The sequence below is a fragment of the Solanum verrucosum genome, unplaced genomic scaffold, assembly GCF_900185275.1.
Source record: "Solanum verrucosum unplaced genomic scaffold, falcon-dt-bn FXZP01000163.1, whole genome shotgun sequence".
Classification (NCBI taxonomy): domain Eukaryota; kingdom Viridiplantae; phylum Streptophyta; class Magnoliopsida; order Solanales; family Solanaceae; genus Solanum; species Solanum verrucosum.
In genome coordinates this window covers 861,726-1,150,083 of record NW_026020379.1, presented here as the reverse complement: position 1 = coordinate 1,150,083, position 288,358 = coordinate 861,726, and the positions used below count along the sequence as shown (strand labels likewise).

At 33.8% G+C, this 288,358-nt stretch overlaps 10 protein-coding genes and 3 non-coding genes across 13 annotated transcripts; 8 read left to right on the top strand and 5 right to left on the bottom strand.

Moving 5' to 3' along the window:
* Window positions 1-47,378: 47,378 nt before the first annotated feature.
* Window positions 47,379-51,734, top strand: LOC125839017 (uncharacterized). Its single transcript, XM_049518014.1, has 8 exons — window positions 47,379-47,519; window positions 48,637-49,255; window positions 49,397-49,590; window positions 49,664-49,891; window positions 49,997-50,052; window positions 50,450-50,525; window positions 50,634-51,232; window positions 51,329-51,734. Exons 1-8 carry the CDS (start codon window positions 47,379-47,381, stop codon window positions 51,732-51,734), a joined length of 2,319 nt encoding a protein of 772 aa, XP_049373971.1.
* On the bottom strand, window positions 47,799-47,905 carry LOC125839108 (small nucleolar RNA R71). Its single transcript, XR_007443655.1, has one exon. It is a non-coding gene; the product is annotated as a small nucleolar RNA R71 (small nucleolar RNA).
* Window positions 51,735-83,781: 32,047 nt separating the features above from the next.
* On the top strand, window positions 83,782-88,618 carry LOC125839016 (putative disease resistance protein RGA3). Its single transcript, XM_049518013.1, has 2 exons — window positions 83,782-87,157; window positions 88,533-88,618. The coding sequence occupies exons 1-2, from the start codon at window positions 83,782-83,784 to the stop codon at window positions 88,616-88,618; spliced, it is 3,462 nt and encodes a 1,153-aa protein (XP_049373970.1).
* Window positions 88,619-90,988: 2,370 nt separating this feature from the next.
* On the top strand, window positions 90,989-91,074 carry TRNAY-GUA (transfer RNA tyrosine (anticodon GUA)). Its single transcript is given in 2 exon segments — window positions 90,989-91,025; window positions 91,039-91,074. It is a non-coding gene; the product is annotated as a tRNA-Tyr (tRNA).
* A 4,653-nt stretch (window positions 91,075-95,727) lies between these two features.
* TRNAY-GUA (transfer RNA tyrosine (anticodon GUA)) lies at window positions 95,728-95,813 on the top strand. Its single transcript is given in 2 exon segments — window positions 95,728-95,764; window positions 95,778-95,813. It is a non-coding gene; the product is annotated as a tRNA-Tyr (tRNA).
* A 687-nt stretch (window positions 95,814-96,500) lies between these two features.
* Window positions 96,501-215,811, bottom strand: LOC125838945 (ubiquitin-conjugating enzyme E2-23 kDa-like). The gene is made up of 7 exons (XM_049517946.1): window positions 215,808-215,811; window positions 101,162-101,212; window positions 100,989-101,068; window positions 99,326-99,440; window positions 99,178-99,230; window positions 98,948-99,076; window positions 96,501-96,802 (listed from the first exon to the last, which is right to left on the bottom strand). Exons 2-7 carry the CDS (start codon window positions 101,203-101,205, stop codon window positions 96,672-96,674), a joined length of 552 nt encoding a protein of 183 aa, XP_049373903.1. The 5' UTR covers window positions 101,206-101,212; window positions 215,808-215,811; the 3' UTR covers window positions 96,501-96,671.
* On the bottom strand, window positions 119,614-124,376 carry LOC125838926 (AT-rich interactive domain-containing protein 1-like). Its single transcript, XM_049517928.1, has 2 exons — window positions 123,680-124,376; window positions 119,614-120,441 (listed from the first exon to the last, which is right to left on the bottom strand). Exons 1-2 carry the CDS (start codon window positions 124,250-124,252, stop codon window positions 119,614-119,616), a joined length of 1,401 nt encoding a protein of 466 aa, XP_049373885.1. The 5' UTR covers window positions 124,253-124,376.
* On the bottom strand, window positions 166,065-166,586 carry LOC125839015 (agamous-like MADS-box protein AGL62). Its single transcript, XM_049518012.1, has one exon. It carries the CDS (start codon window positions 166,584-166,586, stop codon window positions 166,065-166,067), a length of 522 nt encoding a protein of 173 aa, XP_049373969.1.
* LOC125838919 (ABC transporter F family member 4-like) lies at window positions 203,923-207,355 on the bottom strand. The gene is made up of 2 exons (XM_049517920.1): window positions 207,274-207,355; window positions 203,923-206,161 (listed from the first exon to the last, which is right to left on the bottom strand). The coding sequence occupies exon 2, from the start codon at window positions 206,147-206,149 to the stop codon at window positions 203,960-203,962; it is 2,190 nt and encodes a 729-aa protein (XP_049373877.1). The 5' UTR covers window positions 206,150-206,161; window positions 207,274-207,355; the 3' UTR covers window positions 203,923-203,959.
* A 6,460-nt stretch (window positions 215,812-222,271) lies between the features above and the next one.
* On the top strand, window positions 222,272-228,256 carry LOC125838925 (calmodulin-binding receptor-like cytoplasmic kinase 2). The gene is made up of 5 exons (XM_049517927.1): window positions 222,272-222,618; window positions 226,230-226,477; window positions 226,585-226,957; window positions 227,070-227,371; window positions 227,670-228,256. The coding sequence occupies exons 1-5, from the start codon at window positions 222,324-222,326 to the stop codon at window positions 227,874-227,876; spliced, it is 1,425 nt and encodes a 474-aa protein (XP_049373884.1). The 5' UTR covers window positions 222,272-222,323; the 3' UTR covers window positions 227,877-228,256.
* Window positions 228,257-231,611: 3,355 nt separating this feature from the next.
* On the top strand, window positions 231,612-241,538 carry LOC125838932 (putative methyltransferase At1g22800, mitochondrial). Its single transcript, XM_049517934.1, has 12 exons — window positions 231,612-231,849; window positions 232,422-232,561; window positions 232,720-232,800; window positions 234,894-234,972; window positions 236,243-236,384; window positions 236,487-236,556; window positions 236,687-236,751; window positions 236,837-236,915; window positions 237,967-238,054; window positions 240,742-240,806; window positions 240,921-241,010; window positions 241,082-241,538. Exons 2-12 carry the CDS (start codon window positions 232,445-232,447, stop codon window positions 241,199-241,201), a joined length of 996 nt encoding a protein of 331 aa, XP_049373891.1. The 5' UTR covers window positions 231,612-231,849; window positions 232,422-232,444; the 3' UTR covers window positions 241,202-241,538.
* Window positions 241,539-247,844: 6,306 nt separating this feature from the next.
* On the top strand, window positions 247,845-250,008 carry LOC125839014 (probable LRR receptor-like serine/threonine-protein kinase At3g47570). Its single transcript, XM_049518011.1, has 2 exons — window positions 247,845-249,531; window positions 249,623-250,008. The coding sequence occupies exons 1-2, from the start codon at window positions 247,845-247,847 to the stop codon at window positions 250,006-250,008; spliced, it is 2,073 nt and encodes a 690-aa protein (XP_049373968.1).
* A 17,935-nt stretch (window positions 250,009-267,943) lies between these two features.
* On the top strand, window positions 267,944-268,291 carry LOC125839013 (non-specific lipid-transfer protein C, cotyledon-specific isoform-like). The gene has a single exon (XM_049518009.1). The coding sequence runs from the start codon at window positions 267,944-267,946 to the stop codon at window positions 268,289-268,291; it is 348 nt and encodes a 115-aa protein (XP_049373966.1).
* The last annotated feature ends 20,067 nt before the right edge of the window (window positions 268,292-288,358 follow it).

Genomic DNA, 288,358 nt, shown 5'->3' with positions numbered 1-288,358 from the left:
CAAAGGTCGGGCACGGGTGGGCTGGACCACGGACTCTAACCGGGTACTGTAGCCAAAACCAGATCACAGGTAAGCTGGACCACGGACTCTAACCGGGTACTGTAGCTAAGCCTGGACATAAGTAAGCTGGACCACGGACTCTAACCGGGTACTGTAGCTAATAGAAAAGCAGGGCATTATGGATACAAGGTCATAAGCTGAGTTACCGACTATCAGACTCAAGTCTGCTATATCAGTCTACAAGGAGCTGACCGTCCGAAACGACGTCGGAAAAAGTTCTACTGCCCAACGACATCCGAAATCTCGCAAGTCTATGGCAACACTAGTCTAAGCCTAGACTAAGGCCAAACATACTTCAAATCAATATTATCATATACACCACAAGATATGGATATTCAATAATATCAAGAGACATGCTGTCATAATCCAACACTTTCCCGAAATAAGGTCTAAGGCAGGAATTATAGAAATTTAGCATGCTCGACACCCGAACCCCTCCATACTCAAGCAAATCAATAAACAAATGCCTAAACATGCTCAATCTCACGAGAGAAAGCCATAGCCTACCTGAAAGCCGACCATGCGTGCTCCAACTCACGGTACCGAAACTTTTCCCCTCCGAACGGTCTCCAAATGCTTCCCCACTAACAAAAGGTTAATCACCTCGTCATTACGAATATATTGACACTAAAATTATATTTTTCGGAGACGGACCCAAAATCGGGTCTAAAACGGGATTGTGGGACCCACAATTGGAATCCCGAAAACAAATCCGTGAAAACGTCCCAAATACCTTACTAAACTAATACCCCAAAATTTAGCACAAACAGATGCCTAAAACATAGCAAATCAGCCACAACAATTAACACTAGCAGCCCCTTGATCACCTATTTCTGGAAAAACGAGACCCTTCAACCCAAATAGATTATACCACGACGTCCTTGCGAAAAACTCTACAAGTTAGCCTTAAGAATGACTCAATAAGGACCTAAGATGATCAAGATCTCACATTTCAAAATTCAACAACAATTCATTCCGAAAATCACCCTAGCAGTAGCTAAATTCGATTTCTTACCTCAAACGAAGCCTCCCCTCGCGTTCCTGAGATCACCTCTAGATTCCCCACAAAATTCTCTGAAATTAGCCTTTTGAATCACTTAATTCGGGCTCAAAATGGAGGAGAAATCTTATGTTGAAGATGTGAAAGAAAATAATGGACGAAATTCGTCCTAAAATCTGGAAATTTCCAGATTTCCATCCGCTGCCACGTGGCGTCGCGTGGCTCTGCCACGTCACCGCCGCGTTAGAATTCTACAACCCTTCAAACTTAAATTTCGATGTTCCGGACTCGTTCGGAGTCTGAAAAATACAAACCATATATGGAATCTGATTGAAAATGATATTTCGGACTCAACGGTGAAGACGGAATTTCCATTTGGAGATTGCTTCGATGAAAAGTGGGTCTCACACCCAATATCGTTTTGAGCCAGATTCCACAACTGCCATCTAAAGCCTCGGGAAGTGAACAAAGGGTCGTTCTAGACCAAAATCGATATTCCGAAGCTAACATAGCTGTCAGAATTTCATCTGAGCACGTCTTCCAAGAAGGTTGACCAAAGTCAACTTTTCAAGTTATAAAAATCTCCAAAACAGGGAAACGGGCCTAAAACCCAAACGAACGACCAGGCGACTAACAGTCAGTGCCAGCAAGTCAAAATGACTTGGGGTCGCTACAGGAATGCTCTATACGAGGGAAAGAATTCTTTAATTTAAAAATGACCTAGAGGGTCATTACAATATCCACTACTAAAAGAACTTTCGTCCGCGAAAGTAAGAGTCAAGAAGTACCTGAATGCTCAAATAAGCTGGGGAACTGTGCCCGCATCTCATGCTCGGTCTCCCAGGTAGCCTCCTCAACTGGACGATGTCTCCAATGGACCTTGACCACAGGAATGGCTCTGGAACACAACCGTCTGACATCTCTGGCCAAATAGCAACTGGCTCCTCAATGTATCTCAAACTATCATCCAAGTCAACTGCATCATACTGAATCACATGGGACTCATCTGGAACATACCGGCGCAACATCGAAACATGAAAAATTGGGTGAATAGCTGAAAAGGTCGGGGGCAAAGCTAACTCATATGCGACCTCCCCAACTGTCCTCAATATCTCAAAAGGACCTATATACCTGGGGCTAAGCTTGCCCCGCCTCCCAAATCTCATTACACCCTTCATGGGCGACACACGGAGGAATACTCTATCACCAACAACAAATTTCAACGGTCGACGCCTACGGTCTGCATAACTCTGATGTCTACTCTGGGCTGTCCTGGGCCTATCTTGAATCACCCTCACATGATCTAAAGCCTATCGCATCAAGTCTGTACCGCGCGGCCTGGGCTCTATAGACTCAAACCAACCAACTGGAGAGCGACAACGCCTACCATATAAGGCCTCAAATGGGGCCATCTGAATACTCGAGTGGTAGCTGTTGTTATACGCAAACTCTGCCAAAGGCAAATATTGGTCCCACTGACCCCCAAAATCCATAACACAAGCCCGCAACATGTCCTCAAGAACCTGAATCGTGCGCTCCGACTGACCATCAGTCTGCGGGTAAAAAGCTGTGCTAAGGTCAACACGGGTACCCAACTCATCCTGGAAGGTCCTCCAGAAGCTAGATGTGAACTGTGGGCCCCGATCTGAGATGATGGAAACAGGCACACCATGAAGACGAACCACCTCTCGAATGTAGATATGGGCTAACCTCTCAGCACTGTAGGAAGTATGGACAGGAATGAAGTGTGCTGACTTGGTTAATCGATCCACGATGACCCAAATACTATCAAGACCACGAGAAGTGCGGGGTAATCCTACAACGAAGTCCATGGTGATCCTCTCCCATTTCCACTCATGAATGGGTAATCTCTGAAGCTCACCACCAGGCCTCAAATGCTCGGCCTTAACCTGCTGACAACTCAAGCAACGCGATACATAATCCGCAATATCTCTTCTCATGCCGCTCCACCAGTAGTGTTGTCTCAAGTCCCGATACATCTTAGCTGTGCCCGGATGAATAGAATATTTGGAGTCATGGGCCTCGGTAAGAATCATCTGAATCAAACCCTCAACTCTTGGAACACAAAGTCGATCACCAAATCTTAAGACCCCATCTAAATCTAAGGTAGCCAGGCCAGTGTCACCTCCCAAAACTCGATCTCGAAGTGCCACTAAGTCCTCATCCTCAAACTGACGGCTGCGAATCCGATCTAGCAGAAATGACTGAGCATCCACATAAGCTAGTACACACCGGGAATTAGAGATATCAAGCCGTACATCCGGTTAGCTAAGGACTGGATGTCCAAAGCTAATGGTCGCTCCGTAATAGAAAGAAAAGCTAGACTACCCATACTCATTGCCTTCAGACTCAAGGCGTCCGCTACTACATTTGCGTTGCCCGGATGGTAGAGAATAGAGAGGTCATAGTCCTTCAGGAGCTCAATCCAACGGCGCTGTCTCGAATTAAGATCTCTCTGGCTCATAATGTACTGAAGGCTCCTGTGATCAGTATAGATCTCGCATCGAACTCCATTTAGGTAATGCCTCCAAATCTTAAGCGCAAAAACCACCGCCGCCAACTCTAAGTCATGAGTGGGGTAGTTGCGCTCGTGCGACTTAAGCTGCCTCGACGCATAAGCAATAACGCGGCCCTGCTGCATCAGTACACAATCCAAACCAATGCCGGATGCGTCACAATAAACAGTAAACCCCTCTCCCTCAACTGGAGTCAATATAGGAGCGGTGGTAAGCAACTCCTTAAGCCTCAGAAAGCTCCTCTCACACTCCTCCGACCACACAAACAGAACATCCTGGCGAGTCAACCGAGTCAAAGGCGCTGCTATAGTAGAAAATCCCTCAACAAAATGCCTACAGTAGCCTGCAATCCGACGAAGCTACGAATCTCAGTCACAGAGGTGAGCCTGGCCCAATCACGAATGGCCTCAATCTTAGCGGGATCTACCATAATGCCATCCTTAGACACTACGTGCCCCAAGAATGATACGGACTCAAGCCAAAACTCGCACTTTGAGAACTTAGCATAAAGTCGCTGGCCTCTCAAAGTCTGAAGCACTATCCTCAAATGCTGCTCATGCTCCTCCCGGCTCCGCGAGTATACTAGAATGTCATCTATAAAGACTATGACAAATAAATCCAAGTACAGCCTAAACACCCTAGTCATCAAGTCCATGAACGCGGCAGGGGCATTAGTCAACTCAAAAGACATCACTAGGAACTCATAGTGGCCGTAACGAGTCCTAAATGCAGTTTTAGGGACGTCCGCTGCCCTAATCCTCAACTGGTGGTAGCCGGATCTTAAATCAATCTTAGAAAATACCACGGCACCCTGAAGTTGGTCAAATAGATCATCAATCCTAGGCATGGGGTAACGGTTCTTCACCGTCACCTTGTTCAACTGCCTGTAGTCGATGCACAATCGCATAGTACCGTCCTTCTTCTTTACGAAGAGGACTGGGGCACCCCAAGGCAATACAGTAGACCGAATGAATCCCTTATCTAAGAGATCCTGAATCTGAACACTGAGCTCCTTGAGCTCTACGGGGGCCATACGGTACGGTGGTATAGAAATGGGCTTAGTGCCTGGCTCTACTTCAATAGAAAAGTCAATGTCACGATCAGGAGGGAGACCAGACAGATCGGCAGGAAACACATCTGTAAACTCTCGAACAATAGGTACTGAATCAACGGTAGGACCCTCCCTACTAACATCTCTAACATAAACTAAATAAGCCAAACACCCGCTAGCCATCAACCTCTGGACCCGAACAAAAGATATCATCCCAACTGGCGTGCGACTACAAGAGCCCTGCCACACCACTGGTGGAATACCAGGCATGGCTAAAGTAACGGTCTTAGCGTAGCAATCCAAGACCGCATGGTGGGGAGATAACCAATCCATACCCAAAATCAAATCAAAATCCACCATATCAAGCAAAATAAGATCAACCCTAGTGTCTCGCCTCTGAATAGTCACCACACAAGCTCTAAATACCTGATCCACTACTAAAGAATCACCTACCGGGGTTGAAACACGCAACGGCTCAACCAATAGCTCTAGGATCATACTCAATCGATAAGCATAATAAACAGATATATAGGAATAAGTAGAGCCTGGATCAAATAAGGCGGATGCGGGCTGATGGCATAATAACACTGTACCTGTGATCACATCATCCGAGGTCTCAGCATCTGCTCTAGCTGGAGCTGCATAAAAGTGGGCCTGGACTCCCCTACCCTGTGTATCGGCTCTGCCCCCTAATCTGCCTCCTCGGGGACCACCCCGTATACCCTGGTGACCACCCCTACGGTCCTGTCCCTGGCCTCTGCCTCTAGTTGGAGGTGCTGGCACATGCCTAGCTGCCTATGGAGCGGGTAAGGCTAACCTGCGATGGGGACACTCGCGGGCCCAATGATCTACTCCCCACACTCATAACACCCCTGGGACTGTCGACTGAGAGCTGGAGGTCGGCTACCCCGGCCAGAAGAACCCATCTGTGAACTATCTCAGCCCCGACTAGGACCAGCACTAAAACCAATATGGCGGTGCTGATCACCCTCCGATGCCTGGAGAGAGGCCTGGAAGGGGCTACTAGACTGACCCGACTGAAACCTCTGCTGAGATCTATCATAAGACTCTCGGGGTCTGAAACGGCGCCTATCATGGCTATCCTCCTGTCTAGCTCTCTTGCCGCTGCCCCCTTGGGCCTCGCGACGGAGCTGCTCGATAGTGCGGGCATGGTCCACTACATCCAGAAATGAGCGGCCCGTTGAGACTAAAGACTGAGTCTCAATCCGCAACTGTAGTCTCAAACCCCGAACAAAACAACGAACCCTCTCCTCCTCAGTAGGTAATATCATGGCGGCATGCCTGGAGAGCTCGTGGAATCGGGCCTCATACTCTGATACTGTCATGGAGCCCTGCTCTAACCGAGCAAAATGATCTCTGAGCTGATCTCTGATGCTCCTGGGAATAAATCGGGCCAAGAAGGCCTCTGAAAACTCAGTCCATGTGACCGGTGGAGACCTAGCTGGCCTGGTCTCTAAGTATGTATGCCACCACTGCCTGGCGGGACCGTCTAACTGGTAAGCGGTGAAGTCTGCTCCTTTCGACTCCACTAAACCCAAAGTCTGTAGCCGCTCGCGGCAAGTAACTAGAAACTCGTGGGCATCCTCCCCCACTGCCCCAGAAAACCTCGGCGGTGATAGTCGAAGGAACACCCCGAGATCTTCTGCTCCCGTAGTGGCATGACGCCCTCCAAATCGTCAGGCTGAACAACCGGTGCCGCTAGCTGCTGAACAACCGGTACCGCTGGTGTAGGCTGGCCCTGCAGTAGTGGAACAGCTGGAACTGGGGCCTGCTGCATACCCCAATGGCAGCTAGTATTTGTACGAGCATCGCCTGTATATCTGGAGCTGCCACAGGCTCGGGCGGTGGCTGGGCTGGTCCCGGGCCCATCGGTTGCTGCTGTGCTGGAGCTGTTGGTGGCTCTATCACCGGCTCCGGAGTTTGCTCTCGGTCCTGGGCTGGTGGTGTAACTCTGGAACGACCTGAGGTCGGCCTCTACCCCTAGCTGGGGCCCTACCACGCGTGCGAGCCATCCCTATAAAAGAGTGGTACAAGTAAGATTTTCAGAAACCGATAAGACACACAATGCACGACAGTGATACAAAAGCGACACGTTCCTAAAGATATCCTGTAGCCTCCCAAGATAAGTAACGGACGTCTCCGTACCGATCTGCAGGACTCTACTAGACGTTAGCTCTGTACAAGTGAGACCGACGAACCTGGGCTCTGATACCAATTTGTCACGACCCGATTTATCAAGTCATGATGGCACCTACTATAACCCACCAGCAGGTAAGTCAACCCGTAACCCGGAACAACAAGTAATGGGTCTGAGGGTAGAAATTAAACAAGAGTAGGAAAATAACAACATAAACAGGCGGAAGCAACCCAAAACATATATACAAATAAAGATTCATCCCAGAACTTGGAAGTCACCAGTACAGAGCTACTACAAAATGAGTACCAGTCCCAAAACTGGACAACAGAGACTGGACTGTCTCGAAAGGAAAAAGACAAGTCTATATATACAGATGGAGACTGAAATAGTACAAAACGCCGTGTGCTCACCCCCGTCTTCGGATAAGTCTACTCCAAGCTCAATCAACGCTGGCTACTAGTGCTCAGACCTGCATCACAAAATAGATGCAGAGCGTAGCATGAGTACCAAAACAACAGGTACCCAGTAGACATCATAGGCCGACTAAGCAAGATAAGCAACAGTGAACTGAAATGCAAATAAAGGGTCACATCAAGTGCAAAGAGTAGTAAATGGGGGTATATACACGAGCGTACAAGCAAAAAAGACAAGTAATCTAAGTAACTCCGCCGGGCTCCCATAAACCCGACGGGTACGCTCGTGCACAATAAAAGAAACCACCTGCACGGACCCCTATAAGCCCGGCAGATGCACCGACAGTTGAAGTAAAATAATGGAGCTAGAAGGTCTATCACAATATTACCAATTTCTGGACTTTTAACTGAACCATTCCCAATCATATTCCAGGATCTCATTACGTCCCGGACTTTAATCGGAATCTCTCCAACCTCCAAAACCTCAACCTACAGATGAGAGTAATCAAGACTAAACTGAAGCTGTAGTGAGGAATTGGGAATACACCACGTGCAAGCTGGACCACGGACTCGAACCGGGTACTATAGCTAATGAGTCAACCTATATGGGCTGGACCACGGACTCGAACCGGGTGCTGTAGCCAAAGGTCGGGCAAGGTGGGCTGGACCACGGACTCTAACCGGGTACTGTAGCCAAAACCAGATCACAGGTAAGCTGGACCACGGACTCTAATCGGGTATTGTAGCTAAGCCTGGACATAAGTAAGCTGGACCACGGACTCTAACCGGGTACTGTAGCTAATAGAAAAGCAGGACATTATGGATACAAGGTCATAAACTGAGTTACCGACTATCAGACTCAAGTCTGCTATATCAGTCTACAAGGAGCTGACGTCCGAAACGACATCGGAAAAAGTTATACTGCCCAACGACATCCGAAATCTCGCAAGTCTATGGCAACACTAGTCTAAGCCGAGATTAAGGCCAAACATACTTCAAATCAATATTATCATATACACCACAAGGTATGGATGTTCAATAATATCAAGAGACATGCTGTCATAATCCAACACTTTCCCGAAATAAGGTCTAAGACAGGGATTATAGAAATTTAGCATGCTCGACACCCGAACCCCTCCATACTCAAGCAAATCAATAACAAATGCCTAAACATGCTCAATCTCACGAGGGAAAGCCATAGCCTACCTGAAAGCCGACCACGCGTGCTCCAACTCACGGTACCAAAACTTTTCCCCTCCGAACGGTCTCCAAATGCTTCCCCACTAACAAAAGGTTAATCACCTCATCATTACGAATATATTGACACTAAAATTATATTTTTCGGAGACGGACCCAAAATCGGGTCTAAAATGGGATTGTGGGACCCACAATTGGAATCCCGAAAACGAATCCGTGAAAACGTCCCAAATACCTTACTAAACTAATACCCCAAAATTTAGCACAAATAGATGCCTAAAACATAGCAAATCAGCCACAACAATTAACACTAGCAGCCCCTTGATCACCTATTTCTGGAAAAAGAGACCCTTCCAATCCAAACAGATTATACCACGATGGTCCTTGCGAAAAACTCTACAAGTTAGCCTTAAGAATGGCTCAATAAGGACCTAAGATGATCAAGATCTCACATTTCAAAATTCAACAACAATTCATTTCGAAAACCACCCTAGCAGTAGCTAAATTCGATTTCTTACCTCAAACGAAGCCTCCCCTCGCGTTCCTGAGATCACCTCTAGATTCGCCACAAAATTCTCTTGAAGTTAGCCTTTTGAATCACTTAATTCGGGCTTAAAATGGAGGAGAAATCTTATGTTGAAGATGTGAAAGAAATAATGGACGAAATTCGTCCTAAAATCTGGAAATTCCCAGATTTCCATCCGCTGCCACGTGGCATCGCATGGCTCTGCCACGTCACCACCGCGTTAGAATTCTACAACCCTTCAAACTTAAATTTTGATGTTCCGGACTCGTTCGGAGTCGAAAAAATACAAACCATATATGGACTCTGATTGAAAATGATATTTTGGACTCAACGGTGAAGGCGGAATTTCTATTTGGAGATCGCTTCGATGAAAAGTGGGTCCCACACCCAGTATCGTTTTGAGCCAGATTCCACAACTGCCATCTAAAGCCTCGGGAAATGAACAAAGGGTCGTTCTAGACCAAAATCGATATTCCGAAGCTAACCTAGTTGTCAGAATTTTCATCTGAGCACGTCTTCCAAGAAGGTTGACCAAAGTCAACTTTTCAAGTTATAAAATCTCCAAAACAGGGAAATGGGCCTAAAACCCAAACGAACGACCAGGCGACCGAACAGTCAGTGCCAGCAAGTCATAAATGACTTGGGGTCGCTACAGGAATGCTCTATACGAGGGAAAGAATTCTTTAATTTAAAAATGACCTGGAGGGTTATTACATCTATAATGTCTAAATAGCTGATTATTTCTCGCAAAATATCCTGTAGCATATAATATATTTGTGTTAAGTAGGTTTAACTGATTCTGTTGGAATATTTTTATGTCTTTATCTATATCTATTACTTGGTTTAATTCCTGGATTTGTTTATCCTCTTGTTTGTGTCGTGTTAAAATTCGTGATATAAGGCTATTTCCTATTCTATTCTCAGAGAAACTTACTCGTGGTCTTTCTTCGGCTGTTCCTCTTCTACCTGAAAGAAAGTCCATTTTTGAGGCTTTCTAGTTGTTATTGGTCTGTCTTTGTATGGAGTGATTTCAATATTTTTTAATTGGGTTATTAATTCTTCTATTTCAAAGTTCCTAGGTTGTTCTTTTAGAGCTTCTTTCTCTTTTATTATTTTATCTAATATTTTGTTTAATTCTAACAATAGTGCTATTATGGTATTATTTTGTTTAATAATTACTTGATCTGATTTACTTGCAGGTTGGTGATCAGACAATCCTTGTGGATCTGGTTGGATGCTAACTGTAAATTTTAGGGCTTTAGCGTATGATGGATCTTGACATAAATCATTCATGAAAGGAGTTTTTCTTCTAGTCGTTGTATTGTCTTTTTTAATTCGTTGACTTCAGTAGTTATTATTGCTGCCTGCCTAGTAATTATTGTAACTAATTTAGTTGTTTTTATTTCTAATTCGTTAGGCTTTCCTGTTATAGTCTTTATTAGCTTTTCTATTTCAACTTTTGTAGGTATCTTTTCTATATTAAATTTATTATTCAAGCATTGTATTTTTCTATCTATTTCTAATTCTTGTGCTTTTAAAAAATCAAAGTTATGTTCTAATTTTTCTAGTATCTTTTTATGTCTACTTTGAGTTATTTCTATTATTTCTAGTAATCTCACTATATTCTTGTCTTGTTGCTGCGTTTTTTCACTAAAGTTTATTATAAGATCTATTATAGTATTATATTGCTTGTCTTCAGAATGTAAAAGATGTTCTCATTGGCTAAAGTTGCACCTTATTACCGTATTGTCTTTTAATATTCTATATTTCTTTTCAAGGTAGATTCTAAGGTCTAAGTATTCTAGTTGTTTTAATGGATCTATAGTTACTATCTTTATCCTAATGGAATATCTATTTCTCTAATACCTTTCTTCTGAACTTCTATTCTATTATTAGCGGATTGGATATCACTATCGATGCTATGTAATTCCCACTTGATAGCACTTGACAATTCTGGATTGACTAGTGTTGATCTATTTGATGAGTATAGACCTCCGTGATTACAAAGTCTATCTACTAAGTCTCTTGTTTCTAATACTTTTAAATATAGGCTTAATGCTTTTTTTAGTTTTAATCACTCTAATTGTATCTGTATCTCTCTTTATAAATACCGATATCTTATTCTTAATTGATTAGCGAATGGATGTTTTTTCATATATTACTTTTGTCTAGATTTTAACTGTGAAATGAATTTATATTCTAATCTAGATCTTATATCAATTAAATGGTTTAATCTTATATTGTCTTCTTTGGTACTATTTAATCTCTTATTTTCTAGATATAAACTTTCCAATTTTCTTTTTGTTTCTAAATGTGTCTGGGTACTACGTAAAGGTCTTCTCATTAACTGACTTCCCAAAAACTTCTAGCTCTGATACCAAATTAAACTAAAATTAATCATTAATAGTTAAAGTTTACGAAATGATAATTAATATAATATATATATATATATATATATATACATATATATATATATATCAAAAGAAATATTTCTGAACTTCCAAAAACAATGTCAAACATGCTCTAAACCTGACAGTTATTCTGATAAAAAATGAAGAACAGAAAATGATATTCGGAATTTGATCACCATGATACCTAAGGGCATATCCAAATTAAGTAAATTAATATAAGTTATAATAATTCATTGATGTCGTGCTCATCAAAATTGAAGAACCAAATATGGTCCATTTTATGACTTTAGTATGTCTATTAACTTTCTTTAATTCCTTGGAAAGAAAATATTATATCTCCTTCGCTTCAATTTATATGATAATAAAAAGAAAAAAAAAATAAGTTAGTGATCTAAAATAGGTTTAAAATATTTTTGTGACTTATAATTTTTTTTCATTAAGGGTAAAATAAACATCTTAAATTAAAGGGAAAATGACAAATAAACCTTCGAACTATCATAAATGCTATACATATACCTTCCTTCATACTTTTGGGACTTTGATGTTCCTGTCGTCCAAAAACTAAAGCATATTTGCCCTTCACTGTAATGGAAGACCAAATAAGAACACGTGACACAATCCTATGGAAGAGCATATTTGCGCGAGTAGCACTTGCCAACCAAAACTCCTCACTTGCCTAAAAGCCATTTGTAGCAACAATAGTACTTGCCAACCAAAATTCTCAAGGGCAAGTGGCACTCGTCCAAAATCATTTTGCACTGACTATAGTACTTGCCAACCGAAATTCTTAAGGGCAAGTGACACTTGTCCAAAAACATCTTGACAATAGTACTTGCCAACCAAAATTTCTCAGGGCAAGTGTCAATAATACTTGCCAACCCAAATTCTTGAAGGCAAGTGGTACTTGACTGAGAACTTTTTGCAACAACAATAGTATTTGCCAATCGAAATTTTTGAGGGATAATAGCCCTTGTCCGACAAAGTTTACCAGTTTCAGTAGCAATTGGACAACAAAATTTATCATTATTTGTATCACTTGACCACCCAAATTCATCAATATAAGCAAGGCTTCCTTCAATTTCTCCATCACAAAGCTCATTATTTCCTCCATAATCTTTTTTTTCTATCTAGATCTTGATAGAAAGAAAAAGATTGTTTGTAAGAAAGTGTGATCTCTCTCTATAAAATAAAATTGTGTCTATATTTTCTAATATTTTACATTCTACATTTCTTTTAGTCTCATGGCATGTGGGACACATCCTCCACTCAACTTTTCTTTTTAGTACAAAAGATAATATTAGTAATATTTCTTTTATAAGACTTTAACTTTAATGGTCCTTCCATTTCATGACTGAAAAGAATCATTTGCTTTAAATAAACAATTATTTAGCTAAATAATAATGGAATATAAGTCTAAGCATCTGTTTATAGGTTAGAAATCTTAATTTATGATTTTGGATTTTGGATTTTGACTTTTGACTTTTATTTGTTTAGCTTAAGAAAAGTGTTTATATAAGCAATTCTTTAATTTATTCAAATAACTAAAAAAATATTTAAAAATTAACATACTTAAAATAAATTAATTCAAATAAGCTCCAAATGAACTACTACTCGACTAGCTAGGTTAAACAAATATATGGGAAGGAAGAAAATAAGAGTGAAAATGGAAAGAAAATAACTTTATATAAAATAATTTTTTTGGTAAAGTTCACACAGAATTATCAAATTTACCCAAGATTATTGTGCGCATGATTGTAGTAAATCATATTTTTATAAATACATTCACCAAAAAGGTAATTGACCCAAAAGAGAAAAACAAAAAATAAGGTAACTCAATAATGAAGAATCTTAAAACAAATTTCAAACACCTCATCGAACCAATTCACAAGTTGTGTTGCAAAATTCTTCAGTTCCCCACTAAAATTATCAAGCACAGGTAGCGCTTGACAAACATAATTTTTCAATGTCACTAACGCTAGACCATCAAAATGGTCAAGCACCAGTATTTCTTGCCCACCAAAATTTTTAAGCATTACCAGCGCTTGCCCACCAAAATTCTCTAGTGTCACTAATTCCTGCCCATCAAAATGGAAAAATGTCACTAGCGCTTACCAATCAAAATTCTTTAGAAACACTTACCCACTAAAATGGTCAAACGTTAGTAATGCTTGCCCACCAAAATGGTCAAGCGCTAGTAGTACTTGCCCACTGAAATTATTTCTGAGCGTTACTATCGCTTGCCAATCAAAATTCTTATGCGCCAATGGCTTTTGCCAAACCGGATAGATTTGCCGAAGGGGCTGTTAAAGCTACAAAAAACAAGGGAAAATTAGTAAATTAGTCAAAAAGTCTAACTTAATTAGTAAAAACCTCCATACTTAATAAATATTAGTAAAAACGTCAAAATGTCATTATTTTAGAAAAGCTTGTGTATCCTAATTTACTTCCTATTTTATCTCACCTTAATTACACATTTCCCAATTAATCCTCTATCATATGTTTAAAATAAAGGGAATATTTTCTCTCTCTCATATTTTCATCTTCTTCTTTTTTTCTTTTTTTTGCAACATATTTACGTCTTCCAATTCTTCTCCATTTCAAAATCCGCCTCTCTCTTCCTTTTTTTTTTCTTTTCAGAAATTGAAAAATATATTTATAAAGATATTCACACAATCCCTTTTATTGAGGTATGCATCTTTATTCGTTTTTTAAGATTTTTTTTTGTTTTAAATTGTTGTCTGTAGTTGAAATCACGTTTAGAATTTGATAAATTCTAAATCACGCTCCAATAGCAGAATCTAAGAGAATTACTAGAGGTATACAACTTAATCAACAATTTTCTATTTTTCAATATCACAATTTTCTATTGAACACAAATGACGACAATTTTGTATTTTAATTTGCTTATTTTGTATTTCAATATCACTTTATCTACAAACAAGTTCTACTTTTTTTTAATTTTGTATTCACCATAATGGTATACCAACAAAGTCACATTTGTATTTCAATTGAAATGAGTATTTATTGTGCTCATTTTGTATTTCAATCTCAATTTTCAATGACAACATATTTCTTTTTTATTATGTACCAATAACTTTTATATTTTATGTGCTCACTTTACCATTCAAATTAAAATTGAATATCATATTGTGATGCGTATTTTACTGTGATCATTTTGTATTTAACTCTCACATTGTATTCAGAAAAGTTTGTATTTTTTTTTTGTGTTCATCATAATGACATACCAGCAAAGTCAATTTTGTATTTCAATTGATGTGAGTATTTATTGTGCTCATTTCATATTTCAATCTCAATTTCAATGACAACAAGTCTATATTTTTTTTATATTATGTTTTCATCATAATTGTATATCAACAACTTTTGTATTTTATGTGCTCACTTTACCATTCAAATTAAAATTGGTATTTTACTTTCATAGTGAAAACTAAAATTTGTATTCCAGTGATCAAAATTGTATTACATAACTGCCAAATGTATTTTTCTTTTATTCATATTACAAAAATATTATTCATTGTATCACAATATAATCTAATCATTACATATGAATATGTTTAAAGAAAGATACAAGATTTTGATAAAAGAATAGCATACATAATAAAAATAATACAATCTGTTGAGGAATTAATGATACAATATTCTAAAAAAAATACAAATTGACTCTGAAAGAAATATGATACATCTATGTTTAAGAAATACAAATCAATTTGGCATACCAACTGGAATGACTACAAACTTAAAAAAATTACAATGTTCTTAATAAAAATATAAATGTTGAGTAAAATAAAAACAATTAACAAACAAAAATTAATATGAATACAATTTTTGCAACCTTCTTCTCCATTCTCTCATTCTTTGCAACCTTCTTCTCCGATTCTCTCTCTTTTTTTCTTCTTCTTCACGAAAGTCGATTTTGGTTCTAAAATCTAATCCGTTGAAGCCATGGTTGGATATAAAAAAAACGCGATTTAATCAAATTCATTTCAACAGAAATTGAGTATTATCAAAGAAAATTTAAAAATCGATACTAGAAATTTGATGAACAAGTGGGATGAGTTCTTTGTTTTGTTTTTTTTTTGAATTTGTATTTAGTTTTGAATTTTTGTAACTGATGAGACTTTTAAGCAATTGTTCCTTTTTAAAAATTTTCTCTCCCCTAAATCTCTCCTTTCTATTATTTAATAATTGTATTCTTTAAATAAAACAAATAATAAAAATTTAAATAAGATACATATTAAACTAAAATTCTGACATTTTTACTAAATATTGAAAGTATTGACAATGAGTCCTATTAAATGTTAAAATATTGACATTTTAAAAAATTTCCCAAAAAACAATCCAGTAGATAGTGTAAAACATACTCCCTCCGTCCCCTTTTATATGTCATCCATTTCTATAAATAGTTGGTCCATAATACTTGTCATTTTATAAAATCAATGCATAAATTACCATATTGTTCCTTTTTTACCCTTGTAAGTTATTAGCCTTGAAAATATACATTTGACCAACTTAGAAAAGCTAAGTAAATGATTCATGTTCATTGGTTAAATTAATTAATTAAAATAAATTAATTCATATTCATTGATTGAAAACTTGAGTTTCAAAAAAATCAAATAAGGGTAGAAGGGTAAAGTTACATCATTACTTAATGCAAGTGCAAAGTAAAAAGATGACATATAAAATGAAACGGATGAAGTATATACTCCCTCTGTCCCTAATTACTTGTCCACTTTTAAATTGGCACACCTATTAAGAAATCAATTAATGGCATAGTGAATTTATATAGTGATACGATATTCCAAAATTCTAATTCATTAAAACTTTGATACGATAAATTTCCATTCAATATAGTGATTCATTTTTTGATAATATGCGTATATATCCAAAGTTCGCATTGCTCCCATATCAGTCCAATTATACTCCTTCGTCTCATTTTTATGCTAGATCTTTTCCTTTTTAATCCATTTTAAAAAATGTCACTTATTATAATTAAAAACAATTTAATTTTAAAATTTATCTTTTACTCCTAATAAACCACACAAATATGTATAAATTATTTTAGATCACAATTTTTTCAATAATAATCTTTTTTTTTTCTTAAACATCATAACAAGTGAAATAATGTCACACAAAATAAGACATAAAAAGTAATAAAAATACAATTTAATTAAACACAAGTACACAACAAAAAGAGACAACAACCATAATTCAATATTGAAGACATCATGCATAAAACTTAAAAAATAATACTAAGAAATTTATTTCTTGATAATCCTTTTCATCTCCTTCTTCTTTGAAGTGGCCCTTGATTCATAATCAAACATTGACAAGTCTTTAACATCAATTATTTTCATTATTTCACTATGAAAATTCATAGAGTAGACATCAGCCAAAAACTCCTCATAAGCAGGGGCGGACCTAAGTGGACGGGAGGGGATTCAACCCCCTCGATTAAAAATTACACCGTATATATAAGGTTAAAATTGTTATTTATGAGTATATATATTAAAATGAACCCCCTCAACACAACTGTGACGCGTAACTCAGTGGTCAAGGGGGTTCAAAATGACTCCATGGTTCCAAGTTCGATTCTTGCTTAACGCGCATATATTTAATTTTGGGAAAATTGTATATAATAGCAAACTATTAATTCAAACTTAATGTTATAACCATAGTTTGATTTAATTGTACCCCATAGCAAACTGTTGCTATTTCACGTCTCTCCTGGTGAATCTCGCTCGCCACTATCGTTCTCGCTGGGCAGTCTCCCATAAAGCGAGAGAAAATTGTATATATACATATACTATTAATTCAAATTAAATGTTATAACCATAGTTTGATTTAATTGTACCCCATAGCAAACTGTTGTTATTTCGCCTCTCTCCTGGTGAATCTTGCTTGCCACTCTTGTTCTCGCTGGGTAGTCTCCCTCGCCTCTCTTGCTTTTATACAAACATAAATGTATAAAATATGTTTGTGTTTGTATAAGGCGAGAGAAAATTGTATATATACATATATTTTCGTTCCCCTATCTCCCCTCTCCCAGATCTCGCTCGCCACTCTCCCATATCTCGCTCGCCTCTCTCACTTTATAAAAACACAAATGTATACATTGTGTTTTTGTTTGTATAAAGCGAGAGAAAATTGTATATACAAATACAAATTCATATATTTTCGTCCTATACACTTATGATTATACAAATACTATCTTCCCCTACCCAGTTTTGTTTTGTCTTTAATTATTCTCTTTCTCGCTTTATACAAACACATATTATACAATTGATCTTTTATATATTTATACCGAAACAGATTATACAATTGCTTTCTTTTGTAAATGTATAGCGAAATATACATATTTATGTTAGCTATGGAGCGCAATTATGCAAATTATAGCTATAGCATACAAATATGATTTTTATGTTTGCTATATGTGAAAGTTGCTCTTTAATTTTAGCTTAAATTTTGTCTTTCCCCACAGCTTTTAGTTATAAGTTTTAATTTTGTCTTTTCCCAAAGCCCAACCCACAACTTTCAAAATGTTGTTTGATTTGATTTTACAAAGGTTAATATCCCTACCAAAATCACTAAAGCTTATATGAAATTGAGTTGAAGTTTGCTGAGAATTAATAAAAGTTGATATTCTCTCCATTTCAATTTATGTGACATTTTCTGAATTTCAAGATTCAAACAAGTCTTTTTTCACCTATGAATTTTTAATATTTCTTTTAAATATTTTGAATTTTCAATTATTTTGACTTATAGTACTTTTTACGTAGTTTATAAATATATAAATTTCATTTTGAAAATTTAAAAATTCCATGCGCAAATTTTCGGAGAAACTAAAATTATTCTCAAAAAAATGAAAAGTGTCACATAAATTGGGACAGAGGGAGTATTAATTAATATAACATTTAATTTTTTTCATAAATAATATTTATATAAATTATCTGTATCATTTTACGAAGAATATAATATAGAATAAGAATAGGCTCCTAGTAATAAATATGTTTAAAACGTTAAAAAAACAAAATTAATAGCAAGATTGGCCAAATTTATAAAAATTGTTATTATGAGGAGTACTTTTTATCAGAAGTGTTTTCACAAAAAAATTATTTTGTAGATTAACATTCTGTGTTTGGCTATTAAATTCAATTTCTTTTTCTTGTCAATATTAGAGATCAAATTTGTGCTTGGCCAAAATTTTCAAAAGTGCTTTGGGAGAAAGTTATGTTTTAGCTTTTGAAAAGAAGTTTGGCTACAACTGAAAAATAACTACTATATTTGTTTTCTAAAAGAACAATAGATTTTAAAAAGGCTCGATGAAGCAAGACATAAGTAGGAAGAAATATTAAATGGAACATGACAAAACGAGTTAAAATTTAGTGAGTTAAAATTAATCTTGTCTTTCGCCGCTACGCTCCTTTTAATCAACCTTTTCGCATTTTTACTTTTTATATTCGAACCCCCTGAATAAAAATCCTGTGTCCGCCACTGCTCCTGGTGAATCTCACTCGCCACTGTCGTTCTCGCTGGGCAGTCTCCCATAAAGCGAGAGAAAATTGTATATATACATATACTATTAATTCAAATTAAATGTTATAACCATAGTTTGATTTAATTGTACCCCATAGCAAACTGTTGCTATTTCGCCTCTCTCCTGGTGAATCTCGCTTGCCACTCTCGTTCTCGCTGGGTAGTCTCCCTCACCTCTCTCGCTTTTATACAATCACAAATATATAAAATACGTTTGTGTTTGTATAAAGCGAGAGAAAATTATATATATACATATATTTTCGTTCCCCTCTCCCAAATCTCGCTCGCCACTCTCTCATATCTCGCTCGGCTCTCTCACTTTATACAAACACAAATGTATACATTGTGTTTGTGTTTGTATAAAGAGAGAGAAAATTGTATAGACAAATACAAATGCATATATTTTCATCCAATAAACTTATGATTATACAAATACTATCTTCCCCTACCCAGTTTTGTTTTGTCTTTCTCTCTTTCTTGCTTTATACAAACACAGATTATAGAATTGATCTTTTGTATATGTATACCGAAACAGATTATACAATTGCTTTCTTTTGTATATGTATAGCGAAATAGACATATTTATGTTTGCTATGGAGCGCAATTATGCAAATTATAGCTATAGCATACAAATATGATTTTTATGTTTGCTATATGTAAAAATTGCTCTTTAATTTTAGCCTAAATTGTCTTTCCCCACAACTTTTAGTTATAAGTTTTAATTTTGTCTTTTCCCAAAGCCCAACCCACAACTTTCAAAATGTTGTTAAAATGAGACTTTTAAGCCCCTCCAACCATGTGTGTGGCTCACTCTCCTTTATATAATTGACATGTCATATCCATGTCAGATATATTAATGCCACATCATAATTATTTCATAACTATTTTTAAAAATTATTAACCAAAATTATTTAATAAAATATAAAATAATAACATTTTAATTTATTATTGGCATTTCTAATTATTCTCCCTATTTCACGATCAAAAGAAAGCCATCGCAGGCGTCGTGCCATTTTTGCCGGTGAAATCACATATACTTTCTCCCTCACCCGTCTTCATCTCCGCCGCACACCATCACTATTTTTCTTTCCTCCTCCAATCTCCACAGTAACAACAACCTAAGCCACCGCACAACCAGATCTGGCCACGGCACAATTAGATCTGGCCAAACTTTTTGTAATCCAACACCGACTACTATTTTCACACCCCAAATTGCTTACAAATACAATTTCACACCAACCTCTGCCGTGAAACTCGTCGAAATCTACCCATTATTGTTTCTCCCCTTCCCACTGTTTCATGGCCCAAACCGTCGTTGTCGTCGCAATTGTTGCTGGCGAAACCACTCATATTCCTTCCTTTACCTGCCTTCATCTCCGCCACACATCACGACCATTTTCGCCGCCATGATTAGATCCTCACACCCTCACCCACCTCGTTTTCCTCTCTGTTGACCAGCCGCGCCTCTCTCTCACTCCACTATGTATCAATGGTGTCCGGCGATCGCACCACTAGCGCCGCTGTCTCCCTCCGTCGGTGAATTAGTTGACTCAAGGAGGTGCCCAAGATAATCTAAATAAATGAAAATAGATTGTGGAAAAAAAGAAAAAAAAGGTTGGGCAGGGGATGAATATGGCTGAAAAGGAGGTGTAATGGGTGAAGAAGAAGGAGTTTTAATTAATGGTTTAAAAATATTTAAAAAAATATTTTTTAAATAATTTTTAATATTTTTTTAAAGTAAAAATGCTCCTCACTTGCCTTAATAGGCATGTAGTTACACACTTTTGCCAACTCAGACATCCTAATGCCACATAAGCATAGTCAATGGTCAGAGGGGTTTGTTAAATTGCATTTTATTGAGTTTAAGGGTCCAGATGACAAAGGTGTAAGTAGAAGCGTTCAGAATACAAACTGATACAAATATAAGGGTCCTACAGACCATTTCGCCTTGATTTTGCAAAGGTTAATATCCCTATCAAAATCACTGAAGCTTATACGAAATTGAGTTGAAGTTTGATGAGAATTAATAAAAGTTGATATTCTCTCCATTTCAATTTATGTGACATTTTCTGAATTTCAAGATTCAAACAAGTCTTTTTTGACCTATGAATTTTTCATATATCTTTTAAATATTTTGAATTTTCAATTATTTTGACTTATAGTACTTTTTAAGTAGTTTATAAATATATAAATTTCATTTTGAAAATTTAAAAATTCCATGCGCAAATTTTCGGAGAAACTAAAATTATTCTCAAAAAAATGAAAAGTGTCACATAAATTGGGACAGAGGGAGTATTAATTAATATAACATTTAATTTTTTTCATAAATAATATTTATATAAATTATCTGTATCATTTTACGAAGAATATAATATAGAATAAGAATAGGCTCCTAGTAATAAATATGTTTAAAACGTTAAAACAACAAAATTAATAGCAAGATTGGCCAAATTTATAAAAATTGTTATTATTAGGAGTACTTTTTATCAGAAATGTTTTCACAAAAAAATTATTTTGTAGATTAAGATTATGTGTTTGGCTAATAAATTCAATTTTTTTTCTTGTCAATATTAGAGATCAAATTTGTGCTTGGCCAAAATTTTCAAAGTGCTTTTGGAGAAAGTTATGTTTTAGCTTTTGAAAAGAAGTTTGGCTACAACTCAAAAACTAACTAATGTATTTTTTTTCTAAAAGCACAACAGATTTTAAAAAGGCTCGATGAAGCAAGAAATAAGTAGGAAGAAATATTAAATGGAACATGACAAAACGAGTTAAAATTTAGTGAGTTAAAATTAATCTTGTCTTTCGCCGCTACGCTCCTTTTAATCAACCTTTTCACATTTTTACTTTTTATATTCGAATCCCCTGAATAAAAATCCTGCGTCCGCCACTGCTCATAAGTATGAAAAATTGAAGCACTTTCATTTTCAGTAGCAACTACCTTAGCTTTGCTATTGTCTTCATCATTATTAGTATTTTTTTCTTCTTTCTTAGATATTATTTTATCACTGTTTTTTTTTTTTCATTTTGACTAATTTTTGTATAGATGTGGAAGAGTGACTCTTCTTAAATAGGAAAAATTTGTCCATTTCGATTGCTAGTTTAGCATGGGACAACTAAACAATTTAATTTGAACGCAAACATACCTTGGAATTATGCAATTTAATTAAGGGAAAAATCTTAAATATGTTATCAAATTTCGAGAAAAGATTTATTTATGTCATCAAATTTTGAGAAAACATTTATTTATGTCATCAATTAAATTTTTTGTTCATCTATGTCATTAATTTTCATTTGAGAAAAGACTTCGATGACATATTTTAGTCTTTTTCTTTTAAAAAATAATTTAATTAATGACGTGAATGAATCATAATTGATCATGTGTTAAAAAATAGTTTTGCAAAATCGAAACTGTATTTAGTTAACAACTAATGGCATGTACGAGCCTCTATCTCAAATTAAAATGACATAAATAAGCCAAATTTTTAATAAATAATATAGACGGGTTTTTTTCTCAATGTTCGATAGCACATTTGAGTTTTTTCCCTTTAATTAATTGTACACAATGTCAATAGTCAACTAAGCGTGGAAGAATTACTCATCAATACATTCATATCTTACACTATTTGGTAATACTTTCTCTGTCCCTAAATACTTGTCCACTTTTGAATTGATACACCTATTAAGAAAATAATTATTAACATAGTAAATTTACTATTTTACCCCTATTAATTATGAAGTGGATATAATAGGTAAAACAAATTGTCCTTTATTGATTTGTCAAAATGGACAAGTAATTAGGGACAACTAAAAATAGAAAAGTGGACAAGTAATTAGGGACAGAGGGAGTAGTAATTTATACTCTCCCTATTTAATTTTACTTGTTCACTTGTATTAAAAATAAATATTCAATTTTATTATTCAGTTTTGAAAATATAGAGATAATTTATGTTAACATTCGCAAGTACTCCCTCCATCTCATATTAGTTGATCATCGTACTAAAAATAGTTGTTTCATATTAGTTATGCACCTTACTAAATCAAGAAAACATTAATTAATTTTTTCTTATATTACCCTTGCATTGAATTCTTTTTTAACATGTTCACTTTTGTTTATAAATTCCCAAGAAATTTTTTAAGGAGCGAATTAGTAAAATTATCTTTTTATTTATGATTTCTTAATATGTATGTAAAAGGAAAAAAAAAAACTGCAATTATGACATAGGGTAATGTGAAATCAGTAATTGATCTTCTCGATTCTTGTCTCTGGTGAAAACACCTTGTCAAACCAATTCATAATTTGTCCACATAAACTCTTTACTTGCCAAGTGAAATTGTCAAGTGCTACTAGTGTTTGTCCACCAAATTCTGAAGCGCTAGTAGCACTTGCCAACCAAAATTTTTAAGGGCAAGTGACACTTGCCCAAAAACCTTTTGTAGCAACAATAGTACTTTTCTACATATTTTGATATTCATTAATATTATTAATTTAGTCTTATATTTGTATATTAAAATGGTAGAATATGAAATGTAGCTATTAATGTGATAAATAATAATTTTCAAAAACATTTTTTCTTTAAAATAAGTTTTCTTTTTGTCTCCAAAAACAAAGATAAAAAGAATATTTTAAGAAAACATATTATTTTTCCCCTTCAAACATAATAGCCACATTTTCTCCTCTGAATAATTTTGATATTTCACATTTGAATCTATAACCTCCCGGCTTTTATTTTTTATGTTTATTTTCCTGCTCTTTTATTTTAAGATTTTTGTCAACATTGATAATTCTTTTATTTTTTCTCAACATATAATATTTCAACAAAAAATTTTACCAGCACATAAAATGTTTACTTTTTTTTTTTTGGAAATTAAAACGTCAATTCATTGGAAAAATTCATCGAAAGTACCCATATAGTGCGCTCTCTCTCTCTCTCTCTCCCTTGGAAAACATGTATTTTTTCTTTGGAACTTTTCTTGCTTAATTAAAGATTATGAAATATTTTGTGATATATAAAGATATGTGAAATGTTTTAAAATATTCTATGATGATAGAGATAAGTGGCAAAAACCTTCTTCTTTTTTTTTTGAGTTTCATATTTAAACTATTGAAAGTGTGAGTTTCATACCTAAACTATTACTTATTAATTTGAGAAACTGGAAAAGCACCAAAATTACCCTTAGACTATTCGAAAAGGTTTGAAAATATCTCTCATTCACTTATTGGGTTAAAAATACTCCTTAGTCCACCTTTTTGGTCCGCAATTACCCTTAGAACTATCAACATTTTTTTAATTTTTATCATTATTAATTATTACGTAACATCTTTCTATTGGATGAATTTAAATTTCAACCCACTAATTTTTTCCTACCCACCCAACCCATATCTGCATTCTTTGACCCAAACCCAATTAAAAAATTTATCAAAAATAATAGATTTGATCATTTCTTCTCTCCCCAATAAACCTAATCACCTATTTTATCAATTTTTTCCTCTTTTCTTGTTCAACAATTTCAAGATCAATTTCACCCCAAATTCTTAGATTTTTAGTGCAATACTTAATTGAAGTTGAAGGATTCAAGTTGGAGCATTGATTTTTGAAAGAGGGGGCAAGGAAGAGAGAGGGGACTTGGTCATCTTCCAGAAAATGACATCTCCATCTTCTTCTTCCTCCCTACTCCTTACCTCTACCGATGTTTCTACTATCCTAAACATCAAAAGTTTGGTAACAATGTCTGATTATTGATTCCCTTACGTTGATGGCTCTTCCCTCTCCCTTCTAACTGTTTCAAATACTCCTGATCCTACTATCATTGGTCAATGACTTTATGAAGATATCATATTTTTCTTGGAATTAAAACCATTGTTTTGTTTATATTCTTTTGTACATAGCTAGAAGTAAACTAATTGTTACTTGGTATTAAATTCGAGACCGAATGACATTTCAGAATATGTAAGATAAAATTCTAGGGAATTCAAGAGTTTTTCACTAACCTCTCCATAACTCTAGATTCTTCCCCCTTATTTTATGCCAAATTTGAAGGGCAAAGTGGCGGGTCATAACACTCAACTCTAGATTCTTCCCCCTTATTTTTATGCCAAATTTGAATGGCAAAGTGGTGGGTCATAACACTCTCCCCCACCTGATGTTGCGACGACCGCGTCGCATTGCTGCTACATGGACGATTCAGTCATGTCTTCTCACATGTGCGACCATGATCAATGCCTTTGTTCAGGTCCTCAAACGTCACGTCTTTGTCCTCTTGTGGAACTTTCCCTATACATGGTGGCGAAGTCCCTTTTGCACTATTGTCTTTCGTCACACTCGCATTAGTGGCTACGAATGTCGACTCTTTCTTCTTAAGGCCTCTCACAAGTTGCATGGTCGTTAGTCGAACTCATCTTTCCATCTTTGGTACCTTAACCAAGGGCACCATACATGATCCTTCTTGCTCCATGGCCAAGAGTCGTTGGAGGTAAGGATTGATCACCACATGAAACTTCTGGAAGAACTCTTGCCCAAGAATTATGTCAAAGAGGTCTAAAGGAGCGATTGTGAAATTGGTTTTACATTGCCACTCGCCTAGAGTGATGTTTACTCCATCATGAATTCGCACACGGTAGTCGGTGGTGCATTGACCGTCCTGAAATGGGCATTACTTGGACTGTAACTCAGCCCCAAACTTGTTGCTACCATTTTGTTCATGAAGTTGGCCTATGCACCCGTGTCGACCATAGCACAAATGAGTCTTCCATTAATCGTGATTTTGACATACTGCGCGTTGTATTCTCTCGACTTCCTTGGATGCTTCGTGATGGCTCTGTATAGTCCTATAAATCCCAACTGCTTTGTCTTTGCACCTTTTCCTTTCTCATGTGCATCCTTCTCCTTCTACTCCCACAAGATAACACCAAATGCTTTTCAATTTAGGGCACCTTGCATACCCATGCGGCCCACCACATATGTAGTAACAGTTTCTCTTTGTAGGCTCTGTCTTCTTCTGTGTATTGCCATGGTGTCCAGACTTCTTGCCATCAGACCAATAGGTATCATGATTCTTGGGATGTGGTTGTTACTGTTCGATTTTGCCACAATCTGCCCCACCTTGGTCATGACTACCTCTCATATCTTCTCTTCTAGCTCTTTTGGGTTTTTCATGCCTAAAAGTCTGTCAGAGCTTCAGCCTGCTTGACGGCTTCATCAATAGTGCTGATTTATCAGCTCTCCAACTCCAACTTGGCCCAATTTTGCTGCCAATCCATGATGTGGAACAACATATCTTCATCCGTGAGGTTGGGAATCTGAACAGTGAGGGTGGTGCAATCTTTCACATATGTGTGTATGCTACCTGTCTGCTTCAGCTCCCAAAAATTGCGCTTCACCTCATAGATTACATTGTTAGGGAAGAAAGCCTTGTTGAACTCCACTCGAAATTGATCCAAAATGTTGATGGTGCAAAGCCCCTTCTCTATCTCAGATTCCTTATGCCTCTGACATACCATGGCCATCTCCAAAAGATACAACATCGCAGTGTTGATCTTGTTTTCATTGCTCTTCACTTGATTACACTTGAAGTAATTCTCCAAGTATCATAAGAAATTATCCACCTTTTGCGTGTCACAAACGCCTTTGAATATAGGTGGCTTGGGAACCTTAACGTTGGCCTTCCTATCTCACTCAAACGATGATGGTCCTCTAACTTCCACACTTTTCTTGAGTGTATTCATCTCGGCCTTCATGATCTAATGCTTGCATGAGCCGACACTCCAAGGAAGTGATAGCCTCCTTCATCTCCAACTCGGCACGCTGGTGGCCCTCCAACTCCTTGCAGATGTTGTCATTCTCCTCAATGATGAAGTCCTCCAGAGTCTTGAACTTTCCATCAACCTCATTCAAGCGTTTTCCTAAGATCTTCATGCCTTGCCTCACCATGTCAACCCTTGCGACCTACTCTACTCTAGGTGTGATGTCAATGACCTCATCACCATGTTCATCGTCACTTGCTTCAGTGGTTGTAGGTGGGTGAGATGTTAGCGCCTCGCTTGGTGTAGGGTTGAGGAACATTTCCTCACTACTCTTATAATGACTATTTCCCTTGTGGTGCTTCTTTCCACCAACCAGCCTGACGTCGGTGGTGCTAGCAACGTTTATGTCTCCTTCGCTGGTCACTCCCGTAGTGACAAACATTTGCTCTGATACCATGTTGTCACAAACTTAGAGTTCTACTAATGCTCTGTGCTGCACTTGACAACTTACTCATGAATCTTTCACAATCATGTAAGCTCAAGTAATCCTTTGAAACTTAGATCACTGGGAGAATGAAAGAAAGACTAAGAAAGCTTTGGAAGAAGTCTTTGTATAACTTGGAGAATGTTTTACAACTTGGTTGATCTTTCTTTAAGCTTTGATACCTTACAAATGAATGTCCCATCTATTTATACTATACTTCTAGAGGCTAAAGTGTAAATAAAAATTACTACACAAGTTCCTACTTATTTACAAGTTAGTCTCTCTTCTAGAATTCTCTATAACTCTAGAACATTCCAAGAACTTTCTATGTAATTCTATAACCTTCCTAGGGAAATCTCCATATTTCTCTAAAATATTCCATTAAGGACTATTCTTCTTCCAATGTAAGCCTTCCAAGAAACTAACTAAGGAATTCTAGAGTTTTCCACTAACCTCCATAACTCTAGATTCTTTCCCTTTATTTTTATGCCAAATTTGAAGGGCAAAGTGGCGGGTTATGACACTCAACTCTAGATTCTTTCCCCTTATTTTTATGTCAAATTTGATAGGCAAAGTGGTGGGTCAAGACAATGTACTAAACAATTTTAATCATCAATACAATCCTTGATTTCTCTAAGAGTATTGATGATTAAAGAAATCAAGGATTGTATTGATGATTAAAATTGTGGAGTACATGCTCCTTATATAGGAAGAAAATTGTAGAGTTCTAAGTTAACAATACTTAGATTCCTACTACAATACCTATTACTCCTTATCTTTTGTTGCTTGAGAATAAGCTTTTTTTCCAAGCATTCCCAAAATTAGGTACATGTTTTCTTCTGTCAAGGTGCCTAAGATCCAACTCTTTAGTAATACATCTTTCTCCGCCCAATCATCAATGTTGTCACTATCTTTTACATCTTTCTCAACCGCTACAACTTTTCCAATAGTTTTTCCGGTGGAACAACTATTTTTAGTTGGTTCATTCTCTGTGATAAGATATGTTAGTCTCATCACCTAAATCATTTGGGATATTTTTATCCTCCATATGAGGTAGTTTCTTGACGTAAGTTTAATGGAGCCAGCGACAATAAGTTTGTTAAGTGAGGAGGTCAACATAGTGTTGGTAGAGGGGGCCATTGCAGTTGAGCGTGTGGTTCCTTTTTTCTTTTATCAATACTCAGAGAGAGGAAGATATTTTAAGCTCTGATACCATTTATAAATCTCATGTCTAGGATTAGAGAATCAAATATTTTATTGATGATTAAAATTGCTAAGTACATGCTCCTTATATAGGAAGATAATTCTAGAGTCCTAAATTAACTATACTTAGAGTCCTACTACAATACCTATTACATTTATAATAATAATGCAATTATAAGTACTCTAATCCTAGTCGTAATATAATCCTAGTCGACTTCAGCTAGTACAAGAAGTAGCAGCCTAGTCGATATATGTTATCTAATCATAGAGTGACTCTAACTCTGCCGTACACATAAATTGTACCAGGTTGATCAACCTGTTCCATTTATTCAATTTCCATTTTCTTCAATAGATGTGTCACGACCCGGGCATACACCCTGGGCGTAACTGGCACCCAAGAACCATTTCTGATCCCCAAGCGAAGCCTTGGCCTGGCTACTTGACTTACATGACATTAAACAATACATGGAAGCATAAAATAGGTGAACACTTAGACATTTAAGAAAGTCATAAAAATACTATCTTGCAAAATACTTAACATGAGTCATGAGTTAAATAAAACATCCTAGGAAAAACAATGGAATCATCTAAGTTTGTCTATCTATGAAGCCTCTAAAAATATAAGATAGGTGTCGGGACAAGACCCACAACACCTTCAATACTACTAAGCTGAATGAAAATGAAGTCTCCCGAAAGCAAGGAGGCCTCACCAAAACTGTCTGCGAGTGAATAGTGATCTCAATGAAATGTCTGTTGATGATCCTGAGCACATGTATCTGCATCATAAAATGATGCAGGTCGAATGATGTAAAAGGGATCTATCCATTTTATCCACCCTTTCCATTACTGATCTAGTTGCTCTTGCTATCTAACCCGCTACTTTATTATATGATCTTTTATTGACATCAAAAAATCAATTTTTTCCTTTTTCTCGGGTTCTTTTTCTATTAATCCCTTGAAATTAATAAATCTGGGACCTTTAGCATAGAAAGTACTTAATTAAGAGGGGGTAGTTGGAGTATAAAATCCATTAATTTAGATAATGTGAGTGACAATGAATTAAATATTGATCATTAAATGATCTCTCGATAATGTTATATACAGTAAATAAGGATACAAATAGTGGGTTTAAATTCTCAAAGCATTTATGTGAAGAGTAAATGATTAGTTACTCTTACATTTGTTTGTTTATTAGATGTTAAACATTTTGAGGCGTGAAGAAAGGAAAAACATATATTGAGTAGCTTGCTTTTTTCAAGATCTGCAATCGAGGCAGGCTATGATTACTTTATGTATAAACTTTATTAATTACAAGTAGATACATCCTAGAATTAATAGAGACAACATGACATGAAGGCATGATGTTTTCATAGACGAACTTTAGCATAATGAAATTAGGTTAATGTAGATGTGTGTATCTGGCATGTATTAATAATTATATAAATCAACCTCACAATAATTAATGTGAATGAAAAGCTTGGGATTGCATGTGGTTATTTCTAAAGGGTAATATAAAAGTCACTAGAGTGAGGGTGGAATGAACTTGAAAATCTAATAGAGTCAAACTGTAAGTATTTTTTTAATGTCCATAATGAAGTAATGTTGTACTTGATATAATTGTTATGGAAAATGAAGGATTGTTCAGTAACAACTGTGTATTGATTAAGTGAACCCCAAAAGGGTCGCGTGACTAGTTGATTTATAATATGATAGGTTGAAAATAAGAATGAACCGACAATGATGGTTAAAGTATAATGTTAACAAGTGGTACTGAAATCAAGTGAGAAGGGGTTAGTCCTAAAATATTAATTCAAGTCAAGCATGATTGAGTAATTTCTTTAAATAGGTAAATGTGGCTTGAATACTTTGAGGAGGGGGAAGCAATTGTGATATCTAAAGATTTATTTGAAGTTATACTTTCATTTGTCCCATATACGTGATATGAGTTGTATAACATGTTGATTGGTCTTCAGACGTAGTTTATATTTGCTATTGATTTATGTTAATTATGCTTGTAGGAATAAGCATACAGAGGTATATAATATGAAATTTTTGATGATTTTGTTTTTATTATGTTGTCCTTGGGGATGGTAATTGGGGAGGACAAGACAAACTATTAGCAGAACAGGACGGGAGAAGACTCAAATAGGACAAGGGAGGATTGGGTAGGACAAAATTATATTTATTAAAAGTTTAAATGAGACGAGACAGTGTAACAGCCCATAATTTGGAAAAGGAAGAAAATAATTTTTGGACTGAAGTTTGGTTTTACGGGTCTCATCTACAGTTCGTAGAAGCTTCTACGAGCCTTAGATAGCAACCGTTGGAAGGGGAATATATTTTTTTCAAAACAAGTCTTATACCCTTTGTACGATTCACCAGGACAATCCGTCAATCCATGTACGAGTTGTAGATATGTCTTGTAGGTGAGTCCCACATTTAGTGAGATTTTGAAGGGTCAAAGTTGGTTTATACGGTTGGTTTCTATGGAACGTAAAAATACCTACAAATCGTAGAATGTTTCATCAAAAGATAGGTGAAATCATGGTCCCAGTGCTTGGTCTATGGTTGACCAGGACGGATCATAGGAAGTTCTACGATCCGTAGGTCCAAACCGTAGGTCGAGTCGATAGTTATTTTTATAGGGTTTTTGGGTCTTTTCCCTAATTATTTTAAATCATAACTTATCATTTTACCTTCTACCTCAAGCCCTATATAACATTTTAAGCCCTCAATTTACCCATTTTCACCTCATTCTCCTAAATTCCCTAAACTTGACCAAATTCACTCCTCAAATTCTCTCAAGGCTAAGGAAGAAGAACAAGAAGAGCTAGGGTTCCATTCACGTCTTCAATTCTCCATCAATTTGGGCTTAAAGGATCAAGGTATGTATGTATTAACTCATAGAGTCCTTTCCTCCACAGGGTTCCCAAGGTTTCCAATTTGTCACTTCAATTTCAATTGATTTAAGTTAGGGTTTCAACCCAATATTTCTATGGGTTTCATTCAATCTTGATTGATTGTTGTTTATTAAGTCTCCTAATGCATGAATCAATGTTCATACATGATATTTAGTTGAAGTTACGTTGATCCATGCCTAAATTATGATATTCAACTATAAATCTATGATGAACTCATGAACCTATGAATTATGAATTTATGAAAATATGTATGTATTCATGAAGTTATTTTAAATGAATTGATGATGCTTTGAAAGGAAGGTATGATGCTATTGTGAAAGTATTTCTCACAAATGAATTCACATTGGTGAAATATTTTCTCATCCATGTTGAATTATGTTTAAGGAGCTATTCTATATTTTGATCTTGAAAGATGTGGATTGGTATTGATCATTGTCTTTCCTATGTTAAATTGATAATTGACTTGTATCTATTTCGTTGGGATACAGACTTAGCATTGAGAGGGCTTTGAGGTGGAGGCTCAAATAGGGTAGTGTTCAATTTTTATTTTTGTTTTATGTTTTTCCCATCCTTGTAGAGGATCTTCACTATATAATAATTCTAATTTGTCCTTAATTATTTTTACTTTGTCTATGGAGAATATAATTAATTCTATAGCTTTTGTCCAATATTGTAAATATTTATAATTCATTTTTTAATCTGAATATTCCATTTCTAAATCATATAATTATATTCTTTCAGTATCTAAATATAGATCTTGTAAATCTATTTCATACCATATTTGGTTCTCTTCCCTTTCATAATTAAATATCTTTTTCCATATTATTTCTCTTAATTCGACAATTTTTATATCTTTGAGTACATATAGTATTAATGTTTCGTAGCTTCTTATCATTTCATCATGTATAAATGTATTCATGTTCTTGTTATTAGCAGTTTTTATCAATTATTCCTTCCTATCATATTCATAACTGAATAGGATTATATTATTAGATCATTATGAACTAGATTATCCGTTATCATGTTCTCCTGTCACTACTAGCATCGTACTTTAGTAGATACTTTCTTCCTAAACAACGCCTCAACTGTGTTTACTCCCCTATCACGGCTTCTCTCGCCTTTCCGGTTTCAACTTTAGGATGACATAGTTATGGAAGGTTTCTCGCTTTTCTTGTTTGCTAATAAACTAGAAAGCATGATTTCGTATAATTCTAATACATAATAACTAACATAAACTTATTCAATCATATTTATGATATTCAGAAATATATAAATTTAGTTATGTATATTTACTAAACAATATACCTTTGCCTCTTGCTTATCCATGATATCCGAATTATCTAGTTTCTCCCTTAGGTTTCTAAATGCAAATATATTTAAGAGTGTTTTTACAAGTGAGTTTACAAGTAAGCTTGCTTCGTAATGAAGGCTTGCTTTACAATGTTTACATCTATGCCTATATATAGGAAAATAAATGACTCCTACTGTTTACAATTGCCTTCTATTATTCACAAACGACAATGAACTATTTATTGGCCCTTACTATTCACACTTTGCCTTTCAGAAAAGTAAATAGTATTTACTTTATGTCACTATCTTCTTTCTCTTTACATCTTTTCTTCTTTATCTTTTCTTTATCTTTACATCTTTTCTTCTCTTATCTTCTTGTCTTCTTGTCTCTATCTTTTTTCCTTTGCATCTTTCTGTTGATCATTCCAGTTGGACATCTGGAATTATATTATCTTCGCCATTACATTTTGCTTATGTCCCATTAACTTGCAGTACCTAGTTAATAACTCCACTGAAATAAATTCTGTCTTTAGTGCTCGTGTTGTAGGTCATTCTTTTGATTTAAGTAATGATAAAATTCATCTCTGGACTTCACCCATATCCGCTTTCCTTAGCTCTCTTGAATTGAAATAAATCATTAACTGATCTCTAGAATAATAACTCCATATAGCATTTCCGTTTAAATAATTGTTAGCTAACTCTCGGATGATAGTTGATATACCGATTATTCTCTTATTAGCATAAAAACTAGGTATCTCAATTTTTTGTATCTCTGCTTGTTGTCCGATATCTTCTGGTATTATCATATCTTTTGTCAAACCTATCTTCACAACTTGGATCGGAGGTTTTATTTCCTCATATAGTATCTCTGCTGATGCTGTATAGAATTTTATATAAAATAAGTTTCCCTTGGTTACTCTTTTGTATATGATAAATGCCTTATGTAATTCTTGTATTCCATTTATTTCTTCTCTGTCGTAGGTATATACTGTATTTAATAATCCATAATTGTAACATGTTTTGACTAGATTTTCATTAGTTTTTGGTTGTGCAATCAATTTATTATAACCTTGTAATTTCTGGGTTAGGTAATTTTGGTTTGGTTCTTTGGTTTTAGTGGATCTGGGGTTAAGGTTAAGGTAAGTTTGGATTGTATATATATTTTCTATATAGGTGCGTGTGATATGGTTATATGTTTTCTTATCATGATGTAGGTTGTCTGCATATGTAGAGATTTGTGGTTCTGTGATCAAAAGGTTTCTTGATTATTTTGGGGTAAATGGTTTTTCAAACAACTTGTTCAAATTTATATTCTTATTCTGCCTTTCACTAACTTGTCTGCTTGTACCTACAGTTGTAATTGAACAAATGTTATGGGTTTTAGGGAGTTTCCCAACGTCTCCTTCTATCTCTGGAATTTTTTCGTCTTCCGATCGACGTAGCTCTGCATGTTTAGAGTCATGCGACTGACTTTTAGACTTCAGATTAGTTTTTATCTGTTTGATTTCTTCGCCCATGCTATCTACTTTTGTACAAAGTATAGCTATGATTTTAAGTAATTCTTTCATGGTTGTATCTCTTTCGGCTTGCGAAGCTTTCTCTTGATAAGTGATCTGCAACAATATTCTTGTCAGTTCTTATCACTTCAATTGTAAATGTAAAATTTAATATATTTAATACTAATCTCCTTATCTCCTTTATAGTAACTGAATCTTGTACCTTTCTTGTTAGCCACCATTTTACTTGTGTATTATCTGTTCTTATAATAAATTTGTTATATACAATATATGGTTCAAATGCTAACAAATATTTATCTACTGAATATAATTCTTTTCTATTTATTTCCCATTTTATTTTTGTATCCGTAAATGTTCCTGAATAATATCTGCAATGATGTTCTATTTTGTCTTTATCATACCTGTAGTTTAGGACTCCTCCATAACTCTTTTCACTTGCATCTGATTCTACTATATAAGTGAATTCTTTGTTTTCATCTGGAAAGTATAGTTTAGGTAGGTTTATACATAGTCGTTTTACTTTTTGTATTTGTATTTGGTCTTTTTTATCAAATTGGTATTCTATATCTTTTTTCAGTTTTCGTTGTAATGGTTTTAAATTCTCTGCTAATTTTGGTATATATTCTCTTACCTGGTTTACTAATCCTAAAAATGATTGTAATTTATTTTTTGTATCTAATTGTTCATTTGAGTTAATTATTTTTTGTACTATATGTGTTTGCATTTTCATTCCATTTTTATCTATTTGTATTCCTAAAAATTCTATTTGTTTTTTCACTATGTCTGCTTTCTTTTTACTTAAGCTAATGCCTGAACATTCTACAATATGTATAAATTTTTCTAATAATTTTATATGTTCATCTTGCGTTTTAGAATATAATAGTATATCATCTATATATACTATACAATTTTCTAATTGTTTAAAGTAGTTGTCCATAAAGTGTTGGTATCTTCCTGGTGCATTTTTATATCCAAATGGTTGTACATTCCATTCGTAAAATCCTTGTGGTACAGTGAATGCGGTAAGTTTTTTAGATTCTTCTTCTAGTTTTAGGTGATAAAATCCTGATTTACAATCAAATTTACTAAAATAATTATATCATTCTATTTGTCTTATCTTTAATATTTTATTTGGTATTGGGTAATTATAAGTTTTAGTTTTTGCATTTAAATTTCTATAATCAATAACCATTCTACTTTTTCCTCTTTTTTGTTTACTATGTTTATTTACTATAAATGATGGGCTTGTATGCTTACTATTACTTTCTTGTATATATCATTTTTCTAGTAATTCTTCTATATGTATCTTAAATTCTGTTAAATCATTAAAATTATATTTTAATGGTTTTTGTGTTATTATGCTATTATTATCTATTAGTTCAATTTTTATTTTTGTTTTATGTTTTTCCCATCCTTGTAGAGGATCTTCACGATATAATAATTCTAATTTGTCCTTAATTATTTTTACTTTGTCTATGGAGAATATAATTAATTCTATTTTAGGGTCTTCTTCTTTTATATTTTCTAATTTTTGTGTTATTTTTTCACTTCCTTTTATCCATTCTGTTGTTTTTCGTTTTATATTATTTACTCTTTTTGCTCCTACTTTGTGTTTACATGGTGTTGTGAACCACCAGTGTGTTTTTGTTATTATATGTGTGTATAATTTTTCTAAAAATGGCATTCCTAATAACATATCTTTTGTTGTCAATTCAAAGTTGTACATTTCTTCTAAGGTTAATATTTTATCCCATATTTGTATTTTTATATTTCTTGTTTTATATGTGATCATACTTCCTTCATTATTAAATCTTGTTACTACTAACAGTGTTTTTAATTTTTCCCATTTACCTTCTGGTAAACAATTGTATTTATATATATTAGCTTCTGCTCCTGTATCTATCATTGGTGTATAATATCTGTTGTAATATCCTTCTAATATTATTTTTGTAAGTATGTATATTTTCATGTTATTATAATGTTATAATAAAGTTCTTTTTATTATTACTTTCTTATTTTCATAGTTTATTAGTAATTGTTTATCTTCTAAATTATATGGTTTTACTTCTTCTAACCATTTTATTCCTAGTGTAATATTTTCATTTCCTTGATAAATTTTAAATTTTATTACAATTAGTATTCCTCCAATAATTATTTCCTTTTCTGTTATATCTTCAGTATTTGTTAATGCCTTTGGTAGTTTAGGACATGGTTGTGCATAAGTTATTATCTCATCTTCTGTTACTAATTCTCTTGTGATGTAATTTTTTTCTTGTCCGGTATTTATTAATATTAGGTATTTTCGTTGTGCCATTACTCCCGTTACATAGTAATGATATGGTTTTAATTTTTCTGTCATTTGTCCTATTGGTTTTGGAGTTTGGTAATCTATTTTTCTTGGTGTACTTATTTTTGATGATGATGTTTGAGGTATTTCATAGTTTATTCTTTTTGAACTTGATGTGCTTAATCTTTCTTTTACTATCTCTAAGTCTTCTTCTATATCAATCTATGTGTAACTATAGTCATTATTATCTATAACTGTAACTATTTTTTCAAAAGGATTTTCTATTTTTATTTTATTTATCTTATTTTTTGCCATTATTTTATGTTTTGTTGTTAGTACATATAAATTTTTACATCTTGCTGTAAATATTTTACTTCCTGGGGCTAGTTCTATTATTGACATTTTCCAATATAATACTAATGATTTATCTATATTTCTATCATTTATTGCTACTGAGTAGTTAACACTTATTATAAATTTAAATTTTTGATATATTAGGTTACATTTTACTGCACTTATTATGCTTTTTTCTATAGGTTGTATAATTCTATCGTCTGCTAAATATATTTCTATAGGCGTATCTATTCCTTCTCTGAAACATGCTTTCATTAGTATTTTTGTTCCTCCTAGATGTACATATTTAATTGGATTCTTAGCTTTAATATCTTGTATTTCTTTGTTTATTATTCGTTTGTTTATTATTGATATTTTAGCCTTTCCTTTGGTATATTTACAGTCTATGATATGTTCCTTTTGGCTTACCACATAATATTCTTCTTTCTGTCTTTTAAACCAATTTTTTATTGTTGGTACTTCTAATATTTTTTCTATGCTCACATCTAATTCTTTTCCTTTTATTTGTTCAAATATATTATTATCAAATATTATTTTTTGTTCTAAAGATTCTTCATCTTGATATTCTTCTTTAGTTATTATTTGTATATCTTTCTCAGTCATCTATATAAAATTCATTATCTGATTCTAATACTAACTTATTTTTCATTATTTCGTCGTTTATTTCATTTTCCGATAATTCATATATACTATCATCGCTTTCCAATTCATAATCTATATATTCCATTTGTATATATTTTTCATTTTCTATTAGTATTTCTGATATTTGGTTTTTCTTTGGATTTTTAGGTAATTTACAATCTTTAGCTATGTGTCCTAATTTTCCACAGTTATAACAAGTACATTCCGTTAGTTTTTTCTTTGGTCTATATGGTCTTTTAGTTTTGTAATTTTTTACATAGTATTTCCTCCTTGGCCTTTTATACTTATATTTTGATCTATATTTTTTATAGTTTCTATTTTGATTATACTTCTTTTTATATTACCTATCCGTGCATCCAAATTGAGGTGCTATTTTATTTTTGCAACATGCTAAATTTTTTACTAATATTTTTTCCATTTTTATTTAATCTTTATGTTTTTCACATAGTTCTATAAATCATCGTTGTAAGAATTTCATTCTAGCTCCTAAGGTATCTGTTAGTCCTGCTTCATTCCAATTTTTTATTACTTTTGAACTAAAAGGTTCTGGTAATTTTGTAAAATATAGTTTCCTTATTTCTTTACTTTCTTCTGTACTATACGTTCCTTTATAATAGTATTCTCTAAATCCACATGTATATTCATCTATATAACACATATTACATATTGCTAATTTTGTCATTAGATTTCTGTTTATAATCTTTTCTTTATTTTGTTCTTCTACTTCTGTTGTCATACTACTGAATTCATTTCTTATAGCTATTTCGTATTTATACAATATTTCCATAGTAGTTGTAGCTAATTCACCATCAAATTTTTTATTACTTCTTAAAGTGTTTAAATTCTCATTTGTTAAATCTTGTAGCCATTGTTTTACTGTTCCTATAAGTGTTCTCTCTATATATCCTGGTGTTTCTGCCATTCCTATTTTGTTATCTATTAATTGTTTTGATATGTATCCCATCCATAATTGGATTGTTTTATTTATATCTGCTAGACAGTCTAAATCTAAGAAATTATGTTGTTCAGTTATTGGTTTAGGTGTCCATTTTTTATTTAATCTTTTATCACATATAGTTTTTTCTCTATCATATTGTTCATAATTTGCATTATAGTATCTTGGATTTAAGTTTTTTGGATTTTTTACTCCTGATGTACTTGGTTTTTCATCCATGTCTACGTCTCCCGTATTTACTTCTAGATTCTTTGTATTATCTATGTTTTCTAAAAGTTTTGTATATGTTTCACTTGTTTCTGAATGTTGTTCTTCTAGATCATTATCATTTATTTCATCTATTCCTATTTTAGGTAGATTATCTTGATTTTCTTCTAGTTGTAATTTTTCTTTAAATTCATTTATCTCAACTGTTAGTTTTGCTTCTTGTTATTTTTCCTTCTATTTTATTTTATACATTTCTTTTAATATTTCTAATTCTTTTTCTAATTCTAGTATTTTAGTGTTTTTTATTTCTTCTACTTGTTGTATTTCCTTTTTTGCCTGTTGTTTTATCTTTTCAATTTCCTCTATTAATAGCTCTTCATTTTCTTTTGTTATTCTTACCATATCAGTTAAGCTATCTTCTAATTTTACCGTCTCTTTTTCTAGCATTAAATTTAGATTATCACCTATTTTCTTATATCTTCTTCCTAGATTAGAAAATATTATCTTTATTTTTAATCCATCGTAATTTTCATATGTCTTTTCATCTATTGCATATTCTTTTTTATTCATTTATAAATTGTGTTGAAATTTATATTCTAAGTTTTCTATTTGTATCTGTAGATATAAAATAGTTGTTCTCTATGCTGCTATAGATTTTTTACAAGTTCTTGCAAATATATTGTTGTTAAGTCTATTTTGCCTATGTCTTAATTCTTGTCTTTTCGTTATAATTATTTCAGTAAGATTTTGTTTATACTGTACTTCGTTCATTGTTTCATTAAATATTGGATATATTTATACTCTATTTTAGATATAGTATCTATTAGTTGGTCTAATTTATATTTATCTGTTTTAGTGATATTTAATTTTTTATATTCTGGATATACTTATCAAATTTCATGATATAGCTCTCATGGTCTTATTGTCAGTTAAATCTAAGATCCCACAAAATGATTATGTTTTCTTCAAAGCTTGTCTTATATCCTTTATGTTAATGTACTTTACCATGCTTTCATGATTTTTATGTCATCTCTTTTTTAAAGCTATCGAATGTTTCAATATGATCACACCTACTCATTTTAAGTCATTTATGATAGCATGCCTATGTTACGTTTACGCATATTTGATAAGGCTCAACTACACTTCATACAATTCTAAGTGCAGGCGATCACAATCTAGTATAAACCCAACGAAGAGTTGAGTCGATCCCACAAGGAGTGATTCAGTAGAGAATTCAATTACGAAGTAAATGAAGTATTCTAGTCATTTGTAGAGGTAAACATTATCGAAAACAATCCAATTAAATTGTAGGGGTAGACAACTATTGTTAAATGAGGGATCAGAGTGACAATTAACAACTACGAAAACAGGGGTAATCAAGTAGAGAGGGATTCTCGGGGATGTGATCGATTAAATGCTAATTTCGCTATATGGGTGATTACAATTTACTAAAAGACGTTGAATCTTAGTGGGTAGGCTAGGCTTTAGATGTAATAGCCCTCTCTTGATCAACTACCATGATTCAGGCGAGTTCTCTCGAACGTCGACAAGCATAACAATATGAACAACCGAAAACTTCAATTAATCCACTCTCTCAAGCTAGATTGGTAGGATAATGATTCAGATTCACTTTCTCAAGCTGAATAAACAATAACCCAATCACTACGATCATCAATTGATAGTCTTAATTCTAAAACATCTTTCTCAAGCAAGTCTAGAATACTAAGTTAGAACTACATTTGCAACTACAATTCATGGGTTAAAACACAACTATCAATTAAACCCATTTCAAATCAACATTTAAATAAGTAAATACTAACACCAATAAGCTAATTAGAACATTTAATCACATGATCACACCCCCAAGAATGGGGTTTTAGCCACATATGCTAAAAAGCAAGAAAATATTACCAACTATGTTCTCCATCAGCTGGGTAACAAAATTCAAGTTTTCACAACGCTTGGAATCAACTTCAAATCAAAACCCAATTTAAAATTCTACTAAAAAATGGCTAAGAACAACGTTTGGATAAAAAATTGAGAGTTAGAATGTGTCTCCACTTTCAGAACTAGAAGAAGCATCCAAAAAAATAATTCCTTTTTCATCTTTTAAAATCACATTTATACTCTCTCAAAATTTCAGCTTTTGGACCAATCAGTGGAGTAAGTCGAGCATCGCCGACCCACTCGGCGATACGCCAAATGTCGTATTCCATCGCCTTCTTGAAATGACTCTTCGCCATTCATATTCTTCCTAAGGCTGGCCTTCTGGAACTGTTGGCGAGCTGAAGAACCACTCGATGGTTCACCGAGTGATCTTGACGATCATCAGCTTTGTTATTCTTCAACTTCTTCAGCTCTTCCGCTCCTTCTTGCCCAGTAATGTCCTAGCCTTGATATTTTTCCTTCATTGCTGCAAATTATCATTTTAACATCAATTTAGAGCATAAAGTAGGTACCGAGGACAATAAAACTATGAAAATAAAGCCCCAAATGAGTCGAAATCCCCGACTCATCAATATTGCCTTATACTTAGTACATGGAATGTACTAATGCATACTTGTGCCTACATTGTTTCACTAATGTAGGGTCTAACTCTCCTACCTCACACACTAGTGTCTAGACATCTATTGGGTGCTTCAAGGGATTGGTGAGTCCTTATGTTCCAAGGACCAAGACAATTTATGGCTTTATGTGATTTCGCTTTATACTTTGTATGTAATGTATGGGTTACGTCCCAATAACTTTCCTTATGATGTATTAGATGGCTTTGAAACTTATGTTGGCCTTCCACTTTTGTCAAACTCTTTTGATGTATAAAATGCAATCTTTTAAAGTCGTTACTTCTATTATCTTGTATGATGCATTCTAAGTGGCTTGTGTAGGGTCTCTCAAGATCCTATACGCCATGTTACACCTAGGGTCTACTATGGTCTTGACAGACATGTGATGGATTTTGAATAAAAGTATAGGGTGCAAGTTTTGTTCTGTATCATTCATAAGGTCCTCAGTTTTACTTATCTAAAGCAAAAAATGCAATGACTTCTATAAGGTGATGAGGTAATGTTTATTTTAGTTTTCTATTTAAAAAAAGCGGGCTGAGGTGTGGATTAGTGACCACGATGTTTGGTCTTTTCCTTTTTAAATTAGCAGTACTATAGTAGTAAATTTTCTTTTCTCATAACTGGTATTAATATACATGTACTTCAGTAGTTTTTCGAGATACTTTTTCTTTTCCCTATGTAAATACTAGAGCTACATTCTTGAAGTTGTCTATACTAAGTCTATCGGTAACGGTTAAATAAATATCAAATTATTGTGAACCAAGTTGCCCTTCGCCTATGGGCTATTAGAGGCTTTTATTTGAGATCCATGCCCAATAACCAAATGTTACAAATGACTAGGAGTTAGAAGAATGTTTATGCGAATTATGTCAACGCGTTGGCTATCAATTATTCTCATCTCCATTGTCGGTTCTAGTAGCTCATTCCCTTCTGATTACCTTCTTATTTGTTGAGTCAAGATTTATTTTGAAGGCTGACAAACAAACATCACCTGCAAGGAGCGAGTTACACAAACATGATCTCAGAAGACCAAATCCAACTGGACATAGAGAAAAAATAATAATATTGAGGCGGTAGAAATAATACAGTACTCCAAGTCCCACGAAGAAAAGTGACCACCACAAGTACTCCAAGTCCAATGGGGAAGAGGAACCACTACAAGTAGTTCAAGTCGTACAAGGAAAAGGATGTCCAAGTCACACAAGGAAAAGGAAATACGTTTTGGTCTATAAATAAAGCATGGTTTTCTTCAAAGAAACATGCGCACTTAAACAGAGAATTAAAAAGCATAATACAATCAAATAGAGGGATTTTATATTTGAGTAATTTCGGATTACAAAGTGCAGCCAATGCAAGGAGACAAGATTGAAAAACCTTATCCATATGCTTATGCTTTATAGTTCTTAAGTCATGTTTGCTTGTATTGGGTTTTTATCGAGTTGTATCTTTAATTCTTTCTAGATCTAGTGAAGTATAAACTAGAGTAGGAATAATGTCTTCAAGTAGGGGGGACTTAAAGACCCACCAAGAACATAAATCTTGGGGGGGGGGGGGGGGGGGGGGTTGTGTTGGAGTTTAGGAATTAGAGTTACTGGGATTGTAAGAGTTGTAATCTGAATTCATAACTTGAAGTAGGGTTGATGATCTAGTTGTTTGCTAGCATCTAGGAATTAGAGTTTATAATTCCTTAGGTTTTGTACGTTTGTAATCTTTTGTTGAGGCTCAGAGTTTAATGAAGTAGAGTTAAATCCTACAGATATGTATGTCGTGGTTTTTTTACCCTTTATGAGCCAGGATTTTCCGCGATAAAATACTGTGTCATTACTTTATTTTCTTTACATAAAGTAGTTGTTATAATATCAAAAGGAACATATATGATATACCTATTCCTTAGACAAATTTGGGGGTCAGTGTGTAACACCCCGCTATTTGGAAGAACTAGAATTAGAAATAACCATTTTTGGAAATATTGGCAAGTTATGTTGAGTATGAGTTTTGGCTCAATTTCAAATGATCATAACTCTCAATACAGAATGAGTTAGATGTGCCATATGATATAAAGTGAAATTTTTTTGAATTATTTCTCCAACGCCACCGAGTTTGCTAATTTTCGAGCTTGTACGAGGGAGATATGCCCGTTCGAAGTCGGGTTGTCTAGTTAAGGAAAGTTACGCGAATTTAAGAGGGGTATTTTGGTCTTTTCCCTACAAAATTGGTTTAATTAATTTTTAGGAATTTAATTGGGGTCTAAACTGATTTGGTTTAGTTTACACTTTGCAAAATTATGCTAGGGCTTTGACAGAAGAGAAAAGAGGAGAAAGGCCAAGGTTCATCGCGTTCTTGAGTTTCACTTGCGGATTTCACCAAGGGTTAATCCCTACGAGGTATGTGAGATCACATAGTGTTGAGTTTGTTCACCCACGCGCCATTCATGATTTAATTTAGCGTATTTATGTTCTTGAAAGTAGAGTAATTGAGTTCTTGATGGATTTTGTTGAAGATTCTATTCAGATCTTTACTGTTGAGGTTTTGAGGGCTTCTTGAGTTAATTGCATAAGATTTGAGGTTGTTTTTGAGTAGATTCTTGTATACTTTGGTTGGGTATTCGAGTCTAAGTGTTTGGGGAAGAAACCAATCGAATCTAAGACGTTTTAGGGTCGAAAAATGAGCAAGAAAATTCGTGGGTTTTCTGAGCAGGGGGCTAGCGCACCGCGCCACTCAGTGCACCAGCATAAGGTGTTTGTAGTTTGGGCTCTAGAGCGCCACGCCACTCAGTGCTCCTCAACCCAGACTGTGCATTTTAAGGTCTGGCGCCCTGGGCCACTCAGTACGCCAGGGTCGCCAAGTCCTCTACCCTTTCCCACTTCTTTCCGTTTGAGTTCCCTTGAATCGTACCTATGTTTTCTAGTTATTTTCTACACTCTAAGGTACGTCTAAACATTATGAGATCTTCCATAGACACAAATCATAATCGTGAATCCATAATGTATATTACTGCTTTATATTGAAATGAGTTGAGACCAGGTATGTTCATTCAGTTTCTTTCAAGCTTATGTCTTGTTTTAGAATTCCCTTTGCATGCTCGTACATTTAATGTACTGATGTTATTTGGTCTGTATCTTTTATGATGTAGATACAAGCAACCATGATCAGCGTCCAATGTTTCGTTGATCCAGTTGAGAATTTCAGAGTCATTTGGTGAGCCTCCTTGTTTTAGGGAGGATCCTTTTTATATTGTTTTAGTATTTCAGTTGTTAGAATGATCGTGGGTCTTGTCCCAATATCCCTCTTAGTATTAGAGGCTTCATAGATGGATAATTATAGTTCATTAGTCTTTCCATATTCAACTATTTTGTTATAAGGCTTGAGTTACAACTAATTTGGCTAGTTGTATGTTTAATTCAAAAACATTCTAAGTTATTTTGAGACAGTTGAGTAAAATTACATTTGTTTTCTTTTAATTAATGCTTAAAGTCTTCCGCTAAGAGTTTATCCAGGCCAAGGGTTCGCTTGGGGCCAGCAATGGTTCTCAAGTGCCAGTCCCGCCCAAGGTGTACGCTCGGAGAGTGAAAAACTTGGTATCAGAGCACAGAGTTCAAGAGTCCTAGGGAGTCTATGAAGTCATTTCTATAGAGTCCTACTTATCGGTGTGAAGCGTGCCACATCTAAAATTAGGAGTCTGCGACATTTAGGAACAATCTCACTTCTTTCATACTCATTTTGTGCGATAGAGTTTATCTCTAAAAAGTTTCTTTTAATTCGTGCTCGCACGTGTCTTTCAGATCATGCCTCTATAAAAAGCTATCAGAGGTTGTCCCACTACGAGTAATGTTGAGGAACAAGGGGTACCTAATGCGCTAGAAGTGCAACCCCAAGGAGAGGTCACCAATGCAGAATTTCGGGAATGTCGAAGAACAAGGGGTATCTAATTTTCAAGCTCGTATGAGGGAGATATGCCCGTTCGAAGTCGGGCAATCCAGTTAAGGAAAGTTACCCGGATTTAAGAGGGATATTTTGGTCTTTTCCCTACCCAATTGGTTTAATTCATTTTTAGTAATCTAATTGGGGTCTAAACTTATTTGGTTCAGTTTAAGCTTTGCAAAATAACTCTAGGGCTTTGAGAGAAGAGAAAAGAGGAGAAAGGAGGAGAAAGGCCAAGGTTCGTCGCGTTCTTGAATTTTGCTTGCGGATTTCACCAAGGGTTAATCCCTACGGGGTATATGAGATCACATAGCATTGGGTTCATTTTCCCACTCACCAATCATGATTTAATTCAGCATATTTATGTTCTTGAAAGTAGAATAATTGAGTTCTTGATGGATTTTGTTAAAGTTTCTATATGGATCTTGATTGTTGAGGTTTCGAGGAGTTCTTGAATTAATTTCATAAGATTTGAGGTTGTTCTTGAGTAGATTCTTGTATACTTTTGTTGTGTATTCGAGTCTAAGTGTTTGGGGAAGAAACCAATCGAATCTAGACGTTTTAGGGTTGAAAAACGAGCAAAAAAATTCATGGATTTTCAGTGCAGGGAGCTGGCACACCATGCCACTCAGTGCGCGAGCATAAGGCATCTGTAATTTGGGCTCTGGGACTCCGTGCCACTCAGTGCACCCCAACCCAGACTGTGCAGTTTAAGGTCTGGCGCCTAATGAGTTTGAGATTTGGACTCATTTAGGGCTTTATTTATAATGATTTAGTATCCTCAAATGCTTATTTTGTGCAAACAATTGATGTAAAACCCTTGATCTTCAGATATATGGATTGAGGAACAAAGCTAGGACATAAATGGGCAACGAAGACAACACGAGCGAAAAAGAGAAGGGAAAACAAGCGTGATGATCGCCGATGTAACTCGGCGACTCGCCAAGTCTCCACTCTACCGCCTAAAGTTACAGAACGCTGAGGCTAGATTAGGAGTAGCCTCAGCGAGCAGTAGTTCCACTTGGTGCGTCGCCGATCGCATCGGTAATGGATGACAAGGTCGTCGAAAGTACTAATAGAGATCCAGATAAGTGCTTATGGGCGTGATCAAAGGAAAAAGGGTGCATCGCGAAATGAGATAACGATCCCGATCTGGCTTGACTAAAATTATAGTGGTTGGACTAAGAAGAGGTGAAAAATGAAGGTGAGACGAAGGAGAATCGGCGAGTCACCGAACGATTGGCAAAGCCCGACTTACCTCGTTGATTGGTCCCAAACAGCCACACATCAGACTTGCATGAACTGATTTTTGGAAGAGAGAGAAGGCATTTAGAAATGTAAGGAACAAAAGACTGAGAGCAAAAACACTACCCTTGTGGATTTCAAGTGGTTTTAGCAAGGTTTCCCATTTAAATTTTGTAATAGATAAGATTTTGGTTAATTTTAACTTTCAAATTTTGTTTACCCAGCTATGGAAAATGTGACAAGTATTGAATTCCATCTTTTCACTATGATTGGCTAAAACCCTAACCTTGGGGGTGTGACCATGTGACTAATTGTTGAATTTTGCTAAATAGGTGTTATCGATTAGTGATTTTTTATGTTAATATGAAGCGGGTCTAAATTACTATGGTGGTTTAACGTCCGTATTACATAGTTAGTGTGATAGATTTCAGAGGTTTGTGCTTGCTCGAGAGAGGAGTACAAAACCAACATAGTAATTTGGCATCCTTAGTAATGGCTCTTGACGATTTCAGCTTGAGAAAGTGAAACCTAAGAGCTAGCCTTTGTATCTAGCTTGAGAGAGTGGATTTGATGAGAGCGTGGGGTGGTTATTTTGTAGATGGTGTTGAGGTTCGAGAGAACTCAACATAAATGAGGTAACTGTTCGAGAGAAACTTGCCTTAATTATAGTCTATTTTAGCCGTGATGAATTAGCATTATCGGTAATGAGATACACTCATTAAGTTGAATTCGATAGTTGTTTGGTCAACCTCCCAAGTGATTCCTAGTTATCTGATTGTTTTTTGTTGATAATTTGAAATGGGTTGTAACAACATCTTGAAATTTGACTGTGTAATTGTTAAGTGTTGTGTTGCTCAGCTGCAAAGGTCATTGTCATACTTTCGTATTTGAATTCAAAGAAAGCTACTCTCTGTGGTATCGACCCCAACTCAGTTGGTTGGGTTATATACTGAATAATGATCGTTGACACTTAGAATTGGATGAAGTGTCTTTGAAACGTTAATCAAAATTGCATAGCTGTCGTGGAGTAGCATTACTTAGAGTTCTTTTATCGAAGATTTGACTTGTGAATTTGTTGGTTGTAGTTGAATCAGCTTTGACTGCATTGTGTAGTATTGGTTGGAATAAATAGAAGTAAAAATGAGTGAGGAAGAGGTTAATGGTAGCCAAGCAGGTCATCAGGACGGTATCACTGATATCAATAATGTTTACAACCCATCTCAACCAGGTGAAATGGGTGCAATTTGCCTACCACAAACTGAGTGGAATGCAATATTTGAGGTAAGTAGCACGACTCTTCATGTCCTCCAAACGAGGGGACTCTATGGAGGGCTAGATCACGAAGACCCACATGAGCATGTAAGAAATTTTATACAGGTGTGCAGCCCATTTTCATTCAAGAATGTGTCACAAGAGTCAATCTAGCTTATGTTATTTCCATTATCTTTGACGGGGAAGGCTAACAAGTAGTTGGCCGAGTTACCAAACAACTTCATCACATCATGGGAGGAGTTGATTATAACATTCAATGTGATATTCTTTCCCCCATCAAGGATGATGAAACTTAGAGATGACATTAAAGGTTTCAAGCGATGGGAGGGTGAACCCATCCATGAAACGTGGGTAAGGTTTAAGAAACTCTTACTCAAATGCCCAACTCATGGGCTACCAAACGATTTGCTACTCCAATATTTTTAACGGAGTCTTGATTCAGTTAATAAAGAAGTGGTTGATCAATTAGTACGAGGGGGAATAATGTTGCAATTATTTGAGGTGGCTTCATTTCTTCTTGATGACATGACAAAAATAAATCAAGCTTGGTACACTCAAGAGGATCAAGTCTCCCCTTTTTGTTTTAGAATGACACAAGAACAACTTGATAAGGAAAGAGAAAGGGATGAAAACACCAAGAAGATGTTGACCCAAATGTAGCTATTACAAGAGCATATGATGAAGAATGTGGGAAAGCCCAAGGGGACAAGTGGAGTATTAGAGTTGAGGAGGGTTCTTCCTTAGGTTATTCAAAATCGAAGGAGAATCAAGGTTGGAACTCCAAGAAATACGAGGAGGGTTTCCACCCACGCTATTTAGAGTGAGGTGGGAATCACGGTTGGAACTATCACAAAGGGGAAAAGCAAAGAAGATACTATCAAGATTGGGCTGAGAAAATTGATTATTGGAAACGGGAGGATGACCATGAGAGGACCACACTCACTCGAGTGAGAGCCCAAAATTGAAAGGGAGTGCAAATAGTCCTCGGGTGAACGATTTGCTGTCACGCATCCTTAATAAAGTTGAAGGTTCGGATGATTTATTGAAAGGGATGCAAGCTGACTTTTCATCATTGAACAATAAAGTGAACTCTCACGCAGATGCAATCAAGATACTTGTAGGTTAGTTGAGTTTATTTTCAGCACAATTGAAACTTAAAATCACAACAGAAGATGATGATAGAGGGTTGGTTGTGGTTACTCGTAGTGGAAAGGTAGCAATAGGTGACATGACAGGCAATAAAGAAGCTCAAATGTATGAAGAAAACAAAGGTATGGAGGAAGAAGAGACACCTATTCATCAAAGCATTGCCAAAGAACCACAAAAAGATGTGGAGAAATACAATCCAATCCCAAAAGTTATGCAACCTTTACCCAAAATATCTCATCCATTTCCCCAACGTCTCAAGAAGAAGAATGAGGATGAGAAGTTCAAGAAGTTTTTATCGATGTTTAAGACATTATCAATTAATCTCCCTCTGGTGGAAGCATTGTTGGAAATGTCGGGTTATGCCAAATTTATGAAGGAGTTAGTCACAAAGAAAATGAGCTTGGATTTTGAGACAATCGAAGTTTCTCATAGTTGTAGTGCAATTATGACTAAGGAGCTGATCAAAAGGAGGGAAGATCCTGGAGCATTCACCATCCCTTGCACCATCGCCATGTTTCAATTTGCTAAAGCCCTATGCGATTTGGGAGCAAGCATCAACCTAATGTCATATGCGATCTATAAACAACTTGGGTTGGGTGAACCGAAAGCCACAACAGTGAAACTCTTGATGGCAGACCGATCAATTAAACATCCTGTGGGGATACTATATGACATCTTGGTAAAGGTTGACTGATTCATTTTCCCAAATGATTTTGTCATTCTCGATTGTGAAATAGATGCTGAAATTCCCATCATTTTGGAAAGACTATTCTTGGAAACTGGGAGAGTGTTGGTGGATGTTGAAAGCGGAGAACTGAAGTTTTGGGTGAACGAAGATGAAGTAACCTTTATTGTTTGTATGTCAATGAAGCACCCAAGTGATATTCACGTGGTCTCCACTGTTGATGTTATTGATGAGGCGGTGGCTAGTGTGAGCCATTTGATGTGTATGAGTGAACCACTTGAAGTTGTGCTTGCTAACTATGATGAATTCGAAATTCAAGGCTATGAATGTAGTAGCTGCTCTTTCAGGCTTGGGGGTGGGATATTCAAAGACTCCATTGAAGTTGGACATTGATCTAAAAAATCGAGAAAGTCCTCCCGCAAAGCCATCAACAGAAGAACCACCAAATCTGGAGTTGAAAGTACTTCCCTCTCATCTCCGATATGCTTTCTTGGAGGAAAATAACACCTTACCGGTGATCAATGCAGCTGACTTGCTCGAATGGCAGGTAAAATTACTCCTTGAGGTGTTGAGAAGGCATATCAAAGCTATAGGTTGAACTATCACTGACATAGTGGGCATTCCTCCCGGTATTTACACTCATAAAATTCAGCTTGATAGTGATTGTAAGCCGAGTGTTGAACATCAGCGAAGATTGAACCCACCAATGTAAGAGGTGATGAAAAAGGAGATAATAAAGTGGTTGGACGCAGGTGTGATCTATCCTATTGTGGATAGCAAATGGGTAAGTCTGATACAATGTGTGCCAAAAAAAGGGAAACATCACAGTAGTCCCAAATAAAAAGTGGGAGCTTGTATCTATGAGATCGGTGACCGGATGGAGAGTATGTATGGATTATCGAAAGTTAAATTCGTGGACTGAAAAGAATCACTTTCCCATGCCTTTCATGGATCAAATACTTGATCAACTCTCAGAGAGAGGTTGATATTGCTTTTTGGATAGGTATTCCTATTATAACCAAATCTCCATTGCTCCGGAAGACCAAGAGAAAACTACCTTCATCTGCCCATACGGAACTTTTGCCTTCAAACGGATGTCATTCAGGTTATATAATGCTCCGGCAAGATTTCAGCGCTACATCTTATCTATTTTTGCTGACATGGTGGAGGATTCAATAGAGGTATTCATGGATGACTTCTCGATTGTGGGTGACACCTTTGAAGCATGCTTAGCACACTTAGGACAAGTTCTCCAAAGATGTGTGGAGACAATTTTGGTGCTAAATTAGGAAAAATGCCACTTCATGCTTAAGAAAGGTATAGTTCTTGGTCACAAAGTGTCGCAAAAGGGGCTGGAGGTTGATAAAGCGAAGTTTGAAGTAATTGAGAAGTTACCACCACGAATTTCAATAAAGGGTGTTCGTAGTTTCTTGGGACATGCCGATTTTTATCGGAGGTTCATCAAAGACTTCTCAAAGATCGCACATCCTTTATGCAAACTCTTGGAGAAGGAGGTGAAATTCCATTTTGATGATGCTTGCATGGTGGCTTTCAAGTGCTTGAAAGAAAAATTGGTCTCCACCCCGGTTATCATTAGTCCCGATTGGTCAGAATCCTTCGAAGTAATGTGTGATGCAAGCGGCACGGCATTAGGTGTTGTATTGGGGCAAAAATGCAACAAACTATTTCACCCCATTTACTACGCAAGCAAAACTCTAGATAGTGCTCAACATAATTATACAGTTACAGAACAAGCGTTACTTGTGGTAGTTTATGCGTTTGAGAAGTTCCGGGAATACTTGCTAGGTACTAAAGTGGTTGTTCACACTGATCATGTTGCACTGCGTTATTTGATGGCAAAAAAGGATGTCAAGCCAAGATTGATAAGGTGGGTGCTACTGTTGCAAGAATTCGACTTTGAAGTCAAAGATAAGAGAGGTTGTGAAAATCAGGTGGCTGACCACTTATCATGATTGGAAGGCAGGGAAAATGACGAGCTGGAGATCGACATAAATGATTCTTTTCCCGATAAACATGTATTCACGGTAATTCTTAAACAACCTCCTTGGTATGCTGATTTTGCCAATTACGTAGTGTGTGGAATAATGCTGGACGAACTGAACTTCTACCAACAAAAGAGGTTCTTGTTCGATGTTAAGAAGTACTTTTGGGATGAACCATATTTATACAGAGAGTGTGCAGACCATATCATTAAGAGATGTGTTCCGGAAGAAGAAGCCATCAAAATTCTCCATGCTTGTCATGCTTCACCGGTTGGGGGTCATCATAGTGGTGTACGTATGACTGCTAAAGTCCTCCAAAGTGGCTACTATTGGCCGTCAGTCTACAAAGATGCTTATGAGTTTGTTAAGAAGTGCACTCAATGCTAGAAACAAGGCGGAGTGTCCAAAAGACACGAGTTTCCTCTTACACCCATTTTAGAACTTGAGTTATTTGATGTTTGGGGAATAGATTTCATGGGCCCATTTGTGAGTTCATTTGGTAATAAGTATATTTTGGTGGCCGTAGATTATGTTTCTAAATAGATGGAGGCTATTGCACTTCTAAACAATGAAGGGAGAAGTGTTGTTCAATTCCTCAAATGCTACATCTGTGCTAGATTTGGTACTCTTCGGGCTATTATTAGTGATAGGGGATCCCACTTCTGCAACAAGTGGTTCTCAGCCGCATTGAGTAAGTATGGAGTGAAACATAAAGTAGCAACTCTGTATCATCCCCAAATGAGCGACCAAGTTGAAGTGTCAAATCGAGAGATCATCTTAGCCAAGACAGTGAATGCTAATAGGACTGATTGGTCTCGAATGCTTGATGACGCGCTATGGTCGTATCGCACCGCATACAAAATACCAATTGGTATGTCTCCGTATCAGCTAGTTTTCGGTAAATCTTGCCATCTGCCAGTTAAATCGGAACACAAATCATTATGGGCATTGAAAGCCCTAAATTTGGACTGGACAAAAAATTCAAAAGAGGGAGTAGAGCAATTAAATGAGTTGGATGAATTCAGGTTCAAGGCTTACGATAGTTCAACCATTTACATGGAAATGATGAAGAAATGGCATGATTCTAAAATCCTTAAGAGGGAGTTCAGAGTGGAAGATTGGGTGTTACTATATAACTCTCGACTTAGACTCTTTCTAGGAAAGCCCAAGTCCAAATGGCCAGGGCCGTTTAGAGTGACACGAGTGTTCACAAATGGTGCTATCGAAGTTGAAGGTCAAGAAGGACCTGCATTCAAGGTGAATGGGAAACGCTTGAAGTTATACTTTGGCGAGTGCCAAGAGATTTCTCTGATTGAGGTGGTTTACCTGGAAGATGCTTGAGTGCATTTCCACGTCGTGCCACGATGTTAAATAAGGTGCTTCTTAGGAAGTACCCAAGTGTTAGTGTTTCAAATAATGTGTGTTGATTTGGCAGGTGCAAGATATTGCGTGATAAGAAGATGTTGGCGGATCGCCGAATCAGTTCGGCGAGCACGACATAGTCCGTCTTATGGACTTCAAAAATAGAGATGAGACACTGGAACATTTGGCGAGAGACCTTCATCACTCGGCGAATCGCCGATGTGGTTAGGCGACCCGATTTTTTCCGTTGTTCTACTCCATCGCTGATAGCTTAACTCAATGATTGTTCAACAATGTTACAAGTCCATTATGCAAAGCGCCGACCAATTCGGCGACCTCCTTCATCTCTACAGAATTGCCCCTTTCTTAGAGTGTCGCACACTGAAACTTAGGGCGATATCTGGACCATTGGGCGCATCACCGAGGCATTCGACGACTGTTTCATTTTCTTGCAAACTGGGCGCTTAGTGAAGATTCCTCATGACCTTGCTCTGCATGTTTACATACTAGAATTTTATCTTTATTTGTTAGTTTTTATTTTTATTCTTATTTTTATTTGTGGGAGTGTCTGTTCTCTACTCACATTGGGGACAATGTTAAATGCTTTTGGTGGGGGTGTGTGCTTGGTCAATGAGTCCCTTGTGTTCTTGGACCGTTTTGAAATATTTCCTTCTGAAAATTAATTTTTTGCCACCTCTTGTGTGTTTAATTGTGGTTGTTCTTGTGCAAATTTGAGTATCGATTATGATCAATAACGATGACTTGAATGGTGCTCTCAATCGAACAGAAATGAATGTGCGGCTATGATGAGACCAAATGAAGTTGCATAGAAAATATGTGAACTTTTTGCATCTCGTTGTGACTAGATGATTATTGAATTGAGTCTCTTGTGATGAACATTAAACACTAGCGAAAGTATAGAGTCTTGTTTAATATTGGTGCCAATGCCTTGTGTGATGAGCTTACCGTGAACCATGTGTGATAACACCAAGAATTTTCCCCATTGGTCCAGTTGACTAAGTGATGCAAGCTCTTGAAATGATCTTAGGCAACAATTTTGAAGAGTGAACCAATTTAACATTATACCTCTTTTGTGGCCTAACTTGTGAGTGTGTGAACTTTTCTTGAACCCCTTTGTGCCCTGTCCTTTTCTTGGATGAAACTTGAGCAAATGAGACCTCTCTCTATCCCTTCACCTATAATCCTCATGAAGTGTGGTTTGTTTGAATTGCCAACTTAGGCCAAAATCCTAAGTTGGGGGTGTGGTGAAAAGAGAAGGTAAATCAAGAAATGTAAAAGAAGTCCCTCTTGAGCCATGGTTATGAGAAATATGGAACCCCTCCATATAAAAAACAAATTAAAAAAAGAGAGAAAAGAAATGAAGAATGAAAAAGAAAAAGAACGAAAAAGTTGTGAAATAAAGTTGTGAAAGTTGTAAGAGAAATAGGGTGTCCGGTACTCCATGAGAAGTGAATAATGGGGTGACTTGTGAGAATGAGTGCAAATGTTGAAGAAAAGGAAATAAAGTGTTGTTAATACCACATTTCATGAGGATAGCAGCCATTGAGCCTAAATGACCATACATTTACACTCAGCCTCGTTTCAAGCCTTAAAATGATCATTTTGATATTGAATGAGCTGAAATTAATGTTAAGTGGAAAATAAGGCAAAACTATGGGTGAAGCCATGCATGTGTTCATCTTTGAGAGTGTGAGAGTTGTATGTGATTTAGGAACTTTAAATTAATGAAGAATAGTGTGTGAATATGGAATCACCTTTGTGTGAGGGCATTTGAGTACCTTTGTTGAGCTTGAACTTGCATTTGAAGCAAGTATTGTGAACTTGAGAATCTTTGAGAATGGTAAGTCACAACTTGAACCTTTTAGTGCACAATTGATCCTTGCGTGAGTAAGTTGAGTCTTGTTGAGTGCATTCATTATTGACTCTTGTGTATTAATGTTTGAGACATCCCTTTTGAACTGCTGAACTTGAGTTTTACTTGAGGACAAACAAAAGTTTAAGTTGGGGGTTTTGATGAGTTCGAGATTTGGACTCATTTAGGGCTTTATTTATAATGATTTAGTATCCTCATATGCTTATTTTATGCTGATGTAAAACCCGTGATCTTCAGATATATGGATTGAGGAACAAAGCTAGGACGAAAATGAGCAACAGAGACAACACGAGCGAAAAAGAGAAGGGAAAAAAAAGCTCGATGATCGCCGATGTCACTCAGCGACTCGCAAAGTTACCACTCTACCACCTAAAGTTACAAAATGGTAAGGCTGGATTAGGAGTAGCTTCGACGAGTAGCAGTTTCACTCGGTGCATCGCCAATCGCATCGGCGATGGATGACAAGCTCACCGAAAGTACTGATGGAGATCCAAATAAGTGCTAATGGGCGAGATGAAAGGAAAAAGGGCGCAACACAGAATGAGACGGCGATCTCGATCTGGCTCGCCTAAAATTACAGTGGTTAGACTAAGGTGAGGTGAAAAATGAAAGTGAGACGAAGGAGAATCGATGAGTCACCAAACAGTCGGCGATGCCCGACTTACCTCGCCGATTGGTCTCAAATAGCCACACATCAGACTTGCATAAATTGATTTTTGGAAGAGAGAGAAGGCATTCAAAAAACGTAGGGAACAAAAGATTGAGAGCAATAACACTACCTTTGTGGATTTCAAGTGATTTTATCAAGGTTTCCCATTTAAATTTTGTAATAGATAAGATTTTAATTAATTTTAACTTTCAAATTTCATTTACCTAGCTATGGAAAATGTGACAGGTATTGAATTTCATCTTTTCACTATGATTGGCTAAAACCCTAACCTTGGGGGTTTGACCATGTGATTAATTGTTGAATATTGCTAAATGGGTGTTATCGAATAGTGATTTTTTATGTTAATCTGAAGTGGGTCTAAATTAATATAGTGGTTAAACTTCCATATTGCATAGTTAGTGTGATAGATTTCAGAGTTTTGTGCTTGCTTGAGAGAGGAGTACAGAACCAACGTAGTAATTTGGCATCCTTAGTAGTGGGTCTTGACGGTTTCAGCTTAAGAAAGTGAAACCCAAGAGCTAGCTTTTATATCCAGCTTGAGAGAGTGGATTTGATGAGAGTGTGGGCTGGTCATTTCATAGATAGTGTTGAGGTTCGACAGAACTCAACAGAAATGAGGTAATTGTTCGAGAGAAAGTAATTGCCTTAATTATAGTCCATTTTACCGCGATGAATTACCAATATTGGTAATGAGATACAGCCATTAAGTTGAATTCGATAGTTGGTTAGTGAACCCCCAAGTGTTTCCTAGTTATCTGATTGTTTTTTGTTGATAATTTGAAGTGGGTTGGTAACAACATCTTGAAATTTGACTGTGTAACTGTTAAATGTTGTGTTGCTCAGCTACAAAGGTCATTGTCATACTTTCGTATTTGAATTCAAAGAAAGCTACTCTCAGTAGGATCGACCCCAACTCAATTGGTTGGGTTATATATTAACTAATGATCGTTGACACTTAGAATTGGATGAAGTATCTTTGAAACATTAATGAGCGCCCTGCGCCACTCAGTACGCCACGGTCGCCAAGACCTCTACCCTTTCCCACTTCTTTCCGTTTGAGTTCTCTTGAATCGTACCTATGTTTTCTAGTTGATTTCTACACTCTGTGGTACGTCTAACCATTATGAGATCTTCCATAAACACGAATCATAACCTTGAATCCATAATTCAAATTCAAGGAAAGTTAAGAGCCAAGTTTAGAGAAGTTCTTAGAGTCATTTCAAGAAGTCTTTTGCAAATGCTTTAAACTTATTTTAAGACTTGAGTTTTGAGTTGAGTAAAGAGTAACAAATGAAGTTCATTTTCTTCAACAGAGTATATGGGAACTATGTATTCCCAAAGAGTAAATGTTTTCACATTTAAACAAGAGAGGAAACACCAATTTCCAAGAGAGCCTTTGAGCTAGTTTTTGAGTAATTATCTCAAACCACAGAAAGCGTTATGTTTTTAAACATATGAACTAGTTACATTTTGGGAGTAGTATTGAGTGCCGATTTGGGGACAAATTGAGTTCAAATAATTCAAAAGGACATCTTAGTTGAAACCATGCTATATGCCACTTTTGAACATCATCTTTGAAATAGTTGGAGAATGTAGCTCATAAGAAAAATCATGTACAATTCATCATAGCATAAAGGATATCATGATAATCACAAGCATAGTCTCCAACATAAACATAATGCATACTCCAATCTTCACAAGACATAGTTCACATACATAATTACATACCAAGATCATCTCATCATAATATAACTATCACATAAGCAACCCTAAGCTACACTTGTGCAATGCATAGATAGGATCCTATAATCCTAACACTAAGTCTCACTTTTAGGCCACCATAATCATGCATAACATACCTTAACCTTATCCATTGCCAACACTCATAGACAAGGAGACATTCATGCTCACAACTTATAATAAGTAGAGTCACTCATAGCAACTATCCATATCATGCATACATAAATTCATATATCTTCATAGCATAAGGAAACCACACCACAACCCCTTTATAAGTCTACTTGTACAATGTATAAGTGAAGTCACATACCCCCACTCACACTAAATAAGGCTCATTAAGAAGCCATAAGTATAGTTCATGTTAATAATTCATATAAAGCATACATTTGACTCATAATCATCATATCATAAAGGAGACATACTATGCCCACTCTCAAAGCCTACTTGTGCAATGTATGAATGAAGTCTCATACCCCAATTCATGCTAAGTAGAACCTCTTGAGGAACCATAGTACATAACTCATGTCCTTGTCATAATTCATATTCTTATCATATAGGTAAATATAGCCTTAACCGACATAGACCATGTGAGCTACATGGAATCCGATGTTCTACCCCCACACCGAAAAGATGTGTCCTACTTGCTTAAGGTAGGACTAACATATTAGTTTTTAGGTGGATCCACTAGCTAAAGACCTATGTGGGCACATAGTTATGGGATATGTAGATTGCTTCTAGAAACCTAACTACTAACGTGAAGGTTTCCATCTCATAAGATAACCATATTGGGAACCCAATTACTAGCGTGAATAAACTCATCTCATACTCATATCCACTCAGTTCTAGGCATAATTCCCTTTAAATTCATATTAAGTCTTTACTTAAGTTCATGTTCATGAAAGAATGCATTAGGCACTCAAACAAGCATAACATCATAACAACTCATAGATTCATTAGGTGGGAATGTCCTTTCAACCTTAGATTCATCAATATGCGAGTAAACCTTTCACATCATATTCATAGTGTGTTCATGAGAATAATTTTTCAATCAAAACAACAAGCTTATCATAAACATACATATTTCATGCATAGTCATGTGTAAGGGTGCATATGAGAATAAGCCTTTCAACAACACCTTAGTCACATTATAGTCATGTTCATGCATAGGAGGGGATATGTGTATGTGTGATTGGCCTTTCAACGACACAACAACAACATTATCATTATAGGCACTTCACTCTCAAATTGTTCATAAAACATGCACATGATATCATATTCATACATACCCCTCATACCTTGTACTCAAGAATCATAGATCATATTAAGTCAACACATCTAGCATTCACTACATTAGACATGGATATAATCTTGACTGAACTAAATCATTCATTATATACATAAACTCATGTACTCATATTATAGGTCATGTGGATGAAGTCCTTTCACAATAATGCCACATACAATTCAACATACGTATTAACTTTCTTCTTTAAGCCCTAATATCCTTAACTTATTCATTTTAGCTTTTACTATTAAAGCCCTTAGGATTCATCTCCATAATACAAGCATTACTCCCAAGCAATACCTCGCATGGTCATCATGTAAACCTAACTCTCAAGGTAAACTAACCACATGTTTCATTCTTACTCAATTATAGTCATATAACATCAAGTAAACTAAATCTCAATACTACTTCAACCATGATTCATCATGTAAGCCCTAATAAATTTAGTTCATATCTACAAGATTTACTTATAAGCAACTCAAGTCTAGGTGATCTAATCTAAGGCAATTTATCAAGAAGTTCATCAATCTTAGAAGGTCACATCTAAACCCTCAATTTGCCTCTTTCATGACATAACCCTAGGCCACATCAACTTCACCCTAGAATCTTAGGTTAGTCAAGTATACATGTAGAATCATATCAAAATCATGCAATCACATCATAATCTACTCACACCCAATCAATTTGGACCAACTTGCAACAACATTCATAATGTAAAGAAGAACCATAACTCAGATTGGAGAACTCATGGATTCTTAAGGAATTCAAGTTGAAATCATATAAAATCTATAATACATTCATAAACAAACCTAATTCAACCTTTAAAAGCAACTTTGAAAGGAATCCATGGGGTTGAGTTGAAACCCTAGCTTTTGGGGATTTCTAGATTTGAGATAAAAGCTTATGAAGGGACTCCTTGGGTGATAGCTAACCAAGGATGAAAACTTCCATAGCTTTTGAAGATTTCCACATGAAATTGAAGAAGAAAGGCTGCTCCATGAATCCTAAACTTAATCTTGCTCTTGCTCTTCAATGGAGTTTCTAGAGAGAGAATAATTGGGAGAGAGTTGGTTATGTTTTGGGGTCTTGGGAATTATGAAGTAAATAGGCTAGTTAATGGGTTTAAAATACTTATATTAGTCTATTAAAATGAATTAAAATGACTCCACATTAATATAATTAAAATAGGAATTTACCTTAAGACCCTAAACTAATCGATTTTGAAGAGCCTACAGTGATGACCTACGTCCACACCTACGGGGCGTAGGTCAGCTCATGTCCCATACTGGTAGGGCATAGGTTGAGCCTGCAGCTCCTTAAGTTGCCCTTTTGACCCACGAACCACTCCCACAGAACGTGCACCACCCTACGGGACGTAGGTCCCCTATGTGGGTCACACATTTTGGGCAAAAGATTTTGGAACATAGGCAGCCTTGAGGTTTAGACTTTAGGGTCCTCCTCAAGGACCCTTGGTTGGTCCTTGAGGGGTCGTACCTAGACGTCTAACCCCTAAACACCTCAACTTAAGCTCGGGAACTCATCTTACAACCTAAAACTCCACATCAAACTCAACACTTCACTCGTAAGGCTCTAGTTTCACCTACTAGTTTTCCGGGTCGTACTATGACTGAGGTCAAAAGAAACAAAAAGAATGATAATGATGATGAGAAACAAAGAAAGAAGAAGTAAATCAAAAAGAAAAAGTGAAAAAAAAAGAGCAATAAAGTCAAAGTCACATTTGTGCTGAAGAGAGTCAAGGAAAAAAGCAGAAAATAAAAATATGTCTAGAATTAGTTGAGAAAAGAGGTAGGAAGCCAGTGTAATGTCAAGGAGGGCAGAAAAGTCACTAAAGTACCTAACTTTACCCTACCTGACCCTGAGCATACGTTACAAGATAAGAAAGTCCTATAGTGATCCTAGTGATTAGTTTGGAGAGTATATGCAGTGAAAATAAGGGCAAGCCTATGGAATTGAGCACTAACTGTATTTGAATTCACTTTTGAGCATGAGTGTTGACTGGATCCTTAAACTTAAAAATCAAATTTATGGTGTGAAAAAAGGATATCTTTGAAGTGAGGGCACTAGTTACATTGTTGGAGAGTTGGTACTTTGGTGATTGTTGAAAAGTGTATGTTGCGATGTCTATTTGTCTATCTATGTCATGTTTTGATCCACATGAGTTAGCTTGTTGAGTCTAGATGAAAAGATTTGCACTAAGTGATGAAATTGATTGAGAAAGCCATGTGATTGCTTGATTTTGTATGTTTGGTTCTACATAAGTGTCGTTTAGAGTTTAGTGTGTCGCTTAAGGACAATCAACAAGTTTAAGTTGAGGGTGTTGATATACCATGAATTTACGGTATTTTTGATGCATTTCACTTAGAGTTTGTGTGTGTCTTGAGTTATTTTGTTATTAGATATAATGTTTTTATGTAATCTTTGCAGGAAATTGGTTCGGTACCGTTTGACTAAAGATTGAGTGAAAAGAGCAGCAACAGCTACTGACGAGGCCAATGACAGACCGTAGGTCCAACGACGGCCCGTAGGTGGTGGAGTGTAGTTAAAGTTCAGGGAAATCTGACCAAGTGTGGAACCACAGAAGCCAATGACGGACCGTAGGTCGAGTGACGACCCGTCCTGCACATCCGTCAATGAGATCAAAGAGTTTGAAGTTACAGTACCTCAACCACGGAGGTATCCCACGGACCATAGGTCGAACCACTGTCCATAGGTCAAGTCCAGTCAAAACCGTATCCGACCCAATTTTCGTTATTTTAGTTTCCTAGTTGTTTTAGGATTTAAACACTATAAATATTAGTTGTTATTTCTGTTTTTGGGAGGTAGACATTATTGTAGACTTTTGTTTTTGGTCTTTTCGAATTATTTTGCAAACTTTTAGCAATTTAATTTTCAGAAGTTGGTTTATGCAATTGAACTTGAATTTCAATTCAAGATTTCGATTTTCATCTGTTCTAAATGTAAGTTCATGATTTCTTTTAACCTAATTATGAATTGTGAACTCTCAAGCATGAGTAGCTAAATCCAAAACTAGGGTTGTGGGAACCATGAGCAATTAATAACGTATGAATAATAACTACGTAATTTTTGAATAGTGTTTATGTATGTATTGCTATTCTTTTCATTTAGAAGTCTTTTTAGCGGTATACAACGTTAGAACTCGCCTCGTTCCTACTTGCCTTACCAATGGGTTAATGAATAGAAAAGGATTAAACAACAAAGATTTAGTTAAGGATTTGTTGCTATCTAATAGTCTGACTTTAATCAATTGACGTGAGGGTGAATACCCAACCAAGTTGACACAATGACTAATCTGGGGTGAAGGTAAGGGTTAGTAAAGCACACACTCGTAGATTTACCAAGTCACGCGTGAAAGTTCCTACTAAGATTACCAATCATGTAGGGAAATATAACTTATCGGCGTTGCATGTGAAACACTCCGATAGGATTACCATTATTAGGATTACTGTGTTAGTTATAAAAGCTTGTGGGGAACACATATACCATAGTTTTCATCTTATATTGATCTCTCAAACTGTGAATCTTGCTTACTTGTTACTTATTGATTAAAATCAACCATCTGTTACTTTAGTTACAAAAACCCCCCTTTGTTTACTTTTCTCATAAATAGTTTGACTAAACGAATATAATTGTGAGTTAGCTTAAGTCTAAACCATATTCCTCATGGGATCGACCCTAACCTTCAAAGTTAGGTTCTTTACTTGATAAAAATCTCTTATACTTCTTTAGGAAGGTGTAATTTAAGTGTATCACTGCTCATGAAAACTCTTTTGGAAATCAGTGTTTCCTCTCATCTTAAATGTGAAAACATTTATTCTTGGGAATACTTAGTTCCTATATATCATTTTAAAGAAAATGAACTCAACTCTACTCTTTCTCAAACTCAATGCTTTAGTCTTAAAACAAGTTTTAAAATGTTTGCAAAAGACTCATCAAAAGATTCGAAGGAACTCTCAAGACTTGACTCTAGCTCTACCTTGAATTTGAATTTACGGATTCAAGGTTATGATTCATGTTATGAATGATTTCTAGATGTTTAGAAGTAGTTTAGAGTAGTTAGAATCAATATGAAGTAAAGGTACACTTTAGAAGGGCTTAGATGGTCTAAATGACGAAAAAAGGGTGGGGGCAGATGACCCAGGCGCACTGTTGGCGCGGAGCTCGCACCAGCCCCTAAGTTCAGAGACCCATTCTTTGTGCGTCACACCAGCCTTGCTAGCGCATCTATGGCGCGCCGCGCTACCATTCCCCCAGACAATTCCGACAAATTTTTCTACTCATTTCATGAGCTTCATTCGACTAGAATCAAATGGTTTATTCCCCCAATCACTTAGAGTCGAATACTCAACATATGTACATGATAATCTACTCGAAACAACCTTTAAAACAATAACACTTATCCCAAGAACTCATCAAAATCCCAACAATCAAGATTATGAAAGATATTCCAAGAAAACTAAACAAGAACTCAAATCCTTCGACTTTAAGAATGAACTTGCGCTAAAAATAACATGATTGGCGTATGGGTGAATGACCCAACACTATGAGACTCACATACCTCTTCGAGATCAAACCCTTGGCGAAAATCCGTAAGAAAACCTCAAGAACTCGACGAACGCTTGAATCTTCTTCTATTTTCTTTTCTTGAACTCTTTTCTAAACCCTAAGCGTATTTTGATTTGCGAAAACAGAACTAAATCAATTTAGACCCCTAATTATTTACTAAAAATTCTTAAAGCTGAAAGGGTAAGGAAAAAACCAAAATACTCCTCATATTTTCGGGTAACTTTCCTTAATTGAACAGCCTGAGTTCAAACAGTCATATCTCCATCATACGAGCTCAAAAATTATCAAACTTGGTGGAGTTGGAAAGAGGATTCCAAGAACTCTCATTTGATACCTTATGTCTACCTAACTCATCCTTTACCGAAAGTTATGGGCATTTGAAGTTGACCCAAAACTCATAACTTAAACATAACTTGAAAAATTTCAGATTTGGCTCTTTCCAAATTAGTTCTTTCTATATTTGGCTCTTTCTAAGGTGGGATGTTACACCCTTCTCTCAAAAACTTTCACAACCGTCACCACCATCTTACAAATTAAGCCGCCACCAAATCTTCCATATGTATAAATATCAGCCCCCCTTTGAACTTAGTTAAGCAACTGATCGTCAGATAGGAATACCAGGCCAAACTAATGTTTAACCAACTGGTACCAGAACGAAGTATGCGTTTCTTGATAATCTTACTTTACCTTTGGTGATTTGAGTTGATCAATTTTTTGTTTAGGGGTGGTACAATATAGATTGAAGGTCAATGTCATTTATTAGAGCTTTGAATGAAATATGAATAGTTGCGATTTTCATAAAACATTGTGACTTTTATGAAAAATTGAAACTTTTATGAAAAATTGCAACTTTTATGAAAAGTTGTGGCTTTTATGAAAAGTTACAACTTTTATGAAAAATTGTGACTTTTATGAAAGGTTGTGACCTTTCCGAAGGGTTGTAACTTTTCCAAAGAGTTGTGATCTTTCCGATAAGGCACAATAAGCATTTGTTCACACTACCCTTTGTTGTCTATAAATAGAGGGTTTTCCTCTCATTTTTAAACAACGACAATTCTGAACATATTCTTTTTCTTCTGCACAATTAATTATTCGTTTACTTTGCTTTTGTTGAGTGACTCACTTACACCATTATTTTTGTATCAATACACTGTTGAATAGAATCGTTCTATATATCTTGAGAGGATTTATTCGTTTAAACCTCGGGTACTAGAGGGGAATAATATCCTTAAGGGGACGCTGTGCATTCAGTGGGCTCAATTTTTTCCTTTATGTTTCATTCTATTGTTACAGATCTTGTTATGTTTTTTTTCAGTAATTAATTTATGCTTACATGTTTTAAACTTTGTTGTTTATATTTCTGCAAATTTATGTTATAAGTATTTGTTAGTATAGATTAAATAACACATGTTAATTGAGTATTCACCCAAGTTTTCTCTACTGCAATTGTTGAAGGTACAATAAAAAAATCCCTTAAAGATCTATACTACCATCTCTTGAAGACAAAATTCAAATTTGGTATGCCATTGTAAGGACATAAAGACCTTAAAAACCTTATCGTACCTTGATGGGCGAAGTGAACCAGGAAAAGAAGACAAGAATTAATAAACTTTTGACATGGATTCAAAGATGTTGTGTCGGATGACCTATAGATTAATATGATTAGGCTGGAGCCTCTTTTAATCCCAAAGACATAGATAACTACACAATAAATTAAGTTTTCATATTCAATATGAAGTATGGATAGATTATCAAGTTTACTCCAAGTTGTAAATTGAAGTAATAGATGTGTTTCTCGACACTGCGATTGAAATAGAAGTGTAGTTTCAAAGTGAACTCCATCACTCTGGTATGCTGATTTTTAAAAAACACCCAAACAAACTCAAAAGTTTTGGGTAATATTTTTCTCTTTCAAGTATATATGATAAGTTAATTTTTTGTCCAATAAGATACATTCTTCCTTTAATTTTCCATTTTAATAATTTCTTATGATACTTTTAAATGGGGAACTTTAAAATGATATATGTAAAGCAAAAGGTAGGGCTGAACTTTCTACACGTTAAAATTAGAATATTTGTTCACTTTTTCAGCCTTATAAAATTTATTTATCCTTTCACCAATGATTATTTATTTATTAGAAAATTTAATATCTCAGATTGATGTTCATTTGATTCCCCAAATATATCAAATAGTAGCACTTCCCGGAAGCAAAAAGATAAATTATAAAATTATTAATGTTCGTTACTATGTAATTTTGTATGTACGATAATATAATATTTTTGCTTTAAACTGATAGATTTAAAGTATTATTTTATAAATTCTTAATTCTCGCGCGAGGGGCTGATAATTGTACTAGTAAGAATTTATGTTACAAGGATTAATGTAATTATCTCAATGGTCAAACCATTTGTCACTCTAAATGATGGGAAATATAAAAAGACAAAAATAGACATTCAATGGTTGAAACATTTTCCTCCAACAACGTCTATAAATTACATTAGGAAGGAAGAGGTCAAAGAATAATTAAAAACATAATAAATGTCTTTTCACTATAATAAATATATTAAAAGTCATTAATAAGATATCAATAAATGAATCTAGACAATAATATGAACAATATTTCTTATTGAAATAATAAAATTATTTTTTTAATAAATATAGAAATCAACCCTATCCCTAATAGAAACTATAAATAGATCTTATAAGACACCTAGAGCGAGAAGCCCCAACATTTTATCATTTTTGATGGAAAAGATAACAAATGTTAACTAGAGAAAGAGGAAAAACTCTTCCTTTCCAAAAACAACACCACTGACCAAACACCATGAACATCATCTGAAATCACCTTGAACCACCTTATTCACCTCAAACCCCTTAGCTCTAACCATGAACCACCCTATTCACCCCAATCCCCATAGCTCTAACAAAAACACATTGTGTTACCTCTCTAATATGAACCGTTACCGCATGTGGCATAAATCTCCTCCAGGTGTATGTGCAAATAGTACACCTACATAGATAAAAAAGTAGACACTCATCAACAGGAAAAAGGCATTAGGTAAAACAAACTAAAGCAAACAAAATTGAGTATTTGAGGGATCTGAAACGACTAGACAAAAAGATCCAAACTTTGTTTTTGTTTGCTTTAATTTATTTTTTTCTAATGCCTTTTTCCTGACATTGAGGTGTTTGCTTTATGGTCAATGAAGGTGAATTGTTTGCACATACAACTGAGGAGATATTTTTTCACATGTGGTCATTGCTTATTAGTTAAGAGTTTTATTTTTTTATGTTTCTTTTCAAATATGAATTATAGCTGAGATAGCAATTATTTTGTTAATTGTGACATCTCAAACTTTTAGGCTAAGATTTAAAACCATACTATATGTATAGATAGATCTAAACCCCATGAAATCTAATCATTTATATGTGTTTGAGTGTGCGAGTGCATTAGATACGCACTAAAGTCATATGGAACCCTAAAACGAAGTTGAGTTGAAAGTGTCATTAGTGATTGAGTTTCGCTATAAATTTTTACTAGGGTCAACATCAAATGAAAACCTCTCCTATTAAAGAGTTATGTATTCACAAACCTATCAAATAAAAGGTCTTTGAGTTTTCTTTCCAACACCACCGATTGTTCATTAATCTAAGTCTAAAGAAGAAAGTTATGAGCGTTTAGTAAAAGGTCAGTGTTGAAAACTTATTTCACCATAGCAATGAGTGGTTTGCCGTAGCGAAGCAGGGTCGCTATGGCAAAGTATGGCCAGTGTTTAAGTAAGTTTTGATGGGTCTTATGTCATAAAATGCAAAACCTCATTCAAATCTCTAGAGGGACGATTATTTTAACGCTCTGATGAAATTTTTTCGTTGAAGTAAGTTTCTCCATCAACTTCTTCATCTATTAATCCCTTGAAATTAATAAATATGAGACCTTTAGCATTAAAATTATTTAATTAAGAGGGGGTAGTTGGAGTAGAAACTCCATTAATTTAGATAATGTGAGTATTAAAGAATTAATAGTGATCATTGATTGACCCTAGGGTAATGTGATAGACTGTTAATAAGGATAGAAATAGTGGATTTTAATTCTCAAAGCATTTATTTGAAGAATAAATGATTAGTTACTCTTAAATTTGTTTGTTTATTATATGTTGAACTATTTGAGGCGTGAAGGAATGAAAAAAACAAATGTAGAGTAGCTTGCTTGTTCCAGGATCTTTAGTCGAGGTAGAATATTATTACTTTTTGTGTAGACTTTATTAGTGAAAAGTTGATACATCATAGAATTTATGAAGACAACATGATGGAGGGCATATTAATGTTCTGATAGATGAACTTTAGCATGTAATCAAGATAATGTAGATGTGTGTGTCTTGCATGTATTGATAATTATATAAATAAACCTCACAATGATTAATGTAAATGAAATGCTTGGGATTGAATGTGGGATTGGGTACCATCCTGGTACTTACATGGACACCTATGGTCTCTTGCATGTCATGACTAAATGGAAAAAATTAAGGCTTAAGTCATCTATGGACCCTTAAAGTTATTCGCATAATTCGTTTAGACACCTCAATTAGACATTATACCTATTGAACACATTTACCGTTCAAAACATGTACCTATTAAATACTTTTCGATGACATGACAGCATGAGTGTATTACAGATCAAAGGAACCGTGTGAAGCCAGAAACTTATTTTGGCAAACCAATTAAAAAATGGAGATATCAACATTAGAAAACTTATAACTTAAACATATATAAAATAAAAAAAAATTAAATCCCTAGCATCATCTTCCCCAATTTGTCTTCCCTACTCTATCCAATATTTTCATCAGGCAAATTCCTTGGCCACCATCCCTCGACACACCTCTTTCCCATCTAATCCTTCATTCTTTCTTTCTTTCTAGCATCATGTCGCCATCATCGATATAGTCGTTGTTGTTTTCTTCATCGGAAAAGCATCAATTAAATAATAATAAACAATCAGAACACAAAAAATCAAAAGAATTTACTGATAAAGATTTCCATTTGAGTTATAGAAGAGAGTTTCATCAAAAATAAAAATTAAATTGAGTCAAAAATAATTCCGGCGAAACTCCATTTTTTCCGACAAGACTAATATGAGTCTGAAGTTATTTTCTTTGAAATCGTTAAAAGAGAGGAGGTAGATGTGTGGTAATCGGCGTGAGAACAATTATCGGAGAATGGGTGGTTTCAGTCGGAAGCGGTTATGTGTACTAGCAAAGAAGAAACTGGGAAAGGATGAATGTCGAGGTGGGTGGGTGCCTGGGTCTTTGGCAAAGAGAAAATGGGGAGAAAGGTTTTTCCAATTTTTTTTTTTGGGGCTGAAAACAAATTTTAATTTTATTTTATTTTTAATGTATTTTTTAATTGTTATTATGGGCCCAAGGTCACATGTTTTTTTCTGATTAGTTATTATGTCATGTCATTGCGAGTGGATGACACACAATTTGTATTTTTAGTTGATTGTCCAAAAATGTTCAATATGTATTTTTTTACTAATAAAGGTGTTCAATTGGAACAAACGTAAGATAAGGTGTCTAAGTGAAATATGCGGACAACTTTAAGTGGCTACAGATGAGTTAAGCCAAAAATTAAATACGTTTTAGCATGTGTACAAATAAGTGATTGTGACAGTTGAAGCCGATGAGACACAAAGATTATACTGGTATGAGGTCAATGGGAATATGATTTCCCTGATTGTGTAATTGTTGATTCATTGAAGAGTTTATAAAGATTTTGATATATGATTATTTATATATACATACATACAAACATACATGCATAAATAGAGAGAAGGCCCAAAATAGTCTTTCATTTTTGGGTTAAGACTCAAAGTCATTCTTTAATTATCACATGGAGCACTAATAGTCCCTCATGTTTGCAACATTGATGTACTTTTGGTCCTCCCCTAAACTTTTGTCTATTTTTTAACATTAATTTTGTTCATAATTTTATGTAAAGAATGTCACATCGTCTTTTTATATATTTAGTAGAAATAATAATTCTGTGTGAGAGAAGGTGAGAAGAAGAACACCCTGTTCTATTCGGTATAAATATTATTGCAACTAAACTAAGAACATTTTAACATATGACATTGCAAGGAAAAAAAAATTGTACTATTGCACGTGAAATCGTCGTGATGAACCTCTCGACTTTACCTGCAATACGATTTCTACTAAACAAAACAAAGTGTTTTTCTTCTCACAATCTCTCACATGGAGTTATTATTTCTACTAAATATATAAAATGACGATTAAACATTTCATACATAAATTATGAATAAAATCAATGTTAAAAAATAGACAAAATTTTGAAGGAGGACCAAAAGTGCACCAATATTGCAAACATGAGGGACTATTAATATTCCATGTGAAAACTCAAGGATGACTTTGAGTCTTGATCCAAAGATGAGAGACTATTTTGGGCCTTTTCTCTGCATAAATATATAACATATGGTAATTTCCCTGATTGTGTGTGTATGATCTCAGAATGTATGTCTCTATTATTGTAAATGAATGAGATTTTGTGGTTAATCAAAATATTATTGTATTGAGTTATTTTAGACCAGGGAAATGTCATGGTACGAAGTGATACAGGTTATTATGAGTAGAATACTCCGGATAATTAACTGTTATTGGGTTGAGTAGAGAATGGTGTGAAATAATAATGTTATTTGTTTATAGTACGTGTGATGATTATCCTTATAACTATTTTTATATAAATATATGAGACACATTAATGACAAGGCTAGTGATTGAGCTAAGAAAGTAATATAGAAATTATATTATTTTGCAAAAGACCAAGACAAGAGGGTAATGTGTGATTGAGGAATATTAAAAGTGATATATTGATATATTGTTTCCTTTTGATTTTATGATTGTTACTGTGTGGATCTATTCCAGTTCTTCTAGTATAAAATAGGAGCTAGAAAAGTAATAAAGATTCTTTTAAAATCAAACCCAACGCAATAGAAAAATAGATTATATGATGAAAGATTTATAGGGAAAAACAAACAAGACTAAAGCCTCCAACGGTAATAAAAAAAATATATGGCAAGGATTAATGTAATTTATTCAGTAGTCAAACCATTTTTCACTATAAATGATGGAAAATCAACAAAAACAATAATGGACATTCAATGGTTGAAACATTTCCCTCCAACGTCTGTAAATTACATTAGGAATGAAGTGGTCAAAGAATAATTAAAGACATGATAAATGCCTTTTAACTATAATAAATATATTAAAAGTCATTAATAAGATATGAATGAATGAATCTAGACAGTAATATAATTAATACTTCTTTTTGAGATACTAGAATAATATTTTTAATAAATACAAACATTAAACCCTACACCTAATAGAAACTATAAATAGATTCTATAAGACACCTAGAGTGAGCAGCCCCAACATTCTATCTGAAATCACCATGAACCACCTTCTTCGCCCAAAGCCCCTTAGCTCTAATGAAAACACACGATGCTACCTATCTAATATGAACAGTTACTGCATGTGGCATAAAATCTCCTCCAGCTGTATGTGCAAACAGTTCACCTTCATAGATCAAAAAGCAGACACTCGACAACAGAAAAAAGACATTAGGTAAAACAAACTAAAGCAAGCAAAACCGAATATTGGGTAGATCTGAAATGACCAGACAAAAATATCCAATATCTGGGTTTTGTTTGCTTTAATTTGTTTTTCCTAATGCCTTTTTCCTGACGTTGAGGTGTTTGCTTTTTGGTATGTGAAGGTGAATTGTTTGCACATACAATTGAGGAGATTTTATGCCACATGTGGTTAATGTTTGTTGGTTAAGAATTTTAATTTTTGTTTCTTTTCAAATATGAATTATAGCTAAGATATCAATTCTTTTTTTTATTGTGACATCTCAAACCTTTAGGCTAGGATTTTAAACCATCCTTTGAGGCAATGGTGTTTATTTCAGTTTTCTATAAGGTGATGAGGCAATGGTGTTTATCAGCTTCAAAATGGGAGCAATTTGGGTTTCTTCTTGGAGAGCTTTTATCTAAGAATAATTGACGCTATATTATTTGTGTCTAAAGGATAAAATTTTCCAGATTTGTATCTAAATGTTCCAATAAGTTTTGAGACTGACTAGTTTTCCAACTCTCTCAAGAAAGTAAATACCTAAATCAATCAATGGAGATGAAAATGAAGACGACCCTCTTTTGTATTTTCGGTAAAAATACTTGAGCACTTACCTGTAATAGGCTTCAATATTATCTTGTTGTTGTTTATTTTTAAAAAAATAAAAGATTGAACCTAATGGCATGTTGCCACATGTTAAATTTTATTTGAATATCTTTTATTAAAAGCAATCCCAAGAGAGAGAGTAATATCACATTCTTCCTCCTCACGCTTTCTGATCTTATCCAAAATTCATAAGGACATTTAAGGAATGCTAGAATTAAAATATTATTGTAAATCTTACGAAAAATACATTATAACAAACATTTCTATGAAGTCTTCAAAGCTTGAGCATGTCAAGGACATTGTCCTTACAAAAATATTGAGGAAATTTCACAAATATTAAAAAGATTAAACTTAATAAGCCTCCTTAGCTAAAGTTTTCCTAATTACGCATCATAGCTCTAGTTTCGTTTTGTATGAGTATTTCCGTTTGTATAATTCGCTTGTCAATATACAAATAGGGTAAGTATATACAAACTGTGTATTTATACATTTATGAATTTTTCAGAACTTAGACGAATCAAATGTATCAACAAGATAATTATATACAAGCTAGGGTAAGAATATATAAATTTTATAGTTATACAATTAGGATTTTTTTTTATTTTTACAATCTGAAACCGAATTATACAAATTCAAAATTTATACCGTTAGGAGTCAAATTATATAAATTTTGTATGTGGGCCACATAATTATGATTGTAAGCTAGTTGTGAATAGTAATTTAATTAAATTGTCTCTATGTTAACAAATTAACTCGTATATATTTTCTTATCCACATAATTTTTCCAAAAATATTTCATCTGATATAGATTTATCCTCCGAATTCAACAAGCACTTCTAGTTTATAACTAAGAATTAGAAACTGACAAAGATTCTTTTAAACTCAAACCCAACACAATAAAATATATGATGACAGACTTCTCTAAGAGATATATATTCTTCCACTTCTCATGTTGTAGAAGAAGACTAGATTTACAGTGGATAAAACCTACAACGCTAATAAGAAAATCATTGACTAGGATTAATGTAATTAATTCAATGGCCAAACCATTTGTCACTCTAAATGATGAGAAATAGAAAAAGCCATTAATAGACATTCAATGGTTGAAACATTTTCCTACAACGCTATAAATTATTAGGAATGAAGAGGTCAAAGAATAATTAAATACATGATAAATGCCTTTGACTAAAGCCTCCAACGATAATAAGAAAATATGTGACAAGGATTAATGTAATTTATTCAATGGTCAAACCATTTGTCACTCTAAATGATGAAAAATAGACAAAGATAGTAATAAACATTCAATGGTTGAAACATTTCCCTCCAACTCCTATAAATTACATTAGGAATGAAGTGGTCAAAGAATAATTAAAGCCATGAAAATGCCTTTTAATTATAACAAATATATTAAAAATCATTAATGAGATATCAATGAGTGAATCTAGACAGTAATATGGTCAATACTTCTTTTTGAGATACTAAAATAATTTTTTAATAAATACAGACATTAAATCCTACACCTAATAGAAACTTTATATAAATAGATCCTACAAGACACCTAGAGTGAGCACCCCCAACATTTTATCATTTTTTTGCTAGAAAATATAACAAATGTTAACTAGAGAAAGAGGAAAAACTCTTCCTTTCCCAAAACAACACCACTGACAAAACACCATGACCATCATCGAAATCACCTTGAACAACCTTCTTCGCTGAAAGCCCCTTAGCTCTAACGAAAACACACGATGTTACCCTCTCTAATATGAACAGTTACCACATGTGCCATAAATCACCTCCAGTTGTATGTGCAAACAGTTCACCTTCATAGATCAAAAACAAGACACTCAACAACAGGAAAAAGACATTTAGGTAAAACAAACTAAAGAAAGCAAAACTGAATATTGGGGAGATCTGAAATGGCCTGACAAAAAGATCCAATATTTGGGTTTTGTTTACTTTATTTTGTTTTTCCTAATGCCTTTTTCCCTGACATTGAGGTGTTTGCTTTTTGGTATGTGAAGGTGAATTGTTTGCAAATACAACTGAGGAGATTTTATGCCACATGTGGTTAATGTTTATTGGTTAAGAGTTTTAATTTTTGTCTCTTTACAATTATGAATTATAGCTGAGATAGCAATTACTTTGTTTATTGTGACATCTCAAACCTATAGGCTAGGATTTAAAACCATCCTATGAGGCAATGGTGTTTATTTTAGCTTTCTATAACCTGATGAGATAATGGTATTTACAAGCTTCATAATGGGAGCATTTTTGGGTTTCTTCTTGCAGAGCTTTTCTCTATGGAGTCGTTTTTTTAAAATAAATGAATAATATAAAAATTCCTCATTTGTTGGATGAATGGGGACCAAAAATGTATTATTAAAAAATTGAGAGTAGGTCTTGTATGTTTTAGAAGAATAGTTGGCATTGTTATTATTAGTGTCTAAAGGATAAATTTTTCAAGATTTGTGTCTAAATGTTCAAATATGTTTGAGAGTGACTATTTTTCCAACTCTCCCAAGAAACTACATGCCTAAATTAATCAATGGCGATGAAAATGAACACGACCCTCTTTTGTATTTTCAGTAAATAAACCTAAGAACTTTCATATAATGGGCTTCAATATTATCTTATTGTTGTTTATTTTTTAAAAAGTAATAAAAGATTGAACCTAATGGCATGTTGCCATATGTTAAATTTTATTTAGATCTTTTATTAAAAGGAATCCCAAGAGAGAACAATATTACATTCTTCCTCCTGAAGCTTTCTGACCTTATCCACAATTCATAAGAGCATTTAGGAAATGCTAGAATTAAAATATAATTGGAAATCTTATGAAAAATACTTATACAAACATTGAAAGGAAGTCTTCAAAGATTGAGCATGTCAAGGACACTATCCTTAAAAAATATTGTGGAAATTTCATAAATATAAAAAAGATTAAACATAATAAGCCTCCTTAGCTAAAGTTTTCTTAATTATGCTACATAACTATAGTTTCGTTTGGTATGAGTATTTCTGTTTGTATAATTCGCTTGTCAATATACAAATAGGGTAAGTACAAATTGTGTATGTATACATTTAGGAATTTTTTAGAACTTATACGAATCAAATATATCAACAGGAAAATTATATACAAGTTAGGGTAAGCATATATAAATTTTGAATTTATACAATTAAGAAAATTTTGAATTTTTAAAATTAGGAACCGAATTATATAAATTTGGAATTTATACAATTAGGGGTCGAATTATATAAATTTTGTATGTGGGCCACATAATTATGATTGTAATTTAGTTACGAATGGTAATTTAATTAAACTGTCTCAATGTTAACAAATTAACTAGTATATATTTTCTTATCCGCATGGAAAAAATATTTCACCCGACATAGATTTATAACCCAAATTCAACAAACACTTCTAATATATAACTAAGAATTAGAAACTAATAAAGATTCTTTTAAACTCAACCCCAACACCATAAAATAAGTGATGACAGATTTATCTAAGAGATATATATTCTTCTACTTCTCAAGTTGTAGAAGAAGACTAGATTTATAGGGAAAAAAACCTACAATGGTAATAAGAAAATTAGTGACAAGGATTAATGTAATTAATTCAATGGTTAAACCATTTGTCACTCTAAATGATGGGAAACAGATAAAGTCATTAATAGATATTCTATAAATTATTACGAATGAAGAGGTCAATAATAATTAAAGACATGATAAATGCCTTTGAATAAAAATAAAAACATTAAAAGTCATTAATAAGATATCAAGGAATGAATCTAGACAGTAATATGATCAATAGCTTCTTCCTTTTTGAGATAGTAGAATCATTTTTCCAATCATTATAGACATCAAACACCTATGCCAAATAGAAACTATAAATAGAATCTTATAAGACATCTAGAGTGAGTAGATGTCACACCCCGAGCCTACACCCTAGGTGTAGCCAGCACTCAAGAACCATCACTGGTCCCCAAGCGGACCCTTGGCCTGGCTCAAAACTCAGTGGAAGACTTACTCACTAACATAGGAACTCAATTTACATTATTAACTCATAAAATCTCATTAATAAAGTAGTTTAACTCAAAACAATCTGAAATACTCAAATAAACATAGGTGTTCAACTCCAGTCTTTAAACATCAACAAGGGAATACGGGAAATAGACTCCTCAACTACTATTGCCTATGAAACCTGTAAATAATACGATGGATGTCAGGACTAGAACCCCGACAACCTAAACAGAATAAAACCATAATGTGAAGCCCTCTGAAAGCAAGGAGGCTCACCAAAACTAGCTGAATTGCAATGGGATCAAGGAAGCGCCTATTGATGATCGTCCTGAACACCTGTATTGTATCTGCATCATGAAAAGATGCAGGTCGAATGACGTAAGTACATTGAATGTACGAGTATGTATGGAAAAACTGAAAGTAGTAGATAACTGAACGGATACTCTAGGAAGACATACTCACCTCATCTCAAATCAAATATGAAAGCAACAATAAAAGATGCATTGTATAAAGCTTTTTAAAATAGTAAGTATCAACTCAATATGTATAAAAATACAATAATAAACTCTTTGGGAGATTCTCTAACCGGTGTCCATAACTATGAGCTTCGTGATAATACATCGTCTCGCCACACTGCCATAATTGTCCTATACCTTGTCAGGGTATAGAACACCTCAACTAAGTGGATCCACTAAGCTATACTTAAAAGCAATAAGGAATCATCTAAAAATTATGACCCTTTACCCATGTTGACATATATGGTTTATGAGGATTTTGAGTTGTCTGAACTCATCCCCATATCGGTGATGAATAGTACTCCCAATAATATATATAACTCAAGCTCAAATGTTTTAAAACATAACTCTACCTCAATTTGAGGTAATTACTCAAAAGATCCTCTTAAAAGAGGTAAACTCTAAAACTTCTCTTAACTTGTAAACTCATTTAGTAAACAGTGTTTCTCTCTTTTAAATGTAAAAGTATTACATAATTGGTAATAATTAGTTCCCTTATACTCATTTTGAAACATGAATGATAAGTCTCCTCATTCTCACACTTATTTACTCAAGTCTTAAAACAAGTTATAGATAATTGCAAAAGACTTCTCAAAATGAGTCGAAAGGACTTTCTTGAACTTTCCTCTTAACCTTACTTTGATTTGAAAGTGTGAATTTAAGAGCAATGATTAGGATATAGGATCTCTCAATGATTAATGAAGGCTTAGATAGTTAGTAATAAGAAGAGAGTGAAGATACGATTTTACAAAGCACTGGCGTGACGCGGAGGTGGAATTTAATTTTTGGTCGAGAAAATTTTTTTAGACAGAGAACTCCATAGCCTCTTCGCGACGTGGAGAGGGGGTGATCATATGGAGGTAGAAATTTGAAATGCCTCCGTGACGCGGCCCTATTTTCAATTATTTGGCCCTTTTTTTTCCTCTCCCAAACTCGATTCAATTCACACCCAATGCCATTCCATTGTCCAATTTCACAAAATTTCATAAACCCAGAACATTTCCAATGAAACCCACATAATATTGTATCAAGAGACTCAATTCATTCGCGAAACCCTCGCCTCAAGAACTCAAAGAACTTCATTGTTAGCTAAAACAAAAAAGCTTCTCAAAAACTCAATAAATTGACTTCAAAAATGAATTATTGGGTAAAAGTTTACATGATTGATGTGAGGGCGAACAATCTCAACACTATGAAAGCTTACATATCTCAAAAGAACTAAGTTCTTGGAGGAGATCCACAAATCTTGAATGAACCCTTTAAACCTTTTTCTTTTTCTCCTTTGAAACGCTTTTCTCAACCCTAAGCGTTTAAGAATGAATGAAACTGACCTCAATCAATTTAGAACCCTATTTTAGTGAGAAAAACGTTTAGGCCTAGTGGGGGTAAGGAAAAGACCAAAATACCCCTCCTTAAAATGGATGAAATGCCTTAATTAGAAAGGCTGTACTTAAACGAGCATAACTCCTTCATCTGAACTCAGAATTTAGCAAACTCAGTGGCGTTGGAAAGAGGACTCAAAGAACTTCGATTTGATACCTTATGGGCCACTTAAATCTTTATGTGCTGAAAATAATGGTCATTTGAAGTTAACAAAAAACTAAAAACTGAAGTTTAACTTGTATGAATCTCTAGTTGACTTTTCAAAGTATGAGCTATTACAATATCTCCCCCTTTGGGAACATTCTTCCTCAAATGAGATTACACAAAGCCAAAAGGGAAAAGGGAAGCATCTAACAACCCCAACTCAAGTACATAACATGCAATTCACATAACTCAGCATATAAACTTAAAAGAGTACTTTACAAAGGATTAGTATATTGATTTGGAGTTTCTCCGCAAGGGAAGAGATGCAGGTATCTCTTCTTCATATCCTCATCAGCCTCCCAAGTCGCTTCCTCTACAAATTGATTCCTCCATAAGACCTTGACTGATCCAACCACCTTGGTTCTCAGCTTGCAAAACTGACGATCAAGAATCTGAGCAGGCACCTCCTCATAAGATAGATTGTCCTTAATACCTATATTCAAGGATCGTCCATACATTTCTTCAACATAGAAATGTGAAACACCAGATGGATTGCTGCTAACTCTGACAGTAGCTCTAATTCATAAGCCACCTTGCCAACTCTTTTAGATATCCGGTAAGGATCAATATACCAGGGACTAAATTTCCCCTTCTTACCAAATCTCATAACACCCTTCATGGGTGAAACCTTCAAGTAAGCCCAATAATCCACCTCAAAATCTAAGTCTTTTCTCCTAACATCTATATAGTATTTTTGTCGACTTTGCGCTGTCTTTAACCTTTCCAAAATAATATTCCCCTTCTCCATGGCTTGATGAACCAGATCTAGGCCTATCAGCTCAGCTTCAGCAACCTCAAACCAACTAATAGGAAATCTACATCTTCTCCCATAAAGATCCTCACAAGGAGCCATCTGAATACTGGAGTAATAGCTATTGTTGTAAGCAAACTCTATGAGAGGTAAGTGATCATTCCAATTACCTTTGAAATCAATCACACATGCCCTCAACATATCCTTTAATACCCAATGGTGGTTATGGTTCTTTCTCTTCTTCTTCAATATGAAAATGGAATATGTTGAAGCGAACTATTACTGCTCCAATTCTAAGTTGCTTCTTCATCAAAAATAACATCTCGGCTAATAACATTTTTCTTGGTAATAGGATTGAGTAAGTGATAAGCTTTTGATTTGTCTCTAAGAATAAGGAAAATGCATCTCTGACCTTTATACAACTTCTTCCTCATAGCATCTGGAATGTGTGCATATGTTATATACCCGAAAATCCAAAAATATGGAATATTTGGTTTACGCCTACTCCAAGCTTCATGAGGTGTCATATTTTGAATAGAGTTGGTTGGACATCTATTCAGTATATGAATACTCCAACGAACAACTTTTGCCCAAAAGTCCCTTGGTAAACCACTTCTCTTCAAAAGACTACGCACCATATCAAGAATTGTGCGATTTTTCCTTTCACGCACACCATTCTGTTTAGGTGCGTAGGCTGCTGTAAGTTGCCTCTTAATTCCATGCTTCTCAAAAAATTCTACAAATTCTTGTGAGGTCTATTCGCCACCCCGATCAGTCCACAAGCACTTAATTAGACAACCCGCAACATTTTCAGAAAGGACTTTAAACTTCTTAAAAGGTTTCAAAAGCTTCAGATTTTTCTTTTAGGAAATAAACCCATATATTTTTGCTCTAATAAATAATGAAGCTAATGAACTAGTGTTTACCTCCATTAGATGTAGGATATTGGACCACATATATCCGAGTACACCAACTCTAGCACCTTCTTTGCTCTCCACGACTTGCTTGCTGGAAATGGTTCACGGTGTTGCTTGCTAACAACACAATCTTCAAAGACTTCATTTGGAGATTCAATCTTTGAAAGACCCAATACCAATTATTTTTGCTTTAAAAACTTTAAGCTCTCAAAATTTAAATGTCCATAACGAAAATGCCACTTCCAGGCATTTTCTTTCATTTTTGCAAAAAGACAAGATTTTATGGAGTTGTGAAGATATAAAGGAAACAATCGATTTAACGACATGCTAATCTGAGCGATTAACCCCAAAGGAGGATTTCGTATCTTACAAACTCCACATTTGATATTAAGTTCATATCCCTTTTCTTGAAGCTGCCCAACACTCAATAAATTTGTCTTCAATGCAGAGAAAATAAAAGACCTCACCTATGGTATGAATCGAGTTGTTTTTGGTTAAGACTTGTACCTTTCCTTTACCCATGGCAGAGACCACTTAATTATCTCCAAATCTCACGGTGTCTTGAAAACTTTCATCCAACTCTGAGAATGCCTCTTTCTGCCCACACATATGATTACTGCAACCGGTATCGAGATACTATAAATGAGTACTGGAAACTTCTCGTTGGAAGTATATGTCATCAAAAGTGAAACTTCCTCTTCTTCTTCCTTCGTTTCCCCATCTTCCTTTGATTCTGCAAAGTTAGATCTACCCCCACGATTCCTATTTAAATTGAAATGACATTCAGATCGATAGTGTCCAAATCAATGGCATCGATATCATTCAACTTGAGACTTATCTCGTCTTTTTTCCTTTTCCATAGAATCACCAGAACTACTCCTCTCCTTTTTATGGTGCAATTTTTTTCCTTTTCATTTGGCTTTCACCTGATTTGTTCCTTTCGATGATAACACTGCCTTCAATTCTACTTCATCCTTGTCTTGTAGATTTATTTTCTGCTCATGAACCAACAAGGATCCCTGCAACTCGTCAATAGAAAGAGTGCTAATATATTTGGATTTTTAAATTGAGTAAACAATATAGTTGAACTTTGTCGTCATTGAGCAAAGTATTTTCTCAACAATGGTAACATCCTCAAAAATTTCGCCATGAATTCACATTTTATTTGCGATAGTCAACTTCCTAGAGAAATAATCTGATACCGATTCACCAACTTGCATACGCAAAGCCTTGAACTCACCACATAGTGCTTGAAGCTACACTCTCTTTGCCTTCGTTGCTCCTTGAGACTTCTTCTTCATGGAATCCAATATTTATTTAGAAGTATCTTTGCAAAGAATTATTTCCAGTATTGAACGATCAATAGTCTAAAAACGGTAATTATTTGCTTTGAGATCATTTAACCTTGGACTATCCAACTCTGCCTTTTGTGCTTCCGATAAGACAATACATGTTGCTGGCCCTTGCACGCCAATACTAACAACATGTCAAAACTCTTTGGATCTAAGGAAGTTCTCCATCAACATGCTCCAATGGTCATAATGACCATCGAAGCGCGGAATAACATCCTGAACAAAGCTTTCAGAAGCCATCTTTTACTGCTGCAAATAGTACTCCAAAAAAGAAAAAAACTTTCTGGCTCGGATATCAAATGACATAAATCAACAACAGTAAATTGAAAATAAAAGACTCTGCAAATGCGGAAGTTTTCTCTGTATAGAAGCTTAACAAAATGCTTTGTTACAAGAGTCTTAAATAGATGAAAAACTAGTAAACAAATGAGCACATTTAATTTCCTAGAAAATCTTACTCCACTATTCCTAATTGCTGAAGACTGGGAAACAACTTATTTGACTCCTAAACAAATGCAACAACTAAACGACTACTCCATAAACCTAACTCCCAACAAATTTGTGTCCTACATGTATTATGGCACATATGACTCATGTGTCTACTCATTCAACTTTATATAAGTTTAAGTATCTATTTGTGCAAGCCCAAAATTGAAGTGCATAAATATGAATGAGGTCAAGTTAAAGGGTATATCTATTATACTATATAGAAGAGTCATGAGAAGGACGACCACTGGCATTTTAGTAATTTTAACATTATTTAAGGGCAAAATAATAATTGTATAATTAATGACCAAAATGAAAATCTAGAAGAATCCATACATGTCTTTACTTTTGAAATTGGTCCATAAAGATATTTTTGTAATTGTGTTAAAATGAAGAGTTTCTATTGGTTAACTTTTTACAAACAATAATAAATGCACAGCTTGTTTTGACATGTTTTTGAAAGAAAATTTTGAACTAATTTAAAATAAATGTGTTTGAATAGCTAATATTTTGTTCCTAAAAATACTTTAAAAGATTATTGCGTAAACATATTTTTAATATTATGTTACATAATATGACCACTAAATTCGTATCTTGATTATTAAAATAATCTTTAAAATGACGTATCAATATTTTTTAATTAATTTGAAGAAATATCAAATTCCGTGACTAAAAGAATGAACAATGTTTGACTATTAAGAAATTAATAATTTGATAATGTATTCATCAAAAGATTAAAAAAATATAAAATTTTCATTTCAATATAGGATATTTTCTTAATATCAATTATGATAAACTATTTAACAGGGAAAAGTTTTGACAAGGAAAAAATTTAATATTCAAATTCTAAGAAACATTAAAATACAAACTAAAGAAAAATGCGTAGTTAAAAAATAATTTAAAAAAATGAAAATGTCAATAGAAAAGGACTTGAGAAATATAGAGGAAGGAAAAAACTAAAAAATAAATAAATTAAAGAAAAATAACTTGAAAAATAAAAACAAGTATATTGGTTATTTTGTGGGGGTAAGATTAGAGTTTTCTTTTACGACATGTGTAGTATCAAAAAAATTATTAATGTAATTTAGAATATAACATTACAATAATTGTTATCGTATATAGAAATAAAATTGCTTTCATGATTGTTTTTATTTTTGTGGAGTTAGATTTCAATTTCTTAATAAATACTTTCAATATTTACAATATACCATTATGATAATTGTTATTGTATATAGAAATACAATTGATTTCATGATTGTTTTTATTGTTGTGGAAGTTAGAAATCATTTTTTTAATAAATACTTTCAATATTAAAATCAAAATAAATAGAAGTATTTCTATTATCAAAGACATTAATAAAATGTATCACAAAATTCATCGACAAAGCAAACTATAAACACATTATACTTAAGTTGAAGCAATATATATAGATTTGAAAGGCTTTGAATCGATCTTTACAAATTGGTTGATCAATGATTAGTATTTTATCAGATGCAAAGCTTATGGTGCAAATATTACAAAAACAAGATGATAACATTGTAGAAAATAGATACCACTTGCGAAAATATACGAAGACCGATGAACTCTTTCAATGATATCAACATTATATATATTTCTCGAACACGAAATGTTTTAACTCATAATCTAACGCAATATTCCATTACCTTGCTGCATAGAATTTTTTGGTATTCAACTTTCTCAATTTGGATTGTAAATGACGTATTTATGTCGTATGAACATTTGAAAAATATTATTAATATATTAAGTTGTTTACTGAAAAAAATAGTATAAACTATAAAGTATAGAAATCTCATATATTTGGAGGCTAATTACATCATATCCCAGAAGTTTCCTCAATTACAAAAATCTCGAATTTTTCATTGCTCTCGAATACATTCATTGGTTGCCCGATACATTGCAAATAATATATATAACTTCATGGGAGGGATATATCCAAGAGGGGATAGGTATGTATCCGAGAGGGAGTGGATGTATCCGAGAGGAATAAGGATATATCCGAGAGGGAATTATGAAATCTTAAATTGCATATTTATATAATTTTTTCCAAAAAAAATATGTGAAATTATATTGAGCCCGTATTACGGGCCTTAAATTATCTAGTATTTATATATTATGCCTATTTAAAATCATAATAAAAGTTAGCTAAACTTTTTAGTTTGTTGGTTCTAAACTAAATCCCCCACCCCAAAACAAATAACTTTAATATATATTAGTATATAATAAGTCTGAGAGAGATAAAGCATGCAAAAATATATTACTTACAATCCAACCTGGAAAAATAGAAACTCAATCAAGTAAAAACGAAATAGAAAACTTGGCTAAATATATGTGACTGCCAATTGTTTATCACTTCTGAGTTATAAAGTCAATACTCCTTCCGTTTAAAAAAGAATGGCCTCCTTTCCTTTTTAAATTTGTTTGAAATAGAATGAATTTTTTTTTGGTAACATTTTCATTTTAGATTTCCACATGACATGTTTAAGGCCACAAAATTAAAGGGTAATTTAGTACATTTGATATAATTTTAATTTAGGACCACAAGATTCAAAAGTCTTCTTTATTTTTTAAGACTTCGTGCCAAGTCAAACTAGATCACTCTTTTTGAAACGGAAGGAGTAATATTTTCTGAAAAATTTTCCAAACCAATTAATTGTTGCTTTGGAAAGTGACTGCCATTCATTAGAAAAAGAAAAAAAAAAACACAACTAACACCCAAAAAGTATTCCACATACAAATTATTGTGTTTCCTTTAGTGGCCCACAAACAACTAGCAAAAGAAGACTTGTGCCAAAACCTTGAGAAGACTTTGCCATTCATTAGAAAAAGAACAAAAAACACAACTAACACCCAAAAAGCATCCTACATTCAAATTATTGTGTTTCCTGTAGTGGTCCATAAACAACTAGCAGAAGAAGACTTGTGCCAAAACCTTGAGAAGACTTTGGTAAAGGAGGAAAAAGACGAAGCAAACGCAACAATGGCTGACCCTGTAATTGGTGCTACAGTTCAAGTTTTGCTTGAAAAGCTGCTTTCTCTCACTATTGAGAAAGTCAGTAGCTCAAGGGATTGCAACAAACATCTCAGAATGATGACACAAAATGTATCCATCATTCAAGCTTTCATTCATGATGCTCAAAGACGACAAGTTGATGACGATCAGGCTGTGGGAAAATGGCTCATGATGCTTGAGAGAGTTACTGAAGATGCTGAAAATGTGCTTGATGAATTCACATATGAATCTCTCAAAGCACAAGTCCGAAACAGTCCAATAAGAAAGGTCAGTGGATTCTTTTCTCATCCTGCTTTTATAAGCAAAATAACTGGAAAAATCAAAAACATAAATGAAGAGTTGAGGGCTATCAATCAGTTAGCCAAAGACCTCGGTCTCCAATCACTCATAGTTCCTTCTCAGCAAATAGTACCGATGATTCGAGAAACAGATTCCTTAGTAGTTGCTTCGGATGTTGTTGGTAGAGACAAGGATGTTGCTGAAATTAAGGAGAAGATGTTGAACATGAGAGAGGAAGTTGTACTATGCGCCATTCCCATAGTGGGCATGGGGGGTTTAGGGAAAACTACTATTGCTAAGAGAATTTTCAATGATGAAGAGATCGAAAGACACTTTGAAAAGAGAGTTTGGTTGTGTCTACCTGAAATGTCAGACACTAAGAGCTTTCTTGAACAGATCCTCCAGTCATTGACACAGAGGAAACTTGAGGTCCAAACCAGGGATATAATAGTGAAGAAACTCCAAGATGAACTAGGAGGAAAAAGATATTTGCTTGTATTAGATGATTTGTGGCGTGTTGACCTTCCAGTGTGGGACGAGTTCATGGACAGCTTGAGAGGAATAAACACTTCCAGAGGAAACTGCATTCTTGTGACAACTCGTATGAAAGTTGTGGCATCCACAGTAGCAGCAGTAGGTCCCCATATGTTGGAAAAATTAGCGAAAGATCATTGTTGGTCGATTTTCAAACAAAGAGCATTTGTTGATGGGGCAGTTCCGGAGGAAATAGTGAGCGTGAAGAACAGAATTGTTGAAATGTGTCAAGGTCTACCGTTGGCAGCAAGTGTGTTGGGAGGCCTCTTGCGCAACAAGGAGAAACATGAATGGCGGTCTATTCTTGATGGAAACCCCCTTGTTGCTGGTGAAGATGATAATGGAGAAAATAGCTTAAAGAAAATCCTAAAACTCAGTTATGTTTATCTACCATCACCATATCTAAAAAAATGTTTTGCTTACTTTGCAATGTTTCCAAAAGATTTTATGTTTGAAAAGGACCAACTTATCCAACTCTGGATGGCAGAAGGGTTTCTCCATCCATATCAAGAGACCACCGTGATGGAAAACGTTGGGCACAAGTTTTTCCAAATCTTGTTGCGAAATTCCTTGCTGCAAGATGTTGAGCTAGATGAGCACAACAATATAAAATACTGTAAGATGCACGATCTTGTGCATGATTTGGCTGGAGATATCTTAAAATCTAAACAATTTGATCCGAAGGGCAATGATGGAGAAAAGCTTTCTCAAGTTCGATACTTTGGATGGGTCTCACCAAGTGATAAAATGGATATGATAAATGAGCCAGGACGTTTGTGCACATTGTTCTGGAAAAGTAATATATCTGATGATATGCTATTGAGGTTTCAGTTCTTGAGAGTCTTAAATTTGTCCCAATCAGGCATCAAGGAGTTGTCAGCCAAAATCAGCAAGCTAATATACTTGAGATATCTTGATCTCTCCGACACTAAGATCATAGCCTTGCCCAACTCCATTTGCAAGCTCTACAATTTGCAAACACTTAGAGTCAAAAACTGTTATTCATTCTGGAAGTTTCCAGAAGAAATGGCAAATATGAGAAGTTTGAGACACATATATCGCAACCTTCATCATTACCTAGTACCTATTCACATGCCACTTAATATGGGGCAATTGACTAGTCTTCAGACGCTACCGTTTTTCAATGTAGGTTTAAAGAAGGGTCATCGAATAGAAGAATTAGGTCGTTTGAAAAACCTTAGAGGTGAATTGACGATATATAGTCTCCAATTAGTCAGAAATAAAGATGAGGCTCGAACAGCATATTTACAGGAGAAACCAAATATCTATAGGCTGGCATATTTCTGGTCCCATAATGAATCAGAAGGCTGTGAGATCAATCATGAGCATGTGTTGGATGGTCTTCAACCACATTCTAACTTGAAAACCTTAGAAGTGGAGAACTATTTCGGGACTATATTTCCTTCATGGTTCAGTGAAGGATTCCTACCAAATTTGGTCAAGTTGAAATTTAGTGGTTGCAAAAGGTGCAAAGAAATTCCATCGCTTGGCCAACTGAAGTTCCTTCGGCATCTTCAGCTGATAGGATTCCTTGAATTGGAATGCATCGGACCTACATTTTATGGTGTTGAGATAAATGATAATGGATCAAGCAGCAATAATGGCAATATCCATGTGTTCCCGTCATTGACAGAACTAGTATTGGAGAATATGCGTAGCCTTATTGAGTGGAAGGGAGATGAAGTTGGAGTAAGAATGTTTCCTAGGCTTGAGAAGTTGACGATTACAAACTGTCCACTGTTAAAAAGTACTCCAACTCAATTTGAAATCCTGCGTGAATTAAAAATCAAAAGAGTTGACAGTGAATTGCCATTGTTGAACTTGTGTAGCAACTTAACATCTCTTGTGGATCTTTTTGTTGATCACGTGAAAGAGCTCACTTGTATACCCGATGAGATGCTACGCAACAACGTTTCTCTTCAATTCCTATCAGTCTCAGAATGTGGAGAGTTTCGTGAATTGCCACAAAGCTTGTACAATCTTAAGAAGTTGCAAATATACGACTGCCCCAATTTAACTTCTGTTCCTGTTCCCAGTGGAGAGAATTATTTCAGTTCTCTAGAGGTTTTGTCTGTCAAGCGTTGTGAGAACTTGGTTTCCTTGCCTTTACATGTGGGGGAAATGCCTTCACTTTCCTATTTGGATATATCAGAATGTCCCAAATTGATTAGTTTACCCTCAGGGGGCCTTCACCATCTCACTGGGTTAACGGGTCTGGGAATCGGTCCTTTCTCAGAGATGGTGGATTTTGAGGCATTCCAATTGATTTTTAATGGCATTCAGCAGCTGTTGTCCCTTCGTAGATTGAACTTGTGGGGACACTTGCACTGGGATTCTCTGCCCTATCAACTTATGCAACTCTCTTCCCTAACAGGCATCCATATATATGATTTCGGAATCGAGGCTCTTCCTCATAGATTTGGCAACCTTACTTCTCTTGGATCATTGGACTTACGAGGTGCAAACGGCTACGACATGTGGACTTCTCAGATGCCATGCCCAAATTACGGTATCTGTCCATGTATGATTGTCCATTGTTAGAAGCTCTGTCGGATGGGCTCGGCAACCTTGCTTCTTTGGAACATGTAACTTTGGAGAACTGCAAAAAACTAGAGCGTCTGCCATCCAGAGATTCCATGCGACGCCTCACCAATTTAAGGTGCCTCGACATTTATGGCTGCCCACGGTTAGAAGAAAGTTGCACCAATAGGAGTGGCCCAAACTCCCAGTGGTCCAACATTTCCCATATTCCACAAATTCAACTAGACGGTCGGCAAATTCTGGATGGACGTAAGTCTCTGTTTCTCTTTCACTTTCTGAGTCGATTTTCTAAATATTGTTTTCCATGAGTTCCAGAGAAAAAAGCTTTGTATGTAATTTAATTTTTCTTTCCTGCAATTATTTTTACATTAAAAATGCAAAACTATTCAATCAATTGCATTTGTGCAATGCTTTCAGCATTATGCTTGTCCACTTGAACCGAATATGCTTTTTTTCCTTATAGGTTACTAGTTCCAAGGTCATGCTAGAACGGCTAGAACGTCGATGTGGTAAATCAAGCCAAATCCCATGAGCGGAAGGCAAGTACATTAGGTAAATTTTTATTTAGAATTTATCGGCACTTTGTAATCTACTCGTTTTTGTTGGGAACCGATTTTCAAAGGGGTTTATGTTGATGAATACAATATTACCTTCCTTAAAAAAGTTTAATCATGAAAATTTATGTTTCTGCTCATAGGTTACTAGATACAAGGCCACGTAAAACGTCGTTATGATATATCAAGTCAAAATCCATGGGCAGCAATCACGTTAGGTATTTTTATTTAGTTGTTAGAGGACTGCTATGACAAGTGTGTCAAGTTCTTTATTTGCCTTCCTTTTCTCTCATGAAACAATTTTACTGTTTAACACTGTTTGTTATGTTTCACAGAGGAACCACCACTTTTATTTTGTATGACGAACAGAATCTTCAGTTGTAGACTCATCGCGAAACAGTTTCATGAGTATTTGGGTACTGAACAACCTTTTCGGGGAACTGAAGTCTACATATGAAACATCAAATCACTCAAAGTATACAGGGTGCTCAATGAGAAGCTACACGAGTCTTTCCATGGCCGTGTTTGCCTTTTTATTCTCCATGTAAGTTTCTGCAATTTTATTTGATGAATAAAGTCTGATATCTACTCTCATCAAGACTTGGTATTTAACTTCTATGAAATTGTGGAACTGTTAGAATGTAAGTTGTTAGTTTGGTGTTTCACTCAATATAATCTGTTAGATGATAGGTATGTTTATCGCATTCTCACAGTATTAATGTCTGACTCCTCCCCTCTCCCAACATGTACGAAATAAGAAGAATCTCAGTATATGCCATATCTATTCAGGTTCTATGAAGAAGAGAGTGAATGATCAGGCACCATTGAAATCTGTTTATGAGGTATCAGATTGGCACATTTTGCTTCAGTGGTGATTGTGGCTGCAGGAAAATTGAAAGTTCAAGGTAAGTTCCTTGTCTCATGGTTTTAGTGACTTTGCTTTCTAAGCTTTTAAATGTTCCACTTGGTGATGCATTACATGTGTCAAGCCTACTAGGATATTATGTCTACGTTTATGCATATTTCCTCATACTTAGTACTTTCACTGTACTAATGCATACTTGTGCCTATATTGTTTCATAATATAGGATCCGACATTCCTCCTCCCGCTCGTGGCTAGATTCAGATTGCGATTCGCTATTGGATTGGTGAGTCTTCATACTCCGAGGGAAAATCCATGAAGACCATTTATCGCTTTTATTGTTTACTCTTGAGAATTTGTACGTGGTGAACGGGTTACTTCCCTACCACTCTTATTTTATTATGTGTTATAATGGTTTGTCAAGACATAGTCATGATTTCGCTTAGGAGATGTCTTAAACTCTTTTATTGTATATTATATTGTATTGTATGTACATCAAGTGGTTGTGTAGGCCCTCTCAGGATCATATACGTCATGTGGTGTCTAGGGTATACTTTGGATTGTGACACTAGGCGACCTGAGATTGGAGTTGGTTTGAGCTTGGAGTGTTGTACTGATTACTTGGCAGTGGACGTTGTTCCACGGTGGTTTTGATGATGGTTAACAGTAGATCCTTCGACAACTCTTTCTAGTCATAGATTAAAGGTCTGGTCATGTTGCTCATGATCCTCTACAGAGTTGATCCCTACTATTCGTCGATTAAAGGTCTGGCCTTATCATCTAGTCGACACACTTATGGCTACGGCCTATTAAGTCCTAACGCCCAGGGAGATTCATCCGCGTTTTGAGGTCCGGGCTCTGTACGCTTTAGATGGGCGGCTCTTGTTGGTTACTTGAAGGTCATTCGCGGTTAGAGTTTTTTATTTCTGTGACTAAAAATAACTAACAATATAAAAGTGAGAGTCCTAAAGTACTACGAAATTGGATATCAAAATGTTCATAAAAGATTGAATGATTACTCTTTAAACTCAATTTAATTCTTATAATGATTCCTATGACGGTGAGTAATTTAAATTAATAAAAAAATATTAAATTGTCCTTTACTTTGGATACAAAGAAAGTAGATTCATTGAATTAGAATCAACCTATTTTTTGAGTTTCAAAACTAGCATTGTCATAGTACATATATTATATATAATGCAAAATTTGTATCAATTCTACCGTTTAAACTTTTAACTCTTTAATTAGTTTTCCAATTGCTCCATCAACCTTTTCATTTACATATAATTGAAGATCAAGTTCTAATTAAAGTCAACATTATACTAAACACATATTTTCGTTCTATTCTTGATTATTCCAAACATTACACCATGGAATTGCTAGCTCATAAAATTAATGGGAAGATTTTTTAAAAAAAATCATGCAGCAAACATACAATAATGTAAAAAATAATTGCACAGTATATAGTTATTCCATTTTTTTTTAAACAAAAATTGTTTTATTCTACTTCAAGAACCTTTTTCTTTTAGTGTGTGTGTGTGGTGAGGGGGGGGGGGGGGGGGGGGGATGCATGCAGATTTTATGTTTTATACCTCATAAAACAAAATTACCATAATTACGATCGTGTGACTAATTATTTGATTGTTGACTTTATAGGTTTGAACAATATTCAATTATATTGAGTTTAAACTATTCTATGTCATCATTTTAGATTTTATCGTTCCTTAAGAAATTAGGTAAGTTTATTATTGTACTCTTATTTAGTGTTCTTTTGAAGTCAAGTTTTTTTCATAAATGAAACATAAATTAATTATTTCGATTAATTAAATTAACCAATGAACATGAATTAATTATTTAGTTTTATTATGTTAGTCAAATTCATACTTTCAAGACTCATAATTCTTAGGGGTAAAATAAGAAGAATAGTATTATTTATATATTGATTTTGTGAAATAACAAGTATTAAGGACCATCTATTTTAAGTGAGAACAACTTATAAATAGCAATGGAGAAAGTAGTATTTTAGTAAAGGAGAGAGGGGTTGACTACATGTATATCTAATGCAATAGCTTTGAAGCAAGCTTTTCTTGATCATCTTTCGAAGTTCTAAATAATATATTGATCAAAGATTGTAAAAACGGACTATTCTAATGCAACCATACCATTATCGTCACTATCCAATTACATTTATCATTTGCAGAAATTTGTAATTTAGTTTTGTTACTTCAAAACATGTTTTACTTAATAACATATATGGTTATTTAAAATTTTATACCAAATGAAATTGAATTTACATATAGGAAAAAAAAAAAAACTTGTACTAATATCAATGGTAGCTATTATGATCTAATAAGTATATGGTTTTGTAGCATGGTAGTCAAAGCCGACCTTAGCTCAGTTGGTAGAGCGGAAGACTGTAGTGGTACTGCTGAAATCTTTAGGTCGCTGGTTCGAATCCGGCAGGTCGGATTTTTTTTTTTCCATTTTAAAAAAAATTCTCTTATATGAATATATTATCATCAAAGAAATATCTCATTGCTATTTTCATCAACAAAAAAATATATATATCAATTTGTAATTGATTTGTTTGTTTCGACTTGTACGATAACTAAATAAGCAAGCCCGTGCTTTGCACGGACCCAACACAATTAATTATGTACCCAAGTTATTTTAGAATCTTCATTTACTCGTTACTTAGATCATAGTTACAAACTTGTTTACAAAAATTGAAAAGTTAAAAACTAAATGCCTATCCGCCTTGATATGAAACTATTTCTATCTGGAATCTTGGATAAATGTGGACCAAGATGTGCTGCCATGCCAATTGAAGTAGTCCGTAAAATGTTATTGTCGAGAGTATTCCTACTACACTTTAGTCATAATTCTACGGATTCTTCTTGTTTACCATGGTGCAATTCTTGAACTTGGTGCAACCATCTTTGCTCTAGATTACAAAGACACCTGCAGTGGAAGACAATGGGACAACACTTAGGCCAGATCTATGTATATATTCTATGCCTTCTGAAATTATAACTAACAAGGTGACAAACTATCAATTGTGATTTTCCTAGAAATAATAGTAGTAAGAATGTTACGTTTTCTCCTAAGCAGTGACAAATAACACAACACGTGGTTCAAATGAGTCTTTATCTTCATTTCCTAAGATATACCTGAGATTTATTTGTCTGATAAAGGCATATCAAGTGCTCAAGAGTCTCATATCATTCAAAATTAAACGGCTTTATTCCCCTCTAATTTCTATTATATCGAATGTAATTCAAATTTTTACTCTTAGAAGAATTCACAACTATCGAACGTAATTCAAATTATTGCTCCTAGAATAATTCAACTGGCCGCAAGAAGAGTTTAGATGTTAGCATCATCTACTTGCATCTCAACATAACTACACATAATTGTTATTTCGGGTAACCAGTGCCAAGATCATTCACATCCCCGACATGAGCATCAATTTTCAAACATGATATATGTTATCTTACAAATAAATTTGTTGATATTTAAGCATGCCATAACATTCTAACCCAAAATTTTCAAATAGCTTGATGGAACCTACCTTGGAGAACTGTTGCACATCATTTGTTGGCATTGAGGTAGACCAAATGCTTAAAGACTTTAGAAAAATCAACTCCTGCAGCACACAAATAAAAATTCATATGATAACAAAAGATAGAAGGGCATATACAAACAGGAGCCGTATATACACTCAATGCAATATTTGTTGAAAGTATAACACTCAAGCATACGACACCCATTAATCGCTCAATACCAAAAGTTTGATATTTAATCAAGCCACTTTCATCTGATTTCAGTTTACCTTTAGATTGTACCCTAATAAATCACTGGATTGATTGAGATCAAAGTCCACAGATCCTGCATATTTACATATTCTCCGGGTCACCTTCATCATCATGTTTACATAGGGCAAGATGTTTTGGCTAGTATTGGTAAAAAAAAAAAACATAAAGGAACTAAGGGTCAAGATAAGTACAAAAATTAAAAGAAAGGCCAAAGTAAGGTGCAAACAGGAGTACAACGCGGAACTGAAAAGCTGCTATTTGTTACATCTTTGAGATAAATAAATCATGAAGTGTAATCTCTCTGCTAGGACTCACAGTTTCAATAATAAGAATTTTGCAAGTGCCTGTAGTCGAACAGTATATTTAAGAACCTGAAATTGAAATATTGACAATGTCTACCGAGTAAAATTCATATTTATTTGAGTACAAAATGCATTTTTAAGTGTTTACTAATCAAACTGGCAGTCGTGTATTGTTGCCTATTCTTCTTAACTATCTAGTATCAGAAGTATACTGAAAATAAACTCAGAAAACAATCACATGCTACTATTCTACTATACTGACCTCAAAGTGTGGTAAATACTCAGGTCTGTGGTATGCATCAACTGAAGAGCAGTATATGTACCTGAGATTTACAATTACCATTTTCCGTTATAACCAAGTGTATAGAATACAACCGTCCAGAATTTACCTCTTTCAAACTTGTAGCATTGTTCGATTTTCTCCACCTCGAGCAAATTCGACTTTCAAAGTCCTGAAAAATTCAAATCGTGCAACTACTATATTCCAACTGATAAAGCAAGAATATTAGATAACACAGGCATTGAGATTCCACAAGGCGAAGTACATTTTACGCTTTACATTACAGAGATGAAAATAATGTCATAGTATCAAAGTAAAGGAAGCTATTTACCAAAATTAAATTAAAGAAGTTAACAAATCATTTAAAGAAAAAAGGAACACACCAAATCATTTTAAGAATTAATGTCTATGCAAAATCATTCTGATTAGTAAATCTCGAAATTCTCTTTTTTGGGATAAGGAGATCCATATGGAACTTTTATGTTGAAGAAGAACAAATATTGTTGCTTCCTGAAAACAGTACAAAGAGATAAATAAGCAGCAACCACTTACCAGAAATTTCCTTCGTTGTACCGGGATTCATACTTACTTATATTGAATGAAGAATGTTACAGTGATGAAGAAGAGGGATGTTTCTAGACCTAGCTAGAATTGTAATGGAAAACTAATGAGAAAAGTCAAAATATCTGGTCACAATGTTAGCTATAAAATTACTATTATGCCCTTGGTTGTCCATACTTGGCTTGGCTTTTCAAAATATCTAGCCACAATGTTAGCTGTGAAATTACAATTATGCCCTTGGTCGTCCATACTTGGCTTTTCTATATAGGAGAAAAAATAGATACTATTCCTATTTTTATTTTTTTTAATTTAAAACAAAAATTGACTTTGGGTCTTCTCTTTCTACTATTCTTATTTTATTTTTTAAATTTAAAACAAAAATTGTTAATAGCCTGACAACTACCTAAAAAGAGGTGAAATGAGAGCTTCTAGAACAATGTTGAATGTGTGGGAATAAAAGTCAAAACAAGAAATTGATTATATCCACTAAATTATATTTTTGCCACTATCTCATACATTAATTACCATTTTGCCATTGGTCGTCCTAGTCGTCCTTGCTCTTCACCTTTCTATATATTCTAATGTATATGGTTGGCAAGACAGGCAAATGTCATACTCATACATAATGCATAATACATTGTTCGCCTCTGGAGTCTTATGTGATAAAAAATGTACCACTTAAACTTAAAGCTAAGTTTTACAAAGTGATGATAAAGTTGATTGTGTTGTACGGGGCAGATTGTTAATTGGTTAGTTAAGAAATTTCATATTTAAAATGTGAGAGTTGCGGAAAGGACGATATTGTGGTAGATATGTGGATATACTAGGAGATATAAGATAATAAGAAATGAAGATATTTGAGACAAAGTGAGAATGACTCATATAATCTGTAGCAAGAGAAAATGAGATTGAGATAGTTTGAATATGTAAAAAAAGAATGAACAGATGCCCCAATAAAGAGATGTAACTTGAGTGGCTAGGATTTGATATTCTTATAAATTATTCATTGGTTTCAAGATGAGAACCATTATCAGCCATCTTCGTACTCGTCACACATAATTTCTCCAAATTAGTTAATATAACATTTAAGAGTATTAATGCATGACTTACATCATAAATATATCTTAGCTTCCAACTTTTTAATAATTTTCATTTTAAGACTTCGTTAAAACACTTGAGAGTCCTAGAGTGTATAAGATAGTGTTAAATATAGCGTATTAGTAATGATGGCATAATTAGTTATGTTTGTATTCGTTATGTTGGTATCAGTATCTTTAATCAGGCTAATACATAAATTAAAATTTTTTGCATTACTAATATCAAATAAGACACTAGATAGTTATACACAAAGCTAATACATGCATTATATAGATTATTTTCAATGCACTCTATCAAACAATCCATCAATGATTGATATAACATGCATGGACCACATAACATGGTTTAGAGAGAGAAAATATAAAATGGTCCCCTAAATCAAATATAATAAGTACTACATCAATAATTTGGATTGTGTTAAAGTAATTGTTTCATGTATCTTTTATTTTGGAGTATATAGAACAAAGCGTTTAATATGTTTTGATTAATAATAAGTTGTACATCATTTATAAGGGAGTATTGAATTTAATAGTTACTTTATTGCTTCGTCCATTTTATTTAATGTTTCATAGTTTAAAATTTGATACGAAAATTTAAAAATATAAGAAAGATTGTTCAATATATGATCTTAATTAAAAGATTTATATATAACACACCAGCAATTAAAAAGTTTCTTGTGTTATATATATATATAACATAAGAGACTTTTTAATACCATCAAATACTTTTTGGATCTTGTAAGTTGTAATTTTAAATTTTCACATCATTTTTAAATGAGAACATGTAACTAGATAATTACATGATCATCTCACCCCCGAACCTCCACTTCCCATCTAAATAACATATAGATACAATTAAAATAATATTTTTTGTTTACTTATTAAATACTAAAAATAATTAAGAAATTCACATATTTTTCAACATAACATTTCTAGGAAATTATTTTCCTTCGTACCAAACATGCCTTAAATTAGAACGGGTTGAACAAAAAAAAAAAGGAAAATTAGCTAGTATGAGAGAAGGATAGATTGCGATATATATTAAATATAGACATTTTCTAATAGGTCCGACCTTAGCTCAGTTGGTAGAGCGGAAGACTGTAGTGGTATTACTGAAATCTTTAGGTCGCTGGTTCGAATCCGGCAGGTCGGAATTTTTTTCTTATTTTGTTTTTTTTTCTTAAAAAATGTTATAGATTTTTTATGTGATTAACGTAGTTATGTAATAGACCGGCGGAAACTTTTTCAATGTCTTTTTTTTAACGTGATAGATTTTTTTAGGTAATTAACTTATTAATGAAATAGACACTTATGGGCGGAAACATTTTTAATGCTTTTTTTTTAACGTGACACACCTTTTATGTGATTAACTTATTTATAAAAAAAAAAAATAGACACTTATGAACATGGGAGAAAACTAGTGCAAAATATGAGCCGGAAGTATATTTTGTTTCTGTAATACATTAAGACATTTTTATGTAATTAATTTCTTTATATGACTAACTTATCTATGTAATAGACACGTGCGGAAGCATTTTGGTAGAATGCTACAACTAGCTAGTGAGTGACGTTATGTGTGACCAAGTAATTTTTGTTCTAAAAACATCAAATTGTAATATATTATTTTAATTAAAAAAACATCAAATAATTTCTTAATTTAAAAATCATGCAGTAGTTTAGAAGATCGACAGATGTTAGATAACCTGCTCTTACTCTCTTATTTTCAGTGTTATCAAAGGCGAATAAAGCTCGAAGGTCTATTGAGGCTTTTAAGTACAAAACGCTAATAAATATCGAGCTTTAATGAAGAAACTCAATAGGAAAATATAAACACGCGAAACACACACATAAAAGAACATGAAGGAAATCAAACATGAAATTTATTTACATTAACAGAAGAGGGCAACTTCTTTAGGATCCCTCCTCACAATCAATAGTTTTTTTTAACTATGCAGTTCAACAACAGGACAAATAACATGATTTACAGATAGTAATGGAGATGAGGGAGGTATTATGGATCAACAGGGCCTGCCATTGCCTCATCATCTGAGTCATATTCAGCTTCACTTAACTCGTCATCACTCGACTTCTCCTCCGGGACAGCTCCAACATCTTCTGGCTTGGCATACTTTTGACAATATTCTGGATAAACAAGCAGGTTCGTGTTAGAAATGCGAAAGGATTTAACTTGTATCTACTAACTGTGTAATGAAAATTCTGCACTCTTGCTATAGAATGTCGCCTTATTTTTCAGGTTACCAATTCCACTTTTAGCTGTAATTACCTTTTTGATGACCTGATAGTATGAAAAACTTAATATCGCCGGTGCATAGAAGTTGAACTCAATATGAAAATGAGTTCCAGGATGCATCATAGTTTCATTGCAGAATGCAGGTAGCAACTATCTATGTAGCTTAGTTACTGAAGGAGAAATGACCAGGAGACGGTGGCAGCATAAATCTAAACTACTTTGCTCTGTTGATTTTTCATACAATCAATTAGAAAAGGTCGAACAAAATACTGGAACAATGCTCAACCACCTAATACACTGATATCGGAGGTTCTGCAATAGATTAAAGCAGTAAAAACATATCTTAACATCCAGAAGACAACTTCTTTAGGAAAAGAGTACCATCTTTAGTGACAAAAAGGTAAGAGTGCTTAGTTAATGCTTAAGAAGTTCCATTCGTATGGCCTAAACTTTCGAAAGGAGAGGAATGTGTTACACCCTATTAGAAGCTATGTTGCTCGGACTCTTCAATGTCAATGGGTGCATATTGGATCCTCCAAAAGTAGTGCATTCTTGGAGGATCCAACACGGATGCGGCAACAATTTTGAAGAGTCCACGCAACATAAATAAGCAGTAATATGTCTGAGCAACATCCGTGTCAAATCCTCCAAAAATGCACTACTTTTGGTGGATCCTACACACTAGGCGACATTTTGAAGAGTCCGAACAACATATTTTTTCTGCCCTTACCAAATTTCTAAGAAAAATACCCACATGATAAACATATAGAAAGAGAAATGCAGATTCTTAGCATTAATTGAGGCAGATGTTTAGCTCAAAAAGACATAATGTCTATGCTCCAAGTCAAGCAAACGAAAATAGTCTGCCAAGGCGCAAAGAGCTTTTTCATCTAACTTCTTTCCCGGGAATGTTTTGCTAACTAAGGTAGGTGAAGAGCAACATTTTCAAAGAGTATAGGAGAACTCAATTGGGGTTAGCAGACATAAACATGACCTGATTTTTGATATGACTCTATTGACTAACATTATTTCATCTTTATTTACTACTGGTGTTTCCCCAGGAAAAAAGAGATGCTTTATGTAAGATGAGTATGTCGATGCTGTGGTCGAAGTTTCTAACATGTTGGTCCCATATAAAATGGAGTAAGAAAGCTAACATACTATCTGCATTTCACCTTAAAACTAGGCCAGATAATGGAAGCATTGGAAGGTAGGTTGACTTAAGCGGACACCATCTGGAAGTTCCCTTTTTTGTAGCTGTCTCCAGTTATAAACCAAACACATCAGATTAGGAGTGATACAAAGTACATTGAGGATGCTAAGACTACACTAGCTAGTTTGGAATGCTAGGAGTACGTTAACTATGAATTTTCTTCACTATCAAAATAATGCATACCTAAGTCGCCATAAAGTTGGTTTACCAGAAAGTTTCTACATTATTTAGACCATACTTCTAGATCGAATGGACATCTTTATTGAAGCAGACTCATAAATTATACACTGCAGATGACCAACAGAATGAGAATGCTGATCTACAACTGTGTCCCAATTAAAAGGTTCGCCCTGCTTTAGGCAGCAAGTGCCAAGTGGGGCAATAATTGATAGTTTAGGCTCATATGTTGTTGTCTCTTCACCCGAACTTAGTCTAACCATGAATTGTTCAAGAGAAGCTAACTTAAGAAATTTTTAGCTACAATAGAATGCTAACATAATTACCGTGCAAAGATCAATATAACAAAGGATAACCACTTCCCTAGCAACCAAACCAAAGCTACAAAAACAACATACCTAGTATAGTCCCACGAGCGGGATCTGGGGAGGGTAGAGTATATGCAAACCTTGCCCCTACCTTGGCAGGTAGAGAGGTTGTCTCCAGTGGACCCTAAACCAAACTAAAGCTATGAGTTTCAATTCTATTGAGTCTACCCTAATCAAAGATTCAAGGACTTCTAATAGTTCTAGTTCGTTCTTCTCATCCACTTGAAGCAAGCACAATTTTTGTAACACATATAAGCAGCTGATATGGATCATTATACCTTTAACTCTTTGTTCATATGCAGTTCGGTCTCGCATCATCAGGGCAGCTGCCTCCCCATTCAATGGGTCCGATGGGTTAGGATACAAGAGAAGTTGTGGGAGAAACACTTCAAACACGTTTGTCAAATCTGTGGAAATTGTTTCAAAACCAGCTATCATTACTAAAAAAGAAGTCGGCAGAAAAGCCATAGAAATTTCAAGAATCTAATCATTGCTCATATTCAATTACCAAACATGGGACTCCAAGTCTGGTTGATAACATCTAAACAAACTGATCCTGAGCTGAAAAATAATAATCCAGTGAAATTTCAGACTTCAGCTAAAACAAAACGAGAAGGATGAGATTATCTAAAGAAATTAAGCAGTTGAAAACTCACATCTCATCAACATTTGGATGGTACATTTTATTAATAAAACCAATTGACGGAGATTTATACGGGTAGGCATCTGGAAGTTCCACCTTTATTTTCCACACTCCACCGTGATAAGGACCTGCAAAAACAAGGCTAACTAAAAGCAGAAACTGAAAAAAGTAACACTGCATCCCCAAAAGGCGGATGCAATGTATAATCAACGAGTTCAACTGAACTAGCATCTTTTACACGGATTACTAATGTATATGTGAAAACCACTAAATTTTCCAAAAATATTATAATCTAAAACCATAATGGCAAAAAGAACATGAAGGTTGAACTCATCAAGTCTAATCTTTTATCCACCTCTGCCCCTCCCTTCATCATACATCCAATTGAACTCCCACTAAAAGGCAGATGTAACTTGAAGATTATTAGTGAATTACCAAACAGCAGATACACGAAAAAGGTACATATATAACTAAATATAATTCCATTATCCATTCAACATAAGGACCCAAGAAGCAAACTAGATTCATAATCACAAAGTGGGACTATAAAGTTAACAATGCCAAATAAAAGGGTAACCCGGTGCACAAAGCATCCTACGTCAGCAAGGTTCAGGGAAGGCCGCACCCCTTGGCATAAGTAGATTCGTAACCACAAAGTGAAACTATAAAATTAACTATGCCAAATAAGGAGTACTTCTTAATTCAACCTCGCCCAACAACAACAACAAACCCAGTGAAATTCCACAAAGTGGGGTCTGGGGAGGGTACAGTGTACACAGGCCTTATCACTACCTCTTCGAGGTACAGAGGTTGTTTCTGAAAGACCCCTCAAGCAAGTCAATGCAATAATTAAAATAAAAGCATGATAGCTAATAGCACAGTAGTGCGACCATAACAACAACAACAAGGTGCGATCACCTAAACACAATAATCTACAAATACCAAAAGACAAAGACTACATGAATATGCTAATACTACGACCGACACGGAGCTCTACACTTCCACCCAGCCAAAGACATGAATAGGCTAATAATAAAACAACTCTCAACTACCTACTAACCCTCTACCTTTATCCGCAACCTTCATACCCTTCTATCTAAGGTCATATACTTTTTTTGGGTGTGGGGAAGGGGAAATGGGGAGGGAATTACAATGTGGAAAATCAAACTCTCACCAGCAAGGTGAAAGTTCAGGTAACCAACCAACTAAGCTACTAACACTCTCCTAAGGTCATATACTCAGTAAGCTGAAAATGCATCATATGTTGCCTAATTACCTCTCCTCAATACTTCTTCAACCTACTTCTGCCTCTCCTCTACTGGGACATCCACACACCTCCTCCTAACGTGCCCAAACCATCTCAGTCTCTCTTCCCCGTCTTATCCACAACAGAGGTCAATCCCACTTTATCCTGAATATCCTCATTCCTAATCAATTCATCCTCACCCAAGTTACCTTCAATTTTTTATCTAATTTCCCATTGAAGAATTTCAATCAAAAACCAAAATAGACACCAACAGAAAATGCCCCTTTGAAGATAGGTAGAAAAAACTCACAAAAAATATCAATAACTCAACAAAGACCCTCTTAAATATATGTCTTAAAAAGGTAAACATTTTAGTATATAGCCTAAAAAAGAATAGAGATTGAGATAATAATGTTAAGAGGAGATTTACTTTCAGCAGGTCCGTGGAAATGCACATAAAACTCTTGCATCCCATCATTGATCATTTCAACTTTGTAATCACTCATCATCCTAATTCAAGATAACATAAATTGAAAAAATTAAAAAAAAATAATAAACCCCAAAATTAATTTAGACCAAAAGATTATTGTTAAGGGATTTTACAGCTTCATCAAGTCCATCTCTCTTCTTTTGCTTGGGGAAGACATGATTTTTTTTCTGAATTTTTGGCTCTTCTTTTTGGTGATTTTGGTGATTTTTGAAGATAGAAAAAGAATCAGTTGCTTGTACAACTCAGACAAGCAAAATAAATAGTCCAGACATGAGGGAGGAGAAGGGATAATATTTGTGATTTGGCATATTAAAATAATAGTTAATGTAGTTTGACTTAACGTTAGAACGGAAGAAAATGGAGATTTTTAAAATTTATAATCTAAAATATGTCATAGATATTTATGTAGCTATAAATCATTTCATAAAAAGTAAAATGAATATTTTAAATTAAACTATTACTAAATATAGAAATATATAATATTTTTTTAGATTAATTAAAAAGAAAAGTGAGTCATATAAATTGGAGCATATGAAGTACGTTATATATTGCATTAAGGTTAATCCATTATAAGCTCCTAAAATTTGGTGAGATATTATTTCATTTAGACACTCGAGCGTAGAGGGCGTTTGAATTAACTGTTTTAAGTAGCCTTTGACTTTTAAGCTTTTTGTAATGTTTGGAGAAGTTTAGAAAAGATAAAAAGTATTTTTAATAAAATAATTTAATTAGATATTTTTTATTTTAGTTTTGGAAAAAAATTTACACATATTTTCAGTAGTTAAGTCAAGTTAGCCACATAAATATGACATTTTTTTTAATTATATGCATCAACCTTTAAATAGAAAATGTTTTGAGATTTGACGGCTTATTCAAGCTAATGCTAATTAAAAAGAAAGTAATTTTACAGAGATCTCATAGTGTTAAGAGTTAATTACATCATATTTCTATTCTTTTCGAAATTACAAAAATCCCTTAAAATTTAAGAATTTTGGATACATCACTCAACGTCCCGATACATCGCATTTTGGTTTCGAATACATCGCTCAACATCCGAATACACTATATCCCGATTTCGAATACATCACTCAATGTCACGATACATCGCATACGTCCCGATACATTGCATAAAGTGATGTATCCGTCCGATAAATTGCGTAAAGTGGTGTATCCGAGAATAGGAGAGAGAGTAAAGATTTTTGTAATTTTTTCAAATTGCAGAGAATTTAGAGAGTATGGTAAAATAAATTGTGTATTTAGGTCATTTTTCCTAAAAATAAATGACATATTTTATGTGATTAGTTTAACTACAAAATAGATAAATAAGAATACGCGTAAAATAAAAATTCAAAATTTAAACCAAAAAAAAATCTAATTAAAACACTTTATTAGGAAATAAAATGTTCAATTTGAGTGTTTGAGTGTTTAAATAAAATATCTTAACGGGTTGTTTATATATTACTCCAATTAATTATTTGCATTATAATATTTAGGTGGCTTCCATTTTCAATATTCTCATCTTTCTTCTTTCGACAAAATCCCCTTCCAATTTCTTTCCACTTTTTAATTCAAGCAATATTGTAATCACTAACTATTGTCTACAAATGACAATATGAAATGGGGTTACATCAATACAAGTCCCGCCAAACAAAAGGTTAGGCAAAATCATTTCTTTGTGACCAACTTCTTTTATCATCAAATTAGATGTTCATTTATCAATTTCTTTTTTCTTAACTTTGAAAGTTATGTGGAGCACTAATCAATTCATCCTATTGTCACCATCAACGGATCTGGTACAGTGGATGAGATTGTTCCTCCCTTAATTAGAGATTTTAAATTTGAATTTTGAATATGAAAAACTTCTTGATAAGAAGCACTACCCCCCCCCCACCCAAATGGGGCTCTATCTAAGGCGAATCTGAAATAATCGGGCTCCACGGCTAGCAATGAACATCGAATGAAAAACAAAAATTCATCCTCTTATCATATTAATTGAAAAACAATGTGAAACTTCAATTTTTTGAGCCATGTTTTGAAAAGGCGCAACATGAGGCAAGATGTTTTATTTAATAAGATATGAGGCATAAGTTTTAAGATGGGAGCTCATAAGTATGTATTGTAGATATTTAATTGTTGATATTTTATAAATTATTAAATAAATATATACAGAATAAAAGATATACATATTGAACTTCTAGAAAATTGAGTAATTTAAAAGGTAAAGTAAAGATGTATCATATCTATAACATGACTATGATGACACATAGAGTATTGAAAAGTTGAAAAAAGTAAAGATTCATTACACCTATTAACATGACTTTGATGAAGCATAATGTACTTGAAAAAAAAATGAAATAATTAAAGATGCATTATACCTATAACATGACGATGATTGAACACAATGTAATGCCTCGTAATGTCATATAACTAATCGGGACTTGTGTGCGCGCTTGAGTGTATTCGAGTGTTTAAAATATGTTAATGTGCATATAATAAGATATGGGACTTAGCGAAAGCGATATGATAGCTTAAAATATCTAAAACAGCTAAAATAAAATATCTCAAAATCAGAATAAGAGTTATTCATTACACAACCATCACATTGATTGAAATAAAATATTTTTGTATTTCGGTGTTATAGTTGTGGATTGCACAAGGCCTAAAAAAAGTAAATAAATGGAATTGTATATGGATGAAATATAATGAAAAAAAAGGTTATTTTGTGGTTCCCTCCTAAATGAGGCAGGTAAAGGAGTAACACTAGTCAGATATTCAGATTTGGCTTGACACTATGATTGTATGATGTACAGTCCTTGACCTAAAAAAATACAAAATTCAAACGGCACATCAGGAAAAGCAAAAAAATATTACTCCCTCTGTCTCATTTTATGTGATATCATTTCCTTTTTGGTCAGTCCCAAAAAGTGTCACATTTCCTTATATGGTAAGTATTTAAAGGTACAATTCCTCTTTTACCCTTGTTGGTCTCACTTAATTTTAAAATAATACTCCAATACATTTATGAGGAGAGAGAAAAGTGAGTCTACTTTTAATGGGCAATTTGGTAAACATTTCAAAGTCTTCATTTATTTCTTAAACTCCGTACGCGGTCAAATATTGCCACATAAAATGGAACGGAGGGAGTATTTCTTCAATATTTTTGAAGAGCTTATAAATAGAATGGCGACTCATGGGATTTAATTCTCGCCTACATCCATAGTACGAATTCAAACTTTTGTCATATGAACTTTGTAAGAACTTTGCACATGAAAACACGAAGTTGAATAAGCTGGTTGTTCATAATAAAGAATTGAGGTCTCCCACTTAATTGCATTCCATCAAATCATAATTCTATTATAAAACAAGATGGAAAATCTTTATACACATAAATGTACCAAATACATAATTTATTTACCGTGAGATTTAACACTCGATTATGGCCTCGTTATTCAAATGCATCACATGATGTAGTTGGTCCATTAGTTATAGTTGTGATACATAATGAACCTTGTACAATAGTTAGTTGTGATTCATTTCATTAGTTAGTTACTTGGTGATGAGCTGACACAGTTTGTTAGAAGTAGGGGTGTACATCATCGGGTTGATTCGGGTTTTTTAAAAATCAAATCAAACCATTTGTATCGGGTTAAAATAAATATAAACCAAATCAATAATAGTCGGATTTTTTCAATCTCGGGTTTTTTCGGGTTATTCGATTTTCTCGGGATATTCGGGTTTTCTCGGGTTTTTTTATAAAGACTAAAGAGCATGTGTTCTTTCAGTGATTTAAAAAAACATTGAACACTAACATGATTTTTCATCCTAGAAAAGCATTCGGTAGTTTCTTTTGGCATTGCAAGCCCATGAGTTCAATAGGCAATTCTCCATTCTTTTTGGAACACAAATTCTCAAAAAATTACTACTATTACTATTTTGGACAAATCATAAAATAATATCAATAATCAAGAGTGATTCATTATACATTAGAGAAATTCATGAAAGTAACATAGTGGCTTAAACAATTTTTGCATAGTCAAAATATTGTCGTCAAAAGTTAATACGAGTTATTTACATTCAAATCTTTAAATTCTACACCATCATTACTTACAACCTAGGAGATCTTCTATACATATTTTCCAAAAACCATAGCCTACATCTGCAAAGTAGACAATACAAATCAATTAAGTTGATTAGCAATGGATTAACTAAGTTGATGTTTAGTCCTTAGTTCTTATTACTATTTAGAGCATACAATAATTAGGTAATTAACAATCACAAAAGAATGAACTAATACCTTTGTTCCATATAGTGAAATTAAAGTACATCAACTGGCTAATCAATCCTCAAAGGTGAGTCGGGGTATTCTGAAAGAACTGAAACAAATTGAATACTAAATAAAATTCAAAAGCAGAATCATTTTTCATAACATCAAAATTTGGAAAGGCTTTAGCCATTAATTTTTTGAATCCTTCTCCCTCAACAACTCTAAACGGTTGTTCATCAAGAATTATAAATTCGGTAATTGCTCTCTTAATTTCATCCATATTAAACACCCCTTTTTCAGTGGAACCACCTTCTGGCCAACCTCTTTTGATAGGTTTTAATGTTGTTTTTCACTTATCGGACTTAAATGGAGACTTGAGACATTTCACAGTTAAATGATTTCATAACGTAGTTGTCCCATTGACACTGTCGGCAGCAAATGTTTTAGTACAATAATTACATTTTGCCTTACATTTACCTCCTTTAGCAATAAACTTGGAGAAATGATCCCAAATTTGAGATGTTTCTCTACCTGTAGTTCCAGAGTTAGGAGCGACCGGAGGAGCTGCTCTTTTTTGCTTCTTAGGAGGTATGCGTCGACGTGGAGTTACTTTGCCTTGTTGTTGAGATATTGTCGACATAGTTGAAGGAATATTATTAATCACCTCTACATCTGTTACAGAAGGTGTAGTTTCCATCCAAAAAGAAAGTTATTGCACATACATAACAATAGTTATTAGTATTCTAATACAAGATTGTGTTTCAACAAGACTTCCATTCAAGTATTGTGCACAACACTTAGAAGTATATTTCACTTTGAAACCAAAATAGATACAAATATAGTACAAAATATTTGGTTAGAAAAGTTTGATGTATATTACTGGCTACTGCTATCAAAATCTAATAGTCTCTTAAATTTTTATCTCTATCACTTGTTTTTCCTTATCTCTGCGAACCATCATGTTTACAATACAAAAACCTCCATACAAATGGAACCAAAAGCAATGAGTCGAACACTTGCCCCTTTTTCATTGCATTGAAACAACATAAGTAAAGAGAGAAATAAGTGAAACTTATATACAAAAAATTTATCATCATCTTGTTGCTAAGCTTAACACACCATAGATATGGACACCAAGATGTATAATATTTAGGTTTATATCTATGATTCAACTACCCAAAATTGTGATGTTGTTGACAATGGCAATACAAGATCAAAAATATCTAAAAACGAGTTAGTAGCAATTACTTACCCAGATTAAGATGAGTTGATGATGATTTGAACTAAAATCGAAAAGACGAGCTCAATTTATGCCCTAATAGCTAAGGAGTAAAATCTAACAGTGACTAAGCCTTTGAAGATGAAGAGCTGCTTTTGAGTTGCTGACCTAATGACCTTTGTTAAATGAGATAGAGAATATTATATAGGGCTAGTTGAATTGTATAGTTTATTTGGGCTTTTGTTTATTCCTAAAAATAATAAGTGGGCTCAAGTCAACAATGTAGCCCAAAGTCCACTAATATTAAACATAAAATTGTGAGAAAGATTAAGAAAAATATATAAATTATATATTAATAAACATTTTTACGTATAGAATAAAATTTTTAAATTACATATATAATGTCGGGTTGGTTTGGTCTCGAGTTGGTTTTTTTAGTTAAAATCAAACCAACCCAAATATAGTCGGGTTTTTTTTTCAATACCAAACCAAGCCAAACCAAACCACTAGTTGGGTTTTTTTTTGTTTGACTCGATTCGCGGTTTGGTTCGATTTGCGGTTCAATTTTGTACACCCCTAGTTAGAAGTCAGTTAGAAGATATTTTATAGATTAGGGCTATAAGACTCAACACTATATTCTCTTTTAGAATTGAATGCACAAAATATTGTGAACAATAAAGATTTTTTTCTCTATTTTCTCCAAGCTTGAGTTCATCAATGGAGTTATGAGTTTTTGAGCTCATATTTTGTTATGGTATCAGAGCAGTCGATGTTGATTGTATAGAGAAAAATTGCAGATGAGTTTAGATCTAATTTTTATGATTAATTGTTTCTATTACATGAACTTACAACAATGACAACTCTCAAAATTGATCAGAATGATCCTCTGTATATTGATCCATCAAATGCTTTAGGAGTCGTGCTTATTCTCAAAAGATTGACTAGTTTAGAGAACTATGAAATTTGAAACATGTCGATGAGGATTACACTTTTGGGAAAAAGGAAGTTTGGTTCGGTAACAGATGCGTGCACGAGAGAATTATACATGGGAGATCTGTATAAATAATGAGAGACTTGCAATCAAGTTGTTTTAGGTTTTCTAATTTGAGGGGTCTCATCTTTTTAAAGCAATAATAGGTTATAAGTATTATTTTTTTAAATTAGTAATATTTGTAGAAAATATAAAATTTTCATATAAGAGGAAAAAAATGTTAGAAGTTTGACAAATCTAGAATACTATGTCTCAAATTAGATTAATGAATTGAATTATAAAACTTCGTAAAAGAAATTAAAGTTTTCATTTAAATTTGTGTTTAAGCTACAAATATATTTGAGCCGCCCTTGTATTTTTGTCTCAAGAAATATGTCAAGAGTATCCATTGTATAACTTGTTACACTACTAAAAAACTACTGAAAAACGACGGATGGTGTCGCTCCAAAAAGCGATGCTATTTGCCACACTGTCCGTCGTTTTTTAATAAAAATAATTATTTTTTAAATTATTTTACAAAAAGTGACGGACGGCATCTCTTAGTCCGTCGCTTTTTTTTGCGGAATTTTACGCCAAATATATATATATATATATATATATATATATATATATATATAATTAATAATTATTTATTTAATAAATATAGCAACGCCATCTGTCGCTTTTATTAAATATAATTATATATAAATTAAAATATTAACGACACTGTCCGTCGCTTTATATTTATTTTATTTTATTAATTCTTTTTTTATTATAGTGACGAACGACATCTTTATGTCCGTCGTTTCTTAGTCAAAATATACGGTCAACTATTTTTAAAAAAGTGACAGACAGAGTCTCTTAGTCCGTCGCTTCTTGGTCAAAATGTTGGTCAACTTTTTAAAAGAAAAGCGACGGACGGGGAGACGCTATCCGTCGCTTTTCATTCAATTATGTTACAACAGTGATGGATTTTCCACCAAATTTCTCATTCTCTTTCTCTCTCTTCTCTCCCTTCTCTCTAAGAAAGGCAGCCATTAGCCTCGCCCCATCGCCACCACCACTGTCCGTTGCCGCCGCCATCAACCTCTCCCCATCGCCGGCCAACCCTAGCTGCCACCACGCCCAAAAGAATTCCCCATCTGCCCCTCCTTCTTGTTATAAGGTTATGGTTTAATTTTAATTTTAATTTTAATTTTTGAATTCTAGTAATTATATCTGATTTCTTAGTTTGTACATTGTTTTAGTTTGTTGAATTGTGTTATTCAATTGTTAATTTGTATATTTGATTATTGTTAGTTAGGGAGAGAATTGAGGATTTTAGATTTTAGGGTTAGAAGTTAGAAGTTAGATTAGTTTAACATTGATAGATTTGCCATTGTATTTGTGCTTATATATTATAATGTTGTTGAAAATTGGGTTAATTGAATTATATTCTTGAACATAGAAATTCTTGAACTTGAAAATTCTTGAACTTATTAGAAATTCTAGAAATTAGATATGAACTTGAATTTTTGTAGGATTTTAGAGCTTTAATTAGGTTGTGAACTTTAGAAATCTTGAATTATTGTAGGATTTTCGAACTTTAGAGAACTTGAATTTTTGTAGTATTTTAGAACTTTAGGTTGTGAAACGTTAGAAATCTTGAAGTACTGTTAATTGAAGTTAGTAATTGATGAAGTTTGAATGTCATAAATATATAGGATAAATGTTTGATTGTCATGATATATATGAGGCTTTTTTTTTTGAATTAGAACTTGAATATAAATGCTCATAATATGATTACCTGGTTTAAATAAGTCATTTCTTTTGACTTGAAAATGTAAGCTTAATGCATCATTAAAATCGGCATCTTTAAGCGATATACTATATTTGAGATAGTATGTGAATAGAAGTTTGGTATAGGCTAGATTACCTTCTACTATACCAAGGTTTCCTTTTCTTGCGTTTATGAATCTTTCGTCTGAATGATTTACAACAATAGGGCAGTTAATCCCTTCTTTGAAAGTCGATTTGACTAGTATTTGGATTCCTCCTAAATGAACATAATTCATTTTCTTTCTTTTTCTTTCAGGAATTTTCCTAAGGATTTGTTCAATCATTGGTTTAGTTAACATGTTTAATTACCTGTTGTTTGGGTAATTTCTATTACCTTCTCTATTTCCTGCAAACATTCTTTGCATTTTGTTGAGTATATTATCTTCAGTTTTGAGAGTTAATTGTAATCCTTGGAATATATATATATATATATATAAAGCTAATTTTTGGATTAGAAGTGTATATATGACTAATTTTATAGATTAGAGATATGAACTTGAATTCATTAGAATTAACTTGAACTTGAAGTTGGAACTTAGTTTGAATATATAACTAAGTTTAGAAATTAGATATGAACTTGAATTTGGAACTTGAACTTATTAAACCTTGAATATATATAACTAATTCTTGGATTTGAAGTTTATATATAACTAATTTTAGAACTTTGATATGAACTTGAACATGAACTTAGAACTTGAATATGACCAATTCTTGGAATAGAAATTTATACATAACTAAGTTTAGAAATTAGATATGAATTATCTTGAATTTAGAACTTGAACTAATTGAACTTAATTAGAATTTGAATATAACTAGTTATTGGAATAAATTAATTACTTATTGAAATGTAGTATTTATGAACTAATTAATTAGATATATAAGTAATAATAAATATAATTATTAAATAATTATTATAAATATATATTAACAATGAATTAATGTAGTAAAATTATTATTAAATTTAATTTATAATATAATTGAATATCTATATTTTTGTAGATGGATCATCATTTGTGGATGTATAATATGCATTATGAAATTGGTGTTGGTTTGAAACGTGAGTTTATTGACGGTGGTAGAGATTTTATTGAACATACAATGACACTTGACATTTTCAAGAATAATGGATTGGTTAGGTGTCCTTGTAGTGCATGTAAGTGCTTAAAATTTTTTAAACCAGATACAGTTATGGTTCATTTGTACCGTAATGAATTTAAGCCTAGATATTTTGTATGAATTGATCATGGAGAAAGAGATGGATTGGATGATATGTTTTATAATTCGATGTCTGTGGATGAATATAATATGCTTGCACCATATGGCCAAATTAGGGTTGAACATGATAGGATTCATGAAATGATCAATGATGTTTTCGGGGTTCAACGTGGGATGAAACCAGAACAATATTTTGATGAAGCTCCTAATGAAGAAGCAAGACACTTCTATGATTAATTAGAAGAGTTTAGTCGTCCGCCATATGAAAGGAGTCCGCATTCTGCCTTGTCAGTTGCGGTTAGATTAATGAATATTAAATCAGATTGGAATGTTCCTAATATGGCTATGGACTCCATGGTTGATCTTTTGGGTGAACTAGTTAATCCGGAGTTTAACATACCTAAGAACTTCTATCAGGCAAAGCGTTTGATTTCCAAGTTAGGATTGACATATGATAGAATTCATTGTTGTGTTAATGGCTGCATGTTGTTTTACAAAACTAATAGTGAATTAGAAATTGTAAGTTTTGTGGACATGCTCATTATAAGAGGACTCCGACTGGAAAGATGGTCCTAGTTAAGGCAATGCATTATCTACCTCTCATTCCTAGGTTAAAGATGTTGTATGCATCGATGAGGTCTGCCCCACATATGAGATGACATCGTGAATATAGAAGGTCGCCGGGTGCCTTGTCTCATCTATCTGATGGTGAAGCATGGAAACATTTTGATAATGTATATCCTGATTTTTCTAGTGACCCAAGAAATGTTAGATTGGGGTTTTGTGCAGATGGCTTCACACCATTCTCTAATGCTGCTTCGCCTTGTGTGCCGAACGAACTTTTGTAAGTTATTTAATATGAATAATATATATTAGTAGTGAATATATTTATGATATGTATATATATTTATGTCAATTTTTATATTTAATATGCAGAATGAGTTTCATCATTACATCGCTGAGAATCTAGATAGTTCGGTTCAAATGACACTTGAACTGTCCACCCAGATTTGGAAAGAAAAAGTGGTAGGGGGGAGACACAAGGGTAGAGTCTATGGTCTAGGCTCTCGAAACGATGTAAGACGACTCCAGTCAGGATAAGAAGGTATTGGATCGTCACGTCAAGTCGAGACACTTGACAGTATTCAGATTGCTGCTATGTCGGCTCAAATAGCACAACTTACATCGGCACTGGCAGAGTCAAAGCGGAGAAGAGTAGTTGAACAACAAAGCATGAGTGAGACCGTTTAGCAAATCAAAGAACAAGTGATAAACCTCGCTCGTCGACCTACTACTTCGGCTCCCGAATACACCGACGACGACAATGATGAGGATGATTATGTAGATCCCACTCCCTAGTTTAGATCTTTGGACATTTATGAACTTTTTGAAATTTTGAAAGACTTTAAATTGTGATTTAGATATTTTTGTTTGTTCTTTTAAGTTTGTTGTTTTATGTTTTGTGTAGATTGTTTATAATTGTGCGTGTTTGATTGGGCTGAATAGTGTAGAATTGAATTTAAAAAATTGTAGAAAAAGCGACGGACAGCGTGATTTTGTCCGTTGCTTTTCTGGATTTTCCAAAAAAATAATTTCCAGAAAAGCGACGGATAGGGTCCTTTTGTTCGTCGCTTTTCTGGGATTTTCAAAAGTAAAATTTCCAGAAAAGCGACAGACTGAGTCAATTTTGACCAAAAAAACGACGCAATCCGTCGTTTTTTAGTAGTGTTATACGCCTTGGACATAATAGTTCTATGACTACCATATATTGTAAGTAAATAGTTGAATTCGTTATTCAAGTAACGCATGTATGTTTTCAATTATAAGCTCATAAAAATACTTATCCATCCACAATACGAATCAAGCCATACACTAATTTGTAATATTTTACAACTAGTTATCAAATTTGAAAAATACAAGTATCTCGAATATATAGGGTCAAAATTAGGTACGTCATTTATTCTAGATACAATGTATCTGAATTTATTTGTATTTGACTCTTTCACTCAACTCGATCTATCAAATGTGTGAATCTCCTATTTAAACTATATCATTAAATGTTTATCAAAATATATTGCGATGTTGACTAAATCAAGTGTTTAAATATAATCACTTTTAGGTGTGTGACAACTCCATTTACCTATGAATACATCCTTTTTCTTTTGTTTTTTATTTTCTTCTTTGAATTACCAGAAAGATCACTAGTGGAGATAATTGACATCATAATTCATAAATATCAACCCAAATTCAGTGGAGAATCATGATTGCGACCCATTTTATTTTTTACATTGACCTATAACTTTTATTCAAAAATATTAACCTTTATAACTTCAACCTAATAATTTATTCTAAGTTTTGTCATATTAAAATTACCTATTCACGTGGAATGCCACTTAGCACATTTTATTTTTTGAAAAAAAGAGTGTAGACGTATGCACTGTAAGATATTTGTTAATGTGTGTTGATAAACAATTGACGATAGTTAAGATATGAAACTCTTACACACTTCATAGTTAATTTAACTATTTAAGTATGAAAATTACAAAAATGTGATATTTTAGAAAAAAAATTTCACTTTACACTTTGAAGATTGAAAAATATGTTTTCTAAATTTTTCATGTCTAATTGGTCAAATTAATTTCAAAAATAATTTCTCTAATGAAAAATAAAAAAAATAAAAATATATATATAAACAATTTTCATAAATAACTGTGAAGTTCATTATCTTCGTCTCACCTACCCAACATTCTCATCCCCACCTAGAGCCATCAAAACAAGCTTAGCCCATGGGGCCGGCCCAATCCAACTCGTTATTGAGGTAGGGTTGAAATAAGATTTTTCAAGCCCATGTAAAACTAGGGCTTATAAGCCCTGCCCATATAAGTCTTTGGCCCTTGAGGCTTATTCGGGGTCGGACAGGGGTCGGCCCACGGGCCAAAACTTTTTATTTAATGGTAACTTACAATAATCTCACTGTTATATAATCTAATTGCTTAAATACACGTTATGTTGTAATATTATGAATCTTACCAGATGTTGGTACGTCCAGATACATGTATTTCAAAATATATGGACTCAAAATTAGGTTAATTTATTTTAGATACATTTTATCCAAGTAGATCGCATGTATTTAGGATACATAGACAAATCTCGCGTCCTCACCTCTCTCCCATCTTGCTTGCCACTCTCTTATCTCGCTCACGTATCTGATATGCGAGATACATGCTAATTTAACTAGATTTTTTTGCTAGTGTTATTGAAACAACACCATTGTTTGTCATATTTGATATGAAAATCTTCTCATTTTCTTGATATTATAGAATTTTAAGTTTGAAAAGAAAAAAATAAAAAAAAGAAGGGCTAGCCCGCCCCAACCCTCAGCCCTTCTAGGGTTGAATTGGAATGAGCATTTTCAATCCCACTAAATGAAGGGCCGGCCCCGTTCTAGCCCTTCAAATTCATTGACCCGCAAGGCTTGGATCGAGTGGGACTGAACCAACCCTTTTTGACAGCTCTATCCCCACCCTTTAACCATCTCACTCTACCACCCCAAACCCCACTTGCCAAGATCAAAGGGCACAAGAAAAGTAAGAAGTGACTAATTTGGTGTAGTGTGCCACTTTCGGTTTGACTGATGTCACATGAGGATTCTTTTTTGTTGTTTTTAACTTTGATATATTGTTTTTAAAAAATAAAAAAATTATGATATAAAATTAAAGATATTGGTCTTAAACATATCATATGGAAAAAAATTAAAATTTAAAAGTTGCTAAAAAAATATTTTTTTTTAATGGACTAAGAATGAAAGTAGATTAAACAAATTGAAACAAAGAGAGTATCAAAATAGATCTTCTTCGTAAATATCTGCTATTTGAATACGGAACATCATAACAACGAATAGAAATGAAATGACTATAGCTCCTATATAAACTACTACAAAAATCATAGCGAAAAAGTCAAAATCTAACAAAAAAAAAAAAAGTAAATTTAAAATATTATAAAAAATTCTGATGAGCAACAAAATAGAATGTATCGAATTTTCAGTAGATACGACCATCAAATCAGAAATCAAAATAGGACTCGACAAAACAGAAAGTATCATATATATCCACTGACCCACTCCAATAAGGATCTTGTCGTAATTAAACGCACCTTGGTTCATATTCATTGAATATATATATTGCATTATTACTTTTCAATATCTTTCAAGTTTGGCACTTGATAGGCCTAGCTTATTACCAATTACACATTTATTTCGATTAATACAACACTAAAAGCATTAAATAAGTGGGTTAAAAAATTTTAAGATCGAATTATTATTAATCTTTAGCATCAAGTTTAAGATTAACATAAATGAAACTACTTGGGTCTAGGGGTGTACAAAATCGAATCGAAAATCGAACCAAACCGCAAATTGAGTCAACCCGAAAAAAAAATCCGACTAGTGGTTTGGTTTTAAAAAAAAAAAACCCGATTATATTTGGGTTGATTTGGTTTTAACTAAAAAAAATCAACCCGAGACCAAATTAACCCGACATTATATATATAATTTTAAAATTTTATTTTATACATAAAAATATTTACTTTGATATAATTTTTAAATATTTCTTATACTTTTTCATAGTTTTTATCTTTTAATATATTATTTCAAGTTTGAAACTTAGAATTATGAATGAGCCAATAAAGATTATAGTTCACAGATGTTGGTAATTATAATAAAGCTTAAATCAAAATCAAATTAATATTAATGCAAAAAGAAAATCAATTCAACACTAAGAATGACTATAATATTGGATATTTGTTCTTTAGTTTTACATTGGTTTAGACAATTAAAATACATAATCTAATTTTAATTTCCTTTAATATTTAGTCATGTAACTAATACTTATTAAACTTAATTTTAGCATGATTTAGTACCTTTTAATTATGATCATTTTCATTATGACTTGTTAATTTACAATATTTGTTTTATGCGATTTCATTATTATTATTTTTGTTGGATATTTTAGTGTCATTAATCATATTATATTGTGTTATATTTTTAAGAAACATCTTAGATAGTTGTATTTTGGCAGGACTAAAGAAATATTTGAAGTACTAGTAAATTATATGTTTGTATGAATACTTTACCGGAAAAACCCGAAAAAACCCGAGGTTGAAAAACCCGAGTTTTATTGATTTGGTTTGGTTTATAAATTTAAAAATCCGACACAAATGATTTGGTTTGATATTTGAAAAATCCGAACCAACCCCGCCATGTACACCTCTACTTGGGTCATTCTAAAAACTACTCAAAAAGAAAAAAATTAACACTACTAGATAGAATAAGTTCTCTTAGAAACACTTCCTCCATCTCTTAGGACCCTAGTTAAGTTGTGTCGTTGGAATTTCTATCATAATTTAGGGGATATCTATACATAATTCCTTCGTTTTTATTTGTTCATATTTGATCAACACACCTTTTAAAAAGCAAAATAATTATTTTATTATATCACTCTTAATAATTATAGTCATATGAATATTAAAATGAATATTGTTTAATAATAAGGATAAAATAAGCATAAAATAATAAATAATTTCTTAATTTTTAAAATTAAATAAGTAAAAGTAAACATCTATTTTTAATATAGTAAACAAGTAAAAATGGATAGAAAATAATAATTAAAAATAATATACTAAAAAATTATTTATTATTACTCCCTTTGTCCATAATTACTTGTTCACTTTTGAAATGACACACCTATTAAGAAAACAATAATTGACATGGTGTGTTTACCATTTTACCCCTATTAATTATGAAGTAAATGAATTAAAAATTTAAGATTTTTAAAAAGTTCTACATTTTTCAAAGTAATAAATTGAGGGTATAATAAAGAAATTTGTTTTATTCTTTTTTGATTTGTCAAAATGGATAATCAATTAGGTATATCTAAAAACGAAAAAGTGTACAAGTAATATGAAGTATTTCTTTAAGAGTAAGTCAAGTCAAATGAGAAAGTATGTATATGATTTCTTTTTGTTAATTGTGCCAACAAATAATAATCATACTGGCTAGAGAATTATCAATTGGTCATAGAGTTGCACCCTCAACATTTATGTCATTAATTATGTTTGAACCAATCTACACCTTTTGGCACATGGCTTGCAAGTGGATTTCAATTTTGTATATCCACATATATATATATAATAAGCCACAATGCTATTATCATTGTAACTATCTTGTTAGATTTCAATCAAAAGCTAACAAGATTTTTAGTTACATATTTATTATTTAGTTAAATAATAAATATGTCATTGTATGAGCTATTTATTACTCATTCATTTTGAATTTGTTAATCTGATTTTGATCTGACACATAGTTTAGGAAAGTAAATTAGATTTCTATATATAATAAGCCACAATGCAATTATCATTGTAACTATCTTGTTAGATTTCAACCAAAAGCTAATAAGATTTTTAGTTACATATTTATTATTTAGTTAAATAATAAATATGTCATTGTATGAGCTATTTATTATTCATTCATTTTGAATTTGTTAATCTGATTTTGATCTGACACATAGTTTAGGAAAGTAAATTAGATTTTGAGAAAAAACATTAAGTGATACTTGAAGTTGTCTCAAATTTTCAAAAAGACACCTTACCTTTGCGTGTGTCCTATTACCCCACAAAACATTCAAAATCACAATAAATACACATTTTTTACACAGTATTTCCACTTTGGACAAAAATATCCTTCGAATGTGCAATTTCTTAAAAACAAAAAGTCGGACCCATTATTGATGTATTGAAGGATGCTTTGGTAATTTCCTATGATGAATTCGTTTTGTTTGTTTCTTTTAAATTTATTTTACTATACTAAATAATTGTATAAAATATTATAAATCACAATAATTAATTACTAAAATATTTAAAAGATATAAAAATATGTAAAAGATCTGATTGACGCTTCAAATTTTACCGATGACACATAAATTAGGACAAATGAAATAATATATATTATTTGAAAATTTCTTAGAAAGTACTATAAATTACAGTAATTAACAGTTAGAAATATTTCAAAGACAAAAAAAATTGATTGAATCTCAAATTTTTTTTAGTACTACATAAATTGAGAAAGAAGAAATGACCTCTATTATTTGAAAATGGTGTAAAAGTATTACAAATCATACAATAAGAATTAACAATTTAAAATTTTAAAAGACTTTAATGTTTTATACTTATTCTATTTCCACTTTGGACAAAAATATCCTCCCAATATGCATATTTTTTTAAACAAAAAATGGGACCCATTATTGATGTATTCAAGGATGCTTTGGTAATTTTCCTATGATGAATTCGTTTTGTTTGTTGTTTAATTTTTTTTAAATAATTGTATAAAATATTATAAATGACAATAATTATTTACTTAAATATTCAAAAGATATAAAAATATGTAAAAGATCTGATTAACTCCTCAAATTTTATCGGTGACACATAAATTGGACAAATGAAATAATATATATTATTTGAAAATTACTTAGAAAGTACAATAATTTACAGTAATTAACAATAGAATATTTTAAAGACAAAAAAATTTGATTGAATCTCAAAATTTTATTAGTACCACATAAATTGAGAAAGAAGAAATAACCTTTATTATTTCAAAATTGCGTAAAAGATATTACAAATCATACAACAATAATTAGCAATTTAGAATGTTAAAAGACATAATTTTTTTTAACCATAATTAACAATAATTAAAAAGTTAAACTATTTTAAATTAATATTAAAGTTTGATTAACTCTTTAATTTTGTCTTTGTCACATAAATTGAAACAAAAAATGATACATATTGAGCCCGTGCTAGCACGGGCTCCGATGTCTAGTTATATTATATATCTAAAAGTGGATAAAATTTCTATGCATATCTTCATTGAGGATAACAAAATAGGGATGAAGAATCTTCCAAATAGGATAAGTTGTGATATATTGATATTTTTGCTTGGCACAAAAAGCTCCAAATCAATAGAGTATTTAACAAACATGGAAGATAGAGTCTTCACAATTTTTTTTAAATAAAAAATAGCTTTGCTGGCATGATCTAACCAACCACCACTTTTAACAATCATTTTTTTTGTTGTTTTCTAGTGAAGGGGAATCTAGTAGTTGGCATTGTGTGACTAGAAGGTTCTTGAAGTTATGGAAACAGTCTCCTATAGTAATATAGGGTAAGATTATGTATAATAGATTCAATATGATTTAACTCTTCCACAAACTCCACACATAGGGAAGCTTAATGCACTAGGTTTCCCTTGACTTGCGTATAAAATAAATTCATTGATTTGTCAACAACAACAATATACCCAATGTATCTCACACATGGAGTTTGGAGATAGTGGTGTGTACATAACCTTACGCCTGCCTTGTGAAGGTAAAAAAATTGTTTCTGATAGATCTTCGGGTCAAATAAAGCATATCAAAATAAACAATGGAAAGGAAATACAACAATGACGCAAGTCATGCCTACAAGAATGTAGACGAGAGCAATTCATTGATTTATCAACAACAATATACCCAGTGTATCCCATTAGTGGGGTTTAGAGAGGGTGGTGTGCATGTAACCTTACTCATGCAATGTGAAGGTAGAAACATTATTTCCGATAGATCCTTTGCTCAAATAAAACATATCAAATCAAGCATAAAAAGGAAATACAACAATGAAGCAAGTCATACTGACAATAATGTAGATGAAAGCAATTCATTGATTTATCAGTTATACCAAATACAAAGACTATGGAAAAGCACAATGGTTGTAGAGATCCATTTGAGCAAATCATAATATTAGTAGCATTCTTAATCACAGTGTTTTGAACAATGACAAACTACGGAAAGTAAACTGTGTATACTGAAAAAGGTAAGAAGAAAGGACCTTCTTGTAACCAAAAAATCCACCAACTCAAAATATAAAATTTTCAGATGGTATCATGCATCTTCCCTTTAAAAATATTTGCCAATATAAATCTTGACGAGCAAAAGCACAATAAAAAACCTGCAATGTACATTTCTGAACGACATCGTGGTATATAAACACTCACTTACTATCTTGGATCCGGATGTGCTTTCCTCGGGGAACAAAAGATGGAGAATTCAGCATCTCTTCCGAAACAATTAGTTCTAGGTCCGTACTGTTGTTCATCATCATCACTGTCGATATTACTTGCAGCAGTCCGATTCTGGTGACCTCTACACCGTAAAAGGAAGACATTGAAGTGGTAGCTGACCAAAGATTCCCTGCTTTTGTTAGGAAAGAACTTGAATATTTCATTCCAAAAGCTCTTGTCTGTCGACAAAGGATTCATTTTTACTATATCCTGGAATTTTTGTTCTTCTTGTTTTGTCCAAGAACGTGCAACTTCTTCCCCCATAAAGTCAAATTTCCACCGATAAAAGGCTGATCCCAACTCAAGTGTAACCTTCCTTCGTTTCTCAGCGAGATGAAACTTGATGCATTCATAAGAAGAAGGGTATTGGCAGCCACATGTATCTTGCCTTCCTTTTCCAATAGGATCTCTTTCAATTAACATTCTTTTTTGTTCTTGTTTGTCTAGAGGCCATATTTGGGTACCCAACCATTTCGAGTCACTTTCACATTTCTCATGTCTCCATTCAGGAATATCTGCTTGAAACTGTGGCCCAACTGGTATTTGCTTCCGATGCTGGTTCCACAAAAGGCCAAGTCCTGACTCTTCCGATGAATTAGCAGGTCCATCAATTGGATCCTCATCACTTGGAGAGCTTGAGGACGACACTGCTGAAAAATGTGTCTTCTTCAATGGATTTTTAGCGAGTAGGACCCGCCTGCTGCATCTCACTCTCTCAAGAGAAGCATTATCGTCATACATAGATGGATGCATCTTCTGTTTTATCTACAAGGCAAAGAAAAATTCTGATTTAACCGAAGCTTCGATAAGAGTAAATTGCGAATTCTTTATAAAGCTTGAATATCAGCACAAATGATTCTATCTATTATATATATGAATGCAAGCTTGACAGAAAAGTTAAGGGTTCAAATGAGACGACTTTCTGAACTTCAACTCTGTTACTATGTGAAGTTTCACTTGAAAAGGTGATACAAATACTCTTGCCAAGGGGAAATGCCTTCTATGTATAGGGTCACAAAAGAAACATGAAACTCGAGATATATTGTATTCTTTCACAAGCTGGACCTGAGAAGTGCATTTGTAACAACTCCAGAGCACGTTACACAAAATCAGTATTTTTGGTAAAATTGTTTCAATAACTTACGATGAATACACTTTAAAGTTGCCCAGCAAAAGTTTAAGAGAATCAATGAGATTATAAAAGAGGCTATGCCTGCTCCAAAATGATGAAATGAGCAAACACATAATCAAGATAAACAACTTAACCACGAAATACAAGGCCTGCAAGTGCTGAACCTGGCCTACTGTATATGGTTATCAAAAATCACAATCTTTGTCTGGTCATTCCAAATAGTACTGAGTGAACTATTTGGAAATTCCGCTATCCAGATTAATTCTCCAATTTTACATGTGATTTATCAACATAATAGAATGGAAAGTTGAAAAATTAGAATAGATACAATTTTTTGGCGTTTAAGCATCTGCAGTTTGCTCTTAAATCATACCATACCAAATTATGGAACTTGCTATTGTTTCACAATTATCATCATAAATTAGAAGGAAAAATAAAAACCAAATCTGCATATATGACTATATCATGGTTCATGGCCACTGGCCACATATCTCGATATGCACTAAGAAATTAAATGGTAAGAAGGTGGAACCAAATTTTTCTCTATAACTGAGGTTCAACTGATATCTTTCAGAGAGAATGGGCAATTTATTTACAACTATAAGTAATCAAACCACATTAAGCACATTAAAAGAAGAGAATCAAGAACCAGTAAATTTATCAGGATCCATCAAATACATACTAAAATGAAGATCCATAAAACATGAATTAACTTATTCAACCATATCACAACATCAACTTCGTTAGGTGGATAACTTCATTCTTATCTCCACTAACATTTCATGGTTTCAACAAGGAGACAATTGCACAATATCTAATTTAGGTGAACACTTTTGCTTACCTTATTCTTTTCTAGTTTACACTATCATATAAAATACGACTCATTCCAAAAAGAATTCAACTTTTATCTTACCTAGTACTGTTTTAGATCACTTATTTTGCCTTAAAGGCCCTTTACAGTTTCCAACTAATACTAATAACAAGCTCCACTCCACATCTCAAAATAAAATAGGCTACATGGTGCAATTTAAGTTTTAAACTAATTAATGAAGCGTCGTGCAGAAGCTACACTGAATCTTTCTTTTTTCTTTTCTCAAACTCTAAATCAGTTACCTGACTCTTAAGAGAGAATTGTATCACATAAAATGGACTGATTGAATATACAAGTTTTGTGAATTCAAAGTTATTAAATAATTGAGAGAGTGAGTACATGTCAACCTATTCCCTAGCTCCTTGAATCACATACTCCAAATATGTCACAAGAAAATAGAATAAAACAACTTTTTTAATCTATCAACCATTAGTTTCCAGCAAATAGTAACAAGCTCCACTCTACATCTCAAAATCGGCTCCAACTTCTTCTTTTTTCATTTCAAACTTGTTGCTTATGTTACTCAAATCAACATAGATTCCGGGAATGTGGAGAAAACCAGCAAATTTGATAAGATGTTGGGTACCTACTATCTCTCACTAGCACAAATACAGAGTAACTTTGGCCGTCAACGCTTAGGCAAACAAGGAGAATCACCTAATTATTTTTTTGCATACGCTGGGATCTGAAACTAATACTTCATACCCCCACTTCATTGACCACTAGGTCACATCCTTGGGTGCTTGATTGAGCTGCTTTGTTCCAGATTGGTTATTTGGTTTGGCCGGCTTACATTTATCATTCTACTGAATTCACCACAAACAACTTGCAGTAACTAACACAATATAAATCAGCAAGGAAACTGAAAGAAGCTTGAAAATGCTTAGATTGGCTTGGCCAGCTTGAAAGGGATAAAGAAATACCAACTAGAAAAGAGATAAACCTTAAATTAGCTGAATTGCCTTAATTAAAAGAGCAAAGAGAAAACACTAGCAGTTCATCTCTAATGTAGATCAATTCTTGGATAATAACTCTCTTTATAAGCCCATCCACATTTATATCAATATTTTAAAAGGTAAAATTGGGACTCACCTTGGCAAAGAAATCTATAAACACCAAGAAACGACCATGGGAGTTAAAGTTTCATGAGACCAATACCTCATTATTTTGCCTAGATAGCAAATCAATTTTTTTTAATAACCATGGTGTTCGATCCAGCTTGCACACACCTCGACAAATTCCACAGTGGACTACTACCTCCCACCAACAACGGAACCGGGTAACTCTATCACTGATGGAAGAAATCACCTTGTGTTTTTGTCTTTGCTGGGAATCGAACCCGAGACCTCATGGTTCTCATCGTACTTCATTGACCACCACGCACCCTTGGGTGCAAATACCAAATCGATTTTTGAAAACATAAATCTTTTAAATTTAATATGATCTTTTACTGTATTTTCTACAGTTCTTTATATTTTAGTCTGTTTTTCAAATTTTAAAAGAATATGAAGACAACAAATTTGTGATGCCAACACCCTGCCCCATGATAAGTAAAACATCCCATCCTGTGGCATCGTCTTTATATCACTTGCCTATACTGCTTTCCATTGATCGGATACGGAGTTTGATTAACATTTTATCAGCGCCTAGATGATCCAGACATTGGCGACCTGCTGTAATGTTAACCTATCTTATTTTTGTCATTCACCCTTTCAGGATTATTAACATTTGATCATTTTTGGTATATAAGAAGAGCAGGATCCAAGCACTGCTCTTCTCTGTTATCTTCAATTTGGCACTTCCAACATGTTTTTTTCATGGAAAAATTAAACTCTAAAAACCATCAAAAATTAGAAAGTAGTTTAATACAGCCTTCTGATATTTGAAAGCAAATGCTACGACAATGAGAAAGAATTAACAAGTACAAATGGAGATATGTTATAATGATGCATCAACAGTTAAATATTCAAAACCCAAAAGTAAGGGGGGAAGTAAAGTACCTGCCATATCGAGCTTTGAGCACTTGTATCTGCACATTTTTTCAAAAGCATTTCATCTCGCAGCAGCAGAACCTGCTTCCAGTGTACATCATTCCCATAAAACTTCCACTTAGACCTTTCTGGCAAAGACTCAATGGCAGGATCACAAGGATCTCTCGCAACATTAGTAACCCACCTCAGCAAGTCCGTGTAAGACTCTCGTTTCCTCTTCCTATTGTTCTCATCTTCCCTAACAATACTCGACTTCATTAGCCCAATATCCACTGTGCCACAGTCATCACTTTTCGCCCCACTGACAAACTCAAAACGCTTGTCATCGTGACCAACATTGCTCGTGTCATCAACATCCTTAACAATACATTCATTGAGGTCCACACTTATCTTTCCATCAAACTTCACTGACTGTCTATTACTGAAAACAAAATCATCAGCCTCGATACCATTAAACAACCGTTCATCAGCTGCAGTATCAAACTCACTTTTCTTCAAATCAACATTCGCATATTCCTTATCTTCGTTCTTTTCATCTGAAATTTTCATTAAAATCTCCCTCAAATCCATCTCAACCTCCATATGAACCCCACCCAAAAGCCAATCACACTTTCTCCCTTCACTCTAAGCACAGTACACTCAATATGATCAATCAAAGAGGATTGCCACTACTCATTATATCCGTTGAATCATACAGTTCTTGCATTCTTTCCATCATCGAAACCCGACAAATCTCTCTTAACAATGTATCATAATACTCAATGTAGCCCAATTTTTCTATTAACAATTTCAAGTTACAATTATCTTTTACAATCTTCAAAAGATCTTCAAACCCACCCCCACCCAGAGGATTAAAGCAAGCCTTCTCTTTCGATACTTTTTTTCGGGTGTTCTCAAGATTTTCAGACCCCACCCATCAATTTTCTCCAACAATCCTGCCATTGACATGGAAATTCAAAACCTATACACAAACACAGAAAAAAAAAAACATACAAGCACACACAAAAAAGATTGTAACTTTTCACATAGTATATGAAAAGGGTTTCTCTAAAAAATAAAATTTCAAATCATTTATTTAGATGTTGTAACAATCCAAAAAGATGATATTACTAGTGGGTTTTCAAAATTTTAATCTTGTTATTGAGTTTGAAATTAATAATCCGTACATATTCAATAAATAAAATAGCTTTTACCTAGGGTTTGATTAAAATTATTGAATTCGATCAAATCATAGTCAACACTTTCCTTCCGCCCGAAGATTATTGGGGGACAACATAATATTTGGTACTAAAAGAAAAAATTTGGACCCCAAGTAATTAAAGACCTAATAGGTGAAAGGGTGTTACAATTTTTTGAACAGAAAGAGTTTTATTAATAGACTAGATATAATATGTCCGTGCTAAGCACGGGCCCGACGAATTGAAATTAATTATTTGTATTACAAAGTTGTAAGGAATGTAAATTTATATTTACAAAGATACTATAAAAGTGCCTCAGATATGGAGGAATGTCCATAGCCCTTTCCTGTTTGTTGAAAGTTTAACTAAAATAAGAAACTAATTTTTTTACAACATTTGATTGATAAGAAAAAGTAAACAAACAATATAGATTGCTGACCGGATACAACTCTAGCTTTATTTCAACCGCTGCGTCTTATTCAAACTGCACAATATGAATAAATGCAAAAAATTGATAAACAGTTCAACACACAATCACTGGAAAACATATCTAGGTCAATTCACCACTTGTATTTTCAAGAAAATAATATAATTAATCAAATAACATGCTCAAAATATATCTCAAACTAAATTTATTAAAACTTGTCTACTGAAAAAATAAAGCAGGGATAAAGACAACATTGTTAGTTCAGTACATAGCCACTTGAAACTTTGTTTCGAATCATCAATAAATAATACGTATCATCAAAAATGATTTACTATTCAAATTGATGGGTTTGAAACGTATAGTAACTTTTAAGGAACCGTTATATAGGCATGAAGCTACCTGTTCACAAAATTTCAGTACCATGACAATTTGCAATATTTTTCGTAGTCTTCATGGGTGAATCTCAGATCAGGTGTATTGTGCACTTTCAATTCAATTTCAGTATTATCCTTAAAATCTGAAAGGATCTAAGTACTTGCTCCTTAGGTTCATAAGATCAATAGTAGTGACAACATTCAAGTATATTAATGTAATCCAAGGTGAATGTCTAAAAATAAAAGAAAATAACAAGAAGAGAAAATTTTGATACACATCTTACATCTTAGCTTCTAATGTAGAAACATTATAACAAAAAAAATTGAATTGGTGAGCAGATGAAGATTCAGATAGCGACAAGATGATCATAATCAAAGTAGAAAATATAATGTGAATAGATTATGGAAATGTCACCTTGGTATTGTTATTGTTAAAGAATTTAACAACAGGATAGTCGTTAGGGTCCTCTTTAAATATATATAACTACAATAAAAATAATTGTTCCTTTAACTAATTTTGTCAAGGTATCCACAACAAAATCCTGAAAGCATGTAAGATTATTGATTAAAACTTTACCTGATACCTCAAAAAAGTAATAGAAGAACCATACAAATATCTAATACCAGAAAATCTACACAAAGTTCATCAAAAAGCTTGAATAACTAAATAACAGGGCAAGAAGGTGATGAATTTGGCCACGAGGAAGGAGTTGTGAAGTTCTCAAATTTAAAGTTGTGCAATAAGAGGAAGAACATTCAAATGATGCGTAGGTAAAATGTCTCAAGAAAAAAATAAATAAAAAAACAAAAATCTAAAAGAAAAACCTCAGAATACAATAAGCATGAAAGTTTAGACACTGCAAACTATAGATTAGCTTGACCAATCACAATATGGCACTTTAGATTAAATCTATTTTATTGAAACCATAAGAATAGATATTAAGCCTACTTTTATTCAATGCATTTTTATTTTCTAAAATCTCTGTGTTCTTGACGATTTATATTTATAGAAAAGAAAAATATCAACTTAATTGATGTCATATAGCTGACCTCTGAAAAAACCCTCATTATTTATCGCAATAACATGTAGTAGTGTAACATAAAGCAATACTGGCGGATCAATTAAAATAAGGACTCTAGATTAGCCAAGTCCCATAAAGGAGGTACATCCAATCGAGTTAAAGAGTATGCATCATTGCAGTATGCTGCTAATCCATTAGGAAATGCTGATACTTTAGGCAGCTTTTTCAATAATTTTTCACTGATAAGTTTCCTTCCTAATTTTGTAATATCAAAATGCAAGATATGTATTTCAGTAAGTTTAGCTACAGTACCAGAAATGAAGATGAATAATAATCATAAAATTTATTCAATAGAGATAAACCTACTCTGAGTTACCATTGATCTCTATCGTGCAACCTTAAATTGCATGAAAATTCTCTTTAAAAAAAACAAACACAACTATAAAATCTAAGCAAAAGAACAAAATAAAAAAAAAATTGAATTAAAAAAATGACAATATATGTTTAAATGTTAACCTTGTTCTTTGCTAGGGTTCAAAACATTGTTCGGTCGATTCTTAGAACTATCAGACATGGAGAAACAAATTATCATTTGACATAAAAAGTATATTTAGTAATAGTAAATTCATTCAATAACAACTTTCAAGCAGCGATCTACTCCATTTACCATTCTAATTATAAAATTCAGGGCCATAGCGTTAAAGGGTATACATTTAAAAAAATCAAAAGTTCAGTAACATTAACTCCTTGAGTTTCTACCACTACCTACCTGTACATGACATATATAAGCTTAGCTTTTAAACTTGGCTACATATTCAAAAATAAGTAGGAATACTATCAGTTACTTGTTTGACTTAAATAAAAAATATGTGTTCAACTAAACTCATAAAGAGTAATGGAGAAGGATTTCTTACTAAGTTACTTTGGAATGCATCGTCGAGAGGCTTATACCAACTGTATTTGTAGTATGGCTGATTGCAGTTCTTCGAACTATACTCAACTGATCACTTTGTAGGAGAAGCATCTGAAAAATTGTTATGCATTTATAGATATTGTTGCTCGTAGATAAGGGTATTACCATATCGCCTGAAGAATGGTGCTTCCCTATTGAAAAATTTCAGGAAAAAAAAGCAATATATCTGAGAATTTTTCAGATATTAGGTGACATTCTATAAGTTCTTCAGCAATGATGCTTGACAACTAAATGTACTCGAGATTTTCTTAGCGATTTTGTTCTGCTTGTTCGAGCCTAATATCAAGAAAAATGAATCATGAAAACTACAAATTTTTACACATGTAAAAAATAAATAAGACCAACTAACAATATGATTAAAACGTGGCAGTGAAATGTGTTAAATGAAAAAAAGAAGCAAAAACTTAGTCTAGATCGTTAATTCAGAGTCTTATAATATTTGTTTTTCTTGCTGGTACAAAACAAGCAGTGACTTTATCAAAACTTGCATACATAACATATGAAAGTCAATAAGCAATTTTTAGTTATATATATATATATAACTTCCGTCATTCATTCCTGATCTAAGTTGCGGACTTTTCACTTTCGATGCTGCACTCGTGTCGAATTCTTCAAAAATGCACTACTTTTAGCGAATCCGACACGCACCTCTTGACCTCTTGACATTTTTAAAGAGTCCGAGCAACGTAGTCTTGGATTATGAGACATGACAAGCATAAATACCCATGGATCTTAAAATCATTTATCACCTCTATACAACCATAGGAAAGTAAAAGAGAGAAATAAAAAGTTAGGATAAGAAATTGTACCAATATCGTAATGCATGAACTATGAATGTTCAACATAGGCAAACTAATCACCTTTGCATTCTTAGAAAATCACTATCAAACTGTTATCAAGTGTATTTATCTGACCCTCAAATTTATTCATATAGTTAAATAAGTGTATCTTAGAAAGTAAATTAGTATCAACTACGTCGAGAAGTTGTCTGTCGGTAGTCATTTCGAGACTCTAATGTTTGAACCTCTAAAAATGAAATTGGAAGCTGAAATTGGAACATTATCCTAATAGCATGATCTTGTGGATTCTCTAGTCAAATATTTTTAATGACCGAGAAACTACTGAGATAATGGATTTATCACAATGTTGTTATTCACTTAAATACAAAATTTGATATAACACCCAAACTTCAAACGTGCGATGTACACCTAACACATTTTCGCGTTCCACATAGCACAACATTTACTGTTGAACCAAACCCCTAGAACATGGGATTCTTTTGACATTCACCAGTCATTTTTTAAAAAAATAAACTGATTGTTGTTTCATCATAGGTACTCTTTTTATAGATCAACTAATTTAGTGAAGAACAAACAATCCCTTGGTCCCAAATAACAAGGCAACTTTTACCCTCATAGATTAAGAAAAATACTGCAAATATTAGATAGTAATTTATTCGATTAGGTCATATGGTAAGACTTTCTCCTACATGCCAATTGTGTTTGAAAACATAAGGTACAATAGATGACATTCTTATTCCATACAACTTAAGCTATCCATCTATAATTGTGGCGGACAATTATTCTTTAGGAAAAAAACTATGCCACATCTTATAACTATGTTTTTCTATTCAATACTTTAGTGCTTACTTCCTTTAATCTTATTCTTATTGCTTTCCAAGAGTCAAAACAATGGATAATAGAATAATTGGAAATAGCTTATGACATATTTCTCAAATATGACTTCATCTCTGACATATTTAAACAATTGTTTAAAGCCTAAATAACCTAAATTGTAAATACTAAATACACCTCTGTGAACTTCTAAAATATATTTTAGTCATAGCCACTGGCCCTGTTGGTCCTATACATATGATTTTTCATTAATGAAATTGCAATATCTAAATAGAGGTGGGGCTGGAGTCACCCTCTAAAACCTAGTGATAAATGCGATAGCTTCTGTGGAAGTTCATATGAGCAACTCAAATCCAAAAGTAGAATAAAACTTCCTATCCTCAAAGTTTCGCAAGCATATAATTCTAAGTCACCATCATCTTTTCATCAAAAAAAAAATTATTTCATCAAAAGTCACCATCTAAATGAAAATTTGAATATATAACATATAAATATCATAAGAAGAACAAAGAAAAAATCCAAAAAGGAACAATGAAAAAAAAAGTAACTTGCTACTGCTTTCCGGAAAATATGATAGTATATACCTAGATTTAATCATATACACTTTCAGGTTCACAATCATAAAGATTACAAGCTCTAAGTGTTTGTTGAAACATCAGCACCTACAAAGAGATCAAAAAGCAACTGTTAAGAAAGCTGAAAATAGTAAAAGAACTGTATCGAATGCATACGCTTCTCTGCAAAAATATTATTGAAAGTGAATAGAAAGAATTGAAGGCTATTCTTTTTTTTTTCTTTTTTCTCAAAATCGGGGTAGGAAAAATGGGGATTAAATTACAATGTGGGTGGAGAATTGAACCTTGGATGGGAGCTACTGAGATTCCCCAAACTGAAGGCTATTCTGTTTTAGCAACAACCAATGTTTCTAATTTGAAAAAGAGAGGAAGTTTTTAGGTCATCTTCCTCAAATCTCGAACTGTATAGTTAATTTAGCTCGTAACCCAAGCTTTAGGAGAAGTCGGGAAGAAGAGATATGATGAAGAGATGCAAGGAAGTTTTTTCATTGTTCTTTTTTGGCTCTTAGATCTCTCTCCTAAGCAAATAGCAATTGTTAATCATAATCTGGAAGTATTGGAGAGAGATCTGGAACGATCTGGAAGGGAAAGGAAAAGGAACTTACTTTGTTAAAATATCAATCATGCATAGTTACCATTTTACCCTTGCATAATAACATAATTGCTAATTTGCCATTGGTCGTCCGGTCGTCTTCACATTTCTATATAATAGAAATAATGAAATTGGGAAAAGAGAAAAAGATTTACCAGTAAAAATACCTTATTGGAAGGACAAGGTATAAGTTGTCAATTCTTGACCTTCTTTTAGGTTTTCTAAACCCTTTTTATTATTCAATAGAAAAAAATTTGTTGTTTTGATTTATGAGAGAAAAAAAGGGTTGTGGGAGATCTAAGATTTGCAATAAAAAGGAAGTAGTGGAATGAGCTGTATGGAGACCAAAAAAATAAAAGTATTTGTTTAATTTATAGTTGGAATTATGGGCTAACTATAGTTTAAAAATGGAAAGTTGGGTTAAGGAGATTTGGACTATGGTTGGGTGAAAGGGTAATTTGGTCAATTTTAAGATTAATATATTTGAATCTCTTGAATTATAAATATCAAATATAAGTAAAACGATCACAAAATATTAGAGAATTTTTTTTGTTTAAATTCTTTTTATAAAAACTTTTTTGTTAGATGAAACATGCTTTAAAAATTAATAGTGGATATGATTTTAAGGTGGTGGTTATTGTGTTGATGATTTTAACGTGGTCATTGGTGGTTGGTGTGGTGGTTATGCGATAATGTCTGTCATGTAGCCTGTAGGGATGACAATGGGGCGGTGCGGGGTGGGGCAGGGTGAGTTTAGCTTAATTCGCAAAAAAATTAATCCGCCTTGCCCCGCATAACAATTTTTTTCATTTTCAATCTGCCCCACATGAATCCACCCCGCATAATTTTTTAAATATTTTCTTTTTCTAGTTAAGTTTGATACTAAAAAAAAAATTCATAAAAATAAATTCATTTTTTGTTAAGTTTTATTAATTTAATAGAAAATGACTTAAAAATTTATTTTTTAGAGGTCAATTGAAAACATGTAACAAAATGATTTTTTTTAATTGAATCATTTTCATTTACTATCTTGAATATTTTAGTATCTTTACACAGATTATCTTAAAAAATAATGTTTTATCACTCTTATAACATGTAAAAAGTTAAAAGTTAAGTTTGAACTCATATAAAATCACATATACCCGTAACCCGCTCACCCCACATTAGTTTTAAAAAAATTCACTTCAATCCGCCCCACATCCCCTCCCCCTCCCGCATAACCTTAAACTTGTCCCGCCCTGCATAGCCTTAAACCCACCCTGTGCCGCCCCATTGTCATCCCTACCGTCATAGTTGAGCATTGGTGTCGGACGAAAGAGGTGGTTGATGATCATGAATGTTGGTCAAGTAGTTGTTGGTGTAGGTGATTTTATGGTGAATTTAGCACTAGTGATGGTTGTACAACAAATATGGTCTATATATATATATATATATAAAGGGATGATGGGTAGTGTAGGTAGTTAATGGTTGTGGTTGACAAGATAGATGCATGGTGGAGGGTAGTAATGGTGAACCTAATATAGTTAGATAAATGTGTTGGAAATTGTTGGTGAAGACGATGGGTACTATCGATTTCTCACAACTTGAATTTTATTATATCAAAGTAAGGACCCGCTTCGGTCTTACAATCTTGATCACACTTGTTGCTTGCTTCAACAACACTCTTTACTTGAGCACACACTTGTTTGCTCTCTTGCTTTCTTTCTTGGTTTTGTCTTGCTTTGTTGCTTACAACTCAAATGGACCACCTTTATTTATAGGAGGTGATGGAAGAATCTAGAGAGATACATACTACTCTATTCTAGAATATTCCTAGCTATCTTTTTCTAGAATTACCTTTTCTAGAATATTTCTAGACTATTCTCTCTAGAATACTCATTTTAGAGATCTTCCTTCAATTCTCAACAACTCCGGAATATTCTAGATATTTCTTGATTTATCTTAAGTAAATAATTAAGTTGGTGATGAATTCTTAACACTCCCCCTCAACACCAACTTAATTTTTTCTTTGAGTCTGTTGTGAGAGATTCCTGAAACTTGCAAACATCGTGACGTCCATGCCCTTTGAGGATCTCCACCTTCGTCGGATTATTCCGATTCCTACTCTTTAAAGCTTCTTCAAAGGTAGTAGCCTCTTTGATGTTAACCACCTCGGTTAATGCTGCATCTATGTACTTGGTGTTTGGACGCTTCAATCGTGTAGACCTCCTCAGTTGCGATTGTGACTCTTCTTTGACTTCTTCTTGCAACTCATCTGGTGTTTCACAAGCTCCAGTTTGCCATAAGCTTTTCTTTTCCTTTTGTGGAGGTACCTCCTGGTTAGATTTGATCTTGTTCCCTTATTCTATTTCGTTGAGCTTATCTTGCAGCTTTTACTCAAGAGCTATTGAGTCTGGCAAGGAGACTTCTTTGGACCACCAAGATGACGCTTCGTCAAATACCACATTTCTTGACACATATGTTCAATTTGTGGTAGGGTCACAACATTTTCATCCTTTTCTTTGTTCGTCGTATCCAACAAAGATGCAACAAACAACTTTCTTATCAAACTTGTTGCGGAGATGATCTGGCACGAACACATAGCACACACAATCAAAAACTCGAAAGTAGATTACGGTAGGAATCATCTTTTTAAGTTTCTCAAATGGTGAGATGAATCTCAATCTTGCCTACGGCAGCCTGTTGGTGATGTGGACAACAATCTTCATACATTCTGCCCAAAACCTTGATGTTACATTCATACTATGTAGCATACTTCTGCATATCTCTGCCAAATGTCTATTTTTTCTTTCAACCACTCCATTTTGTTATGGCGTATTTGGGCAAGTTAACTGTCGTCTTATCATCTTCTCTTTAAGATAATCATTGAACTCTCGTGACATGTATTCTCCCTTATTGTTCATACGGAGACATTTGATTTTTCTTCTAATATCATTCTCCAAAGTATATTGGAACTCCTTAAACTTCTCAAATACTTCAGATTTCTCTTTTATGAAGTAAATCCATACGTACCTTGAGAAGTCATCAATGAATGTTACCAACGTAACGGTAACCGCTGATGGAGGATGCTTCACTGGTCCAAACACGTCTGAGTGTACTAGCTCCAATGGCTCCTTCGCTTGATACTTTGATTCTCCATAGGGAAGTTGATGTGCTATCCCATATCGACATCCAACACATATAATGTCTCATCTAGTCTCAAGCTTGGAAAGACCTTTTAATTTTGACTGTTGCATGCCCAAGACGTGCGTGCCATAGATCAGTTGTTTCATTACTTCGAGTTTTCTCAACATAAGTTGTCTCAGCTGACATGACGTAGATTGATTATAATCTTCTCCCTTCCATGATTGGTGCGCTTGTAACTTTTAAGTTTCGATATACTTTTATGTCATTTGGCCTAAACAAGACATAGTTACCAGAATATGTTAGTTATGATACAGATAATAAGTTCTTCTTCATACATGGAATATGGTAGACATTTTGAAGTTCCACTTGTCTTGAGCTGTGATGAGGCACGAACACCGTCTTGCCAATATGAGTATTGACATTTTTGAATTATTTGCAGTCACCACTACTCGACCTCCTTTGTGTTCACTCATGTTAATGAGCTTTTTCTCATCACCAGTCATGTGATTGAAACATCCTGAATCAACATCCAATTATGTTCATAATCAACCAATTTCTCACTCACAATTGCAAGTGCTATCTTCTCTTTTTTGTTAGAGTGACAGGTGACAGGCTCCTTTTGTTGATTAGTTTCTTCAACTGCATAAGAGGTCTTAAAATCTCAAACTTCTTTTTTATCTTTCTAGTTTTGGGAAGAAGTAGCTACATTACCTTGAGCTTTCTTGTACCAGCAATTTGTGGCGTAGTGTCCTTTGTTTCCACAATTGTAGCACTTCTCCATCTACCGGTTGTTAAAGCCTTTCGCATGCTTGTTTTGTCGTTGACTTCTTTGATGTTGATTCTTTTGGTCTCCCCCTGGCCGTGAGCTTTTCTCCACTTCTCATTTTTTATAATCTTGTCTTTTGGTGAAGAGCGCCTTATCTTCATCTTTTATAGTGAGACTTGATAATGGCTTCTCCAAATCTTCTTCATTTGCCAACAAATTTTCCAACTCAGATAAAGTTGGTTCTGTGGCCCATCCCTGTGTGGCTGTAATTATGCCTTTGTACTCCGGTCTTAGACCATGAGCAATAATTCTCCTCATTCTTGTCTCCGTGATAGCATTCTCAGGATCTAATTTTGATATTTCATCACATAAAGATTTACCTTTGAGAAGTATTGACTGATTGTTATATTTCGTTGAGAGATCGACAAAAGCTCATTTTCAAGCCTTTGTAATCTTGCATCATTCTTCTTTGTAAAAATCGTTGCCAAGGAGTCCCAAGCTTCTTTGGGTGTCTTGGCATTCTTAATCCGTTGTAGAAACTCATCCTCGATGATCACAGTGAGAGCATACATGGTCTTTCCAGCTTTGACCTTCCACCTTTTTGCTTCTTCACATCTATTGGTGGTGTGGTGTCTGATCCACCGATGATATCCCATAATTCTTGGCCGAGAAATTAATATTGTATTCTCGTGCTCCATGATCCGTAGTTGCTTGCGTTGAGCTTCTCAACGCTATTAAGAGTGCTTGCAAAAGTCATTGATAATTGCCTCGTGACTTGTAGCCTCCGATAATAGCTTGTAAGATCTTCTTTGAGTTACTACCTCGCTTTTATCCACCAAACTCTGATACCACTTGTTGGAAATTTTTGGTGGAGACAATAGGCACTATCGATTTCTCACAACTTGAATTTTACTATATCAAAGTAAGGACCTGCTTCGGTCTTACAATCTTGATTACACTTGTTGCTTGTTTCAACAACACTCTTTACTTGAGCACACACTTGTTTGCTCTCTTGCTTTCTTTCTTACTTGATTTCTTTCTTGGTTGTTTCGTGCTTGATTGCTTACAATTCAAATGGACCACCTCTATTTATAGGAGGTGATGGAAGAATCTAGAGAGATACATACTACTCTATTCTAGAATATTCCTAACTATCTTTTTCTAAAATTACCTTTTCTAGAATATTTCTAGACTATTCTCTCTAGAATATTCATTCTAGAGATCTTCCTTCAATTCTCAACAACTCCGAAATATTCTAGATTTTTTCTTGATTTATCTTAAGTAAATAATTAAGTTGGTGATGAATTCTTAACAAAATGTCACCTAGCCCGGCAAGGGGTGACAATGGAAGATTTGTATGAATACCTGCTAAACACATACAATATTAACTTATGGTAATGTAGTAAACTCATAAGTAGCAGAACAAATGACACAATTTAGAGCACAATCTATATAATGTACATTTTATACATCAGATTGTGTCATTTGTTCTGCTACTTATGAATTTACAACATTACCATGAGTTAATATTGTATGTGTTTACTGGCATAGTTGTCCCCTGAAAATAGGACGTCGGTACATATAAAATATGTATTGATATATAAAGTAAACAAAATAACACGTAGACATATAGAAACTCTCAAATGAATTAAATATAAAAAATGAGCTAACATGAGCATATAAACATCTTTACATAAACATCATGAGAAATCTTTATATGCTCATGAGATTTTAAAATCTTTATATGCTCATGATTGCTTATAATGCAAAAGAGATTTTAACTTTACATACCTTACTTTTAGTCTTATTTTCTTATATCATATTGTTGATGTCCTTCAATGTCAACTTTATCAATATATATCACGATATCATATAGGGACACTATAAGCAACTAATCAAGAAGCACGATAGTGGTGGGAACACAATAATAGCTTACGAGTGACAAGCTTAATTAATACAACAAATAAATGGTGTATCATCGTATCCACAATTGTAAAACTACTTTTATGGTCGTAAATCCTTTCAAAGATTGCCATATAGTTCGAAAAATCTCACCATTTGCAAGATTCTGCAACTTACATCAAGAAGTATGGAATGTATATTCATTTCAAGGTCCTAGACCACCTTATATATGGTCCAACACTTAGGCTTTGAAGCCTCACACTATACATCAACTTATGGACAGTAAAAGTACTTGTACGATCGGGAAACCTATTGTGAACTAGATCACATACTTGGAAAAAATTTATGGTGGGAGAGGCACAATTATGATTTGGCATGTGACGATTATTTCTGAATAAAAAAAATATGTGGCCTACTTCTCTCATTGTCTCTCTCCTACTTTTTACCCCTAGCCCTTTTTTTTCACTTTTTTTCCCATCAACCTTTTCTATTTCTCATTTTCCTAAGTTTTCGTTCAATTAACTGATTATGTTTTTCAATTGTGAATGTTATTTATCAAATGGAGCACCTTTTATCATTTACATATTTATTTATTTTATTTGATAATTGACACATATATTATTTTTATTTTTTTAATTATATCAAAACTATGAAAAGGAAAAATAAAGGAGGAAATTATTAGTGAATAGTAGAATTTTCACTCACAAGATAAACGTCTAGGTAGTCGATCAATTAAGCTATTAAAATCTCTCATTTGATACATGCATATATGTTTTGATTGATCGATTTTTCACTTAGCAAATCAATTTTTTATCATTTTTAATATTAATAAAGTATAAATATTTGGTTAATAAATTAGTTTTTATATTATAACAAAGTAGATTATAATAAATATTTGTATATAAAAAAATTTATATTTATTTTTGCATTATGATTAATACTTTTTATATGATTATCCACCATAAACTAGATTAGATCTAAATTTATGAAATAGTGTAGCATTTACATCATATCTCATAAAAGTTAAAATTACATTTATCGTAATATGCTTCAAATCAAACTAAAAAAATGAGAAAATTGAAAAAATAAGATTTTATTTTTGATTTATAATATTATAAAAATTGATAAAAAAAAAAGTTTGATTTTATCAGAACTAAAAATAACCAATTAAATTTATATATATGTACCAATGGAGAATTTTAATAGTAGCTTAGTTGATCGACTACCCAAACTTTATCTCGTAGGTGAAAATTTTATCCTTCATCATGTAATTTTCTCTTTCATTTTTTCATCTCATATTCTTGATAAAATAATTTTTATTTTAAAAAAAATGCCTATCAATTATAAAAAATGAGAAGATAAATATATTATAAATAATAGAAAGAATTGTGTAAATAAAATTCACAATTGAAAAAACTGATGAGAAAATTAAACAGATAATTAGAAATATAAAACGTGTAAGGAAAGAAAGGGGAAAAAGTAGGTAGGTGTCACGACCCAGGGGTAACCCCTATATTTAACAAGGCGTATAAGACCCCGAGAGGCCTCATACAATCCACTTAGCATATAATAACATAAAGTAATAGAAATAAGCGGGAATTAAAACTTTTCAATACAATCAGAGTCTTTTATAAAAACGAGTGGAAGCTAATACCAAAGTCTCAAACCATCTAAACAACATGAATAAAGTCTTGGGACGCATCCCATACAATAGTCCAAGACATAAAGAAAAGACATAGGAGAAAAGGGTGATCACATCCTCGAACACAATGAGGACTCACCAAATCTGCACTTCCTTGATCAACAACGAAGCTAGCCACAAGTGTGAGAATATATGTTGCCGGACCCTACATTTGATAAGAATGTAGGCAATAGTATGTGTTAGTACAATCAAGTACTAAATATAATAGCTAGCATAAACAACATAAACATAAGCATTAGTCAACATATGACATAAGACATAAGCATAATCAAGACATAATACGCATTGTAATAAAAGAGAAATACTTCCTTAAGTAACCCCACTCATCTTTAGTCAAGACTTGGGTCATCACCTCTTAGTCAACTTACCTCATGGAAGGTACCTCAAGCAACAATCCAAGCTATTCATTTCTTCATAAGATAATTCACATTAGTTTTTACTTACTTTTAAAGACATAGGGATTCGCCTCATTGCCTAACTTACAAAGGCTAATGGGTATTCGCCTCTTACCTTACTTACTTTTAGATTGTGGGTACTTGCCTCCACAACCTCATCATATGACATGGGTACTCGCTTCCACATCATTTTATAAGGAACATGGGTACTCGGCTCGATGTCCATTCAATCATAATAGGAACGTGGGGACTCACCTCTTGTTCAATTCTAAGGAGTATGGGAATCGCCTCATATCCTTTCATATGGAGGTCAAGGGTAATCGCCTGTAACCTCATCAATAACATCATCTTTTAGTCTAGATTTATTTTAGGTGAGCAATCCTTTCAAACCTAGAATCATTCATGTGAGAAAGCCTTTCACACTTATACATTCATAATTAGACAATTCATATGGGAAGTATCCCTTCCTTAACAAAAACATCAATTACCAACAATTCACATCATAAGCATTACTCTCAAAGCCCTAAATCTCATGATCATCATCTAAGCTTTATTCTCAAGCAATTATAATCATAATTCATCAATCCTATAAGGACAAGACTAAGCCCACAAAGTTTCCCTTCATTGCACCAACCCAAATATCTCAATTCTAGGGTATAATCATGGAATAGGCATGGGTACATGTAATTTTTCTCTAATAACATGTAATTATACAAATTCAATTATAAAATAATCACAATCCAATCAATTGGATCAACAATCATCATAACCCACAACATTGGAAGAAACCCTAACTAGAATTGTGGAATTCTTCATCAACTTGGGGAATTCTAGGGGACTCCATGGGAGAAAGGATCCCATGGATGAAAAGCTATCATACCTTAGTCACAATGCCCACAAAATCTTGAAGATTGGAGGCTTGATCTTGACCTAGCTTCAATTTCTTCTTCTTTTTCTTCCAACTTCTAAAGAGAGAATTTTTTAGAGGAGTTTTGGATTTTCTTTTGGGATTTGAGAGAATGACTTGATTGAGGGGATTTTGGGGGTTAAAAATACTTATATAGGTGGTCTAGACTTAGGCAAAACGACACCATATTGATTTAATTAAAACCAGAAAAGACCCTTAAGTCCCTAAAATAACCGCACAGTCACCAACCACGAGACCACGATCGACGGACCGTGGATGGACATACGGTCCGTCCTGGTGAACCTTGGTTTATGGTCTAGGACTTGGTTTTCTGGACCTTGACCTACGACTCCCTAACCATGGACCATGGACCCATCAACGGGGCGTGGATCCTGGCCGTGGTTCACTACCTCAGGCAGTTTCTAGGGTGTCCACCTATGGAGCTCACCCACGTGGCGTGGGTCCAACCACGGGGTGTGGTTTGCCCTCGTGGGTGACACCTGGAAGTATTAAAATTTGCTAAGCCTTCCTCTTTTGGGTACTGGGTGTTACAGTAGGACCCACACATTTTTTGTTCAAAAATAATCCCTCATACACCAACTCATATCTATGCCTCTCACACCTTACAAATTTTCACATACTTAAGCTTCAAAAAGTCTAAATTATCTTTAACAAAAAAGAGAGTAAATTATCTAATAAAAACAAATTTAATATACAAAATTGTGTATTTTTTCCTTATTTCTTGGTATACATAAAGGTGTAACGATCTATCCTAGTCGTTATGACTAGACCAATGGTGAAAGAATTTGAGCCAAAAAACTTTTCGGATAGTGACTTCAAAATTTTAGGTTAGGCCAGCCTCAAATGAAATCAAGGTTAGATACATACAGTCTAGGACCATCCGGGAAAGGGTAGGGTGTAATTTCTAGGCTTGGTTATTATTTTCTTGTATCCAATACATTAAGGAACCAGTAGGGCTTCACAATCGAATTTGGGTGAGTAGAACTCTCAGAATCTAATTCAACATGAAAGGGATAGATCGGGACATCAAGAGAAGGAGGTATGTTGTGAAAAATGGGATTTTAAAGATATTTTAGTCTTTGAAGTTCGCATAGTCTGCTATAATGGGAAGCGTCCGCTAAAGCGGGAATATGTAAATCGCTATAACGGGGTAAGTTTTACCATAGCGAGGTTGCTATAGCGGGCTAGTCCGCTAAGCGGTGAAAGTGAGATTTTATGTAGGAACAACAACCTCCTATTTTCTACACTATTATTCTTTTATTTGGGAGGGACGATTTAGGGGCATTTGAACTCAATTCCCCATGAAATTCATCGGTAAAGATAAGATTGTTACTCCCCAACCTTGTACATTGATTCTTAAGCCTTAGAATATAAGCTACTAATCTTAGGGGAGGATTTTTGCATGATTTCATGGTGGGGAAAACACTAAGTTAGGGAAGATGGTCATGAATTGGCCTAAGGTTAGGATTTGAGTATAATTTGGGTATAATTGGGCCTTATTGTGATTGATTGTTGCATTTATTTATTGTTTTATACAAAGAACAAGCCAAGACACTTTAAAAGATAAAATCTCGGGTTCTTTAGAGTTTCTAAGAGGCTTGATTCAATATAGGTAATATTGTATGTTTTCCAGCTTATGTATGTATGCATGTCTACTATGTTTTATAGTATCATTTTCACAATGCATGTTAGGAAAACATAGGAAAGCATATGGAAGGACATCATGTTGATAATCTCATGCAATAAATTTGTTTATGTGACTTATGGCTTCAAGTGGTATTGTTAATTGTATTTGTGATTATGCATGATTGTTTGTGATTGTTAGTTGGTTCGGGTGTCAAGTCGATACAGTAACTAAGGATGTCTCAAGTACTAGGTTGGTACACTAACAAATTGAGTTGGGGTTCCATGAAAGGACCATGTATGGGTTTATGGTTTCATGAGATGACTGGGCATTACATTTGAGATAATGTGGGACATGCATCCAAATATTTGTTGTTTAATGATTTGTGACGGGGAGTTTGTATGGATTGATAATTGTTTATGTGTTGTTCTATGTTAATGTACTGTGGTAAATTGCTTACATTCATATCTTGAAGTTGTCGTGTTATCCTACCAGTACACTGTGGTTTGTGTACTGATATTGCACCTGCTCTTTTCTCGTTGAGTTTGGGGTATCTTCTAGCGGCTAATTAGAGACTTTAGTTAAGAGACGTCTGACTTCGAATTCAAGGGTTAGCTATTCTTCCAAGTTACCATGGATTTCTTTACAATTCCTATCCATCTTTTTAGACTAAGACATACTTAGACTATTGTTTATTATTTTAATCTTTGGGGTTGCATCCTATTTATTTTAGACATTAGTGTTGTGGGTACTCAATCCTTAGTTATTAAAAACAGTTTTTCTCTTAGTTGTCAAAACCTGTTTTTCTTACTTTTATATGATGAACTTGTTTTAATTAAATTGCGTATTGGGTTTAGTTTGGGTTAATTGTTGGTTCTCCCACCAGGTAGTTTAGTGTGAGTGCTACTCATGATGGTCAGGATTGTGACAAACTTGGTATCAGAGCCCTAGATTTATTGATCTCATCATACCAAAATGAATCTAGTGTACTATTGGAACGATATGAAGACGTTTGTACTTTCCCACAAGACTTTAGGAATACTCTCCCTTCTCTCTTTCTTCGCGTTAGAACTTGATTCCAATTGGTATTTGGCAATCCAAATTGGTATCTAACCTCTTCAATTGTTCTGTCCGCAGATGGTTGATATTAGATGCAATGACTCAAGGGTAGTAGCTCCAACGGCAAAGCTAGAAGTTAAGCCTGCGGTGAGAGAACGAGGCAAAGGCAGAGATAGAGATAGGTGCAGGGGCAGAGGAAGGACAACACCCGTCAAAGGTAGAGCTCAGACTGAGAATGTACTAAGAGAAATGACCCCACCCACCCAAGATCATGTGGAAAAAGAGATAGCGATAGAGATTGAGAATGAGAACGAGGTTGAACTAGAGATGAGAGCACAATTTGGGTTTGAAAGTTTCCTTTATGGATGTTGGAGTTGTTCAACAACTGTTAGCCTTTCTAAGTGGGTTGGAAGGTTGTAACACCTCAAAAATTAGAAGGTTGAAAGGAAAGGCAAAGTTCAGTTTTTTAGCACTGAATTAGTGACTACGAGTCCTATCTATGGACCATAGGAAGTCCTACGGGCCGTAGAAGAGAAGTCATAGATTTGAATTATGTTTTTGGAAAAAATCAAGTTTCTTAGGTTTGACCTATGAGTAGTCTGGACGAGCCGTAGGAAGTTTGACAGATCATAAGATTGATTCGTAGATTTATTAAGAGAAGTTGACTTGAGACCCTAGTCTATGAGAAGGGTTTGACTGGTCATAGACTATTATATGGGTCGTAGGAGGCACCCGTAGGAGGGATCCAAACTTGGTAAAATTTAGACTTGAACTTGGGTTCTACAAAAGAGGTCTATGAACCGTAGAAAGGTGTCATAGAAAGTTGAATGACTTTTGGATTTGTTCTACGGTTGATCGGTACGAGCCGTAGGAAGTTCTACGGACTGTAGGTTCTAATCGTAGATCACATCCAATAGTTACTCTTAAGGGTATTTGTGTCTTTTACCTGAATTTAATACATATACTATGTCGTTTTGACCCTAATTTTAAGACCTATAACTACCGTTCAAATCCTAATTCTACCCGAACCCTCTCATTCTTTAAAATCCCCAAATTTCATCCAAGTTTATCCTCTCAGTCTACAAGGAAGAAATCTATGATTCAAGCTTCAAGTCTCATTTTTCCTTCATTGCTTTTGAGTTTTGATCATCAAGTATGAGGGATTTAATCAATGGATTCCGTTCATTCATTGGGTCCCAAAAGATTTCCAAGTTTTCCCCGTTTAATTTCACCTAATTTTATTAGGGTTCATGCAATCTCCATGTGCTTTATTTGATTTTGATTTAATTTTTCAATTTCAATCTTCGTATGCACATTTAGATGCAACTATATATTTTTTTACTTGAGTTCACATGGACCCATGCATTATTCGTGATTTTGACTATGAATTCATGAAGAAAGCTTATAAAGTTATGAATATGATTTACGGAAGTTATGCATGTTTTATGATAAGAATGTTTATGCTCTAATGTTGCTTTTAAGATAAACATCAATGTAATTGTGAAAGGTTTTCTCACATATTAAGAAATCATGATTGGTGAAAGGTTTTCTCACTCATGCCTAAATCATGATTTAAGGAGGTACTCTATGATAATTTAAGATTGGATTAGTAACTAAATTGTGCTTTTTCAAGTATGATGATATGTTTACGAAAATGACTATTCCGTGGAGATTTTACTTTGCACCGAGAGGACATTGAGATAGAGGCTCTCCCATTAGTAGAGGTTGGGTCTCTAGTAGCAATCTTTTTATCCGTAACTATGTGCCACGTAGGATTTGTCTAAAAAAGACATAGCTAGTGGATCCATCTAAGCTAAAAGCTTAAGGTCCTTGACTTGGCAAGTAAGGATAACTCTTTTAGATGTGACAACAAGACACCGAATTCCACGTTATATCTCATGTGGTATATGTTGATTAATAGTAAATATCCCACAAAACGAACTAAGTTGCTTTCAAATGTTTTATGAAGCTTTCATTATGATTTTAAGATGCATTGACCATGTTCATGATTTATGATTCTTCCTTAAAGGCTTTTTAATATGTTTTAGCTTGGTCATTCATATAATGTTTTCCTTTTTGTTCCCTTATGATCATGTTTCATATTTTGTGCATTTCCCCATATATTTAGTACATTTTATGTACTAATGCATACTTGCGCCTACATTGTTTAATAATGTAGGGTATGTCACTTCTCATCCTCTTGCTCGTGGCTAGTTGTTTGCTTGACTGTGAAGACTTAATGAGTCCTCATGTTCTAAGGACCGTGTCACCTTTACCATATTTTCTTATGTATTTAGTTTTTGGATATTGTATGTGGTGTATTGCTTACGCCCCAACCACTTCTTTTGATGTATTAGATTTACTTGTCAAGAATATAATTAGATTTTCACTTTTATGTCAAACTATTCCATCATATGAGACTTCTTACTTAAATTCTACTTTTATCTATTTCATTGTGTTGTATGCATGTCAAGTGTCATGTGTAGGGCCTTTCAGGGTTCTATAGGACATGTCACATCTAGAGTGTACTTTGGGTAGTGGCATTGTGTATTTCCACCAAGACAAGTCAGTCTCAACTCAAAAATACAAAAGAAATGCGGAAAAGCAAAACAAGAATAACCCCAGTTGTCACATGTACAAGCCACTAATAAATAAAGTATGAAATTGAAAAATAATTATAAGTCTCAATGTCTTTGTTTCTCAAATAGAACAAGCATAACCATAAAGGAAGAAGAGGGCTCACCGGGATGACAAACGACTACCTCTCAAGTCCTTTGACAAGCCTAAAAAAATAGATGAAGCAAAAGAAGAAGATCACACAGTCCGGGATCGAAACCTACACATGTTTAGGAGATAGTAAAAACAAGTACTCATTTCATCCCAACTAAACCTCCTCAAACTACAACATGCATACAAATCAGTCCAATCTAACAGTTTCACAATATATCGTTCATAAGGCTTAACAATCATATTCCAATAGTCACAGTTCAACAACCAGCAAGTATCAAGGATATCAATCATAAGTGTCAAGTAGATCAACCATATAAGTATCACAATTATCAAGGCACATAATCAAGTACACCGAACATAATTACGAGATTTATCATGCATATTATCAATCAGAACTCATGGGAACTGCCCATAGTTGATGAAATCATTGGTAATGACCTCCATATCTATAACACTTGTTGGAGATGACCTCAATATCAATAGCACTTGTCAGAAATGACCTCGGCATCAACACACTTACCAAAAATGACCCTGACATCAATACACTTGTCGAAAATGACCTTGACATCAATACACTTGTTTGGAAATGACCTCGGCATCAATAACTATCACATAACTTATCAGGGTACACAAAAATTAATACAAAAAAGTAATTTCACACCATAAAGAAGAGACAATAACTCAAGCAACTCAAGTCCACAATAATGTCATCAAAGCATTTCATCGATCAACACCTTAGGATTCACAACAAGGCAATTCACAAAATGTTATGATCAACATGTTGCCTTTTCATTAATCTATTTTTTATTAATTAATTTCCATCAAGCAGAATTATTAAACCCATCACCTCATCCACGTTGAGCCTTTTCTTTCCGAACAATGTCCAAAGCCACCCAATCTATTTCAATGAAGTAATCATAATAAGATTCCAAAAATAACAACACCCAATTCATATATTTTGCCAAATGGGTAAAATAAACTCAAAAATCCAGTTCTGAAAATGATGTTTGAATTCAAAAAAAATTACTTGAAAACATTTCCCAAGGCATTAGGAAGTCATTGGTGAAAACCATTTAAAAGAAAATTTAAAATCAGTTAATAATCACCATTTTGCTAAACTCTTTCAACCGTTTCTAAAACCCTTTCAATGGAAGTCAAAAACATGATTTTAGTCATCAAAATAATCAATTAATAAGTGGGGAAATGAGTTAGAGGTGTATAAATCGTTACCCAAAAGTCGAATCTCAAAGTACTTTAAAATTGCCTCTAGCAAGTTCCTGATACTCAAAAATGGTGAAATGGGGTTGAACCCCAAGTTTTGGAAAACATTCTATTTAGGGGTCCTCCACGAACACGAATCCATATCCGCAAACGCCAACTTTAATGAGCCAACCCTCCGCAAATGCAGTAGGTCTCCCACGAATGCAGAGGTCAACATCTTGACCCTCCATGAATGTGTTCACAACATCTGCAAACATGGAGGCTTGGCACCAGAAGACAGACAACAAAATCAGCCAACACAAAATCCTTCGAAAAGACCCTCAGGATCCATTCGGAACCCCGTACACACAAACCATATATGTAAATTGACTATACTCGATGTTTCGTACACAATGCAACCATCGAAACAAGAATCTGAGGTTTCCTTGACCCGAGTCTTATGTAAGAACAAGAAACTAATCATAATGCCTAAGAAGGTTAAATCAAGCTCGGGACCTAAAAAAATTCAACCAAGACCTCCTCTATGTCTAAAATCACTCCCTAAAACCAACAAAACTTGGAATTCTGATCCGAGAATACAAACCCCAAATATTGACCAAGTCAACACAAAGGCTAAAATCTTAACAATTTCCAACCTACCTCAAATCCTAAAAAAACTCCGAATCCAAAATCAAACACTCTCATAGATGATCTTCAATATTCCGGGACTGATGGAATCGATGGAATTACATTTCGACACTCAAAACTCCAAAAGACACCAAAAACCACTTTTTAACAACTTTAGCCTTTCAATTTCTAAAATTCACAACTTTTAACTCAAAACTCAAAATCAATTTCAAAACTCATTCAGAAATGGCTCGGGGAAATACTGGGAGGGATAAAGTGGTAATTTTATAAAAAAAACTTCCAAAAATGACCGATCGGGTCATTACAATTATGAGTTATATAGATAAATATTTTGGGAGTATTATTTAGCATCGAGCAAATAAATATTCTAGATAGCCCAAGTTTTAGAACTACATGCCAACGTAGGATCATATTTTTGTCACGACCCAAAGTATATCCTAGGCGTAAGATGGCGTATAGAACCCTAAAAGGCCCTACATGGGACACTTAGCATACATCATACAAGATAATAGAAATAAAGATTTCAAATAAAATAGTCTTATATCATAAAAGAGTTTGACAAAGCGGAAATCTAACATAGTCTCAATAAGTTATCTATTACATAAAAAAGGATTTGGTTAGAACGTAACCCATACACCACATACCAAGTCTAAAAACTTAAATAACATAAATCTATAAAAGTATTTTGGTCCTCGGAACATGATGACTCACGAATCTTCAAATGTCAAGAGATCAACTAGCCACAAGTATGAGAGGTGGGAGCGTCCGACCCTACATTAAAGAAACAATGTAGGCATAAGTATGCATTAGTACGTGGAATGTACTACGTATGACAACAATGCATAAGAGTTATGAAATCATGCTAAATAGGAATTTACATGACATGAAATGACCAAGCTAAATCATAAGATAAAAGGTTAGAAAACATAAGTCATAATCATGGTCAATGCAAGCTTAACATCTCTAAAACACTTTGTGAGATACTTTAAAAGTAACCTTAAATCAATATTGTGGGATGTTTACCATTAATTGACATATGTGAGCTATAACATGGAATCCAGTATATTGCTCCCACACTGAAAAGAAAGTTTCATACTTGCCAGTAAGGACCATGAGTCTGAACTAAGAGGGATCCACTAGCTAATATTTATCTGAGACAACATCCTATGGTGGCATATAGTTTTGTGACTTGGGGATTGCTACTAAAGGTCCACAGACGCTAAACGAAAACCTTCATCCCAAAAGCTCACTTGGTGCTAAGTAAAATTCCATGGAATAGTCATTAATCATATTCATATTATCATCCTTGGAAAAGTACAATTAAGATACTAATCCAAGTTAGAAACATCATAGAGTAGCTCCTTAAACCATGCGTGAGAAAACCTTTCACCATTCATGATCTTATCATAATAGCTTTATAAGGTATATAATCATTAACTTCATACTAAAATTTCCATACTACTAATGATATTGTTTTAGAAAACTTGATCCATGATCATTGATAGCATATCCGAGTACCATACTAATCAAGACCTAATATAGGAAAATAATCAAAAGCATTGATGATATATCTAGATACCATTCATGTCATGTGACCAAGATTCATAGAACATATAGATTTCTTCATTTATAAGCTTACTTGAGTCATAAACATTACTTTCATAAAACATGCATAATTTCTATAAATCACAGTTCATAAGCTTCATCATGTGTTCATAGTAAAAAATCATGGATCATGCATGTGTTCATATGAGTTCAAATAAAAAAACATGTAATTACTTTAAACAATCAATTGAATCATTATTGAATAGAACCCATGAAGATTGAATAAAACCCTAACTTTGAATTGAGAATCTAACTTGTAAAACTTTGAGATTTTAGGAACCCTGTGGAGGAAAGGACTCCATAGGTGAATACTAGCATACCTTAGCGATCAAGGTTCAATAGCTATGGTGAATTGAGAATGTTGAAGTGATACCTTAGCTTCTTCTTCCTTAGCTTTAGAGATGATTTCGGGAATGCACTTGGAGGGAATTTTAAAATTTAGGTAAATGATTTAGAATAGGCAGTTTTAAGACTTAAATCACTTATATAGGGGTTAAAACAACATAGCTTAGGTATAAAACACATAGGGGAAAGACCAAAATGACCCCAACTCAAAAACTTACGAGTGACCCTAGATGGGTCCCTAAACGGACCATCTAGGTCACCAAGGACCGTTTAGGAAACTGTCCAGGTGACCCTTTATCTTTTGGTGGTTTATTGATTTATAAGTCCTAGCAGTCCAAAGTAGCCAGTCCACTTGCCTTAAACAACCAATGATGCCCTAAATGGACAGTTTAGGATTTTGTGAAGGGTTCATGGTTCATTTTGAGTTTGTGGACTTGTCCATTAGCTCACTTTAACCTTTTCAAAGTCTGAGGTGTTATAACTTCACCGCTGTCATATTAGACAGACATGTTTATACCCTGGCAAGATATAGGGAAACCCTTCCAATTGGGATTATAAGTTCGACAACATGAGCTCACATGGGGTATATCGGTTATAAGAAACTTTCCACTTAGATATTATATTGTTTTATATATATTTCTACCGTTCAAACAAATATGATTATGTATATATTCCTACATATATGATGTTAGATTATGTTGATATTCTAATATGCATCCTTCCAAATATGATTTCAAAAAAAATGGTCTTAAATATACATTTCTTTCAGAAATATTTATTTATGGTCTTGATTTCACGTATCAGGACACTTCATCCAATTCTAAGTGGCATCGATCGTTAGTCAGTATAATAACCCAACTAAATGAGTTGGGGTCGAATCCCACAGGGAGTGGTACGTGTTTAAGAATCAATAGGAAAGTACGAATATGCTTAAGTCAATCATAGGAATAGACATTATCGAATCAAAACATAATTCAAATTAGGGGTGACACGAATGTCAAATAACAAGGGGGTTTTAGTTTCAACTATCAACTACAACGACATCAAATAACACGAATTTAACAAAAATAAGACAGGTTCTTGGGATGTGATTCGATTATTGGCTAATATAGACAAATGGGTAATTGCAACGGTTAGAAAATAGCAATAAATCAGTGAATATACTAAAATTTAGTAGGGATAAACTTTCTCTCGAACAGTTTACCCCAAATGAAGTTGGTTTCTCTCGAAAACAACCGAACAAGAAAATAAGAATAGCCTACGCCTTAGTCCATTCACTCTCTCAAGCTGAATGTGTGGAAAAGGGTTTAGGATTCACTCTCTCGAGCTGAACCCATGACACCCAATACCCATAGACCATCAATTCAGTAATCTTGGTTTTATAACATCTATCTCGACAAAGCCAAAAAGACGAAGGTAGGACTGCCTTTGTATCATGCCTCGAGCTACCTCTGAGACGCGGACACTGAACCTAGGATCACAATTGACCCCAAGCTAACCCTGCTAGCATAATCACGAGCATACTAAAGATAAAATGAGAAATAAAATTGTTGCGAAAGCTAATAATGAGTAAATCTGAAAAGACGGTGAATACCCATATACTAAAACTGAATATCAGATCTGAGAGTTTAATACAAAAGAACATCAAACTCAAATACTAAGCTGAATCTAACATGTCTTAAAATATCCTCTAACTGACTAGAAGTGTTGGGACATGCCCCAGCTAAGTCTAGCAAAACTGAAACTAAAAGACTAAAACAATGAAAAAATAACATGACTATTGTCCTCGTAGAGTGAAGACTCACCACTGATGTTGCTGAATTGGAGATCGGGATCTGATCTAAACGTGATCTGGATGCTGAGAATCTGAAACTATATCACAAGAAGATGTAGTGCATAGTATGCGTCAGTACTTGAAAGGTACTAAACATGCAGGATAGAGTAAAGCTGAAATAACATCTTAACTGAATAGAGCAAAAAAGCAATAATATAATCTAAACATGATATAGCTACTGAGATAACTGAATGCAATGACCAATTTATAACATGCTAAGACTGAATATTGGCTGTACTGAAATGTGGTCAATGCAATGGAATCTGACTTAACTGTGGGAGCTACTAATAATAGACAATAAAACCACATGACCTAAATGTGGAGTCCGATGTATACGCCCCATCTAGAGGACCCAATATACTCTGTCATAGGTATAGAGGCATGACTGACGTGATCACTAAATGTTGCCCACATAGGGGACATACACCTACGTGGCTCGTAGTTCTGGAACTATATGGGTGACTAACCCTAGTCTAACTCGGTATTATGCTACTCCCAATAGATTAAGTATTTGACGCATTATGACTGAGTTTCTTTAATAATGGATAGCTCAAAACTGAACATGCAACAATTTATCTGATAATAATGCATTAATAACTAAGGCATGTATAACTGAAATATCTGACCTAGTATATGTAATTCAAGAACTAAAGAAATACTTTGCTAGGGTTCTGAAATTCATGCAATAAACTGAGTAATAATATAATAATTTGATTCGGAACATGTAAATAACTAATTCATGATAATCTGCTGAAGTTATAGAAACCCTAGGTCTAGTTAATAATAGGGAATCAGGAGTCTGACTGAAATCTAAGGACCTAATGGGCGAAAGGAACCCGCTAGTGAAATCTGACATACCTGGTGACGAATTCCACAGAGAAATCCTTCGATTTCAGGGCTGGAACTGGAGGAAACTTGTTGCGTTCTTAAACTAGGGTTGGTCGCCTCTTTCTTTTCTTACGCTTCTAATTTTCTAAGTTTTGATTAATGATTTTGACTAAGGTAAGTTCTAGTTATGTTTATAGGCTTAAACTGACTAAAACCTCATAATTTAGAGTCTAAACGACGTAGTTTAGGGGTCAAACAAACAAGGAAAAGACCAAAAGACCCCTGACTTAAAAGTTGTCGGAGTCACTAACGGAGCTGACTGATGGGCCATGAGTCAACTGACGGTCTGTACTGGTCGACTGTCGTTCGCCACTAAGGACTGAAAGTTGACTGGCCCATCGATGGAGCTGACTGATGGGCTGTCAGTCGACTGACAGTCCGTAGTTGGCTTCCGTCGGTGGAACCTGCAACTTCTAAAAATTTGGAAGTTTTTTCCTTTCTCGAATCTGGGGTGTTACATTATCTCCCCCTTGGGAATATTCATCCTCGAATGAAGACTAAACTAGCTGATATGGAGGGAGAGAGCTGCAAACCCTACCACTAAACACTGGAAACTGATTTCTGACTAGACTAAGTTCCAAGAACATGCAAATACGCTGAAAATGCAATTACAAACTGAAGGAACATGATACTAAGACTGAATTTGCGCATGAATGACTGAAAAACTGAAGAGGAACTATTACCTAAAGTTGGAATGGAATCGAAAGGAAAGACGTGAGTATACTTGGCCTTCATGGCTGCTTCTGCTTCCCAAGTAGCCCCATCTACGGACTGACTCCTCCACAAAACCTTGACTGAAGCGACATCTTTGTTTCTCAACCTTTGAACCTGACAATCAAGGATTTCAACTGGTACCTCTTCATAAGTGAGACTATCCTTCACAGCCATACTTTCTAAAGGTACAATAGATGTTGGATCACCCATACACTTCTTTAATAGCGAAATGTGAAAAACTGGATGCACTGTTGCTAGTTCAGTAGGCAACTCTAACTCATACGCCACTCTACCAATCTTTTTCAAGATCTTGTAAAGGCCTACATATCTAGGACTAAGCTTCCCTTTCTTGCAAAATCTCATCACCCCTTTCATAGGCGATACTTTCAGAAAAACCCAATCATCAACTTGGAACTCTAGTTCTCTTCTCCTTACATCTGCATAAGATTTCTGGTGACTCAGGGTTGTCTAAAGTCTATCTATAATGAGTTGCACTTTCTCCATAGCTTCATGAACTGAATCTGGTCCTATCAAAGCTGCTCCACCTACTTCAAACCAACCAACAGAAGATCTACATCTACGCCCATACAATGACTCATAAGGGGCCATCTGAATGCTGGAATGGTAACTATTATTGTAGGCGAACTCTATAAGAGAAAGGTGATCATCCCAACTACCCTTGAAGTCGATCACACAAGCTTTCAACATGTCCTCTAAGGTCTAAATGGTACGCTCTGCTTGCCAATCCGTCTGCGGATGAAATATTGTGCTAAGGTTAACTTGAGTATCAAGACCTTTCTGAAATGACTACCAGAAATGAGAGGTAAATTGAGGACCTCTATCTGAGATGATAGACAAGGGAACCCCATGCAACCTCACAATCTCATTAATGTAAAGCTTGGCATAGTCCTCTGCTGAATCTGTAGTCTTTACCTCCAAAAAATGTGAAGACTTAGTATCGCTATCAACTATCACCCAAATTGAGTCATGTTGTTTGTGAGTATGAGGTAAACCTGTGATGAAGTCCATGTTGATCACTTCCCACTTCCAAGTAGAAATGTCAATCTCTTGAGTCATACCTCCTGGTTTTTGATGTTCTACCTTGACTTGCTGGCAATTAGGGCACTTAGCCACAAAATCTGCTATATCTCTTTTCATACCATTCCACAATAGACTTTCCGCAGATCGCGGTACATCTTAGTGGCGCCTGGATGGATAGAATATCTGGAGTTATATGCCACTGCAAGAATATGTTATCTCAATTCGCCCATATTAGGAACACATAATTGACCCTGGTAGCGAAGCACACCATCTCCCCCTTGCGAGAAAATCTCAACTCTCTGTTGATGGACTGCACCCTTGAGTTTGAGCAATATCGGATCACTGTTTTGTTTTTCCTTAACTTCCACTACCAAAGAATATTTTCCCCCATTCTGAACCGTTACACCACCATCTGATATGCTCATAAGACGAACTCCTAGGCGAGCAAGTCTGTGAACATCCTTTGCTAGCTCTTTTCTTTCTTCCTCAACATGTGCTACACTACCCATAGATAGTCTGTTAAGGGCATCTGCTACTACATTTGCCTTACCAGGATGGTAATGTACACTCATGTCATAATCCTTATTCCTTGAGAAACTCAAGCCATCTTCTCTGGCGAAGATTCAACTCTTTCTAGGTTAACACATACTAAAAGCTCTTATGGTCTGTGAACACATCTACATGAACAACATACAAGTAGTGCCTCCAAATCTTGAGTGCAAACACCACTGCTGCAAGCTCGAGGTCATGAGTCGGATAATTTTTCTCATGCACCTTAAGTTGTCTGGAAGCATAAACTATAACCTTACCTCGCTGCATCAACACACAACCTAGGCCGACTTTGGATGCATCACAATAAATCACATAACCGTCTGAACCTTCTGGTAGAGTCAAAACAAGAGTTGTAGTCAACCTAGTTTTCAATTTTGTGAAGCTTTTCTCACAATTATCTGACCACTAAAACTTGACTATCTTCTGAGTCAACCTAATCAACGGTGAGGCTATGGATGAAAATCCTTCCACAAACCTTTTTGTAATAACCCATTAAACCCAAGAAACTTCTGATCTCTGCAGAAGAGGTAGGTCTGGGCCATTGCTTCACTGCTTCTATTTTTTGGGAATCCACTCGGATTCCTTCGCTGGATACTATATGCCCAAGGAAAGCAACTGATTGTAACCAAAACTCGCACTTGTTAAATTTTGTGAATATTTGGCGATCCTTGAGAGTTTCTTCCTCATTCCTAGAGTAAATGAGTATATCATCAATAAAGACGATAACGAACAAGTCCAAACACTACTTGAACACTCTGTTCATCAAGTCCGTGAAAGTTGCAGTAGCATTGGTTGGTCCAAATGACATAACTTCGAATTCATAATGACCATATCGAGTTCTGAAGGTTGTCTTGGGAATGTCACTATCTCTGACTTTAAGCTGATAATAACCTGATCTGAGGTCTACCTTTGAGAAATCACTAGCACCCTGAAGTTGGTCAAACAAGTCATCAATCCTGGGGATGGGATACTTATTCTTGATTGTGACCTTGTTCAACTGCCTATAGTCAATGCACATTCTGAGAGAACCATCTTTCTTCTTTACAAACAACACTGGTGCACCCCATAGCGAAATACTAGGTCTGATGAAGCCCTTATCTAGAAGGTCTTTCGACTGATCTTTCAATTACTTAAGCTCAGCTGGACCCATTCTGTAAGGAGGAATAGAAATAGGCTGGGTATCTGGAAGGAGATCAATTCCAAAGTTGATTTCCCTATCGGGAGGAACTCCGAAAAGTTCTTTTGGAAACACTTCTGGAAACTCATTAACCACAGGAACTGACTCAAGAGTTAGAGTTTCAGAGCTTGAATCCTTAACTCGAACTAGATGATAGAGATAACCCTTAGAGATCATCTTTCTGGACTTAAGGTAAGGAATGAATTGACCCATAGGCGCTAAGCTACTACCCTTCCATTCTAAGATTAGTTCGTCTAGAAACTGAAAATGAACAATCCTAATTCTACAATCGACTAAGGCATAACAGGAATGTAACCAATCCATGCCTAGAATGACATCGAAGTCTACCATTTCTAACTCAACAAGATCTGCTAAGGTGGCTTTCTGAGAGACTGTAACAGGGTAATTTTTGTATACCCGTCTAGATGTTGTGCACTTCACACCCATGAAAAGGACTCTACTTAGTGCGGTTTTTCAGACATCCTAGGACTCTTAAACATATTGCTTTGATACCAAGTTTGTCACGCCCGAGCTATCCCTGAGATGCGAACGCGGGACCTAGGATCACAAGTGACCCCAAGCTAACCTTGCTGGCATAATCATGAGCATACTAAAGATAAACTAAGAAATAAAGATGTTGCGGAAGCTAATAATAAGTAAATCTGAAAAAGTGGGGAATACCCATATACTAAAACTGAATATCAGATCTGAGAGTTTAATACAAAAGAACATCAAACTCAAATACTAAGTTGAATCTAACTATGTCTTAAAATAGCCTCTAACTGACTAGAAGTGTTGAGACATGCCCCAACTAAGTCTAGCAAAACTGAAACTAAAAGACTGAAATAATGAAAAGATAACATGATTGTTGTCCTCGAAGAGTGAGGACTCACCACTGATGTTGCTGAACTGGAGATCAGGAATCGATCTAAACATGATCTGGATGCTGAGAATTTGAACCTACATCACAAGAAGATGTAGCGCAGAGTATGCGTCAGTACTTGAAAGGTACTAAGCATGAAGGATAGAGTAAAGCTGAAATAACATCATAACGGAATAGAACAATAAAGCAATAACATAATCTAAACATGATATAGATACTGAGCTGACTGAATGCAATGACCAATTTATAACATGCTAAGACAGAATACTGACTGTACTGAAATGTGGTTAATGCAATGGAATCTAACTTAACTGTGGGAGCTACTAATAACCGACAATAAAACCACATGAGCTAAATATGGAGTCTGATGTATACGCCTCATCGAGAGGACCCAATATACCCTGTCATAGGTATAAAGGCATGAATGACGTGATCACTAAATGCTACCCACATAGGGGCCTTACACCTACGTGGCTCGTAGCTCTGGAACTATATGGGTGACTGACCCTAGTCAGTATTTGACACATTATGACTGAATTTCTGTTATACTGGATAGCTCAAAATTGAACATACAAACTAAAAATACAACAATTTATCTGATAATAATGCATTAATAACTGAGGCATGTATAACTGAAATATCTAACCTAGCATACGTAATTCAAGAACTAAATAAATACTTAGCTAGGGTTTTGAAATTCATGCAATAAACTGAGAAATAACATAATAATCTAATTTGGAACATGTAAATAACTAATTCATGATAATCTGCAGAAGTTCTAGAAACCCTGGGTCTAGTTAATAATAGGGAATCAAGAATCTGATTGAAATCTAGGGACCTAATGGGTAAAAGGAACCCACTAGTGAAATCCCACATACCTGGTGACGAATTCCATGGAGAAATCCTTCAATCTTAGGGTTGGAACTGGAGGAAACTTGTTGCGTTCTTGAACAAGGGTTGGTCGCCTATTTCTCTTCTTAAGCTTCTAATTTTCTAAGTTTTGATTAATGATTTTCACTAAGGTAAGTTCTAGTTATGTTTCTAGGCTTAAATTGACTAAAACCTCATAATTTAAGGTGTAAACGACGTAGTTTAGGGGCCAAACAAACAAGGAAAAGACCAAAAGACCCCTGACTTAAAAGCTGTCCGAGTCACTGACAGAGTTAATTGACGGGCCATGAGTCAACTGACGGTCCGTACTGGTCGACCGTCATTCGCGACTTAGGACTGAAAGTTTGCTGGCCCATCGACAGTGCTGACTGACAGGCCGTCAGTCAACTGACGGTCCGTAGTTGGCTTCCGTCGGTCACACCTTGCAACTTCTAAAAATCTGGAATTTTTTTTCCTTTCTCAAATCTGGGGTGTTACAATTTGCAACTACAATACTTTAATTTCAACCACAATTACTGAATGAAATTGCTTCTAAACAGCATTTAAACTAACAATTAGAAATACCCATCAGCTAAATCAACCCATAATCACATAATCACACCCCAAGAATTGGGGTTTAAGCTAGACAACATAAAAAGATAAAAAAATGTTACCCAATGGTGTTTCCATCAATTGGGTAAGACTAATTTCGTCTTTACAAAGGTCCAAATTGAAGAATCTCAAAGACCCACTTTCAATTTCTCAAAAATGGAAAACTTCAATTCTTCAAAGCTAAGGAAAAATATTGTCTCAATACTCTCAGTTCAAACTCAAAAATTTTATATTATGAAAACTAATACTAAACTAAATATTTTAAAATGTATTTATAGTCGCCAAAAAATATGTTGTGAAGGGTCATTCGGTGCAGTAAGTCGGGATCGCCAATCAGCTCGACGATCTGCCCTTTGGTCTGTTCCATTGCCTTTTTTTTTTGGCCTTCAGCATCCTTAAGTTCTGTAACTTTGGACAATCCAACACTGCATCGCAAAACCACACGGCAACTGCTCCTTTCTATCGCCAAATTGATTTTCTCCTTCAAGGCTTGGCACATTGGAACTTTAGGCGGTCAAGAGGCCATTAGGCGACTCGCCAAAGGGACTTGGCGATCATCATGCCTTCATTTCTTCCTTTTTTCAGCTCGCGTTGTTTCTTTTTGCAAATTAGTGTCCACGCTTTGTTCCTCAATCCAAATACCTGGAAATCAAGGGTTTTATATCAGTTATTGGCACAAAACAAGCATTTGAGGATACAAAATCTATCCAAATAAAGCCCTAAATGAGTCTAAATTGTAGACTCATCAACACCCCCAACTTAATATTTTGCTTTTCCTCAAGTAAAACTCAAGTTCAGCAGTTCAAAAAGGATGTCTCAAATAGTGCTACACAAAGACTCAATCATGAATGCACACAAAAAGACTCAGCTTACTCATGCAAGAATCAATTTTGTACGCAATTGCGACTCACCATTATCAAAGATCCTCAAGTTCACAATACTTGCTTCAAATGCAGGTTCAAGCTCAACAAAGGTACTCAAATGCCCTTACACAAAGAATGTTTCATATTCACACACGATGGTTCAACAATTTATAGCTCCGGAATCACAATCAACATTCGCACTCACAAAGATGAACACATGCATGATTTTACCCATAGGTTTGCCCTTATTTTCCAATCAACACTTGTTTCAGCCACTCAAGATCAAAAAGGTCTTTTCAAGGCTTGTAACGGGATTGAGTGCAAAGGTATGATCATTTAGGCTCAATGGTTGTAATCCTCATGAAATGTGGTGTGCACAACACTTTCTTCCCTTTTCTTCATCATTCTTATTCATGCTCAAAATTCAACCCCTTATTCACTTTCCATAGACTATTGGATACCCCATTTCTTTTTTCATTTTCACGACTTTATTCAACAACTTTTTCATTCTTTTTCTTTTTCATTCTTCTTTTCTTTTTCATTCTTCTTTTCTTTTTTCTCTTTTTTTTTTTGTATGGAGGGGTTCCATCTTTCTCAAAACCATGGGTCAAAGGGGACTTCTTTGCATTTCTTGATTTACCTTCTCTTTTCACCACACCCCTAACTTAGGATTTTGGCCTAAGTTGGCTATTCAAACAAACCACAAATCATGAGGATTATGGGTGAAGGGATAAAGAAAGGTCACAATTGCATCAAGTTTCTTCCAAGAAAAGGGTTAAGGCTCAAAGGGTGTTCAAGCGAAGTTCACACACTCACAAGGTAGGCCATAAAAGAGGTATAATGTCAAATTGTTTCACTCTTTAAAATTATTGCCTAAGATCATCTCAAGAGATTTCATCACTTAGTCAACTAGACCAATGTGGCAAATTCTAAGTGTCATCACACATGGTTCACGGTAAACTCATCACACAAGGCATTGACACCAATGTCAAACAAGACTCCACACTTTCGCTAGTGTGCATTGTTCATCACAAGAGACTCAATTTGATAATTGGCTAGTCACAACGAGATGCAAAAAATTCACATATTGCCTATGCAACTTCATTTGTCCTCATCGTAGCCACACGTTCATTTTTGTTCGATTATAAGCACTATTCAAGTAATCGGTATTGATTAAGACCGATACTCAAATTTACAAGAAAACAGCCACATTCAAACGTAATCAAGAGGTGGCACAAAAATTTTTGGAAGGGTCCAAAAATCATTTACATTCAAAACAAGGAGCCACAAGCTCAACCATCCACAAAAACAATGTTAAACACAATTTATAGCTCAAAAACCCAATATATAATCAAAACAATAATCACAAAAAGTGGGCCTCACTCAACCCAAAAACAAAAGTTATTTGTCCTCAAATGCAAGCAAAGTATCCAAAAGTCAATAGAAGAAAATAAGACAGAGAGGGAGGTAAAGAGGGATCCTATCTAAAAAGTCGTTTTATCTGTCGGGACATCAGTGCCCGGTGTAGTACTCTAAACTTGGGCATATGTGCCCAGAGTACCATCAACAGTACACGCTCCACTAGGGTCAGTCAAGGGTGTATCTACCAAAGAAGCCTACACAACTACATCTACCATGTCTCCTCAGTTTCTGTAAGGCCCTCGTAAGAAGCCTCCTCAGCAACCCCAAGCATCTCCTCATCCACCTCCGACTCAGGATTAGCTGTCTCCCCAACTCTAACATCATCTCCGGTGGTAGCCGGAGGCATATCTGGCTCAACTGGCAAATCTAGGATCTCCACCGTTTCAAAATCATAGACATGTCAGTGGACTTTAACTGGTCCACATCTCTCCTCAGTGCACCAATATCGGCATTTAGAGTCGTCACCTCCTAGGTGGCCCCTTAGCCACGCTCACACACCGCTATCCTAGCCGCAAAGGCATCAATGGTAGCACTCAAAGGTGTCACAGCATCAGCAAGGGCTGTCTGAATCATGCCAGAATGAAGGCTTCAAGTCTGGCGGCACGACGATCGATAGAATGGGCTAGCTGCCCCATCCGTAGTAATGCAGCCTGTGTGAGTAGGGGCCGGGAGGCAGCAGTAGCAAAAAAAGAACTGGTATCAGGAGGAACAACAATAGATGTACTTGAAGGCCCAGGGGCTGAAGTAGGCAAAGGTGTCTCTGCAGGTAATGTGGTTGTATCCACAACCGAGGAAGAGTCCACCGGGGCTGCCTATCTGTTATCTGTTTCATCCTTCAAGTACTATGCCTCGATTCTCCGAATATCAGTAGAAGATGTGGGAATCACTTCCACATCCTTCTTCACATCTCTAGGAACCTGATCACGTCTACACAGCTCAGTGATTAACACCAGAAAGAGGAGGGAAGTCTGGCGCTAATTGGCCCTCATAAGCATCTCATTTGCAATAATCATCCTCAGATTCAGCCTCGTCCCATCAATGATGCAACCACGACTGGTTGCTTTGGCATATAGACTCGTTCTAGGATGGCATGATAGTGATGTTGATGAAGCCAAACCAGAACCTTACTGCTATATTAAGGTCCTTCTTTTCAATGGATGCCCCAACCTCTAGCCACTTGGGAGTGCCATCTGATATCAACGGAGCCAACCACTTCTTCATATCTTCCAACGTCTTTGTCATGATCTTGTACTGAAAGTCATCCTCAAGCCTCGTTGTACATTCTAGGACTGATAGAGGGTCAGTCTTTGACTACCCAAATTTGGCTACCACTACGACACCCTTGGATGATCTCAAGGGCTGGCTTGCTCTACTAATTTCTAACACTACCCCGAGGTGGAATAAGGCAGGAGTCCAGACCGAGAAGAAGGACTTGTATGTAGCTGCGCGATATTGGTTTGGATTCATCAGTAGCTCAATTATGCCATCTCAAAATGTAGGCGGCCTGTGTTGGGTCAATTATATCCCGAAAGAGCATCGACTTGGGACTCATCATAGAGCAGGAGATGGCCATGAGGGCCAAGCAGAGCCAGACGTCCCTTCAATTCTCGATCTTAATTATAGAGTTATGTCGGCGTGCTGGAGTTCCTCGTGATGAGAAGAGGGATGTCGAGGTCACTCCTACATCTTCCACTGACATCTGGCTCATAAAGGTCGAGTACACTCAGGATGAGGTAGATAGGAGGAGAGCAACTTTGGTGGATACATCCCCGGAGGTGGATGTTGATTCTATACTTGCGGGGCATCTTTGCGTACTTCGTCCTTCAGGTACTTCCACTTCCTCCCACACTTCTGGTGCTTCTACTGCTTCCCAGCCCCTCAGGATTACTCAAGCCATGATCCTGAAGATGGGGCACTTAGCCCATTATGCGGATGTGACAGCTACCCGATTGGTGGTTGTTATACCGTGGATGATTGAGAGTGTTATCCTAGTTGCACTTACACCCCTTCGAGAATCTATTGACACTCTATCTGCGAGAGTAGAGACTGTGAGAGTCGACATTGGGCCTTTCAAATGTGAAGGCTTTGAAAGACCAGGTTGCAGATCTGAGGAAGAATGTGGACTACTTGAAGTACACTAACTTCACTTCACTATTGGAGGCAACAGATAAGGTGGATTCCCCGGCTATGTTTGAGATTCCTCTAGCCACTACTGGAGATGTGCAGATGGATGATGTGGCAGTCGATGTGTCAGAGGCTAAGACCGACGAAGAGCAAATTAAGGTGCCAGAGTAGACCATCTATGGAGACCTGCCAGATCTGGAGGAGACGATTGTACAATCGATTCAGACATCGCTAACAGAGACGTCCATGAAAGGCCCTAGTGGAGCAAGTAGTGTTGATGTTGCACCGGGCACTGATGCCCCAACAGATGGAGCGACTGTGTAGACAAGACCCTTCCTTACCTCCTTCTCTGTCATTTTTATTGATTGTTTAGTATTTTTTTGCATTTGAGGACAAATTGTTTTTTATTTGTGGTGGGTGAGGTATTTCCATACCTACCTCTTGTGATTATCATTTTTGTTTATATATTGGGTTTTTGTGCTGTAAATTATGTTTTGACACTGTTTTGTGGATGTTTGAGCTTATGGATCCTTGTTTTAATTGCAAATGGTTTTTTACCCTTCTGAAAAATTTTGCCACCTCTTGTTGTGTTTGATTATGGCTATTCTTGTGCAAATTTGAGTATCGGTTATGATTAATATCGATGACTTGAATAGTGTTATTAATCAAACAAAAATGAATGTGCGGCTGCAATGAGGCCAAATGAAGTTGCATAGATAATATGTGAACTCTTTACATCTCGTTGTGACTAGCTGGTTATCGAATGAATCTCTTGTGATGAACATTGCACACTAGCGAAAGTGTGAAGTCTTGTTTGATATTGGTGTCAATGCCTTGTGTGATGAGCTTACTGTGTACCTTATGTGATGACACCTAGAATTTTCCCCGTTGGTCTGGTTGACTAAGTGATGCAAGCTTTTGAAATGATCTTAGGCAACAATTTTGAAGAGTGAAACAATTTGACAATATACCTCTTTTGTGGCCAACCTTGTGAGGGTGTGAACCTTGCTTGAACTCCCTTTTTGTGCCTTATCCTTTTCTTGGAAGAAACTTGATGCAATTGTAACCCTTCTTTATCCATTCACCCATAATCCTCATGAAATGTGATTTGTTTAAATAGCCAACTTAGGCCAAAAGCCTAAGTTGGGGGTGTGGTGAAAGGAGAAGGTAAATCAAGAAGTGCAAAGAAGTCCCCCTTTTATCTATGGTTTTGAAAAATATGGAACCCCTCCAATAAAAATTAAAAAAAGAAGAATGAAAAAGAAAAAGAATGAAAAAGTTGTGGAATAAAGTTGTGAAAGCTGCAAAAGAAATGGGTGTCTGGTATTCCATGAAAAGTGAATAATGGGGTGAATTTTGAGCATGAATGAGAATGTTGAAGAAAAGGAAATAAAGTGATATTCATACCACATTTCATGAGGATAGCAGCCACCGAGCCTAAATGACCATACTTTTGCACCTAGCCCCGTTACAAGCCCTGAAAAGACCTTTTTTTATCTTGAGTGAGCTGAAGTGAATGTTGATTGGAAAATAACAGCAAACCTATAGGTGAAGTCATACATGTGTTCATCTTTGTAAGTGTGAGAGTTGTATGTGATTCAGGAGCTATAAATTGTTGAACAATTGTGTGTGAATATGGAATCATTTTTGTGTGAGGGCATTTGAGTACATTTGTTGAGCTTGAACTTGCATTTGAAGCAAGTATTGTGAACTTGAGAATCTTTAATAATGGTGAGTCACAACTTGAATTGAGTGCATAATTGATCATTACATGAGTAAGTTAAGTCTTGTTGTGTGCATTCATGATTGAGTCTTTTGTAGCACTGTTTGAGACATCCTTTTTTAGCTGCTAAACTTGAGTTTTACTTGAGGACAAGTAAAAGTATGAGTCGGGGGTGTTGATGAGTTCAAGATTTGGACTCATTTAGAGATTTATTTATATAGATTTAGTGTCCTCAAATGCTTATTTTGTGCCAATAATTGATGTAAAACCCTTGATTTCCAAGTATATGGATAGAGGAACAAAGCAAGGACACTAATTTGCAAAAAGGAACGAAACAAGCTGAAAAAATGAAGAAAAACATGCCTGGTCATCACCAAGTCCACTTGGTGAGTCGCCGAATGGCTACTTGACTACCTAAAGTTCCATTATGCCAAGCCCTAAAGGAAAGAACCAAGTTGCCGAGAGAAAGAAGCAGTCGGCAGAACGTCGAGTGGTTCCGCGATGTAGTATTGGATCGCCCAAAGTTACAGACTTTGAGGATGTTGAAGCCCAAGGCAGAAGGGCAATAGAAATGACCAAAGGGTGGATCGCCAAGTGGTTCGGCGAGCCCGACTTACTTCGCTGAGTGACTCTTCGCAGCACCATTTTGGCGTCTATAAATACATTTTTGAACATTTAGTTTATGAGCTATCTATCTATCTATCATCTATCTGATATCATAATTTTTAGTCTATTCTTAAGTTTTGAACCGTGAGACAAGTTTTCTCTGGTTTTCCTTAGCTTTGAAGAATTGAAGTTTTTCACTTTTGAGAAATTAGAAGTGGGACTTTGAGATTCTTTGAATTGGATCATTGTAAAGACGAAATCAATCTTACCCAGTCGATGGAAACTCAATTTGGTAACGATTTTTATCTTTTTATGAAGTCTAGCTAAAACCCCAATTCTTGGAGTGTGATTATGTGATTATGGGTTGATTTAGTTTATGGGTATTGTTAATTGTTAGTTTAAATGTTGTTTAGAAGTGAGTTCAATCATTAATTGTGGTTTAATTTACGAATTGTAGTTGCAAATGCAGTTCTACCCTTGTGTTTTTTGCTTGCTCGAGAGAGAGGTTTTAAAACTAAGATTATTGATTGATGGTCTGTGGGTATTGGGTTACCATGGGTTCAGCTCGAGAGAGTAAATCCTAAACCCAATTTCACACATTCAGTTCGAGAGAGTGAATGGACTAAGGTGTGGGTTGTTCTTATTTTGCATGCTTGTTGATGTTCGATAGAAATCGACTTGATTCGGGGTAAATTGTTCGATAGAAAGTTTATCTCCTCTATAGTCTAGCTTACTCACTAATATTTAGCTATTTTCTAATAGTTGCAATTACTCATTTGTCTATATTAGCCTATAATCGAATCACATCCCAAGAACCTGTCTCATTATTGTTATTGTGTATTGTTACCACTGTTTGTAGTTGATAATTTCAAACCAAAACCCCCCATTTGACATTCGAGTCACCCCCCGATTTGAATAATGTCTGAATTCGATAATTTCTATTCCTATGACTGATTTGACCATGTTCACACTTAACTATTGAATCTCAAACACGTACCGCTCCCTGTGGGATTCGACCCCAACTCATTTAGTTGGGTTTTATATTGACTAGTGATGGTTGACACTTAGAATTGGATGAAGTGTCCTTGAAACTAATCAATGATATAGACTCGGATTGTGACAGTTTGTGAGTCCTCATAAGGTGTCTTCATAATGTAATCAGTAGTTAGTTTTTACCTCAGATAACACTCATTTTGAAGGTAGCTGAGGTCTATGTCCCAGCATATTTATTTCATTTTAGTTGCTATATGCTTACATTAAAACATTAGTTATTCAATACTCTTCCACGGATTTGTAGTTTATGTCTTAAATTTAAGCATATCTTTACCTAGTTAAGTTTCAACTTCCACTTACATTATATAGAATGTTCAGTTATTCATTAACACTATGTCAGTATCGAAGATCCGCCTTTGATATTTATGATCTTAAGTGTTGGTCACACCTAGTATATAAACTATGATCGTGACATATCTTAAGGGAAACTTTCTTATGCAAAAATAAATTCTACTTCACATATTGAGGCTGAAGCTAAAGCTATTTTAGAAGCATGTAGACGTTGACAACAAACCCTATATATTGAGGTAAGTATAAGATTGATTCTATGCTTTATAAGCAAGTAATAGAAGGGGTTTGAAAACCCCCATAAAATATTGCAACATTGATACAAGAAATTCAAATAATTTAGAAAATAGACAAGCACAAATTTAGCATATTCTAAGAAAAGGTAATAAGCTACTTGACTCCCTAGCTAATCAAGCATTAGACAAAAGAGATGACATATTCTATGGATTCTAGGAGATAGAAACATATGGAAGGAAACACATCAACATGGACGAGCTTCAATGTCATACATAAGAGTTGCATTTAGTTACTAAATGAAGACTTTCCAAAAATTTAGGATATAATATAAGACTATTCACATAAAGCATATTTACAAAGATATTTTTTCCACCAGAGAAATAATACCCTGAACAAGATAACTAGCTTAGACTATATTAGTTAATAAAAAGTTTCCAAACTTTTAGTTTATAGATTTCTTCTATGAAACGAATTTGAATCCCCCAGGGACCATGTCACCCATTCCTACAAGTTATAAAATATACAATAAATCTATGAAAAACATTCTTTCGAATAATAAAGTTCTATTAATCAAGATGATTGATAGGTTGACACAACAATCAACATTTATTACTTAATAATTTCATTGCTTATGATATATAATAATGAAGAAACAACATACTGAATAATTATTTTTGGAATCTACTATATGAAAGCTTCAGTCTAGGGACTAAAATTAGTTGGTAAAGTCGAAGAACTAGCCACATTCATTTCAGGTGCAAATTTTGGATCTTCATGCTTTTCAATCTCTTGATTCAATTGTGTGAGATCAATCTCCTTAGTCAATTGATTTTCAAATTCTGTGAGCCCTTCGTACAACTTTAGAAGACTTCCCAAATAAGGAGACTCAAAATCTTCAGATTGTCGATGTGTAATATTATCTTCAACGGATTTTCCTTTCTCCTTATTTTCTTCTTCCTTCTTTTTCATCTTCATATAAAATCGAGGTGCGGTTGGATGGTTGGCCTCTAAAAACTGATGGATAACAGACTCCGCATCAGGCTTTCCAAATACAATTGGTTGACGATCGATGGAGAGGATGATGATAGCGATCTGAATTCCACATAAAATGGAAAGCTCATTTGCTTTTTTGAACAAAGCTTTTTGCATCTTTGAGATTTTACCACCCTCAGCACGTTTATCTTTTGCAAGTGCTAAATCAACATTAGAATTCTTTGATTCCATGTCTACAACAAAAGGAGATGGAAAAACACAATAATTTCTTGCCCAATGTTTACAAAAAAATTAAACCAGAATGAATATATGTTCAAACCAAACCTTCAAATTTATAGAGATTTCCTTCTGTGATTTGACTTTCAGATTCTAGAATTTATTCCCAGGGTAGTTCAAGATTTAATATTTATGAAAATCTCCCTTATAGTTTGAAAACATAAAGTTACCTCCTCTCTATTTTTTTCAAATAAAAAATTATCGAAAATGTTGAAGTCTTGAAAAAATATATACAAATTACTTTCATTTATCCTTACTAATATAAATCATCATATATAATCGTTCCATATTTTATTAATTTCTAATTTTATTTTTGCCTTTTAAATCTAATCAAAAAGAAAAATAAATTGTCAATGAAAACTATTTTATTAAAGAATTTCCAATATTAAATAAGCAGAAAATCAGACTAAATTAAAGGCAATCATTATATATAATTGAATTTCAAAATAAATATAAAGCTTTGGTATTCCATATAAATGATTGTCAATTACCTTGAATTTTTTATGCAATGTTATTGTTCTTTAGTTTTAGAAGAAATTTTAATATTAAGAGATTTGCCTCTTCTTTTTCCATCAATCGTCTTCTAAAGAGAGGTCATTGCAATAAGATTTTCATAAGGGGGACTCCAACATAATTTTAAATCTAGATGGAAGGTAAGTGCAATTATGCATAACTTGTGAATATTACCTTAATTTTCATCTTTAGAGTAGAAATATAGTAGATTATCTAAATCTTCATCTATTAATTAGATTGTCAATTTCTAAAGGTCAATAAAACAAATAGGAAAAAAAATATTCTAGTGACATGCTTATTCAATTAGGAATTATATTTTTCTCATAAACCAAAAATTCACATTGTGATGGCACCAATCCCAATCTCAATCCCACATATTGATAAGGCAACTCTTCAATTACCAATCATTTAACAAAAATTATAAAATATAAAATAAATAAGAAGCAAAAATAAGTGCTACACAAAACTTATCACTAAATTCAATTAAAATGTGGAAAACAACTGCAATGCCAAAGAAATAATAGGATTCTTTTTGTGACTTTTATTTTTTTATTGTCTTTCCCATAACTTAAGTTATCTATTAATGATTCTTTTGTATTTGACTTCCTTATCTTTTTTACAAATCATAATCTATGGTCATAACGACACTAACCTTAATACCTATGTAGATAAGCAGAAGTAATTAAATAATAACATAAATAATCCTCCAAAACCTGAATATATCATAATAAAGTAAGACTACTAAAATATAACTATCCAAGACTCAATGTTAGTCTTACAAGAGCTTTCTAAAACAAAAAAAATATCATGTACAATAAATTCAATTGTCTAACAACTAAAAAGACATACTTAAAACGTAGAGGAAGATTTGCCAAGTTTTCGGACACAAGGAACTCCCCATAACAACGAATAAATGATCACCTCAGACAGATTAGGATATGTATGGATAGCAAATTCTAGAATCTGCATCATAAAATTGTAACGACCCAAACCATCGTTATTTAGGAGAAGCGAAACACCGAAAAAATATTAGAGCCACTATCCCACCAGGGCGGGCTAGATGTCGCTTGGGCGGCAGCGCCACAACGGGATAAGTAGCCGCCAGAGCAGGATAGGAGAGACATAATGTAAATAACACAAAGTCTGATTTTCTCATTTTTCCTAAAACATCCAAAAGAGGCGTAGATCACCCCAAAAACCCCCCAAAAGCTTCTCTAAGCTAGGTAAAGAGGGATAAAGAGATTTCTAGCTCGGGGATGGCGATAGCTTGCGGATTTCTGGTCAAATCCTTCGTCCCATCGTCTAAAAACCAGAAATTTATCTACAGTCCCTCTGCGAATGCTTAGCGCCCATATAGGCTAGGTTTTATTAATTGAGTAGTTACAAATCTGTTATTTACTGCGTGATATATTGATCTTGACAGTAGATTTCATGTGTAGGCTTTTGTGCACCGAAAAGAGAGTATTTGTAATTGTACCCTAGGGTTACATCAGGTGTATAACGTATAAGGAAGCCTTAGTTAATGAATTATGGCTAGGAGATGGGTTGAATTCCTAAGTGTGAGATTGATATCGACTAATTGTAATATTCTTGTATGCACGTATGAATGAATGATAAACGGTGGAAACAAACCTAATAAATTTGATCATGAATAATGCATGTCACGAATTAGTGTTTTGTTGCACGACTTGAGTTTTGTAAAATTATGGATGTGATTGTGATTGTAGTAACTGGGATCAGATGTCACGTATTGGCATACATATTTGGAACGGGTGTCATGATCCAACACACTAACTTGGAACAGATGTCACGTACCGACATATATATTTGGAACGGGTGTCACGATCTGACACACTAACTTGGAACAGGTACTACGATCCGGTACACTAACAGTTTGGGTATGGGTTCCATGAGAGAACCATTGACTTGTCATATATGTGTATTGTTGAGAACGTGTAATTGTCATTTATCCTGAATTGATAACTAGTTGGTGCATTATATATGGTTATATGTGTGGGTTGCGATGTGGTATGTTAGTGGGATATATTTGTTTGTGTAGTGGGTTGGGAATGGTTAGGTTCCAACCGGGATGTGATGCGATAAATAGAGACTGAGGGTTCAAGTGTCACTTTGTGTTATCTTAGAGAGGTGGTAATGAGTATTGTCATTGACAGTTGGGGTGGTGTTATGTTGTGTTTTTGAATAGGCATGTATCATTCAATAGGGGGTTAGTATTAAACAATTAACTAGCCTTGATAGGACGTAATATAGGGTCAAGGGTTGAGTGGTGAGGTGGAAGAAGGAAGGATTATTTCGTGAGTGGTGGTCAGGTTGGTAGTTGTTACATCCTGAAGGGGTATGGGCAGGAAAATAAGAAGGTGGAGGAATGAATAGTCTTGTCGCATGTTTCGCTGGTCAATTTCTTATATTATGCGGTGGGTATCGGGTATACCGATATGCCTACCAATATGTGTGGTTTTGTACTGATACTACTCTTGCTATGCCTTTTTGGCATAGTCTGGATGCAGGTTCGGTGATGTTTCGTAGGTGAAGACAAAGGAAATCTCCAACAACTTCTACTTTTCTTCCATGTGGTGGGAGTTGTGTCATTTACATGTTGTTGTGTCTTGTATTCTTAGTAGTTCTTGTACCTGTTTAGACTAGATCCCTAGGGTGTTAATTACTTTATAAGTCTTAACTAGAATTGTTTTTAAAACTCTTATTTATAAATCTTCATGAAATTGTTTTATCTTAGTTTTCTTAATTTTCTGCATTGTTTTAATCATTGTGATTTGAGGGTTCTCCTACTTAGGTGTTAGAGTAGGTGCTCGCACGGCTCGGTGGGTTGGGTCGTGACAAATTGGTATTAGAGCCCAGGTTACCGGTAGACTCCTGCGGATGGGTGTGTTAACATCCACATCTAATCCTTAGGAAGCTATGAAGCATTCTATGAAGTTGTCTCATCTTTTCTCTCATTTCGTGTGAGTGTCGCTTGTGGTATAAGTTGATTCCAATTGGTATCTTCCGATTCCAATTGGTATCTCAACGAAGTGAACTAGACGCCTTAGTTACGGCTGAAGGAACACGAGCAAGGTAAATTAGAACTGAGAAGGTTCCAACTGATATCCGGCCCTAGGGGCTGCATAAACGCATTGATGACCAGCAATGGCCATCTATGGAACAGATTAATTAAGAATTTGGACTTGTTTGTGAGTTGTAGCTCGAAATTGTAAATGTGTGTTTCTTGTTGTCTGAATTAACTGTGAATGTGGAAGTTGTATTTGCTTGGATGTGATGATATGATTATGTTCACAATAAATGCGTGTGTAAGCTTTGATATGTGTAATATGCTGGCCGAATTGTTGAAATTATGCAAGTTGTAATTGCTTGAGTATCGTGAAACTCGTTGTGAAAAGAAGGTCATGACTAAGTTTGGTGCAAGGGTCTAGATAATCTATGAAGTGATTCGTAAACGGAATCTGGACGTGCGTTGAGACCAACTAATAATTGTGTGAATGTCTGGGTGTATCCTGTGGATGAGTGCGTTGTAATGTTGAAGTAATGTGAAGGGATTTTAGAGCGCGTATCGTTGGGTTAACTCGGAGTAGGCGACGATTATCCCAGCTAAGGGGATTATCCAAAATGCCTAGTTATAGCCGGAGAATCTAAGGGAAAGTTAGAGGATAGAAGAACCCCAGAAAAATTGTTGGCATGGATTCTGTTTCCGTCAGGGCCGCTGGGGCGGAATTTTTCCCGCTACAGCAAGACCGCCAATGCAGGAATTTTCCCGCCAGAGTAGGACAGGGCGAGACAGAATCTCAACCTTGTCTCCCTAGTTTTCCCTAGTCATGTATATAAACCCCAAAATCATATCTGAACTAATCCCAGCAATTCAATCAGTGTTCAGTAATTAAGTATAAATTATAAACCTTAGCAATTAATTAGTAGTTGCGAAAGATAGCAAAAACCATCATCCATGTGCTACAAAAATATGAGGAAAGCGAAAATATAAAATGAAGTTTTGGTTCTAAATTACAAGCCCAAGAAGGGCGAAAAAACAAATCAAGATCCCTGGGACTGGGAGGTGTCATCATCAGAGTCGAGGTCCTCCGGGGGTGCCATGTCCTTCACGGCTTTATCCATAAAGGTGAAATACTGAAAGTCTAATGTCTCAACTCAGGGAATCTCCTATCTGGGGGCAACACAAGTAAAGACGATCTTCAAGGTCTTCCATATTCAGACAATTCGACGGTCCCTCTATAGACCCTTCATCCTCTCCTGGCGCAGCTCGCGATGGAGCATCTCGACCTTCAGATCAGTGTTGGGTGGAACCGGAGTGGTTTTAGCAAAAGAGCGCCCAAATCTCCTCCGGAAAGCCGCTAAATCCTCCTCCACCTGTGCACCTGAGAGTGGGGGCTGGGACCGGGAGGGACGAGTGTCGTCGCCTGCACCGTTTTCCCATCCCTCGTCGTCCGCCTCCGCAGCCATCTGACTGCTACTGGCCCTATTCTTCCTCCTCGTCTTGCTCCTAGAAGTAGAACCCGACCTAACCAAAAGAGGGTGCATGGGTAGCCACCTCTTAGCATCGGGTGACCAGTCCACGCTAGTAATGCCCTCTATAGTAGGCCAGTCAACCCCATCCCGGAGCGTAGCCTCCACCAGCGTATCCCTCAACTAGCCTAGATCCATCTCCCTTAGCTTGGCCTCATACTCCGCATTTCAGACCTCGGGCTCCTCCAAAATCTCATTGATGGTTGTAGCATTTAGGGGGATGTCGTTTCCCCGAATGCAGATGATAGGGTAAGGGTCATCCCAGCGGACAGTAGGGAGGATAGCATAGAACTCCCTCACCCAAGTGGAACGTGCTTCCGGGGGAGCCTCTGTCAGTGGGGACCAGTCAAATTTCATGAGACGGGTATAAAAGGCGAGCGCCTTCCCCTCTAAACCCTGCAAGACAAAACCTCTCTCGCAGCAGAACTTGTTGTTCCGATAGTAATAATGTCTTTCCCAACTAGCAGCATCGGTAAACCGGACGAAGGGCAAATTTTCTTCATTGATATCATCCATTTAGAGAAGCCTGCAAAAATTGAGAAGTACACATTACAACTCCATGGGACTAGACAATATTTGGTTAACGGGAAAAAGAAATTTTATGGCCTTAAAAGGACCCAGACCATTGTTTTCCTAGGTCCCGCCACAGCGGCCAAAATCCCTCCAGAGCGGGATGATGGAGGCTGCCAAAGCGGGATGAAGGCCGCCAGAGCGGCTTTCTTCTAGGACGAACACCAGGCGCGATCATGGCGCCTCTTCGTCCCAAAACCCTCATTTTACACAGAATTCCAGTAGATCAGAGTATGTTAAGTACCTTAGAAACTAATTATGCGATTGTATTGACAAAATAACCCCTAAATAGTGCCCAATTTTAAGTTTTATGCTAAGTAACTATTCAACTTCCCCCACCCATTTTGGCATCGATTCAACCATGTTTTTGCAAAATCATTACGCCCAGAACGTTGTGGAGATGTTAGGGACATAAGAGAAGTGTACATGTTACGTTTTTCTATCCATCTAGCAACCTAAGTTCATTTTCGAAAAACTACACAAAAATAGTTTCTAATTGATTTGATAGCAGCATGTAATCGTTGTTAATCAAGTATTGAACTAAAGAGAGTAATGAACAAGAAATTTTACCTTAGAGATGACGTTCGAAGCAAGTGAATCGAGAGGATTTTTGGAGAGTTTGAGTGAGAACAAGGGAGAAATGAGGAAACCATTCCCCATTCCCCTCTTTACTGATTATGATCCCCCGCTACAGCGGAAGATGTCTCGCCACAGTGGCCCCACCTTGGTGGGAGGCATGTCGCTCTGGCAGGATCAGGCGGTGTAAATGGGGCGCGTTCTTTTCCTCGTGTGATGCCGCAAATTCCTAACCATCCCTTGAGTATAGCACCCTTCGTGTTTTAAATTTTGAAAGTCACCATCCGTCGTGGTTCCGTAATGGGTCAGTTCTTTAGTTTTAAAATACTCCGAGATAGGACATGTGATGATCCGTCCACTAGTCGTTCGGGGACGAACGAGGGGTAAATTGGTATCTATTGTAACAATCTGAATCGTCGTTATTTAGGAGAAGCGAAACACCGGGAAAATACTAGGGCCACTGTCCCGCCAGGGCGAGCTAGATGCCGCTAGGGTAGGGCTAGCAAGAGGACGGGGACGGGGACTGCGGGACGGAACGAAGGGGGACGGGACGGGACGGGACGGGAGACGGGGCTGGGGGGATTTTACCGGGACCGGGATTGGGGGGACAAAAATAAGTCCCGTCCCGTCCCACTATATACTGGATGGGACGCGTTTTGGGGGGACGGGACGGGACGGGACGGGGGATTTTTTATTTTTTATATACTTATTTATTTGTATTGAAATTATATGTTATTTGATTTTTTTTCAATAACATTTTTAGTTTATTTGATTTTTTTTCAATAACATTTTTAGCTAATAAATAATGCTTAAGTTTTCAAATTTCAAAATTCAAATTTCAATTTCAAACTTCAAATTTCAAACTTCAAATTTCAAATTTCAAATTTCAAATTTCAAATTCAACTTTCAAATTTCAAACTTCAATTTTCAATTTTCAATTTTCAAATTTGAGAAGTTCAAATTTGTATTTTAAATATTTTAAAGTAATTTAAACTTGAAATTTTGATTTTTAAATTAAGTATTTTAAAGTTAGTTTAGTATATATGTAAATATGTATGAATATATTAAAATTAAAATGCAAGACAATAGTTATATAAAAAAGACTTAATAAAGCCTTCAAATTTATTCGATAAAATCTAATTGCAACTTAGAACTTAGAAGTTACAATTTACAAATATTCGTGGAGTAACTAATCTACGCAGCCACCTTCTAGGAAGGGTTCTGTTTCAATAAGTTCTCATATGTAAAACTAATATTTGTTACAATTATTAGATGAGTAACTAATTTACGCAGCCACCTTCTAGGAAGGGTTCTATTTCAATTAGTTCTCGGATGTAATCTAATATTTGTATTTTCCTTTAAAATCCAATTCTAATTGTCGCATCATATCGACGGTAACATCCTCCGGTGTTGGCAAACTTACTAGAAACTCTTGTGACTCTAATTCATCATCACTAGATCCAAGTACTGCATTAATCCAAGCTTCTTGTTTGGAACTTAACTTTGGCAAATTATAATTTCTCCTCTCGGTGTTGACCCAATCTCTAAATAAAACTGATATTTCCAAACTGTTTTCCGCCAATGAATGTCTATGATCGCCAAGTTGAAACCTTACCGCACTAAAAGCAGCCTCTGATGCAACTGATGAAGCTTGAATAGCTAGAACATCACTAACCATTTTGCTCAAAATTGGAAATGCAACGCTCCGCCTCCTCCACCATGCTAATAATTCTTCATTGCCATCTTCGTCTTCCACTGTTTCTAAAGATTGATTAAGATATTCTTCAAAATCATCACGGTTAGTAGAATTAAGACCAAGAAAATCTCGCATATAACTTGAAATTCGAGCTTTACTCTGAGGATTAGAAGTTTGACCAACTTCTTGAGTATTTCCTGTAGTTCTATATTTTTCATACAACATTTTTGCTTCTACTTTTATGCTACACTTACAAAATTCACAAGTTGGATTTATTTCCGGTGAAATTTCTAAGGTATCATAAAAAGTTTCAACAAGTCCCTGCACACCTTGTAATTTATAGTCAGGATGAAGTAAAGTAGCAGTTAAAAAAATTTGAGGAATAGGAAAAAAATATTTTTTAAATTTTTCAATCATACCTTCAATTGCAACTCTAAATTTTTCATTTTTTATGTATTTAGAAAATTGAATTGAAATAGCACAAATATTTATTAATACTGATGAAATAGTAGGATAATAAATTCCAGAAAACATGGTTGTAGCATCATAAAAAAGTCTTAAAAATTCTAATAGTTCATTAGTTTCTTCCCAATCTTCTTCACAAATTCTGTCTAATGGGTCAGCATAATGAACATTAAACACCATTTGTATGGGTCCTCTATATTCGTAAGCAACTGAAAACATTTCGTAAGCAACTGAAAACATTTCGTAAAAAGAATTTCACCTTGTTTTAATATGTCTTGGAATTTTTCTTGGTGGCAAATCATATAGTACACAACGCTCATTAAATTCCCTAATTCTAGCAGCTCTATTAGCATAAAAAATCCAGGCAACAGCATATTCAATTTTCATACAACCACATTCAAATAATGAAATACCATCTTGTACAACTAAATTTAATACATGTGCAACACATCTAACATGAAAAGAATTTACATCAATTGGACATAATCTAGTTTTTAACATACTAGCAGCGTTTACATTATTAGATGCATTATCTAATGCGACAGACATTACTTTATCTATAAGCATGTAATAATCTATAACACTCAAAATATTTGAAGCTAAATATGCACCAGTTTTTTTTCTACACATTCTTTATAACTTAAGATTCTTTTTTGCAAATTCCAGTTATGGTCAATCCAATGTGCTGTAACAGTTAAATAATCACGTCCATTAACACTACGACCCATGTCCGAAGTTATAGACACTCTACAATCTAATATGCTAAACACACAACGAAGATAATGACAATGTTTACCTTGATATACAAAAACATCAAATTTAACAGTATTTCTTGAAAAACCTCTATAATTAGGATTATAAGTTTGTTGAATATATTCAATAAAACCGGGATGTGAAGGAAAACTATAAGGTAAACCACAAACAGAAACCATTTTAGCTAAATTTTCACGATCTCTTTCCTTATTATATTTACATTGTGTTAGTGGACCACCGGGGTTAGAAGGATCTAATGTTCCTTGAACCATGTTAGAAGCCCCTACCGATTCATTAACATTAATATCAAAATCATTAACTGGAATTCCTTTTTTTCTATTGGCTAATGATTTAGCTTCTTTATATTGAATTGGCACACAAGATAACATATGTCTATTTAAGCCCTCCGTCCCACCTTGACCTCCACCTTGTTTATGTTTAAAAGGTTGCTTACATTTATTACAAATAGCAATACAATTTTCCTTATCTAAAGTCATAAATTGCCACACAACAGAAGTTTTAGGGCGTTGATACTTCACCTTCTCCCTTGTAAGAGGTATAAGGGGTGGCCGTCCAGAATTTTGCTCCGTTGAATTTGTAGTTTCATTTGGAACATTTGTCATCGGACTAGTAGGTGTATCTTCTAATTCATCTTCTCCCAAACCAACTTCTACTTCTTCACCTGAATTTTCATCAAGATAAGGATTAATATCACCATAAATTTGTTGTAAAAGTTCACGATTGAGTTGAGCATTTGAATCAATATCATAAGAAGTATCATCAACATAAGTAGAATCATTTGTATTAAATCTAACTCTAGAAGTACCATCACATTTACTCTTATTTTTTTCCTTACTACTTTTTTTAGTAAAATTAAATAATCTACTAATGCCACTTGGTTCTTTCTCTTTTCCTTTACCGGTATCTTTTTTGTTAGAACTCATATTTAATTATATGTAAAGTATAATATAAAAATAATAATAACACAAAAATTAATGACGAAAAATAAAATATAAATATTATGAAACGAATGTACCAAACGTCTGCGTTAATAGCAGACGTTATAACCGATTCTTGAAGCTTGTAGTTTGTTGTAACTTGTAACTTGTAATTTAGAACTCCAATATTTGATAGCAAATATGAGAATTATATATATTATGATATATAATATGAAAACTTAGAATTGAAATATATGTATTATGAATTTATGATATAATATGAGACTTAAATGGGAATAAAATATTGAGATTTGAGACTTAAGGTTGAGACTTGAAAGAATATAAATGAGAGAATAGATGAGAGAATATATGATTTTGTAAGAAATAATAAGGGATAGAGGGGTATTTATAATATTAAAAGTGGGTTAAAGTGTATTTATAATAACTTGAGCGTTTAAAGTAAATTATTAAAAGTAGGGGTGGTAGGGGGTGTTGGTAGGGGGAAAAAACTGTCAAAAAATCCGTTGGGGGGGCCCACTAGCCGTTGCCCAACTGATAGATTTTTTTAGGGATCCCGCGAACCGGCCGGTTCATCTGGGCCGGGACCCGGCCGGTTCGACCGGGACCAACGGGTAAACCGGACCGGTACCGGTCCCCTAATCCCGAAGGCCCCATCCCGCGAGATTCAAATGGGACCGGGTCCAGCGAGCCGGTTCTCGGACCAGTCGCGGGCCGGGGCGGGCCGACCCGATCCCCCTACCAGTCCTACGCTAGGGCGGCAGCGCCACAGCGGGATAAGTAGCCGCCAGAGCGAGATAGGCGAGACAGAATGTAAATAATCCGAAATATGATTTTCTCATTTTTCCTAAATCACCCAAAAGAGGCGTGGATCACCCCGAAAACCCTCCAAAAGCTGCTCTAAGATTAGGAAAGAAGGAGAAAGAGATTTCTAGCGTGGGGATTGCGATAGCTTGCAGATTTCCAATCAAATCCTCCGTCCCGTCGTTCGAAAACCAGAAATTTATCTACAATCCCTCTACGAATGCTTATCGCCCAGGTAGGTTAGGTTTTATTAATTGAATAGTTACAAATATGTTATTTATTGTGTGATATATTTATCTTGACAGTAGAGTTCCTGCGTAGGCTTTCGTGCACCAAAAAGAGATTGTTTGTAATTGTACCCTAGGGTGTTGACACCAAATTTTGGCTCTCCACATTTAACTAAAATAATAATATTAATAATAATAAAATATATATGTTATGAAAATTTTATAGGGATACGAAAAGATTTTTAATTATTTATTTTTACTTGATAAATTTATTTTGTAAATGTCATTTCTTATAAAAATTAAATGTATTATATATGTATTACTACTTACTTTCTCCTTTTTAAATAAATGTCGTTCTTGAAAATTGAATCTATTTTTTGTTCAAATATAATTTCTTTTGTCGCAATAGATATTTTTCGTACATTTTTAAATTAGAAAGCTTAATTAATTAATGAGTTACTAATTTATATTAATTTAATTTTAAGAGTGACTAATTTTATCAAATAAGCTAATCTTGCAAAATAATTATTTTTAAATCTAATAAATTATGACTATTTAATAAAGAAGAAGTTATAATTTAAACGAATTTAATTTGAGAAATTTTGGCAATCCAAGTCCCCTTAAATCGGCCAATCCGTGTGTGCCACGTAGGCGAGCACATGGATTGTGCTTCTTAACTTTTAATCTCAACCCTCTATTTTAATCCAACGGATTCAATTAATTCATCTTTTTAATATATATATTATTAATTCCACAAATCGGACGCTCCAGGCTCCTCTCCATGGCCGCCCCCACGTTCTCCCCCATCCCCTTCATCAAAGAACGGCTCTGGGCCGCCGGAAAAATCCCCCATCAGTCACTCAACCCTCTCAAATTGACCTGACAAGGTCGATTTTTTCTTCCTCTTCATGATTTCTTTGTTGTTTCCTCTGAGAGTTGCGTTTCCAAGAATTCAAAGCCCAAATCGACTATAAAAGGAGGACTTCTGGTCTCAACAAAACGGCTAGAAACGATCGGGAAAACCAACAAAAATCCAAGGAATCCAACAAGGGTTCGAAAACCATCCAGCAATAGAGAGAGCGGAACAAATTTTAAGGTTATCTTTTGTTCTCTGATTTCATTTTTTTTCTTTTCGAGTTGAAGAGGGAGTTTGGAGTGGAAGTATCTTGACGTCAAAGCTCTAGTTTGTTGCTCCAAAGAAGGTAAAAAAAATTCTCTCTCTGTGTTTTTTTTATATAGTTTGTGTTTCCTGTAATGTTCTGTATGTGGCTGATCTAATCATTCTAAGCTTGGGATGATTGATTTCTGTACTTCTTCCTGCTTCCGTTTTGTGTGGAGATTTGTTGGGAATTTCATGCATTAATAGTAGTCAAAAGACTGGCTCGTATGTGTTGTTGAATATGTTGATAGTACATGAATTCCAACTCGTTCACTAATGCGTTCTAATCTTGTCGATTTGATCACTGAATCTGTTAACTCTAACTTTTTTTTTTGAGCCAAAAGATTAAATTACCTTTGCTAATGTTTGGCAATCAGGTTCAACTTCAATAGCTTTGTTGTAAGACTCATCTAAAGCTTGTCTTGCCTAGAGTTTTTTTTCCAACTCTTTGGTATACAGTTGCTCTGTCCCGATTCGATTTAGAATAAGTTAGCTCCTTAAATTTTGTGAAGTCTAAACACAAAAGTGATCTCATATTTATGCATTAGTTCCCTGTTGAAAATCTTGACTTCAAGTTACCTGTTTCCTTTAGTTTAGCATCGTAGCTTCACTTATGAAACTAGAATCTGTCATTGATTGTTAGTATGATTAAAGCAAAATCTTAAAGTTTAGATTTAATTTTTTACCTTCTATTATAGTTCAAATTTAGTCCATGTCTTTCTTTAAACCACCTCGCATTTGCTCGCGTATAAGAAGGCTTAGCGTTAACTGGTTATTATGATCAGGTCATGGTGTAATAATTTAAGTTAGATTCATATTCTACTTCCTGTTTTTAAGATAGTTGTATCTCATCTTTGACTAAGTGATTCAATTTGATTCTCTATTCTTTCAGTTCTCTGTTTCAGTTTTCAAAGTGAGCCAATGATATCTTTTCATGATCTGCCTAAATTGATAAACACGACTGTACGTATGTGTTAATTTAGCTTGAGCATGTAGTGGAAATGTATGGCATGAGAGGTCAAGCACTAGGAACATTTGATCTCTTCTCTGGTATGATATCACCTTCGTATGGAGACTCTCTATCACTTCCCTTTGAAATGACAAATGATAACTTCTTATGTTGCCATGAATTCTTCTTCTTTTCCAAAGTTATTAGTTAAGTTGGTTTAAATTTGGAATTCTCTCAAACCATTCCTATAAGTATACCTTGTGTGATTTCTGTTCCATCTTATCATTGGCATCCTGGTTTCTTTCAATTGGAATTTAGTACGAATGTCCTCCTCAATTACTTACTATATTCGTGCAATTTAACTGGTAACATGTGTTATGCTAATCCTTTTCTTTTCTTTATTTCACATGTACACTTTGGAGCGCATTTGGAGTTATGATATGACTCTATTTATCTACCCAAATCAGATTTGTGCTCGCCTACATTATCGCTTGTGTCTAGCAACCTTCATCGCGTCAATAGTGTCCTACGCTTCCTCCCCACTTCAAAGTTTCACGTGTTTTATCTATACATATATGTGTTGCTATTTTGCTAACATTTTCCATATTAATGTTTTATATTTATATTTATGCTTGCTTTATTTTTGGGTTTATAGAAACCAATTGAGAGCGTCTAGTAAGACATAGTCGTTCATTTCCATATCCCTTTAGATATTTAGTTTATTATAGTTATTTAATTTAGAATAAGATTTTTCCAACTAAGTTTATTTGTTACTTAGACGCATTTTTGCAGTCATGAGAACATGTTTTTTAAAGAAGTTCTTATTTGGGAATAATGTTTTCAAATGTTGTGAATTTATTTTCAGATTTTTCTTTCATAAACAAGTGTTTAGAATACAAGTTTAGCAACTTAAAATTTGGTATTTTGGGTCTCAAAAGTGCCGCGCTTCGAGCTTGAAAAGTATTGAATTTTAAGCTCAAAAGGTGCAATTTTTGAGTGAAACTGTAGCTTTTTTTTTAGGTCCAAAACACAACCCTTTTGTGGGCTTTAAAGTGTAAGATTTCAGCTTTAAAATGCAGATTTTAAGATGTAAAAACTGCTGCTTTAAACAGCCCAGCAGTGCAGATTTTTTAGTGCAAAATATATGTATTTTTTGAAACAAAAATGCTATGTCGTGAAAGCTTTATGATGTGGTGTTTTGAGTTCAAAGTGATGTACTTTGGTGCATATTTTCTTTAAAGTTTAAAAGCATCACGTTTTAAGGGATTTAAAGTATAGCAAGTTAAGTATTAAAGATACAACCTTGAAGACAAGAACACAAATTTATTAGAACGTATAAATGAGAAATGTTGTATAAATATTGATTTATTTAGAGTAAAACATGCAGCTCTTTGAGAGGACTTTAAATAGACAACTTTAAGAGATGAAGATGTAGTTTTCAAATGAAATAAAATACCCTTCTTTTTCAAGTCAAGCATGTGTGTTACATATGCCAAAATTTGGCTTCCTTAGCCCTTAAAAACTTTTGTTACATTAGTTTTTCATGAAAAAGTATCTCTAAAATCATAGTAGACATTGTTTCACTTTTGAGATTCCTTTTCTCAATCCCTTTCTTTTAAGGCTAATTTATATTCCGTTGGATGTTTATATTTTTGTTAAATCTTTTTTAGTCCTCTTTTAATTATTCTAGTTTTGATCGATTAACTACGTTTCAACAAATCTTTAAAAAGGTGAGCTTTCAACCCTTCCCTTTAGGATAATCAAAATCTCTTACGTAGAATTACATAAGTTAAATAGACCAATAGGAGTTACTTTAGCATTATTTAATTAAATATTTAGATGCCTAATTCATTATCTTAGAAATAATTAGGCGATTTTTTTAGATTCTTTAAAAGTAAAGGTAGAAGGATAATGATTTGGGGTGGGACACCAATAACTAGGCTCATTTTATATTCTTTAAATCATCTCCTTTATAAAAAAAATTGTATTTGTCACTATTATTATCTCTCAAATCAAATATTACAAATAATATTTAATTTTTTAACACGTTATTTCAAGATTTTAGATATGCTAACAAGTTTAAAATACAAGGTACATACATATATATGTCATACGCAAAAAGGTACAAATTCTATATTTTTTTAGTTTTCTCTATACGTAACTTATTATTTTGTTACACTTCATATTATTATTATTTTCTCATATCTAATATCACTTTTATAAATGTTACTTATTTTTTATTATTATTTATAATTTATAAATCCCTACAATTTAATATACACATTATTTTTCTACATATTTGCACCCGACTACTATCTCATTTTATTTCACGTCTTAATTCTATATTTATAAATAAAACAAAAAAAATTAATATCCTTTAAACTCAACATTTATTTTGTATACATTTATATAAGACACATCTATATTTTTCAACATATAAAATCATCATACACTTTAGTACATTTATTTATTTACCGTATGACAAACATACTACTATTAATTTTATTTAATAGACATGTATATGTCGTACCTTGTATTTTACTCTTTTCTTAAACTAACAAAATTTACTTACCATTGATTTTAAAGCAAATAAATAAATAAGTTTTCCTAATTTTATTTTCCTAAATTGAGTTTAAGGACTATCTTCGGATAGGCTCTAAGGGATGCTTAATACCTACCCCTCGAGTAAACAAAACCCTTACTCAGAATCTCACTGGTTTCGCAAATCAAAACATAGTTTTACATTTACATATTTAAAAAATGGTTTTCCTAATATTTTCCTTAAAATTTAGGTGGCGACTCTAAAACAAAAATAATTTTTTTCAAAAATCAAAGTGTCAGCCATATTATGTTGTGAATTGTTTCGACTGGTTCAAAGTAGGGTGTGACATAGGATTACATCAGTTGTATAACGTATGAGGAAGCCTTAGTCAATAAATTAGGGCTAGGAGATGGGTTAACTTCTTAAGTGTGAGATTGATATCAACTTATTGTAATATTGTTGTATGCGCGTATGAAAGAATGATAAATGGTGGAAACTAACCTAATAAATTTGATCATGAATAATGCATGTCACTAATTAGTGTTTGGCTGCACGAATTGAGTTTTGTACAATTATGGATGTGATTGTGAATGTGATTGTATTAACTGGGATCGGATGTCACGTACCGACATACATATTTGGAACGGGTGTCACAATCCGACACACTAACTTGGAACGGATGTCACGTACCGACATACATATTTGGAACGGGTGTCACGATCCGACACACTAACTTGGAACGGGTACCACGATCCGGTACACCAACAGTTTGGGTATGGATTTCATGAGAGAACCATTAACTTTTCATATGTGTATTGTTGAGAACGTGTAATTCTCATTTATCATGAATTGATAACTAGCTGGTGCATTACATATGGTTATATGTATGGGTTACGATATGGTAAGTTAGTGGGATATATTTGTTTGTGTAGTGGATTTGGAATGGTTAGGTTCCAACCGGGATGTGATGCGGTAAGTAGAGACCGAGGGTTCAAGTGTCACTTTGTGTTATCTTAGGGAGGTGGTAATGAGTATTGTCATTGAGAGTTGGGGTGGTGTTATGTTGTGTTGTCGAATGGGCATGTATTATTCGGTAGGGGGTTAGTATTGAACAATTAACAAGCCTTGATAGGACATAATATAGGGTCAAGGGTTGAGTGGTGAGGTAGAAGAAGGAAGGATTATTTCGTGAGTGGGTGGTCAGGTTGGTAGTGGTTACATTCGAAAGAGGTATGGGCAGGAAAATAAGAAGGTGGCGGAATGAATAGTCTTGTCGCATGTCTCGCTGGTCGATTTCTTATATTATGCGGTGGGTATCGGGTTTACTGATGATGCCTACCAGTACGTGTGGTTTTGTACTGATACTACTCTTGCTATGCCTTTTTGGAATAGTCTGGATGCAGGTTCGGTGATGTTTCGTAGGTGAGTACGAAGGAAATCTCCAACAGCTTCTGGTTTTCTTCCATGTGGTGGGAGTTGTGTCATTTACATGTTGTTGTGTCTTGTATTCTTAGTAGCTCTTGTACCTGTTTAGACTAGATCCCTGGGGTGTTAATTACTTAATAAGTCTTAACTAGAATTGTTTTAAAAACTCTTATTTATAAAGCTTCATGAATTTTTTTTATCTTAGTTTTCTTAATTTTCCGCATTGTTTTAATCATTGGGGTTTGATGGTTCTCCTACTTGGGAGTTAGAGTAGGTGCACACACGGCACGTTGGGTTGGGTCGTGACAAAAATATACAACAAAAGTAGTATAAGTACAAACCACGCATATTCAGTAGGGCAGCGTAAACCAACCGAGCAAGGGTAATAGCTATGAATACAAAGAATACTATAAATCATGTACTTTAAAAATGTCCTAGCAGTTCAGTATAAAACAGTCAATAAGAAGCAATATGATGCATAATAATAATTTTAAAGATGTGCAATTTACTTTAATGCAATGTCCAATAATTCTATTAGTGTACCTTCTCTGCTTATGTTGTGAGGTGAGATTCATAAGGGACTTTTTGGGTCCATATACTATCCCAAACTATTTTTCTTGAAAATACAAATTGTTTTGTGATCCTTGATATCATCAATAGTGTCACGCCCCAGATTCAAGGGGAGCAACTGGCTCCTAATGCCAAATTTCAAGCTCGAGCTGACCCTGTTGAACCATTTGCTACTAGCGCATAGCAGCCACACGCAATCAAGAAAACAAACAAGTATATCTTGGCTTAAAACTAAGCCATCGGCCGGCAAGGCCCCTGTAAACAGATCCATAAAAGAAACAGCTATTAAGAGTTCATATAAAGAAATAGTCAACTAGCACAGAAGTTCTGATTGGGTCATCGAGGGCACCATGATCTCTATACCAAACCTGAAAGTAGGTATAGATCAAGATAATACATCAAACAACTAACAAGTTTCAACAAACCAACAAACTAGGTCAGCATGGGTATAACGTAGCTATAGACCCCACACACTAGTCTGCCAACCTCTAAGAGTAGTAAAGATTGGCGGGACAGGGCCCCAGCCTACCCATAAAGATATATACAACAAAATCTAACAAACCTCCCAACTCTTGCATCTCCGGAGGAAAGGGGCTAACCAATCGGATAGAAGTCAATCCTGCTGTTGAGGAGGTCTATTCGGTCATCTGTCGGGACCTGCAGGTATGAATACAGTACCCCCAAGCAATGGGGCATCAGTACGAAATAATATACTGAATATGAAAGGCAATAGACCATGAGCAGGTATCGTAATATACTGGGAGTAATCCGATAAATAAATTAAGGATAAGATAAGTGTACTGACCTGCTCCTAAATCTAAACATATCAAAAATAATAAAACAACAACCTAACCAAGCCCCCATAAGCTCGGCAAGTACAAACAGCACAGAAGACCACCTACACAATCCCTCATAAGCCTAGAAGGTGTCAATCACTCTATATACTCTTATCGGTAGTCCCTTCGCCCCGTAGGCAGTCACATAGCCCTCTTAGGCAATAATATAGCCTCGGAGGCAGCACATAACTCTCTTAGGCATCAATATATCTTATAGACAACTCATAGCCCTCTTAGGCAACAACATGGCCCTGTAGGCAGCACATAGCCTTCTTAGGCATCAATATATCCCCGTAGGCTACTCATAGCCCTTCTAGGCTGATGTATCCTCGTAGGCAACTCATAGCCCTTCTAGGCATCGATATAGCCCCATAGTCAGAACATAGCCCTTCTAGGCATAAATCACATTCCTGCAGCTAACCACAATAGCCCCAATGGCAACAATAACAATTTAATAGGCTAAAAGCGAGCAATTTAGCTATAAGCAACCTATACAAATAGCCTCTAAGTCGTGTCTAACATAGGGACTCCACTAACTGAATAAAAATCTTGACAAGGGAGGATTATATCCACTAGAGCAGCCAACAATCAACAATAATGGCTACAAGTATAACAACGATAACAACTCAATTACATTGCTCCTAAGCTTTAAGGAGCATGTCGTAAGAAGGGAATAACCTTAACATACCTTTCCAATGAACGCTCGAAAGACCGTAGTTCCTTCACGAAAGTTGTTCCTTATTTCCTAAGCTTCCCAAACACTATATATACACAGCTGGTACGCACCTATAAACAGTTCATAATTAACCTTAAATCGGCAGATTTGTCATATTGCCCCACCTTGTCGAAACGTCCGTAGAAATTCATAAAAACAATCATAAAAGAGTCTCGAGATGATTATCTTAGTTAACCAAGTGTAAACCTTGAAGAAACACCAATAACTACAAATTTATATCTTCAAAAACTAGCTCCAAACGCAGCTAATAGAAGGGAAAAATGATTGCCACGTGTAGAGATCACGTTTCTAGGCACGCGGATAAACTTTAATGGTAGAAATCGTGACAAACTAACCTTCATCATGCAAGAACTCCATAGGAACCCTCTCTTAAGCTTTCTTTCTGGTTTGGAAGTGAAAATAAATGTTTTCATGGCTTAAAACGTTGAGTAAGCCGACATACCACATTTTTACCCGACCCGGTTTTTGCCCCGGCAGTCCGTAGTAAAACCCTCATAACTTTTTCCTCCGATGTTGGTTGGATACGGGGTTTTGTGCGTTGCAAACTAGACTCGTAGGCCTTCGATTTAATGGGTGATAGGCCTTCTAACTCTTTATATATTGGGATAAAAAATCCAAGACATTTGACCCAAATTTCAGAGAAATCTTTAAAAAGGAACTTACGTTAACTTTCGCCAACTTTTATTTTGCCACTTACCTACTTCAAAACTTGAGATACAACCCTTGAAAACTTAAAATATGACATACCACATCATTCTTAATTTATTACCCACCCTCCTTGTCTTTCCACGAAGATACGAGTTAATTTAGACGTTTTGAAAAGTCGGGGTGTTACAAATAGTTAATTACCCAAATCTATTTTCCTCGTGCATGCATATTTACTTTCAAAGATGTTATTTTTATTAGTATCAGTCTTATAATACATAAGAATGAATGGGTATGCATGATCACAGTAATAAAATAAGTTTCAAATACAATAATAATATAAAATGTCTTTAGCCCTCCTCGAATAATGGATTTACTTTAAAAACTAATTTGGAGGGTCACATGTGATCAATTAAGCAGATTGATATTCTAAATAAATCTTAGTCTAATAACTCTCTTTGAATCTATTGAATGGATCTTTTTTAGAATTTTATCTCATCTAGGCATATTAATCTCCTTGAATAATAAGATGTAATGAAAGAGAGTACAATGAAAAACAAAAATTCAATTAACGAATCATTAGACAACTAGATCCTAATCTTAGATTCCACAGTAATAATTCAAATATCATGTCTTAGGCCATTTATCAGTTTAACTTTATCCAACAGTTATTTTAATTCATTTGGCCTAACTTTGCGATCGCGTGATTTTTACCACATACTTAGTTTATTTCAAGGTGTACATTGCACAAAACATCTTTCATAAGTTCTAAATCATGTAATGGAGTAAGAGTATTTACCTAGATTATCCTCAAAACAGAGTATACATGTGGAAAAAACATGGCTAAAAAGAATGTAAATTCACTAACATCAATATCATTTTAAAACCTAGTGCGAAATATGAAGCCTCATAGAAATAAGTGAAACTAAGATCAAATAAAATTGTAGCATGTCAATGACATGTTGCAACATTACCTTTGATAACTTCATCCAAGGCCTCCGCTTGTAGTCTCCCAAGAAATATAGCAATGTGTATAATCACCTTTATACTACCTAGAATTCAACAATGTAGCATCAAGAGGGATCACAAGTTTAAGTTCTTATGTTTTCTGCTTAAGATATTTTGCAACACCCATAACTTCTAAATAAAAACTTTAAATCACTCTTTGAATGTGTATAGGCCCAAACCTAATGATTTCAAATTGTACATATGTGTTAAGTTCAATTATTTAGTGTAGTATAGATTTGGAGATTAATTAAGGTTAGAAGAATCCTTTAGGACAAAGTTGAATTGAAAACTTTCTTACCGATTAAGTTTTGTTATAAGTTTTTACTTAGGTCATCTTCAACGGAGCAAATCTCCTAGAATACAAATAGTTATGTGTCACGATCCAAAAACTGAGGTCATAATGGCACACACCCCAAACACAAACCGATGTGTAAGTCGGAAAATCTAACTCAAGAATTATCTCAAAAATTACAGAAAAAAGGTAAATACACATATGAGACTTCTAGAACGAAGTCGGGCCATAAAAGAAGAAAAACTAAGATACAACAAAGAATTTCTGACACCTAGTATCATAAGCATTAGAGAGAATTCTAATATAATATCCGAATTTGAGATTCAACAATTGTATTTGAAATATACATAAAGACAAAAATAAAAGATGAAGCTTGAATGATGACCCGAATGAGGATCTAACCACAACTTCGAAGCTCAAATATTGCACAATTAATTTAGTCGTTTCAATTACTACTCATACTAAGGGTTGCAATAAAGGGTTACAGAAGTAGGGCTGCGTATGATCCACTTGTGCTCAGTAGGTTAGGACGACTGAATAAAAGAAAATAATAATATTTATAAAATAACTACGAATCTCTTCTACCTCCATACAAAAAAATCTCACTTCAGCACCACAATTATATATATATATATATATATATATATATATTATTTTATTTTATTTTGTTCAGTCGACCTAACCTACCGAATGACACGAGTAAAGTAAACAAAGTAAAGATATACACAAATTTTCATATTGGGAAGTTAATTACACAAACAGACAAGGCTAGTCCATGCGATGCAATGCAATGAAAGAATGATGTGGTGAAATCTAGGTTGTCGCACAACCAATCGTATACACCTTGTCAAGTTTTATCTCCCAAGATAAGGACCCGTGGAGGAATCACAATCCATATACCAAAATCTCATAATCTCAATATCTCATTCGCCTGTCACCTAACTCGTGATCAAGGGTTTTCAAGGTGTTTCACTTTCTTTCTCAAGATAGTATTTCCACATTCTCAAATTTCCATGAACAAGAATAGGATGAATGAGGATAAATTCTCATGAAAAATCCAACATGAAGTCATAATCAGTTCAATGGGTGCCTAAAAGAGTTCCAAATCCCCAAACATAGTAAATCATGGAATACGTCCATACATTACAAAAATAATGGAAGAAATCCTATGAAATATGCATTTATCATTCAAAATACAATCCTGTCATTTTAAGAAATGATAATATCAACTCAACGGTTTTTACTGTGTTTCTCTTGGTCATGCATATCATGTTCTAACGTTTTCATATTCTCGTGTTTCATGTTTCTATGTATTTCCCCATACTTAGTACATTTCATATATTAATGCATACTTGTGCCTACATTATTTAATAATGTAGGGTCCAACGCTTCTCCTCTTCCCCCTCGTGGCTAGTTGATTGAGTGATCATGGCTACTAAATTCTCCATGTGTAGGTACTAAGATTTCTTCTAGGGCTTCATTCTGAGATGTTTATCTTAACCTCTTCTTGCTTCTATAAAAGTCTTTATATAAACGTCACCTGAATTGGCTTATCGAGCCACTTAGTCTAACTCTTAATAGTATGACGTCTTCTTCTTCTTGGCCCACTAACACCGTCCTTTTAAGTTCATATCGACTTAATTGGAGGAAATTTAAAGTATATTTAAGAGGCTCATCACTAGTTATATATGATTCCTTCGACCAACTCTTAAGGGTAATACATAATGCTTACATCAGCCTACTCCACATTGATAACTCAAAAATACTATTAGGGGTGTATAAAACCGAACCGAAAACCGAACCAAACCGCAAATCGAGTCAACCCGGAAAAAAAACCCGACTAGTGGTTTGGTTTGACTTGGTTTGGTTTTGAAAAAAAAAAACCCGACTATATTTGGGTTGGTTTGGTTTTAACTAAAAAAAACCAACCCGAGACCAAACCAACCCGAGACCAAACCAACCCGAATTTATATATATAATTTAAAATTTTTATTTTATACATAAAAATATTTACTTTGATATAATTTTTAAATATTTCTTATACTTTTCCATAGTTTTTATCTTTTAATATATTATTTCAAGTTTGAAATTAGAATTATGAATGGGCCAATAAAGATTATAGTCCACAGATGATGGTAATTATAATAAAGCTTAAATCAAAATCAAATTAATACTAATGCAAAAAGAAAATCAATTCAACACTAAGAATGACAATAATATTGGATATTTGTTCTTTAGTTTTACATTGGTTTAGACAATTAAAATACATAATCTAATTTTAATTTTCTTTAATATTTAGTCATGTAACTAATACTTATTAAACTTAAATTTTAGCATGATTTAGTACTTTTAAATTATGATCATTTTCATTATGACTTGTTAATTTGCAATATTTGTTTTACGAGATTTCATTATTATTATTTTTGTTGGATATTTTAGTGTCATTAATCATATCATATTGTGTTATATTTTTAAGAAACATCTTAGATAGTTGTATTTTGGTAGGACTAAAGAAATATTTGAAGTACAAGTAAATTATATGTTTGTATGAATACTTTACCGGAAAAACCCAAAACAACCCGAAAAAATGAAAAACTCAAAAAAACCCGAGGTTGAAAACCCCGAGTTTTATTGGTTTGGTTTATAAATTTAAAAATCCGACACAAATGATTTGATTTGATATTTGAAAAACCCGAACCAACCCGGCCATGTACACCCCTAAATACTATCTAGGCACACATAGAAAATCATAACCTTAATTAGAACCTCGTCTGACTACATAGATTTAGGTTACACCTCTTAATATTCTTCCTAATATAATGACTTAGCCACACTTCATTCTCTTATCTAAGAGTCATAATATCACACTTGTACCACTCTCATTTATCAAAAAGTAACACCTTAATTCCTCACCCAATTTATGTCAAATCTACTAGACCAGATCTTGAAACTAACATCATCACCCTCATGTTGCCATATTTTTTTTATCATGACACTCATCTCAAATCAAACTTATAGTCTAGTAATACCCACAGATATCAATATAACTACTCACATACTATACTAACTTACGACTACTAGATAAAATTAAGAAACACTTACCCACTAAGACCTCATGGCAAGTAGTCATTCCGTATCTCATGTCTACCTATTTATAGATTACTCTCACATTCTCTTTCACAATCTAAGTACTATTTACTCATTTACTATACATCATCGCCTAATCAATTCTATAACCATCAGAATATCAAGAGGTTCTCCCTTCAAAATCATAAGTTTATCTTAGATCAATCACCTCGTGAATACTCTACTCTTCTATTCAACACTTATACTTGGTCTTCACTAACATAATGACACATCAACATAAACGCTCTTTTGGTTAAAATATACTCTAACTCATCCTAACTAGTAACTATTACTCTACCTTCCACACAATATTATTACTCCTTAGCCTACACATAAGGGAAAATCACCTCAGTAATGACTTACTAGGTACATGGCTACAACTTACATACTCTATTCAATAACTATCCCCGTCTCTTAAGTTACTATACTTTCAAATGCATACTTTTAACTTTGGGCACTTCTACTATTGCAAATCACACTAGCTATTTTTTGGGCGAAAATACTACCCAAACATTCTAAAACATACTCCCCTCTTAAGGAGTGTCACTAGAAACAAGGTTTTAAAGAAGAGAATCTGAGAGGACATATCATTTTTAGCTCGAACGCATGATTCATATGAATAAGTGTGCATTCTTTCAAATCAATACACTTAAGCACACTAACGGGCTTCTCTCAAGCACACCTTTGCAATCTCTTGATTTTATGAAGACTTAATTTGAGAGTAACTCATCGATAGGGATCTGGGATTTGCTATTTCAACCACCTTGAGTATGAAGGGTAGTCGAATGGATTTGAGAAATGCACGAGAATGAATAAGTTCCTTATGGTATAGTTCTATTGCACAATTTAGAGTATGAAAGAAGGGAAACTTTTCTTAAATGTTTGTAGTCTGTCATTTATAGAAGTAGGGCCCTCACAACAATAAATAAGATCTTACTGACATGGCTTCATAGACACCCTTGGACACTTGAATTCTATGTTCTGATACCAAATTTGTCATACCCCGAGCCTACACCTTAGATGTGTTGCCGAAACTTGAGAACCATTGTTGATTCCCAAGCGACCCTTTGACTTGGCTGACTACTTTGCCTTTTTATTACTATCAAGAATTATCGATAAGTAAAATAAAGGGAATAAAATAATGAAAAATATAAAAACAAATACTCTACTAGAGGAAATAGACAATTAGCAATACAAACATTTATTTAGTTAATGGAAAGTTTTTTTTTTTTAAAAAGACTATGAAAGAATAAAATATCAAAAACAAAATGAAATAGAAGAAAGTTTATTCGAACAAATGATTTATCATTTGATGAAGGCAGTTTTTCTTTTTCTAAATACACATATTTTTAAACTATAATAAATTTAAAAATAATGTATAAACCTCATAATATGAATTATTTTAAACATATTGTTCCTTACATTTTAATAAACTCTAAATAATAAAATTATACAATTCATTTAAGCTCCATCTACTAAAATATCTAATTGTGATTATTTTGTTATAGTTTTTTTAATTATTTTTCTTTCTCAATTAAATTTATAGACAAATTATAAATTTCTTTGTGCATGTATACTTGTGCACATAGAAAGTTTAACCCTACAAAATCAAATTATTCTTAATAAAAATAAAGATATTAGTTTCATCGATGTAAGAAACATCTTCATAAAAGCAGATATTTTTACATGATTTAAAATTACTAAAACTGTAAAATATAATACTAATAATAAATTGAATTATGACTCTTCGTAAAAAAATATTAGCACCCAGTATTTTTAAAATGTATTTTATAAATTTAACGAGGTATTTTATAATTGCGCGAAGCGCGATCAAGTTCACTAGTTCTTTATTATATCTAAAGACTATTGACTTTCGAGTGATGAATCTGTTAAGAGTCGTTTTTGAAAAAATAGCTAAGATAAGAGGATTGAAATCTTTGAATCTTTTATCTCAATGGAAGTGTCATTAAAGGAATTAGTCAAATGAAGTTGTTAGAGTCATTGCCTTCTAAATAAAATTAGTGGCCTAAAGACAAATTAGTACATACACATAAAAATTATTAATTTAGGATTGTCTTTGTTTATTCTCACCTCGGGATTTTGAATTAAGGGTGACATTAAGGTTTCAAAATCAAATGGCAGTGACATAAGTTATTTTAATTGAGTCTAGGTGACAATTATGTAATTAAGGATTAAGAATTTATGAGGCATGTGTGGGAGTTCCCCTCAAATTTTTAAGTTGACAGTTTGATCCATTTATTAAATGAGGGATAAACGGTAAAAGACTAAAATCTAATTTAACCAAAAATGGTGGAAACCAAAAATGGAGGAAAACCAACCAAAAGGGGAAATCAATACTGCCAAATCCCCGTCGGTAGCCCTCTTTTTCTTCTTCTTCTTGTTCGTTTTTGCTTTCTTCATGTTCTCTTCATCTTTTTCTTCTTCTTCTTGTTCAACCATTCTTGCTAAAAAGATTGTTTTGTTGCTTGTCATTGTTGTTCATGGATTCTATTCCTTGTGATTCTTCTTCTTCTTTTTTATCTTCTTATTCTTGAATCAGATTTAGCTAATTAGTGGACCAATTTCGTTCTATATCAATTGACATTACTTCATAAGTGATTGTGTTCACAGACCACTTTGTTTCGTAAGTAAAACTAATAGTTCTTTGAATTATTCATCATTTAGGTATACTTGTAGTTTTTTCAATAATTTACATCCGTGTTTCCAATAGATGATTATATTTGTTGCAACAATTGACTCGTGTTAAATAAGTTAGATATTTGAACAGATAATAGTCTTATGTTGTAACATATGTGTTGCTCCCGATTGCACACGCAAGTGTACGTGATCGCGCAAGTAATATAATGGCTCTTAAAAGAATCAAATTATCGAACTCAAATGACTTGTCAATTAACTATTTACTAAATTATACTAGTCTAATTATTTATTTAAGAGTGTCAAAAGTGTTTGATTTTTATTTATAAAGAAAAGAATGCAGGAATTAAATAATAAGATTACTTACAATGGTTGTAAAATTTAAGGGTTGCAGCATACATTGGACTTCATGTATCGTATCTCAGGCAATGAACTAAGTTCAGTTATCAAGTTACTGATTTACAGGGTTAATTGTATGAATCGGGTCTCTCGACCTCTAGTCACATTCTCCAGGTAGTTGTCTAACTACATCATTGAGCGGGGACCTAACTGGTGAGCATTTATATTTCATCATGTTTCGTAATCAAACAAGTGTTCGGGCGTCACTCCTGAACACACATCAACTCAATGGAAGATCGAGCTTTCTATATTCTCTGGTCTAACTACCTTATCCTCTCTTGATTTTAAGAATAGACAATATGTTTATCCCTAGATGGCCAGTTGAGAAATACTAAAGCAAGAATAAAAAAGTAACGTAAACGATAACCAAGAATTAATTCAAAAACCTTTAATGTTTAACATTCAATCCGTAGCTACAGCCCCAGAACAAGGACATTTAGCCACTAATCTCTAAGAAGAAGAGAAGAAGAAGAAGAAGAAGAAGAAGCCAAAAAAATATTAACGACTTTCTACTTGATGCCCTATAATTTCTCTCCCAAAATAATTATTTCTATGAACTATTTATATATATAGAAAACCTCAAATAAAATAACTGAGTTCAAAACAAAGTAGGAACCAAAACCAAAGAGGAATTGGATTCATTTTCTTTTCCGCGTGAACCGCCTCAATAGACAATATATTTATCCCTAGATGGTCAGTTGAGAAATATTAAAGCAAGAATATAAAAGTAACGTAAACGATAACCAAGAATTAATTCAAAAACCTTTAATGTTCAACATTCAATCTGTAGCTACAGCCCCAGAACAAGGACATTTAGCCACTAATCTCTAAGAAGAAGAAGAAGAGAACCCAAAAAAATATTGACGACTTTCTACTTGATGCCCTATAATTTCTCTCCCAAAATAATTATTTCTATGAACTATTTATATATATAGAAAACCTCAAATAAAATAACTGAGTTCAAAACAAAGTAGGAACCAAAACCAAAGAGGAACTGGATTCATTTTCTTTTCCGCGTGAACCGCCTCAAAATTTGAGGGGCATTGCCTACCACGTGGCATCCTCCTCCTTTTCAATTTGAACGCTGCAACTGTACATTTTGTATATTATTATATTAAATTTAATCTATTAAGTTGTTTGATTTCCTTCTTCAACTTTTCATCTTTAATTTGTTTTAGCTTCAAACTTTTTCAACTTTAACATTAATTTACTTCTACAAATAAAATACAATATTTAGTACAATTCATAAAATTCATATTCAAAAAGGACAAATCTAAATAATAAATGTAAGGTAAATATTAATTAAAATATATATGTTTGGCCTCATATCAATATGACCTACATGTTACAACAGACTAGTCATATGTTGCACTAGATGACTTCTCACTTTAACATATGATTTAGTTGTTGCAACAGAATAATCATATGTTGCAACATATAATTTATCAATTGCAACCAAATAGTCATATATTGTAACATATAACTTACATATTGTCACAGGTAAACAATATGATGAACCAAATGACTTACATCTCGCAACATATAACTTACATGTTGCAACATATGATTTATTTGTGACAACAATATATTCATATGTTGCATGCAACAGAATGGGCACATGTTGCACCAAATTACTTGTCTCTCTTGCAACATGTGATTTATCTGTCGTATACGATCATATGTTGAAACATATGACTTACCTCTCACAACATATGATTTATATGTCGCAACTTAATAGTCATAGGTTGCAACAGATGTCAAAGTTGTATGTTATCATTAGTACTAATTATTTTTTGAATTAATTTCTTGAGGTACAATAAATTGAGGGATTATTCATAGGGGTTGATTGTTTTGGTGAATGGATCGAGAAGAAAAATTGATATATTTGGCATTGGAAGGATGATATCGCTAAACGGTCGATAGGAATGACTATCGAAAGAAATGGTTTGTATGATAATTTTGTGAATTTAATCATCCATCGTTGTCAACTCAATTGTCAATCGAAATATCTTATCATCGATTACATTCCTAGCATTTTTCATAATAAGAAGGTCCTACCTTTTAAAATAACTGATCAACCTTGGTCCTACCTTTTCATAATGGATTGTCCCTTTGGATATCTTATATGGAGAAATACCTCATTCATATGTTGATCCACCTGAAAGAACGAGATATAAGAGAAGGTGTGGAGTTGGTTAATCATTTTCAACAAGAAAAAAATAAGTGTTCGTATATAAGGACTTTAGCAACAAAAGAACTATGTCCAAATCGAAATGCTCCATAATTATTGTTGAATTTTAATTAATGTCTTTTTTATTCATGGATGTATCTTATCTTAATTTTAATCAACTTGTGTTATTTATATAAAATGTGTGATTTATTTTGAACTGATGTATCTTTAAAACATAATTGTGTATCTATTATAACATATGTCAATTATGTGTTACTACTTACAACAAAATATTATCCATATGCTCACGGAAGTGACAAAAGCCTCAACATATTGCTCAATGTGTTGGTCTATATGCTTAATTTTGAATCATATGACTTACATGTTGTAACACATGGTCCAATTTAACATTTTTACTTACTAAATTACTTAATTTATCATTTAATACATCCATCAAATTGACATATGTGGCAATATATATGTATATTTTGTGGGAACATATGGTCGATTTTGTGTTGAAATTACGATAGATATGTCATATGATGTAACATATGGATAACATTACATGTGGTTTTTTATATTAATTCAATTAAATTGTGACCTAATACAACATGTAACACTAATATATAGTGTTATAGCATGTCTAATTACAAAATTGTGGTATAATGTAACAACCTTCGTCAAATTTATCAATTATACAATACATATAGTATTATACCACTAGTTGATCATCCAATGACTAAATAATTCTTTATGATAGTGATATAACACTATAGAGAATCATTATACATAGTGTTATAACATTTTTATTTCTAAATTATGGTCTAATGTAATAAAATATGGTCCAATTTAATATTTTTAATTACTTAATTTATCATTTAATACATCCATCAAATTGACATTTGTGGCAACATATGTATATTCTGTTCAATTTTGTGTTCAAATTGCCACAGATAAGTCATATGTTGCAACATATTGATAACCTTACATGTGATTTTTGATATTAATTCAATTAAATTATGACTTAATATAACATGTAACACTAATATATAGTGTTATACAATTTCTAATTACAAAATTATGGTCTAATGTAACAATTTTCATTAAATTTATCAATTATTCAATACATATAGTATTATATCACTAGTTCATCATCCAATGACTAAGTAATTCTATATGATAGTGATATAACACAAAAGAAAATCGTTATACATAGTGTTATAACATTTTTTTTTAATGTTAAATTATGGTCTAATGTAATAAAATTGATCTAATTTAACATTTTTATTACTTAATTACTTAATTTATCATTTAATATATCCATCAAATTGGCATATGTGGCAACATAATGTATATTCTGTTGGAACCTATGGTAAATTTTGTGTAGAAATTACCACAGATAGATCATATGTTGCAACATATGAATAACCATACATGTGATTTTTTATATTAATTCAATTAAATTGTAACCTAATACAACATGTAACACTAATATATAGTGTTATAGCATGTCTAATTACAAAATGATAGTCTAATGCAATAACTTTGATCAATTTATCAATTATTTAATACATATAGTATTATACCACTAGTTTATCATCAAATGACTAAGTAATTCCACATGATAGTGATATAACACAATAGAGAAATGTTATACATAGTGTTATAGCATTTTTTTTATTGCTAAATTATGGTATAATGTAATAAAATATAGTCTAATTTAACATATTCAATTACATAATTTATCAATTAATATATCCATCTAATTGGCATTTGTGGCAACATAATTTACAAAAGTTGCAATAGAATTTTCAAAAATTGCTACAGGATATGAATCAGTTTCAACATAATTTACAAAAATTGGAATAGAATATGAATCAGTTGCAACATAATACAAAAAATTTGCAACTAAATACAAATTGTTCCATTTTCATGGGCATACCCCAACCCATAACTGGCCCAGTAACAATTAACATATAAGTTGGCAGAGAAGGAGAATAAGATTTTAGACCTGTAACTATGGCAAACTTCTTTTTACCAAAGAAGAATGGCATCCTTCTTTTTATTATTCTCGAACATGAAACTTCTTTATAGAAGTTCATAGACAATGCTTATTTGAAAACGTGCATTATTATTCAGAAGCAAATCAATATATTTCCCAAAATAACTATTCCTAAAAAAAATCTTCCAAATCATTCTCCTGGATTATTTTCTTGACGAAATCGAAAGATTTTCTCAAGACTGACCTTATAATGCTATCACCGATAGAATTAGGCTGGAAATACACAGAAATATGCATTGACAATTTTGATAACATTATCCTCAACTTCATTTTTTTTTCTTCCTTAACTTCATTTTTTTTTTCTTCCTCAACTTTTTTTTCTTCTTCTTCCTCAACTTCTTTTTTTTCTTGTTTGTGTACTTTATCCTCATTTTTTTTTCACTTTCTTCTTCCTTAGCTTTATTTTTAACTTGTCTTTCTTACTCATAATCAATTTTTTCTTGTCCTTCTTCATCAGCTTCATTTTTATCTTGTCTGTCTTCATCATTCTCAATTTTTTCTTGTCCTTCTTCCTCTACATCAACTTCATGGAGAATTTCAAGTTCTTCTCGAGAAACTCCTACTTCGGAAGAAACTCCTGATTCTACTTGAGAAGAAATTGTTTCGGATGCAAGCTCTTGTAAAAGAGAGAAACTGAAATTTTATTTCTTCTTCCTACCAGTTTTACTCCTAGGTTTCTTCTTGATCTTTTTGTCGGTTTTTACTATAATTTTTCTTTTGACAGGAGGCGTTATATTTGTATCTGCAAAAATTTGTCAACAACCAAACACAAAATCAAATATTTCTTAACAACAATCAAACACAACAACACAAACAACAACACATCAACCCTCACAAAATCCCAAATAAGATTCAATACCACGCATGAACCAACCAACCAACCACAAAACCCTCCCTACACCCTAACCAACCAACTACAAATTGAAGTTTTTTGAAACCAGATAATATTTCAAAAGAAGCAATAACAATCAACCATTAGCTAATAAAAACCTCCTGATTTAATATTAGTAAATATTTCAAAACCCTAATTTAATTTAATCTAAGAATATATCGACAATAAAAGAAATGCACGGTAACGACGAGGCGATTGAAACTTTGTAGAGACATAAAAACTGCAACAGATTACATTTTATGTTGTAGAAAATATCGCAACAACAAGTGGATATGTGGAGAAATAATAAAGAAATAAGAGAGAGAGAGAAGAAGGAAACAAAATAGAAGAGAGAGAAAGAGAAATGAAAAGTTGAGTTTTTTTTTAATATAAAGTGTTATTCATCTCCAAACGCCTTTTATATAGATGATTGTGTTTCTCTTTCTTTTTAATTTTTTTTAAATTTTGGAAATGTAATGTTGCAACATATGTCAATTCAAAGTTACATATGTTGTCACATATCACCTTTATGTTGGGGCACATGCAGATAATTGTGTGATTTTTTACAACAGAGGTTATATATGTTGCCACATATACCACATAGTTTCCTCTTTTTCTATATAATTAACATTTGTTTCAATAAAATAAACACAATAATAACCATTAATATATTAGCCAAAAGGAACACTTCAACAATTGTTTTTTACAACTTATCAACAATAAGATAATTCAAAATGATATACGTAACCATCAAAAGTAAATCTAATCAATGAACCTTTTCTTGCAACAGATGAATTTTTGTTGCCACAAATGAATCTTTTGTTGCCACAAATGAAACTTTTGTTGCCACAGATGAATTTTCTGTTTCAATATATGAGTAATCTGTTAGTACATATGACCATTTTGTTGCTCTAACACATAGGTGACATGTTTCAACATATGACAATTATGTTGGAATATGTACCAACATATCACTAATATGCTGCAATATACGACGCTTCTTTCAACAAATGAAATATATGTTGGACAACTGAACAAACTATATTTCTACAATCATACGAATAAAATGCTCACAAAAAGAAGAACAAAAGCAATAAAAAATGACTTTTTACTGAACGACAACAATACATATATATTTCCTCAAAATTAAGATTTTTTTGGGTTTGTCGATTTTCTTTCAAAAACAAAAAATAATATGTATCATTACACCATTATTCAATTTTCACATATATAGAATGATTTCTTGTTCAATAACCCAAGAAAAGAACTACGTATCAAGAGTGTGTTGTTCAAAAATTCTAAAATCTTTCAAAAAACAAAGACTTACTCATTTTAAGAAGAGTGACAGTCGAAGACGACATTCAGTTTAGAAAGAGAGAGTGACAGTCAGAGATGAGGAGGAAGAGAATGTGAATATTTGTTGATGGTCGGATTTTCTAAGGAAGAAGAAGAGAAGAACGTTGGAGAGAAGAAGAACTTTTGAATCCTATTTTCTTTTATTATCTTTTTAAAATGGTTTGGTCAGAATTAGAGTAGTTGAAAAATGTAGTTTTTTTTTGTAATTTATAAAATATTAGAAAGTTTTGAAAATATTAATTTGGTCCCAAATAAACTTAATTACATTTTTAAGTGAGTTTGATCATTTCTTGGTCAAAGTGTTACCAAAAATAAAATCAAGACTTATTTGACACCTTTTATTCAACTTTTAACTTCACATAGTAATACTATTATTTATAAAAATAAGGATTAATTCTAGTTAATAAGAAGGTAGTCATTTGTTTGCAATACATTGCCTTGGATGTTGTTATAAAAACTTTGTTAATTAATATGAAGATTTGAATTATTTAATTCAAAGTTCTAAAATATATCTAATAAGAAGTAGATAGTTCTTCTTTCTTTTTTTTACTTTAAATTTTGTAAAAAAAATTATAATATTCCATATTTTTTTCAAGTGAAATTAAATGGGTAACTTACGTAAATTTCACTACTTTAGAAGCTAATTACTTTTTTTTTCATAACTTTGTCTTATTACATAAAATCTCATAAATAATGGGAGAAAATCTTCATCAAAGATATAAACAATTAATTCTGAAAATTTAAATTAATCAAATCCCTTAGTATAAGGTGGAAATCAAGAAATGTATGTATGTTAAATTAATTTTAATTTATACTCTTTAATAATAAATTCATTAATAAAATACGAAAACATGTAAATTTTGATTATGTAATTTGATTTATTTTATTTTATTACTCTTTAAATAATAAACTCACTAATTTGATGTATTATTTATCAGTATGATGTATCTAACAAATAAAACACTTAGATACATAGTGTACAGTTGCACATATACATTTGGCTTAAGTCATTTTCGGTCACCTAAAGTTGTCCACATAATTCACTTAGACACTTCAACTTATCCTTGTGCCAATTGAACACCTTATTTGTTCAAAAGTCATTCCTATTAGACACAAAATGCTGACATGGCAAAAAATGTGTGGTTCACTTTCTTTGAGCGCGTTAAGTTATCAAAAAATAAATATTTTTCTTTTGTTTTCTCTTAACTTATGCCCCTGAATTAATAAAAAAGAAAAAAAATTAATTAACATAAAAAAAGGAGCAGTCGTCTTCTTCCCCATCTCAAATATCTCGATGAAGCTCAATTTATTACATGAAAAAAATATGAATTGATTTTTTTTGGGCAAAAGTTTGTTAATATTTTTTTCCAATTCTAATAAATAGTTACTAATGGATAGAAGATGAAGGCAATGAGTAAAAGATTTTCATGCTATCGAAATGAAGGAAAATGAGTATTTAGCTTGAGTGGATAGCAATGGTGTATTTTGTACTGCCGACGTCAACGAAAGTGAAGAAAGAGGTAGAGAGATGGTTTGCTGACGTCATTGACGTCGACACCGGTTCCATCGGGGAAATATGAGTTGGGTCTATTGAAGAAGAAGGGAAAGGGAGGGGGGGCTGTTAAATAAAAAAAGCTTCTTAATTTTTTAAAATACTTTTTGGATTATTTAAATAGAGGTTATAAAAAAAAATACAATACCATATGTAATCATTTTATTGGTAAATCGATTTTGTATTCACGTTTGGGATACACGCATTTTTATTTTTCAACTGTTTGTCAGTTTATGTCAATTAGGTAAAAATTTCTTAAGGTTAGAGTGTTCAATAGGTACAAATTTAAATTAAAGTGTCTAAATGAATATGCGGACAAGTTTAAGGGACCGCATATGACTTAAGCCTATACATTTATATGTATCATGAACACTTGTAACCTCTTTGATACAATAAAAAAAAAATTGATGAACTTTGATCAGAAGGACACAAATACATTCAGACGTATCATGAATGCATACTAACCTCTTAGATACATAAAAAAAAAAAATGATGGACTTTGATAAGATGGACACAAATACATTTAGACATATCATGAACACATACTAACCTCTTAGATATATAAAAAAAAAATTGATGGACTTTGATAAAGATGGACACAAATACATTCAGACGTATCATGAACACATACTAACCTCTTATTCCATATGAACAAATAGACTATGATACATGGGCTCACAAGTATATATATATGTATCATAGAAGTATCTAGTATTACCAAAAAGGATTGTGGTGGAGTGGTAAGTACTCTTTCATCCTTAACTAAGAGGTCTCGGGTTTGAGCCTCCTTGGATACGGAGTCGTCTTTGTTAGGACGAGCGTTTTACCCCCCAATGTGGACTTCCTGGCACGGATCCTAATTTAGTCAAGCTATATACACTTTATAGATACATGAATTTTTAACAAGATATATGTGTATATTTTGTCAAATACATGTACACCTAATCAATTACATTAACCGTCTCTCCTTCGTATCTCTCTTTCCTCTTCGGCCAGAGACCAACGTCACCTTCATTGCTCATTTCCTTGCCATTATGAAATCCTCGTCTCTGACAAAAACTCCACCAGACCAGTGGATAACCTTCTGTTCTTCATTGCGCTCTTCTCCTCACCATCAAAAACCTGGCGTGCCACCAAAACCTCAACAATAATTTTTGGGTGATGAACGCTGGAAAATAGGGTCAAGTAACGGATAGATTTGTGTAACTTTCGAAAATCAGAAGTGAAAAAAATTGAACTATCTCAGTTACAGACATATCGATGAATCCTACAGTTTTAGACAGGGAATTACATTCGTTGTCGAACCAATTAATCAGAGCCTACTCACACAACTGGATATTCAACTCAAACTAAGCCATTCTAGCAGCAAAAAGTCATTTAACAAGAAAAAACCATTTCCAATGCCCCAGAGAGAAAGGAAGAATAAGCCTGTTGTAAGGGCAACAACAGTTCTCTCCAGTAAGGAATGGCATACGAAAATCTTTAAGTTGCAGATTTTCTTAGTCAGGAACAAACAAGACCATATGCTCATATTCCAATAATTCCAACAAGCCATTCAAAACAAAACAGTGATGCAAACTTAAGTTGCTCGGACTTTCCAAAAATGTTGCCACATCCATGTTAAATCCTCCAAAAATGCACTACGAGTGTGAAGCAAATATCAACATACCTGACGTTATTGTCTGAGGCAAAACCATGACAAGAAATAGATAGAATATGACACAGTACATATCACTATGTTCTTTTATATCCGCGACAGAAGATTACACTCTCCCTTCGTTATGAAGTCAAAAAGAAAACCCTCCCTCAACAGAAGATTACACTCTCCCTCAAGACACTACAATAGAATAAGCCAGTTACAACATCAATCATCAACTTCTTCCCTGATTTCCCTTACAAGTTCTGCCTTGTACTCATCAAATGTATCAGGGAACTTTTCAACGGTCCCATTCTCAACTATCCAAATTTCACTTCTTTCTTCATCATCACAAACCCTCGATATGAGCCTCGAGTCGTGGCTGACTAACACAACCCCACTAGTGAATTCATCAAGGGCATCTGCCAAAGCATCAATACTCTGCATATCCAAATGGTTTGTTGGCTCATCTAATAGCAAGATGTGAGGCTTCGACATGGAAATAGATGTAAACACAACTCTAGCCTTTTGTCCTCCAGACAACTTTAAAATGGGGGTAAGATGGTTATGGCTGGGAAGTCCAAATTTTCCTAGCTTTGCACGAACAGCTTCTTGCTTACTAGGTCCCTCTTGATCTGGGTGAAGACGAAGCAGGTACTGGACAGGTGTTTCGTCCATTGTGAGAAGATCAACAAAATGCTGCGAGTACCGTCCAATCCTCAACTTTTGACTCCTGCGGGCTTCACCTTCTGTAGGAACTAAATCACCTGCCAAGAGGTTAAGCAAGGTCGATTTGCCTGCCCCATTGGGTCCAACGATAGCAACTCGAGTCCCCATATCAATACCAACATCAACATCAGAGAGCCTGAAGTCTGGTCGATTAGGGTAACAGAAGCTGACCTCAATTAGCTGAAGAAGTGGAGGTGTCAGTTCAGTAGGCTCAGGGAAGTGGAACTCCACGCTGTAGTCCCTCCACTTCTGAGGGGCTTCAGGTGGAGTTTCATCTTCATCAACTCTATCCTTGCCCTTTTTCTTTGATTCTTTGGATGCTACAAATTTGGCTCGGTCTTTTACCTTCTCCTGTTGTGCTCGATTTCCAGATCTCTTGGCAGCTTTTAACTGCTTATCATAAATCTCAAACTTCTTGTTCATCTCTTTGCGACGTTGTTCATATCCACTTTCAAAATCATCAAAGTTACCCCGATAGAAGTGTAGTTTCATGTCATGGAGATGAATAATCTCACCGCAAACAGTGTTCAGAAAGTCTCGGTCATGTGAAACAACAACCAGAGTTTTCTTCCATCTGCAAAGGTACTCCTCTAACCATAGAACAGCCCGAAGGTCAAGATGATTAGTAGGTTCATCCAACAGCAATAGAGTAGGCTGAACAAAAAGAGCCCGTGCAAGAGAAATTCTCATCCTCCAACCACCACTAAAAGATCGGGTAGCACGCCCCTGCATTTCCTTGGTGAAACCCAGCCCAGCGAGAATTTTTGATGCTTGGGCCTCAGCAGCATCTGATCCCATCACCTGCAACCTTTCGTACAGTTCAGAAAGTTTTTCTACAACGGTGTCCCCATCAGCATCATCTTCATTCTCACCAACAGATGCAGCAGCATTCTGCAAAGATGCAGCCTCTTCTCGGAGCTTGATGAGTTCCTCGTTAGCTGAAACAACAGCTTCAAGTGCAGTCCTATCATCACCAACTATCTCTTGTTCGACCAAAAGTACATCAATGTTTTTTGGTACAGGAATCTTCCTCCAAGCAAGGAGCTTTAGTAGGGTGGACTTGCCCATTCCATTGGGACCAACTAAACCATATCTCTTCCCATGAGATATCTTAACTGATGTGTTCTTTAGAAGTTCTTTTCCACGAGCTGCTACAGAGAAATTCTCTATAGTTATATCCTTAACATTTGCATCAGCATCATCTTGACCTTCAAGAACAGACGCCCTGCTACCAATAACAACAGTAAAAGCATCATGATCGTCCCTAAGGGCCTCCTTTTTTGCCACCTCAGCTGCCTGAACAGCAAGCACATCCTTCTTTTCTCGTTTCTTTAGCTCTTTATAACTTATGGAGGTATCAATTGGACCTGCTTCATTCCTTCCATGCCTTCTATGAGCATTGATCTGTTCTTCCACTTCTTCAGAGCGAGGAAGATACTCCTCTTCCTCGTCATCAGACGGAGGAAGATCAATACCATCAGTGTAAGCTGATGCTTTTGGAGCTGCTTTAGGCTTGGCCTTACTAGCGCCAGTGGCTAAAGATCCTTTGTTGGGTTTCTCAGGTTTTTGGTCCATGTTGGCGAGCATGGCAGAGACAGAAAGCTTCTCCTTTTTCCCTTCCTTGGAATCTTTGCTGCTTCCCTTAGCCTTCCCACTTACACCAGCCTCATCTGTTTTTTTCTTCCCCATTGTATTTACAATCTGTTGTTACCAAACAGGAGTAGTTAGAAATTTTGAACAAATAGATCGTCAATACACCAGTCAGCTCAACCAAATGAACAAGAAACAACGCATCCAAAATAGTAATATCGAGGCTTCGCACAAAATAAAGCATGGTATAGCAAGAAGTTAGAACAGCAGCATAAATAGAGAAGAAATCAGCATAAAATCACATTGAAAGAAGAAGAGGCCAGAAGGGCAATAAGAAAATTTATGGCATAGGTGCATTTGAACAAACCAGAAAAATACGAAAAGCTTTAATGTCATTATACAGATTCGAACACTAGAACATGTGTTACAGGAAAAGAGAAAGAGCAACACGGTGACATGTCCAATCAATCCAAAAGCCAAGGAATAGCTAAGACACCCTAACAACAACAACAACATACCCAAGGTAATCCCACGAGTGGAGTACGATGTACGCAGACATTACCCCTACCTCATTGAGGTAGAGAGGCTGTTTCCCACCTATTTGCGCAAGCCAGCAAAAAAGACAAGAAGGTTCTGGTATAAAATTCCAATCATACCCCAACTACATTCCTCTAGTAAATAAAAATACTGTAAAACGAATGTTAAAAGCAATTATAAATATTAAGTTTGTTTGTGTTTGTTTTACTCTAAACTGAAGCTCATCTATTCTTGTATTAAAGAATTCTCAAAAAAAATAATAAGAATTTAAAAAAAAAAAATAGTCTTAAACAGAACCATTTTGTGGCCTTACTTTGTTCTCTCTTAAACACCTAACACTCATACTTCTATATTCAGCAGCTAAAAGTCCCAATAATATTATAAATATCTCATCTTTAATAACGCTTTAGAGAAAAAAAAAAATTTAAAAATCATAATCCAACAAAATTGATCGACTAAACTCAAAAGTTCTTGAATCTAACTTCAAGTCTAACATCTCTATTTATAGTAGTTAGAAACCAAATTAAATTAGTACTAGAAAATATATTTCTATATGAACTCTAGTACAAATAAATCCTAACCAGACATTAATTAAATAAATAACAAAAACAGCAAATCCTATTTCAACTTTGAATTATTATTATTCCAATAGATCACCACCGATGAGTAATAGAGAAGAAGGTTACCAATATGAATTCACCGGAAAAAGAAGATCGCGGCCGATGAGTTCGCCGGAGATATGAGTAAAGGTGGTAGACGATAAGAGAGTGGTGGGAATTTAAGGAATTGGAAAAGAAACCGAATTATATAAATTTGGGTTTGGGCTTTTTGGAATTTTTATAATAATAAATTCAAACCAAAGCAAGTGTTACCCTAAGATTGAAAAAATTATCTAATTATACACACATTCATGAGGTTCACGTAAATTATTATGTGCGTTCAATAATAGTTGTCCATTATATAATTTGGGATATTAAATAATATTTGTTCATTTTATTAAATTAATGGATAATTTTATACTTAATTTTTAATTTATTTTTATTATTACTTATAGTCATTTTTTTATTAGATTTTTTAAGACATTGTATTATTATATTCGAAGGGTGATATAGTAATATTACCATTCCATTTATAGTTTCTTAAGAAGTGTGCAAAATCAATATTAGACAAATATGGTTGGCAGAGAGAATCTATCTATAAATTTTCAGTATTTTAAATAAATTTTAAATAATTAATAATCAATAATTAAATAAATAAATATAGACACATGTCAAATTATAATTAGAACGACACATGTCAACACAACAAATTTTTTAATTTTAAAATTTAACTAATTTTAAATAATCAGTAATTAATTAAATAAATATAGACACATGTCAATAATCTCTCTATTATATATATATATATATATATATATAATTTAAGTTCAGTAAGCAACTACCTACTAACTTCCCAATTCTATCTTAAATTAAAAAACTGCTGGAATTTTCTTTTTATTATAAACTAATTTAAATTTTTCAAATTAATTTTTTAGTAATTAAAATTCTCAATTATTAATGAAAAAAAATCAACTAACTACCGACTAACTTCCCAATTCTATCTTAAATTAAAAATTGCTAGAATTTTTTTTTATAAAATAATTTTAAAAATTCAAATTAATTTTATAGTAATTAAAATTCTCAATTATTAGGTTTAAAAAATATTATATATATCAAAAGACAAGAATTACTAGCCTATTTTTTAAATCTACCGCCTACAATTTTTCACTCTTCTTTTCTCTTTGTTCTCAAATTTCAATAATGGTGAAGAAATGGCTTGATACATACTCATATTGATCTTCTTAACATGTTAATGGGACAAACTAATATTTCTACAACAACACTTCTTTAAAGGTATAATGCCAATTTTCTCTCTAAATTTACTTTCATATTTTTCTTAATAGTTTTAAATTTGAAACTTCTTGCTTTAGTTTTTACTTTGACATTGATAGATTTTTGCGAAAAATTTCAAGCAACATTTTTGGATTTCTTTCTAAAAAGTTGAATTGCTTAAAATTTAATTTTTTATATCAATTCATGTACCTTTTTATGGAGTTATTTTAAACTATTTGGAAAATAGTTTTGCAAGGATTAAATTCAATTCGCCTTCATAGTTTATGGAGTATATTATAATGCATTTATGATATATGTAGTTTTGCAAATTTACGATGTTTAATAGTTAATAGGACTTCATGTGAGATCTTCAAAAATAGTAATTAGACTTTTATTATTTATGAAAATTTAGGTTGTATATCTCTTTCATATTTGCTTTGTTTTTATTTATTTGTTTGATGTTTGATTCCTCTTTTATCTATCTTTATTTTTCTTTTTTTAACGGATTGTAGTCATAGCCTCATAGGATCAGAGGCAGTGACTTTGTTGACACTGCGATATGCAAGGCTTTAGTGTCAAAGGGTACAGAGACCATAAGTCTGAGAAGGTATTTGTAAATTTGACTGAGTAGTATAATATGAATTTCAATTATTAAAATCAGTTTGTACTAATTTATGTGATAGATCTTATACATTTTTTGTTTATTCATAATAATCCATATGATTATTCTATCTTCTTATGCTATTTTTACGTATTATGAGTTCTCAAATTTGAGTATTCTTACACAGGTTCGAACATCTCTCTTACTCGGACTCATGAATAGATCAAGTCACTTGGATAACAATCATGTTCATTTCTTCATCATACACTTGAGTAGATTGAATGAACGCAAATGAACATCTGCATTGGTGAAATCAATGTAGAAATTGATTGTAGATTATTGTTACTCTAATCAATATATGCTATTTCTTAATATACTTGCAATTCATCCAATGCAATGAAGGCATCGGATTATGAGTAAAATATACTAACATTTTACATTTATTTGTAAATTTATCTAAAATCAATTAAGACTTTTGAATATTTCATATATTGTAATTTAAATATTAGTGTTACATTTAACTTTGTTGCAGCAATGTTATCACAAATTTTGATTATATAGATGTTCAAGGTTTACATTGGTAAGAGGTATACGATATCAATCCTGCAAGAAAAATTTTGGTGTTATTATTGTGCAGATACAACACTTTGTATTCAAGAAACATTTCACTTGCTTTTTCTGTAAAAAAAAAAATTAAAAAAATTATCACAAAAAATAATACAAATTGTATGTTATTTAGAGCTTCAAAATTACTATTAGTTTCCTTTGAAATTTAAGTAATTAGATGATACAACAATAATGTGCAAAAATCAATTTTTTTTTTGGGTTTATTAATCAAATGTTATGCACATGACTTTAATCAATGAATTTAAAAAATTATAATTTTAAATTTCATGAAATGCTTGATTTTTCTTTATTTACAAGTATGTTTTCCAGGCTCATATCAACAAGAGATTTAAGATAATATACAATTTATCAAATATGATTTATTTGATTAATTGTTTTTTTCCATGAAATGTTCTCAATTTTTTTGTTAAAGTTATATCTAAGATTTTGTGTTACTTCGCAGAAGTTAAATGATATATTATGAAATATAACAAAATTTATTTAATGTGTTTTGGGTAGAAATAAAATATATCAAAATTCGATTTTTGTGAAAATTAAAAGCAATTATTATATGTACAAATTGAAATCATGACATGCTTGATTTTCTTTTGATTATAGATAAGTTTTCAGACTTATATTGATAAGAGGTTTACGTTATCAATCCTCCAAGAATTAATTTGACATGATTATTGTGCAGATATAAAAACACTTAGTATTCAAGTAAAAATTCACTTAACTTTTTCTGATTTTTTAATAAAAAATCATCACAAAAAATAAAACAAATCATATATTATTTAGAGCTTCAAAATTACTATTAGTTTCCTTTGTATAAGGTAATATTTACATTTGAATAAATGACCAATGAGATCAAGGTTGATAAATAATATTTTTAAATTGAAATAATTAGATAATACAACAATAATGTGCAAAAATCGATTCTAATATCAAGTCATTTGGTAGTTTTAGAACAAAACTAAAACAAAAGAAAAAAATTAATAAACAACAAAATTAACTATTTGGAAAAAAATTAAAAATCTCATGCTACAAAATAAATAAAAAATAAAAAATAAAATAATTAATGAAAAAATAAGAAAAAGAAAAACATTAACAAAGACATAGCTATAAATACGTAGATAATTTTTTTCAAAAAAAAATAATGATTGAAAACAAAAACTAATCTAAAGCATCTCCTAAAATTCCTCACCAGTTACCTAGCTATCCTTATCTCTCAAAACTCAATTATATATTTTAATCTTCTACCTATATAATGGGAAAGACAAAAGTGTCACACATCACAAAATAATTCAATTCAAATTTTGAGTTTATATAAAATGAATTTAGTATTTCAAATAAATATTATGTAATAAGAAAATAGCATCAACATATAAGTTTTTTAATTATAATTTTTTTAAAAACAATAAATTTAAAATATTGTAAATTTGTATTTTGCGAAATATTGCACCATTCATCATCAGAATAATTCTAAAATTTTCAGTTTGGATATTTTTTTAAAAAAATTCTCTCCAAAAAAAATATAATTTTAATTTGATTAATAATTATGTAAAAAATTGTCAAATAAAATTGCCAAAAACAAAAATGGGTAGTTATATTATTTTAACAATTTCGAGATTTTCTCAAAAAAAAAAAATCTTAGTTAAAAAATACTAACAAATTACAAAACACCTATATCATGTAGTGTTCTCTTTTATTTCTCCCACTTCGTATAGACTTTACTTATATTACTTAATTTGTATATTTATCAAACCTTTTAAGTTTATCATTAAATAATATAATTTCAACTCTTTTTTAGAGATAAGGTGATTTACATCCTTATTGATCTCAACTACATTCTTTTTTAGAGATAAATGATTTGCAACTATTCTTAGTAATCTTCAAATTAAAATTATATCGAAAAATAATTTTTAAAAATAATTTTATCATAGTATCTTTTGTTTTAATTGATAAGTGAACACCATTTTTTTTATACATTCTTATTTTATGAAATTGTATTTGATTAAATAAAAAATATTTTATTTTGCAAGATTGAACGAGAGAGGAGTGTGCTAAAGAGGTTGCAACATGCTTTGAAAATTATATTTAGATTTAGCTAAAACTATTGTCACACCCCTTTTTGCGCGACGGCGGAGGGTTTTTCCAATTTAAGTGACGGAATTGATTAAGGGATTATTTTATTTTTTCAGAGTCGCCACTTGGAATTGAGTTATGGTGTTCCAAGTCACCTATTTGTTTAATCCCTAATCAAAAGGAAATGACTCTTTAGTTTGGTCTGCGAACTAGAAATTCGGGTAAGGAATTCTGTTGACCGAGGGGAAGGTATTAGGCACCCCTCGAGTCCCGTGGTTCTACCACGGTCGCTTTTATTGACTTATACCTACTTTAAATCATTTGTGGATATATTATTTTCAGGCCATGACTTGTTTGCATTTTTATTGTTGAACTTTTATTTGGTCTCAAATTGGATGCATAACTGCATTCTCGACTTTTGACATATAAATAGCTTATGAGCATAATTGTTTTCTTCTCTCGAGTGCATCACCTAATTTTATCTATAAGTGATCTTATTTTAAATTAATGAAGTTATTATATTTTTGGACAAGGTGCATCCCCGCATCCTTGAGTTTTTTTTTTTTTCAATGTCTCAAAAAAGATGCGCAACCACATTCTTAATCGAAACAAATATTTTTAACGTGCATAAAACTCATCTAGTATTAAAAGTACTTACTCTTATTTTTCTGAATTCTAGACAACTAATCTTCTCATCTCATTATTATATTTATTGATGATACTTTTAATTGAATTAATCCACATGTTAAAATATATATTAGAATAATTTTATCAAGGTGTGTCATCACATCCTTGAATTTCTTTTAAGTGTTTCAAAAAAGATGTGTAACCACATTCTTAATTGAAACAAATATTTTATTTTATTTTACATGCCTAAAACCCATCTAATGTTATAAGAAAATATAAAATAAAATAAAATAAAATAAAACAAATCTAACTTCTAGGATACAATATAAATTTTGGATTATCTTATATTCTTTTATTTTTATTCACCCTTAAAGTTAATGTTAAAATTAGGCCTACACATATTATATTTTTATTTTTATTTTATCTTGAAGTTAATGGCGAAATTAGACATACTCATATTGTACTTTTTTATTAATCCAACAAAACAATGACGAATTGCTAAAATAAATCTCATTCTTTATTTAATAAATAAAACAACAATAATTTTGTGAACCCAATAATTCCTACTTTATCATTATTAGCATCAAAATCAAGAAATGAACAACATCATGACCCATTCATTTTAAGACATCACAACTAATGAACGAAAATAGATAAATAAAAATAACCACCAATAAAGTTACTTTCATTCATTAAAGAGATATAACACTTAACACATTTTTCATTTTAATCAAATTATGAATAAAATAAAAGTGTAAGAAAACTTATCATAATAATTACATCAAATTCCATGAATAAATTAAATAAGAAGATAAAGTAAAGTTGAATACCGCAAAATCTTAACCGAAGCTCGATTAGAACACCCACAATTTTTGTAGGTTGTTTGTGATGGTATATGTATTTGTGTTGATATGAAAAATGGGTAAGGAAGAAAAGATGTGAATGTATGATTATTGTTTGAAAGAAGAATAAATAAAATGGAAGTGTTTTTTTTTTTTTTTTTCTTCTTGCTCGTGTAGTATAGTGTTCTTTTTTTCTCTGTGTCTTTTCTTCTGTCCGTTTGTCTTGCTGTGTGTTTTTTTTCTTCTCTTCTTTTTGGGAATGGGTGGTATATGTAGATAGGGGGTGGTGTGTTGTGGGAATGGGTGTGTGGATGTACGTGTGAGGGAGTGTTGTGTGTGGGAAGTGGGTAGATGTGGAGTGAGGAAGTGGGGTAGTGGAGCAGTGTGTAGTATATATAAATAAATATAATAATTAAAATTACTAACTAATTATTTTAAATTACTATAAATTTAAGAAAAGTTAAATAGCTAATTAAAAATATAATTAAGAAACACTAGTTTATTTATTAAATACATATTAAAAGAAAACATATATTTTTTGAACATTTTCTTCTCTTTTGAATAAATTGAAAACAAAACTTAACTTAAAACATGACTCTATTTTTGTGGTTTTCGAATATTTTTACACTAAACTTACTAAAATATGTAAAATCAAAATATTTAATTTAAAAGTAAAAGAAATATTTAACCACTAAAATTTGTGTAAAACATCAAGTTCGGTCAAAAATTACGTGTCTACAACTATCATAAATATTTTTAACACTAGGTTTAGATTGATCTATTAATTTAAGATTTAATTAATTAGAACAGGTATCAATTCAACACACGCCACATATGTTATCAATCTTCATTATACTAGAAGAAGAAGAATTGTTAGTATAATGTTTAATGTCTTTGAAGAAAATACCCTCATTGCACATAATTATGGTGATTTTTTGTTAGCATAAGTGTATATATGAAATGAAAACATTGTATATTATTATACATGCACTTTTGTTACTCAATAATAATTTCTATTAATTATTTTAAATCTAAAAATTATTATATTTTAAAAATATCCGCGCAACACGCGGGCACATATACTAGTATTATATAAAAATTATAAAAAAATATATCTGATTAAACATATATTCATACTATATCTATGAATTTTAAATAATTATATATTATCCAACTATCTAATTATATATCAGATTTGGAATTAGCTCTATAGAGAGTCTATTTGGCATTGTTGCTTATTTTAAAAATACTTTTTTTTTTTTAAAATCAAGTGCTTTTGAAAAAAGAATTTATGTTTGGTTGATTCATTTTTAAAAAATGATTTTTATAAGCAAATTGTGTTTGGCTAATCTTTTTTTAAAAGTGTTTTCAAGAGTCAAATTACAACAAAGTACAAGTATCAATGTACTTTTAATATTGAGATTATTTTATAGAGAAAAACTATTTTAAATACCTATTATATAAATTTTAATCAATCTTTTATTTTTTATTAAATTAAAATGTACATATTCAATTTTTCAATCAATAATCAATATTATACATAGATAAATAAAATATAAATTAAATATTGATATAATATGAACATGATAATTTAAATATAATTAAAAATACAAAATTAAAACAGTAATAATTATAATAAAAATAATAATAACTGTAAAATAAAAATAAATTATTATATATAAAAAAATCTTAAATGAAACTTATCCATACTTATGAGATATGTTAATTAATCAATATAGTAAATATGTAAATATGGAAGGATGTTTTGATCTTGAAAAAAATAATTTTCTGCTTTTGCTTGCTTTTTTTTAAGAAGCAGAAATTTCTAGTTTATTCTCAATAGCGGAAAACTGTTTCGACTTCTGCTTTCATTTAAAAGCAATTTTACTGATTTGTCAAACGCCTTATTTTTTCTTCAAAATAAGTGATTTTGGTCTTGCTAAAACAACGTCAAACAGACTCTGAGATACATCACCCCTTAAAATTAGCCTAAAATAAAAATTAATGAAATTTATCATCTCCCTCCTCTCTCTTCTCTCTATCTCGACATTGGTACCAGTGGAGATAAAAAAAAATCTTCTTTCGTCCTCTCCACAACGAAGGATCAATGTCGAATTTTTCAATTTCATCTTCTTCAAGTGCAAGTTTGTTCTTTTGATGTGGGATCAATGCTGAATTGAAAATCTTATGGACACAATTTAATATCGGACGTCAATTCTTTTGTTGCAAAAACACAAAAATAAGATTTTTATCATTTTTATTCAAATCTGGTAAAACAAACTGCTAATTATAGTTCAATTATTTTGATAATTTTTGTAGACAAAATGTGAATGCGATTATTTTTTATGGTACGATGATGAAATATCTCCTCAAACAAAAAAATGTTATATGAGGTCTATTGAAAAGAATCAAATCATTTGAACAAGAGAGGAAACAGACAAGAAAAATCAGGATTATTCTTGACCTGAAATTTGTGTTGTTTGTCCTAATGGAATTAATGATATTTATGTTATTTGTCCTAAACAAAATTTAAAACAAATAATTTACAAACAAATACAATTGAACATAAAAAAAAAAAAATGAATCCAGGCTCTTCTTGACCCAAATCCTCAGCAAATTGGGATTGAGGCCCACATCTTGTACATTAGTTTCCCTTCCATTTATGAACATCAAAGAAAGTAATGGATTATGCACACAATTGCACCGGTAGATACATCAAAGCTTTGTATCTCACATCATTTATTCTCTTGTATCAATATGAGTGGATACATAGCAAATTCAACCTCATGTTTCTTCACCTCGACGTACAACCTTACTCTTATATCATTTCTAATAATCGATGGAGAAGAATTACCTTCTACAATATATCAGATCTCATTTTTTTTTCCTTAATTCATCAATATTCAATTGAGCTGCAATGGCCGAAACTAAGTTCATGAATGAAATATTTTTCCCAACAACGATTCCTTCACTTTGGTATCGTTGATATCTAACCTCACTTTCTCAGATTCCTGAATGCCTCAGCAAAATCGAAATATTCATTTATGTATCCTATCAATTTTTTGGATAATGAATGAAATAGAGATAACGAAGAATAGGGAGAAGAAATTTGATCAATTTGAATTTTCAATTGTTTGGATCTGTTACGTTGTGTCACTGAATAATTGATAGTAATATGAAACTGAATAACGTAATTTATGGGATCTTAATTTGATCTTCAAAATTTTCCCCTAACTATGCGCAACAGACGGATACATGGTGTATCAACAATAATGTATCAGGTCACTTAGTTATGTATCCGGATAGCCTTAAAAATATGAAATTTATGAAATTAGAAAAAAGTGTAGGGATAGGAGGTAATTTCACTCTTACACTGATTCTTAAAAATTATACTTAATGTATCTTGACTTGCCGCCACTGACCAACAATGGTAGGATCTCGATCTCTTGCTTAACTATGATTTGATATCAAATGTTGAGTATTATTGAGCACAATTAATTGCTACAATTTTTAATTTTATTATTCAAAAAAGGACCAACTTCAATTTTTTATATTTCTCTACATTCAATTTTTTTTTCTTTCACTCATATTCTAATTAGAAATCAAACCAAACCAATTATGAGCAGCTGATTTTTTCAATACTAAATCACTAGTAGATTTTTTCTCAAATTATCAATTTGATGTGATTTGCCGATATTCTTTGAATACCCCCAACTTGCAAGATCTCTCTTGAATTGCTTTCTCTCTTGCCCAATTATGATCTAATACCAAATATTGAGTATTATTGAACACAATTAATTGTGTACGATCTGAATTTTATTATTTCAAAAAGGACCAGCTTCAATCTTCCACATTTTAAGTACACTAATTTTTATTCTTTTACTCATATCCTAGCAACTTTAATTCTTTTGCTCCCTCTTTTTTTCTCACTTTTCTTACATATTGTTTTTTCTTGCTACCACTTTTTATTTTGACATTAATTAACGGTGGTAATAGCTTAATTACCGTTAAATATATATTTTTAGAGGCAGTTACTAGTGACAATTACATTTTAGCACTCTTTGTAAATGTCACTAGAGTTTATAGTGATACTGAATCGAGTGACAATTAACTAATGTTGATAAAAACTTTAACATTTTTTTATTAATGTTACATCTATTATTGCTAAAAGTTATTTTTATTATAATAAAGGATCTAATAAAAGTATAACTTTAAAATCATTTTTTTCAATTAAATCATAACTTTTAAAAATATATATATTTCTTTTTTTATATTTTATGTCAAGTTAAATAATATCACATAAATTAAGACAAAAAAATTAATATATTATATTACCACATCTAAAACCTCTCTTACTTGGTAAAAAAAGAAAAAAATGAAAAGGATATGTTGCCACCCACCTCATGCACATATATTGAAGTAGGCGTCACTCGTCAAGTTAATATTCCTCATAACCACAAATGATTTTGACATGGTAAATTGAGACAAATGTCCTGTACATTGCTGTCTTCTTGAGCCAATTCAGTTGGTTGAACATTAATTATGGAAACAGCAAAGTTTTTCTCATTATTAATAATCCAATAAATATGATGTTACTATATATTATTGCTTTAAAAGTATGTTTTCTGTCCCATATTAGTTGATCATTAATTGTTTTAGTTAATCACTTTACTAAATTAAGAAAACATTAATTAAAATTTTCTTATATTGCCCTCGCAATTGATTCTTTTTGTAAGTGTTTATATTTGTTTTGTAAAATTCCTAAAAAGATTTTTAAGGGGTGATTTAGTAAAATTATCTTCTTATTTTTTAATATGTGTGTAAAAAGAAAAGTGATCAACTAATATGGAATGAAGGGAGTAAATAGTAATATTTAGGGAAAATAATTCAACTATACCATTTGATTGTGCGATTAATTTTATATTTTGTTTTGTCTCATAAAAAAAAATCTCTATTGTGATGTTTCATCTCAAATGTAATTTTTCTAGAATGTTTTTATAGAGGAAAATTTCGCTAGGTGGACGCAAAGTAGGTTATATATTTATATATATATATATATATATATATATGTGATGATGATGATGATGATTTTAGGTACTTATTGTCTAAAATAGAAGAGGTATCAATCAAACATATATATCGAGAAGCTAATGGAGTTCCGAATAAGTTAACCAAGAATAGATGCGAGCTAGATACTTTTAGAAGCTTAATTTTGTACCCCCAATCCCCCTACATTTAGTATTTATGTTATTAAAAGAGATCGGATGAATACAATGTTGCCTAGACCAGCCTCCTTATGTAATGACTCTTAATTATATTGAATGAATAAATTTCATATTACCAAGAAGAAAGAGTATGTTATATATTTAAACCTTTTTATTTATTTATTTCAGAGATTGAATCATTTTTAATTATTCAAGAGTATGTAGTAGAAATAAAATCTTTAATATGCGAATTCACATTAAACCGAACTTTAACTTTCGAATATCGAATGAAATATTTTTTATATATATATATATATATATATATATATATATTATAACTTATAATAAATCCAATACTTAGGTCCATTTGGACTTTTTACTAGCACTTTTGCAGTCTTGGTCTTGATCTGTCTGTTGCCGTGTTGTGCAACTAGTGGTTGACTTTGACAAAAAGCCAAAACAAGCCTACTTTTCAACGTTAAAAACCCCTTTCCAGAAAAAAATAATAATTTATTTTTGAAAAACTATCGACTCTAGACCTTAAAGAATCTGATTATATATTGTTTTTGATTTGACATAAATAAAGGAATAAAGAATCTGATTATATATTGTTTTTTATTTGACATAAATAAAGGAATAATATGTGGCTAAATTGAATATGCACTATTTCATTAGTTTTAATTTGTTTGATCTGTTTTTTTTTAATTCTTTTTAAAAAAGAATAACTATTTTCCTTGTAATAATTTTTTTATTTTAATTTTCACATGACATATTAAAAATTATAAAATTAAAAATTATTTTTATACATTTGACATATCTATAAATTAAGATCATAAATTTCATGCTAAATCAAAATAGATCAAATAAATTAAGATGTAAGGAATACATATGCTACTGAAAAGTCAAATTTGGATCACAGCCATTTTTTCCTTGCATAGATTATAATTAAGTTGGAGTTTGATGATTGCTAGGCTGTCATTAATTACAATCAAGAAAATGGATCATATTTTATTACTACATCTCTTCTTGTATGGTATGGTGTATTTTCGTAATTTTGTTTAACCAATGATCGTTGATAATCAAGTACTTCTTCCGTTCAATAATAATTATCTACTATATTAAAAATAATTATCAATAATACTTGTCCAGTTTAGAAAATCAAGAGATAATTTATCTTTTGTGAAGATGTCATTCGTTTGATGAGAAATAAAAAAGAATATCGAACACATTTTTCAAAACATTAAATTAAATAAAGTCAAAAGATAAAATAATTAATATTTCTACTATTATTTATTGTTTCTTAAGAGATGTGTCAAGTCAATAGTGGACAACTATTATTAGACATAGAGAGTATTACTTATTTGATTACATAAAATTGGAGTTAAGCATTTCAAAATCTACATATATTTTATCGTTTTCACACTTAATATGTTGTTGGAGTTGAGAAGAATGATTCTTTTTGTGTTTGTTTTTTAATCTAGTGGCGGTTTATTATTAAATTATTGACTAATTTGAATTCATGTTACGCCCTATAAAAGAGAAATGCATCTTAATTAACATGATTTTTTTTTCATATTTATAACTCGAACTAGAGTTATTTGATTAAGAATGAAGAAATGATGCAGTATTCAACAATAATTTTATGGGGTTCGTATATTTTTATTTCTTTCTTCTATTATGAATCTTTTTACCTACCATGAGGTTAATTTCTGGGACATTTTGCTACGGTAAAAAATAATATTAGTGTAATAAAAGTTAAAATACACATATATTAGAGTCTGATTAATTAGATCAATTTATCTTCTATATTTATCCACGAAACTTAGTACTTTTTAAATTTACTTTGTACAATTTGCTAGATTTTATTTTTTATTATCTTTTTCTTTTGATGTAGGTGTTTTATTTTGTTTAGTTTGTTTATAAAAGGAATGTCACTTTTTATATTTAATATTTTTTTTAATATTTGATATTTAAAATCACAAAATTTAAAATATATTTAAAACATTAAACACAACTTTAACTTAAGATAATAAATTCAAAAATATCTTTATTTTAAAAATCGAATATATCGACAGTCTCTTAAATTTGTCCATAAACAAAGGGAAGCAATAAGCTTTGGACAGAGCCAGATTGAGGGCCAGCCGGCAAGGGGAGCAAGTTGATCGACTAATAAATGTTTTGCGTAGATTTTTATCCAAAATGGTCCCATTAAAACATTTTTTGCAAATACAAATGTTCTTCAAATCATATAAGTTTGACGTGTTTTTATCATCATTGAGCATTCGATACCTGTAAGAACTAATTCAATTTTGCATTACGTAAGAGTTATCTCTTATTTAAGAAAGAAATGCTTTCTAACAAGAATTTTTTTTCATATTTAATATTTGAATCCAAAACTTCTGATTAATAGTGAAAAAATCTTATCTATCCATCACAATCTTTATTGGTAAAATAAAATTGACAAGTACAATTAATTTTAAGTAAAGTAAAAACACGTATGTTAAATTTTAAGGCAATGTGCGTATGTTATAATTTTAGTACAATATTATAGTTTATTAGCACTAAATAAGAGAATGTTCTAGTTCTAATTTAATATTTATTTATTTTTAACTAAATAATCTGATATTTAAAATTATTAATCCGCTAACTTTAAGTGTGTTGGATAAGTTAGATGAGGGAAATAAAAAAATTATCATTTTCCTGCTCAAAATAATAAGAGGTGAAGTCTTTTTATTTGATTTTTAAATGTGCAGTTTCCTCCTTATAATTTCTGCCACTAAATGGTAAAAGAGTGAAGATTAAAAATTTACATATAATGATATTTTGGAGTATTTTTTTTGTCTCAATTTATGTGACAATTAAAATTTTGAAAGCTTATCAGTTTTTAAAAAATATTTTTAGTTATTAATTATTTTAATTATAGTATTTTTATGTAATTTTCAAATACATAAATTTTAGTTTTTTAAAAAAACTTAGCTTATATATCTGAATTCATGATTAAAGTTTAAGAGTTTGAATCTCAAAATTTCAACCATGCCACATAAATAGGCACCCTTGTCCTAATTTATATGACATAGTTAGAATTTTGAGTGTCAAACAATAAAAAAAATTTACCGCAGCTTATTCGTATATCCTTTAAATATTTTAAATTATTAATTCTGATAACTTATAGTACTTTTATGTAATTTCTAAATATGTAACTTACAAAAATCCCATAAGTTTAGTAGTACCTAATTACCTCCCTTCCCTTCACTTTTCATTATCACGAAACTTTTACCAGATTTAGATTGCACATACATGTATTTACCGTGTTCAAATATATGCATCTCGGATACATAAAGTCAAAATTAGGTGTAATTTGTTTTAGGTACACTATATCTAAGTGGATTCACATGTATTTGACTCTCTCGCTCGTCTCTCTCCTCTCACTCATCTCTCTATGTATCTGATATTCCAGATACATGTACTTAGTGTAATCACACGTATTTGGTATACATAGAATATCTCGCTCGCTTCTTTTCCCACTTTGGTGTATTTGATAGTAAAATACATATATCTGACTTAAAATCTAATATAAAATTATATTAGTGAAACAATATGTAATTATTTCAAAATGTAATAAATATGATAGAATTGTTTCTCCAATAAAGTAATTTATATTTTTAGGAAAAATAGAGAAGTTGACTATCAAAATTCAAATTATGTCTTATAAATTAAAATGTTTTATAAAATGTAGGAGGTAATAACTAAGAAAATATCCATTGTCTCTCGTACTGTATTTATTGACTTGACTGAGTAGCAAACTGGCAACCCCATAGTGCCCCCCACACAGCTTAGCGAAAATCAAACAACCCAACTACTACTACTGCTTACCCGCCATTTCTTTTCTATTCATTAACCATGAAAAGTCCAAATACCCAATTTTCCGGTGGCCGGAGATCTAGTTCCGGCGCCGTATCTATGTCTTCCAACTCCCTGGGTTCCCGTACATCCGATCGTCTTCCTCATTCACCTAGTACATCTACCTACTCCTCAACTACTACTGCAATTTCTCAAAAGTCAAATTCCAGCAGGAATCCGGTCATATTCGCCGTCAAATCCATTGCAGAAGCTTTTGCGTCCTGTTTCACTCCGCCGGAGCCTAAATCTTCGAGTACTAATTTTGGTGATTCCGATTCATTTAAAGCTCCTTCAGGTATGTTGAAGTTTTTTTATACACCGACACATGGAACATGATTTTCATTAAGGATTTAAAAATATGAAGAAGTAAATAGATGAAGAAGCGAAATGATTCACCTATATGTACATAAAAAATAATTTTAATCTTGTATATATACAATATAATTTTTCGCTAAAAGGTATTCAAATGAATACCTAGCTCTGCCCCTGTCCTCTGACAATAGAAAATGAATATGCTTTACACAATCAATTTTACTTGGAAGTCTCTGCATCTATGTGCTTTTGAGGCTTATTAACCCAGTAATTTCATCAATTCTGGCAATTTGGGTTCAGCCATGAACAAAGATAGATCCAGTGTAAAAGCAATAGGTTCATGTGCATCCATTATCTACACTGCAATAGGTTCATAAGCATCCATTATTCTTACCTTTGAACTAGACAATGTACATAAAAAGAATTATATCAATTTGTTTGTCTGATGTTGATTTGATATAGAGTTTTAGAAGTAAAAAGGACTTTTAAATCTTGCAGTCTTAAACTAAAGATATGTAAAATATACCAAAATTTCCTTTAATCTCGTGGTCTTAACACATGTTAGGTAAAAGTTAGAATTAAAGAGTTGTCAAAAAAGGAAAGAGACAATCTTTTTGATACGGACTAAAAAAGAAAGTAAGACGGAAAAATTGAAATGGACGAGGAGAAAATTTCTTTATGTATCCTGTATATGATAAATATTGGGTACACCTTTGACAATCTACAACATGCTTTTTACCATTTGGGCTGTGTTTTGAGTGGAAAGGAAAATAATGCATTTTACATATTGGATTCATTTTAGCATTAATTGATAACACTACAGTAAATTAGATGGAGCTACAAGAATGTGTTTGACTTCCAAGTTTGTGTATGTTTCTCATAGCAAGAATACAAAACTTGACTTCCTAATATTCAATTTAGAGGTTTTATTAACCCATCAGAAGTATAGAAGTGAGACTAGAATAGACCATAGCAGGGGCAGACCCACCTTTGACCGAGGGGTGTCGCTCGACACCCCTCCGTTGAAAAATTACAAGGTATATAGAGGTCAAATTTTGGTTTATAAATTTATATACAAGTATTGATACCTCTTGACACAAGTTAAAGGCTTAGCCTAGTGGTTAAGGTGCTGTGAAAATTTCTTAAGGTCATGTGTTCAAGGCCTACTAGCCTTCCGCTACTGGACCATAGGGTATCTTGACTCTTGAGAAGTGATGAATTGAACATTTTTCTTGAAAATGTGTAAAATATTTTCTTGTTGTAGTGTAAGACCAACCTAAGTTTGAAATTGGATGCTTAGTTTTGCTTGGAGGGATTGAGGTTTATTTATGTTATAATAGATTGAAAATTAATCATGTGATGCCTATAGGAACAAAACCTTGCAGGTACAAGTTGATGGAGATTTTTCATCATAGTAGACGTATACATTTACATTAAATTTATCATAAATGAACGAGTACAATGGTACTTGTATACATTGACTTAATCTTGTAATTTTTCGCTGAAGGGCGGTTTTGATGAACCCCTTGCCCCCTACCTGGCTCCGCCCCGGCACTGACAACAGAAAAAGAATATGTTTTACACAATCACCTCACCCAAAATATAATTACATGTAACTGTTCAGCGTTCGTAACAATCAGGAAAATAGGGTCAGTAACTATGTGCTTTTGAGGCTTATTAACCCAGTAATTTCATCAATTTTGTCATTTGGGTTCAGCCATGAATAAAGATAGATCCAGTGTAAAAGTAACAGGTTCATGTGTATCCATTGTCTTGCCTTTGAAGTAAACAATGTACATTAAAAAAAATTATATTCTTGTTTCAATTTGTTTGTCTGATTTTGACTTGACAAGGAGTTTAAGAAAATAGAACAAACTTTTGAATTTTGTGGTCTTAAACTAAACTAAAGATATGTATAATATACCAAAATGTCCATCCTGTGGTCTTAAACATGTCATGTAGAAAGTTAGAATTAAAGCGTTGTCAAAATAGGAAAGAGACATTCTATTTGAAACAGACTAAAAAGGAAAGTAAGACAAACAAATTGAAACAAAAGGAGTAGAAAATTCCAATATGTATCACGTATATGATAAATATTGCCTACACCTCTGTCAATCTACAACATGCATTAGCTTTTTACCATTTGGATGTTGAGGCTGTGCTTTGAATGGAAAGGAAAATAATGCATTTCACATATTGGATTCATTTTGTTATTAATCGATAGCACTACAGTAAATTAGATGGAGCTACAAGAATGTGTTTGATTTCGAAGTTCCATTTCACATTGATCAGTTATGCAGAGTTAGTATGTTTGTCACAGCAAGAATACAAAACTTGACTTGCTAATATTCAATTTAAAGATTAATATTTACTCTGCATCGGACGTATAGAAGTGAGATTGGATTAGACCATAGAGTACCTCGAGAAGTGATAAAGTGAAACGTTTTGGTTATAAATGTGTAAAAGATTTTCTTGTTGAAGTGTAAGACCAACCTAAGTTCGAAATTGGATGCTTAGTTTTGATTGGAAGAAAATTAAGCCAATTCCTTGAGGGATTGAGCTTTAATCATGTTGTAATAGAATGAAAGTTAATCATGTGATGCCTTTAAGGAACAAAACCTTGCAGGCACAAGTTGATGGAGCTTTTCCATCAGAGGTGTAGGCATACACATTACTTCAAATTTATCATAAACAAATGAGTACAGTGGTACTTGTATACAATAACAACAAACAACAACAAACCTAGTGTAATCCCACAAGTGGGACAGTGATGCTTGTATACATTGACTTAAATTATGTCTCCGTCTATGCTCAAGGCTATTGGACAGTATCTGGCAACTGTACATGAGTTGTTTATGTTGGCCGTAAAGATATAGTCAAGGAGGAGTTTATTTCCCCATGGTTAAAGCAACAAATATCTTAGTGTCTGAATTGTAGTAGATGAATTTTGAGCTTAGTAAACATTAGCCAATAGTTATGAGGTTTATCGGGTGAAAATACACTATGCTTTGCCAATGGCTGTAATTAGACAACAATTGATGGAAATTCACTGCAGATGAGGTATAAACACATAAAATATTTAGCCAACATTTTATAGCGACAGGGAATTTTCAGGCAATGATTTTGTGTAGTTGAGCACTCGTTGTAATTCGGCACTATGGAATCATATCATTTGCTTTCCTCTATTTCTGCCTTTGCAATCTCCATTTGACTTCGTCCATTTGAAAATCAAAGAGGAGTAGAATATAATAATAATCGATTTCTGAACTTCATCCGGAGGCATTATTAAGTAAATAAATTTTGTTTGTCCTTCCCTTTCTTGTTTTGCTTGGGATTTCAGCTGGATTTATTACTCTAAAAGTTTTCTTTGTTTCATTCTTAAATATCCCGTTGATGTTGATTTTTTGTATTGTAATGAAAATTGAATGATATAATTTCTGTACAGTCTTGAGTTGAAATTTGCTGTTTCCCTTAATTCCACGAGCTGAAAGACTGATAAAACTCCACTTAGTTTGTATTTCATTTTATAGGAAAAGGAAGTTCACTAAATCTTCAAAAAGATTCTTCACATTTTAGTTGGTTGGAAATTTTCAGTTGCATCTGATGGCGGAAGGAAGAAGAGACACAGTAGCAGTAGCAGTAGAGGTCGAAGCATCTATGGTAGTGAAAATAATTCAATTCATACAAAAGAGGCAGGGAGTACTAAATTCAACATGGAAGATATTTATAAGGCCACAAAGAACTTCTCCCCAAGCCTTAAAATTGGTCAAGGAGGTTTCGGGATAGTTTACAAGGGTTGCCTACCGGATGGAACAGTTGTTGCAATCAAACGCGCCAAAAAGGTACACTTAGTTACTTACTATTAATATCAAGCTTGTTCCTGTATATTTTCAGGAACTTGAACATGCTAAAAATTTGGCAAGAGTATTTAACTGCCTTGTATTTGCAGAATATACATGATAAACACTCGGGAGCTGAATTTCGAAGCGAGGTTCGAACTTTAGAAAAAATAGAACATCTAAATTTAGTCAAGTTTTATGGGTTCTTGGAGCATGGAGAAGAAAAGATTTTGGTTGTTGAGTATGTCCCTAATGGAACTCTTAGGGAACACTTGGATAGTGAGTTCTTGATCTTGCTTCTGAGTTTTCATTTTCCATCAATGTTTGGCTCTGGCATTCACAATTGCGGCTTTCAATGCTTATCCATAATGCTTATGTCATTTAATGATGCAGGTGTCAGTGGAAATGTTCTTGATTTCGCGTCAAGACTAGACATTGGAATAGATGTAGGACATGCAATTACATATTTGCATATGTATACAGGTACAAGTGAATTATTTTGCGTTATAGGTTTTCTTGAATTCTTGGCTTATTTATCTAGGATTTCTCTGTTCTTCCGATATATCATAAAAAGAAAAGAGTGCTTTGGATGCAGATCACCCTATTATCCATCGAGACATCAAGTCTTCTAATATTCTCCTCACTGAAAACCTTCGAGCTAAGGTGGCCGATTTTGGTTTTGCAAGGCTAGCAGCTGACACTGAGTCAGGAGCCACACATGTTTCTACCCAAGTTAAAGGGACAGCAGGATACTTAGACCCAGAATACCTGAGTACCTATCAACTTACTGAGAAGAGTGATGTCTATTCATTTGGTGTTTTGCTTGTGGAACTTGTTACTGGAAGGCGCCCAATCGAGCCAAAAAAAGAAATCAAAGAGCGCATTACCGCAAGATGGGTATGCTTCTTTCTTAAGAGTATAGCTTTTAACAATGTAAAAGAAATTTCTACACTATCAAGTCACCTAAAAGAATCATTCATAAATAGTGGTGGATTAGTGACATGAAAAATAAGACAAGTTATCTGCTACAACAGGTTAAAATACATTGATGGTGTAAAAAGAACACACCGCCACTGTATATAAGTTAAATCATTTTCATAATGTCAGTACAAGATGCTATTTACTGTCTTTTCTTTTTAGAGATAGGCTTATATGTTCACCAAAGAAGTATTGACAAAAGCTGGTTTACAAACAGGCAATGAAGAAGTTCACCAGTGGAGATGCAATCTTAACTTTGGATCCAAGGTTAGAAAGATCTGCTGCAAATAGTTTGGCCATGGAAAAAATTTATGAACTAGCTTTGCAATGTTTGGCTCCTCATCGACAGAACCGGCCTACCATGAGAAAGTGTGCCGAGATTCTATGGAGTATCCGCAAGAATTACAGAGAACTAGCAGGCTGATATACCCGCTCTCTCTCGACTCACGAGCACCCTATTTTAAGAGTGAACAGAATGTATGTGTTTTTATGTTGTATGTACACATAAAAGGTAAGTGGCAGGGAATGTATTTCTGATGATGAGAAAGATATCAATCAAAAAAAGACAAGATAGATTTTGGTCTGATATGATAGTTGCATTGATAATGGAATGTATAAGGAGAAATGAGTACATTGTAATTCATGGAAATCTGGGCTTTTGGCAAAGAATTTTGAAGGGGCAACTGTCCATATCATTGGCTTGTAAGTTGTATGTATGTATGTAGTGATTTATTTGAGAAGGAATCTCAATATAACTTTTTGGTGTCTTTCTTAGGAATTGTATATCTGAGAAAGTGCTTCAAATGTCATATGAGTTTTGATATTCAGGTTATGGTTAACTAGAATAACACCTTGTTTGGATGGTTGTTAGTTGTTACCTATTGTAATGTATTGTATTGTTAGTTTAAATATCATGTTTGTTTTAGTTGTTACTTTAATTTTAATTGTATAGTATTATTTAAATTCATTGTTAGGTAACGACGAAAAGTCTCGTTTTATGTAATGACCGATTTGGTGTGATCGCATTGTTATCTTAATATTTTCTTTTATTTTTTCTTTATCTATTTTATTTAATAATCTTATTTTATTCTTTACCCTACCTCTTTATAGTAGCTCTACTCCGTTATTGATGTGACATTATGACTTATCTAAGTTGTAACGATGGAGAACGGTATGATCTATTCAAATGTTGTATTCATTAAAACAAAATACTATACGATACAATATTTATTGCTTGAAAAATTCATTCCTTACTATAATTCATTGTGAAGAAACAACAGACTTAATGAATCTATATGATACAGTCGAAAAACTAGTCACATTCATTTCAAGAATATATTTAGATCTTCGGAGTGAATCACAAATAGTAAGAGAATAATTTCCCTAATCAAATGATCTTCAAATTTCTCACTTTCTCAAGTCTTTCCAAATCGATCAACTTGAAAATTTCTAAAAGATAGTCTGTATATATATTTGAGCATGCTAAATATTTGGTATGAGTTATTAGCTACATTGTATTTGGAGACTGTACATGTTAAACACTCGGAAGTTGTAATGATTTGCATGATCGTTTTGTTCTTTTGAATTAATTTTCCTACGTTGAACCTTCTCATAGTTTCATTATGTTATTTATGACTTACGAGAATGGATGACACGATTTTCAAGGTGATCAAATAAGAATTGAGTGAGATTTTTAATTTTGAAAGTTGAGAAGTTTGACCAAACTCAACATTTTGGGTTAACAAGCTCAAAATGGAATTCTAATAGTTTCATTAGGTCCGAAAGGTGATTACTGACTTGGTTGGATGATTGATATGAGTCCCGAGACATTCGGTAGGCATTTTGGACCATTGGATAGAAAATTCTATTTTTCTTAAAGCTTAGAGTTGACCAAGGTCAACATTGGGTTAAGATGAGCCTAGTAAGTTTGGAACGTGTTTTACCACTATTAATTTGTGTCTGGAAGGTCTCAGATTAGTTTTGGGTACTTGATCAAAGTTTGGAGTTTTAATCATGCAGTTAGTTCCTTTTGAAGATTAAATCAAAGTTTGGAGTTTGAACTATAATTCCTTTTCTCTATTTTCCATATTGAAGAAACGAAAAATGGTCAGATTTTTCTTTTATACTTGTAAAATAAATTATATATAATCTCTATTATACTTTCTTGATATATTTATTTTTATTTTTCTACGTTGAACATATATTTACTCCTAAACTGTTAAATTGTTATTTTGTCTCCACCTATATTTCCTATGTGGCCCACAATTTTTTTTTATTTCAAAGATTCTCAAACCCTGACACCACCTTGTGTATGATTTTACACGTATTGTAATGCAATTTCTCTCTAATGAAGATATGCCAATACAAGCGAGAACAATAATTCAAGCAGATAAGCAAGGACAATCAAAGCTCAGAATAGAGAAATGTCATAACACAAATCATATATGGATCAAGTTAAAAGACTACTATTAACAGGACAAACAAATACTCATAGGAAAGGTTACATGACAAAAAAAAAAAAGAAAAAGTCACTCTCCATAGTGTGTAGTATGCTGTAATTCAAGCGTATATAATCAAGATTGGAAAAATACCTATGATATCCTGAACTAAGATGAAGTGGTATCAATTCTCTTGAGTTCAATGTGCACGAGCTAAGGATGAATTATGTTATTTTTTTCGATTAAGGTTGATTCAGGTGATGTACAAGGGGATTAGGTCCTTTACCTTGATTGATGTAGATGACAACAGTGTTGAACTGAAGAAGTCTTCACTGAGTCAGATTCATGGTGCTCATGAGATTTTTGAACACCCAAATGGATACCATTCAAGCTTAACACAATTTTTCCATGTTTGATTCGAAGAGAGAAGGACTTCCTGTAGCTCCATGGACGACCAACGTTAAGCTAATAGGAACGCCGCTTGGTTTTGACAATTCATTTCCTTTTTATTTTTCGATCGTTTCAACTTGTTGCTGATGATTTTTTTGTTTTGGGCTTGGGTCACTTTTGGACCCAAGTCATTTATGTTTGAACCTTCTTTTTATTCAATAAATGGTCCTTGCCCATATTTAAACAAAAAAACAATTAAAAAAAAAACCTGACACCACCTATTATCACGTTTTTTTTTAACTTCTTTACACCACCAAATTTAGAAATCTTGTTTAAATTCATCCTTTTTACATCAATAGAATTTTCGTTACATTCTTATAATATCCCACTTTAACCATAAACATTTTTAAATTTTTAGAACTTGACCAAAAACATCTCTCAATTAACTTTCTCACTAAAATTTGAAGAATATTTTTGATAAGGATATAACAAAATGTTTAGTGGATGATTTTGATCATAAACTCACCAAAACTTACCTCGAACACACGGTAAATAATACTCCCTTCGTGTAAAAAAGAATGACATCATTTCCTTTTTAGTCTGTTTAAACCTCATTCTTTTTTTGGCAATATTTTAATTTCAACTTTTCACGTGACATGTTTAAGACCATAAGATTAAAAGACAATTTTGTACATTTGACATAACTTTAATTTAGGTACACAAGATTTAAAAGTCTCCTTTATTTTCTTAAACTTCGTGCTAAATCAAACTAGGTCATTTTTTGTGAAACGGAGGCAGTAACAACTAGTTCATATACGAGAGTGATGATCCCTCCTTCCAAAACACCCAAGTCTCGACCTTTTTTCGAATCCGACTCTTAGCCTTAAAAAATAAGGCACTTGTCTTAAGCCTCCAAATTTGAGTGTCCCAATATTTTTTTAGCAATGATAGAATTATTATAGGCTTCCTTAAAAATATTAAGTAGTTTGTTTTAATTTGTTTCTATTATTTACTTTAATTTATTTCAAAAAAATGTTTTCGTTTTGTCACTACATGATATTTTTAAGACTTTGATGTATTTTATATATTTTTAATTTAAGTCTATAAGATTCAATAATCTTATATATTTTTTTAAAATTTTAAACTTCATATCAAATCAAAATCAACAAATAAATTAAAACATAGAGAGTATTGTATATAGAAAAAATCATATAAAAAAAGAAACAATTTTGCAATTAAAAATAATGTTTTACGAAATATGCTAAAAACTTTACATTTTTGAAAACTAAAAAAATAAACTTTAAATAAAATAAATGTTATAATTTTTTCAAAAAATTAAGCTCTAATTTATTTATTTTATCCACCATAAAACCACATAAAAACTCCATTGATGCAGCTTCAAAACTAGTTAATCATATTCCCTCGTCTTTCCCATTGAACATAATTGTCGCAGCTCAAGTTCCAGGTTGCCGTTGGGGTCTCTGGTTGTTGGCTCCATTTGAAGTCACCGGCGAGGTGTCCAGTCGCTGAGGATTTACTGTAATATTAGCTCAATTCATCTATATAAAGGTCATTGTTTTTGAATTTTTGCTATTTCAGTTACTATTTCATTTCAATATGATTAAATCTGTTTTCTTTATTGAATTGCTAAGTGATTAGGTTATTCTGCTAATATTTTCCATACAAACCTAAAGATAATTGCCTTTCCACGCAGATCAGAGGTGGTGTTGAGGTTTTTGGAATTTTGGATGGGTTTATTTTGCAAATTGGGTCGGGTTTAATCGGTGAGTCGGGTTAAAGTAACTTAAATGCGGATCAGATTTTGAATTGTGAGAAATGAAGGTGGGAAACAAGGGGAATTAACGTTTTAGGGGTAAATGTGTGCTCAAAGTTGGACGGCAAGGGCAAATATATCAAAATGAAGTATAATGAAAGATGATTATAACTTTTTTTGAGAAGTGCAGAGGCAAAGCTAATGCTCTTTCTTTGATGGAACTCTGAATATCCCATGTCCTTTACTGTGTTTTTTTTTGGATTGAGTTAAAGTTCTGAAAACAAAAATAGGGTGTTCAAATAGGGTAAGGCTGGAGTTTCGGCTAACGGATAAATAGCTGACTCTCTGTTGGTTTGACCTGAAACAGGGCCATTGCAAAGTTAATTCACCATGAGAAGAAGCATAGCTCGGTGTCTGAGAGGCCTAAGATCCTACTGTACTGATGCCGGAGATGGATTTCAGAGCTCCAAACTCAAAATATTTGATCGCCATCTTAAGCGCAAGCAAGTAAAGCTTCTTCTTCTTCTATTGCACTACTCCATATACCTTGAATATCACCCCTAAACATCCAAATTTATTTGTGTAAAAAATCTAATTTTTAAAAAATTTCAGTTTACTTAACCATTTATACTATGTATTTTCGGTTGGATATACATGGTTGGCAGCGTGATAGAGCGGCGTGGTTGATGAAGCCAAAGGACTCTCTTGTTGATACTGTGGCTGAGAATCTACTGGATCGATTGGAGGTATTTAGTTTAGCCTTCTTTTTTCCTTACTTTTTCTTGTACAACTAATTTTCGCGAGGTTTTTGGTTTACAACAACAACATAGTGACATACCTATTGTAATTGCATAAACGGGATAGAGAGGTTGTTTCTGATAGACCCTCGTCTCAAATGAATAGCTTTTGAATCAGAATTGTAAGAAAAATATGACAACAAAAGAACTAGATACAAAGCAAATGAATTAACATATAGTAATACACATTGAAGAAGAGAATACACCACTAGCCCACTACCAAATAATAATAAAACTAATACTGAGAAGAGGTGTGGAGGAGGCTAGCCCCGTACCTTTCTCAAATAAGTGCAACAACACTCGGCTACCTATTAGCCTTCTACCCTTATCCTTGACCTTCATACCTTCCTATCTAGTGTCATTAGGGTCATGTCCTCGGTAATTTGTTTCAACCATATTTATGTTTTAACCATACTGAAACAACAACAACATAGTCAGTGAAATCCCACAAGTGAGGTCTGGGGAGGGAAGAATGTATGCAGACCTTACCACTACCTTGTGAAGGTAGAGAGGCTGCATCCAAAAGACCTCGTCTCAAGTGCAACAAATCCCGGTATAATGACGAAGGAGCCAGTGAAGAGGACTTTATTTAACCATACTGCAAAAAACTAATTTTTACTTTTTATGTTCCTGTCATTTCTAGTTTTGAGTATAACTTTTCTTCCTATCCATGCTGAAAGGTTGACACTGACAAAAGAATTAAACAGTAACACCGATTAGGGAGGAGAAAGTAATGACATACAAAAGGAGGTGAGTTAGAACATTATGAGCATACTCTACCATCTAATAATGAACTCCATAAAATTACAACTGGTTGGAAAGGGTTTAGGGTAGTAAACTGTTGGCCAATACTTTGAAAACTCATATGCAAACCATGACCATATTTTTTATCATCCTACCTCAAATGGGTCATTATTAGATTGAGTATCCCCTGGTTCAATTGAATGCTATATGTTCAAACTAACAAAAATTAATTCACCTTTTCATGATTTCACTACTTTACTCCTGTTATCTGTGCTCTATTTGCTATCCTTCACAATATAACAATGTGTGAGTAGTTGCCCCTTCTGAAGATCGATGAATTTAGTGAGTTGATAGAGAAATATATGGGTTCAGTTGTATCGTTCTTTAAATAAAGATTAGATTACCTATCATATTAAGGTTAGGATATTATGTTCAGAAGGATGCCTAATTACCATTTTTTTTAAAAATTTGGTGAATACGACTAGTAAATTTTGACATCGTGTGCACTAATGTACTTCCTATCACTATAAGATCTATAACTATTGTTTAAGAAACAACAGTCAGTTTTAGATTTTGAGAAGATAAAGTGGTAGGTGAGACACCTTCTTTTCTAATAAGTCGTCTATCCAAATCATCTGCCTAGCGGGGAAGTCATATAGCTTAGGCTTGGGTAGTTGGGCTGCATGTCTTTTAGGATCCTAGATAACTCATGTTCTCTTAAGTGTCATTTGGTTCATGGATTAATTATTGTGAATTTTATTGCACAATTTTTTATGCTATCAGCTGTGAATATTAATGCAGGGATTGTTATGCTTGAATAATACAAATAATGTAGGAATTGTTATGTAGTGTATAATAATGCACTCAATTGTTTATGCAGCAATTGCCTATTTTAAGGGTATTTTCTTTTTAGATAGCCAATTCATAGATTCTCACATAAGTTATGTCAGTATTAGTAATGGAGTTTAATTCCAAAAGTTAATAGCTGCATTAGTGGGTTTATGCCGAAAATCGAGTGTTGTACTAGTTAGGTAGAGATTTCATTAGTATGCTCAGTTAAATACTGCAAAAGAAATACTGTATGCTGAATTTATGCGAGGAATATCTTTCCTTATGCAGCCAGCAGAATAACCCCTAATAGATTGGGATGCCATGGATCTGTTGCTACACATATGACTAAAAACAATTCTATGAGTTTGTTGTTGATATACATTAATTGCTTGTCTAATGAATTGCTTGTGCTTTAATAGTGTCTCATCTAACAAGAGTTCAAGATTTACATCTTTTTTATTTTGCAGGATTGTAAGAAAACATTTCCTACGGCATTGTGTATGGGGGGTTCTCTAGAAGCTATCAGACGATTACTGCGCGGACGCGGTGAGAAGAAAGTTTCTTGAGTCACATGTTTTAACTATGGTTTCTTGATATTACTTGGTTTTTGACTTGTCAGTCCAAAAATTTCATATTAAACATTACTTTTTGAAAAAAAAAAACGATGCTTTCATTTTGCATAATTGTTAAGGAAAATAGTGAAATTTTATTTAGTTAGTGTAGTAGTAGTTAAACATGTCTTACACACTATAAATTTAATAAAATCATACTAGCTTGAAGCAGTTACTTCTTTGGATTTCTTGTCTCCTCCTTTTGGGTGTTATATACCTGGGGTTGCACCACCCTTGAATGCGTTTATCTGATAAATTATTTTTAATAGCTATTAAGTAAGTGGAGCGATATTAGACAAAATTGTGGTACCTAAACTTAAATGATTTAGGTATGCAATATCCTAGGAGAATGACATGATGATCAAGATGCAAGTATCCAATGAAATAGACGAAGTGCGCGCAAGTTGGTTCGACACCATTGTTATTAAAAACTAGAAAGAAAGAGATAGAGAAAGGACCAATTATGCCATATCAAGGACTTGAAAACCCAATTTATCATTGATATTAAAGTAGAAAGAAGAGATAGAAAAAGGACCAAAAATGCATATCAAGGACTTGAAAACTCAGTTAAAGAATTTAACAGTTCTTGCACCCAGAGGTGTGGTCTAGTGATCAATGAAGTGTGAAAGGTTTTGGGAGACCAAGGATCAACTTCCAGTAGAGATAAAAAACACTAGGGCCTAGGTGATTTGTTTCCAACTGCCTAAGTCTTATGGGGGAGTTACCTGGTACTTATACTGGTGGGAGGAAGCTGGTAACCTATACTATTTATCGAGATGCATGTAAGTAACCTTTTTCCTATTGTTTGTTCATTTTTGATATAAAGAAGCAATTCCCAGTGATGCTTGAATAGATCTTTTCGGAATCCTTCAGCCTCACTTAGGCTTGTAACCTTTTTGGGCATCCTCCATTTGCCTTGAACTACACATATAATTATCTTGCATTTTCAAAAGACAAAAATAACAGTACTCCATAAGATGTCTCCATTATAAAGACAGATCTCATTCATTCATCTGTCACTAAGTCACTTGGGAATATGATTCTTAGAAGAAATTAGCCCGCCAACCAAAAATAATGCTCAAACCAACTTTGGCTCATACTGGAATTGAGTAATAATTTTGACCTTTCACGAACCATTTGATTAACATGCTTATATTGTTCCATGAAACTAGAGCATGATTTTGGGAGTACCTGTTGCTTTTCAGGTGGCATCGAGAAATTACTTATGATGGATACATCATGGGACATGGTAAAATTGTGTAAAGATGCTGAGCAGCAAATGCCAACTGATAACATTGAAACATCATACGTTATTGGTGATGAAGAATATTTGCCCGTGAAAGAAAAGTACGTGTAACTTTGATGCTGTCCTTAATGAATGATGGGAATACCTTATTGACAAAGTAAGAAATAACATCCTTTTTTCATTCTGTTGTTTCACATGGGAAGTTCTGTTGACCTGGTCATTAGCTGCTTGGGACTCCATTGGACAAATGACCTTCCTGGTGCAATGATACAGGTGCTTGCTGTATTTGGTTGGACGCAGACAGATTACATTTCCCTCTAGTATTTAGTCATTTTCCTTTTTCATTCTTGAACTTCAAATGGCATATCACCAAAGACACTTACTATAACTGTACTTCTACCAGAGCAGATTGGCTTTAAAGCCAGATGGCTTATTCTTGGCGGCTATTCTTGGCGGAGAAACATTGAGGTATTTCACTACCATTATATCAAGTGCATACAGTCTCTATGTTTGTAGAACCTAAATGTTCGTCATCTTGTTGATATTATCTTAGGGAGCTGCGGATAGCTTGCACTATTGCACAAATGGAGCGTGAAGGAGGCATCAGTCCACGATTATCACCCTTGGCACAAGTATATTTTTGAAATTTGGCTATACACTGATTCTGAAAATTGTTTCATAGGTCTAGGATTTCTAAATATAATCAACACTAGCAGTAGTTTTGAAATTCCTAGAGTAATGAATCTTTAACAATCTTATATACAAATATTATTTATAAAATCTTACAACAGATGCTTCTAGTCAGTTTGTCATGGTGACCAATTTTGGCCACTGTATCTTTTGAAATCAAAGATACAGTGGCCACTGTATCATGGGCCATTTTTTTTTGGAAACATAGGTCTTAGCACTTAAGGATGTATTACATGAGCTGAATTTGTCTAATTTAGTAAATTGACTATGCTCTTACTTTTTTGTTTCATATCAGTGGGTCAACCAAATTTCTTTTTTGTTAAGTTTCTGTTTTAATTCAATTGATGAACATTCCCGTATAACATAGTTGTTTCACATTTCTCAAAAAAATGATAAGACCGTTTCTCTTCGAGATACACAATTTCTATTGTTTTGCATTCATGGTAGTATGACTTTGGCATGTTGAGTGGTTATAGTTTTCACTTAACTGCTATTTGAGAGAAGGGAGTGTCGGAGTATATGGAATGAGGAAGGATTTTTTTCATTGCCAAATGTGGATTTCAGTGTGTGGACGGTCTAGTGAAGTTCTGTTCAACTGCAGTCCGCAATGTGCATTGTTTTCTACTAACATTAAAGGTTCATGGCCTGCCGAAGGATTACCTGCTTCTCTGGCAGTAACATGTCATTTCTTGTAATTTACCTTGTACTCCTCTTCCATCCCTGGGGAATGGGGTAACTTTAAGGAGGCAGTTATATATCGCAATCACAATGAACACTGGAAACATGAGCAAGAATCTCTAAATTTTATATAGAGCATTGCCATCATGGCAATTGAAGACTCAGCTATTACTTCATTGTTGGTTATTAAGCTATAAACTGATAAATATTATATATTGTTCATTAGATGAAGAAAAGGTTTGTGTTGAACTGTGAAGAGAAACTCCCCAAAAAGAGAAGGCATCATGTGAAAGAGCATATATTTTTTTGCTGCAGGTGCGTGATGCTGGCAATCTCTTGACTAGGGCAGGCTTTACTCTTCCTGGGGTTGACGTTGATGAGTATACAGTTCGATATAGCAGTGGTAAGAGTTATGCTTCATGCTTTGGTTTCCAATCTTGTATTCGAGCAGACAGTGGCAGGAACCTCCTGTACCTTGCATGAATCCATATCTGGATATTAAGATTTTAACAGCAATGCCCTTGTTATGCCGCCTTGCTCTCCACTTTTTGCTTGTACTCTTTTCTAGCTTTCTGTAATGTTTTCTTTTATCATATATATGGACATACTTTCTTCTAAATCTATCAGGTCTCCCACATCATCCACAAATTCCTGTTTACACCCAAAATAAAACAAGGACTCAATTCATCTTGGTCTTCTTAATGGAGTTGCTTTTGTTTTCAAAACATCTTGATGAGTTCCTTTCTTTCCCCGCTATCCACCTTATACAAACTGAAATGAATTTTCCATCTGTCTTTCTCTTCATTTCTTGTATCAATTCCCTTCCAGTGGTTCAGAAGCTCCAGTGTGGTTCTAGGAGCGAACCAAGTAACCGCAATCATAGAAGATAACATGTGCCACAGATATGTATTGAGCATTATTTTCTACTTCCTGTCCACAAAGAAATCATCTTCTGCAAATCTGGAAACCTCTTCTTTGTAAGTTCTCATGTTTTACACATTCCTTTTTCACCACTAACCAAACAAAACAGGAATACTTTTAGAGTGATTTTGATCCTGCAAATGTGTTTCCAAGGCCACACCAGTCATTGAAGCATTATGGTTTAGATTCCAGTATGCAGCCTTTACTGTAAATGCATCTCTGATATTCAGCTTCCAAACTAATTTATGTATGGTTTCTGATGTACCCTTAAAAGATTCTAGAGTTTGGAGGAAGTTAGAGAGTCTTTCTAGTTCCCAATCATTTCAATAATCTTCTGAAGCTCATATTCCATCCTTTGGGGCTCCAGACTTGGCTTACCAGTGCTTTTTGTTGAAGACTTGGAGGGAATAAGCCAGGGAAAAGGTTTTTCAAACTTCCTTGCCCAATCAGTGTTCTTCCTAGAAATATGTCTTCAAGGCAACTTTGATCCTGATATTGCTACTGAAAGCTGACCACAAGTTTCTGATGGTCTTCCAAATGGAATTCTCTTTCGTTTTTATAGTATTCTTAATTTTTATTTTCTTGTGAGGTGAGACGGAATTGACCTGGTAGATTTCTTTACATAGAAGAAAAAATAATTCTCTTAAGTTATGCACATCAGGAAAGTAGTGAAGAGTTCTATACATCAATCTCTTTTTAAAGCTTTTGTGTGACCAGTCATTTTATGGAGCTTAAAAGGTCATGCTTAACTCGTTGCCTCTTTCTATCTCCCTGCTTTTGCACTCTAAGTATCTCTTGTGTTCTATTTGATTTAGATATGTCTCTCAATATGGCACACTCAATGCATGTAAATTGTAAGGTAATCTACTTAAAAGATTATTTCTTTTATAGTTCTGCGAGATATATACACTTTCAGGCGATGTTGCTCATACTCTTTGAAATTGCCAATAGGTGCATGTTTGATACTTAATAAATAGTGTGCATTTTTGGAGGATCTGACATGGGTGTGCCACCATCTTGGAGAGTCCAAACAACACAGCTTCCAGGAATTTAAACTTAACCCTGCTTCAGTCAAATCTGAAAGCTTTTGTTTCACTAGTTCTTTCCTATATCTGGAGCTTCAGAACCTTGACAGTTGTTGCCTTCTTCTTCCCCCCTTCTTTTGGCAGTGTGCAATGTATATTTCATTCCTTTTCCTTTAGATATATTTTTCGGGATGAGTCTCAATTGTTGCAAGCTTATGTATTCTGCAAACTAGAATTCCCAGCTGATGTTCTTATTTCTGTCTATTTTTGATGGATCATTGAGAATTCTCATGGAGGATCTACCTGCCTTCTTAACAACCAAAGTGTCTTTGCCTTTTAGATAGTTTTTATGGGCAAAAAAAGATTGTCATTGGGCTCGCTAGAATTATTTGTCAGCTAGTATCTTAGCTAACATCATCATTAGTGACCACTGACCAAGAGGTCAGATCTTTCAGAGGACTAAGCATCATTGTTATTGTTGAACATGTTATACAAAAAAATCAAGAGTTTTATCACTCGAATATATTGAACTTTATTATGAATAAAAGCTTTTACTGGGTTGAGTGATGTATCCAGCAGGAGCAGGTTGGCTTAGTTTTGTAAGTCTTATCAATTCTAGACAGCTACTGCCTTTATACTGTTCTGCTTAGCTTGGAAGAAAGAGAGGTGCATCAACATTGGTAGATTACGGCCCTGGTCTCTGTCAAAGTCTAAAGCCAGATTTAGCCCCCTTGAAACCGCTTATTAATCTAAAAATATAAGGCTAAATCTGTAAGTGTCCTTGTTATTTTCACTTCACTCCACTCTCACATTTTATCTGATTATTTCATTTATGTCCGACCACTTTATTTTCCACAAGATTCTTAAAAGTTTTTTGCCAATTTGAGCTTAAGATTCTAGCTATTGAGAAAATGTGTAGCCAATATGTACCTAACCGGGTGTGACATGTTCGTTTTGTGGTCATCATTAGAAATGCCCCTTCATTTTATTATTCAGAGTAGCAATAAACTTTCTTGTATTTTGGTTGTGGATAAGCTTGCACATCTGCAATGCCATTGAGGAAGTATGCATTTCTACACTCATTGAATTACATAGTCTTTCTATATTGAATTGATTATCTTTCTTTGTTTTGCTTGTGTGGCAGCTTTGGAGTTGATAGAACATCTCCGTGCAATGGGAGAAACTAGTGCTCTACTGCAAAGGAGCAAGGTGGTTTTCTGCTGAAATTCCTTTTATCTTTTCAACTTGAGAAGAATTGAAATTCCTTAATTAATTGTCTTATTGGTTTTAATCACTCTACCATCCACCTTCTCCATGGATTAGGTATTGAAAAAGGATACAGCCCTGGCCACAGCAGCTATTTATGAGTCAATGTTTGCAGCCGAAGATGGCACAATTCCAGCAACATTTCAGGTGATTTAAGAGGAACTGATGCTGAAAGTTCTCTTTTGCTGCAGTATACTGTAATATAATTGTGTTTTCAGATAATATACATGACTGGATGGAGGGAACACCAATCTCAACAGAAACCAAAGAAGAGAGGCTCAGCCACAGTGTCATTCCAGGATCTCCAAAAGCAATTTGGCAGTGATGGTAGCTGCTGACTTACACTCGACATTCTTTATCGATGCAATTCTAACCTGTTATCTGATTCTTCTCAGCAGCTAGCAGATGAAATAATGGAAACTCCTGTTAATTTAGATACTCTCTCACACCTAATAGTTCCATAAGCACCTTTCATTATCATGCAAAATAAAAGGTAATAATCATAACTTTCAGTGTACTTCAACTTTTCCTGTCTTTTGAAAAAACCATTAGTGTATGTCTCTATTACGACGAGTTGTTGTTGAAATTGGAGTATCATTGGATTTACAAGAGTCCATGGGTTAATTTTTCAATAATTTCTTGATGTACTGTTGATGGATCATCGTTCCATTTGAAATTTTGCCTTGTAATCCGAAATGAAATTGAATATTCCCATCATTGTCACGATCCAAATTCACATGTCTAGCACTCGATACACTACCTGACCCGAGAAAACTAAACCCATATGATGCACCCTGACCATATGCATGAAATCATATTAACTGGGGAAGCCTTTTCGAAATTGTACATGTTTTCAAATCAAATAATAAAATGGTTTCACATCCAAAATCATACATGAAGAATTTCATATAAATAATAAAATCAAAATAAATTAATAATTCTGTCATGTATGTCAACATTTGAAATGAAAAGTTAAGTGTAAATCCATTTCAAATCAACTTTAGCTTGTAAAAATACTTACAAGTTTTATAGAAAAGCAAACTTTTAGTGTCTTTTATAATATTTTCTGTTATTAATATTATGATCTTTATATTTTAGTGTATTTTAAAAAATAAAATAATTTTTTTAGACAACCAATGTCTATAGTCTACAACCTACTGTGGTGTCAAATCTCAATTGGTTTGATAGCTCTTGTAATTCTCTCGATTGATTTCTCGATCATTTAACTAATAGTTATTATTTTAGATATTTTTTTTTTTGTTGAAGATAATTAAAATCAAGAAGAAAGATAATTTTCTGAGTAATAACTATTAATTGAGTGATCAGTTGAAAAAAGTCAGCTCTCCAATGCTACTCGATAGGGATTCAACTAATTATGTATGTTTTAATTGGAAAATTGTTATAACGATCGCAATGGTGAAAATAGACTTTTTCCAAAAATGATTTATGTGTAGGACGTAGTAACGAAGAAATTAACAACAAAATATTAGTCATGACTGGAAAAGAGAATTTCTTTTGTGTACATATTATAATATTATGTTTACTATTAAAAAATAATGTGAATACAAGATTTCTAATCTTGAATAAAAACATAGTGTGAATACAAGATCTCTTGTCAAAATTCCCGAAGTGTTGTTCGGAAATGAGTTATATTTTATTTTAAAATAATAATATATTTATTTGGAAAATGAGCATTTTTGACCCATTAAATAACAATAAGAGCATTTTTAGATCAAAGTATTGACGGCAAGGGCATTTTTGGACCAAACTATAAATGGAGGGCGTTTTTGTTCCTTTCATATAGTTTAAGGGCATTTTTGACCCTTCTCCCTTTTATAAATACCCCAAAAACTTCATGGAAAAATATTTCAAATTGGAAAATATTTCCATGGAAAATTGGTGTGAAAGAAAATGTTTTTTTCATTGAATATGAAAATTCCATGGAAAATGTTTTTCATGGAAAATAATTTCCTGGAAAATGTTTTTCGGGAAAACAAGTAGATTTTTGACTTATTTTCTCATGTTTGGTTGGTGAGTAGAAAATATTTTTCTAAAAATAGTTTTTAGGGTTTGGTTTGTGAATGAGATACATTTTTTCAGAAAATATCTTTTATTTTTTACTAGAGAATAGAAAATATTCTTTAGGAAAATAATTTCTGACCTCGATAATTGATCTAGGACATGACTCCAACACACGAACTAATTCTTTAATTTTTTTTAAAAAAATTGAAATTTTCTTTTAAAAACAAACTTTATTTTTATTTTTTGGAGGGGGGAGGGGGAGGGGTAGGATGGGGTAAAAATAAAAATTTTCAAAAACAATTTTTTTGGGAGGGTGGGGGTATGGGGTAAAAAAATGAAAAATGAAAAAAAATTCAATAACAATTTTTTAAATTTATATATATATATATTGGATGGGGGTCGAGGTAGGATGGGGTGAAAAATAAAATTTTTAATATTTAAAATTATTTTTCAAAAATAAACTTTTAATTTTTTTTTGGGAGGGGGGGAGGGTAAGAGGGTGGGGGTAGAAAAATAAAAAATTAAATTGAAAATATTTTTAAAAACAAACTTTTAAATTATATTTTTTGGGGTGGGGGCTGGTAAGGGGTTGGGGTAGGTGTGGATAAAAGAAAATGAAAATTTTAATTTTTTTTTTTAAAACCAAACTTTTTTTTTGTGGAGGGGGTAGGGGTAGTCAGGGATTGGATGAGGTAAAAAAAATCAGTTTTAGAAGTTGAACTATTTCTTGTTATTTAAGTCAACTAAACAAGAAAAAAATGAAAAATATTTTTCTTCGTACCAAACAACCGGCAACAAAAGTCCTAACATGTGATTTGAAAATTGAAAGTAACAGTGCTTGCATTTTCTTATTCATCAGATATTTCCTACTTCCAATTCAACTTTGGAAAATTATCTTGGAATTGTATTTTTCTATTCATCAGAGAGTGTGTACAAGAAGAATATTTAGCTATATATATAAACACAAAAAATAGCTAATCACCATTAACAAACTAGCTAACTGCCAAACTAATTATTACTAATTGGGATAAAGATCCGGTCAAGTATAATTAGATCAAGTAATATTCAATTGCCTTATAGATTCATGCCATGTGTACTTGTCACGCCCCGAGCCTACACCCTGGGCGGGACCGGCACCCGGAGACCATTTCTAGCCCCAAGCGAACCCTTGGCCTGGCTTTCTTAACTCAGCGGAAACCTCAACAGAATAACTCAATGCAATGCAATATTACAAAACAACTTAACTTATAAAATATGGCCATAAAGGCAACTCGAATCTCAAAATAGAATATTTACATATATATATAGATGAGAGACTCAAAACTAACTGACTGACTGTCTGTCTATGAAGCCTCTAAAATACTGAGATGGATGTTGGGACAGACCCCGCAACATCCTAATAAAACAAAAACTAAGAACACAAAATAATTGAGTCCTCCGGAATGCAAAGAGGCTCACCACTGACTCTGGAGTGCTCAGCTGGATCAACGACGTGCAGGATGCTGATCCGGGGTACCTGAATCTGCATCATCAAACGATGCAGGCCAACTGGCATCAGTACATGGAATGTACGAGTATGCAAGCTGGAAAACTAAGCAACAAAGGCTAGAAGGAAAACTGGAAGAAACTGAATAGCTTACCTGGCTCAACTTAACTCAACCTGACTGACTTCTTTCAATATAAGGCAATTTAAAACAAGTGCGATATAAAGAAAGATTGCTTAAAACATGCTATGAACTCTGTGTGTATACAAGGATACAATAAGCCTGAAATGTGTATAAAAATACAATGAACTGATGTATATAAAAAATACAATAATCTCTGTGTATGAAAAATACAATAACTGCTGTGGGAGTTTCTCTAACCGACAACCATCACATAAGAGCTATAGTGATGATACAGCGATCGACCTCACGCTGCCAGAGCATCTTATACCCGGCCAAAGGTATAAGACCTGAACTGCCTAATGGATCCACTAGTCTAATCTGAAAAGGATTCATCTAAAAAGTATGATCCTTTTCTACCCATGGTGGCTAACATGGTTCTATGGGGGCTGTGGGTTCTTTGAACGCTCCCCCAATTCGGTGCTCGATACTACTCCCAAAAATGTACTGGCTCTTATGTTTTTAAAACATATTTCTTCCTGCTGATATGAGATAATTACTCAAAAACTAGCCCGAAGGCTTTTTGGAAATCTCAGTTTCCAACCTTGTTTAAATGTAAAAACATTTCTTTAAAACTTCTTTGGGAATACATAGTTCCCTAATAACTTTGAGAAAAGAACTCAACTTTAAACTCTTTACTTTACTTGAACTCTTGGCTTGATGTGAAACTCTTAACTTAACATGAAACTCTTAACTTTTGACTTGACTTGAAACTCAATACTTAACTTGGAACTTGAGCCTTAGAATGAAGTTAAAACGTTCAATGAAGACTCTTGGAAAACCTTAAAGACTTGCTTTGACTTACTTACTTCTAAGCTTGACTTCACTTGACTTGGAAACTAACTTCACTTGAATTGGAAACTAACTTCACTTGACTTGGAAACTAACTTCACTTGACTTGTAGTTTTACTTGACTTTTGGAAGTACCTTGGAGTGTTGGAAACAACTAGGAAACATAGGTATAATACCTAGGAACATGTATAAAAAAAGAAATGGTGAATGAAAGGGAAGGATTGATGTCCTTGGCACTAGGAGAGGTGCAACAGCCCAGCCCCTTTTTCCCCAAAAATCCGACTTTTTCCCCTTGTTTCTTTCCAATTCTAAACCCTCTCAACCTCAAGGTTTCAGCAGCAACACTTAGAATCATAAAGACCCTTATTATACAATAGATTCAACTCAAAAATCACAGCCAGAAATCTGTACTAAATCAGCAAGAACTTCAACACAACACCACTACAACTTCAACAACCAATAAATCTTCTCTTGGAATTAAAAACGAGTTGGTGTGTGGGGGTATGAACCAACCAACACTAAGGATCATAAAATCCCTCAATATACAATAGGTCACAACTCAAATACACAGCCCAATCCTGTCCCACAACCAACAATAACTTCAACAACACAACTAACAACATCAACAACAACTAACAACTTCAACAACTTCAACAACAAATCCAATCTCTTCTCAAATCATAAAAACGAGCTTGGTATGTGGGGGGAAAGGATAAACCCACACTAAAGACTCACATACCTTGATAGGGATCACCCCCGACGAAAATCCACAATGATCTTGACAAATCTTGTTGATCTCCTCTTTCTTCTCTTCTTCTTCTCCTTCTTCTCTTCTTCTTCTCTTGAACCCTAACTCTTTCTCTTTCAAAATGGGACAAAATGATCCAAATATCAGCCTAATACAACAATATAAGCTCAAAAGAAATTATTTGTGAAAAGACCAAAATGCCCTTAAATTTCCGGAACGGAATCCCTGCCAACTGCCCAACTTTCAAAGATCATAACTCGCTCATACGAACTCGGAATCGAGCAAACTCAGTGGCGTTGGAAAGATCGTTCCACAAGCTTCGAAACCATAACTGGAACTACTCCTAAATCATCCTGATCTAGGAGTTATGACTGCTCAAAGTTGGCCAAAAACTCACTGATTTCCACACTTAGCCAAATTTTCCAGATTTTAAATTTTTCCAAAAATGACTATTTCCAAATTTCAAGCTTCTTCATATTCATTTTTAAATTGTCGGATGTTACAGTACTATATGCTAATTTATAGTTGAGATCCATTTAAATTATATACTCATCTTAATAATAAAAACAATAAAGTTGTCAACTATTTTTATTTTTTAAAACTATCAAATAAAGCAATTAAGTGTACCCAAACTAATATTTTCAAGATAAACTAATACTTTCTTAATTTTTTTTTCTTGACCGGACCTAATTATACTTGACTGGACCTAATCAGCTTGTTACCTATATATATGTGTCCATAGTTGAGGTTGTATATAGTAAAATAAAAATAGAGCAAGTTAAGAAGCTTTTTAGAATTTTTTGAAAACCATGGCCTATTATAATCTTGACAAAATCTTCCTTCTCTTATTTCTCTTCACATTTAGTACTCCCTCAAAATCAGATAATATGACAGATATTGAAGCACTCTTTGCTATCAAGAATGAAATACTTGATCCCTTTGAATCATTGATTACATGGAATGAGTCTGTTCCTTTATGTCAATGGCATGGCGTTGTATGTGGAACGCGAAATCAACGAGTCATTGAACTAAACCTTCTTGACCATAAGCTAGCCGGTGTGTTATCACCCTTTGTTGGAAATTTGAGCTTCCTCATACGACTAGACATCGGAAACAATACCATTTCTGGCAATATCCCTCCTGAATTAGGCCGTTTGACAAGCTTACGCCATCTATATTTGCAAAACAATTCATTTTATGGTGAAATTCCTGTCAATCTATCGTTTTGTAGTAACCTCGTTGAGTTATGGGCGTACAAGAACAATCTTGTAGGTGTTCTTCCAAGGGAGCTTGGTTTACTTACCAAACTCAAATATTTTGATTTCGGTTACAACAAGCTCATTGGTGAAATCCCAAAATCTTATGGTAACTTTTCAAGTCTATTGGAAATGTACCTTTTGGATAATGATCTCGAGGGTAAAATCCCCGATGAGTTTGGGAAACTGAAGAGTTTGGAAATATTTGACGCGGACTTTAATTGGTTATCTGGTAGAATTCCGAGCTCATTGTACAATCTTACCTCCTTGAAAGTCATTGATGTGTCATTTAACCAACTCGAAGGTACTCTGCCTCCGGATTTAGGGATCAACCTTCCTAACCTGGAGTGTCTCAGCATTAGTGAGAATCAATTCAGTGGATCGCTTCCTTAATTCACTTTTCAACCTCACAGGACTCGCGTACCTTTATGTTGGAAAAAATGACTTAGGAGGACGTGTTCCTAGGTTCGATAAGTTGCATAATTTGTATATTTTAAGCATGGAAAATAACCAATTTGATAATGACTTGACCCTCATGTCCTCCTTGACAAATGCAACTAACCTCAACCGTCTGTATATGCAAAACAACGCGTTTGGAGGGACATTTCATGAGTTTTTCAGCAACCTTTCAAGTAATCTGGCGTTTGTAGACTTGTCAAGCAATCAGTTTTCAGGACATATCCCGATAGACATTGGGAAATTCGTCAACTTGGAAGAGCTTAGGCTGAGCGGAAACCAACTCACAGGTATCATCCCTTCGACTATTGGGAAGCTTTATAAGCTACGATATTTACACCTGTCCCAAAACAGAATTTCGGGTAGTATACCCTTTTCCATTGCAAATCTGAGCCTTTTAACAGAGTTAAATCTTGATCATAACAATCTTAGAGGTAGAATACCTTCAAGTGTTGCAAAATGTCAAAGTTTGTTGTACCTTAACCTGAACCAAAACAATTTAATCGGTTCGATACCTAAAGAAATTTGTCTCATATCTTCCTTAGTTGTTCTAAACCTTTCTAGTAACAACTTGACTGGCGCACTTCCCAAAGAAATCGAAAGCCTGAAAAATCTCTTATCATTAGATGTCTCTTTGAATAATCTCAATGGTGAAATTCCTAGTACACTTGGGAGTTGTGTGACAATTGTTAACTTAACAATGAAAAGGAATTTATTCCACGGGATTATTCCTTCCACTTTCAGTTCACTAAAGAGTCTTCAAGTTTTAGATCTTTCGCGGAATAAGCTATCAGGTATGGTTCCAAAGTACTTGGAAGGATTTGCCTTACATTTCTTAAACTTATCGTTTAATGATTTTGAAGGTGCCCTTCCACAACGAGGCATCTTTGAGAACGCGAGTGTAGATTCTTTCGTTGGAAATCCTAGAATCTGTGGTGGTGTACCTGGCTTGAAACTTCCCAATTGCAACTTCAGTCATTCAAAGAAAATGAACTTTAAGCTTGTTATTTTAGTAATATTAGGAATTTTGGGGCTAGTTGTTATGGTTTGTGCTTTTTTCTTCTATCGATTCGAAAGGTCCAAAAGAACATTTCCTTCATTAGATAACAATCTAAACCAACTCATAGCTATGTCCTATCAAAGTATTCTCAAAGTTACCAACGGGTTTTCTACGAGCAACTTGATTGGTGTTGGGAGTTATGGATATGTTTATAAGGGAATTTTAGAAACGGATGGTAAGCACGTTGCTATAAAAGTATTGAATCTTTTACAATATGGAGCTATCAAAAGTTTCATAGCAGAATGTGAGGCCTTGAGAAATGTTAGACATCGGAATTTAGTTAAGCTACTTACTGCATGTTCTGGTGTTGATTATCATGGCAACGAATTCAAGGCATTGGTTTACGAGTTTATGGCCAACGGAAGTTTGGAGGACTGGTTGTATCCAGATAATTCAAGACCAAATGTTCAGCCAAGAAGGTTAGGATTTCTACAAAGGATGAATATTGCTATTGATGTTGCTAGTGCAATTCATTATCTTCATAATGATTGTCAAATATCAATAGTTCATTGTGATCTCAAACCAAGCAATATTCTCCTTGACAATGAATTGGTTGCCCATGTTGGTGATTTTGGATTGGCAAGATTCCTACATCTTACTGATGAAACCACTTGTAGAATTCAGACAAGCTCTTCAACTTTTAAAGGATCTATTGGCTACATAGCTCCAGGTAAATTTCATTCTATATAAATGTCTCTAAAGACTTTAGTGACTCTGAATGCAATGACATTAACTCAATTGCCGCTATATTTTCATTGCAGAGTATGGTATGGGAAGCGAGGCATCAACGCAAGGTGATGTGTATAGTTTTGGTATCGTCTTGCTTGAAATGTTAACTGGGAAAAGACCAACAGATGACATGTTTGGCGGCGATTTAAGCCTTCATGATTTTGTTAGGAATGCCATGCCTGATGGAGCACTTGAGATAGTAGATCCAGTTCTTAATTTTGAAGAGGAAGAGATAAGCAGAGAGAGGTCTCAAATTCCAAGGTTCATGAGAAGGCAAAAAATGGTAGAGGGTTTGATTTCCTTATTTGGAGTTGGTATTGATTGTTCAATGTATGATTCAAGTAAAAGAAAAAACATGAAGGAGGTTGTTAGAGAGTTGTGTTCTATAAGAGATTCTCTTGTTGGTTGTACAATATGAAACACTTTTTCTTGTTTTGTTTCCAATAAAATATTATGATGAATAAATTGAATATAATGTATTGCTTATTTTAACTCAAATTTGTTCTCATCAACAAGAAAGAATTGTAGTATATGTTTGGTATTATAAGTCAATTAAAACTACATAAAAAATTAATGTATTAAGCAAATAGAGCCGTTATATATATCTCAGTTGAACGTAGATTTTATGGATAAACACGCGTAGAAGCATTTCTAGATAAACATTTGATCTAGTCAACATCTAGGTGTGTTTCACTAACCATTGAATGATAGTTCAGGTTGGAAACTAACACTCTCAATAGCTCATATATAAAACTCAATAAAATAGGATAGTTTCAATGTATTTTTGACCATCAACTCAAAAATAAAAAGCAATTAAATTAGATAAGTAATGAATACAATGACTGAAAGACTCATGATCGTTGGGGATACACTACTCAAGACAGATAAGCATATATAATTAATTTAAGGATATTAGACATTTTAGGGAATCAACAACATGAACAAAAATGAAATATTTCATTAAAGTTTGTACCACATCAATCACCTATTGCAAACAATTTGAAATATACTTTTTTAAAGTACTTTAGAAATCATGCTCATATCATAGGGCCGAGTGCTGACCAATCAAGAATTCCTATGTTCAAAAGATGTATATTGCGGAAATGAGGATGTTGAGGTGGATGTATGGACATACAAGAAACGATAAAATTAAGAATGGGGATATCCGGGATAAGGTGAGAGTGACCTCTCTAGTAGACAAGATAAGGGAAGTGAGATTGAGATGATTTGAACATGTGAAGAAGAGATGCAAATTAAATAAATAATCTAATTATTAAATTCACTAAAGAGTACTTTAATTACTACCTCCTCTCATGTCAAACAGACCAAGTTAAGAGATGGATTCATATTAATGTTAAATTCAAAATAATTGAATATAATGTATTGCTAATTTTAACTCAAATTTGTTCTCATCAACAAGAAAGAATTGTGGTATATATTTGGTATAAGTCAATTAAAATTATATAAAATATTAATGTATTAAGCAAATAGAGTCGTTATATATGTCAGTTGAACGTAGATTTTATGGACAAACATGCGTAGAGGCATTTTTAGATAAACATTTGATCTAGTCAATGTCTAGGTGTGTTTCACTAACCATTGGACGATAGTTCAGGTTGGAAACTTATACTCTCAATAGTTCAGGTATGAAACTCAATAAAGTAGGATAGTTTCGATGTGTTTTTGACCATTAACTCAAAAATAAAAAGCAGTTAAATTAGATAAGTAATGAATACTATGACTGAAGACTCGTGATCGCTGGGGCTACACTAACACGTACACTACTCAAGATAGATAAGCATATATAATTAATTTAAGGATATTAGACATTTTAGGGAATCAACAACATGAACAAAAATGAAATATTTCATTAAAGTTTGTACCACATTAATCACCTATTGCAAACAATTTGAAATATACTTTTTTTAAATTACTTTAGAAGTCATGCTTATAGAGCAGAGTGCTGACCAATCAAGAATTTCTATGTTCAAAAGATGTTTATCGCAGAAATAAGGATGTTGAGGTGGATGTATGGACATACAAGGAGCGATAAAATTAAGAATGAGAATATTTGGGATAAGGTTAGAGTGACCTCTGTGGTAGACAAGATAAGGAAAGTGAGATTGAGATGGTTCGGACATGTGAAGAAGAGATGCAAATTAAAGAAAAAATCTAATTATTGAATTCACTAAAGAGTACTTTAATTACTACCTCCTCTCATGTCAAACAAACCAAGTTAAAGAGATGGATTCATATTAATGTTAAATTCAAAATAATTGAATACTCAACTTTTCTAAACCAGAATAAAGATGCATTTTTTTTATACATCTTTCTCATTAAAACTTTGATATGAAAGATCAAATTACATCACCAAGAATTTAGAGAAAAATTTAAAAGTTCTTTTTAACTTTGTTTGCTCTGACTCTAATTTTAGACCAAACAAATGCAATTATTCATTGTGGTACTGATGTTATTCCAAAATTAGTTCTTTGTGGAAGTTTTATGGTAGGTTAAGTTGATGTACCTAGTCATGTTTGTTGTGTTGGATTGCAAAATTTGTCTAAATTGGCTTTGCCTCAGAATTAAACCACAAAGTGGTTTGTAGGTGCTTTAAAGCTGCATTGCAAACTATCCCAGTAGATTATTCAAAAGCTAAACAACTTCCTCAGATTTGCAACTTCACTAGCTTTGTACCAATTGATCCCAATCTTGATTGCACCAAGTAAGCATCTTTTTTACCCTTTCATTGTTGTATAAAGTGGCGGAGCCAAAATTTCGACTAAGGGATGTCTAAATATAAAGAAGTAAAATCGAGTAGAAGTACTCAAGGAGTGCAATAAGTGATATAAATATATATATATATATATATATAGAGAGAGAGAGAGAGAGAGTTAATGAGTTTTATCCTTTTTCCAACCTTTTACATGATTTTAAATAAAATTGATTCCAAGCTAAGGCTTGATCATCTAAGTTTGTATAAACAACGAGAGATGTTTTTCTTACTTATCTTAAAGGGAGAAGTTTCTTGAATTACAATTTTAGTTTAATTACTCAAAAAAAGATCATTTGGGGTCCAACACAAATAAGTCACATTTTAGAGGGTGATATCAAATTCACCCAAAATTAAATAAAGAATCTAATTATTAAAATCACTAAAGCTTACTTTAATTACTACCTCCTCTCACGTCAAACAAACCAACTTAAGAGATAGATTCATATTAATGTTAAATTCAAAATAATTAAATACTCAACTCTTCTAAACCACTACAAATAAGCTCATTCATACATCTTCCTCATTACATCACCAATAATTTAGAAAAAATGTTTTCAGTTTTTTTTTAACTTTGTTTGCTCTAGCTCTAATTTTAGGCCAAACAAATGGAATTATTCATTGTGGTACTGATGTTACACCAAAAATAATTCCTTGTACAAGTTTTATGGTAGGTCAAGTTGAAATACCTCCTCAAATTTGTTGTGATGGAATGCAAATATTGTCTAGAATAGCTTTTGACTCAGAATTAAACCACAAAGTGGTTTGTAGGTGCTTTAAAGCTGCATTGGATTCTATCCCAGTAGACTATTCAAAAGCTAGACAACTTCCTCAGCTTTGCAATTTCAGTAGCTTTGTACCAATTGGTCCCAATCTTGATTGCTCCAAGCTAAGTAAGCATTTTTTTCACCCTTTAATTGTTGTGTTCAGAGGCGAATCTAGAATTTTTCAAACATGGGTGCATCCAGAAAAATGTATTAAGTGGGAATTGATCCGAACATGGATGCATCAAGAAAAATATATTAAGTGAGAATTGATTCTTCATCCTCAAGGTAAAAAGCTCAACATTTAACCATGTGGACCAGATAGACTTCTTATAGCACGGGTGCAAGAATATAATAATATACAAATCTTAGAAAATATATACATAAAATATCTAGTTTTACGAAGAGACCACGGGTTCCGGTGCCCTATTTTTTACCTGTAGATTCGCCACTGGTTGTGTTCGACTAAGGGGTGTCAAAATATTAATGAGTGTCAATCTGTGATATATATACATAAAAAAATAACTATATCTACCTATACAACATAATTTTCTGACGAACGGATGTCGGTCCCTTTAAGTAAATGTGGTTCCGCCACTGGTTGTGTTTAGGTTTCAAAGGCGGATTTAAAATGTAAAGTTTATGAAGTCTTAGATCGGTCCCAATTAAACGTAATTTTTATATATTCTTAATATAGAGGCACCTCTTTTTTTTTTATGTATTTATTAAGAATTTTTTGAATTGATATTATTATTAACTTGATTTACCTTTTATTCTTGGTTGTGTAATTTCAGGATTATTTGAAGAAAGAAGAAAATCATCCAAAGGAAGAACTAGAAGGGATGTAGTCTTCTGGAAGAGTGACTAGGCAAGACGATGTTTCTTTCATATAAATGTTATCATTTTTTTCTTCTGGCAATTGTCATCTCCATTTAGCTTATATGATGGAAATATATTAAAAAGTTATATTTGATCATTATTCAAGCTCTTCTTTTAATATAGGGATAAGGGCTTGAAAAATATCCTAACTTTGGTCGAATTTGCTGTTGTGATACTAAACTTTCATGAGGACCTATTATCTCCCTAGTCTATTTAATACCGTATTTTAAACATATATATTTGCCCACGTGGACATAAAAAATAATGCAAAATTATAAATAGTAATGTGTCCACGTGGACACACATATACCTTTAAAATACACTATTAAATAATTCAGGGAGTAAAAAATACGGTATTAAATAGTCTAGGGAGGAAATAGATCCTCATGAAAGTTTAGTATCGCAACAACAAATCCGATCAAAGTTGGAATATTTTTCAGACCCTTATCCCTTTAATCTATATGCATCATATTGCCTCAATATACTTATAGTAGAAATTAGTTATTATTCTAACAAGTTATTTAAATAAAAACAATATTTAATCTAAAAAAGGAACCATTAAAGAAAAAATTATCTACAAAAAAACTCATTTTCTAACACTCATCCTTCAGATTTTTCTTGGAATTTTATTAAATTGACAAAACTGCCGCCCTTGGTCATCCAAGGCTTCACATTTCTATTATAACTAGATAGGCAGTGCCCATGCTAAGCACGGGCCCAACACTATTATTCTGAAATATTTTTTAGGCTAATTTCAAATATACACAATAATATAATTAGTTTACCCATACATGAGCTATACACTGACCACACATTATGATACACTCAAAAAAACTAAAAAATAATTTAACCATACATGAAATATACATCTATTATTCAATTTTGATCAACTCAAAATCACCTCTAAACCATCTCAAATTTTAGATATGAAATCTAAAGTAAATCCTTTAGAAGGAATGTGTCTCTATCTACAAGAAAATGAGCATGTATTGAAGTTTTGCCAAAGACAATGCTCTCAATTATTCACTTTCATTCACTTAGACAGATACTATCATATGTTACTCTAACTAAAAAGGCATAGGATAATGTGGTCAAAGATGATTTGTAGCTTTGTAATAGAAAATATCTCACATATAACGTGTAAGTTCATATCTATGGCACTAATTTACACAAGGTGAATACGATAATCAATAATGCTCATAGAATTCATTCTTAAACAATGTTCATTATTACATCCTAGGAAATTTGCTTAACATTTTTATTTGAACAGTGTCTACAGAGGCGGAGCCAGAATTTTATGTTTGTGTGTTCTAAATTTTAAAACAGAACAACATATTAGTCTAATATAACAATCATTAAATTACAAATATATATATATATATATATATATATATATATATATATATATAACCACAAACATATAAGCATATCATTAAAAAAATTGCACTCGACAAGTTGTTATGTTTTGAACATTTTTTTCTATAATCTCAATATTATTTTAAGTAAAATTAAAATTATCAAATTCACCATTAATATTGTTGGGAGCTAAAGGGAAGGTTTTACTTGCTTCACCCTTGAGCCACTCTTGCCTTGAAAGTTGAAGTTTCGAGAAGCAAAGAATAACTTAATTAATATAATACAATTATTAATACGTGAAACAGTCGTAAAATCAAAGATTAAAAATAAGATCTTTGAATAAATTGTTATACAATGTAAAGACAAATAAAAAAAAAGAAAAGGGAGCTGAGGAGGAACTGAGAAGAGTAAATAGTACTTACTGGGGCAGAAGTCTGCACTTTGACAACAAGCAGTAGCAATGAAGTAGGTAGTAAAAATTAGAACCCTAAATTTTAAAAAAATTAAAAAAATGGGTTTAACATTTTATTGAATGCTCAAAAGAAATCAATAGTGAGATGTTGTAGAGTACGACACTATATTTTTGTTACTTACAATTATCTATTTTGAAATTAATAGTCAGATGTTGTTTTGAAGTATTGACACTACTTTTTTATTATTTTCAATTATCAATTTTCTGTTTTTGTTTGAAAAAGAATTTAGAAAAATCTATATAGGAAAAATTGAATTAAAGGAGGGTAAAAGATAGGCACAAAGCACATTTTTAATCCAAAACAAAAAAAATCCAAAAAAAATGAATAGTTGGCAATGGGGCTTGAACCCCCATCCAAAGAATCAGAGCTGCCCACGCTTACCACTATGCCACCCACCATAGTTTGATGTGGGTTTGCACACAATATTTAAATATATTTGTACATGATTTTTTAGTACGTATATAGGATCTACGTAAAAGCCAGTGGATTCATCCGAACCCCCATTTAACAATGTAGCTCCGCCCCTGTCTACAAGTAATAAAACCACATTTAGCAATTGAAAAACTCTTTGAACATACAGTGTTGGATATGTGGATCATAAATAACAACCCAATATTGCATGATTAGATCACATAGATGCTAAGGTATGCATCTTTCATGAGGAAGCATTACTTGCAAAGGTGGAGCAATTTATCAGTACTACAGAAGACGTACAAAAATACAGTGTTACTAAGTTTTGGAAGCACTTGCAACTCACTGTAACTTGCGAATGAAGTTTAGTCAGATGTACCAGATGCAATAGTGTGCTCACTCTCTTTTGTTGTGCAAAAATTTGCCTAATGCATAAAATAGAGAGGGAGTTCCATCTTTTTCATTTACACATCATCCAAACAACTAACGTTATCCAGTCAAATGACAAACAGAACACATCATTCAAACAACTAACATTATCCAGTCTTTCTTTTGACGATAGAATAGGCATTATATGTGGTTTAAGATAAAGATAATGCAGAAAATTAATTGCATATCTGATATCACCTCCACTCACTTTGACTAACTTCCTGTTGCTCCTTTTTGCATATAGCTGCAAGTGTTTTCTTGATTGAAGTGACACTGACAGGGTTGAAGTTAACCTGAAAATTATGAACTCAACAAAAAAAAATTAATAATTACCAAGATTTTTGCATTAATACGAACCACCCATTTTTTATTTTTGACCTAAGACTTCTTCATTGACAGAAGGAACATAGTTGGAATTTCCAATCCTAGGTAATTCATTGTCATCACAAAAGTTAGTAAGACAAACAACTTCCATGTTATTATAGAAACTTAGGTATAGCGGATGTGTGAAGAGACTTATGATCTAGTTGAAATCCTTTTTCTTTTAGTTCAGGGTATAGTGAAACTAACCATGAACTGGTGAAAATTTCAAATATAGAGATCACACACCTCAGGCTTGACTTATACAATGACCTACTCACTCTTCATTGCTACAGTTTCACTTGCAAGCATACCTTTAAAATGGTCCAACATTTCTTTAACCTGGTAGATCCAAAACCAAGATGTTCAACCTATGATTCCCAACCAACACATTTTCTTTCGCTTCATCAATATATGAATATATAAGAACCTTGCATACCTCTAGACATCTGGAGCTTCATAACGAATCCAATAATTTGTATCATTGAAAATATCTTCTTTAGTCACAGACTACTTCACATTTTCTATCTGAAATCAAACAAAGAAAATAAAACAGCAAGCACGTAATATATCATGTGATTTTTCAATGCATGGAGGAACAATCAGTGTAAAGTAATTAATCAAATGCATAACATTTTGCCTGAAACATTTCAAAGACACTAAAGCACAGTCATAAACTTGTGGGAACATAAAATAAAAATAATAAAAATAGTTAAGAATAATTACAACTCTTACCCAAAAGAAGGTGTAACTCAAAGCTATATCAACAAGTAGCTGTAGAAAATCAAGAAAGGTTGAAGAGACTTTGATTTTTTGTGTATGTAACGAATTTGGATTCTCAACACCAAATATTCAAGTATTCTATAGTCGTTGGCAATCAAATTATCACAACACCAGTTAAATTATTGAATTACAACGAAAAACACTGAATAAAAATTGCACGTCAAAATATTTAACAACCAAAGAGAATTATATTTTCATCTGACTAATACCTAAAAACGAAATCAAAATTTCCAAGGTTATACATCAATAATCGACCTTTATCTGGTTAATTTTTATTAATAAATAAATGAAAACACAGAAACTGAAGCAACTCCTCCCTCATGATGAATCAGTATGAACGTTTGCTTTTATCAGCACAATACTCAGCAAGCAGTAGCACACAGTTTCATCTCAAACCATGGAAACACAATTATATTTCAAGTCTGATTTTCTTATTAATTCGTAAAACCACCTAATATATGTCAAATTCGAATCCAATCTCGAGGTTGCTACTTCGTCTCAATTTTATTCCCACTCAAAATCTTATCCTTTAGTTTTAACCACAAATTATTAAAAAAATTCAATAACAATTTAAAAGTTCTCATTACAAGATTTATACCGAAGATGAAGGGAAAAAGAGATTAAAGGAGCATACTTGAAGTGATGAAATTAAGTGAGGGGTAATTTCTAGAATCTAGTAGAATGAAGATACGTGTCAAATGACAGAATATTTAATTGTAGAATTATGTCGGTATGTGGTGCTATAAAAGCCACTTGGAGTGACCATTCAACCTCCAATTGACACGTAATGATAAGTACAGTACTTTAATGTGCAATTAATATAGCTTTTTGTACAACTTTTATTGCGGTGGTCGTTGGTTGTCTTCACATTTCTATATAAAAAAAATAATAATAGAAATATATAAATAAATAAAATAATTAAAATAATTTAAGAAATATTTTTATCTTTACGTTGACTTATCCCTTGGTATTAAATCTTATGTTCCAATAAGATCGTTAGTTGTATGTCTTTGTTGTTTTCGTCTTAGATATGCCACTTTAGTCTTGATTTAATGATGTTTGGTCATTTCCTTCTTTACTTCTTCTCTTGGCTTTGGGTTTTTTTCTTTCAAGTTGTTGTGTGTTTCTTTTTTCAAATTTCCTTGTCTTTCATTCTCTATATTAAGAGCTCGTTTAGATTGGATGAAAAAAAGTAATTTTTAAGTCAATAAAATAAAAGGTCAAATTAAAGTGATTTTTAAGTTGAAAAATAAAAAGTAGGGGAGTTCTACTTTTAGTTTTTAACTTTTTTTAAATACATTTTAAACTTACTTTAAGTTATTTTAACTTTATCAAACACTCTCAAAAACTAAAAATAACTTAAAAGTAGATTTGAGTAACTTTTAATCCAATGCAAGCGATCTCTAAGTTTGTAGTTCTGATATGATTTAATGTCATAGCAGGTGTGAGTTACAGTGCATGATTTCTTTGATTTTATGTAAGACAATCCTAAACTGGAAACTTGATATGCACCTTTGGTAAAATAAGTGTTGTTATGTTAATAAATAATCGATTTTTAAAATCAATACAACTTTAAGGAAACAATCATTTTTTAAAGAAGTCGTCGTCACTTATTTAAAAAAAAAAAGAAATTAAAAAAAGCTTAATTTAAAGACTTTAACAGAATTTAACCTAAAAAATTAAAGTTAAAGAAGCGGAGTTTTTATTTACATTTCAAAAAGATTTTTAACATACTTGAAATGTTTGTAAAACACGGTTATATAACGACTAGAAAATATTTTATTTGACTAACATAGAAAAAATACACTTAAAAGATAATAAGGATAAAAAATCATTTGAAAAAGAAATTGACTTAGAACATTTGAAATAATTTAAAGAGAATGGTTTTTATCAAACAAACAACCTAAGTAAACAAGTAATTAAATCACTTCAAATAACATAACAAAAGATTCATCGTTAAGAAATTTAATTAAATAAAACTAAACTTAGAGTTAACACAAATAATAACTAGATAACTAAATGAGCAAAAAGGAAAAGGAACTTGGGCCCAAGTTGGGTTACTGTTTGCCTGAAATAGTACTTGGACCTTTCAATTGCTGAGTTTTGGGGCTTTGGCCCATTCATTTCAATGAGGAATGTAGACCATGTTTAAAAAGATATAATATATAAAGGGAAAACTACCTAATTAGATATATATCCATACCATATATACTAATATTATCTCTACTTTAAAACAATTACATATATTGCCACTTTTAATATTTTATATCATATATTTTAAAAGATATAATTAGATACACTAAAACCCTTAAAATTAGAATTATCTTTACATTCAAAAATCAAAATTAATAGTTCAAATACCTTTCTCTCTCATCAAGCCCCTCCCTCAACCTTCTCCATAAATCGTCTATCCCCAATTCCCCACCCCCACCCCCACCCCACGCCCCCAATGTATTATTTTAGTTGCAATGTATTTGGTCATATAATTTATTTTATGTATCTTAGTTTTTATTTCATATATTTAATATGTTTCAGTCAAGATATCTTTATATGGCATTGCTGCGTATTTGATTTGATTGTTTCATGTATCTAAGCATGTTGTTATATGTATTTTACAGTGTTTAATATACATGTATCTAATACGATAAATAGTGTATCTGAAACTGTCAAAAAATATATTTTCTTAGCAAAAAATAATGAATAAAAATGTATCTAACTTAAAATTCATATCAACTAATTAGAAAATTAACGATGTATCTGACAGTTCACACCAATTATACGAGCTACTACCCTTCACATGTATATGAACAACAAAAATAAATGTGTATCTGACATAAACAAAATGTATCTTATTATAAATAAAACTTAGAAACGATAATCAACACCATATCTAACAAGGTATATAGTGTATTTGAAATATTAAATAGTTGTTTACTATCATGTATCTATCAGTATCATCGGGTAAAAAAAGTGTTCCATACAAACAAATTGTATCTAATACTAATCAAAGCTCATATTACAGTGAAAAAAATAAAATCAGACAGTTAATGTATCTGAAATAAGTGCAAAAGAATCCAAAAAGAAATAAACTAACCAACAAAAAAAGAAGCTAAAACAAAAACAAAAGAAAGAAGAAAGTGAAAAGCTTAGATACACATCGAGATAAATCTGGAGAAATGAAAAAAATGCTCCCATCTTCGTCCACCAGGCTTTTCTCTCCTGTTCCTTTCAATCACAGAAATTCAAAAACGAATTTCATAGGCACTGAGCCTAACTCTGAGATTCAAGAATGTCTCTTCTAGCATTTGAGATTAAGAAAAGATCAAGCTTGCTCTCATCACCCATGGTAGTCCACAATTTTCAAACCTGTTGCCAAGAAGATGAAGTTTTCAATTAGAGAACTCTTGTGGTTTTAGGATTTCGTTATTTTAGGAAGATTTGTTAGAATTAATATGTTAATGAATCTGCAAATCAGTTAGAATTATTAATTAAGCCTAAATTACTCATTTATTTAAGGAAATAGGTTATTCAATATTATTAAAATATGTATCTCTTTAATTCAAACCGTCGGCTACATGTATCTCGCGAGTAATGATACATGTATCTGACTGACAAAATATGGTATAGGATGTAATTATCGAAACTATCTTGAATTCTAGTAATTAGGTCCTAAACTAGTGGGATTTATGTAGTTTTCCCATATATAAATATGTCTTTTAACTTGACCTCACTTAACATCTATGACATTTAACTTTGAGTGTGCACATGTTAACATTTAAATTTATATAAAGTAGAACAAGTAGATATACGTGTCCTACGAGACATAATTCACGTAGGACGCCACATAGAATGTCGCATATGACATGAATTTTATCGCCGCGTAGAACGTCAAGTAGGACACATGTGTCTACTTGTTTAATTCTATACAAATTTATGTGTCTACTATGCACATTCAAAATTGGAGGACATTGATGTCAAATGAAACCAAGTTAAATGACATATTTATATATTATGCCTTTTAAAAAAGTATATTTATATTTTTAATATAAAATTTGACCAAACACGACTTTAACTGTATACTTTTTTTAATAAAACAAAAACTATATTTTCATGACCGAACCACATTAAGAAAGGAAATGATTAAAAAACCTCAAATTTAAATTTTGAATATGAAAAAAATCTCATTAGACATTCAAAAATAAATATGAATTCAAATTAATAACACTCTAATACGTATATAAAATCAAATGTGAAATTAATTATTTAAAAAAAAAAAATGGGTGTTCTTAAATGTATAGACTTTTGAAGTGAATCAAAAAATGGGATCCATGTTTTAACTTTACATTGATTTCTTTTACTCCTCCCAATGTAAGGATACATTGGAAATTACTACATAACTTTTAAGGCATAATACATATATTGGACCCTAAACTTGGCTTCAAATTTTAACTTTGACCTCCAACTTTCATAGTGCACAAACAAGCACTTTAACTATTCAACCTTTTAATAAATAAACACGCGATTTTTGGAGCAAAGAGCGTGAAATGCAAACGCTTCCACGTGTATTAGTGAGCCACTCAATGGCTGCCAACTAATTAAACACTTTACACGTCCATTTTTGAACTATAAATAAATAAATTAATTAAGGGTAGAGTTGTCATTTCAACATTTTTTTTTACTGTTGTGTGCCTCAAAAATTACTTCTAACTCGCGCAAAATGCGTGCACATCACGCGTTTTGCCAGGTAAGACACGCGTGTTTATTTATTAAAATGTTGGATAGTTAAAGTGTCTATTTGTGCACTTTGAAAGTTGGAGGTCAAAGTTAAAATTTGAAGCTAAGTTTAAGGTCCAATATATGTATTATGCCTAACTTTTAATGTTCCATACTGCACTATGTACACTTGGAAGTTTATTAAATTGACAAAACTGCCCTTTAAAAAATGTGTGTACTTGAATGTATAGACTTTTGAAGTGAATAAAAAAAGGGGTCCATGTTTTAACTTTACATTGATTTCTTTTACTCCTCCCAATGTAATGGTGGATACATTGGGAATTACGTTACTTTTAATGTTCCATACTCTCAATGCACTATGTACACTTGGAAGTTTATTAAATTGACAAAACTGCCCTTTAAAAAATGTGTGTACTAGAATGTATAGACTTTTGAAGTGAATAAGAAAATGGGGTCCATGTTTTAACTTTACATTGATTTCTTTTACTCTTCCCAATGTAATGGTGGATACATTGGAAATTACTTAACTTTTAATGTTCCATACTTTCAATGCACTATGTACACCTAGAAGTTTATTAAATTGACAAAACTGTCCTTGGTCGTCCAGTGCTTCACATTTCTATATAATAGGAAAATATATATATATAATTATTAATTGATAAATACAAATTAAGTAATGTGAAATTAATTGTGGCGCTGACACATAGGCGCTATGGTGTTGATATTTTTTTTTAATTAATTATTAAAGGTCGAAATTAGTGATTAATTGAGAAGTTGAGAGACAAAATTATATAATGCAAATGTTGACACGTGTTGATATTTATTTTAATTACTAGATTCTTAAGGCCCGTGATATGGGCCCAATATAATCAATTATTAATTATTATTTGACAAATATTAAAAGGTATTTCTATAGCATTCTGATCAACATTAATTAATATTGATCCTAGTAAAAAATTTAGAATTAAAAAATATCAAAAAATAACCATCAAAGAATATAGTGCATTGAATGGTGTTTCTCCTTCCTTAATTAAATATCTTAATTTTGAGTTTTGGATATGAAAAAAATTCTTAATAGAGAGCTCTATATCCGAATGGGCAACTCCAATATAAATATCGAATACTGAATAAAAATATTAAATTAAATCAACCCAATAATATTTTAAAGTATAATTGATATAGCGATGGGTAGATTCATTTTTTAAGTTGTAAAACTCTGAAGTATAATATTCAATTTATTTATTTATATTACTATAAGACACAAATTTAGTAGGATTCAGAGTTAATTTGTCTGTTAGATTGGATTATATCTTATATAAAAATCATGAATCATTATGTATTATCATCTTGAAATCTATCCTATTCATTTCAATTAATTTGTCGAATTTTTCTTTATAATCTACTAAAAAGTAATGTCCCATTTCTTTTCTTAGTTCCAACTCCACATAACATATTTAAGATCACAAGATTAAAAGACATTTACTATATTTCACATATTTAAAATTTAAAATTACAAGATTCAAAAATCTTCCTTAATTTCTTAAACTTCATGCCAAGTCAATATAGAACAAACACATTGAAACAGAGAGATTAATATTTTTTATTTAGCACTCATGCATAAAAATTAGAACTAAGAAGCATGTTTCACTATTACATGAAGTTCTATATATGCATAATTTGTCTTAATGAACATATTTTTTTAGCATGATACAAATGTGTTTTTGGTTCTCTTTTTTCATGCACAATAACTTATAGGAACAAGTATTTTTGTTATTTTTATCAGTTTAGTGAAAAAATTTCAAACAATCTGAAAACATAAATGCATTTTCTCTGTTTTAAAAAAATCTATTTAGAATTAAATGTTAAATTAGCATGATATTTTAATACATAGATCATTACATATCGTATTGATTTCCTCATCCACATATTTTATCTTATTCCAAAATTTATTCATAATTTTTAAAATTACTATTAATCATTTGCTATTTTTGTCATCTCTTTCTAAATATTAATCTACTTAAATTTATTTTACTTCTCTAATTAATGTATTGATTTTTCATGTGTTCCGATTCTTAACTTCCTATTTCAAACAAAAGAATAACAATATTAAGTAAATAAAGTAAACAATCTGATTAATCTTAAAATTTAAAATATTCTATTATCAAAATATTCTTATCATTAATGTACGTAAATTGAACACGAAAAATACTTATTATTTCTCTTTAATATTTGATTCGCAAAATTTTAAAACTATTTATTTAAAAATTTAGTTAGTTTCTTAGTTTACTTTAATTTCATTTAATTTATCTATCCATTTTATTTATTAATTTTTATTTTTATGTAAATATTTTTATTTTTTAATACATTTTAAATCATGTTTGTTTCTTTTTATATTTATTTTAGTGCAAAAAGTAAAGGTGTTAATGAAATATAAATTGATTTAATAAACTCAAATTAATTATTATTTTAAAAAAAAATGTGTGGTCTTGAATGCATAGACTTTTGAAGTGAGTCAAAAATGGGGTTCATGTTTTAACTTTGCATTAATTTCTTTTACTCCTCCCAATGTGTTGTACACGTGTGACAATGGAAATCAACAACTTAATGGTGGATAAAGTGGGAATTACATAACTTTTGGCTGATTTTTTTGGAATGTTCAATACTCTCAATGCAAAATGTACAATTAAGTTAAGCTTGAAATTTTTTTAAATTGACAAAAGTACCCTTGGTCGTCCTGGTCGTCTTCACTCTTCTATATAATAGAAATTATTTTTAAATGTTAAATTAGTGATTAATTGAGAATATGACACGTGTATATTTAAAACTTTCTTCAATAATTTTATTTCAGATTTTTGTAAATTCAGAAGTTGACACGTAAAATTACATCATGCAAATGCTGACACGTGTTAATATTTATTTAATTAATTTCTATTTTAAATGTTAAAGTAGTGATTAATTGAGAATATGACACGTGTATATTTAAAACTTCTTTCAATAACTTTATTTCAGATTTTTGTAAATTCAGAAGTTGACACGTAAAATTATATAATGCAAATGCTGACACGTGTTAATATTTGTTCTAAGTAATTATTATTTTAAATGTTAAAATTATTGAATAATTAGAAGATGACGCGTGTATGTTTAAACGTTCTTTGAAAAACTCTTACGGATTTCCTTATATATATATTCTAGATAATATGCACGGGCACCGGGCCCAATAATATAAATGGTATGTTTTGGGGCTAATAACGGATTTTTTGAAGCAATTATTTGCGTGGATAAAGGAATAATTTTTTTTATCACAAACCTGTACTTTCTTTGACACTATTTAAGACATAATAAGACTACCCACTTACAACATTTTTGAAATATTTTATGCTGTAAATTATCATGATTTATAGTATTTTTATGATAGATTCATTTCAAGAATCAGTGGAATTTTTTGTATTTTTTTGAAAACATATTTTATGTTGTCAATTATCATGATTTATAGTATTTTTACGCAATTTTTAAAAATAAAAAACACAAAAAAAAAAGACAAATAAATTAAAATGGACCCAATATATGTTATTTTTGTTATCTCAATTTATGTGACACAAATAAAATTTGGAGAGTCATCCAAATTTTCATATTTTTTTTAAAAATGTTTTAAGTTATTAATTATTGTGATTTATAATATTTTTATGTAACTTTCAAATAACCTACATTGCTGGTCACTTTGTCCTAATTTATGTGATATGGATAAAATTACAAAATTAACCCTTTTAAAATGTCTTTTAGATATTTTAAGTTGTTAATTATTATTATTTATAATACTTTTTTGATTATTTTAAAATGATATGTGTTATTTTTTCTGTCCCAATATATGTGAGCCTGATAGAGTTCTGAGAGTGAACCTATTTTATTATATAGCTTTTAAATATTTTAATTTGGTAATTATTGTAATTTTTAATGCGTTTTAAGTCATTTGTAAATGATATATGTTGCTTCCTTTGTCCCATTTTATATAGTATAAATAAAATTCCCAAAACCAACTCAATTTTTAATATATTTTTTAAAATATTTTAAATTATTAATTATTGCGATTTATAATATTAAAAAAATATTAAATAGAAAATGTACAAAACTTGTATCAGCCTAAAAAATGACCACGATAATTCGAAGCCTACAGAAAGCAATAAGGTTGTACGTAATTTTAAATACTTTATATATATTACTCCGTTTATCTCAATGTATGTAGCATAGATAAAATTTCAAGAGTCAATCAAATGTTGTTAATTGTTAAGATTTACAATACATTTTACGTTGTTTTCAATAATTTCACATTAAATAATACATATTACTACTTTTGTCTCATTTTATGTGACATTGATAGATTAATTATAAGAATCAGTCAATTTTATTTTTTTTTGTGTTTTTTTAATAAATATTTTAAGTTATCAATTATCACGATTTATTATATTTTATACATAATTTGTAACGATAGATTAATTTCAAGAATCAATAGAATTTTTTTATATGTATTTATTTTTGAAATATTTTATGTTGTCAATTATCATGATTTATAGTATTTTTACGATAGATTCACTTGAAGAATCAGTGGAATTTTTTGTATTTTTTTCAAAACATATTTTATGTTGTCAATTATCATGATTTATAGTATTTATACGCAATTTTTAAATATAAAAAAGACAAAAAAAAAGACAAATAAATTAAAATGGACCCAATATATGTTATTTTTGTTGTCTCAATTTATGTGACACAAATAAAATTTGGAGAGTCATCCAAATTTTCATATTTTTTTAAAAATGTTTTAAGTTATTAATTATTGTGATTAATGGTGTTAAATTGTCCAATAATATAAATTTAAAGGTACAACCATAAAAGAAGAATGTACAACACTATCTAAGCACATGTAACACTTGTCATGTGCTAAATAGTAGATATTCCCACTTATTATATATAGTAATAGAAAAATATATATAGAAATGACATATTTATTAATTAACTAAATAATAAATATGTAACTAAAAATCTTATTAGCTTTTGGTTGAAAGCTAACAAGATAGTTACAATGATAGTTGCATTGTGGCTTATTATATATAGAATAAATATATATATAAATTATTAATTGATAAATAAAAATTAAAAAATGTGAGATTAATTGTGGCACTGACTAGGCGCTATAGTGTTATACTTTTTTTAATTAATTGTTAAAGGTTAAAATTAGTGATTAATTGAGAAGTTGAGAGGCAAAATTATATAATGCAAATGTTGATATTTATTTTAATTAATTTTTTAAAAAATGTTAAATTCAAAATACTTAGAATACTCAACTCTATAAATAGAGTTTCTACAATAGTCATTCATACATCTCCAAGAATTCATCAAAAAATGGCAAAAATTCTTTTAACTTTGTTTGCTCTTGCTCTAATGTTAGGCCAAACAAATGGAGTTGTTCAGTGTGAGAAAGATGTTATACCCTTGGTAAAACCTTGTTCAGGTTTTGCACTAGGTAAAGATGCAAAACCTAGTCAAAACTGTTGTGTTGGATTGCAAAGTTTGGCTAAAATAGCTGCTGCCTCAGAATCAGACCGCAAAACTCTTTGCATTTGCATCAGTCATCTAGAGAGATCTGGCTCTGTGAACATTGTGAACTATGCAAAAGCTGTAAAACTTCCTGATCTATGTCACTTCATTACCTTTATGCCAATTGAACCTAATCCTGATTGCTACAACTAGAAACAAAACCATCCAAAGGTAGAAGAGATGTTGTAACTTCTAATAAAAATAATTCACTTTTAATTAAATTTGACATCTCTCTTTTAATTAAACTAGTTTCAGTGTATACGCTTTGCGCATTATGATTTCGCATACCTCATTTGATGAAAAATATTATAGAGAGAAAATGAATTTAATTACAAATTTCATTAGCAAGATGCTTATAGATTAAAATATTTAAAAATCAAAATCTAATGGTTATGATTTCTGTACAATTAAATTCTCACATAAATTGATATAAACAATTACTCCAACATTAAAACAACTAATAGTGTTGTAAATAAAGTTCTACTCCTATTTGATAAGAAATATTGTTTTAACTAATTATATGACATTCGATAGAGTAATGTAAATACTCAATTAGTGATATTACCAATTAAACTTGTGAGCATGTGGTTGTAATATCGTTCGACCTTCTCTGTAGGGGTGGCAAAATTAAACTTAACCCGTTAAATTCGTTTAAGTTTGGACGGATTGTTGATCCGTTCATTTATTACCTCAATCCATTTCAACCTATCATAAGTTGGGTTGATATGTAATTCAAATTGGCTTGTGAGAAATCACGTCAAACTATTTTTTTAGAACTTTTTTTTTTTCAATTTGATATGTTAAATATAGTCATAATATAAAAATATAATTTTATTAGATACTAAAATAGTTTTAAAAAATAAATAAAATAATTAAGATTAGTAAAAACTGAATTGGGTTGGGCTTTACTCCTTTATCTGTTATATAACTCATTATCTAATTCATTTTGACCCAAGTAACTTTAGGTTGGATTGGATGTTGCGTCTTAACTTATTATAACACTCACAAATTTAACACAATCCGCTCAACTACCACTCGTTCAGTTCTATAGCAGCATAATTATTAATATAGCTGCCAAACTAGCTATTGATAATTATTAACAAACTAGCAAACTGCCAAACTAGCTATTGCTAATTATTAACAAACTAGCTAACTGCCAAACTAACTATTGCTAATTGCAACTGATTGGCAGATACAATAATTAAGGCTGTTCGCATGCGGGTTTCGGCCAAATTCTATAGATTTTGTTCAAATAATATATTTATCTATATTACCTTAAAAGCATGAACTTCTAATTTAAATGTTAAAATACTATAATATTTCTAACTTAGGTTGTGATTTTTTCGATGGGTTGTGACGTTTTCGATAAGTTGCGACTCTTTTCAAAGGGTTGTGATTTTTCGATGAGTTGTGACTTTTCAATAAGTTGTGACTTTTTCAAAGAATTGTGACTTTTTCAATAAGTTGCGACTTTTCCAAAGGGTTGTGACTTCTCGAAATGATCATGACTTTTCAGATAAGACACAAAAAACATTTGTTCATACTACCCTTTGTTGACTATAAATAGAGGGGTTTCCTCTCATTTTTCAACCACAATTTTTTTAATCTTCTACTCTTCTTCTTCTTGCATTTTAAAATTTTTGTGTGATTTATTATATTTGAGTGAGTTTGAAGTTTAGCGGAATATGAGGTACCACTATTCTGATGAAGTAAGTCGTTCTATCCTAAGAGGGTATATTCCATAACCTCGAGTACTTGAGGAAAATAATATTGATGATATAATAATTATTTTTTTGCTTAATATATACATTAGTATGTAATGTTCAAATATATGAAGTTAACATGATGTAGCCTAAATTCATTTGTTTGTTAATAATTTCTCTTGTGATGTAGATATATGCTTCTGAATATCTTTTCCAAAATTTAGAGAATTGTCACAATTTGTTTTTGATGCTCAAAACAAAAGAATGACTTTATTTATCAATGTACTTATGTGATCTAGGCTTTCGTGAAGTTTGCTTCAAAATAGTTATTACTATATAAACATTGCCTTTTTGTTTTACTTATTTACTATTTCTTAATATTTTAGTATTTTAGACGAAGAAAAGTTCAAATGACTACTAATAACGCCAGTTGAAGTTTATATTAGTTTACTTTTTATTATTTATTTAATAGTTAATTTTATTAGATAAATATTTTCATTAATGCAGATATATATTTATATTTGGGTAGATATTTGTATTTAAATTAAAGTATTATATGTCACAAATGTATTATCAAGTTAACAAGATCTTCTAACTTCAAAATAATTATTTTAAAATGTTTCGAGTTTTCTTATCTAAACATCTGGTTAGATGACAAGAAAAATACAAAGCAAATATTGTCTATAGGGTAATATTAGTGAGATAAGACTATGGTCTGCTCTTCTCTCCTCGTGATCGAAGCTGACCCCAGAAGTTGGGTATTCCTTCTTAAGAGGACACTAACCCTCCCGATCTTTCTAGCCGGGGGCTCATGATTGAACCTCATCAAATTGAAATAAATATATACATTATTGCATTTAACTAATAAAATTTTTCATTGACCATGTTCATATGTTTGCGTGAATAAGAGATATATATGACGATCCACATTGAATATTCACAAAAGAATCTGCAATATTATTTTTTGCTAAGCGTATTATTCAAATCTTCGCTTAAATAAGCAATACTATTTACTATAACATATATTTTTGGAATTGATAATCACGTGCAACACATGTGTCAATAAACTAGTGTTAATAAATACATCAAATATGTATAGATATTAAATTTGAAATCTTATTATTATTACTTAAAATAATTATTATAAAGTTTAAAACTCATAAAATTGAAATCCTAATAACTCCGTTTATGCTAAGCACTAACTAAGTTTTACCACAACTAACACATGGTGCTTGAAACAAATTTGAAAAACTCTTTCTAGAATATGGCCAAATCTACCCCACGTACACAGAACCACCCCCCTGACCCACCGGAACCACCAGATTCACCTAGCCCCGTGGTGGAAGACAATCAAAGATTTCAGTCCTTTAAAGAAGCACTGATTGACAAGGAAAATGACCTAAGTCAAATCTATGAAGTTCCTAGGAACATACAAACATGGAAGAAGGAAGTGAGAGTAGCAACGATACAATCACCCTAACCGAAGACGAAAAACGAAGATTGTACCAACCATGGTGCTTGTCTGTAATCATCAAAGTCTTTGGGAAACGACTAACGCACACCTACCTAAAGAGCAAATTAACAGACACCTGGAAGCTGGCTGAACCTCTCACACTAATAGATCTAGAATGAGATTACCACATTGTAAAAATAAGTCAAGTGCATAGTATGCACAAAATCCTACATGAAGGGCCATGGTTTGTTGCAGGGAATTTTTTATCAGTCAAAAGGTGGGAACCAAATTTCGTCCCCCAATAATCCATGCTAACCCACACAACCATATGGGCTAGACTACCCCAACTGCCAACATAATTCTATGATAAAAACATATTAGAAAAGGTTGGACAAATATTGGGGGCCCTACTTAAGATCGACATTTGCACATCGGCTACACTCAGGGGGCGATATGCATGTATTTGCATCTAAGTGCCAATTGAAGTACCAGTCAAAACAGAGGTAGTCATTGGGAGTCATAAACAAAAGTAATTTATGAAGGGGAGGGAATCATGTGTGTTGGTTGCAGTAGAATAGGCCACACTCTAGGGAGATTTAATGAAATAGACAAGGAGATCATAGACCCCCTTCACCCGCCAACGCCGAAGGAAGTGAAACGGACAGACATCTGGGAAATTGTCTCATTCCCAAAGAGGAAGACCCTAACTGCAAGGAAGCAAAGCACAAACACACCCAAGGAGCAAGAAAGGCAGCAACAAAGATATGTAAGGGCTGAGTTTCTTAACACCAGCGCCCCAACCCAACCACCTGGAGACAGCCGGAAAATTAATGAAAATAATAATAACAAAAGTAATGGAAAACATGTGAAAATTGGAAATGGGCCCGAAACCCCTGCTCCTAAGACCAATTCCACAGCTGTAAAAAACAACAATGTTGCTAATCAAAAGCTTTTTACAACCATTAATGAGGAAAGACATTATTACAAAAAAGAAAATCATTATTTGGCTAACAATTACACAACCTTAAATGATAAAGGAAACACAAAGACCCACGACTTAATTACCAACCACCCCCTCCCTTCCCCAAGGCTCCGACGATCCGAAACGACGCCGCAGTCCATACCCAGGGTAATCATCACCCTTCTGCCAGTGACATGACCACAGAGGTCGCGTCAAACATCTATCACATTAACGCCACTACAATGGATGTTGATATAATCCCCAACACCATAGAAGAACACCCAAATACCACTCATAGCAAAAGTGGCTCACCACCATATGCCACCACAAAATCCACAAGACCCACCGCTTATCTTCACGACATCACCAATGCCTTCGGGGCATACTCCAACCTCATGGTTGGAATTGGCGCTGCAAGAAAAATAACTCTCCTTCCAAGTAATGATAGCAGGACATCATGTGACCTTAATACTCCAAGACCCGACATACCTTGCCCAGATCCTCAAAGGGGGGTCGATTAGGGGATAACAGAACTGGGCCATCAGATATGGATGCAGATGCTGAGGCAAAACCAAATGTGGGGGAGTATGAACTCGATGACAATGGAAGAACTCAACGTGTTAATGAACAACACCTAACCAGTTTCCATAACCTCTTCTTTATACCCAGATTTCCACACGAGGTCCTGAACACATTATACTCCCAAACACTACAAAGGGAGGAGCAAAACACGAACCCAGGAAGAAAGGTATCCTCAATCCTAGAGCTGATAAGAAAAAACAACCAGGAACTGGAGGACATTTTGACAAAAAATGGAGAACAAAGTACGGAGACATGCACCTTGGAGACTATGTTCTACAATGAGTTCGAGGAACCAATCAACACGACAGTAATAGCCTACTGCCCACAAGACACAACAATGTACACTTTGAACTTGAGGAACGAGAATGACTTAGTTCCGGCAACAGTGACATTGAATTCCACTGGACTACCCAAACAATGATCTCAACTGGAGAAGGGGAAGGGCTTGTAGGAGCAACCAACACAACTCAACCCAATGATGAACTTCATCATATGGAACGCGATGGGAGCAAATAATGCGAGCTTCTGGCGTCAATGCGGAACAGTGGTGAAGTTCCATAAGCCCGCAATGCTTGTTCTGCTAGAAATAAAGATGACAGAGCATAAAAGCCTTACAGAGGAGCTCAAGTTCGACTCACAAATCCAAGCTACTGCGAATGGCCTCTCTAGAGGAATAGTGATAATGTGGAATGAGGACACTCTAAAGTTGGAAGACTTGTCAATTACCCCTTAAGGAATAAATGTCTCTATCAAGGTACTCTCTAACTCCCCTTTGTGATTTTTTTCAGCTGTCTATGCTAGTCCTGATTTCAACACCAGAACTCACATCTGGAAAGAACTCTGTAGTCTCTCAAGCACCCTCAATGGGGAATGGCTCAATGGTGGGGACTTTAATGAAGTCCTCCATGCAAGAGAGAAACTAGGAGGCAACAATATTAATCACAACATAGCCAGTCTTTTCTGGAATTGCTTAAATGAGTGCAAAATGATAGATTTAGGATTCAAAGGGTGTAAGTATACCTGGACCAACAAAAGATATATGAATATGAGTAGCCTTATCTTTGAAAGGCTAGATAGGTGTGTTGCAAATGATTCTTGGATAAAACTTTTCCCTAACTCTGTGATAACCCACCTCCCCAGGACCAAGTCTGACCACTATCCTATGCTCATAACTCTTGATAATAACAATTCCAAAAAAAGTTCTAAACCTTTCAGAATGGAACCCATGTAGTGTGGGCACCCATCCTTCCAACCGCTTGTCCAGCACTGTTTCGACAAGTAAGACACTTTGAATGGGGCCATAAACTCTTCCAAAAAGAGCCAACCATTTGGAATAGCTCTATATTTGGGAATATCTTCAAAAACATGAAGAAGATTCTGGATAGACTTGATGGGATCCAGAGGTTCCCAAGCTACCCCCTTAGCTCCTTCCTCCATGAATTTGAGTCTAGCCTCCTCTAGAACTATGACAATCTCTTAGCTGCTGAAAAAGAGTTTTGGAGAATCAAATCTAGGATTAATTGGCTTAGTGAAGGTGATGCAAACACCAGCTTCTTCCACACCTCCACCATCAATAAGAGAAGAAGAAATCGTATCACCTCCATTAAGGATAGTGCTGGGAACCTTCTTGAGGACCAGGATCAACTCAACACCCATATTTCCAACTTTTTTATAAACCTCTACACTACTAACAACCAACACACCAAAAGAAGCATTGCCAATGTGAAGGCTCAGGAACACTTTCTCTTTGATGAGATGTCCAACTCCATAGACACACCCCTCAGAGACAATTAAATCCACAAAGCCCTCAAGGCTCTCCACCCTCTCAAAGATCCTAGACCTGATGGACTACATAACATGTTCTATCAAAAATTCTGGCGCATTGTAGGCAGCAAAACCACTAGTTTTTGTAAGACTGCCTTTGACTAATCTAAGATGGCTGCTCTAAATAAAACCACCCTTCTTTGCCTCATTCCCAAATGTCCAGACCCTCCTACTCTCAAAAGCTATAGACCCACTGGTCTATGCAATACCAGTTATAAGTTTGTAACAAAAGTCATTGTCAATCGCATCAAACCCATCCTCCCCTCCATCATAGGGCCTAGCCAAACTAGTTTCCTCTCCAACAGAAGAACTTCTGACAATGCCATCATTGTCTAGGAATACAACACCCATTTTGGTAAAATGAAAGGTCAAAAGTCCAATATGATCCTCAAAATTGATGTGGAAAAAATCTTTGATAGATTTGAATGGTCCTACATCACAGAAACTCTCTAATACTTTAACTTCCCCCTAAATTCTCCAATCTCATCATGTCCTGCATTAGTACTAGTTCTATTGACATCCTTTTCAATAGAAAGAGAACTGCATTTTTTAGGCTCTTAAGGGGAGTTAGACAAGGAGATCCCATGTCCCCCTATCTCTTCATCACGTGTATGGAGAGGCTCTCCAGAGATATTGATACAATTGTAGTGCAAAAACATTGGACCCCCATAACAATCATTATATAAGGACCCAAAATGTCTCATCTGTTCTTTGCTGATGATCTCTGTCTTTTTGCTAGAGCTGATGACAAGAATTGCATCAACATATATCTCCAGGATTCTCAATAACTTCAGCACCAACTCTGGCCAAAGAGTGAACCTCTCCAAGTCCAAGGCTATCCACTCAAAAAACTCCAATGCTCAAACTAGAATCATGTGTTTTACCCTTCTTGGCATGGAAAACTCTGAAACCTTTGGGAAATACTTGAGTTTTCCAATCTTCCATAGAAACCTAAGAATGTTGACTTCTACTACAATATTGATAACATGAGGAAAAAAATGGCTGGCTTGAAGACTAAGTTCCTTAATATGATTGGTAGGGTAGTTCTTGCAAATGCCACCCTCAGCAGCATGCCCTCTCATGTGATGCAATACATAAGGATGTTAGCCAAGATCACTGACACAATGAACAAAATCTAGAAGGACTTCATTTGGGGGACAGCAACTGAGAAGTAGAAAATCCATCTATTCAACTGGGACACCATCACCAACGGCAAAAACATGGGAGGTTTGGGCATACAGAAAATTGAAATAAAGAATAGTGCTATCCTCTCAAGCCTAGCTTGGAGAATCATTCTGATTCCAGATAAACTTTGGAGCAAAGTTCTTATGAACAAGCACCACAAACCCAACACAAGCTCCAGCTACAGAGCGGTCTCCAGGACTTGGAAAAACATTCAAAATGGTTGGGTGGATAATACCAAAGTAACTAAATAGGTGGTGGATAAAGGGGACAAAGTTAGCTTCATGAATGATAACTGGCTACCACACTATGATACCCTGTACAGAACAGTACAAGGCCCAATGGCAAATGGAGAAGATGAAATAAAAGTATCTGAAATCTACCAAAGTGGAATCTGGGACTTTGATAAATTCTCCATGGAGCTACCTGAAAGTACCTAGTGCATAATAAAGAGCTATTTTTTTCCACAAGAGAGCACCAAAGAAGACACTTTAGTCTGGGGACTCACTAATGATGTCCTGTTCTCAACAAGTTCATCTTACAACCACATCAAGGGTAAAATGGCTAAGAAAACTTTGGAGCCCAATGAGAGATTTAAATGGATCTGGAATGCAAATGCACCAAACAAAATAAGAACCTTCCTTTGGCTTTTGTACTATCGCAGATTGCCCACAAATCAATTCCTAAAGGAAAAAGGAATGAGTGTTAACCCAAAGTGCCATTACTGTGACTACCCAAGAGAAGACTCCAACCACATCTTCTTTGAGTGCCAAAACTCACTCAACTTCTGGAATTCCATTCAAGAAAAGTGTGATAACCAAGGGACAACAGTTGTTGGCAATATTAATGAGGAAAAATAGATAGATGAATGACATAGTTTGAGAAACAAGAATTTCAACCATTGGATGGACTGGAACACCCTCATTCCTTTTTGTCTCTGGAACATCTGGCTCACAAGAAACAACAATTCGTTTAATGACCAAAAGGTTCTTATTAGCAGCCACCAAACCATCTCTCAGGCCATGGAATATAGCCTGATCATCAGCAAACAAATCAACACTAAGGCTAAAAAAAACCACTACAAAGGTTCCCATTTGGGAACCTACAAGCTAAACATTAATGCATCTGTGAAACAAAGCCCGGGCCTCGAGGGTATAAGAGGCCTGATTAGAAACCACTTGGGGCAGTGGATCATTGGCTTTAGTGAGAACACCCCGCCCCCCTACAAACCTCGTTAGAGCCAAACTGCTGGCTATGAGGAGAGGCCTCTAAATAACTGTAAACCATAGCCATACCCCCCTTGAAGTTAACTCTGACTCTATTGAGACTATCCATATGCTTACAAATAAGAATATTAACATGCTCTATGATAACATTGTTGTTGAGTGCAGGTGCTTGATGCTGAAGCTGGAAATCACCAAAGTGACCCAGGTGTTTCGGGAACAAAATAGAGCAGCGGACAAATTGGCAAATGAGGGGACGAAAGTGGTAGTTTTTGATGAACCAAACATTTTGTTAGTTCCTCCAATGTATGCCCAAAAGGAGGTAGAAGCAAACATTCTAGGAATTATGTATACTAGATTAAAAAACAATATTCCTAGCATTTTCCAAGGTCGGGATGTGACCCAACTTAATCGAAACAGGCGTCATGCTTCGGCGGAAGTGTCGATACATTGCCCCTCCTAATTATTATTATTAATATATTAAATCTTTCCTGATAAAAAGAAAAACTAAGTTTTACCACTACTTTCAATACTCCCCTCAAGCTTACATGTAGTGAAGACATTCAAAACACATAGTTTGGGTAACGAAAAATCATGTTGTCATGTTCATTATAACTGATTAAAGTTTGTTCTTGGATAATAGGAAATGGACACTTTTTGAGTCATGGTCAAATTTGAGCATTTTCCAAATTTAGGGAAAATGCTTTTTTGTTTGATATGGAGAAATATTTTTTGGGAAATATTTTCTGATTTTTTTTGTTTGATTAGTCAAAATATTTTTTTAAAAAATATATGTTTAGAAAATAAGTTCCATAAATAATCACATTTTGTATTGATTGTGTCATTTCCACCCTCTAATACACCTCATCTTCGCTCTACTTTCATAGCCCCCATTGTGATCACTCTAACCCCACCCCACCTCCTAGAACACCACCCATAATATCGTATGATATATCGTGAGTTTACGGTATTTCTAATATATTTCACTTACAAGTTGTGTGTGTCTAGGGCCTTTTTGTATTGGTTTTTATGTGTTTTTATCATATTTTGCAGAAAAGATGTTCAGGCGCAAAATTGAAGAGACAGCTGAAAGAAATGCAGAAAAGGGCATCTACGGAAGTGATCTACGGACCGTAGGTCCATTGACGCTCTGTAGATGGTGGCCGTAGATCAGCAACCAAGGCATGGAAGACAAATCAGGGAAATCTGACCAAGTGTGGAACCACGGTGACCATTGACGGTCCGTAGATTGATCTATGGATAGTACTGTTGATCCGTAGATTAATCTACAGTCCGTATTGCAGTTCCATCGTTTGTTTCAGAGAAGCTGATTTTTGGATGCTGAAATAGTTTCTAAGTCTTGGGCGACGAAAGGGACTCACGGACCGTAGATCCATTGACGGTCCGTGAGTTAGTCTCGTGGAATGAAGACGCGTGCCTGTAACAAAATTTCCTTATTTTGTTTCCCTTTTTAATTTAGGACTTGTTTTCTATAAATAGGGCATGTAAACCTCCTTTTTGAGGGTTAGACATTATTGTTCTATTCTAGTTCTTAACTTGGGAGATTAACTTGCAACTCTAGCAATTCTTAATTTCCTAAGTTCGTTTTGATGATTTTGGTTTTGAAATATAAGTTGAAATTCTGGGTTTGTTATTCTCAATTACGTAAGTTCATAATTCTTTCATCTAAAACAATGAATTCTGTTCATATGATTATGTGTAACTAAACTCCATATCTAGGGTTGTGGGAACCATGAGCGATTAACAAAGTATGAATAGTAAATAAGCAATTCGTGAATAGTGTTGTGCATGCATTGATAATTCTTTCGTATAAAAGTCTTTTTAGTGGTTGCAAACGTTAAAACTCGCCTTGTTGCTGCTTGCCGGACCAAAGAGGTAATCAACAAGAAAAGAATTATCAACATAGATATAGTGTGATATTTTCTAATAGGTTAGTGTCGATTGGTGCGAAGTAATAACTAAGCCAAACATCGATTATGATGTCTAACATGAGGTAAAGGTAAGGGTTAGTAAATTATGCACACGTAGCTGGACCAATGTGCAGGGTGAAATTCTCTAGATACAAGACCAAGGATTTAGAGATACCTAACTTATCACTTTGCATGTAGTGCACTAGGAAATGATTGCTATTACTAGGATTACTACGTTATGAGCTTGTGGAGAACACGTATACCCTAGTTATTTCTCTCATCTAGATAACAACCAAAACTGACTTTTGATTACTGATTATTTATTGAATTATTACAATTTGTTTCACAAAACCCCCATTTTTATTACTTGCTTCTGGAAGTAATTTGACTAATTGAATATAATTGTTGGTTAAAGTAAAGTCTAAACCATTTTTTCCTCGTGGGATCGACCCCAACCTACAAGTTGGGTTCTTTACTTGATAACGATCGCTTATGCTTCTTTAGGGAAGTATAATTTGAGCGTATCAAATTTTGGCACCGCTGCCGGGGAAATTTGGCCTTTAGATTTATTTTAACTATATTATTGAACGTTAGTCAAATATTTCCTAATTTTACTTTTTATGTTTTTTTTTTTTTTGTCTCTCTCAGGTTCTGACTCTAGTGTATGCCAAGGACACGGAGCCAAGGTGAACCACTTACTCCTTACGATCCAGAGTTGAACAGAACTTTGGAAAGAATGAACAATAAAGGAATTCCAGTTAATCCTATCAGAGTTAATCTTGGTGATGCAGTTGAGTTACAACAGCTGAGAGTAGCTGGTGGGGAAAACCGGGGTCTAGCTGAAAATCAATTGGGAGATGCAGTGAGGGTTCATGGTCCACCAGGCCCATAACTGCATGACAACTACAGGGGAAATGTCAATATGACTGACTCTGATGGACCTCTAGTCTTACCCCCTTTGCCTCCGGGGCACACATTTGTGGTAACCAGTAGCTTAATGTAGATGCTTACAACGAGGGTCTTGTTCTTAGGGTTGCCATCGGAGGACATACATGCTCACATAGCCAAGATAAGGGTGGTCTACAATAGCTGTGTAGGTCGACCAGACTTGGATATGGATGTTATCGAATTGCGAGTGTTCCCTCTATCACTGACAGGCGATGCTGCTATATGGTTCACTGAGCTTTCTTATAACTCAATCTATACATGAAACCAACTGAGGGATGTGTTCTTAGCAAGGTATTAACCAGTGTCCAAGAAGCTCAATCACAAAGATAGGGTCAATAATTTTGTGGCATTACCTGGAGAGTCTGTGGGTAGCTCATGGGACAGATTCACTTCGTTCATAAGAGGTGTTTCGGATCACTGTATTGATGATGAGTCGCTAAAGGAATATTTCTATCGAGGTCAGGATGATAACAGTAAAACAGTGCTTGATACTATTGCTGGGGGATCATATGGTAAGTGCACATATGCACATATTACAGAAAAATTGGAGAAGATCTCTCGAAATAATAAAGCATGGAGCACTAGGAAGTCGGATACTAGGAGAAACACATTTGCCGTTCATGCTATGAACAATCAGTCTGCAAAGGAGATTCGTGAAGAGATGACTTAGATGAGGACCGAGTTGGGGTTGGTATTGAAACATGTGAGCGGAGGTGCAGAGAAGGTAAATGTTGTGAATTACTTGACTAGAACGCCACCACCAGTTGAAGAGTGTTACTATGAAGAGGATGCTTATGCAGTGAATGATCAGACGGGGGGTTTTCGACCTAACGCTCAAGGATCCAACACGGAATATTGGCACCAAGGTCAAGGAAACCAAGGTCGGAACTATGGAAATTACAACTGAAAAGGTCAATATCTCCGGGATGGAAACTTCAATCGCGACAACAACTACAACCGGAACAACTATGACAACATAAACGATCGGGTTGGACCTTATGTTCCCCCTCAAAATCGAGAATCTGGTACTAGGGAAACTGGAGGCAATCTGGTGCGTATGGAAGATATGATGCATAAGATGATGAGAAGGTTTGATGCAACTGATGAGAATGTGAAGGAGATGAGAAACGACTTGTCTGGTATTGGTCAAAAGGTTGATGCATATGTAGTGTCAAAAAAGCATCTAGAGCAGCAGATGACTCAGTTGTCTAGTACAGTGAACCCATGTCAACCTGACACTCTTCCTAGCAACACCATCCAGAATCCAAATAATGATGGTCATTGTATGGCAGTTACTACTCGAGGGGGTAAGCAAACCATAGATCCACCTATGCCGTCTTTGGTGGAAATTGAGACTAGAAAAGAAGATGATGTGGTAGAGATTAGAGAAAAGTCCAAGAATGTGACGGAGAAAGAAGCGGAGATATCTCAGAAAGTGGTCCCCATACCTAGACCTCCACCACCTTTTCCACAAAGATTAGTGAAAACGACTGAAGATGGTAAATATCGCAGGTTTATTACTATGTTGAAACAACTTTCCATCAACGTTCCGTTGATAGAAGCTTTGGAGCAAATGCCTGGGTATGCAAAGTTTATGAAAGATATGGTAACAAAGAAGAGGTCTGTGAGTTTTGAAGATGATGATAGATTGCAGCATTGTAGCGCTATTGCTACAAGGTCTCTTGTGCAAAAGAAAGAGGATCCTGGTGCCTTCACGATTCCATGTACTATCGGATTGTTACACTTTGCTAAGGCATTGTGTGATCTTGGTGCTAGCATCAACCTCATGCCATTGTCTATTTACAAGAAGTTTGGTCTAGGGGACCCAAAACCCACTACAATGCGGTTACTAATGGCCGATCGAATGTGAAGAGGCCCATTGGTGTACTCCATGATGTGCTAGTAAAAGTGGAGTGTTTCATGATTAATGAGAGCTATAACTTACAGAGTTGAGAGTGAAACAGAAGTGAAAATCGAAGAGAGGCTCGGTGTTGAGGCACTAGCAGCAGTTATGATGAATTTCGATAGTGATGGTATTGAAGAGTACGATGAGTTGATAGCTACACTCGATAGGTGTGAATATCGGTCAAAACAAAAGAAGTATGAGTTAGACATGAAAAATCGTGAGTCCCCACCAGCGAGACCATCTATTGTGGAGGCACCGAAATTAGAGCTTAAGGCTCTACCACCACATTTGAGGTATGTATTCTTGGGTAGAGATAACACTTTGCCGGTCATCATTGCGGCAAATCTAAATGCGAGACAAGTAGAGTGCTTGGTGACTGTGCTAAAGAGGTTCAAGCGAGCTATTGGGTGGACTATTGCAGATATTATTGGGATTCCTCCCGGTATTTTTTAACACAAAATCCAACTCATGCCAGATCACAAATCTAGTATTGAGCACCAAAGAAGATTAAATCCACCTATGCAAGAGGTAGTTAAAAAAGAGATCATCAAGTGGTTAGATGCTGGAGTTATCTACCCCATTGCATATAGTAGTTGGGTATGCCCTGTTCAATGTGTGCCCAAGAAAGGTGGGATTACTGTGGTTCCTAATGAGAGAAACGAGCTTGTTTCGATGCGGCCTATGACTGGATGGAGAGTCTGCATGGACTACCGGAAGTTAAATGCTTGGACAAAAAATGACCATTTCCCTATGCTGTTGATGGATCAGATGTTGGATAGACTCGCTGGAAAGGGTTGGTATTGTTTTGTTGATGGTTATTCAGGCTACAATTAGATTTCTATAGCTTCGGAGGACCAAAAAAAGACCACCTTCACTTACCCTTATGGGACTTTCGCCTTCAAACGGATGCCCTTTGGGTTGTGCAATGCTCCAGCGACCTTCCAACGTTGTATGATGTCGATATTCTCTGATATGGTGGAGGACACTATTGAGGTATTTATGGATGATTTCTCTTTGGTAGGTGACTCTTTTGATCGATGTCTACATCATTTGGCCGAAGTACTTAAAGGTGTGAAGATTGCAACCTGATGCTGAATTGGGAGAAGTGCCACTTTATGGTGAAAGAAGGATAGTTCTAGGTCATTGGATTTCTGAAAAGGGCATTGAGGTAGATAAAGCGATAGTTGAAGTAATAGAAAAACTTCCCCCACCTATCTCTGTAAAAGGTGTGAGGAGTTTTCTTGGACATGCAGGTTTTTATAGGAGATTCATCAAAGATTTCTCAAAAATTGCACATCCTTTGTGCAAACTGCTCGAGAAGGAGTGTAAGTTCTATTTTGATGATGTTTGTCTTAGAGCATTTAGAGAGTTGAATGAGAAGTTGGTTACTGCACCTATCATTATTTCATCGGATTGGGGACAACCGTTTGAGGTAATGTGCGATGCGAGTGGAGTGGCGCTTGGTGTAGTACTAGGACAGAGGAAAGAGAAAATTCTTCACCCTATTTACTATGCTAGCAAACCTCTAAATGTGACCCAGAAGAATTATACTGTGATCAAACAAGAACTCATTGCGGTAGTTTTCGCATTTGAGAAATTTCGATCCACTTGCTTGGTACCAAGGTCATAGTGCATACTGACCATTTTGCATTGAGATTTTTGATGGCGAAGAAGGATGCAAAATCGAGGCTAATTAGATGGGTATTGTTACTGCAAGAGTTTGATTTTGTGGTAAAGGATAGAAATGGGACCGAAAATCAAGTTGCGGATCACTTGTCCAGATTAGGGGAAGAGGCTATGCTAAAGCTTGATGATAGAGCTGAAATTAATGATGTTTTTCCAGATGAACATGTATTGGCTGCTTCTCACGATTTGATTCCTTGGTTCGCAGACTTTGCTAATTATTTGGCAAGCGATATTATGCCCCCAAATTTGTCTTTTCTCCAAAGGAAAAAGTTTATGCATGATGTGAAGAAATTCTTTTGGGATGAGCCTTACTTGTATCGTAGTTGTGCTGATGGGATTATTCGTCGATGTGTGCCCAAAATTGAGATGTTGAGTGTACTTGAAGCTTGTCATTCATCGCCTGTTGGTGGGCATCATAGTGGTATTCGAACTGCACATAAGATTTTGCAGTGTGGATACTACTGGCCTACTATCCACCAAGATGCTCACGATTTTGCCAAGTCTTGCGATTGGTGCCAAAGAGAATGAGGGATTTCAATGAGGGAAGAGCTTCCAATGAATCCTATATTGGTGATAGAGTTGTTTGATGTATGGGGCATTGATTTTGTGGGTCCATTTGTGAGTTCACATGGGATGAAGTATATTTTTGTTGCGGTTGATTATGTATCGAAGTGGGTGGAAGTAGTTGCGCTCCCCAACAATAAAGGTAAAAGTGTCACCGCATTCTTGAAAAAGAATATCTTCTCCAGATTTGGTACACCGAGGGCTATTATTAGCGATGGAGGTTCCCACTTTTGTAATAAGTTGTTCAAGGCGCTACTTGAGAAATACGGTGTCCGCCACAATGTAGCCCCCCTTTCCATTCGCAGACTAGTGGGCAAGTTGAAGTGTCCAACAGAGAGATCATACAGATTTTGGCGAAGAATGTGAATGCTAATAGAACGGATTGGTCAAGGAAGCTTGATGATGTTTTGTGGGCCTATCGCACTACATACAAGACTCTCATAGGTTTGTCTCCTTACCAACTAGTATATGTGAAATCTTGCCATTTACCGGTAGAGCTAGAGCATAAGGCGTTGTGGGCAATGAAGAAGCTAAGTTTGGATTGGGGCGCCGCATCTAATCAAAGAATGAATGACTTGAATATGCTTGATGAGTTTCGCCTAAAAACTTATGAAAGTTCAGCCTTGTTCAAAGAGAAGATGAAGTGATATCATGACCAAAGAATTGAAAACCGAGAATTTGTAGTTTGTGATCTTGTGCTTCTATTCAACTCTAGGTTGTGCTTATTTCCAGACAAACTCAAGTCCAAATGGACTCGGACATTTTTGCTCACAAAAGTGCTTCCCCATGAAGCGGTTGAGCTTGAGAATAGTGAAGGAACAATGTTCATAGTAAACGGGCAAAAGATCAAGATCTATCTAGGAAATGCTGAAAGTGTGGAAGAAGTGATTGAGGCCTACAATCTTGATGAAGTCTAAGTAATCAAGAAACTTGCGTCGTGCCGCGACGTTGAATCAAGCGCTACTTGAGAGGCAACCCAAGATGTACAATCTAGCCAACAATAGGTGTTTTAGTTTTTTTTTAGTGTTGGCTAGAATTAACATAGGGTCCGTGTCTAAAAAAAAGTGTCCAGAAAATGTAAAAAGAATAGCCTAATGGTTGCTACATGTGTAGGTACGCTATGAAAAGAATCTGCAAAAAATGGTCTGGTGCAGAGGTCTACGGACCCCATCGACGGTCCGTTGTTCTATCCACGGATCGTGGATGGTGTCCGTAGATCCCAGGTAAGCCCTTAAATTTTTCCAAGTGTAAGAGTGATCTACGGTCCCAATCTACGGACCGTAGATCGACTCACGGACCGTAGATGGGTTCTCGTGGGTCCAAACCCTAATTTTGTCTGACCCGACCCCGACCCCCTTATTTAAAACTCCCCTAATTTCAAATCATTTCCACTTCCCTCTATTCACTCTCCAACCGTTTCAACCATTCCCTAACCTCCCTAATAAATCACTCCATAACTCCCCCATCAAATCTTCCCTTCCATTCCCCCATAATTCCCTAAATTCCTTTCCATTTCGAATACAACTCATTCCATATTCCACGAAAGGGTCCGGTGTTGTATTGGTAACGAAGAGGTGATTCTTTGGTCTTGCTAGGCTTAGTGTTGTCACACAATCGCCCCACTCCTCATTGCTTGAAAGGTAATAAACTTTCCCCTCACGTTGAATTTCGATTCATAGATTGAATATAGAAAGTCGGGAGTTGGGTCTTGACCTTGGGTAATTGTTAGATGAAATTGAATGATAAAATTGGAAGTTATAATACCCTTGGAACGATAGATAGTGATTGTGTTGCCTTGTTTTATGTGATTATAAGTCTAAATGTAAGTTTCGACTTAGGGTTCCAAAGTTTGTCTTACATACTTGTTAAAATAGTTAATCGGAATCCTGAGAATGACAAACTAGCATGATTCAATGTTGAAATGCATGGCTAGACTAGGATATTGGTGAAAATGGTCTAAGATGTGGACTTGAAATAAAAAATGGTTGAAACCTGGCACAGATCGTATCCACGATACCCCGTCTACGGACCGTAGACTTGGGTTCGTAGGTTGGTGCACTTTAAAATATCACCAAGTGTGAAACCACGGATGTGGACTATGGTCCATAGATCAATCTACAGACCGTTTTGTACATCCGTGGTTTCCATCTGCGACCAATATTATTGGCCCTCTAATCCATGGAAGGGTTCCACGGACCGTAGATCAGTCTACGGACCGTAGGTCTCCTCCGTGGATGACCATTGTAGCCTTTGTCTGAAATTTTCATTGGACTTTGTTACTGTTCGTTTATAGTTGTAAATATTTTTTAGTTTGTTATGGTTAGTTTTTGCACTAATATTCCTTCCACAGGTACGATGGCACACAAGAAGCTAGTCACCTACTCAAAACAGGGCAAGTCAAAATCTGTTGCTCCTAGTTTCAGGTTAGTCAATGAGGCCACAGACACAGAACAAGACCCATCATATGTTCCTCCCAACACAAGGACTTCTCCCACTGCACCCCGAACCACTAGAGGCACCCCCCGGAAGGTGATTCCCTACGTAGTCACTGTCTCCCAGTTTGATGAGGAGTACACACTGATCGGGTCACCGACTGGTGCTGCTTTCAGTTCAGCTACTGGGTCTACATCTGGCTCTGAGTCTGCCCAGGCTTCTGGCTCTGAGTTTAGCCAAGCTTCAGGGTCCGAGTCTGCCATGCTTCGGGGCCCAATACCAAGTCTGCCACAGGGTCCAACAAGAATGAATAAGCTGCCTCATCTGATGAGACCACTAGCTTAGAGTCAGTACCCATACCAAGGAATGAGAACCCTACTCCAGTGGCCGGTGAGCCAAATAGATGGTGTGTTGAGGGCCAATGGCAAATGTATCGGGATGCCAAGGTGATTAATGACAAAGAGAAGATGGCCCGAATTGTTACAGAGGAGCGCAGAGTCCTCACATAGAGCTTGCACACTGTCCCCGACATCCACCAACTTTTTAACCTTCACAAGTGTGACTGGATGGCTCGAGACCCAGGTACTTATAGTGAGGAGATGGTACGGGAGTTCTACGCCTCCTATGCCGCCACTCTCCGTGGGTCGATATCCAAGCGGTCAAAGCCCATAGCCGAGGACCCTCTCTTTTTCACTATGCTCCGGGGTTGGCTGGTGGACATATCACATGCCACCATCAACCGCTTTTTCTATGGACCCACCACGGGTCACTCTTGGTCACTAAACACAGCGGAGTTTGAGTACCGATGTGACGTCGTGCGGTGCGGCGCTTTTCGGAGGAAAGCTGAACAGCGAGAGGCAGTAATACTATGGTTGGCTAAGTACATTGCTGCAGATGGCGAGCATACATAGTGGGTCGCCGCGGTTCGATTAGGTATCCAAAAGGCCACATTGAATTTTGTGGCCAAGTTCTTCTGGTTGTTGGTGCGTAACAGGGTGTCGCCGACATAAGCTGACAACCAACTCACATGAGACAGAGCGGTCATGGTTGCAGCACCGATAGCAGGAGTGGTGATTGACTTTTCCTGCATGCTACTGACAGAGATTCACGAGAGGGCATTCAAGACCTCCACTACTTACCCTTTTCCATGTTTGATTTTCCAATTGTGCAGAGACTCTGGAGTGTCGATCTGGCATTGTGATAGGTTGATCCACCCTATTGGGACTTTGGATATCGGCCTCATTTGTGATGAGGTAAATGTGGCGGCACCTCGCAGAGAGCCCCAGGTTGAGGTACCTCCCTTGGGCGCAAATCTTACAGACATGGTGGGACAGGAACAAGGCGGTGATCCCTTTATACCAGATCACTCTGATACTGCCTCGGCCTCCTCTTCCCAGGCTGCTAGTAAGGCTCCTAGTGCATCCCGGTCCACACCACAGTTAGGAGCTAATGTTGTCCCGTTGGCCAGAGTACAAAAGTTAGAGGCTCAGATGGCCACACTGCTGCATAATATCCAGTCGTGGATGCAAAAGTCGATAGCCAAGTTCGAGGCCAGAATGAAGCGAAGGATGGAGGGCATGATGGACCGGACGATCCAGGCTATTAATAAACGTCTTGATTCCTTTGAATTGTGAGTCCTCGAGTGATCAGCCCCGGCCATAGATCTATCCTTTTTGCAAGCTGTGTTAGCCAGTCTCCGGACCGACGTTGATGCCATTCTTGCCACCCCTACAGTTTAGCCTCAGGCTGCACCTACTGCACTGGTTGATGATACGGTGCTGGATGTGTTATTCAGTGGGATCACAGAGGATAGGATTGAGCCTA

Coding starts and splice junctions, on each gene's coding strand:
- LOC125839017 (XM_049518014.1), top strand. CDS start 47,379: ATGAGTGAGGAAGAGGTTAATGGTAGCCAAGCAGGTCATCAGGACGGT. Junction 49,591..49,663: donor TTGATGAGGCGGTGGCTAGT/GTGAGCCATTTG, acceptor TCGAAATTCAAG/GCTATGAATGTAGTAGCTGC. Junction 50,053..50,449: donor CGAAGATTGAACCCACCAAT/GTAAGAGGTGAT, acceptor GATGTCATTCAG/GTTATATAATGCTCCGGCAA.
- LOC125839014 (XM_049518011.1), top strand. CDS start 247,845: ATGGAAAATAACCAATTTGATAATGACTTGACCCTCATGTCCTCCTTG. Junction 249,532..249,622: donor TATTGGCTACATAGCTCCAG/GTAAATTTCATT, acceptor TTTTCATTGCAG/AGTATGGTATGGGAAGCGAG.
- LOC125838945 (XM_049517946.1), bottom strand. CDS start 101,205: ATGTCTTCCCCAAGCAAAAGAAGAGAGATGGACTTGATGAAGCT. Junction 101,069..101,161: donor GAGATGGACTTGATGAAGCT/GTAAAATCCCTT, acceptor ATCTTGAATTAG/GATGATGAGTGATTACAAAG. Junction 99,077..99,177: donor GACTTGGAGTCCCATGTTTG/GTAATTGAATAT, acceptor CAATTTCCACAG/ATTTGACAAACGTGTTTGAA.
- LOC125839015 (XM_049518012.1), bottom strand. CDS start 166,586: ATGGAATCAAAGAATTCTAATGTTGATTTAGCACTTGCAAAAGATAAA.
- LOC125838925 (XM_049517927.1), top strand. CDS start 222,324: ATGAAAAGTCCAAATACCCAATTTTCCGGTGGCCGGAGATCTAGTTCC. Junction 226,958..227,069: donor ATATTTGCATATGTATACAG/GTACAAGTGAAT, acceptor CTTTGGATGCAG/ATCACCCTATTATCCATCGA. Junction 227,372..227,669: donor AGCGCATTACCGCAAGATGG/GTATGCTTCTTT, acceptor GTTTACAAACAG/GCAATGAAGAAGTTCACCAG.
- LOC125838926 (XM_049517928.1), bottom strand. CDS start 124,252: ATGGAGGTTGAGATGGATTTGAGGGAGATTTTAATGAAAATTTCAGAT. Junction 120,442..123,679: donor CTCAAAGCTCGATATGGCAG/GTACTTTACTTC, acceptor TTTGCCTTGTAG/ATAAAACAGAAGATGCATCC.
- LOC125838919 (XM_049517920.1), bottom strand. CDS start 206,149: ATGGGGAAGAAAAAAACAGATGAGGCTGGTGTAAGTGGGAAGGCTAAG.
- LOC125839016 (XM_049518013.1), top strand. CDS start 83,782: ATGGCTGACCCTGTAATTGGTGCTACAGTTCAAGTTTTGCTTGAAAAG. Junction 87,158..88,532: donor GATGCCATGCCCAAATTACG/GTATCTGTCCAT, acceptor ATATCTATTCAG/GTTCTATGAAGAAGAGAGTG.
- LOC125839013 (XM_049518009.1), top strand. CDS start 267,944: ATGGCAAAAATTCTTTTAACTTTGTTTGCTCTTGCTCTAATGTTAGGC.
- LOC125838932 (XM_049517934.1), top strand. CDS start 232,445: ATGAGAAGAAGCATAGCTCGGTGTCTGAGAGGCCTAAGATCCTACTGT. Junction 238,055..240,741: donor TACAGTTCGATATAGCAGTG/GTAAGAGTTATG, acceptor CTTGTGTGGCAG/CTTTGGAGTTGATAGAACAT. Junction 241,011..241,081: donor CAATTCCAGCAACATTTCAG/GTGATTTAAGAG, acceptor TTGTGTTTTCAG/ATAATATACATGACTGGATG.